Here is a 264462-nt window from a genome sequence, read left to right as displayed (position 1 = left end):
CTTGGACAGGTTGCAGAGCTGGGCCGCGAGGTGGCGGATGGAGTTTAATGCGGAGAAGTGTGAGGTAATCCATTTCGGTAGGAATAACAGATGTGTTGAGTATAGGGCTAACGGGAGGACTTTGAATAGAGTGGAGGAGCAGAGGGATCTAGGTGTATGTGTACATAGATCCCTGAAAGTTGGGAATCAAGTAGATAAGGTTGTTAAGAAGGCATACGGTGTCTTGGCGTTTATTGGTAGGGGGATTGAATTTAGGAGTCGCAGCGTCATGTTGCAACTGTACACAACTCTGGTGCGGCCGCACTTGGAGTACTGTGTGCAGTTCTGGTCCCCACATTACAGGAAGGATGTGGAGGCTTTGGAGAGGGTGCAGAGGAGGTTTACCAGGATGTTGCCTGGTATGCAGGGGAGGTCCTATGAGGAGAGACTGAGGGATTTGGGGTTGTTTTCACTGGAAAGAAGGCGGCTAAGAGGGGATCTTATAGAAACATATAAGATGATTAGAGGTTTAGATAGGGTGGATGGTGATAGCCTGTTTCCTCGGATGGAGAAATCTAGCACGAGGGGGCATGGCTTTAAATTAAGGGGGGGTAGTTATAGGACGGATGTCAGGGGCAGGTTCTTTACCCAGAGGGTGGTGAGGGACTGGAATGCCCTGCCTGCTGCAGTTGTAAATGCGCCTAGTTTGGGGGCGTTTAAGAGATTGGTGGATAGGTTTATGGACGAAAAAGGAGTGGTTTAGATTAGTGGGTCAATGTTTTTTTTTTTAAAAATAAGACTGGTCGGCGCAACATTGTGGGCCGAAGGGCCTGTTCCGCGCTGTAATGTTCTATGTTTTGACCTAGACACCTCAATTTTGTTCAAAAAGCAAGATTAAAAAATGTTGCTGAAGCTTTTGTCTAACACTCATGAATTAGTGCTTTCTCCATGGTAATGCCCAGTCAGAGTTGATTTACCAACCAGTCTGCTCCCTTTCTCCTGTATTGTAGATTGTTTGAAATCTGACACTCCTGTATTTGTCCTGATGGCTGCAAAATAAAGAGCTCTGGCAACTTGTCTGTTTTCAGGAGTATTCAAGTTCTGTTCAACTAAGAACAGAAGGTTCAGTCAAAGAAGACAGGGCTGTGATGAGTGGTGTTCCTCGGGGATCAGCGCTGGGACATTGGCGGTTCGTAATATATATAAATGATTTGGAGGAAAAAGTAACTGGATTGATAACTAAGTCTGCAGACGACTCAAAGGTTGGTGGATCGCAATGAGAACCAGCGGGACACAGCAGGACATAGATCAGTGGGAGACTTGGACAGAGAGGTGGCAGATGGAGTTCAATCTGGACAAATGTGAGATAATGTATTTTGGAAGGTCTAATACAGGTAGGAAATACACAGTAAATAAAGCAGAGGGATGTGGGTGTACCTGTACCCTGGTCACAAGGTGGCAATACAGGTGAAGGTAGTCAAGAAGGCATATGGCACAGTTGCCTTCTTCGGCTGGTGCACTGAGTTTAAAAACTGGAAAGTTATGTTGCAGTTTTACAGAACGTGAGCTATGCTGTACTTAGAATATATAGTGTTCAATTGTGGTTGCCACACGAAAAGAAGGATGTGGAGGCTTGAGAGGGTACAGAAAAGATGTACCAGGATGTTGTTGAGGGTGGAGAAACTTGGTTTGTGAGGGAGGGGGGAGGGAGGAGGGGAGAGGGAATGGAGGGGGGAGAGAGGGGAGAGGGTGGGAGGGGGGATGGAGTGAGGAGGGGAGGGAGAGGGGGAAAAGGAGAGAGGAGAGGGAATGGAGGGGGGAGGGGAGGGAGGGAGAGGGCGGGGGGGCGAGGAGGAGGGAGAGGGGGGAAAAGAGGAGAGGAGAGGGGATGGAGCGAGGAGGGGTGAGGGCGGGGGGGCAGAGGGAGAGGGAATGGAGGGAGGGGGAGGGAGGGAGAGGAAGAAAAGGAGAGAGGAGAGGGGATGGAGCGAGGAGGGTGGGGGGGTGGAGGGGAGAGGGAGGGAGGAAGGAGGGGAGGGAGGGAGGGGGAGGGAGAGAGGAAGGGAGAGGGGAGGAAGGGAGAGGGGAGAGGGGAGGGAGGGAGGGGAGGGAGAGGGGAGGGAGAGAGGAGGGAGGGGAGGGAGAGAGGAGGGAGAGAGGGAGAGAGGAGGGAGGGGAGAGAGGGAGAGAGAGGGGAGAGAGAGAGAGAGGAGGGAGGGGAGAGAGAGAGAGAGGAGGGAGGGGAGGGAGAGGGAGGGGGGCGAGGAGGAGGGAGAGAGGGGGGGAGGGAGAGGGGAGGGAGAGGGAGAGGGGATGGAGCAAGGAGGGGTGAGGGCAGAGGGAGAGGGAATGGAGGGAGAGGGGAGGGAGGGAGGGAGAGGGGAGGGAGAGGGGAGGGAGGAGGGGAGGGAGGGGGGCGAGGAGGGAGAGGGGGAAAAGGAGAGAGGAGAGGGGATGGAGGGGTGAGGGCGGGGGGGCGGAGGAGAGGAGGGAGGAAGGGAGAGGGGAGGGAGGGAGGAAGGGAGAGGGAGGGGGGAAGGGAGAGGGGAGGGAGGGAGAGGGGAGGGAGGGGAGAGAGAGAGAGGGGGAGGGAGAGAGGAGGGAGGGGGGCGAGGGAGAGGGGGAAAAGGAGAGAGGAGAGGGGATGGAGCGAGGAGGGGTGAGGGCGGGGGGGCAGAGGGAGAGGGGGGGAGGGAGAGGGGAGGAAGGGAGAGGGGAGGGAGGGAGGAAGGGAGAGGGGAGGGAGGGAGGAAGGGAGAGGGGAGGGAGGGAGGGAGGAAGGGAGGGAGGGAGAGGGGAGGGAGGGAGGAAGGGGGAGGGAGGGAGGGAGGAAGGGAGAGGGGAGGGAGGGAGGGAGGGAGGGGAGGGGGGGAGGGGAGGGGGGGAGGGGGAGGGGAGGGAGGGAGAGGGGAGGGAGGGAGAGGGCGGGGGGGCAGAGGGAGGGAGAGGGGAGGGAGGGGGAGGAGGGGAGGGAGAGGGGTGAGGGTAGGGGGGCGAGGAGGAGGGAGAGGGGGAAAAGGAGAGAGGAGAGGGGATGGAGCGAGGAGGGGTGAGGGCGGGGGGGGAGAGGGAATGGAGGGAGGCGGGGGGGGGGGGGAGAGAGAGGGAGGGAGGGAGGGGGGAGGGAGAGGGGAGAGGGAGGGAGAGGAGAGGGAGGGAGGGAGAGGGGAGGGAGGGAGAGGGGAAGGGGAGGGGAAGGGGAGGGAGAGGGGAGGGAGGGAGAGGGGAGGGAGGGAGAGGGGAAGGGGAGGGAGAGGGGAGGGAGGGAGAGGGGGGGGAGGGAGGGAGAGGGGAGGGAGGGAGAGGGGAGGGAGGGAGAGGGGAGGGAGGAAGGGAGAGGGGAGAGGGGAGAGGGGAGAGGGGAGGGAGGGAGGGGAGAGGGGAGGGAGGGAGAGGGGAGGGAGGGAGGGAGAGGGCGGGGGGGCAGAGGGGAGGGAGGGTGGGGGGGCGAGGAGGAGGGAGAGGGGGAAAAGGAGAGAGGAGAGGGGATGGAGCGAGGAGGGGTGAGGGCGGGGGGGAGAGGGAATGGAGGGAGGAGGGAGGGAGGGGAGGGGGAGAGGGGAGAGGGAGGGAGGAAGGGAGAGGGGAGGGGGGAGAGGAGAGGGGAGGGGGGGGAGGGAGGGGGAGAGGAGGGGGAGGGGGGAGAGGAGGGAGAGGAGGGAGAGGGAAGGGAGGGACAGGGGAGGGAGAGGGGAGGGAGGGAGAGGGCGGGGGGGCAGAGGGAGGGAGGGGGGGGGGAGGAGGGGAGGGGGGGCGAGGAGGAGGGAGAGGGGGAAAAGGAGAGAGGAGGGGTGAGGGCGGGGGGGCAGAGAGAGAGGGAGAGGAGGGAGGAAGGGAGAGGGGAGGGGAGGGAGGGAGGAGGGAGGGAGAGGGGAGGGGAGGGAGGGAGGGAGGGAGAGGGGAGGGAGGGAGGAAGGGGGAGGGAGGGAGGGAGGAAGGGAGAGGGGAGGGAGGAAGGGGAGGAAGGGAGAGGGGAGGGAGGAAGGGGGGGAAGGGAGAGGGGAAGGGAGAGGGGAGGGAGGGAGGGAGGGAGGAAGGGGGAGGGAGGAAGGGAGGAAGGGAGAGGAGAGGGAGAGGGGAGGGAGAGGGAGAGGGGAGGGAGGGAGGAAGGGAGAGGGGAGAGAGAGGGAGGGGAGAGAGAGAGAGAGAGGAGGGAGGGGAGAGAGAGAGGAGGGAGGGGAGGGAGAGAGGAGGGAGGGGAGGGAGAGAGGAGGGAGGGGAGAGAGAGAGAGAGGAGGGAGGGGAGAGAGAGAGAGAGGGGGGAGGGAGGGAGAAGGGAGGGAGAGGGGGAGGGGGAGAGAGGGAGAGAGAGGGGAGGGAGGGAGAGGGGATGGAGCGAGGAGGGGTGAGGGCGGGGGGGCAGAGGGAGAGGGAATGGAGGGAGAGGGGAGGGAGGGAGAGAGGAGGGAGGGAGGAAGGGAGAGAGGAGAGGAGAGAGGAGAGGAGGGAGGGAGAGGGAGGAGGAGGGAGGAGGGGAGGGAGGGAGAGGGAGGGGGAGGGAGGGCGAGGGGAGGGAGGGACAGGGGAGGGAGAGAGAGGGGAGGGAGAGAGAGAGGGGAGGGAGGGAGAGGGAGGGAGAGGGAGAGGGAAGGGGGGGGAGGGAGAGAGAGGGAGGAGGGGAGGGGGGGCGAGGAGGAGGGAGAGGGGGAAAAGGAGAGAGGAGGGGTGAGGGCGGGGGGGCAGAGGGGAGGGGAGAGGGGAGGAGGGGAGGGAGAGGGGAGGAGGGGAGGGAGGGGAGGGAGGGGAGGGGGGGAGGGGAGGGGGGGAGGGGGAGGGGGAGGGAGGGAGAGGGGAGGGAGGGAGAGGGCGGGGGGGCAGAGGGAGGGAGAGGGGAGGGAGGGGGAGGAGGGGAGGGAGAGGGGTGAGGGTAGGGGGGCGAGGAGGAGGGAGAGGGGGGGGAGAGGGAATGGAGGGAGGCGGGGGGGGGGGGAGAGAGAGGGAGGGAGGGAGGGGGGAGGGAGAGGGGAGAGGGAGGGAGAGGAGAGGGAGGGAGAGGGGAGGGAGGGAGGGAGAGGGGAGGGAGGGAGAGGGGAAGGGGAGGGGAAGGGGAGGGAGAGGGGAGGGAGGGAGAGGGGAGGGAGGGAGAGGGGAAGGGGAGGGAGAGGGGAGGGAGGGAGAGGGGGGGGAGGGAGGGAGAGGGGAGGGAGGGAGAGGGGAGGGAGGGAGAGGGGAGGGAGGGAGAGGGGAGGGAGGAAGGGAGAGGGGAGAGGGGAGAGGGGAGAGGGGAGGGAGGGAGGGGAGAGGGGAGGGAGGGAGAGGGGAGGGAGGGAGAGGGGAGGGAGGGAGGGAGAGGGCGGGGGGGCAGAGGGGAGGGAGGGTGGGGGGGCGAGGAGGAGGGAGAGGGGGAAAAGGAGAGAGGAGAGGGGATGGAGCGAGGAGGGGTGAGGGCGGGGGGGGAGAGGGAATGGAGGGAGGAGGGGGGGGAGAGAGAGGGAGGGAGAGAGGGAGGGGGGAGGGAGAGGGGAGAGGGAGGGAGGAAGGGAGAGGGGAGGGGGGGAGAGGAGGGGGAGGGGGGGAGAGGAGGGGGAGGGGGGGAGAGGGGGGAGAGGAGGGAGAGGGAAGGGAGGGACAGGGGAGGGAGAGGGGAGGGAGGGAGAGGGCGGGGGGGCAGAGGGAGGGAGGGGGGGGGGAGGAGGGGAGGGGGGGCGAGGAGGAGGGAGAGGGGGAAAAGGAGAGAGGAGGGGTGAGGGCGGGGGGGCAGAGAGAGAGGGAGAGGAGGGAGGAAGGGAGAGGGGAGGGGAGGGAGGGAGGAGGGAGGGAGAGGGGAGGGGAGGGAGGGGAGAGGGGAGGGGAGGGAGGGAGAGGGGAGGGGAGGGAGGAGGGAGGGGAGAGCAGAGGGGAGGGGGGGGAGAGAGAGGGAGGGAGAGGGGAGGGAGGGAGAGGGGAGGGAGGGAGAGGGGAGGGAGGGAGAGGGGAGGGAGGGAGAGGGGAGGGAGGGAGAGGGGAGGGAGGGAGAGGGGAGGGAGGGAGAGGGGAGGGAGAGAGAGGGGAGGGAGGGAGAGGGGAGGGAGCGAGAGGGGAGGGAGGGAGAGGGGAGGGAGGGAGAGGGGAGGGAGAGGGAGGGAGAGGGGAGGGAGGGAGGGAGAGGGGAGGGAGAGGGGAAAAGGAGAGAGGAGAGGGGATGGAGCGAGGAGGGGTGAGGGCGGGGGGGCAGAGGGAATGGAGGGAGGAGGGGGGGGAGAGAGAGGGAGGGGAGAGGGGAGGGAGAGAGGGAGAGGGGAGAGGGAGGGAGAGGGGAGAGGGAGGGAGAGGGGAGAGGGAGGGAGAGGGGAGAGAGGGAGAGGGAGGGGAGGGGAGAGGGAGAGGGAGGGAGGAAGGGAGGGAGAGGGGAGGGAGGGAGAGAGAGGGGAGAGGGGAGAGAGAGGGGAGAGGGGAGAGGGGAGGGAGGGAGAGGGGAGGGGGGGAGGGGGGGAGGGAGGGAGAGGGGAGGGAGGGAGAGGGGAGGGAGGGAGGGAGGGAGGGAGGGAGGGAGGGAGGGAGGGAGAGGGGAGGGAGGGAGGGAGGGAGGGGAGGGAGGGAGGGAGGGAGAGAGAGGGGAGGGAGGGAGGGAGGGGAGGGAGGGAGGGAGGGAGAGAGAGGGGAGGGAGGGAGGGAGAGAGAGGGGAGGGAGGGAGGAGAGAGGGGAGGGAGGGAGGAGGGGGGGGAGGGAGGGAGGAGGGGAGGGAGGGAGGGAGGAGGGGAGGGAGGGAGGGAGGGAGGGAGGAGGGGAGGGAGGGAGGGAGGGAGGGAGAGGGGAGGGAGGGAGGGAGGGAGAGGGGAGAGGGGAGAGAGAGGGGAGAGGGGAGAGGGGAGGGAGGGAGAGGGGAGGGAGGGAGGGAGGGGTCGGGGAGGGAGGGAGAGGGAGAGCGAAGGGGGGGGAGGGAGAGAGAGGGGAGGGAGAGGGAGAGGGGAGGGGGGAGGGAGAGAGAGAGAGGGGAGGGAGGGAGAGGGAGAGGGGGGGCGAGGAGGAGGGAGAGGGGGAAAAGGAGAGAGGAGGGGTGAGGGCGGGGGGGCAGAGGGAGAGGGAATGGAGGGAGGAGGGGGGGGAGAGAGAGGGAGAGGAGGGAGGAAGGCAGAGGGGAGGGGAGGAGGGGAGGGAGAGGGGAGGGGGGGAGGGGGAGAGGGGAAGGAGGGAGGGAGAGGGGAGGGAGGGAGGGAGGGAGAGGGGAGGGAGGGAGAGGGCGGGGGGCAGAGGGAGGGAGAGGGGAGGGAGGGGGAGGAGGGTGGGGGGGCGAGGAGGAGGGAGAGGGGGAAAAGGAGAGAGGAGAGGGGATGGAGCGAGGAGGGGTGAGGGCGGGGGGGGAGAGGGAATGGAGGGAGGAGGGGGGGGGAGAGAGAGGGAGGGAGGGGGAGAGGGGAGGGAGGGAGGGAGGGAGAGGGGAGGGAGGGAGGGAGGGAGAGGGGAGGGAGGGAGGGAGGGAGGGAGAGGGGAGGGAGGGAGGGAGGGAGGGAGAGGGGAGGGAGGGAGGGAGGGAGGGAGAGGGGAGGGAGGGAGAGGGGAGGGAGGGAGGGAGGGAGAGGGGAGGGAGGGAGGGAGGGAGGGAGGGAGGGAGAGGGGAGGGGGGGAGGGAGGGAGGGAGGGAGAGGGGAGGGAGGGAGGGGGAGGGAGGGAGGGAGGGAGGGGAGGGAGGGAGGGAGGGAGAGAGAGGGGAGGGAGAGAGAGGAGAGGGAGGGAGGGAGAGAGAGGGGAGGGAGGGAGGGAGAGGGGAGGGAGGGAGGGAGAGGGGAGGGAGGGAGGGAGAGAGAGGGGAGGGAGGGAGGAGGGGAGGGAGGGAGGGAGGAGGGGAGGGAGGGAGGGAGGAGGGGAGGGAGGGAGGGAGGGAGGGAGGAGGGGAGGGAGGGAGGGAGGGAGGAGGGGAGGGAGGGAGGGAGGGAGAGGGGAGGGAGGGAGGGAGAGGGGAGGGAGGGAGGGAGAGGGGAGGGAGGGAGGGAGAGGGGAGGGAGGGAGAGGGGAGGGAGGGAGGGAGAGGGGAGGGAGGGAGGGAGGGAGGGAGAGGGAGGGAGGGAGGGAGAGGGGAGGGAGGGAGGGAGGGAGGGAGGAGAGAGAGGGGAGGGAGGGAGGGAGAGGGGAGGGAGGGAGGGAGGGAGGGAGAGAGAGGGGAGGGAGGGAGAGGGGAGGGAGGGAGAGAGAGGGGAGGGAGGGAGAGGGGAGGGAGGGAGAGGGGAGGGAGGGAGGGAGAGAGAGGGGAGGGAGGGAGGGAGGGAGGGAGAGGGGAGGGAGGGAGGGAGAGGGGAGGGAGGGAGGGAGGGAGGGAGAGGGGAGGGAGGGAGGGAGGGAGGGAGAGAGGGAGAGGGGAGGGAGGGAGGGAGAGGGGAGGGAGGGAGGGAGAGGGGAGGGAGGGAGGGAGAGGGGAGGGAGGGAGGGAGAGGGGAGGGAGGGAGGGAGGGAGAGAGAGGGGAGGGAGGGAGGGAGAGGGGAGGGAGGGAGGGAGGGAGAGGGGAGGGAGGGAGGGAGAGGGGAGGGAGGGAGGGAGGGAGAGAGGGAGGGAGGGGGAGAGGGGAGGGAGGGAGAGGGGAGGGAGGGAGGGGGAGGGAGGGAGGGAGGGAGAGGGAGAGGGGAGGGAGGGAGGGAGAGGGGAGGGAGGGAGAGAGGGGAGGGAGGGAGGGAGGGAGGAGGGAGAGAGGGAGAGGGGAGGGAGGGAGAGAGGGAGAGGGGAGGGAGGGAGGGAGGGAGAGGGGAGGGAGGGAGGGAGGGAGAGGGGAGGGAGGGAGGGAGGGAGAGGGGAGGGAGGGAGGGAGGGAGAGGGGAGGGAGGGAGGGAGGGAGAGGGGAGGGAGGGAGGGAGGGAGAGGGGAGGAGGGAGGAGGGAGAGGGGAGGGAGGGAGGGGGGAGAGGGGAGGGAGGGAGGGAGGGAGGGAGGGAGGGAGAGGGGAGGGAGGGAGGGAGAGGGGAGGGAGGGAGGGAGAGGGGGAGGGAGGGAGGGAGGAGGGAGGGAGGGAGAGGGGGGGGAGGGAGGGAGGGGGAGGGAGGGAGGAGGGAGGGAGGGAGAGGGGAGGGAGGGAGGAGGAGGGAGGGAGGGGAGGGAGAGGGGAGGGAGGGAGGGAAGGGAGGGAGAGGAAGGGAGGGAGGGAGGGAGGGGAGGGAGGGAGAGGGAGGAGGGAGAGGGAGGGAGAGGGGAGGGAGAGGGGGAGGGGGGAGGAGGGAGAGAGGGAGGGAGAGGAGAGGAGAGGGAGGGAGAGAGAGGGAGAGGGAGAGGGGGGAGAGGGGAGGGAGGGAGAGGGGGGAGGGGAGGGGAGGGATAGAGGAGGGGGGAGAGGGGATGAGGAGGGGGGAGAGGGGAGAGAGAGGGAATGGGGGAGGGAGGAAGAAGAGAGGCTTACCAGCTGCCATTGATGTGTGCCTGTGGAATGTGCTGGTTGATATTTGGGTGAGGACTCAAACCTGCAACTTGTAGCTCAGAAGTAGAGGCTCTATCCACTGTTCCTGAACACAAACTCGTGTTTTACCATTTCATTTTGGTTCTGTAAGTGCAAAGAGGAAGATCCCCCTGCTATGAGTTTTCTGCTTTGCTTAAAACTACAATGCAATAAGGTGGCCTCTTAATGGATACATAGAACCATCACACAGCACCATGAAATAGAGACATGAAAGACATTTCCAAACAAATGAGTTAACAAGCCGACTCGACCAGGGTTTCCCAACTGAGTTGCTTTGTGACCTCCCAAGTGCAATCAAGCATTTTCATAACGTCCAAGTGCCTTTTTTGTCATGAATCAGTGTGAACACACAGTCTTTTCTAACTATACCTGTTGATACATATTACGAAGAACCAGAGAGTCACAAATCCATTCAACATCTTACAGATATGCCACTCTGTGGGCCTCAGTTTGGGAATCCTTGCACTGAACAAATTTCATAACCAAGAAAAGACTTCAGAATTAATTATGTTAAGGCTAGATGCCAATAAGAAAACAATAAGGTTCTGAGCACCATGAATACATGGGATATATTAGAAACAGAAATGAAAATGGCTATTTCTGATTCAGAAAAGTGAAAGTTGAAATTGAACTGATTTGATTTATTCTTGTCACATGTGCAGCAGAAAATATTGCGCACTCTGTGACATCTCTATTTTCTCAGAAGACAGGAAATCTGATATGTCAGTCGTGCCTCTCACCAACTTTTACAGAGGCACCATAGAAAGCATTCTTTCTGGTTGTATTACAGTTTGGTATGGCTCCTGCTGTACCCAAGACCGCAACAGACTACAAAAGGTCATGATGAAGCCCAGTCCAACCTCCCATCCACTGACTCTACAATGCCTGGTGCCTCAGAAAAGCAGCCAACATAAATATGGACCCCACGCAGCCCAGACATTCTCTCTTCCACCTTCTTCCATCGGGAAAAAGATACAAAGTCTGAGGTCACGTGTCAACCATCACATGCTATCAGATTTTTGAATGTACCTACCTCGCACTGAGTTATCTTTCTCTACATCCTAGCGTTGATAACACTACAATCTGAACGCTCTCCTTCTATGAATGGTATGCAAGAAACAATACTTTTCACTGCATACTAATACATGTGACAAATCAAAGCAAGTGTTCATAGAGAAGGAAAGGAGAAAGGGCAGAATGTCATATTACATTCATATCTAAAGTGTAATGAAAAATCAACTTCATGTATGGTAGCTCTATTCAAAAGTCAGATGGTAGCAGAAGAGAAGCTGTTCTTGGTACATAGACTTGTAGACTTCTATTCAAACCCTATCAATATCTAACCTGAATAGTGACCTGAGAAGTTCAAAAGGTTGTACAAAATATCCGTCCAAATTCATTGGAAGAGCAGAGGGGCCACGAGGAATAGTGTCAGCATGCTTTGAGAGGCCATGCAATGAAGTTACTTAATTATGCTGGCTGCTGTTCCGAGGCAGCGGGAAGTGTAGACAGAGCTGGTGAATGGGAGGCTGGTATGCAAGATGGATTGGGCTATGGCAGATTGACGAAGTGGGAAACCCAATCAGTAAACCTTTCCTCTCATCTGGTAGGCATTTGACCGAGTGAAAGAATACAGGGTTATAGGTAGTGAAGACCCAGCTAAGCTCAAGAACAAAATAAAGTTCCCAAATTAAGTAATACTACAACATTTATTGATGATTCCATGTTATATGGCAAATGGCTTATTTTAATAATGGAAGCTTAGTGGTAATGTGACTGGACTAAACCCAGACTGATGCTTCAGATCTTTATTAATTATACTTAAAATGAGCTGTTCATCTACCTCTCAAGCACACATTAATCTTTGAAACAGTCCCTCACTGCTTAGATGGAAAAAAAAATCAGCCAGATACAGTGCATTTACTCATCTGGCTTCAGACTTATTTACTATACTACTACTACTACAACTACAACAACAACAACATACTTAAGGCCTCAATTTTAAACTTCTAAATGTAGAATAAAATGGCCAGATGTCAGTCATCACAGAAGATTGGAAATGTATGGGATAGTGCAGTTCCTTGATGCAGCTTCAAGGAATGCTGTGGGCAGCACAGTGGTTAGCACTGCTATCTCACAGTGCCAGACACCCAGGTTCAATTTCCAGCTTGGGTCACTGTCTGTGAGGAGTCTATACATTCTCCGTGTCTGCGTGGGTTTCCTCTGGGTGCTCCTGTTTCCTCCCACTGTCCGAAAGATGCACTGGCCGTGCTAAATTCTCCTTCAGTGTACCCGAGCAGGTGCTGGAGCGTGACCACTAGGGGATTTTCACAGCAACTTCACTGCAGTGTTAATGCAAGCCTACTTGTCACAGTAATAAATAAACTTTAAAAATATTTCTGATTTGCTAAATGGAGTGCCACTCACCAGTTACAGAAGCAAACAATTGCACACGATAAATAGGGTTGCCAGCCCTTCAGAAATGAAAGATTAACCTCCAGGCCACTACCTGTGAGCAGCCCAGGAGGAAAATCACGTAAAAAGAATCATTTTCTGGGCAGGGAGGAGGTTCTTTGACGATAAAGAATGTCTGATTGGATCGAGAAGAATCTGCTCATTTTCAAACTGGCTATGGAAAGTTGTTGGGGATGAGGTGGCTGGAGGCAGGTCAGGGTGGTGAAACGTCCAGCAAAATACCCACCCAAGATTGGATCAGTCTGTCTTGTCCTGAAGCAGAAACATTAATTTGACTACACTGTACATTCCCTACAGCTTCTGGAAGCAGCTGGCAGTAACTGTCCTTAACAGCCTGTCTTTATTTTGTCGCCGGCAATCAGGGATCCAAAGGAGAAGCTAACGAGGATAAAAATAATTAAGATTGCAAAACTCTTCCTGGATGTAGTCTCCTAACTCTGCAGACTGAGCCCATTTGCTGGCATATCCTCAGATTGCTTTGTACTCCTGCCATCAGCATGTTCTCCCTTAGGATAACTTGCCTGGTTGAATTTAATTCAAACAATATTGCATTTAAAAAGGTTGTAAACAAATCCTAAGGTGGGGAACAAGGGATCGGGCAACCAGCTCTGACCTTTTCACTGGGGACAGGGTATGCTGGTAATCATATCTCCTCCTGGACCACAGTGCGCACGTTCACAAAGTGGAAAAGGCAGGAGGAGACAGACTGCACGAGAAATAACTAACACTGCAATGAAGTTACTGTGAAAATTCCCTCGTCAGCGCACTCTGGGTACACTGAGGAAGAATTTACCATGACCAATGCACGTAACCAGCACGTCTTTCAAACTGTGGGAGGAAATCCACAAAACCCACAAACACACAGGGAGAACATGCAGACTCCACACAGACGGTAACCCGAGCCAGGAATTGAATCCGGGGTCCTGATGCTGTGAGCAGCAGTGCTAACCACTGTGCCAGTAAGCAAGTAAGGAAAGTCAAGTCAACAAAGCTGGAAAATAGCCAATTTATTGGAATTCTATGAGGATGTGTCTAGTGCGGTGGATAGAGGGGAACCGATGGATGTGGCATTTGATAAGGTGCCGCACAAAAGTTTGTTACAGAAGGTTAGGGGGCATGGAGTTGGGGGTAGGGTGTTTGCTTGGATAGGGGATTGACTGTCAAATAGGAGGCAGAGAGTGGGTGTCAATGGGTACTATTCAGATTGGCGGTTGGTGACTAGTGGAGTGCCCCAGGGATCGGTGCTGGGGCCTCAGCTATTTACCATTTATATAGATGATCTGGAGGAGGGAGCCAAGTGCAAGGTGTCAAAATTTGCTGATGACACGAAGATAAGTGGAACGGCAAATTGTGCGGAGGGTGTGGAAAGTCTGCAGAGGGATCTAGACAGGCTGAGCGACTGGGCGAGGACCTGGCAGATGGAATACAATGTTGGCAAGTGTGAGGTTATCCACTTTGGTAGGAATAAGGGTAGGAAGGACTACTACTTACAGGGCGAAAAGCTGCAGCGTGCTACGGTGCAGAGGGACCTGGGGGTCCTTGTGCATGAGTCGCAAAAACCCAGCCTGCAGGTGCAGCAGGTGGTCAGGAAGGCGAAGGGGATGCTGGCCTTCATAGCGAGGGGGATTGAATATAAAAGTAGGGAGGTCTTGCTGCAACTGTACAGGGCACCGGTGAGGCCGCAGCTGGAGTACTGTGTGCAGTTTTGGTCGCCGCACTTGTGCGAGGATATTTTGGCCTTGGAGGGAGTGCAGAGGAGGTTCACTAGGCTGATACCGGAGTTGAGGGGGTTGAGCTACAAGGAGAGGCTGAATAGACTGGGTCTGTACTCGTTAGAGTTTAGAAGGATGAGGGGAGATCTCATTGAGACATATAAGATGATGAAAGGGATGGATAGGGTAGAGGTGGAGAGACTCTTCCCGCTCAGAAAGGACAGCAGGACTAGAAGGCACAGCCTCAAGATAAGGGGGGGGGGTGCAGTTTAGAACAGAGTTGAGGAGGAACTTCTTCACTCAAAGGGTGGTGAATCTCTGGAATTCTCTGCCCGTTGAAGTGGTGGAGGCTACCTCGCTAAATATATTTAAGACGCGGGTAGATAAGTTTTTGGTAGGCAAGGGGATTAAGGGTTATGGGGAGAAAGCGGGAAAGTGGAACTGAGCCATTTCAGATCAGCCGTGATCTTATTGAATGGCGGGGCAGGCTCGACGGGCTAGATGGCCTACTCCTGCTCCTATTTCTTATGTTCTCATGTTCTCATTCAGTGATTCAAAGCACATACTTTCAATGCAAAGAGCCTGGTCGATAAGGCAATTAAGTCGAGGTCACAGATAGTAACACAGAGGTATCAACAGATGTTCCTTAAAGGACACAGGACAAACAGTCAAAATGAGGGGAAATTCTTTAAAAGGTACTGGACAGTTGGTCAGTCTGGATGGTGAACTCAGTTGTGCGAACACAGTACAACAATGAAACCTTTGTTCTTGTTTATTGTCAACAGTTTAGTTCAATATTTAATTTGGAAGGTTTAGCATTCACAAGAGCATTGATTAGGAATTATTAAATGTTAAATTTGATTTACCATTTGATTGTCATTGGTCTTTCCTCATTAACTTATTTTGAGAGAGGACTTTTCTGTCCCTAAATAATCTCACGTCGCACAGGAACCCAACTTGTAACATTGTTTAGTGTACCCGTGTCAACACTAACACTTTATCATTTCTTGGCCTTTTTTTTGTTTTTATTCCAATTCGATCCAATTGAGTCCAATCCAGAGTCTCAAAAGTTGAGACATTCCCGATCCAAGCTGACAAGACAGGGCTCTCACCTCCTGTCTTGGGCTTGATCTACATGATCCAAGTTGATTGGAGTAGGCATTGCACCCTCCTCCAAGGCTTGATCTCATTTGCATCTTAGCCAAAAGGCTGAGATGCCGCTTTAAAAAATGACTTCAAATGAAGCTAAAACGTAACCTAACTACTTCAATCAAGTACAGCATGTCATTATGACACTTGATCTTAGCCAAAAGACCAAGACTAAGCTTCAGATCAAGCCCAAGAAGGGGTGCAATGCCTCATCTTGTCAACTTGGATCTTGTTTGGTTCTCTTGTGGGGACCATGAATTGGATTCGATTTAGTTTTTGGAGCAAGCAAGGGAATGGATTAAGGGTTTGCCCGTTCATTCTGCACATTGGCATTGTAACTTTAAGAATGGAGTAAAAATTTTAATAACTTTTCATTTTAAGGATCAGCAAATCCTTTTATGCCACATTGTATGACCTGAAGACACAGACAGTACCATCTCCTAATCCTTCCTGTTGTCTATCACAGAAGATTTGGACAACAGCAAGCAGGAGAGTCTGAACAAACCGCTACGTCTGGATGCGCTGACAAAGGTCGTCAAGTCCCTTGAGACAAGTAAAACTTCTGGGGACGATAGCAATAGGACTAGATAGGCCAGACCTGCTGGGGGTGTACGACAGTGCACTTCTGGAAGGCAGCGTGTCAGAATTCATAAGGAAAGGCATCACCGCCCTCATCTACAAGTGGAAGGGGAAAAGGGAAGAAATTAGAAATTGGTGACCCATTTCACTGTTGAAGGTGGATTATAATATTCTTCAATATGATTTCCCATCGAAGCCACCCCGTGCCACTGGGAAACCCATGGGGGAAAGTGCGCTGCTGGCAGGACTGGAGAATCCCGCTGGTGTGAAAATCCCACCCATGATCTCACATTTCGACAGATTGAATTCCATTAGCTACTTTTCTGCTCTCCTGGCCAGTCAACTGATACTTCCCCGCAGTAACAGCTCTCTTCACTATTAACAACATGACTAATTTCATTTCATTTGCAGAATTATTAACCACACCCTACATTTAAGTCTAATATATATTTCAACCAGTAATGAGCCCTGCAAACCTCCATTGCAAACTCTTCCAGCCACAAAGATAGTTGTTGACAATTATCCTTTACTTCCTGCCATTTAGCCAATGTTGGATCCAACTTTCCCTCAAAACCAGTGAGTTTTTAATTTCCTGATTTTTAAAAAAATTCATTGGATGTGTGTCGCTGGCTGGCCAGCGTTTATTGCCCATATCTCATCGCCATTGAACTGAATGGCTTGCTTGGCCATTTCAGAGGGCAACTGAAAATTGACCACATTACTGTAGCTCTGGAGTCCCAGGTAGGCCAGACCAAATAAGGACAGCAGATTTCCTTCCTGAAGGAACATGAGTGAACCAGGTGAGATTTCCCAACAATGGTTTCATGGTCTTAATTCCAGATATTGTTTATTGAATTCAAATTCTACCATCTGCCGTGTCAGGATTTGAACCTGGGGTACCCAGAACATTAGCTGATTTTTTGGATTAATAGTCTAACGATAAAACCACTAGGACGTCGCCTCCCCTATGATAAGTCTGCCATGTGGGACTCGGTCAAAAGCCTTGCTAAAATACATCAAACACACAACCCTGATTGATCTGCTTGTCACCGTCCCAAAAAATTTAATCAGTTTCATCAGAGAAGATCTTCCTTTAACAAATCCGTGTTGATTGTGCTCAATAAATCTTTGTCTTCTATATGATGACTTATACTGCTCCTCAGAATTTTTCCCATTATTTTCCCACCACCAGTGTTAGACTGATTAGCCCTAAGATTACTTGGCTGATCTCTTGCTCTCTTATTAAAGAACGGTGTAACGTTAGCAGATCTCTGGCACTATGCCTGTACAGTAAGAAGTTGACCTGATGTTGTGAAACTTCTTACTGTGCTTACTCCAGTCCAACACTGGCATCTCCACATCATCACTATGCCTATAGCCAGTGGATTGGGAAATGATGATCAGAGCATGCATTATTTCCTCCCTCGCCTTTCTCACCAGCATGATCAATATTTCCTCTGAGCTTGGTCATTTATCCACTTTAATGATTAGTCATTGGTATTACAGAGCTGTGCATTGCTGAAAAAAAAGAGGCATATGGTCAAATCTTTTCATCCTGCGCTCATCAGGACAGATTTTTCGAATATACCAAATCTCAAAGGGAACAACAAATTTGTACTGCATGAGAAAAAAGAGCTGATTGTTTGGCAAATGGACTCTGATTGGTTGCCATGGAGAATTCTGCAGGGCACAGTTATCCGCTAAGTTTTTTAAATTTAAACCGGCAAATTGACTCAAGTCTCCAAAAACTACAATAAATCTATCTGAATTATGATCATTGGCATGAAAATGCTCTCCCCCTGAAAACCTTTCCATCTACCCAGCATCGTTGCCCGAAATTCAATCCAGAAGTCCCCCTCTCTTGTTGAATTTACAATGTACTGGCCAAAAAAAAAATCTCCTGAATGTACTTTTAAGAATTCTGTATCCTCTACAGATTTTACACTGATTTTATCCCAGTTAATATTAAGGTAGGTGATATCCCTTATTATTGCTGCTCCAGTTTCCTCCCACAGTCAAAAGCCGTGCTGGTTAGATGCAGTGTAGCAATCAGGTGCCAGAGTGAGGCGACTAGGAGATTTTCACTGTAACTTCACTGCAGTGTTAATGTAAGCCTACTTGTGACTAATAAATAAACATTGTCCTGCCAAGATGGCTTAAATCCCCTCCAGAGGTAAGGGCAAACCTTCACTTTGAGTCTGGAGGCTGTAACGTGTCTGATTAAAAGGTGAGGCGCTGTAGCTCTGTGAGCTTACTTTGAACGTCACCGGAACAGTGTAGGAACAGTAAAAAGTCTGACAACACCAGGTTTAAGTCCAACCGATTTATTTGATAGTAAACTCACTAGCTTTCGAGGTAACCCCCTTCGTCAGACTTTTTACTGTGTTTACCCCAGTCCAACGCCGGCATATCCACATCATGACTACAGTGTAGGAAGCCAAGGGCAGAGAGATCAGAATAGGAGCACGGTGCAGAATTAACATTTTAATTATTAATTCTCGACTCCACTCCCACTCTGCTTCCAGCTCGAGGCTTGATTCTTGTCTTGTGCTGACTGAACAGAGGTGGTACTCAGGTAAGCAGAAAAATCCATCAGGATGACAGAGTATGATTGGTAAGTTCTGTTGGAATTATTTGCTTGCAGAGGTTGATAGGAAGGATTCGGGAGGGGAAATTTAGTGGGGAAAAATGTGATTAACGTTGCCACAAAACAAAATGATCTTTAAACATCAAGGTGAAATGGATGTCAGGCGATTAATTTGCATTTCAAACGATTTGATTCTTGCAGGACTGGATCTTCAATCAAAACTCCAGGACAACTTGCTTTGTTTAATTAACTCCACCTGTACTTTGCATGAAGCAGTGAGGAGTTTGGAAATGATCTCGATTTACATTACTTGAAGCTATATCCTTGCACATGTAAATGGATGCTTGAGTGGCAGCGGGGAATTGATATGCTGGATATTTCTGGCATGTACTCCTGTGTGTCACTGCGTTTGACCCAAGTAATTTGTTTTCCAGATTTGTATATTTCAAATCCAGGGGAAGGGCCTAAGCAAACGTTCATCACTGTGTTAGATTTGGTAACACATCCAGCTCACTGTTCCATTATTTCCTGTTCACAGTAATATTTTCACCTGCAAATCTTAACTAGTTTGCATTGTACAATTCGTTTTGCATGGACTCCTTTCTTTTCCACTCAGCGGCCACGCACATGCACTCATTATTATTCAACAGCAGTCTCACAAGACTTCTTACTGTGTTTACTCCAGTTCAACGCCAGCGTTTCCACATCACATCTTCCCTCAATAATGATCAGGAGACTGTTAATGACCTATTCTTCAACTTATTTCTGGTGTTAGTACTGCTTTCTCCATGCGGCATGCTTCCTTTTCCTTGGTGCAGAAATTGATCAACTTGTACCAAAGTTTTCTGGTCCTTTTCCCTGGTGCACGACCCAATGACAGAGGGTGCAGGGCATGTAAAACCTTGTAGACATTGGCAGGACTGAAAGATACCACTGTTGGCCAATGATGGGCCACTGGAGAAAACAGCATTTGGGGGCGGGGGGAAGTGGCTGGAAAATTCTACCCTTGATCTTTGCCACCTCCTTCAGCCATACAATCTTCCCACAGCCTAGTGTTCCTCCAACTCTGGTCTCATGATTATCGCTCACTTTCTCTGCCCCATCATTACGGGTCCGGCCTCAAACCATACAGGCTTGGAGGGAGTTCCAGACCTCGACGACCTCTTTATCTCACCATCACTTGCCCCTCGCTTATCATACTGCTTAAAACCTTCTCACTGACCAAGCATTTGGTCCATAGAGTCCGTACAGTACAGGAGGAGGCCATTCAGCCCACCAATTTGCTGAAAGAGTATCTTACCCAAGTACACACACCACCCTATTCCAGTAACCCCATACACTTATCATGGCTAATCCCTCTAATCTACACATCACCAGTCCTAAAGTCTCCTTTTCTGGTTCAGTTGACAATGCTTCTGAAGCTTTTTGTGGTGTTTTAATAGGTAAAGGTGCTGATTAAATGCTAGAAATCGAGGTAAAACATTGATTAGTGTGTGTCTGGGCTGAGACATCTCTGCTGAATCGTGAGAGTTTGGGTAAATGAAGAATAGTTTAATCAGACATAAGATTATCTTAGGAACAAGAGAGCCTGCCGTGACAGCACGTTTGCTGAGGGAAGACAATCTCACTCTGAAGAAATCTGTTGATATGTGCAAAAGCTCTGATCTGGCTAATCACCAGCTGAAGAGGATTGATGAGGGAATCAGTGAGGCTTTGTACTACGGTTAGCACTACTGCCTCACATCATGTTTGATTCCTGGCTTGGGTCACTGACTGCGTGGAGTCTGTACATTCTGTGTCTGCTCCAGTTTCCTCCCGCAGTCTGAAAGACACGCTAGTTAGGTGCATTGGCCATGTTAAATTCTCCCTCAGTGTACCCAAACAGGCGCAGGAGCGTGGCGACTAGGGAATTTTCACAGTAGCTTCATTACAGTATTAATGTAACTATGCTTGTGACACAAATAAATAAACTTTTAAACTTTATACTGAGAATCAGCCACCCCTTCCAAGTACAAGTCAATGATGTAAAGGAAGGATGGTTTCTGGAAAGGTTAGCAGAAAGAGCAAGAGCAAAATGTAAATACTGTGGAGGACAGCACAAGAAGGAAAAGGAATCATGTTTATCATGTGGAAAGCAATACTCACTGTAAGAAGCTGAACCATTTTGAACGCAACTCTATTGCTGGAAAGAAAACTTACAAATGGCAGAATTTTGTACGCATGGCAATGGGTGTGTCTACCGACTTGAGTGCAGGTAGCAATCCTCCCACTACCATTCTCGATTCCATAGCCCGAATAAAATTAATCAGGTACTTACCCGAATGGGAGTGGAGTCCTTGCCGTCTTCAGCAGATTATTCCCCACGCCCCTCCTCTGATAGCAGCTGGAAAATCAGAGGCCAGCAACTCTCCAGGACCGGCACCATCACTGGGAGCGGTGGCGACTGCCGGGACTGCGGCTGGTTCAAACTGATGGAGACCTGGAGGAAAAGTGGTTGAGGTGGGATTGACAGACAGAGAGGCCCCGAGGGAATGCATGCGGGGAGAGGGGGCCCTTGCCCTTGAGATACCCTTGCTACCTGCTAAGGACTCCCTCCCCTTTCTCCTGCTGCTCGTTGAATGCAGATTGGATCAATTGACTTCTGGTTGAGAAGGTCGTTCTTGACCCTTTCCACCCCAGGCTTCGATGTGCTGATGGTGGCGGTGGGGGCGGGGGCCAGTACTGTGACTGTGCATCAGTAGTGGATACTTGTTCCACTAAATCTACCAATGCAGAGCACCATCTATCTCTCATTGTCCATGAAGAGAAAATGTCAGAAGCTTAGCAGGTCAGAAAGTGCTGGAAAAATTCACCAATTCCAGCAGCATCTTGTGGAGAGAGAAACAGAGCTAATGCTTTGAGTCTGCACGATTCTCCTTCAGAGCTAAAGAGAGGGAAAAATGTGATGTATTTCACACTGGATAAGAGGGGATGGAACAGCTGAAGCAGGGCAGAATGTCAGTGACTGGTGGGAGCTGGGAGTGATTGCAGCAAAGAGAGTGTGATGAATAAGGCACAGGGCATCCTGGACTTCATGTGCTGGGGCATAGATTACAAATTCAGAAAATGCTGGTAAAACTCAGCAGGTCTGGCAGGATCTGTGGAGGGATAAATGGTTGACATTTCATTGGAAATAAAATCCTTCTTCAGAACACTAAAACCTGAAGAGATCTGAGTTCTGGGAAGTAGAAGGCACTGATTTTGAATATTTGGCAAAGGGAGCAATGATAACATGAGGGGAAACTTTCTAACGCAGTGAGTGGTTAGAAACTGGAATGAAATCTGGTGCAGCCAAGTTCAATTGAGACTTTTAAGAAGGAATTGGTAGGGTATCTGAAAAATAAAAATGTGCTGGGTTACGGGGAAAAAGTGGGGGACCGACACTAGAATCACCACTTCAGACAGCCAGCACAGATACAACAGGCTGAATGGCCTCCTGTGCTGTAACCGTTCTATAAAAGGAGCTTGTAAAGTGTCTCTGATCCCAATTGTTTTGAGACCCTTTCGTGTGGATTCAAACCATTTCATTAAAATACTAGAGTGAATCTGCCAGAGGACTGGAGCTAGTATCCAGATGCGCTCCAACATAATCGCTTTTGGTTCACTAATCTGCCACTTTGTAAGAATACTTCTCTGACAAATCTAGTTATTTAGCTTTATTAACACAGTGTGTGGTAGAATTTAAAAATATTTATAGTCTGTTCAAAAATAGACAGTTTTACTAATACGGATTAACCTCGATGGCCTTTGTGCCTGTGGTTCCCTTGAATACATAAAGGATACTGGGTCGATAATTGCTGTATTTGTAACAAGGGCGGCTGTACTGAATGTAACCTTGGTGTTATTTATTCTGCACCTCTATGGAAATTTGCAGACGTGACTTTGGAACATTCTGGAACTTCAAATATGAATATCTGAAAGAAGCCACAGGGTGTGGGCACATTTTGGTTTCCTGTTGATTTAGTAACATCGGCACGTTACAAATGTCAGTCAATGACCATCTCCAACCAGACAAATTTAACCATCTCCCCTTGACATTCAATGGCATTACCATCGGCTGATCTCCCGTTTTTGTCTTTTTATTCCGCAGGTGGAGGTCCACCTCGTTGTCAAACGAGGGGCATGCACACGGTGGGTCGTGCGAGGGCTGCTCTTGGAGGTTCCGGGAGTGGCCTAGTACTTCGTGTCGGTGTGTGTGCTTGATCCTGGACCGGTAGATGGGCGCCGCAACAGCTCGGTGACTAGCACTGCTAGCTGTGCAGATACATGGATTTGGGCCTGTGTCTGTGGGAGTTTGCGCATTCTCCCTGTGGTTGCGTGGGTTTCCTCCGGGCGCTCCGGTTTCCTCCCACACCCCAAAGATGTGCTCTTAGGCTGATTGGTTTACCAAATTGACACTATTCTCCCCTGAATCTGGCTAAGTCAGGGGTTCCATTTGTAGACACGCAGGGTAGAATAGGTGTAGGGTGATGCAGCGGCGCGGGCTCGTTGGGCCGAAGGGCCTGTTTTCCTGTGCTGGGTTGCTGGGTTGTTCTTTGTTCTTTAAACACTCTGGGGGTTAGCACTGACCAGAAACTTAGCAAGGTCAACCAAACTCTGTGACAAGTAACTCACCATATGACCCCCCCCCCCCGCCCAGCACCCCAAAGCTATGAGGCATAAGTCAGGAGCGCGATGGAATGCTCTCCACTTGCCTGGATGAGTGCAGCTCCAACGACACTCAAGAAGCTCAACACCGTCCAAGGCAAAGAAACAGGAGTAGGCCATTCAGCCCCTCAAGCCCGTTCGCCATTCAATGAGATCAGGGCTGAACTGTGGCCTAATTTCATATACCTGCCTTTTGCCCATACCCTTTAGCACCTTTGCTTAACAAAAGTGTATCTATCTCAGATTTGAGATAAGTAACTGAGCAGTGTATTCACATCTAGAGATGTATTGATGGGTAAAATCCTGGCCGTCACACTTCCAAAGAAAGCAAGATTTAATTCAGGCACTGGCTCAATACGTTTCATTAGCCTGCTAATAGTATTAACAGTACCACAGCCACACACAGCAATCTGATGCTGGAGACAAAATGTTCAGAACCTTGGATAGAAGCATCTCATTTTGTGACTTAATTGTCCTGGCATCTCTTGATTAGTGATAACATATCCTGCTAGATTCAACTTCAAAACACCATGGAATGCCGGGAAACAAAAATAAACCAAAGGAGGCCGGCTTGACGGACGCCCCATGCATAACCTTCAACATTCACGTTGAACGTTGGACCCTTAGAGGATGAGAGGTGGGGCTTAGTGGTAGGGGATGGGGAAATGGCTGAGGCCTTGAATAACTTTTTTGTTTCGGTCTTCACGGAGGAGGACGTGAATAATTTGCCGGGTGTTAGAGATGGAACGGTGGTAGGAATGGAGGGCCTGAATGACATTACTGTTACTAGAGAGGCGGTGCTCGACAGACTGGAGGGACTGATTGTGGACAAGTCCCCAAACCGGATGGAATGCATCCGAGGGTTCTGAAAGAAATGGCGGAGGTGATAGTGGATGCCTTGGTGATTATTTTCCAGACGTCGCTGGATTCCGGGGAAGTGCCAGTTGGAAAACGGCTAATGTCACGCCGTTGTTTAAGAAGGGTGGCAGGCAAAAGGCAGGGAATTATAGGCCGGTTAGTTTAACGTCTGTTGTAGGTAAAATGTTAGAATCCATGATCAAGGAGAAAATAGCAAGGCATCTTGAGGAGAATTGTTTGATAGAGCAGACGCAGCACGTTTCGTTAAGGGGAAGTCGTGTCTGACGAATTTATTGGAGTTCTATGAGGATGTGTCTAGGGCGGTGGATAGAGGAGAGCCGGTGGATGTGGTGTTTCTTGATTTTCAGAAGGCGTTTGACAAGGTGCCTCACAAGAGGTTATTACAGAAGGTCAGGGGGCACGGAGTTGGGGGTAGGGTGTTAGCGTGGATAGAGGATTGGCTGTCAAATAGGAGGCAGAGAGTGGGGGTCAATGGGTGCTATTCGGATTGGCGGTCGGTGACTAGTGGACTGCCCCAGGGGTCGGTGCTGGGGCCTCAGCTATTTACCATTTATATCGATGATCTGGAGGAGGGAACCGAGTGTGTGGTGTCGAAATTTGCTGATGACACCAAGATTGGTGGAACGGCAAATTGTGCGGAGGGTGTGGAGAGTCTGCAGAAGGATCTAGATACGCTGGGTGAATGGGCCAGGAACTGGCAAATGGAATTTAATGTTGGCAAATGTGAGGTTGTCCACTTTGGTAGGAATAATGGTAGGAAGGACTATTACTTACGTGGCGAAAAGCATGCGACGGTGCAGAGGGACCTCGGGGTCCTTGTGCATGAGTCGCAAAAACCCAGCCTGCAGGTGCAGCAGGTGGTCAGGAAGGCAAATGGGATGCTGGCCTTCATAGCGAGGGGGATTGAATATAAAAGTAGGGAGGTCTTGCTGCGGCTGTATAGGGCACTGGTGAGGCCGCAGCTGGAGTACTGTGTGCAGTTTTGGGCGCCGCGCTTACGCAAGGATATTTTGGCCTTGGAGGGAGTGCAGAGGAGGTTTAGAACAAAGAACAAAGAACAACACAGCACGGGAAACAGGCCCTTCGGCCCAACGAGCCCGCGCCGCCGTCCCATTGTCTCAGTGACCTATTCATGATTTTAGTCTACGCCTAATGTGCGAGGATCAGGGAGGTCCAATTTAGGGACAGTTTGTTACCCAATCAATCAGCCTAAAAGCACATCTTTGGGATGTGGGAGGAAACCGGAGCACCCGGAGGAAACCCACGCAACCACGGGGAGAACGCGCAAACTCCCACAGACACAGGCCCAAATCCATGTGTCCGCACAGCACAGAGATAGTCTCTGAGCTGTCATGTTGCCCTCGAGATGGTCCAGTTTAAGCACACTAATGACATGAAGCAATAGGCAACTCCCGAAGCAACATCCAAGAGCAGCCCACTACAACCTGCCGCATGCATGCCCCTTGCTGGTCAACAAGGTGGACTTAAATGCCTGTGGAGACAAAGATTCATTATTAAACAGGCAAAGACTGTAACATCCCTGAGGCAAAAACGGAATCCCAAGCCTACAATGTTTAGTAAGGCCTGCTATATCCCCCTATATGTAGACCGCTCATGTGGCTGTCTAAGTGACTCTTAAACAACCCTAGCGTGCCTGCTTCCACCACCTTACTCGGCAGTGCATTCCACACCCCCACTACCCTTTGTGTGAAAAACTGCCCTCTAATATTTGTCTTATACCTAGCCCCCCTCACCCTAAGCCCGTGACCCCTCGTTCTATCCATTTCTAATAGCGGAAAAAGCTTACCACCGTTTACTCTATCTATCCCCTTCATAATCTTATAAACCTCTATTAGATCCCCCCTCAGCCGACGTCTCTCAAGGGAAAACAGCCCAAGTTCGTTCAATCTTTCCTTGTAAGACAGCCCTTCCGTACCAGGCAGCATCCTGGTAAATCTCCTCTGCACTCTCTCCAGGATCTCTACATCCTTCCGGTAGTACGGCGACCAGAACTGGACGCAGTACTCCAAGTGAGGCCTAACCAACGTTCTATACAACTGCAACATCAGACTCCTACTCTTATATTCTATACCCCTTCCTATGAAGGCTAACATACCATACGCTTTCCTCATCACATTCTGCACCTGCACCGACACCTTCAGGGACTTGTGCACTTGCACCCCCAGGTCTCTCTGCGTATCTATACTCCGGATAGTTCTACCTTTTATCGTATAACTCCCCTCCACATTATTCCGGCCAAAGTGCATCACCTTGCATTTCTCCGGATTAAATTCCATTTGCCATCTATCTGCCCAATCTACCAGCCTGTCTATGTCCTGTTGCATTGCCAGGCACTGCTCCTCAGTACCCGCCAATCCAACCATCTTAGTGTCATCAGCAAATTTGCTGATCACACCACCTACCCCCTCTTCCAAGTCATTAATATATACTACAAATAGAAGAGGTCCTAGTACCGAGCCCTGCGGCACACCACTGGTGACAGGCCTCCAATTGGAAAAGGAGCCTTCCACTACTACCCGCTGTCTCCTCCTCCCAAGCCAGTTCTCCACCCATCTACATACCTGGCCTTGTATCCCATGAGCCTTCACCTTTTCTATCAGCCTACCATGAGGGACCTTGTCAAACGCCTTACTGAAATCCATATAGACGACATCAACGGCTTGTCCTTCGTCAACCGTTTTTGTCACCTCTTCAAAAAATTCCACTAGATTCGTAAAGCACGACCTCCCTGTAACGAAGCCATGCTGCTGATACTAGGCTGATACCGGAGTTGAGGGGGTTGAACTGTGAGGAGAGGCTGAATAAACGAGGCTTGTACTCATTAGAGTTTAGAAGAATGAGGGGAGATCTCATTGAGACGTATAGGATGATGAATGGGATGGATTGGATAGAGGTGGAGAGGCTCTTCCCACTCAGAAAGGACAGTAAGACTAGAGGGCACAGCCTCAAGATAAAGTGGGGGAGGTTTAGAACGGAGTTGAGGAGGAACTTCTTCACTCAAAGGGTGGTGAATCTCTGCCCGTTGAAGTGGTGGAGGCTGCCTCGCTAAATATTTTTAAGACGCGGGTTGATAGGTTTTTGATAGGCGAGGGGATTAAGGGTTATGGGGAGAGGGTGGGAATGTAGAACTGAGACACGACAGATCAGCTACGATCTTATTGAATGGAGGGGCAGGCTCGAGGGGCTAGATGGCCTACTCCTGCTCCTATTTCTTATGTTCTTATGTTCACTCCCTCCACCACTGACACGGTGGCAGCAATGTGCACCATCTACAAGATGCACTGCAACAACTCACCAAGGTTCCTTTGGGAGCACCTTCCAAACCTGCAACCTCTACCACCTAGATATAGGACAAGGGTATTAGACACATGGGTAACACCATCACCTGCAACTTCCCCTCTGGGTCACCATCCTGACTTGGAAATATATCATTATTCCTTCACTGTCGCTGGGTCAAACTCACTCCCTAACAGTGAGTGAGCGCCACATGGACTTCAAGGTTCAAGAAGACAGCTCACCACCACCTTCTCAAGACAATTATAAATGGGTAATGATCAGCCTTGTGAGAAGTGCTCCTATCTAATGAACAAATAATGAAAGAAGTGGTCTAGCCTTGATATTCACCTATGTGAATCTTTTGCCAGAAATTCGAGAAGTTCATTAGTTTTAAATGAAACAGTTGAACTCAGCAGCAAAATTAACAGAGAGGGCAATTTCACAGAGATTGTTTCCCATTATGTAATTTCGCAGCTCAATTTGTTATTTAACTAACAAAAGTTTCTGAACGTCAGGACAGTGATTGACTAAAACCTCCTACGACCTTCGTTCCTGGAAACTAAGTGTTTTCAACATAATAATTATTGGTTTTCTCATACACAAGAGGCACCAGACCGAAAATTGCAATGAATGTATCACCGTCGTTATCCGATGAACCAACCCTCGATTCGAGGGTGGCATCTACACAGGATTGTGAATTTCTGACGCAGCGTCTTCATGTGGGATGTCCTGGAAACATCTACGAACGTAGGCACTAGCTGAATATTGGCACCTTCTGGATCTAATGATCAGAGAGGTGACTGTCAACAGCACTGTCAACTCATGCTGACTGTGATACGGATCATTACCGGGTGTGGACCCTGTCCTTGAAGTTTATTCCTTAAAAGTAAAATGCCATCTCTATCAATGTTGGTCACGTGGCCTACCCAGATAAAAAGCAACAGTTTCCTAAAAACCAGGGCATTGAGTTTAAAAATTGGCAAGTCATGTTACAGTTTTATAGAACCTTAATTAGGCTGCACTAGGAAAGTAGTGTTCAATTCTGGTCGCCACATTACCAGAAGGATGTGGTGGCTTTGGAGAGGGTACAGAAAAGATTTACCAGGATGTTGCCTGGTACGGAAGGCATTAGCTATGAGGAGGGGTTGGAGAAACTTAGTTTGTTCTCACTGAAACGATGGAGGTTGAGGGGCGACCTGATAGAAGTCTACAAAATTATGAGAGGCATGGGCAGAGTGGACAGCCAAAAGCTTTTTCCCAGGGCGGAAGAGTCAATTACTAGAAGGCATAGGTTTAAAATGCGAGGGGCAACATTTAAAGGAGATGTAGGAGGCAAGTTTTTTTACACAGAGGGTGGTGGGTGCCTGGAACTCGCTGCTAGGGAAGGTAGTGGAAGCAAATACGAAAGTGACTTTTAAGGGATGTCTTGACAAATATATGAATAGATGGGAATAGAGGGATAAGGTCTCCGGAAGGGTAGGGGTTTTAGTTCAGACAGGCAGCATAGTCGGTGTAGGCTTGGAGGGCTGAAGGCCTGTCCCCGTGCTGCAATTTTCTTTGTTTTTTGTTCAACAATTTGACTGAACAGGCACTGTTCCACATTCCCATACAGTGCAGAAACAAAATGGGATATACTTCAAGACAGCACCGACAATACCGTAGTCTCCTAATAAATGGGAAGAAAGATTGGGCAATGCTAACCAGTAGTCCAAGATGTGCGTGATGTAAAGACTGTGATTGTGTACAAGAGCTGGGAAACTGCGACCATTATGGAGATAGCTCCCTGCTGGGCATTGTGTGGGAAGTATTTGCTTGTCTCCGTGTCTCTCATCCTGGCTAATTGCATCTGCCCTGAATCCCAGTGTGGGGTCAGAACTGAAACATCTACAAGTGAAATCATTCTCTCTCTCGAAGGCCTTCAATCGATCTCTCCGAGGCTCTTGGCCACGTGAACAGTGGCAGTTATTTAAGCCGCGGTAGAAAACTGTCTGTCTGCTGAAGTTGCTCAATGAGGCCTTCTTTTCCCATGTCAACATGATGGTGAAGGTCAGCTACGATGGGACGACACTGAGACTCTTTGACAGGTCAAACAGAGTTGTTTTCTGGCATTCTTTGTCCTTTTTTTTGTTGCTGCCCTTTACCTTCACGTCACCTGCAGAGATTTTCTATTTACTGAACTGACGGAAAGCTGTTCCGTTTTGCTCACCTGAGATTTAAGAGCAAGTCCTCCTTAGAGAGATGCTCTAAGCTGACAATGCCACACTAGCATTCTATACTGAGCAACACCTTCAGCGCAAATAGACTGAAGAGCTTGGTTTGACCATCAGCATCAGAAAGACAAATGTCATGGTCTGGGATGTTGCCGTACTGCCACCTATCAGCATTGACAATGTGATGCAGTATATTATCTCAGCTCCACAATCACCAGCAATCTGTCACTTGATGCTGAATTCAACACATGCACCACAAAAGCTGCAGCAGTTGTGCCCAAACTGAGTAAGAGAGAATGGAACAATTACAACATGATAGAGAACACCACACTGTGAGTCTACCAAGATGCTATCCTCATGGGTGAGTTCCAGACAACATAAGCCATGCAGGGAGAAAAGGCTGAATGATTTCCACTTTCGCTGTCTCAGATGTATCCTCAGTATCTCTTGGCAGAACCTGGTAACCAACACAGAGGTCCACGAGTGTGCTAATTCCTTCAGCATACACCCAGTACTATGCCAATGATATCTGCTGTGGCTCAGCCACATTCAGCAGATGTGTGACAGCCTTAAAGACTTTCTGCATTGTGAACTGGGTAGCGATGTGCCAGTTATCCGTGTCTCCACTACAAGGACAGCTGCATGTGAAATATAAAGACGGTGGACATTGATATTGACAACTGGGAGACTGTCACTGACAACCGTAACCTCTGGAGGCTTACATTTAGGAAAGGTCGTGACCTCTGAAGGCTGGCGCTTTGGAAAGGTTGTGACCTCTGGAGGCTGACACTTTGGAAAGGCCATTGGAAAAGGCGAGGAGAAATGAGTTTAGAAGGATGAGGGGGGAATTTCATTGAAACTTACAGAAGAATGGAAGGCCTCGATAGAGTGGATGCGGGGAAAATGTTTCTATTATTCGGAGAGACTAGGATCTGAGGCCACAGTCTCAGAGTGAAGGGACAATCCTTTAGAACCAAAATGAGGAGGAATTTCTTCAGTCAGAGAATGGTGAATCTATGGAATTCATTGCCACAGAAGGCTGTGGCAGACTGGTCATTGTGTATTTAAGACAGAGATGGATAGAAAGCTCTTGATTGGTAAGGGGATCATAACTTATTAGAAAATGCAGGAGAATGGGCTTGAGAAACTTGTCAGCCGTGACTGAATGGCGGAGCAGACTCGATGGGCCAAATGGCCTAATTCTGCTTCTGTATCTTATGGTCTAAACCCAACTGGCTGAGCTGAGGGCCCCGAGTAAACAGACAGCAGCGAATGATGAACCTTCTCAGCCGTTGACTTCCTCTGTAAAGAGACCTGGCTGCCCTGCCAGAGGACTCCTGAGACACACACCTGACAATGCTTCACACACGGAGTTGACCGTCACAGCACAAACTACCTTTCCACAAAGCGAAAATTGGCCAACTCTACTAAGTTTGCACCGGAATAGGATCTGAGTGAAAATCTCAAGAAGACCCTTATGTTTGGTAGATTAGGGAGTGAAATCTTCCAACAAAATCTTGTCGATGCAATTTCTGCAAAATAACACTGGCTTTTCTTCCTTACCGGACTATCTCCCAGCCAACCAGTCTTTGTTCCTCCAGTAATTTAATGACAAATAAATAAATGCTCAAAGGAAGTGAATAACGGTTTGTTGTTTTTAGCAGCCTTTCTAATTTTTATCTCAGCAGCACCGCGGACATCAAGTTGCTATTTCTGAAGAGTTCAGGATAATTCTGGAGCTTCGACAACGCCAGAAATGACAGGTTACACTCACTTCCTGCTTGTCCCTGGCATCCTGTGTTTCTAAGACAACCACTTGCCTCACTGTACGGGCTTGCTTCAATACCTATTGAATTGAGTTACTATTCCCACCACTAGCAGTCCTTCTCAGTGCTTTAGCGTTGACTGTCACAGCTTGGTACCAGATACAGGGGGTGACAGAACCTTAATAATTGAAACAATGAGTACTGCCTGGAAAATCTACTGAAAACAAAACATTATCTTTGCTGTTTTTTTGCAGGTGACGAACAATGTTTTCCAAGCTATAACCCACGAGCCGCACGGTGACACAGTGGTTGGTCTGCTGTTTTTCACAGCATCAGGGACCCCAGGTTCAATTCCTGGCTTGAGTCACAGTCCGTGTGGAGTCTGCACGTTCTCCCTGTGTCTGTGTGGGTTTCCTCCGGGTGCTCCAGTTTCCTCCCACAGTCCGAAAGACCGGTTAGGTGCGTTGACCGTGCTCAGTTCTCCCTCAGTGTACCCGAACAGGCGCCGGAGTGCGGCAACTCGGGGATTTTCACTGTAACTTCATTGCAGTGTTAATGTAAACCTACCTGTGACTAGTAAAATTTTTGAGAAATGATCTGTAACTTTGGGATCTGTGTTTGAGCCATATTGTGCCAGTAAATATGCAACCACCATTCAGGCCTGTTGCATCAGATAGGCTGACTTGAACCACACGGCTAATTAATGCTTCATAACAATGAAACCCTCAAATAATTCCTGTGCTGGATCTCTGTTTTATTCAGTATGGTGCCTTCTAACACCCTTTTGCTTGTGTCTCTGTCTATTTCCAGCAGTTTTGCCCTGACGTTTACAATGACGATGAGATGGAGTGGAAACTCAACAATAACAGCAACTTGAGTTTATGAAATATTTCTAAAGCCATTGAATGTCCTTTAGGGAAGGAAATCTGCTGTTCTTGCCTGATCTGGCCTACATGTGACTTCAGAGCCACAGCAATGTCACTGACTCTCAACTACTCTCCAAAGGCAACTAGGGATGGGCAATAAATGCTGACCAGCCAGCGACGCCCATGTCCCATGATTGAATTTTTTAAAAATGACCCAAAGTGCTTCACAGGGGCATTATCAGCTACAGAATTTGCCACATAAAGTGAGATTCTGTTCTAACAGAAGACCAAAATCCCCCCCCATCTCCCTCCTCCACGATGCTCCTTAAAGCTTATCTTATCTCTTTGACTAAGCTTTTGATCACTTGTCCTACCCTCTCAAGCTCTGGCAAAGGGTCATCCAGACTCAAAACATTGGCTCTGTTCTCTCTCCACAGATGCGGAGAGATCTGCTGAGATTTTCCAGCATTTTCTGTTTTTGTCTCAGATTCCAGCATTTGCAGTATTTTGCCTCTAATGTCTCCTTATTTCATTGATCAGCGTCATAAGTAGGCTTACATTAACACTGCAATGAAGTTACTGTGAAAATCCTCTAGTCGCCACATTCCGGCATCTGTTCGGGTACACTGAGGGAGAATTTAGCACGGCCAATGCACCTAATCAGCACGTATTTCGGACTGTGGGAGGAAACCCACGCAGACACAGGGAGAATGTGCAACCTCCACACAGACAGCGACCCAAGCCAGGGATCAAATTCAGGTCCCTGGTGCTTTGAGGCAGCAGTGCTAACCACTGTGCCACTGTGGCTCAGTGTTGCATTTTGTTTGAAAGTGTGCCTGTGAAACACCTTAAGACGTGAAAACCCCTGTCTGAATGCAAGTTGTTGTTGAAGCTGCCATAATGGGAGTGTCTCACTGCGTCAATACTATTTCACCAGCAGCAGAGGGCAGCCTCCTTCAGTCATTGCAATACCAACACTGAGTTCCAGCTTTAAAGCTGCAAAGCTTCACCTATTTAACCAGCATAAAGCAGTGTCCTCTGCAGCACAGTATGTCAACAGCATGACAGATAAATGACCAAGAAACTGTCAATTGCTGTTTGGATTAAATCTCTGAAAGGGGATTTTCACCAGTAAGAATGATCCGGTTTTAATTATTCATTTATTATTCAATAATCACACATCTCTATCAGCAAATGTTGCTTCCAGATTGTCACCCCCTCTGCTATTTGCCTGAAATAATCCTGTTAAAGAATTTGAGAGAGACACATCTGCCAATCCACACTATCAGGCAGCGCATTGAAAACATGTTTTCTCATTCATTCTTGAGATGTGGGCGTTGCTGGCTGGCCAGCATTAATTGCACCTCCCTAATTGTCCTTGAGAAGGTGGTGGTGAGCTGCCTTCGTGAAACGTTGCAGTCCCTGATGTGTAGCTATACTGTGAGAGCGGAGAAACTACGACATCTTCTCCGCAGCCTTCAACATGTCATTGAAGAAGACAAACATCTTGCCAAGGCCATTCCCACACCCCCACTTCTTGCCTTCAAACAACCTCACAACTTCAAACAGACCATTGTGCACAGCAAACTACCCAGCCTTCAGGAGAACAGTGACCACAACACCGCACAACCCTGCCGTAGCAACCTCTGCAAGACATGCCAGATCATCGACACTGATGCCATCATCTCACGTGAGAACACCATCCGCCAGGTACACGGTACATACTCTTGCAACTCGGCCAATGTCGTCTACCTGATACGCTGCAGGAAAGGATGTCCTGAGGCATGGTACACTGGGGAGACCGTGTAGACGCTGCGACAACGGATGAATGAACACTGCTCGACAATCACCAGGCAAGAGTGTTCTCTTCCTTTTAGGGGTCACTTGAGTGGTCACGGGCATTCGGCCTCTGATCTTCGGGTAAGCATTCTCCAAGACGGCCTTCACGACATGACAATGCAGAGTCGCTGAGCAGAGACTGATAGCCAAGTTCTGCACACATGAGGATGGCCTCAACTGGATCTTGGGTTCATGTCACACTATCTGTAACCCCCATGACTTGCCTGGGCTTGCAAAATCTCATTAACTGTCCAGTCTGGAGACAATACACATCTCTTTAATCTGTGTTTAATCCTCTCTCCACTCACATTGTCTGTACCTTTAAGACTGGATTACCTGGAAAGACTCTCATTCCGACCGTTATTTTGTAAATTGAGTTTGTGTCTTTATATGCTCTGTTTGCGAATAGAATGCCCACTCACCTGACGAAGGGGCATCGCTCTGAAAGCTCGTGGCTACCAAATAAACCTGTTGGACTTTAACCTGGTGTTGAGAGACTTCTTACTGTGCAGGTACACCCACAGTGCTGTTAGGGAGGGAGTTCCAAGATTTTGACCTAGTGACAGTAAAGGAATGGTGATGTGGTTCCAAGTCAGGATGGTATATAGCTTGGAGGGGAAACTTGCAGGTGGCTGGTGTTCCCATGTATCTGCTGCCCTTGCACTCCCACGTGGTAGAGTTGCTGGTTTAGGATGTATTGTCTCAAGAGGTTGGTTAGTTGCTGCAGAGTGCCTTGTAGCTGGTGCACATTGTTGTCGCTGGTGGAGGAGGTAGATGGTGAGGGTAGTGGATGGACACCAGTCAAGCGGGCTGCTTTGTCCTGGATGGTGTTGGGCTTCTTGTGTTGTTGGAGCTGCACCCATCCAGGCAAGTGGTGAGTATTCCATCACACTCCTGACTAGTGCCTTGTAGATGGTGGACAGACTTTTGGGGAGTCAGGATACTTGCAGTATCCCCAGTCTCTGACCTGCTCTTGTAGTCACTGAGTTTATTCGGCTGAAACTGCTTGCATTCTGTCTTTTGAAAATGAGGAGTTTGCTTTCAAGTAACATCCTCCAATACCAAGATGCTCTACAGCCAAGAAAGTACTTTGGATGATATTATTATAAAGTACAGTGTTAATTTTCACACCCAGATCTATCTCACCACCATCTCTCTCGACTCCTCCACTGTGGCTAAATTATCAGCCTGCTTATCCAACATCCAGTCCTGGATATACAGAAACTTCCTTCAATTGAAGTCTTCAGTCCCCACTCCAAATTCTATCCCCAAGCTGCTAACTCCATCCCTCCCTCTGGCCCTGAGGCGAAACGATACCGCTTACAATCTTGGTGCCATATTAGTTCCTGCAATGAGCTTCCAACTGTGTGTCCGTGCATGCTTTGACTTTCATATCACCCAGCCTCAGGGGTGGCACAGTAGTTAGCACTGCTGCCTCACAGCGCCAGGGACCCGGGTTCAATTCCAGCCTTGGGTGACTGTCTGCGTGCAGTCTGCACATTCTCCCCCTGTCTGCGTGGGTTTCCTTTCACAGTGTGAAAGGCATGCTGGTTAGGTGCATTGGCCATGCTAAATTCTCCCTCAGTGTACCCAAACAGGTGCCTGGAGTGTGGCAACTAGGGGATTTTCACAGTAACTTCATTGCGGCGTTAATGGAAGCTTACTTGTGACACTAATGAATAAATTAAGAAAAACACTGCCTCATCACATCTGCTGCTGAAACTCTCATTCTTCCCCTGGCCATTTTTGAACTTGCCTATTCCAATGCGTTCCCAGCTGCTCTCCCTAATTTTCTACCCTCCGTAACGTTGAGACCAGCCGTAACTCTGCTGTCCGGGTCCTAACTGGCACCAAGTCTTCTTTCCCCGTCACTCCTGCGTTCATTATCCAACATTAGCTCTCAATCAAGCAATGTCTCTGCTTGAAAATTCTCATTGTTTTCAAACACCTTCGTGGCCTCATCTCTCCCAACGTCAGTAACTTCCTCCAGCCCCACAATCTGATTTTTGCATCTGTTTTTATCGTGAAGAAGGCAGGAGGAGATCCACCGAGCCTGCCCTGCCGTTTGACATGATCAGGGTTGATTTTTAACTTCATTCCCGTTTTTCTGCCTGTTCTCCATATTGCTTGATTCCTTGAGAGACCAAACCTCTGTCACTCTCAGCCTTTGACATAATCAATAATGGAGCAAGCCTCTGAGGCAGAGAACACCAAAGATTCACAGTTGAGCAAAGAAATGTCTCCTCTTTATCGCCTTAAAGGATCGATTCGTTTCTGCGTTGCCATGAGCCACGTCATTTACCAAAACAGATCTGACTCCATGGAAATGACTAAGGTCTAAAATGTCCACCCCTGCAATGGAGTAGAGAAGGCCAGAATTGCTGCATGTGGATTTTACGATCCTGTGCCCTTCAAACTCTCACACAGTTGAATGGGTTTTTAAAGTTTAAATTTATTTTATTAGTGTCACAAGTAGGCTTATATTAACACTGCAATGAAGTTGCTGTGAAAATCCCTTAGTTGCCATGCTCCAGCACCTGTTCAAGCAGGGTACACTGACGGAAAATTTAGCATGGCCGTTGCACTTAACCAACACAACTTTCAGACTGTGGGAGGAAACTAGAGGAAATCTGCAGACATGGGGAGAATGTGCAGACTCCGCACAGACAGTGGCCCAAGCCAGGAATTGAACTGGGGTCCCTGGCGCTGTGAGGCAGCAGTGCTAACCACTGTATCACCGTGTCACCCAGGTGCAAGAATACTAGAATTGAGTCTGTCCACTACTTTTAAATCCCACCTGTTCAGACATGGGTAGAGGCATAAAAATACTAATACAGGTATTAGAAAGATTGGCTGCACTTCTAGCTGACAGTCACCGGAACTTGAAGGGATGCACCAAAGAGGATGAAGGGAAGAAATTTGTGGAGGCAGTTGCCATTAGTTCATAATCTTCTTTACATACAAGAATGGTGTCACAGAGTGGAGAATTGCAAATGCTACATGCGAGGCCAAAAAGGTTTAAAGCTAAACCCAGCAACGAGCAGGCTGGTCAGTTTAACCTTGGTGGTGGAAAAGCTTTTAGAAAAGATTATCTTGGACAATATTAATATTGCGTGGGATTCCTCCAGATGCTCCAGTTTCCTCCCACAGTCCGAACAATGTGTTGGTTAGGTGCTAAATTCTCCCTCAGTGCACCCAAACAGACACCAGAGTGTGGAGACTAAGGGATTTTCCATAGTAACTTCATTGAAATGTTAATGTAAACCTACTTGTGACACGAGATTTTTCAGCCTTGTTCATGCTGGAACTGTAAAATCCCGCCCAAGGTTCAATGGACCTTCCCATTGTCCGCTCCTCGCCCGCTCTCATTCTTGTGGCAGACAGGACGGTGAAACGCCAGCCAGGATGTTTTATTGAGTACACCTAATAAACATATGCTGTTGTCGTTGCTGCTGCGATATAAGGAATTTAGGGAGTTTTCTTAGATTTCCATCAAAACCTTTCAGTCCATTTTGGACCTGCTTTTAAAATCACCCCAAAATAATCACTAAAAATACCTAAGGATCTTTATTCTAAAAATTAGACAGAGGAAGTGTGGAGCTCGAAGAATGAGATTGCAGTTCATGAGGAGCAAGCACGGACAGAGGGGGAGCTGAGGGGAGGTGGGCAGTGAAGATGTGACTGGTCACGATGCTCTGATCATATTTTGTGGTGGGGGGGGGAAGGGGGGAGGGTCGCTGGGGTAGGTGTGGACTGGCTTGATGATCAGGTCATTCCTGCCAGTCAATTTCATAAGTCTGTCTGTTTCATTGACTGTCAATGTCCCTGTACTGGGGAGGTTGGCATATTCTTTTTTCTGATTGTGTGTAAAAGATTTTGGTACAGAAATACTACAATGATTTCACAGGTGAGAGTGTGTAAAATGTTGTAAACAAAAGATGGTGCATTTGTCATAACACGGCAGGGTGGCACAGTGGTTATCACTGCTGCCTCACAGCGCCAGGGACCCGGGTTCAATTCCAGCCTTGGGTCACTGTCTGTGTGGAGTCTGCATGTTCTACCCATGTCGGCGTGGGTTTCCTCCAGGTGCTGCAGTTTCCTCCCATGCTCCAAAGATGTGCGGGTTAGGTGGATTGGCTAAGCTAAATTGTCCCTTAGGGCCAGGGAGACTTGTAGGGTAAATATGGGCGTAGGGCTTTGCTGGGATTGATGTCGATGCAGGCTTGATGGGCTGAGTGGACTCCTTCTGTACTGTAAGTTTTCTACGATCACTAACGTAAAGAAAGTTAGTCATTCACAGGATGTGTATTGCTCTGAATATTTAAAATCAAACCTAATTTGTAAAATTCAAAACAAAAGGGTGTAGATGAAATGATGGCAATAAGCAGAGGTGAGTGTCTCAGAGAGAGGGAGGGGGCTAGCGTTAATTATGTCAACAGGCCAAAGAAATATCAGTCAAAGACGCTTAATTATATTAATAGTCTCCAACCAGCAAACTATGTCATTTCCAACAGGAGTGTTTGATCCATTTTTAGCTTTGTCTTAAATGCATTTTAACAAGCGCTGTACCTCAATTTTCCATCAATGTAATTTATGGTCCATCCGCCAAAGTGTCCTGGTTAAGGAAGAGAGAATATTGGTGAGAATTGCCGACAGTATGAATATTTTACAGCAGCTTTTGATTTGATTACTAACATTATCATTTATAATTTACAGTAATGTAGCGGAGAGTGGAGAGTGCAGTGGTTGTATTTTGCAGAGACAGCCAATGCCAGATCAACAGATGGTCTTTAATTATTGTTATTGCAATACTGGCTGGGTCAGTGCTTTCCTCCGAAGAGCAACCAGCACAGATAATACACAGCTCACCAGCCACTGAGCCTAGGAGAGAGGCTTAAATCCTCTGATGAGTATCGCAGTGGAGACTGCACAGGGCTTACTGTTGTAATTAGTTTTTGGTGGGGAGGGTTCATGCGACAGATTGCACAGTCCCCACTCTCTGGCAAGAAGGAAAGCTCAGTGCTCCGACTGGACTGCAGGCCTTAAGGAAACTCACGTTGCTTTTGCAGTAAGAAAGATTCAGCCCCTCTGATGTGGTTCATTAATCAGAGCTCACCGCTGATCAAAAGGGAGAGGAGAGGTTGCATTTCTGTGATTCCTTCCACAACCCTCGCATGTGACACTCTTTCAAAGTGTAATCCCTTCCATAGTGTGTGAAAATGCAGCATCCAATTTCCACACCATAATCTCCCACAAACTGCAATGTGCTGGTGATCAATAAACTGTTTTTTTTGTGATGTTAGTTCAGGGATAAGTATTATCTAGGACGATGAGGACAGATCTGCTATCCTTCTTCAAAACAGCGTCACGTCTCACCTGAAAGATGGCATTCCAACAGTGCAATAGGGGGCACAGCCTCAAGATAAAGGGGGGGCAGTTCAGAACGGAGTTGAGGAGGAACTTCTTCACTCAAAGGGTGGTGAATCTCTGGAATTCTCTGCCCGTTGAAGTGGTGGAGGCTGCCTCGCTAAATATTTTTAAGAAGCGGGTTGATGGGTTTTTGATAAGAGAGGGGATTAAGGGTTATGGGGAGAGGGCGGGAAAGTGGAACTGAGCCACGACAGATCAGCCATGATCTTATTGAATGGCGGGGCAGGCTCGAAGGGCCAGATGGCCTACTCCTGCTCCTATTTCTTATGTTCTTATGTTCTTATGTACTACACTAAAGGGTCAGACAGAACATGGCCAGGATTTTCCACTCCGACCCCATCGCAGGTTTGTCGGTGGACGGTGCAATCAGCGATCCGTGGAAAATGCCATTGCCTTCAGCGGGACCGGAAAATCACACTGACGACCAATGGCAATCAGCCTCTGACTTCAGGAAATCTGTGGCAGGGCAGGGAGGAGGAGGGGGGAATGCTGGAAAATCCTGCTCTATGTGTTCAAGTTTACTGGATTGTATGGGCGCCGCCTCACAGCACCAGGCACCTGGATTCGATTCCTGGCTTGGGTCACTGTCTGTGCCGAATTTGCACAATCTCCCTGTGTCTGCGCGGGTTTCCTCCAGGTGCTCCGGTTTCCTACCATACTGAGTGGGTTAGGTGCATTGGCCATGCTAAATTGCCCCTTAGTGTTGGGGGATTAGCAGGGTAAATATGTGGGGTTATGGAAATAGGGCCTGGGTGGAACTGTGGTTGGTGCAGGCTTGAAGGGCTGAATGGCCTCCTTCTGCACGTAGGAATTCCATGATTCTAATTGTCCCTTAGTGACCCAAGATATGTAGGTTAGGGGGATTAGTGAGGTAAACACATGGGGCTACAGGGATAGGGCTTGGTTGGGAGGTTCTGTCGGAGACTTGGTGCTGCTGGCCTCCTACTGCACTGGGATTCTATGATTAACTGGGACACCCATCCTTCTACTGTTGAAGGTGCATTTGTTAGCAGTCAGCCAAGACCGAACCCTATGTCAATTGTGACTTGTTACTATTCTGCAGCTGATAGTGTGGACTAGAGCAATGCTGATGTCGAGGCTGAGGGGCGCGATCAGATACTATACAATTTAGTGAGTTTAGCAAAAGCTTTTCATTCCTCCTGGAGATTTGACATCCAATTTTAAATGTTGGGCCCTGCCTAATGTCTGCTTCAAAAAGCAATGTACATTCTGTTTCTCAAACATAGTGTTCCTTTTAAAATGTTACTTCCTCTGCAGCTGCCAGAACAAGGTAACATTTCCCAGCACATGGACTAGATTCTGACCATATTGGCTCTGCTTGCAAGAGAATCAGAGATTCTGTTGATTAAATCAATCGGGGTGTAAATTGGGTTCTTGTGGAGAACCAGCATGAGGTTTTGCTGGCTGTTCTTGCCGTGTTATTGTAGAGGTGACATTGGGTTGGCAGGAGGACATTCATGGCAGAGATACAATATAAACGATACCAAAAGGTTTGGAATAAAAAGGGGAAGGAAAACAACAGTAACATTTCTGCAGGATTTTTCAATCTCCAGGGCCTGATAACCTAGGTCCCAGAGTATTTAAGGAAGTGGCCCGAGAAATAGTAGGTCCATTGGTGGTCATTTTCTAAAATTCTTTGGACTCTGAACTAGATTTGGAGGGTAACTAATGTAAGCCTGCTATTCTACAAGGGAAATAGCAAGAAAACTTGGAACTATAGATCAATGAACCTAAAGTTTGTAGTGGGGAAGTTGCTAGAAGCTATTATCGAGGATTTCATAACTCAGCATTTGGCATAATCAGACAAAATCAGCATGGATTTAAGAAAAGGAAATCACGCTTGACAAATCTACTGGAATTCTTTGCGGGTGTAACTAGTAGCGTTTATTTAGATTTCAGAAGGCTTTCAGCAAGGTCCCACATAGCGATCACTATGTAAAGTTAAAGCACATGGGATTGTAGGTAATGTCTTGAGGTGGATAGAAAGCTGGTTAGCAGACAGAAAGCAAAGAACAAAGAAAATTACAGCGCAGGAACAGGCCCTTCAGCCCTCCAAGCCTGCACTGACCATGCTGCCCGACTGAACTAAAACCCCCAACTTTCTGGGGAAAAGAACAAGGAAAATAAAATAGTAGAAATAAATGGGTCATTTTCCAGTTGGCAGGCAGTGACTAGTGAGGTACCACAGGGATCTGGGAGGAGGATGCAGAGATGCTTCAGCATGATTCGGATAGGCTGAGGATGTGAGCGTATGCATGGCAGATGCAGTATAAGGTAGATAAATGTGAGGTTATCCATTTCAGTAACAAAAATAGCAAAGCAGATTATTATTTAATGGGTGTAAATTGAGAGAGATGGATACGCAATGAGACCTTAATGTCCTCGTGCATCAGTCACTGAAAATAAGCATGCAGGTACAGCAGGCAGCAAAGAAGGCAAATGGCATGCTGGCCTTCATAACATGAGGATAGGAATAGGGATGTTTTCCTGCAATTCTACAGGGGCATTGGTGAGGTCACACCTGGAGTATTGTGTGCAGTTTTGGTGTCCTTATCTGAGGAAGCGTGTCCTTGCTATAGAGAGAGTGCAACAAAGGTTTACCAGGCTGATTCCTGGGATGACAGATCTGTCATATGAGAGAGGCTAAGTCGGTTAGGATTATATTCACTGGAGTTTAGAAGAGTGGGAGGGGGTCTCATGAAAGCTTATAAAATTCTAACATGATTAGACAGGGTAGATTTGGAAAGAATATTCTAATGGTGGGGGAGTCCAGAACTAGGGGTCTTAGTTTGAGGGTGAGGAGAAATTTCTTCACCACTGAAAGTAGCTGAGGCCAAAACTTGGTGTGAGTTCAAGAATGAATTAGATATAGTTCGCAGGGCTAAAGGGATCAAGGGATATCGGGGGGAGGTGATATCAGGGTATTAAATTTGATGATCAACCATGATCATAATGAATGATGGAGCAGGGCCGAATGACCTACTCCTGCTTCTAGTTTCTATGTATTTCTGTCACCATTTACAATATTGGCATATCAGGGAGTATTCCCTGTGTGAATAACCTCTGGAATGAAGCACAGCAGAACTCTCTGACAAAGAAGAGCATTTAAGAAATAACTCATACTCAGCACTCTGAGGTGTAATGCCCCTGTTGTACTTATGAAAAGAGCACAGCCAGTTGGTTGACAGCAAACTCACACAGATAATAATGTAACAGTCAGCAGAGAATCTGGTTCTGTGACGCTGGTTGAACATAAGAACATAAGAAATAGGAGCAGGAGTAGGCCAACTAGCCCTTCGAGCCTGCCCCGCCATTCAATAAGATCATGGCTGATCTGTCGTAGCTCAGTTCCACATTCCCGCCCTCTCCCCATAACCCTTAATCCCCTCTCTTATCAAAAACCCATCAACCCGCGTCTTAAAAATATTTAGCGAGGTAGCCTCCACCACTTCAACGGGCAGAGAATTCCAGAGATTCACCACCCTTTGAGTGAAGAAGTTCCTCCTCAACTCCGTTCTAAACCGCTCCCCCTTTATCTTGAGGCTGTGCCCCCTAGTCCTACTATCCTTTCTGAGCAGGAAGAGTCTCTCCACCTCTATCCTATCCATCCCATTCATCATCTTATACGTCTCAATGAGATCTCCCCTCATTGTTCTAAACTCTAACGAGTACAAGCCTAATTTATTCAGCCTCTCCTCATAGCTCAACCCCCTCAACTCCGGCATCAGCCTAGTAAACCTCCTCTGCACTCCCTCCAAGCCCAAAATATCCTTGCGTAAGTACGGCGCCCAAAACTGCACACAGTACTCCAGCTGCGGCCTCACCAATGCCCTATACAGCTGCAGCAAGACCTCCCTACTTTTATATTCAATCCCCCTCGCGATGAAGGCCAGCATCCCATTCGCCTTCCTGACCACCTGCTGCACCTGCAAGCTGGGTTTTTGCGACTCATGCACAAGGACCCCGAGGTCCCTCTGCACCGTCGCCTGCTGCAGTTTTTCTCCACGTAAGTAATAATCCTTCCTACCATTATTCCTACCAAAGTGGACCACCTCGCACTTGCCAACATTAAATTCCATTTGCCATTTCCTGGCCCATTCGCCCGGCCTATCTAGATCCTTCTGTAGACTCTCCCCACCCTCCGCACAATTTGCCTTTCCACCAATTTTGGTGTCATCAGCAAATTTTGACACCCTACACTCAGTTCCCTCCTCCAGATCATCTATATAAATGGTAAATAGCTGAGGCCCCAGCACCGAACCCTGGGGCACTCCACTAGTCACCAATCCGAATAGCACCCATTGACCTCCACTCTCTGCCTCCTATTTGACAACCAGTCCTCTATCCACGCTAACACCCTACCCCCAACTCCATGCCCCCTTACCTTCTGCAATAACCTCTTGTGAGGTACCTTGTCAAACGCCTTCTGAAAATCCAGAAAGACCACATGGATTATTATTGACCAGAACATCAAGATACCAGGCTGTTGCCTGAAATCATGCTTTGGAAAAGGAGTAGATCATGGTTCCGTGAAATCATGACTGAACTAAGACTTTACTCCATGTCCCTTAATCATTTCAATTAAAAATCTATTAACCTATCTGTACTCAATAGAGGTTAGAAGGACGAAGATGGGGTAGGGGAAGCTCATTGAAACTGACAGAATCTGAAAGGCCTGGATAGAGTTGACATGGGGAAGATGTTTCCATTAATGGGAAAGACTAGGATCCGAGGGCACAGCCTCAGAGTAAAGGGACAACCCTCTAGAACCAAGATGAGGAGGAATTTCTTCAGCCAGAGGGTAGTGAATCTGTGGAACTCATTGCCACAGAGGGCTGTGGAGGCCGGGTCATTGGGTGTCTTTAAGACAGAGATAGATGGGTTCTTGATTGGTAAGGAGATCAAAAGTTACAGGGAAAAAGCAGGAAAATGGGATTGAGAGGTTTATCAGTAATGATTGAATGGCGGAGCAGACTCAATGGGCCAAATGGCCCAATTCTGCTTCTATTTCTTATGGTTTTATGGTCTAATCACAGATTTCAAATGAATATTGATCGCACTAATTATGTCTTGTAGGACAATTCCAAGCTTCTACCACCCTTTGCGTGGGAAGTGTTCCCTGGTGTTTCTACTATGGTCCCAGTCTAGATTCCCCAACCTGCAGAAATAATTTCTCTCTACTTGTTCCCTAAAAATCTTTGATCAAATCACCTCCTCAACCCTTCTAAATTCCAAAAAAATACAAACCCAGGGCAGAATTTTCCTTTGTACCTTCCACGCGGTTGACCAGACCAGAAAACCAAGGGGTAGCTTGCCTGCAGCACAGCTGGCTTCTCTCTCCAGATTGTCCAGCATTTAGAGAGAAAATACTGATGGCGTGTCTCATAAGAACATAAGAAATAGGAGCAGGAGTAGGCCATCTAGCCCTTTGAGCCTGCCCCGCCATTCAATAAGATCATGGCTGATCTGTCGTGGCTCAGTTCCACTTTCCCGCCCTCTCCCCATAACCCTTAATCCCCTCGCTTATCAAAAACCCATCAACCCGCGTCTTAAAAATATTTAGCGAGGCAGCCTCCACCACTTCAACGGGCAGAGAATTCCAGAGATTCACCACCCTTTGACTGAAGAAGTTCCTCCTCAACTCCGTTCTAAACCGCTCCCCCTTTATCTTGAGGCTGTGCCCCCTAGTCCTACTGTCCTTTCTGAGCGGGACGAGTCTCTCCACCTCTATCCTATCCATCCCATTCATCATCTTATATGTCTCAATGAGATCTCCCCTCATTCTTCTAAACTCTAAAGAGTACAAGCCTAGTTTATTCAGCGTCTCCTCACAGCTCAACCCCCTCAAGTCTGGCATCAGCCTAGTAAACCTCCTCTGCACTCCCTCCAAGGCCAAAATATCCTTGCGTAAGTGCGGCGACCAAAACTGCACACAGTACTCCAGCTGCGGCCTCACCAGTGCCCTATACAGCTGCAGCAAGACCTCCCTACTTTTATATTCAATCCCCCTCGCTATGAAGGCCAGCATCCCATTCGCCTTCCTGACCACCTGCTGCACCTGCAGGCTGGGTTTTTGCGACTCATGCACAAGGACCCCGAGGTCCCTCTGCGCCGTCGCCTGCTGCAGTTTTTCACCACGTAAGTAATAGTCCTTCCTACCATTATTCCTACCAAAGTGGACCACCTCGCACTTGCCAACATTAAATTCCATTTGCCAGTTCCTGGCCCATTCGCCCGGCCTATCTAGATCCTTCTGCAGACTCTCCACACCCTCCGCGCAATTTGCCATTCCACCAATCTTGGTGTCATCAGCAAATTTTGACACCATACGCTCGGTTCCCTCCTCCAGATCATCTATATAAATGGTAAATAGCTGAGGCCCCAGCACTGACCCCTGGGGCAGTCCACTAGTCACCGACCGCCAATCCGAATAGCACCCATTGACCCCCACTCTCTGCCTCCTATTTGACAGCAAATCCTCTATCCACGCTAACACCCTACCCCCAACTCCACACCAACATGTTGGTGGGCAAGGCCCATTGGCAATTTTGACTCTCCGCAGATAAAGGATGCCCTGATCTCCAGAGAAAAGAGAAACGAAGTATCCCCAATGACATGGAGACCCCTCCCCCAAGCACTCATCATCCCCCCCACCCCAAACCACGTACATAGGGACCCCCACACCAGTGAAGATCTCCAGACCGAACAACAAGAAGACTATGTACCGTGTACCTGGTGGATGGTGTTCTCACCATCCACCAGGTACAGAGTAAATATTCTTGCAACTCGGCCAACGTTGTCTACTTGATAAGCTGCAGGAAAGGATGTCCCGAGGCATGGTACATTGGGGAGACCATGCAGACGCTACGACAATGGATGAATGAACACCGCTCGACAATCACCAGGTGGGAGTGTTCTCTTCCTGTTGGGGGACACTTCAGCAGTCACGGGCATTCAGCCTCTGATCTACAGGTAAGCGTTCTCCAAGGCGGCCTTCCGACACACAACAACGCAGAGTTGCTGAGCAGAGACTGATAGCCAAGTCCCGCACTCATGAGGACAGCCTCAACCAGGATCTTGGATTCATGTCACACGATCTGTAACCTCCAAGACTTGCCTGGGCTTGCAAAATCTCACTAACTGTCCTGGGCTGGAGACAATACACATCTCTTTAACCTGTGCTTAACGCTCTCTCCACTCACATTGTCTGTACCTTTAAGACTTCATTACCTATAAAGACTCGCTTTCCAACCATTATTTTGTAAATTTAGTTTGTGTCTTTATATGCCCTGTTTGTGAACAAAACTCCCACTTACCTGATGAAGGAGCAGCGCTCTGAAAGCTAGTGGCTTTTGTTACCAAATAAACCTGTTGGACTTTAACCTGGTGTTGTGAGACTTCTTACTGCCAGGGTGTCATGGGGCAGTGCCAGGGGACACTACCAGGATACTGCCTGGGAATGTCCCCCTCCCCCTGAGGTTATATTTATCTGTGTGCCCAGGAGGAGGATGGGGAGGAGGGGGAGGTGGGTTCACATTCACCGGGTCGATGTTTTGAAAACTTGTAAACTTTGCCAACATGACATCACACTAGCGAGGGGGTAATTCCCAATATGGGAGGGGGGGGGTGTGACGATACAGCAGGGAAGCCCACTAATTATATTAAGAAGTGTTGAAATGAGGTTCCTGATCTTCCTGGGTGGGAACCTCATTACGCCACTGGTGGGAGCTGAAATTCGAACTCGAGATCTCACTGGCAAGATTCTCTGTCCTGGTCTCTCAGTGGGATTTTACACCCACGCTGCCATTTGCACCCAAATATATCCTTCCAACATTGCGGTGCCCAGAACTGCCCATAGTAACTCCAGGTGTGGTCAAAGCAATCCTTGGGAAATCTGAAGCATTGTATTCTAACAACTGGACTGGCATTTAATCCCACAATCTTCCAACTCAGGGTGCTACCATTGAACCATAGCTGACACCATTCCGATGATGTTTTCTCATTCCCTGCCACCTCCTGAACATATAATGCCTGAGGTTATATTTTAGCACTGCTGCATAGTCAATGTGCAACCTGGTTTATCACTGTCCCAAGGCTAGTCCAGTCACCTGGTGAGAAATCCAAAAACAGGCACCCTCACCCCTAAATCATTTGGACTTATCATATACCGAAGATTCAATATTTCCTGGGGCTGCATGGTAGCACAGTGGTTAGCACTGCTGCCTCACAGCGCCAGGGATCCAAGTTTGATCCCTGGCTTGGGTCACTGTTTGTGTGGAGTCTGCATGTTCTCCCCATGTCTGTGTGGGTTTTCCTCAGGGTGCTCTGGTTTTCTCCCACAGTCTGAAAGACGTGCCGGTTAGGTGCATTGGCCGTGCTAAATTCTCCCCTCGGTGTATCCGAACAGGCGCCAAAGTGTGGCGACTGGGGATTTTCACAGTAACTTCATTGCAGTGTTTATGTAAGCCTACTGGTGGCTAATAAATAAACTTTAGTCATTCAACCAACCCAAGATCTGGCTTCCTGTCTCCTGATTGGTAAACCTTGAGGCGTATCCAATAAAAGTTTAAATTAAGTTTAATTTATTAGTACTTTATAAACCCATTCCTAATCATTCAATGGGGGACTAAAAACCATCTGGATTTCGTACATCAGGTTAGTGAGTTAAGAATATGGCTGTGGCTCCGTGGGTATTACTCTCACCTCAGGTTACAGGCTTAAATCCCAATCCAGAGATTAGAGCGCAATCTAGATTGACACTATAGTGCAGCACGGGGGAAATGTCCTTTCCCCAATTGGTAGCCAGGTTTCCGACATTACAGGCAACAACTACACTTCAAGAGTAGTTCTTTGACTTGATTTTAAAATTCTCATATTTGTTTTCAAATCCACGATAGTCTTGTCTGTCTCTATCTCTCCTCCAGCCCTGCAACCCTTCCAGATCTCTGCCTTCCATCTATCTACCATTGGTGTCCTTGCCTGAGCAGCCTGAGTCCTATGCTATGTAATTCCCTCTTGTCTACTTCTGCTCCGGGACAGCAAGATGGCACAGTGATTAGTACTGCTGCCTCACAGCGTCAGGGACCCGGGTTTCGTTCCTGGATTGGGACACTGTATGTGGAGTTTGCACGTTCCCCCCAACCCCGTGTCTGCGTAGGTTTCCTCCTGGTGCTCCGGTTTCCTCCCACAGTCCAAAGATGTGCAGGTTAGACGAATTTGGCCACGCTAAATTCTCCCTCAGTTTACCCGAACATGCACCAGAGTGTGGCAGCGTGGAGCTTCACAGCAACTTCATTGCAGTGTTAATATAAGCCCACTTGTGACTAATAAATATAAATAATAAACACTCTCTTCTTTAAGACAATCCTTAAAGCCTACCTTTTAATCATTTAAGGTAATATCTCCCTCTCTGGCTTGTTGACAGATTCTGTCTGATAACCACTCCCATGACTCACCGAAGGACATTTTAATAAGTTAAAGGTTCTATATAAATGCAAATTGTTGTTGATGTGATGCACTTAGTCCTAAGGTTGTGTAGGGCACCATGCAAATACAAGATTTGCATTAAACCAAATTGGAAAGTTCTGGTTTATGGGAGTCAGTGTTTTGTACTTCTCTTCAATGTGAAGCTCGAATCTGAGTCTCACCACCTTTGTGTGGAAGTAAAATGATCCATGCTCGGTGTTGACTTTGACTATATGCTTGCACTATTTCTGAGTATACTCTTGGTGGCAAAGAATCTGGTGAGAGGTAATACTGTGCAGCTAATTTACTATTGTCATTTGATCACATTATGTAACAGTATCATAGGGCTGGGGCGCTTGGCCAACGTTATCTACCTGATAAGCTGCAGGAAAGGACGTCCTGAGGCATGGTACATCAGGGAGACGATGCAGACGCTACGGACAATTAATGAACACCGCTCGACAATCACCAGACAGGAATGTTCTTTTCAGGGTACACTTCAACAGTCACAGGCATTCAGCCTCTGATCTTCGAGTAAGCGTTCTCCAAGGCAGCCTTCACGACACATGACAACGCAGAGTCGCTGAGCAAAAACTGATAGCCAAGTTCCACACACATGAGGACGGCCTCAACTGGGATCTTGGGTTCATGTCACACTATCTGTAACCCCCATGACTTGCCTGGTCTTGCAAAATCTCTGTAACTGTCCCAGCTGGAGACAGTACACATCTCTTTAACCTGTGCTTAACCCTCTCTCCACTCACATTGTCTGTCCTTTAAGACTTGATTACCTGTAAAGACTCACATTCCAATCAATATCTTGCAAATTGAGTTTGCGTCTTTATATACTCTGTTTGTGAACAGAACTCACACTCACCTGAAGAAGGAGTAAGACTCAAATAAGCCTGTTGGACTTTAATCTGGTGTTGTGAGACTTCTTACTGTGCTTACCTCAGTCCAATGCAGCATCTCCATATCATGGCCTTTAAAAATAAAAAAAAACTCCATATCATGGCCTTACAGCACCAGGGACCGATTCCCGACTTGGATCACAGTCTATGCGGAGTCTGCATGTTCCCCCTGTATCTGCGTGGGTTTCCTCCGGGTGCTCCGGTTTCCTCCCGCAGTCCGAAAGACGTGTCGGTTAGGCACATTGGCCGTGCTAAATGCTCCCTCAGTGTACCAGAACAGGCGGCGGAATGTGGCGACTACGGGATTTTCAGTTATTTCATGTTAATATAAGCCTAATTGTGACACTAATGAATAAACTTTAAAACTTTTAACTTTAGAATTCCACTTTCAACCCTGAAGCTAAGTGGCACTGGGTGCAAAGGCCCTTGGGATTAAATAGATAAGTGATATCTTTGAAATAGTGGAGAGATAGAAGGTTGATTTTGCCCACAATTGAACCCTTTCAAAGTGAAACATTGCTTATCATGACAGTTTTATGGTTCTAATCTTACTCCATCAGACATTTCACTCTATCAGGAGTTGGCAGTATGTTTTGATGGACAATTTGATTAAATAGAGAAAGTTTGAGCCTTCAGCCAAGATGTTCAGGAAGTTCTGGAGATTAGAGCTTCAGCAAAGCCATGAGCAGCAGGGAGGTAGCAGCTGGTGATGTATCTGAGGAGTGCCTGTAATTTACTCCTGATTCTTCACACTCCTCAGCAAATATTCAGCAAGTTTCACAGCCTGAAACTGCAGTCTCACGACAGTCACTTGTTAATGCCCAGGTCTAGGTCATTCTCAGCACTTGGACCCAGTACAGGGAGACATCTCAGATGTTCCATCCCTCTCAGGCACTCACAAAGAAAGACACTGGCATGCTGCGTGGCTCCAATGATAATTCCAAGGGCTCTTTACATGGTGAAATACCAGCACCAGTTGGCAGCATTGGGAACTATTGACAGGACTGCCCAGGACAGCATGGTGGCCCAAAGGTTAGCACAGCTGCCTCACAGAGAGACCCAGGTTAATTTTTTGGGTCACTGTCTGTGCAGAGCTTGCACGTTCTCCCTGTGTCAGTGTGGGTTTTCTCCAGGTGCTCTGGTTTTGAAGTCTAAAGATTTGCAGGTTAGGTGCATTGACCATGCTGAATTGTACCCTTCGTGTCAGGGGTATTAGCAAGGTAAATACATGGGATTACGGGGATAGGGCCTGGTGGGATTGTTGTTGGTGCAGGCTTGATGGGCCAAATGGCCTCCTTCTGCACTGTAGAGATTCTAATCATTCTATGAGATGGCTCGCCAGGGGACCAGCACTTTCCTCAGGTCCGAAGATCAGCAAAACTTGAGGACTTGAGAAGATTGTGTTGATCTGCCTCCTTAAACTGTTGTCTGTTGCTGTAGGCACATTCACAATGATTTTTGACAGGAATTTCCAGGATTTTGGCCCAGCCATAGTGAAGAACACCGATGTAGTTCCAAATCAACATGGAGTGTGACTTGGAAGGAAACGCAGGAGTGTTTCCTTGTTCTCTTGTTCTTCTAGAGGTAGAGGTCAAGGGTTTAGAAGGTGCTTTTGAAGGAGACTTGGCAAACTGCCATAGTGCACATCATTGATAGTATACACGACTGCCACTACACCCCAACAAGACAGTGTCTAAACATCACCCCTTAACATTCAATGTCTTTACCACTGCTGATTCCCTCACTATCAATATCCCAGCCATTGACCAGAAACTGAACTGGAACAGCCATATAAATACAGCAGCTACAAGAATTGGCCAGAGGCTGGGAATTCTGTAGTGAGTAACTCACCTCCTGACTCCCCAAACCCTGTCCACCATCTGTGACTTGCCTGGATGAGTGCAGCTCCAATAACACTCAGGAACATAACAAGGCCCATACAATTTGCAGAGTGGGTGTTCCTGTCCTCAAGCTGGGTAAGGTGGTCCGACTTGGCGGAGACTATAGCTTATTGTCTTTAGGGTTTCTAAACTTAACAGATATCTCATTCCCAGGATTGAAGACACGTACACTTGGTGGCCAAGTATTTTCTAAATTGGACGTGAACCATTTCCAATTTGATTTGGATGAGCCTTCCCGAGGGTATGTGACAATCAACCCCAGGTCGATTGCTAAGTGGCAGAACACCACCACCACCCCCATTCTCCTCCACCCCGTGGCAGAGGCACTGGGGAAGAAACACTGAGGGGGGAGGGATGTTAAGATGGCCAAGGGTGGGATTGACAATAGATCTCGCTGTGGGCCTTGTAGATTATGAGTTCCCCTATTATGCAAATACAGACTTACCCAATAGGGAAGGAGAAGCAGGGGGTTTAAAACCAGTTGGCTCCACTTAGGCCGGCAATCGTCAAGACTCAGGGCTGATGTTAAACTCTGTAGCTGCTGAGTGGCACTTTGAGCGTATGGAAACATATAAAATAGGTGTAGGAGAAGGCCTTCGAGCCTGCATCACCATTCAGTATGATTAAGGCTGATCATACACTTTCAGCATCCCACTCCCACTTTCTCTCCATACCCTTTGATCCCTCTAGCCACAAGGGCCACATCCAGCTTCCTTTTGAACATTTCTAACAAACTGGCCCCAACAGCTTTCTGTGGTAGAGAATTCCACAGGCTCACATCTCTCTGAGTGAAGAAGTTCATCCTCATCTCAGTTCTGAATGGTTTACCCCTTATTCTTAGACTGTGACTCCTAGTTCTGGACTTCCCCAACACTGGGAACATTCTTCCCGCATCCTGTCCAGTCCCATCAGGATTTTATGTTTCAAAGAACAAAAACAAAGAAAATTACAGCATAAGAACAGGCCCTTTAGCCCTCCAAGCCTGCACCGACTTCTGTCCAAATGGACTAAAACCCGCAACCCGTCTGGGGACCGTATCCCTCTATTCCTATCCTATTCACGTATTCGTCCAGACGCCTCTTAAAACTCACTGTGATTCCACTACTTCCCCAGCAGTGAGTTCCAGGCACCCACTGCCCTCTGTGTAAAAAACTTGCCTCCTACATCTCCTTTAACTTTGCCCCTCCCATCTTAAACCTAAGACCCCTGGTAATTGACTCTTCCAGCCTTGGAAAAAGCTTCTGACTATCCACTCTGTCCATGTAGACTTCTATCAGATCTCCCCTCAATTTCCGTCGTTCCAATGAAAACAAACCAAGCTTCTCCAATCTCTCCTCATAGCTAATGCCCTCCATACCAGGCAGCATCCTGGTAAATCTTTTCTGTACTCTCTCCAAAGCGTCCACATCCTTCTGGTAGTGTGGCGACCAGAATTAAACACTATATCCAAAGTGCAGCCAAACTAAGGTTCTATAAAACTGCAACGTGACTTGCCAATTTTTAAACTCAATGCCCCGGCCGATGAAGGCAAGCGTGCTGTATGCCTTCTTGACTACTTTCTCCACCTGTGTTGCCACTTTCACTGACTCGTGTACCTGTACACCCAGATCTCTCTGCCTATCAATACTCTTAAGTGTTCTGCCATTTACTGTATATTTCCTATCTGCATTAGACCTTCCAAAATGCATCACCTCACGTTTGTCTGGATTAAACTCCATCTGCCACCTCTCCACCCAAGTCTCCAACTGATCTATATCCTGCTGTATCCTATGGTGGTCCTCATCGCTATCCACAAATCCACCAACCTTTCTATGAGATCCCCTCTCATTCTTCTCAATCCCAGTGAGTACAAGCCCAGTTGATCCAGTTTCTCTTCATATGTCAGTCCTCCCATTCCAGAATCAGTCTGGTAAACTTTCTCTGGACTCCCTAATAGCAAAAATGTCCTTCCCCCAGACTATGAGACCAAAACTGCACCCAATACTCAAGGTGTGACTTTACCAAAGCCCTGGATAACTGCAGCAAGACATCTTTGCTGCACTACCCAAATCCTCTTGCTCTGAAGACTAGCATGCCATTAGGTTTACTCACTGCCTGCTGCATCTTTGTGCCAACCTTCTGCAACTGTTCCACCATGATACCTAGGTCACGTTGCACTCCCCCTTTTCCTAAACTGCCACAAGTCAGAATCTTTCTGTTTTTGCCACCGAAGTGGATAACCTCACATTTATCCACATTATAATGCATTTGCCAAGTATTTGTCCACTCAGCCAGCCTGTCCAAGTCACCCTGCAGCCTCTTAGCATCGTCCTCACAGCAGACACTGCCACCCAGCTTAGTGTCGTCTGTAAATTTGGAGATATTGCATTCAATGCCTTCGTCCAAATCATTAATGTAGATTGTGAACAGGTGGGGTCCCAGGACTGAACCCTGCGCTATCCCACTAGTGACTGCCTGCTACTCTGCAAAGGACCCATTTATTCCCACTCTCTGCTTCCTGTCCGCTTTTGCTACCAAATAAACCTGTTGGACTTTAACCTGGTGTTGTAACACTTCTTACTGTGTTTACCCCAGTCCAATGCCGGCATCTCCACATCTTGTCTGCTAACCAGTTCTCTATCCATGCCAATCCATTACTCCCAATACCATGGGCTTTAATTTTGCTCACTAACCTCTTGTGTGGGACCCCGTCAAAAGCCTTTGAAAGTCCAGATAACACAACATCCACTAGTTCACCCCTCTCCACTCTACTGGTCACATCCTCAAAAAACTCCAGAATATTTGTCAAGCACGATTTCCCTTTGTGAATCCATGCTGACTTGGTCCGATCCTGTTACCACTTTCCAAATGCTCAATTACTGCATCCTTAATAATTGACTCCAGCATTTTCTCCACAACTGATGTTAGGCTAACCAGTCCATAATTCCCTGTTTTCTCTCTCCTTCCCTTTTTAAAAAGTGGGATCACATTAGCTACCTTCCAAACCACTGGAACTCTTCCACAGAATGCTGGAAAATGATCACCAATGCTTCCACTACAAAGGAAGGCCACTTCCTTCACATTGTAAGTAAAGGGTGATTGGTGACAGAGGACTAACCTCGATAAAATTATTACAACAGAGCAAGAATAACTATAAATAATAGCATTCAGCTGTGAACAGAGGTTCTTGCAACTGAACTTGTTTTCATTCCAAATTATTTAGCTTGTATTGTGTGTGTAGAAGTAAACCAATAGAAAATTTACAAAGGTCACACTGTACTGACAATTAGAAGTATAATTTTTCCACAGTGTGGTCTTTATCTGGGAATGAAAGTTTCCACTTATGATTATCTTCTTTGTTGTGTTTTTAAAACATTTTCTGCTGAGCCTATTCTCTGGTTTCTTGCTATAGCTATTAATACAAATAAAGGTTTCTAAATATCCAAGTATTATTTGAGCTCGCGTATCAGAACATTTATTTTTGGAATAACTCCAGCAGGTTAGTTAAATATGGCAGGCAAAACTTTCTAATATCTTGTACCACTAATTGACAGTGGAACTTTAGGAAGTTTCTTCTTATTTTGTCTTATTTAACCCATGAAGATCTATATCCCTTAACAAGTTCTCTTGTTCATTTTATTGACCCAGATTTCATTGTCAAACTCATGCTGAGGCCTTATGACACAAATACTCACAAATACTTAAAAGTAAATGGTACAGTAACATCAGGGAAGGGGAAGTTGTCCTCAATGTCAGTAAAACAAAGAATAGTCATCAACTTCAGGAAGTGTAGTGGAGGACATGCCTCTGTCTACATCATGATGTGGAGATGCCGGCATTGGACTGGGGTAAACACAGTAAAAAGTCTGACAACACCAGGTTTAAGTCCAACCGATTTATTTGACAGTAAACTTACTAGCTTTCGAGATTTCCCTCTTCGTCAGGTGAATGGAGAGTTCTGGCCTCAGACAGAGCATATAAAGCACAGACAGTTTACAGATTACTGATTAGAATGCGAATCTTTACATCAAACCTGCTATTCAAGTCCTAAAGTGGCTGACAATGTGAGTGGAAGGAGCACTGATCACAGGTTAAAGAGATGTGTATTGTCTCCAGACAGTACAGTAAGTGAGGTTTTGCAAACCCAGGCAAATCACGGGGATTACAGATAGTGCGACATGAACCCAAGGTCTCTGTTGAGACGGATGTCCCAAAGCATGGTACATCGGGGAGACCATGCAGACGCTACGACAACGGATGAATGAACATCGCTCGACAATCACCAGGCAAGACTGTTCCCTTCCTGTAGGCGAACACTTCAGTGGTCACGGGCATTCAGCCTCTGACCTTCGGGTAAGCGTTCTCCAAGGCGGCCTTCACGACACACGACAGCGCAGAGTCGCTGAGCAGAGACTGATAGCCAAGTTCCGCACACATGAGGACGGTCCCAACAGGGATCTTGGGTCCGTGTCGCACTATCTGTAACCCCCGTGACTTGCCTGGGTTTGCAAAACCTCACTTACTGTACTGTCTGGAGACAATACACATCTCTTTAACCTGTGATCAGTGCTCCTTCCACTCACATCGTCAGCCACTTTAGGACTTGAACAGCAGGTTAGGTGTAAAGATTCGCATTCTAATCAGTAATCTGTAAACCGTCTGTGCTTTATATGCTCTGTCTGAGGCCAGAACTCTCCATTCACCTGACAAAGAGGGAAACCTTGAAAGCTAGTGAGTTTACTATCAAATAAATCGGTTGGACTTAAACTTGGTGTTGTCAGACTTTTTACTCAGTCTACATCAACAGGGATGAAGTGGAAATGGTCAAGAGCTTCAAGTTTCTACGTGCCCAGATCACCAAAACCTGCCCCAGTCCCTCCATGCTGACACTATAGTTAAGAAAGCCTCAATCAACGCCTTTACTTTCTCAGGAGCACCACAGATGCACCATGGAAAGCATTCTTTCTGGTTGTATCACAGCTTGGTATGACTCCTGCTCTGCCCAAGACTGCAAGAAACTACAAAAGGTCGTGAATGTAACCCAATCCATCAAGCAAACCAGCCTCACATCCGTCGACTCTGTCTATACTTCCCGCTGCCTCGGAAAAGCAGCCAGTGTAATCAAGCGCTCCACGCACACCAGACATACTCTCTTCCACCATCTTCTGTCAGGAAAAACTTATGAAAGTCTGAGGTCACATACCAACCAACTCAAGAACAACTTCTTCCCTACTGCTGTCAGACTTTTGAATGTACCTTATATTAAGCTCATCTTTCGCTACACCCTAGCTACGATTGTAACACTACATTCTGCATTCTCTCGCTTCCTTCTCTAAGTATGGTATGTTTTGTCTGTATAGTGCGCAAGAAACAATACCTTTCACTGTATGTTAATACATGTGACAATAATAAACTGAATTCAAATCAAATCACTGTATCACTCGGCATGGGTTTCGTCAAAGTGATAGCTCACTGTCTGGTTCACGATTGAAATGTGTTAAATGAGGTGAAGGTGGTCTAGATATGAGAAAGTTCAGTCTTGTCATGTTATGTCGAAGTACCCTTACAATGATATAACTGATAAATACCAACAATTGAACATTCACAGAATCACAGAATTGTTACAGTGCAGAAAGAGGCCATTTGACCCATCGTGTCTACACTGGCTCTCTGAATGAGCACTTCACTTAGTTCCATAGTCTACCACTTTCTTTGGGACAATAATGAACTATTGCAAGTGTGGATCTCATTTCTTCAGGTATCAATTGTTGTTGGAGAGCTACAAATTTTTATTTTTATTAACATTCCATTTCTGTCTCTTCTTTCTTTCCCTCTCTTAATCAAGTCTCTCATTCCCTCACTTTATTTCTTGTACTACATCTTATTTCACATTGAATTTCCCCATTCTCATTTACACCATCTTCTCAGACCTTGAACTGTTCATTTTGTAATCTTGCTAATCAATCTAACTGGTTAATAAGACTTGCACTCAGGTCTCAGATGCCTGATTTCCCTTGTTGTCCTATTATCAGCTTACACAACTTGAGCCATGCATAAAAATTGAAAAACCTAAACATGCAAAGACAAGCCTAGCGGCTAATAGCAGGCTCTGTTAGACGTCCCAAAACAGCAAAATCTAGGTCATTAAAACCTACCTCTTTGAGTAAGCTTTTGGCCATAGATCTAATATTGCCTTGTAAGAAGTTTCACAACACCAGGTTAAAGCCCAAAAGGTTTACTTGGGAATCACGAGCTTTCAGAACATTGCTCCTCCATCAGATAAGTACTGATGCTGTGAGACGTTTTTATTGTGCCTACCCTAGTCCAATGGCGGCAACTCCACAACCTGGCCAAAAGTACCTTGTGCGAGTTAGTATCACACTCTGTTTTATTGTCCCTTGATTTCAATCTACTCTCTTTGCATTTTCTCACTAGTCATATTATCCCTCTGGTGCTAGTATGGTTCAGGTGAAGGCTGTCCTGTGTGACTAACTCCCCACTGCCCTGGAAAAGATCCTGAGGTCTACGGGACAAAAACTGAAAATCTCAGCAAGTGTGACAGCATCAGTGGAGAGAGAATAGAGCCAATGTTTCGAGTCAGGATGGTCCTTCATCAGAGCTCAATTCTGTTTTGGTTTCAGATTCCAGCATTCACAGTATTTTGCGTTTATCTGATGTCCAAGGAACTCAAGCGTTTCTCTGTGGCGATTAGGATTAGTGATGGCCAAATTTCAAACAGCATCCTCTAAGAGGGACCAAACTACCAAAGTTCACGCTTGCCATTGCTCTCTAATGATTTCTGATAAAATATATGTGTGCGTTTGTACACATTGCCATGAAAATATGCTCAGGCTTGAGTTCATCTCCTCTTAGGTGAAATAAGGAGATAATCATGCCTAGGTTCACAAATGAAAAATAAAGCTCCCCAGCGGCTCTGCTCGCCGGGGCGCAATCCCATCTGTCACTTAATACTACACCTTACTGCTTATTAAAAGCTACAAATTACATGTTACCCAATGATTACCAGACATCACTGGCAAGTCTAGTAATAATAGCATTGGCAACAGTAAACATATTGCAAATCATAACTAAAAAATGGATTGGGCAGCACAGTGGTTAGCACTGCTGCCTCACAGTGCCAGGGGCCCATGTTCAATTCCCCGTTTGAGTCATTGTCTGTGTGGAGTCTGTATGTTCTCCCCGTGGCTGCATGGGTTTCCTCCAGGTGCTCTGGTTTCCTCCCACAATCCAAAGAAGTGCAGGGTAGTTGCTTTGGCCATGCTAAATTTTCCTTCATTGCGCCCGAGCAGGCGCTGGAGTGTGGTGACTAGGGGATTTTCACAGTAACCTCATTGTAGTGCTAATGTAAGCCTACTTGTGACTGATAAATAAACTTTTTAAAAACACCTAACCCCTAACTTTAACCACTGACACTAGTCACATACAAAGACATCTCACATAATTATCCTTTTAATATCCACATCCTTGCAGCTTAAACAAGATTTTTTTTAAAAATGTGTCTACAGTGTAAATAATTGCAAACAATTCTAATCCCCCAACAGTAGCAGAGCAAGTTCTCAAAGGTAACTTTTCCACTCTTGTAAGTTCGTTCAGGGAAAATAAAGACTGACGTATAACAGTTTAAGTTGTCAGTAAAAATGAGTGAAGAATCTTTGCATCTCAGTCCTAAACTTTTCTTTCCCCAAAATATATATTTCATTCATAAAATATCTGAAAGAACATGACAAACATTTCAAAACAGTCATCACAGTAAGTGCAATAATATTCAGGTTTCCTACCTGGATCACATTACACTCTGAGGTGCTTCAATACAATTGTGATATGTGTAATATTCACCGTATACATTCAATGGGAGTCACACAGCTTGAGAAGTTCTATAATCTTAAATGATCATACCCTCATCCTGAGATTGTACCCCCGTTATTCCCAGCCAGCGGCAACCTCTTAGTGTCCAATCTGTCGAAACTTGTGTGCCTCAGGGATCGATGCTGGCTCCACTGTTATTTGTTATTAATATTAATGATTTGGATGAGAATTTAGGAGGCACGATTAGTGAGTTTGCAGATGACGCCAAGATTGGTGGTATAGTGGACAAAGAAGAAGGTTATCTAGGATTGCAACAGGATCTTGATCAATTGGGTCAGTGGGCTGATGAATGGCAGATGGATTTAATTTAGATAAATGCGAGGTGATCTATTTTGGTAGATCAAATCAAGGCAGGGCTCGTTCAGTTAATGGTAGAGTTAATGGGGAGAGTTATAGAACTAAGGGTACAGGTTCATAGCTCTTGAAAGTAGAGTCACAGGTGGACAGGGTGGACAAGAAGGCATTCGGCTTGCTTGGTTTCATTGGTCAGAACATTGAATACGAGAGTTGGGACGTCGTGTTGAAGTTGTACAAGACATTGATAAGGCCACACTTGGAATACTGTGTACAGTTCTGTTCACTCTATTATAGAAAGGATATTACTAAATTGGAAAGAGTGCAGAAGAGATTTACTAGGATGCTACTGGAACTTGATGGTTTGAATTATAAGGAGAGGCTGAATAGATTGGGACTTTTTTCCCAGGAGCGTAGAAGGTTTGGAGTAATCTTATAGAGGTCTATAAAATAATGAAGGGCATGGATAAGGTAGATAGTCAACATCTTTTCCCAAAGGTAGGGGAATCTAAAACTAAAGATGAGAGGGGAGAAATATAAAAGGTCAAGAGGAGCAATTTTTTCACACAGGGGGTGAGAGTGTCTGGAATGAGTTGCCAGAGGTAGTAGTAGAGGTGGGTACAATTTTGTCTTTTAAAAAACATTTAGACAGTTACATGGTAAGATAGAGGAATATGGGCCAAACGCGAGCAACTGGGACTAGCTTAATGCTTAAAAACTGGGCAGCTCAGACAAGTTGGACCGAAGGCCCTGTTTCCATGCAGTAAACTTCTATAACTCTATGACTCCATAACCCCTTCAGAATATTGTGGGTTGCAATGAGATCACCTCTTATTCTTCTAAAGCCCAGAGAACCCAGGTCTAATTTTCACAACCTCTCATTATAAGACAACTATCTCACCCTGGGAACCACCCAAATGCATAAAAGCACTTTCGGAATTAGCATAAACCTGATTCTGAACTATTTTTACAATCCAGTGATTTTACTGTTGGATTGGGAAATGAGTCACTTTGAAGTGCTTAAATCTAATGATATCTCACTCAGGTGTCTGCTGTACTTGGTGCTATAATTATAATATTAGGTGATTGTAAGTTGCTGACTGTTCATCACATGGGTTAGAACATCAGGACTAAAAGCAGAAAATGCTGAAAAATACTCAACAGGTCTGATGGCATCTGTGGAGAGATAAAAATGAGTTAATGCTTCAGACTGGTGAACTTGCATCAGAATGGAAGACGTTAGAGATTAATCGACTTTGAAGCAATTGCAGAGTCAGGGAGTCAAGAATTAAAGCAGAGAAGGCACGGTGGCACAATGGTTAGCACTGCTGCCTCACAATGCCAGGAATCTGGGTTCAATTCCAGCCTTGTGTCACTGTACATTCTCTCCATGTCTGCGTGAGTTTCCTCTGCATGCTCCTGTTTCCTCCCACAATCCAAAGATGTGCAGGTTAGTTGGATTGGCCATGCTAATTTCCCTTTAATGGCCCGAGGTGTGTAAGTTAGATGGATTAACCATGCTAAATGTGTGGGGTTCTGGGAAGAGGGTGGAGGAAAAGGCCTGGATAAGATGCTCTGTCAGATAGTTGGTACAGACTCGATGGGCCAAATGGCACTGTAGGATCCTGAGATAGGATGGAAGGCTGGAGTCATTAAACAACCAGAATCATAGATTCATTTTGTTTACATTAAGGGAGGTGTTTAAGAGAGTAAATACTAATGTGCATGCATTTGGTCTCCCTGATGTAAACGATATTGAGGTACATTGAATTCCACTTTTTTGCTATATTTATTTATACCTCCTCAAGATCCAGCTTTTGTTTCTATATTTGCCTCATTATCATGTTATTTTTCCTTGTGCGCTTTGGTGTTTAAACATGGAACTCTCTGTTTTCCCCTGTGCCCTTAACTTGCAGTCTTAGCCCCCTCCCTCCCTACTATCTGAACAATCATTGAAGTGTAGACTCGTAGAATGATTACAGCGCAAGCAGATACCATCGTTCTGGCTCTCTGGATAAGACAGTCTCACTCATCTGCCTTTTTATCGTAGCTCTGCAAACTGTTTTCTGTCCCGATATTTATCTGACTCCCTTTTGAAACCTTTGATTGAATCTGTCTCCACCACGCTCTTGGGCAGTGCATTTCAGACCCTAACCAATTGCGACAGAAAGAAAAGGGTTTCCTCATCTTGCCATTGTTTCCTTTGCCATTCACTGTAAATCGATTTCCTTTGGTTCTCCCTCCACCAACAGGAACCGGTCCTCTCGATTTACTCTGACCAGATTTTAACTATCAAGTCTTCTCCCAGAAAAGCAGTCTCAGGGTGTGCAAGATCCATCTTCACGCTAAGAGGACCCGAAGTTCATCTGTGGCCGTGAGTTCAGTGAATTGAATCCAACAGCCCAATCGGTTTCACCAGACCACGTAGAATCTATTTCTCAGGTAACTAGTTTACAGGGACAATTAGCTTAAGGATTGTTGCTTTAATGCTAAGTGTTTTAATAAAGCTAAGTTTGAAACACAGTCCTTCTTTGTCTGCCTCACAAATAAAGGCACATGAGTAAGTGTAATAAACTGGTCAAAGTGGCTATATAAAATATTTGACAGATAACATCATATTCCAGCAAGTACAGTACTTTGTGTTAAATGATGGCTTTTTCACAATACCTGACAGGTGTATATCTATTATATATGTCGTTGTTTACTCCTTTCATTTCACGGGAGTGTTACAAAGAGAAACTTTTATTGTGTTAGGCATGCTCTAAGGTAAAAGGGAAGTTGATGCCTCTAGGGGCACTGAAATCACCTCAAACAAAAACATGTAAATATGCCTTCCAGAGCTTGCAATAAACACATCATCACTACGGGCTGTTCTCAGTGGCACACACTGAGACAAACATCAACAGCTGCTAGAGGGTCAACTTGGTCGAAACTTTTTGGTCTGCCTGAAACTTATTGATCTTCCAGTGCAAAGAATTGTCCTCAATTGAGCATTGCAGAATGGCACATTCCAAGCTCCTGGACAACGATCTAAGGGAAGCACTCAAGCTTGGGATAGCTGCTGCCAAGGCACAATGGGGAAAGGTCAATGTGTGAGGCCTTTCAGCCAATGTACACCAAGGGGCTAGTAACTGGAAAAGCCCTGTGCTTAATCTTAACCTTATGTAATTGTATTGAAGCACTGCAGAGTGCAACGTGACCGATGTATACAGAATCCCTACAGAAGGAGGCCATTCAGTCCATCAAGTCTGTACCGACCCCAATCCCACTCAGATCCCATTCCCATGACCCCACACATTTATCCTGCTAATCCCCCTACACTAGGTCAATTTAGCATAGCCAATCAACCTAACCTGCACATCTTTGGAGTGTGGGAGGAAACCGGAGCACCCAAAGGAAACCCACGCAGACACGGGGAGAATGTGCAAACTCCACACAGACAGTGTCCCAAGACTGGAATTGAACTGGGGTGAACTTCACTCCTCTTGAACCCAACAGCCTCCCACAAGAGGCACGGCTGACTGTTAAACCTTTCTGCTTAAGCCCAGGGGCGAATCAGTGGGTCGAGTCTTGAAGGAGTTAGTTGGGCTCAGCTGCATTAAAAACTGGAGACAGATCAGAGCCATTAGGCTCCAGAATGTGGCTGAAAACAAAGAGAGGGCTGAGATTTCAAATCGGAGGTACACTTCGAAAGGAGCTCCCAATATAAAGGGCCCAGTGTTAAGTATAGTCAGCACACCTACAACTGGCAGCTGTTTCCAAATACCTGCTTGATATAGAAGACCAATAATATCTCCTTTAAAAAAAACATAGCTGGCAGCACAGCCAGTTTAAGGAGGATTTCAGCACTGGACCTCGGCAGCTGACTTGCAAACGAACATGAAGCTTTTGTTTTCATCCTTAATCGGTTGCTGCCCAGCAAAATCAGGACAATTTTCAGTTGCAGTTGGCGTCAATCGGAGCTGGTAATCCGGGCCCAGGGATTAATTATCTGGCCACAGCGTGGAAACAGGGATGTCGCAGACTGGCAGGCTTGGCAATTTAAATAAACAGCACCTCCTCCGCTCAAAACAAGGGGGGGGGTCAGCCAGAAATACAAAGTTCATGCAGGTTTCTGGGACAATGTGTGTTAAAAATAAACCCATGTTTGTTCACTCACTGAACATGTTTTTTAAAATGCAATTTCTGCATTTGAGGGTGGAAAGTGTGAGCTTACTGCCAGTTGTTTGGCCACAGGGTGACAATCCGTACGAAGCACTATCTTCTCCCTTCCTAGTGGAATGGGAAGCATTTTAGGGTATAGGGTGAGAGTGACGTCTCCCACAGCCTGGGTTGTAAATAAATGATACGCTCACGGGTTTTATTTTCTCTCCACTCGGTTGGGTTTGAATCCCAGTCTTTCAGCAGGAATCGATTTGCTGGCGCCTGCAGTCCTCAGCCTAACACTACACACTCAGTTAAAGATGACATTAAAATGGGAAAGCAATCCTCGCAAGGTTTTAAAAATATAACAGCAACCTTGACAGGTAATGTGTTGGACTTATCTGGTCGCTCCCCCGTTTATGCTAAAACTGCTGACCTGTTTTAATTGTGTACAAACAAATTAATTTCCCTGACTGCCTTTGCGGCTGCAGTAAACGCTGTCTCATCATCACACCGATCAGAACTCTCATCTTGTTTCATTGGTAACAAGCCTAACAGGGGGAGGGCCACCTGTACAAAGCCTATGTGTACATATAATTTTCACATATAATGGATAGAAAACATTTACATTTATATAGCACCTTTCACCACTTTAGGACATCACGACGTTCTTTACAGCGAATGAACTATTTAAACACTGGTTGCTAAGTGGATACAGGCACACAGGTTCAATGTAGGGTTGATGTTTGTACTGTACCTTTCTAAGCATATTCATATGAATGTGTATCCATGTAAAGAGGCTGCATAGGATGCTGCGATACAAAGATATTTCCATCAGATTACTTTGGTGGACTCATTTGCACTTGTTCCCTCATTTTGGTTTGCAGTAATATCCCATCCTGGGTTTTAAGCATTGTGGCCCTATGTTTACAGGCTTGGTCCAGTGTGCTAACACTAGTGGGACAATGCATTCTCACTGGGCCACTTTTCAGCCTTGTGAGCTGCACTGATCTCTGCTGTGGCAACTAACATACCAGACACACATACATATTCATACTAATGTATAGCTGATAATTTCAGGATAGTTCCTTGGGGACCAAATACATTGATTACACTGTCCTCTGGATGATGATTTTGTGCTTTTGCAAATATGGAAAATATTGCAGTGGTTATTGACTACATATGTCTGTCTGTGTGTGTGTGTGTGAGAGAGAGCATATGTATTGTGTGAGAGTCTGTGTATATGTGTGTGTCTTGTAAGCATGCATGAGAGGGTGTGTGCCTTAGTGAGCATGCATGTGTATGAGAGCATGTGTGAGAGTGTGAGCATGTTTGAGCGCGTGTGTGTGTGAGAGCATTGTGTGTGAGTATTTTGTGACAGTGTGTGTGAGTATTTTGTGACAATGTGTGTGTGTGAGAGCATGTGCATGCGTGAATATGTGTGGCTGTGAAAATGTGTGGGTGTGTGTGTGTATGAATGTGTGTGTGAATGTATGTGTGGGTGTAAAGTGTGTGAATGTATGTATGTGTGTGTATGTGTGTCTGCGTGGGTGTGAATGTATGTGTGTGGGTGTGAATGTGTGTGTGTGGGTGTGCAGGTGTGAATGTGTGTGGGTATGAGTATGTGTGTGTGTGTGTGTGTGCACAGGTGTGAATGTGTGTGGGTGTGAGTATGTGTGTGTGTGTGTCTGTGTATGTGTGTGAATGTGCGTGGCTGTAGGAAAATTAGGACCAGATAATTCAGTCCCTCAAACCTGTTCCAGTATTTAGTTACAAAAGGCCACTCTGCACCTCAAACCCCATCTACCTGACTTTGCTTCATACCCCTCTGTATCCACACCTAACACAAATCTATCAAGCTCAGTCTTGAAAATTGACATCAACCCAGCATCATAGCCTTTCAAGGAGAGAGTCTCAGATACCTAAAAAAGGAAGATGTCTGCCCTGATTTCACTCCGGAGTACTAGAATCAATAAGTGGAGCACAAGAGGAAGCACTGGAGGGACTGGCATCCTTGAAGGTGGATAAATCACCATAAATCAGTTGGATTATATCCCAGGGATAAGCAGGGAGGAAATAGCAAATTATTGAGAATCATTTTCCAATCCTCACTAGAAGTACCAGAGTACTGGAGGTCTGTGAATAAGAACATAAGAACATAAGAAATAGGAGCAGGAGTAGGCCATCTGGCCCTTCGAGCCTGCCCCGCCATTCAATAAGATCATGGCTGATCTGTCGTGGCTCAGTTCCACTTTCCCGCCCTCTCCCCATAACCCTTAATCCCCTCTCTTATCAAAAACCCATCAACCCGCTTCTTAAAAATATTTAGCGAGGCAGCCTCCACCACTTCAACGGGCAGAGAATTCCAGAGATTCACCACCCTTTGAGTGAAGAAGTTCCTCCTCAACTCCGTTCTGAACCTCCCCCCCTTTATCTTGAGGCTGTGCCCCCTAGTCCTACTGTCTTTTTTGAGCGGGAAGAGTCTTTCCACCTCTATCCTATCCATCCCATTCATCATCTTATACGTCTCAATGAGATCTCCCCTCATTCTTCTAAACTCTAACGAGTACAAGCCTAGTTTATTCAGCCTCTCCTCATAGCTCAACCCCCTCAACTCCGGTATCAGCCTAGTAAACCTCCTCTGCACTCCCTCCAAGGCCAAAATATCCTTGCGCAGGTGCGGCGCCCAAAACTGCACACAGTACTCCAGCTGCGGCCTCACCAATGCCCTATACAGCTGCAGCAAGACCTCCCTACTTTTATATTCAATCCCCCTCGATATGAAGGCCAGCATCCCATTCGCCTTCCTGACCACCTGCTGCACCTGCAGGCTGGGTTTTTGCGACTCATGCACAAGGACCCCGAGGTCCCTCTGCACCGTCGCCTGCTGCAGTTTTTCGCCACAATGTTGTATCATTATTTAAAAAGGGGCCAAGGGATAGGCCAGAAAACTGAGGCCGGTCCACCCGACTTTAGTGGTGGGCAAATTGCTGTAAATAATTCTGAGACAAGGTAAACTGTCACTTAGAAAGGCACGGAGTGATCGGGGATAGTCAGCATGCTTTTGTTAGGGGAAAGATCATATCTGCGGAGGTAACAAGGAGGATTGATGAGGGTGATTCAGTGGATGTTGCCTACAGTTTTTTATTGATTCATGGGACACGGGCATCGCACGAGCAGCATTTATTGCCCATCCCTAGTTGCCCTTGAGAAGGTGCTGGTGGGCTGCCTTCTTGAATCACTGTAGTCCATGTTCTGTGGGTTGACCCTCAATGCCGTTATAGAGGGAATTCTGGGACTTTGATCCAGTGACTGTGAAGGAACGGCAATATATTTCCAAATCAGGATGGTAAGTGGCTTGGAGGGGAACTTGCGGGTGGTGGTGTTCCCACGTATCTGCTGCCCTTGTCCTTCTAGGTGAAAGTGGTCGTGAGTTTAGAAAATGCTATCTAAGGATCTTTGGTGAATTGCTGCAGTGCATCTTGTAGACAGTACACACTGCTGCTACTGAGTGTCAGTGGTGGAAGGGTTGAATGTTTATAGATGTGATGCCAATCAAGTGGGCTGCTTTGTCCTGGATGGTGTCAAGCTTCTTGGGTGTTGTTGGAGCTGCACCCATTCAGGCAACTGGGCAGCTTTCCATCACATTCCTGACTTGTACCTTGTAGATGGTGAAATGGCTTTGGGGAGTCAGGAGGTGAGTTACTCATTGCAGTATTCCTAGCCTCTGGCCTTCACAGTAGCTGCTGTGTTTATGTGGTGAGTCCAGTTCAGTTTCTGTTCAATGATAACTCCAAGGATATTGAAAGCGGGGGATTCAATGATAGTAACAACATTGAACATCAAGGGGTGGTGGTTAGAGTGTCTCTTATTGGTGATGGTCATTGCCTGGCATTTGTGTGGTGCGAATGTGACTTGCCACTTATCAGCCCAAGCCTCGATTTGTCCACATCTTGTTGCAGTTGAACATGGACTACTTCAGTATTTGAGGAGTTTCAATTGATGCTGAACGTTGTGGAATCATCGCCAAACATCCCCACTTCTGAACTTATAACAGAGGGAGGGTCATTGATGAACCAGCTGAAGATTGTTGGGTCTAGGACACTACCTTGAGGGACTCCTGCAAAGATGTACTGGACCTGAGATGACTGATCCTCCACAACCACAATTATCTTTCTATGTACCGGGTATGACTCCAACCAGTGGAAAGTTTTCCCCCCAACACCCATTGATTCCAGTTTCACTAGGGCTCCTCGATGCCACACTCTGTTGACGTCAAGGGCTGTCACTCACGCCTGACTTGTGGAATTCAGCTCTTCTGTCTATGTTTGAACGAAGGCTGTAATGAGGTCAGGAGCTGAGTGACGGGCGACACTGAGAAGGTAATGCTTGATAGCACTGTTGATGACCCCTTCCATCACTTTACTGATGATTGAGAGTAGAGTGATTAGGCGATAATTGACTGGGCTGGATTTGTCCAGTTTTTTGTGTACAAGACATACCTGGGCAATTTTCCACATTGTTGGGGAGATGCCAGTGTTGTAACTGTACTGGAAGAGCTTGGCTAAGGGAGCGACAAGTTCTGGAGGACAAGTCTTCAGTACAATTGCCGGAATTTTATCAGGGCGCATTGCCTTTGCAGTATCCAGTGCCTCCGACTGTTCCTTGATATTACATGGAGTGGTTTGAATTGGAGACTGGAATCTGAGCTGCTGAGGACCAGTGGATTGCTGGGAATACTTCAGCCTTATCTTTTGCACTGATACGCTGGGCTCCTCCATCATTGAGGATGTGGGTATTTGTGGAGCCTCCTCCTCCAGAAAGTTGTTTAATTGTCCACTACCATTCTCGACTGGATTTCAGTAAGGCATTTACCAAGGTTCCATATGGAAGACATTGCAGTCTTCTTTAAGCATTTAAACAGGACTGGTCAGAAAACTCAGATTTCATGGGATACAGAGGAAGGTGGCAGGTTGGGCCTAAAATGAGCACAGTGGCAGGAAACAAAGGTTAATGGCCAATGGATGTTTTTGCAAATGGAAAGTGTGGTCTATAGGGCTCAGTGTTGTGACATTGTTGTTTGTTGTATATATTAATGATTTACATTGAATGGTGAAGACATGGTTGGGAAATCTATGAATAATACAAACATTGGCCATGTAGTTCACAGTGAAGAGGGTAGCTGTCAACTCCAGAAAGGTATCAATGGTTTTGGTTGAGTGGGTAGAGAAGTGGCAAATGAAATTCAATTCAGAAAAGTGTGAGGTAATGCATCTGGGGAGGTCAAACAAAGCAAGGGAACACTCAAAATATGGGAAGATATTGAGAGGATTTGAGAAAATGAGAAAGCTTGGAATGCATGTCCACAGGTCATTGTGTAAGACAGGTGAACAAGATGGTCAAGCATATGAAATGTTTTCCTTTATTGGGCAAGTAAGAAGTCTCCCAACACCAGGCTAAAATCTAACAGGTTTATTTGGAATCACAAGCTTTTAGAGTGTTGCTCTTTCATCAGATGAGTGGAGGTACGTTTACAAACACGGCATATATAGACAAAGACACAGTTGCAAGATAATTACAGAGTGGAATGTGAAGAATGGTTGGAATGCGAGTCCTTACAGGTAGTCAAGTCTTTATACAAACAGTGTGAGTGGAGAGAGGAATAATCACAGGTTAAAGAGGTGTGAATTGTCTCAATTTGTTAGATTTTGCAAACACAAGCAGTATGGTGGGGGTTACAAGTAGTGCGACGTGAACCCAAGATCCCGGTTGAGGTTGTCCTCATGCTTGCGGAACTTGGCTATTGATAGTCACACAGTTTAGATCGAATTTTTTATTACAGCCATTTAATTTGAAAATTAAATATGTGGTAAGAAGGAAGAATGCTAATGCCAATGCTTTGTCATGAATTTGTTTAAAGGAGGAGGAACATTCAATGGTGGAAGAAAAGGACTGGAATGGGCTATACTACTGCTATATTCGTATGTCTAGATTTTATAAAATGTATATGTATATCGCCATATTGTAGAGTACTAATAGTGTGAAACTAGAAGGTTTTGAAAAGTAAAGCCATCTTTGCATATTGATGGTTCAGTTCATTTTCTTAATGGGGGAATGTGATGACACTGTACCTATAAGAAATATATTTGAGTCATGTTCTTGGGCAGGACATGTATTTTTGCTGCAACAGCAAAATTGTTTAATATGAACTAATTCTGTTCTATTGTTCTTGGTGTTTCCCTGGATTTTGCAGAGTGGAGATTGATTGGGATGATTGACAGATATGGTCATATGACTGGGTAAAACTAGTCTTAACAGGGAACTCAAGCTTAGTCTACTTTGTGGAAGAAGAATAAATGTCTTTCTTTTTACTTCTCTGAAATCTGGAGTCTGGAAGCTGTCAGAGGCAAGGTTTACTTCTCTGAGATCTTGCTGTTTTGAGGATGTATCCTTCTCTGAAAACTGTTGTCTGAATGTCTGTCCAGAAATGTTAAAAACTGAAAATCTAGCATCATATGAGCATTTTGGTTTCTATGTTAACTGGTTCTAAAGAAGGGATTTATGTCTAAATGAGGGATATTACCAAATTGGGACAATAGAGGTAGCTAGCTGTTGAGAACTATATTTTATCATATTTAAATCTTTTAATTGACAAAAGTTAGGTTAATTCTTTTTGTTATATTCTAACTGTGTTCTTAAATAAAGTTTGTTTTGATAAAAGCTTCCTAGTGGGTCACTTGAACCATGCTTGGTGCAAAACACTTAACGTGCACCAAAATCAAATGTAAAAGTTAACATCTAGGCTAACTTCATAAACTATCTTGAAGTTTCTGACCTGGTCCCTAATACAACATGCCAGGTGCTGGTAAATGGGATTAAAATGAGCAGTTCATTTGTTTTCTTTTTTAACCAGTGTAGACATGATGGACCAAATGGCCTCTTTTGGCACTGTAACTTTTTTATGGTCAACTCCTAATTGGCCTAGCCAATTTTGTTATGTGCTGGAATTTTACCACCCTGCCTGTCACGGGAATTGGAGCGGGCGAGGGGTGGACAATAGGCAGGTCTGTTGATCTCAAGTGGGATTTTACAGTTTCGCAATGAACGCGACTATAAAATCCCACCCATGATATCTACTTGGTCTGGATTCCCCACATCAGACAATATGTTTTCCCTAGATTTACCAAATTTGAATTACTTCTTTCATTTCAAACATCTTAATTTGGTCAACCTTCAACCTTCTCCATTGAAAAGAATACAAGGCTTAATATAAGCAGTTTAATCTTATTTTGGTGAATCTGTATCCACTCGATGTATCCTTCTTGATCCAAAACGGAATGTAAGAACAGGAGTATGAACAAGGCTCTAAGTAACTGAAGCATAGCATTTCTCATTTTATTTATTGCAGTGTTCTTGAGATAAAGGTCAGCACCCACTTTGTTCTTTTTGATTACTTTTGGTACTTTTGCACTCACATTTTGTGATTTTTGTACCCAAAACTTTTTGAATCTTTTTGCTTTCTCCAGAGTTGCTAATTTATCACCGTTACAAAAATGTTCCAAATTGTCCTTCTTGGATCCAAAGTGGATGACCTCACAATTGGTCACATGAACCATTTGCATTACAGTTTTTCCCACTCACTCATTGGGCAAGGATTTAACTCATTTGAAGCCCATCCACTTGCACGATTAGAACTGGATTTTTTTATACGTCTTTGAAATATCTGTCTCTAATCTGCACCAATTACAGTTGCTTCCAACTTAGTGCCACCTGTACGCTCTCTATTCTTTCATCCAAATCATTGACACACAAAGAGTAAAGAGTGAAGACCCTAATACAGATCCTCGAGAAATACTAATTGTCACATGCTGTCAATTATACAAATCTTATGTCCTTGCTTAGTTGGCTGGACAGCTGGTTAGTGATGCAGAGTGATGCCAATAACATGGGTTCAACTCCTGTACCAGCTGAGGTTATTGATGAAGGCCCACCTTCGCAACCTTGCCCTTGCCTGAGGTGTGGTGATCCTGTCGGACTTTAACGTGGTTTTGTGATACTACTTACTGTGCCTACCCCAGTCCAACACTGGCAAATCTACATCATGATCCTCAGGTTATATCACCAGTCAGCTGTTCCCCCTCAAAGGGAAGAGCAGCCTATGGCCATCTGGGATTCAGACGACTTTATCTTTTATATCCTTGCTCTCTTGTCTCATATCTCCCAACTAATTTCCCACTCATAACAAATAGTTATACGCCAATTCCGTAGGCTTTCCCTTTTGTTTATTACTTTTGGTCAACCTTATTGCAGAACCTTGTTTAATGATTTCTGGAAGTCCATGTGAACAACATCTGTAGAAACACTGCAATCCATTTCCACAAAAATTAAACTAGATTGGTCAGACATGACAAAAATCATATTGCCTCTCTTTGACCAGTTCAAACTTCTCCAAGCACACTTTGACACTGTCCCCCATAACAAATTCTAGTCATTTCCCCATGATTGAATTGGACTAACAGGTCTGCAGTCGATTGATTTTCTTTCTCCACCCTTCTTACATAATGAAGAGATATTTTCAGTTTTCTCACATTGAGAAATTGTGTGCGAAGTTCACTGTACTCACATAATATATAATGTATCTGTGTATGTGTGTATTTATGCACGTGCAGATATAATTATGCATTGCTTTTTTCATAGAGTCTATAGATCCCTACAGTGCAGAAGAGGCTATTCGGCCCATCAAGTCTGCACCAATTCTCCAAAAGATCATCATACTCAAACATCCCCCAGCTATCTCTGTCACCCCACACATTTACCACCTAACCCATATATCTTTTGGACACCAAGGGACATTTTCTTATCACATTTGATCCTGAAATGAACTTCTGACCTCACATTCATGCCAGTTAACATTTTTAACTTCAGTAACATGACTCGACCCTGTCCATATTTCAGCTGTTCTGCTGTTAAACCCTCATCCATTATTACCGCAAGACTTGACTATTCCAACTCATCCCTGGCTGATCTTCCACATTCTACCATTTGTGAACTTGAGGTGTCTTAACTCACACAAAGTCCCATTCCCCTGTCACCCTCTGGCTCTGAGTTAAGCACTGTCTTGATTTTCAATTTCCCATCCTTGTTTTCAAATCCCTCTGCAAGCCTCATCCCTCCCTATCTCTGGAATCTCCACCAACACCACAACCCTGCAAGATATTTGCAATCCTCTAATTCCGGTCACTTGGGTATTCCTAATCGTAATCTCTCCGTCATTGGTGGCCGTGCCTTCAGTTGTCCGAGCGCTGGATTACCCTTCTTAAACCACTCCACCTCTCTTTCCTTCTCTAAAACATGTTTTAAAACCAAACTCTTTGGCCAGGCTTTTGGTCACCTGACCTAATATCGCCTCATGTAATTTGACATCATAATTTGTTTTATAATGCTCTTGTGAAGTTCTTTGTGACATTTCATTATGTTAAAGGTGTAATATAACTCTGTGTTGTTGTACGTATGTAACGGGCAGCACGATGGCACAGTGGTTAGTGCTGCTGTCTCACAGCGCCAGGGACCCAGTTTGGATCACTGTCTGTGTGGACTCTGCACGTTCTCCCTGTGTCTGCGTGGGTTTACTCCGGGTGCTCTAGTTTCCTCCCACAGTCCGAAAGACATGCTAGTTAGGTGCATTGGCCATGCTAGATTCTCCCTCAGTGTATTTTAAAAGGCGCTGGAGTGTGGTAACTAGGGGATTTTCACAGTAACTTCATTGTAGTGTTAACGTAAGCCTACTTGTGACACTAATAAATTAAGAAAAGGGTGTATTTGTTTGTAAATTTCTTTTTTTTATTGATTTATAGAGTAACTGGAAAGACAAGAAAAGAATCAATCTTATAAGATTTGAAACTTACTTGCATAATAATATTGAACCCACAACTCTCCTTTTATCATCAGAAAAAGATCACAGCAAGCTATATACAATTCTCATTGTAGAGTCAACACTGGAAAGGAAACTTATATAATCTTGATACAAAGATTTGCTCAGCACTCAGCAAAGAATTAGATGACAAGGTGTTGTTTCTTTTGGTCAATATTGACTCCTATTGTCCTGTGTAACTCCCACATCACAGACCCTTCCACATCACAACACTAACCTGCATCTCAACAATAAAGCATCTTGATCAAAACGCCACACAAAGCCCTCTCTAGAAATATTTAAAAATAATCATTTGAAATGTGAATAGTCTAGTGTAAATGTAATGAGTACCAGGAATGAAGAGAGGATGGTTCATTAGACTTGTTACCCATGGAATAATTTATTTGCCAGCTTTCCTTTTTTAGTGAAGACAGTGAACACTATATCACTCATGCTCTACTAAACATCTTTCATGTTTGTATATTTCCTCAAGCTCATGTTCTTGGTATTTCACAATTTTTTTTATTATTCATTCGTAGGACATGGGCGTCACTGGCTGGCCAGCATTTATTAACTATCCCTAATTCCCCTTGGCTTGGCCATTTCAGAGGACTGTTAAGAGTCAACCACATTGCTGTGTCTCTGGACTCACACATGGGCCAGACCAGGTAAGGATGGCAGATTTCCTTCCCTAAAGGACATTAGTGAACGAGGTGAGTTTTTCCGACAATTGATAATGGTTTCATGGTCATCAGCAGATTCTTAATTCCAGGTGCTTTATAATCAAATTCAAATTCCACCATCTGACATGGTGGGATTTGAACCCAGGAACATTAGCTGACACCACTAGGCCATCGCCTTCGCTTTGCAATTCAAAGTGTTGCATAATGCAATTGGAGTGGAACAACAGCTATTTTGTCTGGCGAAACTCTTTGTGTTTCCTTTATTTGAGGTATATTGCAACTTAATTTTATTAATGATGCCCAGGGCATCGTTAGGCCATTTAATCATTTCTTCAGTTCACACAGGAGTGGGGATGGTGTGATGAGGGCAAATAAATTTATCGAAACAGAGCAGTCACAACCCAAAGCAATAATTCAGTAGCCCAGCAAGATTCAATTTGTGCAACTTTAGTCTTCATTACTGTACATTGCAGCTCAGTAACATTTACAACCATATATTCTTACCTTACTGTACAATGACCAACGCAAAAATCTTGCAATAGCTATGGGAGGAAGAAGAAGAAAGACTGAGTTGTGAGGCTGATAAGGGTAAGACAGAGATGCATTACATGATCGTTCAACCAAATTAGCAGCATGAATGACCAGAGCTCTTGAGAGTTTTTCTTCCCCTCCCCCATTTACAGTAACAGTGTGAGTCTCACATAACAAGAATCTTGACTGTTGTCTTATGGATAGCTTCAGGCACATCTAGCACTCTGGTGCAACTGGCAGCAGTCTCACAAAGCTAGGAGGTTTCTGGATGTGTAATTGCGTGATATTCATGCCTGTGTAAGTAAATGAACATTTATCAGCCCGGTCATAAATGTGTTAGCGCAGGGGCAGGAGTTGCTGGACTGGCACTCCAGTGCAGTAAATGAAGGTGTACCACAGTGGGTGTTATTTTTTGAAGGAGATGTTGAACTTAGGCGTGGCACAGTGGTTAGCACTGCTGCCTCAGGGATCTGGGTTCGATTCCCTTCTTGGGTCACTGTTTGTGTGGACTCTGCACATTCTCCCTGTGTCTGCATGGGTTTCCTCCAATTTCCTCCCGCAGTCTGAAAGACGTGCTGGTTAAATGCATTGGCCGTGCTAAATTCTCCCTCAGTGTACCCAAACAGGTACAAACTAGGGGATTTTCACAGTAACTTCATTGCAGTGTTAATGTAAGCCTACTTGTAACACTGATAAATAAACTTTAAACATCTGCCCTCTCAGATGGACACATATTGCATGGCACACACTGAAGGAGAATTGTCCCAGGTGTCCTGGACAACATTCATCTATCCGCCCACAAGAAGCTCTCTGGCTACTTTTTCACTGCTGGCTGTGGGAGCTTGCTGTGTGAAAATTGACTGTCGTGTTTCCTACACCACCACAGTGACCAACTTCAGGAATATTTTATTGGCTGGAAGGATACCATTCGTTTTCTTTCCAGCTGCGCAGGTTGCTTAGCTGCACAACGCTTCATCTAAAGAAAGAGTTGTCATATTTACCGCATAAACAACGATGGCAGAATTGAACCTGGGGGGGTGGGGGCGGTATAAGCGTGTTTAAATGTATTTGTTCTAATGTGTCCGCAAAGCTAAAAAAAATGACCTTACCTAATTCTGGTATTGAGTTGCTAGCTGGAATAAACAGGAGGTTCTGTTTGTGGCAAAGCAAGGAGGTTTCTGGATGTGTAATTGCGTGATACTCATGCCTGTGTAAGTAAATGAACATTTATCAGCCCGGTCGTAAATGTGTTAGCGCAGGGGCAGGAGTTGCTGAACGCCGTGGGTGAACTAACAAATGTGGATTCAAGTCACCCTTTAAGCACTGCAGGTGTAGAGCTGGGAGCAAGTAGACAATTGTATAAATGATGTGTGTCTCCCAGGTATTGTGTGTGTGTGTGTATATACAGGGAGCACACCCTAATCACCCACACAGGGATAATCCAAATATGAAGACCAAATGGGTCCAATTTTATTAATTGCGGGCGTTGATGCTTTGTCCTGCTACATATTCCGCAGTTTATTTTCCATTCTGTAGACTACCGTGTGCCTTAATGTGGCCCTGAGGGATTTCATTAGACAAAAGTGGACGCTGCCAGAAGGAGGAGGGTAGCTGTGATACCAGGAGCCACAGAGGCTGTCCATCCCACACCCCCCGGCACAGCCTCTAATGAGACACCAGGAAGCTGCTTTATTTATCCCTTTGCAGGCTCAAATATTACACACAGCGGCATTTGGAGAGAGGAGGGCAGGCGAGAGAGAGAGAGAGAGATAGAGAGAGGGGGAGCTCAGCTGTGCAAATCCTCTCCAAAGGATATCAGCTCCTACACAGCACATTCTGAATGGATTGCCAGTTACATTAATAGATTACACTAAGGATTTGCATTTCGGAAAAGGAGAGGGGCAACATCTGTATATATCTGAGCTCAAACTTCCCTTCCCAGCACAAAGGAATCATCTTTGGATGCATCAGTTTGCGCCGGGTGTCGGTTCGCTGTAAAAGTGCCTTGACAGTGAGGTAGGTGAGTTTGTATTATTTTTCCAAAGGCGATGGAGAGGTGATCCAGACCGTTTCAATGCAGCAATTGAATATGGCAGATTCCTTGTATGATACAAATGTAAACAGCGAGTTACACTGTAGCCTGTAGGTTTCAGGCAGATGCATTGATTTCCCACAAACGTTAACCTGTCGACTGCAGCCCTGTTACACCCCTCACCACTACCTGTTCCATATTATGGTAGAGATTATCACCGTCTGACACCCGCCCCAGCCTCCCTGATAACATCCAGTCCAATGGAAAGAGCAGCTTATACACAAAGGTGTGAACCATCCCTTCTCACACTGTGGGGTGGTGGAGGTTTCAATATTTCTCGAAAGTGGGGATCAGGTAGAGGAGAGGTGTCTGGCCTGGAAATCAGGATTCGGTGTTGTTCTGGACACGGATGTTACGGTGAGTCTTTATCAGTCTTTGAGACAAATAAAGGGAGCCACGCATTCCAGCTCACAAACAATAAGAACAGTCAGGGGGGACTGAATAATGCAAGAGGAGGAAATAATCTCTGCATTGTTCAATATCCATGTTTAAAATGGTTCCCGTTTAGATGGAGTGTTAATATTGATCTCAGCGAGGGCAGTCAGATTGACCCATCTTTTACTGGGCAGTGAGACAGATCAGCACTAGACGGAGGCTTCCCAAATATCAGCAGCAAACTCACTGTTCACTGATACACGGAAGTTGAGACAATAAAGTGTCTGAATCAGTTGAAATCGCGCCTTTGTTCAGTAATTTTTCAAAAGCTCATTGCCAAATAGCGAGATCACTGCAGTGTAATCCGGGCTAAACAAGTGGATGGGTTTCTGCAGGCTTTTGGCTGGAACTACGATTGAGGGGGGTGGGGGGAGGTGAGGTGATGGCTAAGGAAAGAGAATGAGGAGGGGGGGGGCGAGACAGAGGGTGTGGAAGAGAGGATTAGAGAAGGGGGAGAGTGTGGGGAGGGGGAGTGGTGATTAGGGAAGGGGAGAGTGTGGGGAGGGGGAGTGGTGATTAGGGGAGGGGGAGTGGTGATTAGGGGAGGGGAGAGTGTGGGGAGGGGGAGTGGTGATTAGGGAAGGGGAGAGTGTGGGGAGGGGGAGTGGTGATTAGGGAAGGGGAGAGTGTGGGGAGGGGGAGTGGTGATTAGGGAAGGGGAGAGTGTGGGGAGGGGTCGAAAGGATTAGGGGGAGACAGTGGGGAAGGAGAAGTCTGGAGACAGTTGTTTCAGCAACAGGACAGAAGCGAAAGTGAGGAGAGTGCTGGCGATTCTGACTGCCTGTCTCTGCTTGTTGTGAGGAGCTGCAGCTGCAGACTCATCTTTACAATGCGGAAATAATATTGGTGCATTCACATGGAAAAGCAAAGGAGCAGGGAGAGAGATATAGACAGAGGGGGAGTAGGAGGAAAAGACGGGTAAGAAGAGAGGAAGGAGAAACAGGGAGGGAGAATTAGAGTGGGAGGAGGGAGAGTTAGAAATGGGAAGGGAGAGCAAGAGAGACAGGGAAGGAGAGTGGTGACAGAGGTATATCAGCTGCTTTGACCCTTTGCTACCTTCTCATCTGCTTTAAGTTTGCCTTTTTGTCCTAAGGTTTTCTCTGTTCAGACAGCCAGATTGCCACATTCTCCACCATTTAAATGACTGGACACTTATTCCCCTTTTACCTCACTTTGTGAGAAAGAAAGCGATGACCAATGTGACCAGAGGCTGTTAAATCTGTCCCATAGCTTATCCAATTCGAACCAGTATTTCCTTCCTTAACAATGCTGGAATTGGCATGAATAATGAATATATGTTCTGAAACTGGGTTTTAAAATCTAACTGCCAGTTAAATATTTAATTTTTGTTCTACTTAAAAGCCTCTCTCTAATCCCGCAACCAATTAAGATGAGACCTGTAGAATATGACTCAGAAACTAACAGGAGTAGGCCATTCGGCCCTTCCAGCTTGCTCTGGTCTTCATTATGATCATGACTGATCATCCAACTCAGTAACCTGTTCTCACATTCCTCCCATATCCTTTGATCCCCTTCACCCCAAGAGCTACATCTAACTCCTTCTTGAAAACATTCAATGTTTTGAATGTTTTGGCCTCAATTGCCTTCTGTGGTAACTAATTCCAAAGGCTCACCACTCTCCGGATGAAGAATTTTCTCCACATTTCAGCCCTGGATAGTTTACCTGGTATCCTCAGACTGTGGCCGCTGGTCTGGACACTTCCACCATCAGATGCATGGCCAGTCCACCTAACCTGCCCATCTTTGGGCTGTGGGAGGAAACTGGAGCAGCTACAGGAAACCTCCCAGACAGACACAGGGAGAACGTGCAAACTCTGCACTGTCACCTGAGGCTGGAATCGAACCCAGGTCCCAGGCAGCAGTGAGGCAACAGATCGTGGCTGATCTGATTGTTGTCCCAAATTCACATTTCTGCCTATCCATCCCTCAGTATCCTTCAACTCCCTCGTTGATCAAGAATCTCAGAATATTAATCGACCCTGCCTCCAGCTGTCTGGGGAAGAGAGTTCCAAAGATTCAAGCTGCTTCCTGATCATTATCCAACCTGCAGGGGAAGAATGAGTCTTTGGAACCAGTCAAGCAGAACATTGTCAGACATCTTGTAAGCTGCCACCTTCATCAGCTGGCTGCTGTGGAGCTTTTTCCAGAGTGCAGGCCCTTTGAAAGCTGACAACTCAACTCCACTGAACCAGTGATCAGTGGGGATTGGGAAGGGGTGGATGGTGATGATGGCAGTGGCAGGCTGGGATGGGTGAGTAAGGGGTGGTAAAACTGTTGGGTTCTGGTTTAAGGTCACAGACCTGAAATATCAATTTTATTTCTGTTAAAGTTGCCAACCCCTGGTTGGATTCCTCCTGACCCCCAACAAGCCCACCTCCAGGTACCCATGACTGATTTACTGACATTACCAGATTGTCCTGCTGCACTGCCTTTATATCAGTTGGGAAACAAACATGCTCCACCCTGCTGGATGGTGCTCGACTGTCAAACAGCCTTCTTATCCTTTCACCAATATTTTTATAACCACTAAACGTACCGAGGAAGTCTCGCACAAATTTTTAAATGCCCGTGATATTTTTCCTGGATCACTCCTATTCATATCCCGGTGATTCATCTTTAATTACTGAAAACTGCCAAGACATCATCAGAGGTTGGCATTCCCAGGGAAAGAGGCAGCTATGCTTCTGAGATAGCAAAGCTGACGAGATAACTGAGCCTCCATACCAACTCAAAGCTTTCATCATCTCTGCTCACATTGGGTTCTGGCCAAGGTGCCTGAAATGCTCACTGACAACAGGCAGCTGGAAGCGGTTCAAGTGGCAGGTTGAGGTTGATCGCTTCACAGTGGGTATGGAACAACTGGTATCATAGTGCTGCTGATTTCACAACAATGTTAAAAAGATAGCAAGAAACCATCGTTGGTGGATTTTCTAAAGGGCCTTTCATTAATACTAATTTCAGCATTTCCATCAAATCCCTTCCCTGTCTCTGTAACAGCTTCCAGCCTGAAAAGCTTTTGAGAACTGTGCACTCCTCGAATCCTGACCTTTTGAGCATTCCTGATTTTAATCACCCCCTCACTGATGGCTGCACTGTAAGGCCTTAAGTTATGAAATTTCCCCCCTCACCTTCCTCCTTTTAGATGTTCCTTAAAACCCACCTCTTTTAACAATCAGTCCTAATATCTCATTCTGTAGCTCAGTAGTAAACTGCCTGTGTTAAATGTGCTCTTGAAATGCAAGTTGCTAATGCTGACAGTGTTAAGAGTGGGTTCGGACACTTTCATTTACCAGGGAGTATCTGACGATTGCAAAACACATTCATTAGCACGTCTAAACAGAATGGAGTCTCTTTTTCAGGTTCAGTCCAAGTGAGAGATACAGCAATTCACCATTCCAGGGGCATAGCTATTTGTGCAGATACGAACAGCTCTCTGCCAACACTCTTGCTATGCTTCTTATAAATTAACATCCGTTTCAAACCAGAAGCTGTACTCATACAGTGGTCTGCTCCCACAAAGATCGTACCCTTTCAGGTTTGGCTAAATCAGTAGTGTTTCCTACACTTTATTTCACTCCAAGCCTCTCTAGTGGCATCAAACTGGGCTCAGTTTCTGAATTAACAAATTAGAGTTATCTACAAATATTAAAGAAATACGATGCACAGCACAGACAGCACAATCTTGTGTGCACTGACAGCAATAAAAGGTTCAGTCTTACGAAACTATAGGCAGCTCCTGTCAGCAGTGAATGTAATTCGACTATTTGCTGCGTTAATCTCTTGCAGTTCCATTTTACTCAGGGACACCCATGTTTTCCACTCCTTCGTACTTCAATCCCTTTCCATCTTCTCTCACTTCAGGGGTTTATGTGTCCTATGTGTCCTTAGGGGTGCCTGAATTGCTGGGTGAATTTCAGGTAGGAATGAAATAATGCACATCGTTGTTTCAGACTTGATTCTGCGATTGCTCCTCTGATCAATCCATTTCCAGATTTAATAACCCACAGTCAGATGTCAGTCAATCTTTTCCATGAGGTCTTCCTGGTCCAGTTAAGTGTTTGGACGGTACGGTGGCACAGTGGTTAACACTGTTTCCTGACAGCACGTGGGATCCAGGTTCAATTCTTGGGTCATAGAATCATAGAGGTTTACAGCATGGAAAAGGCCCTTCGGCCTAACTTGTCCATGTTGCCCTTTATTTTTCTTAAAATCCCTAAACTAATCCCAATTGCCCACATTTGGCCCATATCTCTCCAAACCCATTGTACCCATGTAATTACGTAAACACTTTTTAAAAGAGAAAATTGTACCCGCCTTGACTACTACCTCTGGCAGTTTGTTCCAGACACTCACACCCTCTGTGAGAAAAAATTGCCCCTTTGGACATTTTTGTCTCTCTGCCCTCTCACCTCAAACCTATGCCCTCTATTTTAGCCTCCCCTACCTTTGGGAAAAGATATTGACTATCTAGGCTGATTTTCACCCTTCATTATTTTATAGACCTCTAAGATCACCCCTCAGCCTCCTACACACCAGTCTATACAGCCTCTCCTTATAACTAAATCCATCAAGTCCTGGCAGCATCCTAGTAAATCTTTTCTGCACTCTTTCTAGTTTAATAATATCCTTCCTATAATAGGGTGACAAGAATTGCACACAGTATTCCAAGTGTGGCCTTACCAATGTCTTATACAACTTCAACAAGACGTTCCAACTCCTGTATTCAATGTTCTGACTGATGAAACCAAGCATGCCGGATGCCTTCTTCACCACTCCGTCCACCTGTGGCTCCACTTTCAAGGAACTATGAACATGTATCCCTGGATCTCTTTGTTCTTTAACTCTAGGGTCACTGACTGTGTGGAGTTTGCACATTCTCCCCGTGTCTGTGTGGATTTCCTCTGGGAGTTCTGGTTTTCTCCCAGCGTCCAAAGATGTGTGGGCCACGCTAAGTAGTGTCAGGTGGATTAGCAGGATAAATATGAGGGCTTACGAGAATAGGGCCTGGATGGGATTGTGGTCAGTGCAGACTTGATGGATCAAATGGCCTCCTTCTGCATTGTAGGGATTCTATTCTATGGTTGGTGGGTGAAGTCAAGGACTGTTGTCTGGAATCAGCTACACTGGAGTTAGGAGGTCATTCTAGGATTACCCCAGCTTTGACTGCACATTTATAGAATGCTACAAAATACTTATATATACATACACACACACACACACACAAAACTAGATTTGTCTCAAATTGTCTACGCACAGTGAAAATACAAACGAATTTGTCACATGAATAACAACAGGAAGTTTGCATCTGCAAGGAGAAAAGGCAAGTGAATCTTTAGTGCAGAGGATTTGTATGGACAGTGTTGGCTTTGACAGAGCTGCAGAGCTCTGACTGTTGTTCATACGTGAGGTAGAGGCGCCGGCGTTGGACTGGGGTAAACACAGTAAGAAGTCTCACAACACCAGGTTAGAATCCAACCAGTTTATTTGATAGTAATCTTGCAAGCTTTCGGAAACGGTTTTCCTTCTTCAGGTGTGTGGAACGTTCTGATCAGAGAAGGGCTTCTCTGATCAGAACCTTCCACACACCTGACGAAGGAACACCGTTTCCGAAAGCTTGTAAGATTATTATCAAATAAACTGGTTGGATTCTAACCTGGTGTTGTGAGACTTCTTACTGTTCATACGTGAGGCCAGAAAGTGAGAACTGACAATGTAGTGATGTCGTTTGATGTGATGGTGGAGAGTAAACTCCATTCCTCAGCTTACATCCACCTCATCAGTCGAAGAATTATTTAGGACCTTTAACATAATAAAATGTTCCAAGGTGCTTCACAGGAATGTTATTAAATATGTAAGGAGATATTAGATCAGGTGACCAAAAAGCTTGGTCAAGAGGTAGGTTTTAAAGACCGATGAAAGTCAGGTGAGACACAGAGAGGTGTAGGGAGTAAACTCCAGAGCTTAGGGTCTAGGTAACCAAAGGTGGAGTAATTAAAATTGGGAATTCTTAAGAAGGCAAAATTTGATTAGCACAAATATACTCAGCTGGCGTAGCTCAAGAATATCGAGATAGGAAAAAATAGAAATGTTTATATACTACGTTTCATTACGTCAAGTCATAACAGATAATTAGGATCTTTTGAAGTGCCGTCACTATTATAATGTAGAAAAAGCGACAACAATCGGTGCACAGCAAGATCCCACAAACAACAGGTCATCCATTTTGTTGATGTTGATTGATGGACAAGCATTGGCTAGGACATCGAAGAGAATTTGCCTGCAGTTCTTCAACTGATACCATGCAGTCTACTGCACCCAGCTGAGCAGGCAGGTTGGGCTTCAATTTGAAAGATAGCTTCAGTTATATTGGTACAGACTAGAGATTGACCTTCGGGCCCCCCTGGTTTACACGACTCGAATCACAACTGATCTCCTAGATGGTTGCTTCATGCAATCTTCATTTGAAGAAATGTATTATTCAGACTTGAGCCTGTAACTAAAACCTCTGAGTGAAGTACTGTACTAATGTATTGTGTTAGCTAACATTTCATTTTGGTGTTTAATCTCCTTCCTTCTTTATTTTTGACCTTTTTCAGATTTCTTTCTCTTTTATCCTAAAAGAAAACAATTAAAATCAATCTGCGGCCATGGAGGATTGGGACATTCCGCAATTCAAGAAGGAAGTGGATAGTCTGAAGTACCAGCTGTCATACAAGAGGGAGATGTCTTCCAGAACAATCCCTGAGTAAGCTTTAAATTCTGTTCTAATGTCATTAAGGCAACAGATGAGAGTGAGAATGATACACTCTCTCATTACATCTAATGGTGTGATCCTGTCAAAAGGCAGCTCAACTACAGCCGTTAGGTTTTCATAGGTTACTAGATGTGCAAATGTAAAGATATTTAAAATTACAAAGAGGTTTGATAGGTTAAATATATAGATGATATTTATGCTTGTTGGGACGACTGTACATACGAGATAGTCATGACTAAATTGAGTCAACAATTCAGGAGAAATGTCTGCCCAGAGAGTGGTTAGGATGTGAACCTTCCCACAAGTAGTAGTTGAGGCAAATCGTACAGATACATTAAAAGCAAAGTACAGGAGATAAAAATGAACAAATGGCTATGTTGATACGATTGAATGAAACAAGGTGGGAGGAGGTTTGTGTGGAGCATAAACTTGTTGGACCCAATGGCCTGTTTCAGTGCAACTCTTTTTACTCTTTTGGACAAAGCCAAAAATCCTCATTAACTTTTATCATTACTCCTTCAATTTCCACATCCAGAACATTTATGTATGCAGTGATTGAGAGGAACTCAAATCTTCAACATGCACCACTAATATCGTCATGTCAATTCAAGAATGATCTGATCTACACTTGACTTTCTATTTTTCTTGCTGTCCATTGTCTATATCACCATCTCACCTTTAATAAATGTCCTTCATCTTCACAAGTTCCATCTTTGGCATTTTGAAAAAGATTGCAAATCACCAAATGACATCAAATTCACCCCTCTTCCCCTGCTGACTGTATACTTGGTCATTTTCACAAAGCAATTAAGTAAATCAGTTCGCATTACTCATATCTCCAAGCATTGATGGATCTTATCTGTGTTGCTTGAATCTAGCGGTTTTGCACTATTGAAGTAAGGGTAGCTGGTGTATATGGAGCCAAGGTGGGTAAATGGAGTTAGGATAGAGATAAGGCATGATCTTATTGAAAGGCAGAACAGTGTGTTGGGTCTTTATGACTCACTGCTGTTTATGTTTCTGACATTATTGTTAGCGTTTCTACTGTTTCATCAGTAATCTCCCTCTGTGTTCTGGGTTTTGTGATCAATCAATTTTAAACTCCATTAGCCTTTTGAATAATTAAAACATTTTAAAATCTATCGATTAGTCATACTTCGACAGCTCCTCTGGCCTTCCTGTTTTCCTATACTTTGTAAATATAGAGGCAAAAACACTTCAATATGATTGCCATTTTTTAGTTCGTAACCAGGTATTTACCTTGTTGAGAAAGAACCTACAGTTATATAGTGCCAGAGCACCCCAAAGACTTTGCAGCCAACTAATTTGACCAAAGATTTTTTTCATCCTTGAATGTCTCCATCCATCTTGTAGCCAGAACTTGAAGACAAATTTAACTTATAGCAAAGAGAGAGAACCCACCTTGAAAGGAGTCTATAGTACATCTACTGCTTGCCTCCCAAAAATGGCAGGGCAAAATATACCACCTTGATAATTTTAGTATAAAGACCGTGGTACAATGTGCATTACGAAATGAAGATTGTGGCTTGTTTTTGACTTGCTGACTCTGATAGGTGATGTTGTCTAACACGGAATCGACAAATGGCTAGACAAGTCCTGGTATGGGGCTTGAACTCACAACCTTCTGGTTTAGAATTTGAAGTATAATCACTTACCTAACCAATAGGTTACACGTTGGCTGCACCTAGCACCACATGACAAGGTTGCAACGATCCACCAATGCGCTGGTTAGCACTGTGCTAAGAGACAGGGTAATGGCCAATGCTGTGTGGTAAGTTCCAATCTTGAACCATTCTGGACATTTTCTAATAAGGAAGGAGGGATAATTGGAAGGTTCCTCCTTTTGTGTTTGCTGATCAAAGAAAAAAAGTTGATCACAATTCAGCAACAAGGATTTATAGAATTTTACAGCACCGAAAGAAGTCCTTCAGCCCATCTTGTTTGCAGTGGTCACCAAACACCTACCTATTCTAATCCCATTTTCAGCATTTGGTCAGTAGCCTTTTATTGCATTTTCAAATGCGCCATCTAAAATGCTTCTTAAATGTTATGGGGGTTCCTGCCTCTAACACCCTTTCAGGTAGTGAGTTCCAGATTCCTATCACCCTCTGGGTGAAAACATTTTTCCTCAAATCCCTCTAAATCTCCTGTCCCTTACTCTAAATCAGTGCCCCCGGGTTATTAACCTCGCTGCTAAGAGGAAAAGTTTCTTCCTATCTACGTCCCTCATAATTTTGTACCTCAATCAGGTCCCCACTTATCCTTCTCTGCTCTAAGGAAAGCAATCCCAGCCGAACCAGACTCTCTTCATAGCTGAAACGCTCGAGCCCATGAAACAGCACACCGAATCCCCTCTCGTAGAATCATAAAATCCCTACAATACAGAAGAACACATTCAACCCATCAAGCCTGTGCTGACTGTCTGACAGAGCAACTTACTAAGGCCCTCTCCCCCACCTTATTCCTTAAACCCACACATTTACCATTGAACCGGCACATCTTTAGTCACGAAGGGGCAATTTAGCAGAGCCAATCAGCACATTTTTGGACTGTGGGAGGAAACTGGAGAATGTGCAAACTCCACATGGTCACCCAAGGCCAGAATCGAAGCTGGATCCCTGGAGCTGTGAGGCAACAGTGCTAACCAGTGTGCCGGCCTGCACCCTTTCCAGTGCAACAGGCTGATTGTCACAGTCTCAACTCTGGAGCATTGGTGCAATGTTCAGCCATTAATCTGATGTTTAATGTTAAAGCCACATCATCAAAACTCTTTGCGGCTTGGTGCTTTAATGAGGCCAATCAGATTAACCATTGGGTTAGGGTATGTAGGCAGCATACTGTGAGCAAATCTCCAGCACCAACCTTTTCTGCTGCTTTGAAGCAAGATGTTCACCTCCTGGTCATATACCATTCCAACTTGGACACATGCCCCTTCCCCGATCCTTGTTGCTGGTTAAAAATTCTGGAAGCCCCTCCCAAATAGCACTGTGGGTGTGCCTACATCACATGGACCTCAGCAGCTCAAGAAGGCAGCTCACCCCCACCACTACATGGGCAATTGGAGATGGGCAATAAACACTGGCATAGCCAGTGAAGCCCACGTCCCAAAAATGAGTAAAATGGCGTCCAGCATGTTGGATAAATGCATAATTTTGATATAAATACGGATGTTTTTGGCAGGGCGGGGGGGGGGGGGGGGGGTGTTGGGGGTGGAGTGGGAAGGGTTGAATGGAATGGAATCACTGATTTTTGAAACCACTGTTTAACATTTTAAGGCTCAACACATTTAGAAATCAAATTGCATCTAAAAATAATTCTGAAGCATTCTATATTGAGATGCATAACAAGATGTTAAATAACCATAATATTAATTATGGATTCATATTCACCTGCCTTTTTGATATAAAACATTCATTCAGATAGTCGGGTTTTTTGATTCCATGGCTGGACACTTATAGATCCAATTAAATAAATACATTTTTCATAATACACTACCAAGTGAAATTACTTCAGGCTATCATTCCACATTATTAGCAATGTTCATGTATTCAATTCCCAGAATAGGGTCATATAGCTGCCATAGATGTGATATGGGTAGCTCATTCTTAGTTGCATAAAATTAGTGGTAACATTGGTTCGGGGGAAAGGATAGCAGTCAGTGACCACTGAGTAAAAAGTCAAGACAGAAAAAAGATCATATTGGGAGCTCTGTACCTTAGGTAGTCTGTTGTTCAGTCATCTCGGTCCCAGAACATTGTTGCAGGAGTTCTTCAGGGTAGTGTTCTAACCATCTTCATCAATAACCTTCCCTTCACCATAAGGGGTGGGGGTGTTTGCTGATGATTGCATAATGTTCAGTACCATTCATGACTCCTCAGACACCAAAGCCTATATTAAATTGATCTTTCTCTATACCCTAGTTATAAGTGTTACATTACGTTCTGCACCTTCTCCTTTCCTTCTCCCTTATGTACTCTATGAATGGGATGCTTTGTCTGTATAGCGCGAGAAACAATACTTTTCACTGTATCCCAATACGTGTGACAATTATAAATCAAATCAAGAGCTGGATGACATTCAGCTGAGATAGTAAAGTGGCAACTAGCATTTGTGCCACACAAGTTCCAGGTATTGACCATCTCAAACAAGAGACAATATAACCATCTCCCCTTTACATTTTTTTTTAAGAATTCATTCTTGGGTGCGGGTGTTGCTAGGTAAGCCAGTGTTTATTGTCCATCCCTAATTGCCCTTGAGAATGCAATTAAGGATGGGCAATAAAAGCTGACCTGCAGGGGTTTTGGTCTCTGAAATGTTCCTTCACTCTTTCCTGAGGTACTGCCTGACAGAGGTTCTAAGCTGCGGATGTGAATAACACTCCAGACTATAACGCAAATGGCCATTCTTCCAGACAATTGTTAACCTTGGAATTTAACCAGGAGAGACATTATATTCATGCCTGGTCATATCCTCCTCTTAACATCCATAAATATGAATGTGTAGAAGGGATGGGGAAGGGGGGGGCGTGGGTGTGAAGGTGGGGTGTTAGGTGAGACTCTCTGGGTTGAAAACCTTGCTTTATTTTTTCACACCCCAGTCTGGGGATAATGGGGTAAATTGTTAGAGGTCATTGACTGGTGGGGGATGTGGTGAGACAGGGGGAAGTCTCGTGATGGGAGGAATTTGGAGGTCGGTTGGGATCAAAGACTGGTGGGGTGGGGGAGGGGGGAATATTTACAGAGGCTGCTCAGACAGGCATTTGTATCCAGGAGATAGATATGAGGACACTCCCCATTACAATCCAAGCCCTTGCTGAGTAAAATGCATGGTTAAATTGATTGACAGTGAGACTCACAGCAGACTTCTTAGGATTTAAACCACTCCCTACCCATCTGACCCAAACCCACTTGATTTTGTTGGTTAGAATCCCCCCTCCACACATAGGCCACAATTCTACCACCCACCCACCAAGGATTCGTAGCAGGTGAGAGGCGGACATTGGAAATGTCTGTTGACCTCAGGCAGGATTTTTCCATCTTGGGTTGAGCGAGGCCATAAAATCCCACCCAGTTTCTTTATTTCCAACCTTGCAGAGTTGAGCTAACTCAACATGGGAGAGGGTTTGAACTTAGAACCTTCTTCTTTATGTGTAATTCATTCGTACATTAGGATAGCAGAATAGAGCATTTAGAGCCACTCAAAGTGATATCATCCTACAATCACCCTACAAAGTTCTGAGAGGTTTACCTACTTGCACTTAGTTTAAAAAAAAACTTGTTTCATTCATCAGTGTGTGGGATCGTCAGACAATACTTGGAGGGAATAGTGGATGCTGAAAAAAGACTGACATTTATATAACGTCCGAACATCTCAAAACACTTCACAACTAACAAAGTATCTATTAATACAGAAGATACATTAACAAAACAAATCCAGAACATAGAACATTACAGCACAGATTGGTTCCACTGGTCGGCGCAACATCGAGGGCCGAAGGGCCTGTACTGCGCTGTAATATTCTATGTTCTAAAACAAATCCCAGCAGTGCAAACTAATAAAGAAATAGCTTACTGCAGTTATAATCTTGGGAGGGAATGTTTATTGCTTTTCTCCATCTTGATAAATAAGATGGCATGCTATGGCATGGTACTTGAACAATGGTTACTGATAGGCTAGTTTTATCGTTCCTTGGTATCAGTGGCAACCGGCAATCAAACAGTGTCATTCAGATGCCTGGCCTGCTGTATGACAACCGGACCTGTTTATTCAAGGACTCATCAATCAAACACAATCTATTATCACCGGTTAAGCACATTATAGATGAAAACCATTGCTTTTATTTAAAGTTCCTATAGCTGAGAATGTGATGATGGATTGTTTTATCACCAGCTATCCACAATGCCCATAAAAGTAGCAACTCCAGTCAAAAGAATTCAACAAAATGCATTAGTATGAGGCAGAACGCAAAGTTCCAGTAAATCACATAGGTCTTGATAGTCAGTTTTTACAGACCTTATTTGTCTTTCAGTTCTGAAAATCACCGAGAAAATAGTTTACATGAGTGCAGACGTATATTGCGTGGTCGTTAATGTGCAGGAGCAGGCCATTCAGCCCAACTGGTCTATGTTTGTATTCATCCTCCAAATGAGCCTCCTTACAACCAAAAAAAACAAGCTCTATGACTTATTATCAGCATTTTGGAGAACCACACAGCTTGACCCTTAGAAATAATAAGATAGTGAGAAACCAGAAGAATAAGCTTTCCAATAAGATATACCAATTTAGTTGCTATGTTCTACCACTGACTGGATAGCTAGATGTTGAATTTGTGTGTTTCCTGATTGCTGTAACTTAGAGATACACTGACAAACTCTATTAATCCGTCAAGCATTCTCTCCATTCACCGTGTTCTTCCTGCCACTTGCCTGTGCACTGCCTCCAGCCCAAAGCCCATCAGTTGTATCGTCTGTGGTTTGTTAGTCCTAGGTGCCTTCAGCGGAAGCAACTAAATGGTGCTCTAAATCACACTTCTATCCACTGCTCTCTTTACTTCACCTGATGGATGCTCCTGCCATAAAGATCTGCAGTTCACATTGCTCAGAGAGGGATTTCAGCTCCATGTTCTTGTGGAGATTCTGAAAAATACAGGTCTTCACTGTCGTTGAAACAGTGAAGATCAGCTGGTTATATTGTCAAGTACCTCAGACACATCATCTTTGCTCAGCTGCTTTTTATCTAACGTAAGTGTGCATTAATAAAAGAAAAAGTCTTGCATTTGCATAACATCTTTCATGACTCGAGGGCATCCCAAGGTGCTGTACAGTCAATTAAGCACTTATGAAGTGCTATCACTTTTGTAGTATTAAATATGCAACAGCCATTTTGGGCACCACAAGCAGCAATGCAATAATCACCAAATAATCTGCTCTTTAATGTTTTGGGATAACTTTTGGCCAGATCATTAGGAGGAACTGTTCAGCTCTCCTTCAAAATAATACATCTTTCACAATCTTATGTTGTGAATTCTTATGTTATCTTGTCCAAGACATTATTGGCCTCATTTAATCTCACATGAATGACGGCACCACTGACAGTACAGCATTCCCCCAGTGCTGCACAAGACCTTTGTGCTCAAGTCTCAGGAGTGGGACTTAAACCCATGACCTTCCAAGTCAAAGGTAAGTGTGCTACTGAGCCATGGTTCAAGATGATTTTTTTTTCTAAGACAGGACATCTTCTCACTACAGGGTCACTGCAACTAGTGCCAGGTCAGCACTGGCACAGACTCTAGCTGGAAGAAGATCATCAAGTCTATAGTATTTTCACTTTGCAATTTTATTTTTGAACAAGTCCTTCTTAAATAATTTCTTTTATTCTTTCACGAGATGTGGGCATCGCTGGCAAGGTTCAGCCATACCCAATTGCCCTCGAGGTGGTGGTGAGCAGGCTTCTTGAACTGCTGCAGCCCATTAATGAAATGATCAGTTTGTTCTGATTATCTGTCGTGGCAAATGTGCGTCAGCTCGCTCTGTCTGCCGTAGGCACCACGTGCTGTTTGGTACCAGGAACAGGCAAGTGAGAGTACAGCTGCAATTTACATAGCCCACTCCATATAACTATTTGCTGTTACATGGTATGAGGACAGACAATACTGATTAAATGTTCGTGCCATCTTCTGTTTGGAAGTTTATTAATTCAGTGCTTATCACTGCAATATTCAGTATTTTATGACCATTCATGGAAAGCAAAAACATTTGGCTCTTTTAATGCTGATCACAGCTACGCTGATTGGGAGGGGGGGCGGGGGGAAGGTTGACCTTAAGCATCCTGGTTACGTTAAGACTACCAGAGGTCTCACATCCTCAAGAACTACCAGGCATGGGTGTCAGATGAGGGACGGCTGTAATGTTCTCACTGGCAAGGTTTACAGGTGACGGTTGTCAATCATTTGGCACAGTATTCATCCAAGTGGACTCCAGTGAAGAGTCAAGACCTTCAAGGAGGTCAGGGTAGGGGAGAGGGGACAATGAGTGAGGAAAAATAGTGATGTTGGGTAAGAAAGGTATTACTATAAATAAGGGACCATATAGCAAAATATTTGGGAATAAAACTGATGTAACCAATCTGTTTAACTGTGGTGTTTACGGGAGATAGTCAGTTTACAACACACTCACAGCAAAAGTGATCAGCTATTGGACTACGTGCAATACACAGCACAGGATTACACTAACACTGCGTTGTATTATTGATGAGATGGATGTTTTTGCGGTGCAGACTAATCTCTCCTGGATAAGTGAGGTGCAAGATTTCTCCTGTTTCTCAGAATATCCTACGTGTATTAGGCACAAACTTATCGTTGTATTGCAAGAAGCAGAGGGAAAAATCTTCCTGCTTTAGCAGTAACGTTCAAGATGTCTTTTCAATTAAAATCAATACAAACTGAAGCTATGGGCAGCTTCCTGTCACTGACTGTTTGAAACCACATGCAAGAATGCTGGCTCTCCCTGTGTAGACAAACCTCTCATAATCTATACACATATTTAAGATTCTGCTTATAAATTAAAGCTATGTGTTGGGTCACAACATTCAGAAGTAAGCTGGTGACTGATATCAGCTAGACTGAGTTGTACACGCCTATGTCAAATGCATCATGATCTCAGAGCTGCTGCTGCTGCCGTTTGTCCAGTTTGGAACATTTTGCTTCCTGTAAACTTGGGTTCCATGGTTAGTGATGGCCCCAGGATCTTTTCCACACCAGTTCAAATGAGTTTCTAGTCTATTCAACTAGAGTCATAGGAATTCTACAGTGCAAAAGGAGGTCATTAGGCCCATTGAGCCTGCACTGATGAAAATCCCAACCAGGCCCTAATCTCTTAACACCGCGTGTTTATCCTGCTGGGTTAGGAAATCTTTAAAGGTCAGCAGAAAGCCATAAAAAAAGTCATAAAGAAAAGAAATATGGATTATGAGAGTAAATTAGCTCAGCATATAAAAACAGATAGCAAAAGTTTCTACAAATATATAAAATGAAAAAGAGTGGCTAAAGTAAACCTTGGTCCCTCAGAAGATGAGAAGGAGGGGGGAAGAGATGTAATAACTGGAAATAAGAAAATGGCTTAATATTGCACAGGTATTTTGCGTCCATCTTCACAGTGGAAGACACAAATGACGTGCTAAAAATTGATGACAGAAAGGGAATGGCAGGTGAGGACCTAGAAACTATTATCATGAAAGAGGTAGTGTTGGGCAAATTAATAGGGCTAAAGGTAGACAAGTCTCCTGGTCCTGATGGAATGCATTGCGGGGTACTAGAGATAGTGGGAGAAATAGCAAATGCACCAGTGGGAATTTATCAAAATTTGCTGGACTCTGGGGTGGTTCCCACAGATTGGAAATCAGCAAATGAGACACCACTGTTTAAAAAAGGAGGTAGGCAAAAGGCGGCTAACTATAGGCTGGTTAGCTTTAACTTCTGTGGTACGGAAAATGTTTGAATCAATCATCAAGGAAGAAATGTCAAGACATCTGGATATAAATTGTTCCATTGCTAAGATGCAGCATGAGCTCATGAAGGGAAAGTCATATTTGACTAATTTGGTGGAATTCTTTGAGATCATTACATGTGCAGTGGACAATGGGGAACTTGTGGATGTGGTGTATCTGAATTTCCAGAAGGCATTTGACAAGGTGCTGCACGAAAGACTGCTACATAAGGGTTAACTAACAGAAAGCAGAGTGGGAGTAAATGGGTGTTGTTCTGGTTGGCAATCAGTGACTAGTGGTGTGCCTCAGGGATCTGTGTTGGGACCGCAGTTGTTTACGATTGACAGAGATGATTTGGAGTTGGGGACCAAGTGTAGTTTGTCAAAATTCACAGATGACACCAAGATGGGTGGCAGAGCAAAGTGTGCAGAGGACACTGAAAGACTGCAAAGGGATATGAAAGTCTGAGTGGGCGAGGGTTTGGCAGATGGAATACAATGTTGGTAAATGTGAGGTCGTTCATTTTGGTAGGAATAACAGCAAAATGGACTATTATCTAAATGGTAAAAAATTGCAGCATGCTGCTGTGCAGAGGGACCCGAGTGTCCTTGTACAGGAATCTCAAGGAGTTGGTTTGCAGGTAATTAAGAAGGCAACTAGAATTTTGTCCTTCATTGGTGGAGGGATGGAGTTTAAAAACAGTGAGGTTACGTTGTAGCTGTATAAGGTGCTGGTGAGGTCACACCTGAGTACTGTGTACAGTTTTGGTCTCCTTACTTGAGAAAGGATAAACTAGCACTCGAGGGGGTGCAAAGGAGATTCACTAGGTTGATTCTAGAATTGAGAGGGTTAGCTTATGAGGACAGACTAATTAGACTGGGGCTATACTCATTGGAATTCAGAAGAATGAGGGGAGATCTTACAGAAACACATAAGATGAAGGGAATAGAAAAGATAGAAGTAGGAAAATTGTTTCCACCAGCAGGTGAAAGTAGAACTAGGGGGCAGAGCCTCAAAATAAGGGGAAGCAGATTTAGCACTGAATTGAGGAGGAACTTCTTCACACAAAGGATTGTGAATCTGTGGAATTCCCTGCCCAGTGGATCAGTTGGGGCTACCTCATTGAATGTTTTTAAGGCAAGGTTAGATACATTTTTGAACAGTAAAGAAACTAAGGCTTATGGTGATCTTATTGAATGGCGGAGCAGACTCAAGGAGCCAGATGGCCTACTCCCACTCCTAGTTCTTAATCCCCTGGCACCAAGGAACAATTTAGCATGGCCAATCAACCTAACCTGCACATCTTGGGACTGTGGAGGAAACCAGGGCACCCGAAGGAAACCCACACAGACACTGGGAGAATGTGCAAACTCCACACATACAGTCACCCAAGGCAGGAATTGAACCCAGGTCCCCGGAGCTGTGAGGCTGCAGTGCTAAATATTGTGCCACCGTGCCATCCATAATATCACACCAGTAGAAAGATACAATTCCAGATGAACATAGGAATGGGCTTAATTGGGATTTGGTCAAATAGCCAATTGACACTCACTGTTTGAGTTCATATCTTAAGAATGCACATTAACTATAAGGGAAGTATCATAGTTCCACCCAAGTTCTTCCTCACCAGTCACGTGCACAACATGTGTACTGTAATAAAAATAAAAAATGCTGGTTAAACTCAGCAGGTCTGGATTAGAAATCAGGAGTGCAAATCTTGTCTCTGTTTCCTCCTCCTTTGGCCAGGTGCTCTGGGATCAAGTGCACCTTCCCAATCATGATCCTAGCCAAGAAAAGACTCATTGTAGATTGAGGACAGAAGACAAGACTGTCTTTTCTGTGTCTCAGATCCACATTGAGCAATACATTTAGAGAGTGAATCATCAAACTTTGTTCTGGAGTTGGTGCTTTGGATGCGCTATTGCTGATGGGTGTCCAGTCACCTTATTCTATAGATAAAAATACCCTTCAACACTGTAGCTTCATACTTGGAATAAACTAAATGAGACATAATGGGTCTGAGGAGTGCAATATAAGTTTCCATCTTTAGAAGTGGTGGCATAAGCTGTCAAGTATTTGTGTGAAGGGATAGAAAGAAAGTCAAAAATTTTTTGTGCCTCGCTCAAGAGACACATCCAGAGACTTGAGACAGGCCAGTCAGCTGCTTTCTTGTGCAATGAATGTGTTTTGTCACAGGGACACCAGGTGACAGATCTTTGAAGAAAACAAAAGTGTAAAGATGTTAACAAAAAGATGAAAACAAAAGTGTAAAGAGAGATGTCAGTCTTACTCTAACAGTAAAGTTGAAATAAATTGCATTTGTCAATTTTTGTTTCTATAAGTACCCAACTAATACATCTCTCCTTTCTCTTCCTTCTCGGTCTGAAGCTTTGTGAAGTGGATAGAAGAGGGCGTGCCAAACGATCCATTCTTAAACCCAGAGCTAATGAAAAGCAACCCCTGGGTAGAGAAAGGCAAATGTGCTATACTTTGACATTTTCAAACTGCTCTGTACAAAACAATTTATTTGTAAAGAAAGAGACTCGCGAGGAGAATTTTGTTGGCACAGTCTTTTGAATTCTTAAACATATGCATTACATTTTTTGTACATTTTATGGTAATTCTAGGCAAAATCATTGTATGAGTGATCAACCAACTTCTTTGTACAACTAGAAAGGAGCAGTGTAAGAGGAAGATAACAAATAAAGCAATAATTAATAATGGCAAGACTTTATTCATTCTTTGACAAATCTGGAATCCCATGTTGTCTGAAACAAAACCCATTTTAAACAACCTTCCAATCAGGGATTGGATTCAAACCAGTAGTTCAAACTTACCAACAGACTTCAGTTTTTACCAACCCATGGTTGGCATTTGGCTCTTGGCAAATTAGTCTGGTTTATGCAAATTGCACATTATTATAAATACTGGGGGGGGAGGAATTCAGACAGAATAGGGCATCCCATTTTTGTGCAAATACCTACGAGACCCCAAACCCACTTATAGTCCAACTCAGCCAGCCACACTGATATTAGCTAGTTTCTTGAGCAGTCACATTTAGGGCATGTGAGCTGCAACGTTGTCCCACAAAACTTACCGCCACTTAACATTTCAACAGTCTCATCACTTTGTGGCCCAACGCTTTGACTGGAGCTCATCTCCCACGAGAAATCATTTGCACAATTTCCGATCTGCGGAAGTTTGGGGAAAGGCGAGTTTTTTTTGGAGGCTCAAGATCAACATCAACATCCCCATTCTGCGTTCCGTACGAGAACGTGAGAGCTCCTTCCTGCTCTTCAAACAGCTGCTCCTCCTCTCAATAACCAACGAAAATCTCACAGCAGGTCTTTTATGTAAACATTGCGTCTAACAGCATTTGAAACCCCTTCGTTGAACCGGAACCAAACATCACTGCTTCCAACCGCTTTTCCAATAAGTTTCTCAGCTGTTTCCTTCACGGGTTCAGCACCCCCAATCACTGATAGCGAGAGACACAGAGAGATTAATCAATATATTGATAAGAAGTAGGATTACGTAAGCGCCCATGTACAGAGCTGATTGTGTTTGAGGTTTGATACCAGAGTACGGATAAAATAAATGAGAAAACATTTTTTAAATAAAATCGCAGTTTTCCCCTCACCACACTTACCCTCCCTGGCCAAAAGGAACAGACAGTATGTCTCTTTTTCTAGGCTGTCATTTCATAGTTGGCTATGAGCAGCCTATAAAAGAAAGATGCACATTTACATACATCTTTCAGTACTTTAAGATGCTCTAAAGTTCTGTTCACTACTATAAATGTAGGTAATATTGAAATGTAGGCGATATTGTGAGTATAAACTGGGATTCACCAGTTTTCTTAATCAAGGTTAACATTTACTTGGACGCCCCAACCTCCGCTACATGGGTACTCCCTGAGCTCAGCTTCAACTCCTCACCACACAGCAGTTCACTGTTGCTGCAACATACTGCAGATGTTGCAAAGTAACTGGACATCTGGCAACATACACCTCGAAATACAAGCTGACAGAGAGGTACAGGAAAGGCGACAGGAGCATTGGGTTAACGCACTGCCTCTCGACTGGAAGGATCTGGGCGTAACCAGTAAAGACAAATGGGCTGAAAGCCTTATTCTACCAAGCTCTTCAAAGATGATTGTAAAATGAGAGTCTGAGCACTCGTCTTATTGGGCACATATTACAAAATCACTCAAAATGGCATAACTCAAAAGCTAGAAATTGTGGCATCATCAAGCTTGCTCTAACTTTAAAATGGTGAGGGAATGTGGGTTAGAAAAACTGAGACATAATATAAGCACTCCTCAGCCTACTCAAATCGCCTGGACAAGCATCGGAGGAGATTAACTACATTTTAAAATATTCATTCATCCAGCATGTGGATTTTGCTGGCTTGATCAGAGTTTGTTGCCATCTCTAATTGCCCTTACTAGTCCATTTCAGGCGGCATTTAAGGTTCAACTACATTGCTGTGGCTTTGGAGTCACATGTAGGCCAGACCAGATAAGGATAGCAGATTTCCTTCCCAATAGAACTTCTTTGCTGTTGTAAAAACAACTCAGTCATAACCCATTTCTATTGAGCCCATGACACAAACTACTTCAATTCAGTCCGATGTGGAAATGTGATAAAGGTGTACTTTTTGAACATTGAGAAACTTAATTGAAAGGCCTTACAATGATAATAAGGAGAAGAATCAGTAAGTAGAGGCTGGATGATACCAAGCTCTGGTTTTAAATGTCAGTAGATTGTCTGGGGGAGGTGAGGGGAGTTGCCATTTACAGCTCCTGGAAATCAGCATATTGAGTCTTCAGTGAGGAGGAGAGAGTCAAAGACACCATATTTGGAGCTCAGAGGAACATTCTGCATAGCAGAGGTCTCCCTCTCGAGGCTTCCATGTATACTAACAAGGCAAACAACTTCAGTCATTTGAGGGGGGTGGGGAAAATATCAACAACAATTTTTCTTCAAAGAGTTACTACTCAGTCTGAAACTGAAGGGGGAACAAAACTCACTTAGGACTGCCATATAAGAAGCTACATAAGACTGCTGCTTTGAGTAATCAAAACAAATTATATCCCTGGGTGAGAATGTATGAATAATGTGCCAGGATGCTTATTTGGAAAAACCACTGAGACAACTTGATGCTCAACAGCAGTTCAGAAAATGTACCAAATAATGGCAATGCAACGATTATCAATAGCTATAAAACTAACCTGGTTCCCTAATATGCTTTAGGGAAGGAAATCTGCTGTCTTTACCTGGTCTGGCCTACATGTAATTCCAGAGCCATAGCAATGTAGCTGAACCTTAAATGTCCTCTGAAATGGCCTAGAAAGGGCAATTAGAGATGGCAACAAATGCTGGCGGAGACAGCAACATCCACACCCCACGAATGAATATTTAAAAATGTAGTTAATCTCCTCCGACAGCTCTGTTGGACCCAGATATAATGTTGCCTTATGAGGAGCAGGTCTCTCACACCATGTTGCGCTACAGTGACAAGGCTGGGTCTGTTTCTGTGCATAGAAACAATATGCAATGATACAGGGAAAAGGCGACGGGGGGGCTGACACTAAGTCATGATGCTCACTTGGAGAGTCAGTGCAGACACGATGGACCAAATGGCCTGGCTGCAGGGTTGCAACAATTCAGTGATTCTGTAACCCTGCCTTGTGAAGCTAACCCACTGACAGAACAATCCACCTCAGAGATTATTACAGAGAGAAAAAAAAATGTAACCATGGCAACAGTGAAGGAAATGTGCCGCTCTGAACACCAGTCACTGAATTATTTCTTAGACCTGACCAAAATGGCTTCCACTGATCAAAACTAATGAGCAACACAGTGCTGGAGACAGAAGGATGATTCCTGACTGAGGGATGATCAGTCAGGCTGCACCCATTTCAATTGCACAGAGATGAGGACATTTATTTTCAAACAAAAAACAGATTTAATAGCTGCTCAAACTGATGAGAGATTCAGAAGGGAATGCTCCTCCTTGTACGTGGGTTGGTAACAGGAAGCCAGAGATTTTAAGATAATTGGCAAAAGAAGCAGAAAGGGGATGAGACTTTTTTTTGAATGCAGCAGCTTGTTGTGATCTGGAATGCACAGTCTGAAAAGGATTCAATTGCTATTTTCAAAACCAAATTGGAAAATAAATTGCAGGGCTATGGAGAAAAGGTGGAGGAGTGGGACAGCTTTCAAAGAGTCAGGACAACCAGAATGTGTTGAATAGCCTCCCTTGCTGGTGTACGATTCTACGAACTGTTTGCCCTTCATTGCAGGGTTTAACCCTGTGAATTGTGCATAATGGAGCAGTGGCCAGATAATGTTGAGCATAGAGTGGGCAGATGTCGTACTCTGTGACTAAATGTCTGGCCCTGGGAACCAGGCTCCTGATTCCAATTTCTTTACATATTGAGTTCACCATAAAGGAGGGAAAAAGTAGCAAGAATGGGGGGTTGTGGAGGTGGGGGGGAGGCAACACAGATTGGCTGCATTCCTGGAAGCTTTAATCACAGGATTTCCTGACTCCAACAGTCCCCTTCAGTCAAACAGCTTGCCCACTCACCCCCATCAAACGCATTGCCCTTTTAACCAAAAGCCTTCAAAGGAAACTAACAACACATGAATTCTTTGCAATGCCCCTATGATAATTCTCCTGAGTTGCTGGCAGCAGCGTACAGGAGATTAATTATTAATTCCTCAAGACTCCAGAACAATCCTGGAAGGTTGGCAAGCCTACCGCATCACATGCCACCAAATGGCAGGAGAGAGACATGTGGCGGCTCTCTGGGTTGCTGCATGCAAGAGAGAGACGATAAGTATCTGATTACAATACCTGTTGAGGTTGAAACAAAGTTATTTTTGTCCACTTTTCGTCCAAAGAAGTCAAGTTCTGCCTAAAAATTAAAAGGAGCAAGTGCTTAGATATATATATATACAAACACCAAACAAAAGCTCAAATAAAGTCTCAGGTCTGGTACCGGTAAACAGTTAAAAATGTACAGCACAAACAAATTTGGCTGCGAACATTTCTGTTCATTGTATGAAAATATTTGCCTACAGTTATGTCTTTGGCTTAAACTATACATTTTATGACTTCCTGATTAGACCTCAGATTGAGCTCATTACCCAGATGCTGTATTCCTTTCTGCTTTATGGAGGGTGACAATGTGAGCTGGGCAATGCCAACACAACAGAAACACAATCTCTTTAATCTGTCTTTGTAGTAAGAGAAAATCATCAGTGAATCAAGTTATATGGAGAGAGAGTAGAAAAGTGGAGTTGAAACCAAAGATCAGCCGTAATAGTGGCCCACACTGGACAGGCCACGCGGTCCACTCCTGCTTATGTTCTTATCCAAAAGGCTGCACTTCTGACAGTGCACTTGTGATTTTGTGCCAGTGTCTCTGAGGCGAGACTTGACCACACAACTTTCTAACTCAGAGGCGAGAGTGCAACCACTGAGCCACAGCCAAACCAATCGGGAGAAGGATCCTAGACTCCTCCACTTGGTGACTAAACCATTTACTCCTAAAGCTCTTTGAAATGGTGAGCAATTCACTCAGCTGGATAAACAAGTGTTAGCAAAACAAAGGGTGTCCTCTCCTCAGGGCAACTCGGGAAGGACAACAAATGCAGCTCTGCCATTCCTGCGAATGAATAAAAGACCTCAAAACATTGAGAAACCTTGCTGTGTTCACTGTGTGTAAAGTGGGCACTTAGCAAATGGTTTATTCTAAAACTGCAGCAATTATTAAAACAATGAAGGAGAGCAAACATAATTCATTTTTATATACTAGGGAAAATTTCTTTCCTAACATATACATAAAATGAAGCAGTGGATACAAAACATTAAGGATTGGCTTTCAAAATGTAGCAATTGCTATAACGGGGGAACAAGATTAGTAGCGATGAGCTTCAATAGGCCATTTGACCTTTCCTCATCCTTGGTTTTGTGGATATATTTAAGTAACCCTCAGTGGCACAATCTCCTGGGGTGAACTTGCATCAAGGGTCCTTTGCACCAACATGTTGATATCCTGTGTCGGCAAGTTGCAGCTCGTTCCAATCAGTAATTTTCTTTCATGCAGCATGACAGTTGATTTATGAACATCCCAGAGTGATGTTTCAGGATTATGCTTGAATCAAAACAAGGACACGGTGGCCGTGGCGGAACAAGAGTCAGCAGAGACACTGCACCATGAGGCACATCGTCTGACCCAAATAATCAGACATCAATGTGTGTGTGTGTGTGTGTGTGTGTGTGTGTGTGTGTGGGTGGTGGTGGTGTGGTGGAGTGTGCCCCATCGAGTCTGCACTGACCACAATCCACCCCAGGCCCTACCCCCTTATCCCTATAACCTACACACCCCAGGACTTTAAGGGGCAATTTTTCTCAGCATGGCCAATCAACCTAACCCACACATCTTTGGACTGTGGGAGGAAACCAGAGCACCCTGAGGAAACCCATGCAGACATGAGGAGAATGTGCAAACTCCACACAGACAGTGACCCAAGCCTGGAATCAAACCCAGGGCTCTGGAGTTGTGAAGCAGCAGTGCTAACCACTGTGCTACCCTGATGAAATGCTGGTACTCAATACAAATTAAACCAGTAGTTTAAAGCCCCAATGAATGTGATGCACCTGCACTCTGACCATCTTTAACATCCAGGCACCTCCATTTAGTTTGTCGACAGGATGTTTCATTAGAAATTACAGTTCCTTGGATTCTCTGAATTTTAATGGGACAGGACTATTTCTACAAAAAGGTGACCCTTTGCTGGGCTGTTGTAAAAATCCCACTGATTCATTAATGCTCTATAGGGGAGGAAACCTGCCATCTTCACTCAGCCCAGTTAATATGTGACTCCGGTCTCACAGCAACGTGATTGTCTCCCACTCGGTTTCTAACTAACTAGCAAAAACTGCAAAGAGGAACTGTAGGCATTCCAGAAGAACCCTTCTCAGGGCAATCAGAGATGGGCAATACGTTCGGGTCTGGTCAGTGACAGTCACAGCCTGAGAATGGACTTTTAAACACTTTGCTTTCTGTGCCAGGTTAAATCCATTCCTATCTTATTCCAGCACACTAAGTCATGCAGTTTAAAAAAATGACCACTCTGTCGATGACTGACCCAAATGTCACTGATTTAAATGGAACACTTGCAGATGTTTACTGGGGCTGCACCCAGCATATTCACAAGGATAAATGAATAGGGCATAAAACACAGCTGCTGTGCTTTTGTAATTATGAGATTATTAAAGTAATGAATGCCCCAATCTGCCAACAAAGCCTATGCTGTAATAACTGAATCATACACTGCTGTTCGATACTTGAACTGCGAATACAACAGCACTTTTAATAATATGGTAAGCAATTTGTATCAAAACATTGCCCAGCTGTATTTCCACATGAGCTGAGGGCAAGTGCCTCAGAGAAAAGGGGAGAGAGGGAAACATGCACACATTGGTCAGACTGACACTGCAGTTCAGGGCACAGTGGTTAGCACTGCTGTCAGGGACCTGCGTTCGATTCCCGGCTTGGGTCACTGTCTGTGTGGAGCCTGCACATTCTTCCCATGTCGGCATGGGTTTCCTCTGGGTGTTCTAGTTTCCTCCCACAGTCTGAAAGACATGCTGGTTGGACGCATTGACCCAAACAGGCACCAGAGTGTGGTGACTAGGGGAATTTCACATTAACTTCATTGCAGTGTTAATGTAGGCCTTACTTGTGACTAATAAATAAACTCACTTCTTTCAGTATTGCAGGAGTGCTGCATTGTCAGCGGTGCTATGTTTCTGATGAGTTGGTAAATTGGAGTTTAATAGATATTAAAGGTCACACAGGCATATTCAAAGAAAAAGTGGGGCTTATCCCTCTTGCTCTCAAAGTCCTGGTCAATATTGCTCCCTCAAACCACTTACAAAAAAAAAATCTACTCGTTATTCACTATTGCTGATGTCTATGGGATTCTTCTATGCAAAGTGTCTACTGTATTGCAGCAAAACACCAACACACAGGCCACAATATGAAGGTAATTGTTTGGGACACTCCACTGCAGCCTGATGTCAGGAGGATTCAAATTTCCAACTGACACACAGATAAGAGGATGAAATTAGAATCAGAGGCGTCACAGCTATACTTGCTGCAAGCAGATCAAGGCTTGGACTCCTCATGGCCTACAACAAGTTGTGTTTCCCTAGAAACGATCTTGAATCAAGACATAAGCATGTGTTAAGAGTGTGGGTGGATCGGGGGAAGGGAAGGGAAGGGAAGGACAACATATCAGTGCCAAATCCAGATGGAACAAAAAGGAAGGAGGCATGATCCATGCCAATACACGTGCACATTGGGTTGACACACAAATACTCACACGTCCGTTTCATTCTTCTACAGTGACTGTGCCAATGTCCATGTGCTCGGCACACGCAAAAGGGGTAACAGCGTGGAATGGAGTGACAAATGATAAATCCGATCCTCTCTCTTTTGAGGGAGCAATTGGAATAAAATTATTAACCCATACTAATATGTGACCAATCTCGATATTGTTGGTGTTTCCATGTCAGTGATATTCAGTGAGACACTAAGTGGGAAAAATAACTTCCTGTGATTTAACCTCAAAGGTGGCCATGGGAGGAACTCAGATGTTTAGCCTGCAGCTGTTGCCACTGATCAGGCCCCAGCCATCCCCATCAGCTGCTTCCTGCACACTCTCCAGAGTATCCCTCTGTCACCTCGCACTGTTTGGTCAGAGAGTAGCAGTTGTTCATTACATGGCTATGCTATTTCCAACCACTTGGGGGTGTGCGCGTATGCACAGAGCAATCCCCTCCCTCCCTCCCCCCCCGCCCCCCCACACACACACACAGAGCAACCTCCTCACCACCACCCCCCAAAACATGCAAGCATCCCCCCAAATGCACATCTACACATTTGCCCCCCCCCCCCCCACACACATGCACACACCCTCCCCCCCCATGTTCCTACCCCACTCCCGCCGCACAGACCCACCCACGTGCACACAAACACCCCTCTCCCCACACACACACACACAACCCCTCTGTAGAAACACAGACACGCCGCGTGCAAACACACACACAACCCCCGCAGAGACACATAGACCCAAACCCCTGCACACCCGCACCAGCGCACATGCACGCAACCCCCCTCCACACCACACACACATGCACACACAAACTCAAGCGTGTGCACACAGCACCCCCCCCCCCACAACCCCGCAACACACCCGCTCCTCCCCCATACACCCACACAACACAGCCCCCATACATACACACCTAACTGCACACAACCCCCTCCCCGCACCCCCCCCAACACACACAACCCCCTGCCCGCACCCCCACAACGCCCGTGCACCCACTCTCACACCACATAGTAAGCACGTTGTCATCGTGATTTTGAGCTCTGAAAGACACCCCATTGGATCAGATTCAGTTTCACGAAGCCACCCCCATGCAACATAAAAAGCTGTTCTGATGAGAAGCTTAGAGACTTGAAACATTAACTCCTTTTCTCTCCCCACAGAAATTCCCTTGCTGAGTATATTTAGCATTTTCAATCCTTATTTCAGATTTACAATTGCACCTTAAGGAGTCAAGAAATCACCAGGGATAGATTTTCCCCTGGTGTCAATTTGTATGGCCAAGTAAACCAGGTTCGTTTGCTTTTTTTTAAAACAGAAGCGACACACAGAGACAATAGTCTGGCAGGGCAAGCTGCATTGGGTGCTGTGCTGAGACTGCACCAGTGGATAATAAACTGCTTGTGCTGGCATGACTGTTTCCAATTATCACTTGATGCTGTACTTCTTTGATTTGATTTATTATTGTCACATGTACTAACACAGTGAAAAGCATTGTTTTTTTGCACACTATACAAACAAAACATACCATTCATACAGAAGGAAACGAGAGAGTACAGAATGTACTATGACAATCATAACTAGGCTGTCGAGAAAGATCAACTTAATGCAAGGTAATCTCCTGATGGCCTTGAGAGCAGGCTCCCATGAGTGCTGGCACCTCACCCAAGTGGGCCTCAGTCATGTGCAAGCCTGAGCTGTAAATACTGGCAATGTACCCAACTGTGAATATCACACGTGAGCTTGATGGCACACAGTGCCCGAGCAAATGGGATTCCATTACAAATGTCTGGTCACCTACTGTCCAGATTGGGATCAGCAAATTCAGGCCCTGGGCGGTGTGCAGATTCCAGACACAGAGAATTTCACCTGGGTTAATCAGGGTGAAATTCATCCCAAAGTTTATTTATTAGTATCACAAGTTGGCTTACATTAACACTGCAATAAAGTTACTGTGAAAATCCCCTAGTCACCAGATTCCGACATCTGTTCGGGTACACTGAGGGAGAATTTAGCGTAGCCAATGCACCGAACTAGCACATCTTTTGGACTGTGGGAGGAAACCGGAGCATCTCGGGGAGAATGTGCAGATTCCACACAGTGACCCAAGCTGGGAATCAAAGCCAGGTCCCTGACACTGTGAGGCGGCAGTGATAATCACTGTGCCACCGTGCCGCCCACTTCCTTGGGTTAGTTCACAGGTGCTGGGTAGTAGTGGCATCATTTGGGAAAAATTCAAAAGAACACTCCAAAGATGTGCAGGTTAGGTTGATCGGCAAACTAAATTGCCCCTTAGCCTTGGGATGTGTAGTTAGAGGGATTAGCAGTAAATGTATGGGTTTATGGAGCTCGGATTTGGGTGGGATTATTTTTGATGCAGACTTGATGAGCGAGATAGCCCTCTTCTGCACCGTAGGGATTCTATGTTTAATTGCTTTGCTCAGGGGCAAAGCAATTAAACATCACTCAAAGTTGATCAGGGAAGGTGCTCCCAACAGCTCCTCCAGTGACATTGTGCTGTGGCTAGGAAAGAGAAAATGGAAGGGTGACCTATTAAGAGTTATTCAGGATTACAAAAGAGTTTGATGGGATAGCTTTGGAGAAACTCATTCATCTTGTGGGCAAATCCAAAAATAAAAGGTTACTCAGGAGAAGCCTTTGTACCTACAAAACAGAAATAGGAACTCCCTCTCACGTGGAGTAGTTTGGGAGAGTAGTATAGGTATGTCAAAGAACAAAGAACAAAAACAGCCCGGGAAACAGGCCCTTCCGCCCAACGAGCCCGCGCCGCCATTTTAACATTACCAGTCCCCCCTCCACCCATGACTGTTATCGATGATTATGGCATTCCACATTGAGGGAAACTAATTTAGGGACAATTTATTGCCTCCAATCAGCCTAATAGCACATCTTTGGGGTGTGGGAGGAAACCGGAGCACCCAGAGAAAACCCACGCAAGCACGGGGAGAATGCGCAAACTCCCACAGACACTGGCCCAAATCCACGTGTCTGCACAGCAAACAGTGATAGTCACTGAGCTGTCGTGTTGCCCAACATCTGGTTCAGTTTAAGCGCATGCTAACGACATGAAGCACTAGGCTACTCTCGAACATCCAAGAGCAGCCCTAGTACGACCCATCCGCCACTGAGTGCCATCAGGATAGTGATCAAAAACTTGGTTTCAAAGAGGGAGGTTTCAAAGTGCTTTAGAAAGATGGAGAGGTTCAGGGAGACTAGTCCAGAGCAATAGAGCTTGTCAGCTGAAGGTGTGGCCACTAGTGGTGGAGCAATTTAAATTGGGAACACACAAGCCAGAATTGGAGCACTTGAGGCATTGTAGTTAATGATTTAATATGAGAGATTGATGGTGCTCTCCATTCTGAATTATTATTGAAAAAGTCCTTACCTTTTCTTTCACAGTCACAGACTTGAGAACATTCGCCAGCCTTTGTTCATGGTTTTTCACACATGGTTTTGAACTTTGCTTGCTTTCGTTTGGTTTATTTTTGACTTCAACAGCTTCCTGAAAACAGAAAACGACAAAGAACGCGGGATTAAATAACATTTTCCATCAAGGGCGATCCCATTTTTGTATCATTCAAAATTGAACAGGAGTAAGGGATGTGAATGAAGGCATCAAGTGCATGACTGGGGGCTGAAAGTCTTACACCAAGCATCCTAATATAGGAAAAAACATCACAATCCACTATACAGGCATTAGGAAAACTGGACACTGAGCCAAAAGAGATCACAAGTGGTGACCATGAGAATTTAGCATGGCTAATGCACCCTAACCAGCACATTTTTGAGCTGTGGGAGGAAACTGGAGCATCTGGAGGAAACCCACGCAGACATGAGGAGAACATGTAGATTCCACACAGACAGTGACCCAAGCCAGGAATCAAATCCACGTCCCTGGCGCTGTAAGGCAGCAGTGCTAATCACTGTGTCACGCTACAGGTTCAGTTTCTTCAACAGCAGGTTTCAAGATGGCTCTGGGACCGACTAAGGGGGTGTAAAGGTTCTCAGACCTGTGTCACTGGTGGTCAGGTGGAGGAGATTCAGTGGGAGTTGCTGTGTGAGGCCACATGTACAGCTCCATGAAAATTGCTTCAGATCCGTACTTGAGTGCTAAGCCTGCAAATGTCTATTTTAGCAGGCTGGTAATCAGCAGATAGGCCCAAAATCATGAGCTAAAATGAGGCTGCTGAACAAGTGTTTCTCATTAGCGCAGCATCAACTTAATGCCTGTTTTTATTCTTTCACCAAAATAACCCCTTCGTTTCTGAACATGGGTCCAAATTGAAGAGGTAGGAACGTCAGCCAAAGACGATAGCCCAGGGAGGGGGAAGGCATCAGCAGAGGAAGCTGAGAAGTAGTTTTGCAGTTGGAAGTTAGAAGTAAAAGCTTTGATCTTCCCCATGATTAACTGGAATTGTTTAAGAACACTATATACCCTGAGGTATATGTGTATACTTTATCATGATGACAACTGTTGGCTAATTAGAGGGACTTGTTTTTCCCACATCACAAAAACAAGGATCCTTCAGGGATTTACATTTCACCTTCGCTCATCTAACTCAAGTCCACACCTTATGGCGTCAGGTACTAATCTCTAAAGACTTCATTAATCAGGCACAGCACACACTGGGAGGCAACTGCCATAAGTCACGGAAGAACTGTGTGCTGATGAGAAGGTTGGCCTTCACCCCAACAAATAACTGAGAGCTCTAACACATTAGCACACTAGTGCAAACTGAGTATTTTTTTCAAATGTAATAAAGACAAAGCCGCTATCAGAATTCAAAGCACCATTTTACTTTGTCCTTCAACTAATTTTTCTCCCTTTTGCTGGACCTGGCCTGTGCCAATTCTCAGATTCACCAAACTCCTACTTCACCACCTGTTTTGATTGCTTCTACCCTCTAAAAGCCCACACAAACACTTTGATCAGGTGGGCAGGAGCGAAGGAAAGGTGATCTCAGGAGCATAGTCTCAGGATAAGTGGTCAATCAGTTAAGACAGGCATGTGGAGAAATTTCTTCATTCAGATAGGTGCAACTCTGTAATTCTCTAATCCAGAAGGTTGTGGATGCTTTGATGTTGAGTATAGATAGACTTTTGTTCTTTCAGGGAATTAAGGGATATGGGGAGTGAGTAGGAACTGAGGTAAAGATCAGCTGTGATGGTATTGAATAGTGATGAAGGCTCGAGGGTCTGTACATTCCCCAAGAATCCAGTTATAAAGACAGCATTTTGGCTAATATATCATAGTATCTATACTGCTTTTTATGTTAGAAATAATTGACAATACACTGTCTTTTTTAATCTATTTAGGGCAACATTAGAGGCTCAGTGTGACGTGCTAATTCATCTCTTTCATGTTTAATGTTAACACAGGATGTTTTAGCAATTGCTTCACAAGTAATGCACCTGTATATTCAGTCTACTCTTGTTGTCCACTGGATTGTGACCGGGCCTGTGGTTTTGAAATTTCCAGTAAGCTACGTTTACAATAATGAATCCAAATGACCACAGTGTACTATGAAAATTCATAGCACTGTACAAGTCATTAAAAAGAGTATGAGCTAGCAACAATTGATAAACCAACAGATTAATCTATTGCAAGAACATAGCTAAATGACAAGTTCAAACCCCTGGCTATCTAGGCTACTTGAAACTGGCGAATTAGTAACTCGGAGAGTTGGGCTGGTTTGAGACTCCTAAATGTCAAAATTGAAATCAATTCACTGCAACTCCAAAAATACGACATGGGCAAAAAAAATTAATTAAAACAGAATGAAGGGGAAAATTAATTCTCCATATTTGATTCTGAAAACACCCTCGTCAGCTTTATTTGACATGTTTAAAAAGGTTTTATGGTTATTGTTACAAATCTGTGTCTCGTATTCTTTCAGTTGAATATTAATGATGTAAAACGTACGCATCCTAAGACCATAAGACTTCGGCCACTAGGGCCATCGAATCTGCTCCACCATTCAATCATGGCTGATATTTTTCTCATCCCCATTCTCCTGCCTTTCCTCAACAACCCCTGATTCCCTTATTGATCAAAAATCTATCTCTGTCTTAAAGACACTCAACGACCTGACCTCCACAGCTTTCTGTGGAAAAGAGTTCCACAGATTCGCCGCTCTCTGACTGAAGAAATTCCTCATCTGTGTTTTAAAGGATCGTCCCTTTAGCCTGAGGTTGTGCCCCGGTTCTAGCTTTTCCTACTAGTGGAAACATCCTCGCCACGTCCACTCTACCCAGGCCTCACAGCATCCTTTAAGTTTTAATAAGATCCCCCCTCATCCTTCTAAACTCCCAACAAGTACAGACCCAGAGTTCTCAATTGTTCACCTGATTCATTCCAGGGATCATTCTTGTGAACCTCCTCTGGACCCTTTCCAAGGCCAGCACATCCTTCCTTAGGTATGGGGCTCAAAATTGCTCAATACTCCAAATGTGGTCTGACCAGAGCCTTATACAGCCTCAGAAGTACATCCCTGCTCTTGTATTCTAGCCCTCTCATCATGAATGCTAACATTGCATTTGCCTTTCTAACTGCTGACTGAACCTACACATTAACCTTAAGAGAATCTTGAACAATGACTCCCAAGTCCTTTGTGTTTCTAATTTCTGAAGCACTTTCCAATTTGGAAAAGTCAATTCCTCCTTCCAAAGTGCATAACCTAAGTAAATCTGATCTAAAACATGTCCCCTGTAAGTCACAAATTCTTATGATTCCCCATTCCACATGCTGACAGCATCACTCTTCAGTGCTTTACCTTCTTTTCCATGTTGCGAGCATTTAGCAAGGCTTCCACGCGCCTCATCTTTTCCAGCTCAATCTCACGGGCGATCAGTTGCTTGGCCTGGTAGGTCATTGGCTTCCGAGCAGGAAGATCTGGAAACCGACAAACATCTTCCATGTTTCTGTAGTCGGGGAATGCAAAGCAAGACAGAGCCCAAGTTAACATCACGGTTAGTCCAGGAAATGAAAATCCCATTGGGCAGCAAGGTAGTCCATGTTATTCAGCACATCATTGTATACTCTGTGCACCACGTCATTATGGGACAATTATTTGGGTCCTCCTGATTTACTCTGAGCATCCTGGATTTCCTTCACTCGACTGCTGGGGTCCATACCTTTGGCTTATAAAACCTAAAGCTTCTCCATCCTCTCATTTGTATAAGAAACTCCTTGAAACCTACCGCTTTCCCCCTAACTTGGTCATCTCTCCTAATTCTCTATCTCCTTATGTGGCTCAATGTCAATATTTGCTCAATTGCATTCATGGGAAGAGCCATTGAACGTTTGACAAAGTTAAAGATGATATATTAAATGAAAGTTGCTGCTCTGTTGAATGAAAGTGAGCTTAACAACAGGTGGATTGCACACAATGACAAAAAAAAGTGACCTTTCTTTGATACAACGAACATTAAATATCAGCCAATTACTACCTTGAAATAACCTGCAGCTGGCAGTTAATCACTGGGATAAAAATTAGGAAATCCCACAACACCAGTTTAAAGTCCAAACAGGTTTATTTGTAGCAAAAGCTGCAAGCTTTTGGGACAGGCTGTTCAGGCTTTTGCTACAAATAAACCTGTTTGGACTTTAAACTGGTGTTGTGGGATTTCTTTCTGTTTTACCCCAGTCCAACGCCGGCATCTTCACATCATAAAAATTAGGCCGTGAGCTTCCTGAGGCTTAGTCACAAGACCTTAAGCACAATGGACATCTCATCAGAACATCACAAACTCAGTGTCTGCAATCTTCTGACTCTTGACGTCTGAGGATGGAAAATCACAAAAGAAACCCTCAAGATTTCTTGATCGGGGTAATCGGTGTACACAGCGCCAATGGTTGGGGTAGTCAGGGAATGGATAGATGGAGATTAGGGAAGGTTCCAGTGTTTTTCAAAGTTTATTTATTACTGTCACAAGTAGGCTTATATTAACACCGCAATGAAGTTAATGTGAAACTCCCCGAGTCGCGACACTCCAGCACCTGTTCAGGTATACTGAGGGAGAATTTAGCATGGCCAGTGCACCTAATGCACCTATTTTGTACTGTGGGAGGAAACTGGAGCACCCAGAGGAAACCCATGTAAACATGAGGAGATGTGCAAACTCAACAAGGACAGTGACCCAAGTTGGGAATCGAACCTGGGTGTCTGGCACCATGTATTTCCTAAATGCGGCTTTGCACTGCTTACCAAAAAAAATTGCTTTATCCTCTAATCACGTGACAGTTAGATGCATTGGCCATGCTAAATTCCCCCTCAGTGTACCCAAACAGGCATCGGAGTGTGGCGACTAGGGGATCTTCACAGTAACTTCTTTGCAGTGTTAATGGTAAGCCTACTTGTGACTCTAACAAAATAAATGCATGACCGTGTCATGGTGAAGGTGGGGTCCGACTGGCTACTGAGTTTAAGGTTATCGGCCCTGCGTACTTAAACACTGACACACCGTTACAGAGGCTTCTGGTGTCTCTGGTCCAGGTTACTCACACACTGGTCAGCTGCACCTGCCAGTCCTTCTTGAACCTGTTAGAAAACAATTTAATTTAACCCTTCAAGGGCAGCAGAGATAATCTTGACTTTATTCAAAGGAAGTTTTCCTGATATTCGGTAACAAAGCAAGTTTTATAAAGTTCGGTCCTAGGTCAAGGAAACAACAGTATTTGCCACAACCTCAGTATGTTCCAAATCACTTTACAGCCAACTGAGTCATTCTGAAATGTGATCACTGTGGTCGTGTAAGAAACATGGAACATTTGTGCACAGCAAGCTCCCACAAACAACAATGCAATGATGACCAGATAACCTGCTCCAGTATTATTTGTTGAAAGTATAAATATTAGTCTAGACACCAAGCCTCATTCCCCCTTCCTTCAAAATAGTGCCATAGGATCTTTTACATTCATTGTAAAAGTGTAACCTCTGTTTAATATCTCATCCAAGATGGGACTAAGCTTGCAATTTAAAGACAGTTCACGGTAACAAGTGGCATTGGTCACAGGAAACAGCCAAATGGTAATGATATGGTCTGCTTAGTCAACCTTTTTTTTTGCCCCGCTGTCTATTCACAGCCTACATGACTCTGGGCTCCAGAAGCACTTCCTCTCAGTTTGTGAAGACAGCAGTACCATTAAATTATCTGGTCATTATCACATTGCTGTTTCTGGGAGTTTGTGGTGGACATAATGGCTGAGCTGTTTCCTATATCAAAGCAGTAAAGGGAATTGCAGTCAAAAGTGCTCTGAGATGTCCTATGGTTGTGGGAGACACTGTTCAATTGCAAGGTTCTCTTACTTTTAGTGAAAGCCATCTGAAAGCTAAAAAGGACTGAATTTTAATAGTGGTCCCTATCAATATGGTATAGCATCATCTTCAAAACAAGCAATGTGATCTCCCTCACCTAAAGAGGAAAAGGCAAAAATATTGGGATATCGTATCAGCATACATGTCAGATTACACATCTATATACATGTGTATAACGCAAGAGAATCACCAGGCCTGCCTCCCTTAATTGTGGCCTATAACATTTAGAAATCTCAGTTTCACTTTTCCCTCCCACGCACGCAAATTGTGAGACCAAGGAACACAAAAGAGCAGCGAGTATGGTCTGACAGAGATATTTCCTATGATTCAAGGGCGCAATCAGAGAGAAGCTATTCTCCTTGGCTCAGACTTCCAAATAAAACCAAAAGTCAGTCTATGCACAGGATAATAAAAATAACGAACTCCCCCACTCCAAAGATGGCACTGAAACTGGGCGTCAATTGAAAATTGCAAAGCTGAGATTGACAGACTTTTTTTTTAGGCATGGTTATTAAAAATTATGGAGCCAAATAAATGGATTTGGGTCACAAATCAACCAAGACCTATGATCTGAGCAGTGGAACAGGTTAGATAGGCTGTATGTACTACTCTTTTCCCCCATGTTCCTACTGTCCAACTGTGATCTCAGCAGAGATCATAGATCCCCAATTCCTAAAAGCTCATCATTAAAGCTCAAAACCGTTCACACAAACTTCTCGCTGTCTGACGCAGCACCCACATATAGATTTCTTGTTAATGTAAAATGCATTAAAAAATGCAAAGATATCACCAGTAGGCTTTTTGTAAGACATCCAAAGATACCATTATAGAAAGAGCTGATTGTATTCGTCTCATCATTACCTTGTGTGCAGAGTGCAGTTAACCACTACTTAATTTCACAAACAACTTTGCACAGTTACACGCTCTTACTGGGTGGTAAATCTTATTAAAAAAAGGATCCAAGTTAAAAATTATTTATTAGTCACAAGTAGGTTTACATTAACACTGCAACGAAGTTACTGTGAAAATCCCCTAGTTGCAGCACTCCGGTGCCTGTTTGGGTACACTAAGGGAGAACTTAGCATGGCCAATTCATGTAACCTGCACAACTTTTGGACTTGGGAAGAAAACGAAGCACCCGGAGGAAACCCATGCAGACACGGGGGGAATGTGCAAACTCCACACAGACAATGACCCAAGCCGGGAATTGAACCTGGATCCCTGGTGCTGTGAGGCAGCAGTGCTAACGACTGTGCTACCATAGTGCTTTTTACAATAGAAAAACAGTTTCCATTGGAATGTGAGCCAGAGTATTCAGAGTTAAGGCGACATGGAAATGAACCAGAGGAGAGGTTAGGAGACTTTCTTTCAAACTTGGCATGTTACTATGATCTGAAAAGTTGTGCCTGAAAGGGTGGTGTGGAAGATTGACTAACAACCGTCAAAGAATAAATGGATAAACACACAGCGGGGCTTATGGGAAAAGATAGGGGAGTAGAATTACCTGGCAACTCTTTCAAGCAGCCAGCTCAAGCACATGGAACCTCATGTTTGCATGATTGCATTGAGCGAGGTGTTGCAGAACAGTTGATAGTACCATAAAGTCACCATCCTCTGTGTGCTGATCTACAGTGCCTTCGGAATGTACTGAATTTGAACGTAGTTTACAAATCCCTGTCAAGTTCTTGTCACACACTGTGCATGTTGCAGAATCATCACGCTATGCATGTTGCAGAATCATCACGTTCCGATTTCTCATGCATTCCTCCCCACCCCAGCCTGCCAGTTATTCCAATGGGTGCGTTTCAAACCATCTCTATTGCATCCTCCAGAATCCTGTCCTAAAGCTCTTCCTGTTGCTATTGCTCTTTCCAACTTTGGAAATCTTGTTTTATTGAAAGAGTACTTGAACAATTTTCCTAACTCTTGCCAACACTCAGTCCATTCTCTCCTACATGAAGGCCTCTGGGATAGTTTGTTACATTGAAGGCACTTGATGACCACAAGATCAGAAGATTGCCTGGCTAGCTGGAAGAAGAGAATAGGCATAAATGGGTCTTTTTCAGGTTGACAAGGTGTAATGAATGGAACAGTGCTAGGACCTCAACTTCTTACAATTTATATAAATGACTTGATGAAGGAATTGAAGGGATGGCTGTTAAATTTGCTGATAACACAAAGATAGGTAGGAAAATAAGTTGTGAAGAGGACATAGGAGGCTATAAGAGACAGATAGCTTGAGTGGGCAAAGATGGGAAAATGTGAAATTATCCATTTTAGCAGGAAGAAGCATATTATACAAATGATGAGAGTTTTGAGATGTAGAGCGATTTGGATGTCCTTGTGCAGGAATGACAAAAGGCTAGTAGTATACAGGCACAACAAATAATTAGGAAAGCTAATAGAATGTCATCATTTATCATGACGGGAATTTAATACAAAAGTAGTTGGTAATGCTTCAGTAATGAGACCACATCTGGATTACTGTGTATAGTATTGGTCACTTCATTTAAGGAAGGATTTAATGGTATTGGAAGCAGTTCAGAGAAAGTTTACCAATACCTGGAAGGGTGGGCTGTGTTATGAAGAAATGTTGGACTGGCAAGGCCTGTATTCACTGGAGTTCAGAAGAGCAGTAAAAAGTCTGACAACACCAGGTTTTAGTCCAACCTATTTATTTGATAATATTCTCACTAGCTTTCGAGGGGACAGCCTCTTCGTCAGGTGACGAAGAGGCTGTCCCCTCGAAAGCTAGTGAGAATATTATCAAATAAATAGGTTGGACTAAAACCTGGTGTTGTCAGACTTTTTACTGTGTTTACGCCAGTCCAACGCCGGCATACCCACATCATGACTACGTTCAGAAGAGCAACAGGTAACTTGATTGAAACATACAAGATCCAGAGGGGTCTTGGCAGGATGGACTTGGAGAGAACGTTACCTCGTGTTGGAGAATCTATAATTAGGGGTCACTGTTTAAAAATAAAGGATCACCCATTTAGTACAGAGATGAGGCAAAATTGTTTCTCTGAGAGGGTTATGAATCTTTGGGACTTTCTGAAAAAGTGATGGAAGCAGAGTCTTTGAATATTTTCAAGGTAGAGATGGAGAGAAACAAGGGGGGTGAAGTGAAATGCAGATATGAGGTTACTGTTAGATCATCCATGATCTTATTAAATGGCTGAACAGGCTTGAGGGGCTGACTGGCCTACTCCTGCTCCTTGTTTGTAAGTTAAGACTTTGAAACACATTAGAACTCTCAGAACACCAGGTTAAAATCCAACAGGGTTATTTGGTAGCAAAAGCTACCAGCTTTCGGAGTGCTAACCCTTCGATAGGTGAGTGGGAATTCTATTCACAAACTCAATTTACAAAATGATTGTAATGTGTGTCTTTACAGGTAATCAGTACCATTATGTCAACATGCCTCACATGTTGACACGCATTCCAATCATTCTTTTGCAAATAGAGTTTGTATCTTTATATGCCCTGTCTGTAAATAGAACTCCCACTCACCTGATGAAGGGGCAGCACTCCGAAAGCTAGTGGCTTTTGCTACCAAATAAACCTGTTGGACTTTAACCTGGTGTTGTGAGACTTCTTACTGTGTTTACCTCAGTCTAACACCGGCATCTCCACATCAAGATTTTGAAAACCATGGAGGGGTTATTCTTCTGAAGAATTTAAAAATAGCATGCCTCTGGGAATAAAGTTATACCTGGATAACAATTGCAATGATGATAAATGGCTAAGAGTTGTCTCACAAACAAGTTCGTAACGGCATTTGTTTGGAATTCACAGGGAAACTCGAGAGATGGGAAATCTGATTATAGTGAGGGAAATGGCTTGGTGGAAAAACCAGTACTCCTCAGAACAGTGAGAGGGAGAGTATAGGGAAGATAATTTTGATTCAAAAGGACTGACATGTTATCTTTGTCATAAAAAGAGGATGCATGAAGGCTGAATATGGGCAATTTTAAAGCAAAAGTGCAACATTTATAATACAGCATAATGTTCTTCCAGGGACGTAGATAAGCTGCACAGCTGGGCTGAGAGGTGGCAAATGGAGTTTAATGCGGAAAAGTGTGAGGTCATTCACTTTGGAAGGAGTAACACGAATACAGAGTACTAGGCTAACAGTAAGATGCTTGCTAGTGTGGATGAGCAAAGAGATCTCGGTGTCCATGTGCATAGATCCCTGCAACTTGGCACGCAGGTTGATAGGGTTGTTAAGGTGTACAGTGTGTTAGCTTTTATTGGTAGAGGGATTGAGTTTTGGAGCCATGAGGTCATGTTGCAGCTGTACAAAACTTTGGTGCGGCCACACTTGGGAGTATTGCGTACAGTTCTGGTCGCCGCATTATAGGCAGGATGTGAAAGCATTGGAAAGGGTGCAGAGGAAATTTACCAGGATGGTGCTTGGTATGGTGGGAAGGTCTTATGAGGAAAGGCTGAGGGACTTGAGGCTGTTTTCATTAGAAAGAAGAAGGTTAAGAGGTGACTTAATAGAGGCATACAAGATGATCAGATAGGATGGACAGTGAGTGCCTTTTTTCCTCGGATGGTGATGGCTAGCACAAGGGGACATAGCTTTAAATTGAGGGGCGATAGATGTAGGACAGATGCCAGAGGTAGGTTCTTTACTCAGAGTAGTAAGGGCGTGGAATGCTCTGCCTGCAACAGTAGCGGACTCGCCAACGTTAAGGGCATTTAAATGGTCATTGGATAAACATATGGATGATATTGGAATAGTGTAGGATAGATGGGCTTTAGATTGGTTTCACAGGTCGGCGCAACATTGAGGGCCAAAGGGCCTGTACTGCGCTGTAATGTTCTGTGGAATATTGTCCTAGCAAATAAAGCTTATGACAAGGTAGTAGATTCTCCTGTGTTTACTCCTAAAGTGGATCTGACTGCAGAAAATTATGAAAGTTTTCTGTTTAAATCTCAAGTGTCTGCACTTTTGTCCAGGGAGGCAGAGAAGTCAATTGTTATTCTTAGAGACAAAGGTTCAACACAGTTACTGGCGTTAGTAGGTGACATAAATTTTTATCCTCAGGAAGTTTGCTAAATAAAAGCATATTGACATGGGGTACTGATGGAAATTGTTTACTCGTTGCTTTATATAAAAGAGTAAATTTAAAATGTGACTTAATTACTGGTTCTGTAAATAATCTTAACTTACCTATTGAGTGTGTGGACCTTATTAGAAAATGACTTTGGCAGGGGATAAATCTCCACTGGTTTAGGAAAAGCAGGCTGAGGCTGTTGAGACTAAAACCGTAGAGAAAAAAAACTGAGTGGCTTAAAGAATCATTGCCTTTCTGTAAACCTGCTGCTACATCTGTTCCAACAGATGTGTTAACCTGGTGTTGAGACTTCTTACTCAACAGATGTGTCCTGTATCCAGAGAGTCAGAAACTGAGGCTGATAATATAAGGGACGTTGGTACCTCAGGCTCAGAAGGAAAAGTTAATGGCAGTTGAAGACATGGTTAAGTTATCTAAATTAAAAATGCAGGAAAAGCATGAATAAGGTGCAGCGAAGAGCATAGCAATAGCTCATGAGGAAACAAAAGAAAGAAATGTATTGATGGCACTATAGTGCTGAGAGGAAGAATACATGTTCTTGAATACACATGAAAACTTTACCTCTATGTTTAATCATGATTGCCAGAACAGAGCTAAACAAAGCTTGAACTTAATAGGAGAAAGAAAAGCAAAATTAGATCAAGAAAATGTTGTGAACGGAAGAACGAAAAAAACCAAGCTTACTTTGACAACTATCAAAATAACCTTAAAGAGGATTTTACTTCACAGAAAATGAACTATTTGCACAAAAAGTAGGAGGGGTAAACCTGCATGTCATATAAAAGAAAACCAAAAGGTTAGATCATGGAAAGGATCTTAAAGATAAAATGATTCTGATTTTAAACAGGATAAGGTGAATTCAAATTGTCCTTAACAAACTCAGTGTTTGGTTGTTTGATACTTTTTCAAAGACTGGGACATCAACAAATATGCATAGAAGAAAATGGAGATCAGGAGTTAAATGGAAGAGAGTGGTTCAGAATCTATTTTAAAACGTGAAAATCCCAATGACAATTTAGCGTCTGGCTTAAAGGTGAACAAAAAAAATTAAGAGGATTAAGTAATATAACAGGGGATTTCTCTTTGGATTCCAATTCAGTCAAGAGTGCCCAGAAGCTAAATGGTTTGCTGGCAATCAGCTTTGCTTGACAAAGTTAACCAGATCAAACAAATTATTATAAAACCTTTGGACCCATCACAAAAACAATCCCAGGGTCATGATTCTGCACAACGCAAGAAAGCAACATGAAGAATACAAAACGAAGATATAATCCTTGAACCACGGACATGGAAAAGATGTCAATGTTATGCAAAATGAAAAATAAATTTTCCAGAGATTGATAGAAAGTGAATCACCCATTAGTAAAATAAACTATTGTTTGCAAGACCTTTGGGGCTGTAAAAATTCATGAAAGCTGGACTTAAACCCTAATTTGGTTGGTTTTGGTGTAGGTTGAGCTTTATAGATGCTTAATGGTGAAATGTGATGAAAAGGGAAAGAGAGTTACCTGTGCTGTGTTATAAGTTAATTGATAGTATGCCGACAATATTGTAATTTGATAGTCATGGAAAAATCATTGCTGTAGTTTTTTTAATTTTTAGGGGTGAATCATGAATGCTGACCTTTGCAAGACAATTATATTTTAAAACGTACCTTTAAGTCAAAAGAAGACAGAATTCTGGGAGGGAACGTGTAATTAACATTCCTGATAATCTCTTCAATTCAGACAAAAACCCATGTGACACGGTTGCTAAGGGGAGAGAAATTCAAATAGAAACCCATTGAAGTGGGTTTTAACACCTTTCACAGTATCTCTCAGGACAAGGACGCAGGAACAAAGAGGGTACTGCTGTGGAAAAAGAGGACAATGGCTAAGCTGGAGTTCTGCTTCTGTTCAAAAGGAAGGAAAAAGGATGGAGGAAAGCCTTGAAGATTTAAGAAATGGGGAGTCTTGCAGGTAATAATCATATCTGGGAAAACACAACAGATTGGAACGATTCTTGAAGTACGCAGAGTTTTGACATAGCATGGTGGGGAGTAGTGAACCTCTGGAGTGCTGGGTTATCTCTGGGGACTGTTCTGTAAATGCTACACATCTGTCAGAAGTGTGGTGTGCAGTAAAAGGGAGTTTTAAGGAATAATGTGAGAATACTTTTGATGTACAAGTTGTCCATTCATTAATGTTTGATCCAAGTTCATTATAATTGCTTCATTACAGAAGAAGTTTCAAAGTGTTACTTCACGTCGCACAATTTCTTCACACCGCATTTTTTTCTACAGATCACACACTGTAACATCTTAGATCAAAATTGCAGCCCCATTATGGACTGATGAGAGGCAGGATGCACTTCCAGACTTTTGTTAGGCCCTCTTTCTGTTCACTCAGGGCTTTTTGCAAGAGCCCACTGCCCTTGGATAACCTTCCCCTCCTTAAGACCAATGTATTTGGCATATGTAATTTTGTCCTGCAATTCAATGGCTTCAAGTACTTCTCTTCAAAACCCATTTCAAAATATTCATTTCTCCCCCCCCTTTCTCATATACACAGCAAATCTTCAACACAACAACTTATAATTACATTGTACCATTAACACAGTAGAATGCCAAGACACTTCAGAGGAGCATTATAAAACAAAGTATGAATCAACAAACTGAATCAATTGAGATACGTATTCAGATAATGAAACATTTATTCCAACAGGTATATTTTGAGGAGCATAATGAGGAAAAAGGTGGGATAGAAAAGATTTAGGGAGGGAATTTCAGAGTTTAGGATACAGTCATCTTATGGCTTGGCCACCAATGGTAAAATGATTGAAATTAGTGATGGTCAAGGGGCTGGAATTAGAGGAGAACAGGTACCTTTGGAGAGCTGTGGGGCAAGAGGCGATTACTGAGATAAGGAGGGGAAAGTCACAGGCAGATAACAAAATATCAATCAAAAACGAGGATCAGTGTAATACTCTATACAGGAAGCCTAACGGCAGCAGATGACATTTTCACAAAGGTTAGTGCACAAAATTGACATCTGGTGGATTAAAAAGTAATTCACAGAGAAATGTTATCATTTGAAAGCATTGGCTAGAAAACAATCCCTCAGAGAAGACATGAAGGATTGACCGACGGTTTGGGGATGGGAAAGGAAATTCTCACCTTAACACAACCAAGTATAGCAGTTGTTAATCGCTGTTAAAAGTTGCTCAGATTCAGTCCACATCAGGCCATCAACAGAGCAGGTTAGCCTATTGGTTTGGGATGGATTCAAATCATGTCAATGGTGAAACAGCAGAGTCTAACACATTGCATCACTCAATCGCTCATGTACTTTCCTGGTCAGATATGAGGGACTTGAAACAAAATAGTAATTTAGTGCAGCTATACCAAAATCTCCCAATTTTGAGAGGTTAGCAGCACTGTTGCATGAGACATCCAGTGACTTGCGATAATTTGCAACCCACTCTGCTACCAATTACTGGATGATTTACCACACATTAACAACAGCGACAGCAATTAAACACCAATATTTTCCATTTAAACTTTGGCTCATTAACATTCTATATTTTTTTCTAAAAAGTACTTAAATTAATTTAGTTTCACTGCAAACTGGGTTTGTGAAGTTTCCCAACATTAAATGTTGAAGCCTGAGACAAAAGCCATCTCCAAAGTTAGTTGTAAAGTATTAAAAGGCTGTTCCTGTCGAAAAAGACTGACAGAATAGACTCTTCGATGGATTTTCAGTGTTAATACGTACATGAACAATAACTCAGAGCTCTGCAATGATAGCTTATTCCTGACACGTCTATGCTTTTAAGTGTATTGTATATTGGATATTGCATCCTTTCAAACGGACCGAAAACACACGACGAGTCCACGTAGTTTGGGTTATTTGTTTGGTCAGGGGCCAAACAGGTTCCGAAAGGTCCATTATGCAAAGGGTAAAACTTCTAATTACAATCATGGAAAGTGAAACAACACTAACATAACTTAATGTGAATAGCGATTAGCTTCAGATGCTTTTCCTGCTCATAAACCTAGTGGAGCTGGAGAATTCACATGTGAAGAGGCAGTCTTTGAAAATGAATAGAACACAGAATTTCAAAGGGAGCTGGGGTGGGGTTAGAAACTCAGAACCAAAGATAAAATGGCTTCCCTCTGCAAAAAATATTTTTAAGATCCCAGAAATCTTTCTGTAAAAGAACTCTAGTACAAGTTGCTACGTGGTTAAGTTACAAAACTATCAAATTATTTCATACACAAGATAATCATCATCTGCATTTTTATTGTATTTTCAAAACAATAATTTATCCAAGTTCTCAAAATGAAGATAACCAAAGTAGTACAAATTAACTAACTCCAAATTTATCAACTTAGCATTTCTAATAGGGTATTATTGTATCAGTCCTTGAGACCCTGCATACAATGTACATTATTTATAAATTTCCCCAATTTCCTCCCTTGTCCCCTGCAGTTGCTGACAGCTTGATAGTGAGCCATTCTTCAAATCTGAGCCTTGACCATACTGACCTTGCCTCATTCTGTCCCAGTTCTAACTTGTGCATACTTAGAACATTTGCAGGAAGGATCAATGGATCACGATCAGCAGGGTGTGGCTGATTCTCCTGCAACAGAACTTTGAGTCAGGTTTAGATCAACTAAGGTTTCTTCACTCTGAGTAATAACAAAGAGTAGATAACTCTTCATATATTTGCCCACTAAACTGTTAGAAACAACTTGCATTTATACAGTGCATAAAATATTTTCAGGGCTTCCAAAAGTGCTTCACTGCCAAAGAAGTGATACTGTTAAGTAGCTAACTTTGGCCAAGATACTAGGGCAGCTCACTGATCTCCTCTGAATAGGGCCTTTAGCATAGACCTCAACAAGCAGGAGTCTTAGCTGAAGAAGGGAACTTGCAACAGCACTGCACTGGAGTCACAGCCTAAACTACTTGTCCTCCAAGTCCAACAGTTTACCAAAACCCATGATCTTCTGACAAAGACGACAGCATCAACGATTGTGCCAACTGACAACTGAATGGATTAATGTAGGCATCACATAATCCCTGATCAGTAAATTTACAGAATGTCAAAACAATAAAACATGATCTCCTTATGGAAGGATAACTACACGGTCTAAGTTTAGTCTTAAGTTGATTCATATCACTTTACATCAGGCTCAAAAGCAAACATCGTAAGATAGTGGTTAAACTTTGAGGACATGTCTGGAGAGGAGCAGGGTCGACAAATAATTCATAAAGGTTTCCTCAGAGAGGCAGTTCCAGTCGTTGGGTGGTGTACACATTTTAGCTCCTTCACCCAGCTTTACGCAGCTCAGGAACATGCCTTGGGACAATTAGGATAGTTCCCTGAAAAAAGTCACCGGCTTCAAAACATGAAAAAATAGATAGCTATTTAACACACGGTAGCTCCTGTAAACCTAAAAACCCTCCAATCGTTGCAAAAGTGTTTAAAATCACAATCACGTCTGTCTATATGCTTGATTCCTCCCTTTCTTTCCCCTCAAGTTCAACTCTCTACAGAGTAAGGGAACAGGAATCATCTTTTAATTTTCATCTCGGGCCCAACAAATCCACTGTCTAGTAACAGAGCAGCACGTGTTGGCGTTTCCAATTAACAACAAGTATTTTTCATCTGAAAACATTTGCAGTTTCACTTCTTTTCAAGGAAGGTGAAGGCAGTGCATTGAAAAGGTCAGAGTCAAAGCCAATGGAATATCTCATGCTATGAAACACCAGTCAGCACCTGAGTGAAGAAAACACTGCACAATTGAAGTAACTTTTCATTGCCCCTCCCATACCCGGCCTCTCATGGATTTTCAAGTTTCTAATTCGAGTTGGGACGTCCCATATGTTCATACTTGAAGTCCTGCGTGAGGTTTCTTGCTGCATTCTCAATCATTGACCGATGCACCATTGCCGGCAGGTAGATGAAAGCGTAGGTGAGCCAGAGCAGAAACAGAGCCACAATTAGAGGCAACCCCCAGTTGGTTATCAGTATTGTCTGCCCACACCTTGCCTGAACTGTGGGCTGGTTAATCCGAATTGAAGATTCGCTTCCAATCTGTGATGCAGTGGAATACATGTCCCCTCTTGCTCGGGTCTCTTGCTCTGTGCGATACACTAGTGAACTGCAGTCCAAAGCAGGATCAAGAAGACTCGATGGTGATCCTCCCGTGGAGCAGATTAAATGAAAGTGCTTATTCTGTATTCCAGATGCCAATGCTGCCCGTCATCTCTTCAGCTGGCTGTGTGTTGAGCAAGAATAGCCTCCCACGTGTCAGGGTTTAGACAGATGTGAGAGGGATTTTCTCTTCTATTCTTGGAGAATTGAAGATTTGTGTATGTAAGGGAAACAAAAACAGGAATAAATTGCTCTGTGCGACACCATTAAGCCACAAGCAGAAGGAGGGATTTTCAGATATAAGCAGATGAATTTGGCCTTTGAAATAATTTGACCTCCAGAACTGCACAGCACAGAAATTTACATGCTGCATATCAATGTAAAAATGTAATTACAGAAATTGCAAAAGTACAATTAGGATAAAGCCAAAACCAATAACAGTATGCTAGAACAATGATATTCAATAGGCCGTAGTCTACTTGTTCCTTGTATCACTTGGTTTCGACTTTGCTGCACCCTCTTCATTACCTGCGTCAATCATGAACCTGTGGCCAGCACTCTTGCCTCTGAATCAGATTGAGCACAAAATCCATGCCAACACTCCATAACAGCAGAAGAAATGCCACACTGCCAAAGGTGCCATCCTTCGGACAAGATGCGAAACCGAGGTCACCTTTGTCCTTTCGGACAGATGGATATAAAAGATCCCCGGTATTATTTTGAACAAAATCAGAGTAGTTCTGGCCAATATTTATCCATTAACCAGGAACACTGAAAACAATTATCCTGTCATTTCCATAATGCGGTTTGTGGGAATTTACCATGTGCAAATCAACAGCTGCATTTCCTACTTTATAACAGTGATTAAACTTCAAAATTATTTCATTGGCTGTGAAACACTTTTGCATGTCTGGGAAAGTACTATACAAAGCAAAGCTCCCCTTTACACTGTACTGTCAGGCACACCACTGGGATTTTCATTCGGTCAGCAGTACCTTTGACCTGGGAGGAAGACAATCATCTTCATTAAGCTTATGATAACAACCAACTCAAGTAAACTTTTGTTTGCATGGCGGGAAGTGCAAGGTCTCCCCCTCTAAGGGCAACTGCACTCATTACCTATGTCCAGAGAACTCAAGTGCAGATTGGCAAGGACAAAGATGTCAGGACACCCAAATATATATCTTGTGTTCGACCAACTAAAACCATATAGCTTCCCAGCAGAAGACAGTGGTTAGCTCTGCCTGCCTTCTCCAGCTGAGATAATGCCACGTGTTCAGTGTTAGCTGTGGCTCAGTGGGTAGGATTCGCATAAACAGTGAAGCATAAAACATAGGTCACACTCTGGTGCAGTCTTGAGGGAACTCCACTTTCCAATGAGACATTATAACCACGCCTCGTCAGTCCTCTCAGGTGGATGTTAAAGGTCCAATGACACTATTTGAATAAGAACAAATGGGGCACCCAAAACAGGTAATCTGGTATTTATTTTACTGTTTGTGGGTGCTGACCGCACAATCGGATTCCCAAATTTTCTCTTTTGTTTCGTTCTCAGTGTACCAGACTGAGAGGAATGAATCCTGGGTTGAATCCTCCAATTCTCATTGGTTGGCTGCTCAACCGTCAGCAGTATCAGACTATGGCAATGTGTCTTGATGAAGCATCAGGGTGGAGTTCTTCACGCTGACCCCCATACCTCTCTTCCCCTGCAAATCACATATCACCCTCATTGCAAATTACTTACCTGTGACGTGCATCACTTTGCAATCCTGGGACTCCTGTACCTGTCCTTCCAGTAACCGCCACAACCTTCCTAGTGGTACTGCTGAGCACAAAAGCCCCAGCCTCTGATTAGCCAGCACCTCTCAGTAGGAGAGACTTCTGCCAACTCCCACATCTTGATTCCAAGGGAAGGCCCACTGATAGCTTGCCACTGCCTTATTAACTTGCGGTTCAGAAGGTCATCCTGAAAAGTGGTAGTGCGGGTCTCTCACTGGCTCTTCAACCAGCAGGCAACAACCCTGACATCTCAACAAGATTCCACCTTAGCTAACTGACAAGTACAGGTCTGAGCCCACCATGGGTAGGTAAAATAATTGATTGAATAGGACAATTAACCACAAGATGTGTGTGTGCATTGTCACCTTTTCCTCATCAGGCAGGAATGCAAGGAACTTGTGTGTATTACTTAATTAGAAATCCAGCTATTAAAGTTCATTTATTAGTGCCACAAGTAAGCTTACATTAACACTACAATGAAGTTACTGTGAAAATTCCCTGGTCGCCACACTCCAGCGCCTGTTTAGGTACACTGAGGGAGAATTTAGCACGGCCAGTGCACCTAATCAGCACGTCTTTCAGACTGTAGGAGGAAACCCACACAGACACAGGGAGAACATGCAGACTCCGCACAGACAGTGATACAAGGTGGGAATCAAACAGAGGTTCCTGGCACTGTGCTAAACACTGTGCCATCACGCCACCCCAATTAAGGGCTCTTGGTCTGTCTCCTGTGTGATAAAATACTGAAAATGTACATTTCAAAGTAATATATGAACATAATTACATTTGACAATACTTGGACTGAGGAGTGACAGCTGTTCATTATACATGCCTAAAGGCAGTTCTGACTAATAATAATACGATACATGGCTTTTCATTTTGATGAAGAGCATAGTTACACAATGGCAGGGGTGGATTAATCACTCAAAGAGGATCAGACTTCAAATATGATATGATTAGTACATGTTAAGCTACTGCCAAGAATCGATATCAAATAGCATTTGTAAGCACCCATCAATGTCACCCAGAAGACATGCAAATGGACACCATTACAAGTAAATATTTCATTTCAATAAATTAAACAGTCTCAATTATTTGTCTGGCTCAATATTTAAAATTGAAGGGGTACAACTTGGGTTCTCGCCTGCTTAATATTGGAATATTAATAGGGAATGGGGTTCAGTGGCAAACATAATGCAGCTACTTGAAGATTGGCTATGACTTTACGGGAACAGCCCATTTAATTGGAATGCACATTACTTGTCCCAGGGTGAGGACACTTTTAAGCATGTTTAAAGTAATAAATGTCACAACCGGTTTCTTTCCTTTCCTGATATTGTTGACTATATTTCAGAAAAAAAATCTAAGATGGAGCCAGTAACGTGAAACAAAACCTATTGCTCAACGTTATGGGACTTTGCGTACTAACTGATTACTGCAGTTCCTATTTTAACACTTCAAAAGTACTTCATTGACAGTCAAATGCTTTTGGGGCTTCATGAGGTTCTATATAAATGCAAGATCATTCTTTAATAAGTGATGGAAGACAAGCAATCCATCTATAACAAGTCACAATGATTATTCAATAGATTGTCGTATGATGGTTGGATTGTCTGAGCAATGATCACTGAGACATTGGTATGCCTAAACAATAACTGGCTTATTAGGTATAACTGGACTACTTAGATATACATGACTAGCTTTTACTTTTGCTGAAATTCGCAACATGCGCCTTGACTCTTGGTCATGTGTTGCCCTGACATCATCATAGGAGGTGCTATTTACACACTCCCGCCTATTAACCCTTACAACCCTAACACTAATCATCCCACAGGTCTTTGTGCATATATTTACATACTACCCAATCCAGATCTCAACACCTCCCATCCTTCATAGGTTCAATCTGTCAGGGGGTCTTCACAAGTCTCCCTGATTGTGTTCTTATCAGACCTCGAAGATCAGTAGTCTCACTTTGAACTTTTTTCTTGACTTGACTGGTCTCCATGAAGAGTTGCAGTATCTGGTTCTTCAACATTTGGTTATTTCAAATATGTGACAGATCGGCCTGTACAACTTTTGAGGAATAGAAACAAGATTCCTCTAGTTTCTTCATATAGTATCTTCTGATGAATGCACTACCTAAGATCTCTGTGGATGAAATCTCTCAGGACTATTGCTCCTTTGCTGCCTCAGTCTGACTTCTGGATCTGGACTTAATCCTTTTCTTTTTCTCTTTGCTGTCGTTCTTTTCTCGCTCACTTGTCTCTCTCTTTGATTGGATTTTGGAGGCTTATTCCTATGTTCTCTATCCTTGTCACTTGAATTTGCTCTCGTACTTTTGGATGGTGTTTCTCTTCTTTCCACAAGTCTGGAGCGTTGACTCCTTGCAGTCACTCATTCCTGAGCTCTTGGATAATTGTGGACTTCTATCCCTGGGAGTAAGTTTTTGGATAGGAGGGAAGCTGTGAGAAATCCACATAATCAATATTTTGCTTTCCCTCAAAATCCAGCAGGCCTGGTTTATCAATAAGGTCACTTTCTTCCCAGGTTAAAAAAAGTGGACATTGTGTAGATTAGTTTGGTGTCTAGTTTTGAACTTGTTTGACTGCTAGCATCCTTAACAGTTACGTTTGATGGTTGAATAGGTGCAGACATATTTTCTCCACTTTTGGATGAATGTGGTATTTGAATAGAGTATTCTGTCATCAGATTTTCATTTTCCACTTTCAAGTTACACTACTGTCTGATTCTCATGTTTTAGCTCATCTGATTGGCTTATTGGGTGTTTGGTGTCAGTGAGTCCCCTCATGTCCTCCTGGACATCCTTTTGCAAAATAGCTTATTCTCTGTGAAGTCTGTCAGAAAAAACCAAAAGAATTTCTTCCACTTCCCGAATTTAGTTAATTGTACAAATCTCCCCACCGTACTACATGACACCAACTCACTTGACTAGACCTGGGCCTCAATTTGGGCTTCGCTTGGTCTGTGTGATTTGGTGATTCACTGGACAGTTCAATCATTAAAAAATTGATGAAAAAAATCCCTAGAATTCACAAGTTTTAAGTCTCTACTATTACTGTGAAATGGAACCAAACTCCACCAGAGACTAGCTGTGCAGAGATTTCTTTAAAATGCTCACCCCCTTCACAACTTCACCCAACAGATCAATGACCCAGGGTGCTTCAAGGAGGGGTCTTCACATAGAATGTACAGCACAGAATCAGGCCATTTGGTCCAACAGTTTCATGCTCTGCATGAGTCTCCTCCAGTAAGCAGAACCTTCTACTCTCTTCTCTCACTTCCCCTTAAATGCATCAATGCTACTACATGCATCTCAACTGCTCCTTATGATAGTACGTTTCCACATTCCCCTGAATTCTTTATTCGATTTATTACTGGCTATCCCAAATTAGCAACTCCTAGTTTTGACTTTTCCCCACAAACTGAAACATTATCTCTACACCTGCCCCATCAAACCACTCCACACATTTAAAAGGGCTTTATCACCCTGTCAGCCTCCACCTTTCTACAAAAAAGCATTCGGCCTTTTCAGTTTCTTTCTCGGTCAGAGTATCATTCTTTGAAATTTTTCTTTTGTGTCTCCTCTTGCGCCTCAATAGTCTTTCCAAAATGCAATTAGATCACGAATGAGCCAGGGACACATCCAGAGGTAAGTACTTCTCAATCAGTTATTAACTCCTTTAAGGGTTGGATAAATCTGAAATAAGGATATACTCTCTCATGGTTTTAATTAAACTGGTTTGATAAGGCTATGAAACCATTACACCTAAAGGGAGTTTCATCTTCTGTTTAATTAGCAGAAAAGCAATAGTGAAGAAATTGGAAAAGTGAGCATGCTTGTGACATGCAATCTGAATCTAATGATAAAGGCTTTTGCGTTGTGGATATGACATGAACTTTCGCTCTGAACAAAAATAGCTGTTTTCGAACACAAAACTGCCAAAATAAATGTTGATGTGGAGATGCCGGCATTGGACTGAGGTGGGCCCAGTAAGAAGTCTCAACACCAGGTTAACGTCCAAAGGTTTATCTGGAATCATGATCTTCAGGAGCGCTGTGCCTTCATCAGGTGAGTTGTCAGATGAAGGAGCAGCGCTCCGAAAGCTCATAATTCCAAAGTAAATGTTTGGGGGGGGACGGTGGTCTGGTGGTGGTGGTAGTGGTATACCAGGTGGGATCTGGATGTCCTTATGCACCAGTCACTGAAGGTAAGAAGGTAAGCATGCAGGTGCAGCAGGTGGTTTTAAAAAAAGGCAAATGGAATGTTGGCTTTCATTCTAAGAGGTTGAATATAGGAGTAGGATGTGTTGTTGCAATTATACAGGGCCTTGGTATACTCAGAGCATCATATGCAATTTTGGTCTCCTTTTCTGAGGAAGGATGTTCTTGCTTTTGAGGGAGTGCAGTGAAAGTTTGATTCTGGGGATGGCGGAACCGACGTATGAGGAGAGACTGACTAGATTAAGACTGGTTTCAGACGAATGAGGAGGGATCTCATAGAGACTTATAAAATTCTAATAGGATAAGACTGGGTAGATGCAGGGAGGATGTTCCCGATGGTGGGCAAGTCCAGATACAGGGGTCACAGTCTGAGGATTCGGAGTTGACCATTTAGGACAGAGAAGAGGAGACATTTCTTCACCCAAAGAGCGGCAAGTCTGTGGAATTCATTACCACAGGAGATACTTGATGCCAAAGAATTGAATGTATTCAACAGGCAGCTGGATATAGCACTTGGGGTGAATAGGATCAAAGGATATGGGGAGAAAATAGGATAAAGCTATTGAGTTGGGCTATCGGCCATGATTGTAATGAATGGTGAAGCAAGCTCAAAACGGCCAAATGACCTCCTCTTGCTTTTATCTTCTGTGTTTAACCCTCTGAAATATGCATTCCTTATCTCTTGCATATCCACAATTTGAATTACTCCATCACTGGCGGCCATGCCCTCAGCTGCCAAGGCTCGAGCTCTGCAGGTCCTTCTCTAGTTCTCTACCTCTCTCATCTTTATCTCTCTTTTCTCTATTAAGATGCTCCTTTAAACTTACCTCATTGACCAGGTGTTTGGCCACCTACCTGTCCTAACATCTCACATGATTCAGTGGTAAATTTAACACTCCTCTCAAGTATTTTGCGATGTAATGCATCAGCTAGATATTGTGCTCCCAATCACTATCCAACCTGTCCTGGGTGATACAAGGAAATAATGGCTGAAGATAGCTTTGGGCACGACCGTTAGTTACTCTGTGACTGTCAACATGCTAATGGCAAGGCAAGAAATGCAAACTCCAATAAAGGGGATCAACAATTCCAAGCGCGGAGAGATAGTAGGCAGGAAAATGAACGCAGACGCCAACTTACACATGAATGTCAAAGTGTTAGTGTAGAGATGACATTAAACATCCACTTCCTGCACTACCAATGCACAATGGTAGCTGTGTGGGCTATCTACAAGGTGCACTGTAGTGGTTCAAGAAAGCAGCTTACCATTACCTATTCAAGGAAAATTAAGGTGTGGCAACAAATGCAGGCCTTGCCAGTGACCCTCACATCCCATGAAAAGAATGGAAACAGATCAAGGCCACTAACAGCTGAGGGGTCTGGTCTAGGCCATAAAGTGAAGGAAATAGATTAGATTTGGATTCTCTTCTGGGAAACTGAACAGTGACTTGAACTGAAAAAGTGAAATGTTCTTCCTGGAAAAGAAGGTTCAAGTCAAATCTGCATAGCTCATCTCATCTGACAGTGACTCCTGCCCGAATGTATGCACATGTTGTGAGAAAGAAAGGAGGAGCAATATTGGGTGAAGATGAAATCGAGTCTCAGTTCGTTTCTCTCCATCTGCTGACTACCATTCATAACGAAAGGCCATTTGGTTGATAGGACTGGAGGCTGCCTTGCCACCCAGGGCTTTACACCTTTACACAAGGGTCACAATCTTCAGGAATGAAACTGACGTGCAGGAGAATTCAACCAAGAATATTTACAGAAAAGTATTGCAGACTTCACGCTATCCCTACACTGTGTAATCACTAGCTGTCAGAACTGCTCTCGATTTTTACTGAAAAGTGTCAGCACTTCTGATGCATTAGAGAACAGCTAAGATGGGCTTCCACACAGCAGCACAGCTGATAGTTAGATGGCAATGATAAACTGCACGTGCTTTCTTTGTGATATTGCTACCCAGTATTATATCCCTGGTAAGGTCTTATCCTGGATCAGTCAAGCTGTCCCGTACAATGAAAAGTTTATACTGCATGACAGCAATGCATCAGTGGCCTGAGGAACCAGCACAATGCAGTCTTTGCAAACTCCCTCAGAGCCTGTGCTACCACTTTGTCCCCACACAAAACAAACATTATTTAATTTTCTGTCATTCTTACTGAGTTCCAAACCCAATGCAACTGTGTGTATGCTTTATCTACCCTGCTCCTACCATGACCCCTCTATTCGGTGGCCCAGGCTCCCTGCTGGGGGAAAGCTCCCGGACCACTGTGATAACTTACTCAGGCACAAACCCAAACGGCTGGACAACAGCATCATAAGCCAAGCTCCATCCTGTTCTCACCCAAGTGCATTTGCAGCAATGTGGAGAAACAATGTGGATTGTTGCAGGAGCTCCACAGGGTAGTGTCCTCAGTCCAACCATCTTCAGCTGTTCTATCAATGACCTTCACTCTAGCACAGACAGAAGTGGGGATATTTGCTGCTCATGGCACAACGTTCACTTTCATTTGTAAACCCTTAGATACTGAAGCAATCCATGTCCTTGTGCTTGGACAACTTTCAGGCATGATCTTAGAAGTGGCACGTTACACTTGTGCCACAAAAAGCCATGTCCAACAAGAGTAAATCTACTTATCTACCCTTGACATTCAGTGGCATCACTGAATATTGCACTATTCAACATAGTGGTCACCATTGATCAGAAACTAAACTTGATCAGACATATAAATTGTGGGATTAAAAGACTAGAATTATATGGCCAGTAATTCATCTCCTGTCTCCCTCAATATATAAGGCACATGTCAGACTTTGATAGAATACCCTTCAGCAAAGGGCTCCAGCAAACCTTGTGAAATCTGACACCATCCACGACAAAGCAGGTCACTTGATAGGCACTTTAATTATCACCTTAAACATCCACTCCCTCCAGCACCAATGCAGAATGGCAGCAGTGTTTAACATCAGCAAGATGCACTGAAGCCTCCTTCAACAGCACCTTCCAAACCCATCACCTCCATCACCCAGAAAGACAAACACAAGAGATACATGGGAACAACACCACTTGCAAAATTCCCTCTAGGCCATGCACCACCCTGAATTGGAACTATATCACCATTCCTTCACTGAATCAAATGCCTGGAACACTGTGCTTATATCTGCATGAGGTGTACTGCAGCACTTCAAGGTGGTGGCTCTCCACCATCTTTTCAAAGGCAATTAGGAATGGACAACAAATGCTTGCCTTGCCAACGATGCCCGAATCCCACGAAAGAATTAGAAAAAAACCTGTACCGCTCACATTAGAAGCATTTGAACACCTGTTTTCTCAGGAAACACCTTGAATTTAAACATATGTTTTGCCAGGGTACACAAGAATACTTTAACTAGGCACCAACTATTTAGAAAAATCCTTTTTAAACTTACCTGTCATTTGAAGCTTCTTAACATAATTAGGTAGCTCAGAATAGCCATTCTCCTTTGGTTGTTTGACTGTTGTGCTCTATGTAACATTTTACATTCAGGATCATCTCGTTGGGGCTTTTATCCTATAACTATATAATACTAAGAACTTTAAGGAGAAAGTAGAGACAGTGCTTACGGGTCCAGCAAGTAGACATACTGCCCCTCTGGCGTCCGCTCCTGGTGATATGTGAGGTTGTAAGATAACATGGCTCCGATCAGGTCAGCTAGCTGCTGCTTCTCTCTCGTGCTGTACAGCTGAGTGTTCACCTGTAACAAGGGTTTTGCATTCATATCATTACCAGGCACCCAGCTATTTAGAAAAGTCCCTTTAAAACTTGCCTGTCGTTTGAAGCTTCTTAACATAACTAGGTAGCCCCAAATAGCCACTCTCCTGTGGTCGTTTGAGTGCTGTGTTCTATATAACATTTTACATTCAGGATCATCTCAAATTGCACTCTCCAAACTACTCTCAGTCTCTGCATGGTTAGATTTACACCAGCCCCAATGTTACTCGTACCTCATATCTTACTCTATCGATTCATCCATTCGCAGCATCTCCCCCAAACTGTAACAACCAGTAAAGCACCCAGTATTTTAGAACATAGAACCCTACAGTGCAGAAACAGGCCCGTTGGCCCATTGACCACATTGGCACCGACCACAATCCTAATCTGCTATTGGCGCTCCTATTTGCTAGCAATAGTTCAGGGATCCTCAACAAATCATTCTACTTGTCCAAATATTTTAACTGTGCAAACACCTACAGTTTTTTTCTTAATTAAGTGTTGAAGATGTTACTTTTACAATGCTGTTTGCCACAGGAAGCAAATATTCTGCTCAGAAACCAGTGACAACCTGCCGCCCTGGAGCCACCACGTCGTGGCCCATCTGGTTTGAGTGCAGCCCCATGAGACCTTTTGTTGACTGTTGCCTTCATGCAGGGTTGGCATGGGTAGCACAATGGTTAGCACTGCCTCTTCACAGCGCCAGGGACCTGGGTTCGATTTCTGGCTTGAGTCACTGTCTGTGTGGAGTTTGCACGTTCTCCCCTTGTCTGCGTGGGTTTCCTCTGGGTTCTCCAGCTTCCTCCCACAGTCTGAAAGATGGGCTGGTTAGGTGCATTGACCCGAATAGATGCCGGACTAGGGGAATTTCACAGTAACTTCATTGCAGTGTTAATGCAAGTCCTACTTGTAACTAATAAACTTTACCTCACATTACACGGATTTCTGTCCACGTATTTTTCCTACCAGCATGACTAACGTGATACGCATATAAAGCGAGGACAAGTGTAGTACTTGCTGATTGTTCACAACATTGAATGCGAGAGCCTTGCACATCCTGCGTCCACAGCGTAAATAATACTTTTGTTTTCACCATTTGAAGTTGATGATAGTTCTATTAATATATAAATGATTAGGCATTTTCTATACTTATGAAATACACAGTGTATATTAAATTTATTTAATCTTATGGGGTCATTCATTGTGAACGAGCCTGATTTCAATCTTGTGGCCCACTGAGATGAAGGAGGGCCACTCATGCAGCCCACTCACCAGCCTAGATTGCCCATCACTGTCATAAGCAGTTTGATTTTATGGCAGGACATTGTAACCTTTTTCAGTCACTATCTTCCATATTCACAACCACTTCATCTTATTAGACTACATTATGGGCAAATTTATCTACTTGCTCCATTTCCGTATTAATTTTGAAAGTATAAATGTTGGCTTTCACTTCAAAAGGAACAGAGTATAAAAATAGGGGAGTCTTGCTAAAACTATACAAGGCACTTGTTAAACCACACCTAGAATACCATGAACAGTTTTGGTCCATTAAGAAAGAAAAGAAATACTGGCATTGGAGACAGTCCAGAGAAGTTGCACTAGGTTGATCCCAGGTATGAATGGATTTTCTTACGAGGAGAGGTTGCCTGAGTTGGGTCTGTACTCATTGGAGTTCAGAAGAATGAGAGGGGACCTTACTGAGATATATAACATTCTCAGATGGCTTGACAGGGTAGATGTTGAGAGATTGTTTCCTTTTGTGGGAGAGTCCAGGACTAGAGGGCATAATCTGAGAGTAATGAGTCGCTCATTTAATTCAAGTGTTGAGGAGGAATTTCTTCTTTCAGTGGGCAATGAATCTGTGGATTCTTTTTTACTGCAGAGGGCTGTAGAGACTGTGTCAAGTATGTTCAAAGCTGAGCTAGACAGATTTTTAATGAATAAGGGAATCAAGGGTTTTGGGGATGAGGTGGGAAAGTGGAGTTGAGGATTATCCTATCAGCTCAGTCATGATAATTCATGTTCTGACTATTACTCTGGTCTTTATTCACACCCTTTTTGTATCACGTGGATAATTTTCCCTCTATTTGGTTTTCCACATGAAGGTTTTGGTCTTTGCTTTTTACAGTTCTTGCTGGGAACTGGTTTCTTTCTCCAACAAGTGTGTTTGATGTGTCCCTTTTTTGCTACAATTTCTGCATTTTATGCTCCAGTAATTTGCTGCTGCATGCTCAGTTTTTGCACATCAGTGGCAATTTTGTACCAGTGTCGATGTTTGGGTCTCAGCTGTCAAAAACTTTGTGACACATTGTGTTCACAAAAGCCCCAACCATAGTAAAAATGACAGGAGTTTCTGGTGTCATGGGATCGGATGATGAGAATACTCAGCCAAGGAAGCACAGCAGTTAAGTTTGAGCATGAATGCATTTGTGTCAAACTTAACTGCTGAGCTTCCTTGGCTGCCAATTCCATGGAGAATGCTACTTCGAAAGTCTTCTTTAGGTTTAGGTTGCTTTCTGTTAACAGCCTTTTCTGGATAGCTTCATTTCTTAACACACACTAGTGTCTCTCTAATGGTATCATTCAAAACATCTCCAAACTTGCAGTATTCAGCAACTACAAACTGTGATTGATTCACCCTCGTTGTTACATTTATGGAACCTGAGCCTCTCAACGATGACCAAACATTTAGGCGAGAGGTGGCCCTGCAATATCTCCACAATCTCATCATAGTTTGAGGCTGGATTTTCTAGCTGCACCAGACTTTGAAGGGGAAAACATTCAACCGGCATTGCACACAGGAAAGTTGGGACTACAATATCTGCTGCAATTTTATTTGCTTGAACAAAGTAATCAAATCTTTCAGTGTATCAGCTCTGATGCTCAGTATTTTCATCATACGATCCCACAACATCAGAAACTCCCATCATTTTTACTCTGGGAAGGGTTTGTGTGAGCACCACGTGTCACAAAGTTTTTGGCACTACCTTGCTTCTTCATCTTTCAAACAAGTTAACCTTGAGTTCAGTCTGTTTCCTTCTGAGTTCCCTCAGCTCTAAGTTATTGTTGCAGGGTATTTCTTCACTCACAATGCTCCCTGTACTGTCCAAATCTTCTGGGTAGAGCACGTGGCGAACTTCTTTTCAATGTTCTTTTCTCCAAAATCTTTGTTTAAATTTTGGGTCATTCAATGGCTGCTACCAATATTTGGCACCTCTCTGTCGCCAGCTTTGGTGTAGCAACGTTTTTTAAAGATCCTTTTTGGTGATCTGCAGCACAGATTGACAACTTTGTTTTTAAAAATTTCTCCAGGAGTCTGCCAGCATGCTTACAACCTCTTTGTTGCCAGTTTTCTTTGTAGTGTTTTAAGAGATAGGCTTGCAAAGCCCAAAAGGTAGAAAGAAACAAGAGCTTAATTGGAAAGGTATTTACTGTACGGGCCGTTAGGATAGATTGTCCATTTGCTTGAGAAGCCAATGAAATCATTGGGCTACCATGTGTTACTGTCTTAAAGTGCCCTTGTTCCAACTAGGAACAACATGAATACACAAGTTTCGTGCGTTAAATGTTGTTTATTTTGGACAGAAACTACTTTGGTTACTCACAAAGAATCCATGATCATATACAGTGGTCTTATTCAGAAAAATCAGAGATGCTTCAATTTATTCCAAACGTGATTTCAACTGTCAATTATGTTCTGTCAGCAGTGCCAATCCTTCGGATGAAATGCTAAACTCAGGCTTCACTGCTCTTTCAGCACAATGCAATTTCAGATTCCAGAGCATTACTTCAAAGAAGAGCTGGTGGAATTCTTCCTAATGCCTCAGTCAGCATTTATACCTCATACAGCATCACGAAGAACAGGCTAATCATTGCCTGTTGTGGGAGCCGAGTGTGCAAATTAGCTGCCACGTTTCCTACAAGAGTAGAGGCTGCACTTCGATTGGGTCTTAGAGCTGTGGGATGTCCTGAAGTTGTGAAAGGCACCATATAAGTTCAAGTTCTTATTTTCCTAACTATATTTTTTATAAGCTCATGTTGATTCTGAGCGTAGACGAAATCAAATTAAATTGCTTAGTTTTGTGGAGTGCCACTTGCAAAATTATAGGGCACTTCACCCCACGCAGTTGCAATTTGTGGAGAGGAGTTTGGTACACACTCGACTTTGAGAAACTCAACAACGACCATGACAAAAAATATTTTGAGAAGGTCTGATTAAAAATGATATATGATTCTCATGTTGAAGAAAGGAATCCTGGATTTTCTCCAGAGAGTGCAGACATAAATATATCAAAACAAGACATCCCCCTCCTCAATTAGAGTGGAGATACTGAAGACACTTGGTGTTAGTCATTTATCACATTCACCGTTATTTCAATTGGAATAAACAATTTAAGATACTGGTCACTGGATATGAACAAATTAGCTTTAAAAACAGGCAGAGGAAGAGGCGGGGGAGAGTAGAGAAGCGAGGAAGAAGGAAAACATACAAATAAGACAAGTGAAACAGGCTGGCACAGAGAAACAGGTGAACAACACCAAACGTAAGAGTTAAAAAATGGAAGAGTAAGAGACCCACATATTAAGATATTTTAAAGGGGAAAGCATACACTGAATAAAGTTTTTCTATTTGTTCTTGGAACCTCAATTAAATATAGGTCAAGATAAATCAATTTTGGAAACTACACGGGTTAGGAATTCAGTGCTGTCTGAATGTTACTTGAGGCCAGCTCCATCCATTTTAGTTTGACTTAAATGGGTTTGTTTCTTGAATTCAATGCTGCAGTTTCTCGCCACCTCTGTAACTCAATTTTGGAGTGCTCTGGAATACTCCCAGACAACCTAGTGCATACTTTCTGGGCAATTTGAGAGAGCCTATGTTCCCCTCCCCCAGAACATCACAACCAACCACCTGCAACCCTCCTGCCCATCCCCCAACCTGCCATTTGGCTGAGTTTGAGGTCTTCTTGTCACAAATAGGTTGTCCATACTGGGGAGAAGCTGGCTATGAGCTCCAGTAACAAGGGGAACAAGAGATGAGTCAATGACATCCTGGCTGGAATTCTGCCAAAAACATCCTGAGTGTCAAATCTGCATGAAAATTGAAGTAATTCACGTTGGTTTTTCCAGTGTGGGTTCAGAGAAGAATTTCTCACACACTGTGCACTACAGAGGTCACTGTTGTGTATATCATTAAAAACCAGTGGGCAGGGCCTATCCCCGCTGGAGAGGTCGGCAGCATAGCGCTGATTGAGCCACATCGCATGTGCCGACCTGTCAGTGTTGAGATAAGTGCATGCACAGTAGCCTCGCACTACCAACTTCCAGGAACCCCACTCCCTTGGCACTGCCCCATGCCCAGTGGGCAGTGTCAAGGTGCCCCCTAGGCATTGGCATTTTTCATCTTGGGCAGTGACAGGCTGGCACTGCCAAGTTACCAGTGCCGAGGGGCAACCCCCAGCCACCTGACCCTCTGGGGGCTCCTGATTGCCTCCCCTTCACTTTAGCAGGACAAAGCCCTTAGTGGGGAGGTAATGTAATCTGGAGTGGGGGAGATGGAGTGGGGCAGATGGGGGGAGGAGTGCAGGTTTGGAGAAAGCTGCCTGCACCTCACCATAGGTCAGTATCAGGAAATTGGGGGCGAGGAAGGATTAAAGGGTGGGGCTGAAAATCATTGATTGCTGTAATCTCATTTCCTGCAGTTGCCAAAAACGTTCACCAGCTGAAAAGAGTTAAGGAGAAGGGACAGGGAACTTGCACATATGTCAACAGTAGAGGTTATAGCACCACTGATCAGCTAACAGAATATGTTATGATCACGTGAATGTCTTGAGATTGAAGATATGGAAAAGTCAACTTTGCTTGTGTGTGTGTGTGTGTGTGTGTGTGTGTGTGTGTGTGTGTGTGTGTGTGGGGGGGGGGGGTGGTGTGTGTGTGTGTGTGTGTGTGCAAAAAGTGGGGATAAAATGAGAGCAGTTACATTCAGAACTTCAAGAATCAGAAAACTTTACAATTACGGTCATCTCATCTCCAAAGGGTTAACGCAATGTCTATCTGTTGTATTTACTGCCTGGTAAGTAACTACACTGAAACCTGTAAATTACAGACAACTTAGGGACTAGCATCCACACCAGGCAAGATACTGCGCTATCTCAGGCAAAGCACGTGTGCAGCCAGCAAATAGGGCCCATTATGCTGGGTTTATTCTGATAAATCCCGTGGTAATGAGCATATATTTACTTCCACAGTAGAGAAAACATCAGTAATGTGCACTGTACACTGCAGGCAGTTACCTCTGGGAATTTGAGATTTACTAATGACATGGTGCAGAGAACCATTAACACAAATTCAATGACGGCAGTAGGCATGAATTCTCACTGGAATCTTTATTGATTGGGTACAACGCCCTACTCGCCTGACAGCCAGGATTTAGAGTGTCATCAAGTTATTCAGGACAGAAGGGGCCCTTCAGCCCATCGAGTCTGCACCAACAAAACTGTAGTAAATCTGCACTAATCCCATTTTCCAGCACTTGGCCCCTGGCCTGGAATGTTATGCCATTTCAAGTATTCATTCATATACTTTCAAATCCCCCCTAAACTACCTGCCTCTCACTATTTACCCTTCAACTAAGGGGTACAGTTGCTTCCTATCCATATCTCTCACACAGACACTGACTCGTGCGCACAGTCTTCTCTGCTCGAAGGAAAACAATCCAAGCCTATCCAGCCTCTCTTCGCAGTTGAAGTACTCCAGTGCAAGCAACATCCCGGTGAATCTCCTCTGCACGCTCAAATATAATCACATCCTTCCTATAGTGAGGTGATCAGAACTGCACACAGTTGTGGCCAAATCAAAGTTTTTACAACACGACCTTCTTGCTCTTGTAATCTATGCCATGACTGATATAGGCAAGTGTGCCACATGCCTTCTTACCTATCTTATTAACTTGCCATGCCATCTTCAGGGAGCTGTGGTCAAGAACCCCTGGATCCCTCTGCTCCTCTGAGCTTTCTTGTGTCCTGCTGCTCTGTCCTACTTGTCTTGTTACTCCTTCCAAAGTGCACCACCTTACACTTTTCAGGATTAAATTCCATCTGCCACTTACCTGCCCATCTGACCAACCCGACTATATGTTCCTGTAACCCAAGCCCTCACTATTAACTACTCTGCCAATCTTTGTGTCATCTGCAGATTATCACACCTCCTTGCCCTCTGAAATGATCACAAATAATAAGGGACTGATCCCTGTGGTATGCAACTGGACACTGGCCTCCAGTGACACAAACTGCCTTCCACCACCACCCTCTGTTGCCTACCACTAAGCCAGTTTTGGATCCAACTTGCCAAGTTACACTCGATCCCATATACCTTTACCACGTTTGTTAGTCTGCCATATGGGACTTTGTCAAAAGCTTTGCTGAAATCGATTTAAACTACATCGACAGCATTACTCTTATCTACACAACTGGTCACCTCCTTGAAAAGTTCAATAAAGTTCAATAGGTGTGACCTCCCTCTGACAAAGCCATGCTGACTATCCCTAATCAAACCTTGCCTCTCCAAGTGGAGATTAATTCTCTCCTTCAGAATTTCCTCCAATAGTTTCCCTACCACTGACGTGAGACTCACTGGTCGACATTCCATGGCTTATCTCTACCATCCTTCTTGAAAAATGGAACCACATTAACTGTCGTCCAATCCTCTAGCACACCCCTTGTGGCCAGAGATAAATTAAAAATTGGATCAGGCCCCCTGCAATTTCCCTTTTTGCCTTCTGTAGCAACCTGGGATACAACTCATCTGGACCTGGGGATTTGTCCATTTTTAAGTCCACCAAAACCTCCAATAGGTCCTCACTCCTTATGTCAAACTATTCAAGTGCCTCATAGACCCTCTCCTTGAATTCTGCACCCACACCCTCCTTCTCATGACTGAACACAGATGTGACGCATTTGTTTAACACCCTACCAATGTTCTTCAGCTTCATGCACATAGTGCCCCCTTGGTCCTGAGTCATCCTCTTCCCCATGATATATTTATAGAATATCTTGGGACTCTCGCCAATGTTTTCATGTCCTTTTGCTTTTCTAACCACTTTCTTCAGTTCTACCCTGCACTTTCTATACTCCATTAAGGCACCTGTTGATTTGCTCCCTTTGTACCTACTAAAATCTGTCTTCCTTCTCGAGTCCTGAATATTCCTAGACATCCAGGGTTCTGTGGGCTTGTTGCTCCTACATTTCACCTTAAGGGAACCTGTCAGGTCTATACACTCCCCATTTCCTTCCTGAATGCCTCCTATTGCTCTGGTGTAGATTTTCCCACAAGGAGCTGTTCCCAGTCTGTTTTGGCCAGAGCCTATTTTATTGTAATAAAATCTGCCTTTCCTAATCCAAAACCACTTTTTGCGGACCACCTTTTTCCTTTTCCATGACAACCTTAAATCGTACTGTACTGTGGCCGCTATCACTAAAATGCTCCCCCACATCCATCTTGAATACATGTCCAGTTTGTTCCCCAGAATTAGATCCAGCTGTGCACCGTCCCTTGTTGAATCTTCAACATCTTGACATAAAAAGCTCTTCTAAATAAATTTCAAGAAATCTGCCCCTTCCGAACCACTAACACTATGACTATCCCAATTGGGGAAGTTGAAATCCTGTAATATTATTACCCTATTATCATTATTTTCACACATCTCAGTGAATTATCTACGTATCTGCTCCTCTATTGCCCATGACTGTTTGGCAACCTATAGTACACTCCCAGCAATGTGATGCTCCCTTTTTATTCCCAAGCTCTACCTCAACTGAAGACCCTTCGAAGATATGGATCCTCCTTACTGCAGTAACTGACTCCTTAATAACACTCTTTTAGACCCTCTCCTGAAGATCCTATACTCGAGCATGTTGAGTTAGCAGTTCTGCCCCTCTCTCAGCCCTGTGAGTATGTTGAAGGTGCTGGGCAAAAGAAAGTTCTTTATTTCTTCTTGCCCTCACTGAAAATTTACAAGAAAACACATGCACAGTGGCCCTTCCGGAATTAAGAGCAGCTCATTTTTGTATTCCTTAATCCATGCTTACTACCACAATTTCTGCGACAAGGGTTCTTATCATCTTAGTTCTGCCCTATTGCTTGCCACAGGAAAATAAGGATGTTGTCAGATCCCTTCTGCAATGAGGGTGGAAATTGAGGAGATTAACCTTGGTTTTTGGGCCAGAACCTAAATGAGTCAAGAGTGCAGTGAGACTTTACTGAACAAATGTATTATTGAAACACCCAACCCATGATAATGGCCCAGCAGATAAATGGCCTACATTGTGCAGGTCACCCCAGTTAATGCCAAACGTCTCATGCTTCTTGTGTTGCTGCCTGTGTAGGTTTGGAATGGGTAGTCCTATAAACAGCAAAAGTCCACCCTTTTATCAATGTCTTACTACAAACGAATATTAGTTACTAAGACTCCCAACAATTCTTAGTCAACAGCCAAGCAACTATCAGAGATGAAATCATGTTTCTGTGGGTGGTTTTCAGTTCAGTTCTGGATTTTACACCAAATTCCAGCCCGGAAACAAGAACATTTTACCCATCTCCACACAAAACTTTGCTCACCAGATTCATCCAGCCTTATTAACACGTGATTCTGTTTCTTCTGTCCTGATGTAACTAAATAAAGGCAAAATACTGTGGAGGCTGGAATATGAAACAAAAACAGAAAATGCTAAAAAATCTCAATAGGTCTGACAGCATCTATGGAGAGAGACCAGAGCCAAGGGGTCATCCTGACTTGGCTCTATTCTCTCTCCACAGATGCTGTCGGGCCCGCTGAGATTTTCAAACATTTTCTGCTTTGGTTCATGTTCTTAAGTTTGCTGTCCCCTAAATACACCTACTGTATTAACCTCTACCAATCCATGTGCTAGCAAGTTCCACATTCTAACCGCTTTCTTCGATAAATATATTTCTCTTGAATTCCTTACCGGATTTATTGGTGACTTTATGACGACTAACCTCCACAAAATGGAAACATCTCAATATCAAGCCTATAAAAAACCCTCATAATTTTAAAGACTCTACTAGGTCACCCTCAAATCTTCAAAGTTGCAGTGACCGAATTCAGTCTACGTGATAAAGTGGTGCTCACTGACATCCAAAAGATGAGCCATCATATCGGTGTATACATAAACACGCAATATATAAACGTGTGGTTGTCGAAGGCTTGGCCAGCATTTGTTACCTATCCCTAAATGCCTTTGAGAGGAGCAAGAAATGCTGGTCTAGCCAATAACATGCAAATCCTGTGATGGAATTAAAAAATAAAAAAACTGTCCAAAATCATGAGTGAAATGGCTGATGTGATCTTGTCACTGGCTGCTCCAGATCTATTATTTTTTAAAACTTAAAAGCCAAATACCACATTACAACCAAGATTAGTGTCAATAGGAAAGGCTTAACAATGTTAGAAAATAGACAATTAACAGTTAGTGGAATACTATTGGTTTGTCAGAGACCACCACCAAATTTCAAACGGAAACTCTTCCAGCAAGTGGGCAAATGGTTAAGGAGTGTTGCTAATTCAGTAAGTACATGGAGCATGAAGATTAGAGAGCGCTCGACACCTCAGACCGTCTGAACAATAGAACCTACAACTCAGGAGATCAAGTGACCTGTTTTGCCTGTGATGTTTCTTTGAAAGAGCTATCCAATGTGTCTCATCCCACTGCTGCTCCTTCCCCAGAGGTCTGCAAATTATACAAACTAGGAACAGGGAGTAGGTCACTCAGCCTCTTGAGCCTGCTCCGCCATTCAATAAGATCATGGTCAATTGGATTGTAACCTCAACCCCACATATTCCAGCCTACCCTGAATAACCTTTCACCCTCTTGTTAGCCCTGCTTTAAAAGCACTCAAAGACTTTGCTTCCTCTACCTTTTGAAGAAGTGTTCCAGAGACTTCCAACCCTCAAAGAAGAAATTCTCCACATCTTGGTTTTAAATGAGTGATCCCTTATTTTTGAACAGTGACCCATAGTTCCAGATTCTCCAAGAGGAAACATCCTCTCCAAATCCATCCTGTCACTACTCCTCAGGATAGAATCAGAGGTTTACAACATGGAAACAGGCCCTTCGGCCCAACTTGTCCATGCCGCCTGTTTTTTGAAAACCTCTAAGTTAATTCCAATTGCCCGCATTTGGCCCACATCTCTCTATACCCATCGTACCCATGTAACTATCTAAATGCATTTAAATAATAAACTTTTCCCTTATTCCTCCTTTTCAAGTGTCTATACAAAAGTTAAGGTCCTGCCACACCCAAGGGATGCATGAAAACCTGAATCAGGCCTGGTGACTCACCGGTCGCAGTTTTGGAGAGAGGATATCAAGCAGAAGGCAGAGGATCTCTGATATAAGCGCTTGCAGAGTTATTCGGCTGCGGATCACTGGGCTGATTTCACTCACCATGGATATCACCAAGTTGCGCACGTGGGCAATCTTAGTCTGTGCCTGTTCGAGCGGAAATAAAATGGATTAAAAAATAAAACTTTCCCACAGAAAACGATGAACAGAGATTACTGCCATTTTTCAAATGGTCTGTGGCTGAAGCAAGAGGCACTTAACAGAGAAAGGAACTGTGCAGAACTTATTACAAAAGTTAGACTAGCCATCCAATCCATTAAGCAAAGCTTTATTTTGGAGAACCAGACCAAAACACTCAATATTTTCGAGATATATTTTACAGCAGAGAAGTGCACTCTTTAAAACATATATCACTCACCAATAAAGGAGAGCGGGTAAGTTTTCATCTCACTTGCAGTTCTCATTAGTTTGTGATGCATGCTCTCATACCATGAATGTCCTCCATTGAAATAACATTTGTTCAGGGTAAGTTATTCCCTCTTTGCCAAGAAATGTTTGAACAAGGAAGTCTATAGAACAGGTTCCAACGCTTAGCTCAAAGAATCCATGGGGCAAGTCCCAGCGAGGCTGTCGGTGAGGTAACAATGGCTTCCTCGTTAACCCAACTGACCTCTGGCCCATTTGTTTGCTCTCTCCCGGGAAATATTTCTGCACAGTGAAGAGAAACTCCCTCTAGCAGCCGCGAGGCTCTACTCTGTTATATTGCTCGGTGGCTAATAATGAGTTTGATTTGGAACTTTTGACCTCTGGCAGCTTGGAAGGACAAAGTGAACTATTTCTTTTAAAGAGAAGGGAACATTCAAGAAAAAAACATTTCCAAAGAAGAACCAGTTTTTCAGTGTATAAATTTAAATTTTTGGATTTTGTAAGTGTTTTTCTGCTCTCTCTCTTTTCTCCATTGGTCCTGCCTTATATTTGACTTAACAGAAAACAGTGGGAGCAATTGTAACAGGAGACTAATTCAACTTTGGTGATTGCTGGGAGGCTGATGAAAACTGTACATTTCTGTTTTATTTTCCCATTTTCTTGAACGATAATGCTTCCTCCTGGGTTATACCCCCACAGAGGCAATTGCCTTCTGGAATCAACCTTCACATGTGGGTTTGGGCAGCTAGTTTTGGCAGTCTGCATGGTACCTTAACAAATGCAGTCATACTTACCCTCACTCGACACCTGCGACTCTGCATTGCAACATGGGTCACTGGGCAGTGATTAAGAACAGGAATGCAGAATGATTCCTAACCCCTCCCGAGCTCACTGAGAAGAGCTACAGTAGCCCTGGACTGCAACAGCTCCCTCATCATCAACCAAGAACTGGATATGCTACTCTCCCAAAGTGAACAGCTTTACTTGAGAATATACTCACCCTGGTTGGATATCTGAAAAGATTAACTTGGCTTTAGCAGTAAAACAAATCTAAAAATGCAGACTTTCAGATAAAACACCGACTACTAAGCACCCCATTGAACCGCCTGATTGCCAATCTGATTTTATAGCATGGGTTTATGAAGTCTCAGTACAAGTTGAATTTGCTACTTCAGAGGGTTGTGTGGATGCTCTATTATTGAATATTTAAGGCTAAAATGGATAATGGTTGGTCTCTCAGGGAATCAAGGGAAATAGTTGGTAGACAGGAAAGAGGAGTTGAAGCATAAGTTCGGATGTGGTCACACTGAATGGAGTAGCCTTGTTGGGTCATGTGGTCGACTCCATTTCTTTTCTCTCTGTACAAAAGGGTTTCTTACCTCATAGTGGCTATTTGGATAGGAAATCCTTGGAACGTTGGACGCTGCAAAGAGCATGTGAAAGGTGACCGGAAGAAAGGGCAGATACCGCATCAGCTGGAAGTTCTGCACGCTTATCACTCTCTCATTCAGGATGTCCGTGAACTCCAACCACTCCAGCGCCAGGCAGACTCCGCTGAAAGTGGGATCCTTGAATTTCATAAGCAAGAAATTGTCGAACAAGCCCTGCAGTATGGGTCAAAGATGGATTAGAAAAAACTTCTGACCAATTCTGACAAGCAATAAGTTACCAGCCAAGGTTTCATTCTCCTAATTATTCCCCTCAACACCTCTTATGAGCTGAAATAGTCAGCTTCTCGAGAATGAAGGGAGTTTGATGCACCAAGGCCCTTCATGGCTGTGGCCATACATGCATGCATAAAATACACACACATACGCACTTCTGGAGTCAGAGGTTACACTGATGCAACTGTCTCCATGGATAATTTGCACTCAGTTTAAAAAAAAAACTATAAATCTATGAAGTTATTCACCTGGGTGATTTTCTCATGATCTCCTGTTGAGGTGGCGAGGTGAAGAATATGATTAAATCTCTGTGCTGCTGCACTGAGTGGGGTCTTTGTAATGGCATTCAGAGAGTCCTGGTCATCAGTGACCTGTAATTCGTCTGGCAAGCTGCAGTCCTGGCCAATCCGCTTTCTAAAAATGGAAAATTAAGGTACATTCATCTCTAATCTATTGATCCAACTGCAGTAGCAGGTTTAGTGGCAACAATCAGTCACAACATCACAAATGATGCTCTGTAGCAGATGCTTCTTTGTTACCTTTGAACCTTTGGGAGTTGAAAGATCTCTTGCCAGACGGAGAACAGGCTTTTGTTCTGGTCCTTGAGGCCTACCTTTGTGGTCAGAACCATCCTCATACTCAGTTCCTTCTTCCCTCTTCCATGGAGGAACTAAAAATGCAAATCAGCAATTCAAACATTGACAGCATGCAACAGAGAGGGGTTTCAATAAAGCAGAGAACATCAATAAATATCGAGGGCACTAAGATTTACTGTCCAGGTGTTAAGAAGAACTTGTATTTCTGTAGTGCCTTCACCTCTGGGCATTCCAGTCAATTCAGTTTTTAGGCAATCTTCCAACATTGGAAATGGAACAGCAAAATTATGCACAGCACTAACAATGGCGCAATTGAGGAGGCCAAGAAACTTTGCCAATGTTCGTCACTGATCCAACATACCAAAAGAAAATCTACATTGCACCATTATCTCACGGCTGGATGTAGTTGTTGCTTGCTGAAATTGTCTACTGTGTTCAACTGTGTGAAATGCTTTGCAATGTTTCAGCGTGACAAAGCACTGTACAAATGCATGAGATCAGTGGAAGGAATTGCAACAACTAAGCAGCCTTTCTTAGTCACAGCAGAGTGGTGTGAGCAGGTTTGTGCACCCCATTACAGTACGGGCAGCAAATCAGAATACAGTATAGATTCACCAGCACATTGTGGCACAGTATTTAGCACTGCTGCCTCTCAGTGCCAGGGACCTGCATTCAATTCTAGCCGTGGTTACTAGCTGTATGGAGTTTGCACGTTCTTCACATGTTTGCGTGTGTTTCCTCCGGGTGCTTTGGTTTTCTCTCTCAGTCCAAAGAAGTGCAGATTAGGTGGATTGGCCAGGTTAAAATTGGCAAAAGTAGGGGAATCTAAAACTAGAGGGCACGTTGTTCGTCCATCGTCATCGACGAGGACCTCGACACCATTAGCCATTTTGAGGCTGCCTGCAGTGTGTCCGAAGATGACTGATCAGCCCCTTCCTCGTTCTATGGAGGTGAGCAGTGTGTTCCTGAAGAGGACTGCTCAGTTGCCCAAGTAGATGCTGAGTTTCACTGCTGTTTTGGTCAGCGGAAAACAACCGTTAGACCTGAGCCGCCTGTGTGCAGGTCTGTGACTACAGCTCCCAGTGTATCCACACCTGCTGCTTTGTCGATCGCCCATTGCCACAGGACTTCAAGGGTTGAGCAGGACTCTGATGATGATGATAGTGTCAAGACTAGCACTTGATTTGGATTAAAGTGAGGGAGAGTTACGCAGCATCAGCCTCACTCTCTCTTCCCAATTCCCTTGTCTTGCCACTGGAGAGCGCATACGTTGAAGGTGAGTGGGGAGAGATACAAAAGTGTCCAGAGGGGCAATTTTTACACAGGGGTGGTGAGTGTCTGGAACGAGCTGTCAGAGGTAGTAGTCGAGGCGGATACAGTTTTGTCCTTTGAAAAGCATTTAGACAGATACATGGGTAAGAGGGGTATAGAGGGATATGGGCCAAATGCAGGCAATTGGGATTAGTTTAGAGGCTTACAAAAAAGGCTGGCATGGACAAGTTGGACCGAAGGGCCTGTTTCCATGCTGGAAACCTCTGTGACTCTACGATTCTAAATGCACAGGGTTACAGACGTAGGGCGGAGGGGAGGGCCTGAATGCGATGCTCCTTTGGAGAACTGGTGCAGATCCGAAGGGCCAAATGGCCTCTTAGAGTACTGTTGGGATTATGTTGCAAATATCAGGGATGGAAAACCATGCTATGAGGAGAGACTTCAGATAGGGGAACTATGTACAATGAAGTAGAGAACATGAGATGATTTAACATTGATGAGGCAGTCAACAATTTAATATTGTTACGAAGTGTAAGAAGAAAGGTTAGGAGAAATTTCTTTAGGCAGAGGTTTGCTGGAACAGAGAACGATAAAAGATGACAATGGGACATTGGGATTAACTCTGGACTGCACAGCAAAGGGAAGCACTGATACACCAGGCCCACACTCCTCTTTCTGTGCAACGGGGTGCAATGATTGGAGTTAAACCAAAAACGGAAGTTAACTTAAGCAAACACAATTTCACAGTGTACTGCTTTATCAATACAGTGACCAAAAATAATTTCAGCTTTCGGTGGGACCAACAAGATCAGGAATTTTAAAGCCACACTGCTTTTGTTTTGTATACAGCCGATCAGAGCACCAGCTTAAGCTCCTTCCCAGACGGGAAGGAAAGAACTGCTCCATACCCAATTGTTTCTGAGAGCAAAATATTGATGGTATTTAAAAAGCACAAAATTGAGGAAACCTCCCTTCACAGACTGCCTCAGGTACTCATTAACCTACATTGCCCTCAAACTTGGCAACACCTCAATTTTAAACAATCGTTCCAATTTCAAATCTCTCACTGCCCTCTCAGGTCCAGGCCTACAAGCTTCACATATCTGTGCTCCACCAATTCTTATCTCTTGCACACTTGCTGATTTTCATTGCTGCCACATTATTGGGCATGTCTGGGCTGGCCAGCAAACTCCTACATGAAAAGCTTTTTTTGAAATAAAAAAATCTACAATTATTGGGAGCTGCAAGACGAAAATTCAGCACTTTTAAACAAAATACTTGGCAAATTACGAAGTGTCTCTGGCAGAATGCAACATATTGCATATATAAAACATATTGAATTTAGGCATCAGTATCAAGAGAAACAAAAATTAAAATAAAACCAGTGCTGAATTCTAATTTTTTGATTTGTTAAAATTTTGCCAGTTAAATCAGCTTTAAAACAAACTAACTTAAGATGCATAGAGTTAAGACTTTTTTTAGCTATTAGTCATTCAGAATAATTCACCACCTCAGTTATATTCACTTTTTAAAATTTTGCTTTCCATCTTTTTTCTCCCACCACTGGCTCCCCTCCCCCGCCCCATTAAGGCCATCTGTTACATGTCTAATGTTGTCCTTTGACACCCTGCTTACCTCTGTTCTACCATTTACGCGTTTTGATCTTGTAATGTGCCGCTATCAGCACCCTTCTTCACCATGATCTTCACCATTTACCTGCCTTGTCTTTTTGTCCGTGACATTTTTGTCAATCTCTCCTTAGCCTCTACCTAGCGCTGGTTCTCTATCCAGCCCCCACAGACTCCCACCACATCCCCCTCCCTCACCACAACAGTATAAACCTCATCGTATTCTCTACTGTCTTCAGTTTCGGCAAGGAGTCGTCTAGACTCGAATCATTCACTCTGTGCTCTCCCCACAGATGCTGTCAGGCCTTTCGATATTTCACAGCATTTTCTGTTTTTGTTGTTATAAACAGTAATGACTGCAACTGTAAAACCTGGTCCTTGAATCAAAAGCATTATCTATAACCATATTATAGCGATACCAGTCAAACAGGTTTGTTTAACGCACAACGCATTTTTTTGTTAAAACAATGACTTGAAACCGTAAGGTGCAGAACAACCTTTTATCTCCATAATAAAAACATGCTTTTTTACTTTCTTTACTTAGTTTGTTAAGGATTTTTTCACATTGTGATCCAACTGAAAAACATGGTGAGTTGCAATTCATGTGTTAAAGAGCTGCATAGGGCCCCAGATCCTCGGGTTAAAGACCCCTGGTTTAGATCTGAAGGTTTGGAATCCTCTCCTCTCCGAACATTCTCCCCTCCCTTAAGATGCTCTGTAAAAATCTACCTCTTTGGCCAAGTTTCTGGTCACCTGTCCTAATTAAGTGGTTAAATGTTAAGTTCTTGTCTGAGGACACGCCTGCTTAGTACCTTGGAACAGTTTACCACATTAACCATGCTACATAAACATTGTTTCCACTAACATCACAACAGCTACAGCCTGAAGAGAAATCAAGCTGAAATGATTTGGGGTGGGTCAGCGAGGGGCTCGAAATTCACAGTCAGACAGCCAGACTTGGCTGAAAGGTATTGGAAATTTCTCTCCTTTCCTAGTCTGACTCTCAATTTATAGATTGTTCATTTATGGAATCACAATCTTTCCGCAAAGTGCCTGGCATCGGTCTCTCAATATTCAATAGTAGGATTTATGCTCAGCACTTATCACCTGCCCTTTTAATTATTAATTTGATGTGCAAAGATCAATGGAAAGTGCTTCCTCTCTCTGCTTAAGAGCTTCCAGCACTGCAAAGGTCCTGAAGGCGAACAACCAAATGGTGAAAAGTCCCACAGTCTTTACTAATTGTGCAAATGGCATTATTCGGGAACGAGGAAAAACATCCAATAGTGCAGAGATCTAGTTCCAGTAATTGTTCAAAAGCAGGGGTTTAAGAAAAGAACAGGATTATTTTCAGAAACTCTAAATGGTATAAATCGGAAGAACAGCACATGCTGGTATTCTTGTGAAATCAAACTGAACAAAATTACTTCCTTTGCTGATCCTATCTGATAACCAAATCATTCAGCTGACAACTCAGACTGTATAGAACCGTGCATAGAAAGAATTGGCAAAACCTAAATGAAAAAGGGTCTTTTTTTTATCTTCCACCTTCCTCCAATAACTCGTGGGATCGCTGAAACAGACAATGATTAATTTTTAACAATGGGTGCTGCAGACGGAAAGAAACACGGTAATACAGGCCCAGCCTGTGCAAATTACAGCAGGGGATCTTATTCTAGGGCTCTGCAACTCCAGGGATAAAATCTTCTGAAATTCCCATTCTACCTGCAGGATCAACAAAAAAGAAAGTGAGACTGATCACTACCGATGTCAGTGGTGCCCCATTTACGGCTAAGAATGATAACTTGAAGTAGGCCATATATTTCCTTTTTTAACCTATTTCAAAAGGAGGAGTTTAATTCAGTGCACTAATGTGGGCTGGACTGATGTATTGTTGTTGCTGCTACAATGAGAGACCCCAAATCATTTACGAGATGCACTGCAGCAACTCACCATGGCTCCTTCAACAGCACCTTTGAAACTTGCAACCTCTACCACGTAGGAGGACAATTGCAACAGTTACATGGGAACACCACCAAGCAAGTTCCCCTCCAAGTTACACACTATTCTGATTACAACTATATCAACGTCCCTTCATCGTCACTGGGTCAACATCCTGGAACACCCTCCCTAACAGGACTGTGGGTACACCTTCACCACATGGACTACAGCTGTTCAAGGTGGCACCACCTTCTCAAGGGCAATTAGGGATGGATAATAAATGCTGGCCTAGCCAGTGACACTCACATCCTGTGAGATCCCTTCCCCCCTCCGGAAGCAAGTTCCTCACCCAACAGGGAATGCTATCTCTAACCAGCATTCTCAAATCGGGTAAGCAGAGTAATGGGGTTGCTATCTGCTCTGTGGGGTAATGGCCAAGAAATAATTGGAATGATCAGGGTGTCAATGAAAATTAGTTTTCATTAGTGTACAATATGCATCTAAGCATCAGATTCACTTAATATTAAAAATTCCTGTGGCTCCCCATATCACTGCCACTACCAGCAGGTCTTCACATTTCCTGGTCTTGGAAGCATTAGACATACATGGTGTGGGAAGACACAGGAATTCTTAATATTAAGAAGTGAGCCTGAAGTTTAGGTGCACATTGTATCTGGTGACCCATCTAATCTTTTTGGTTTGAGGAATTTTACTACGTGCCAGTATTTAACAGGACAGAAGGTATTCTTAAAAAAAAAGCTACATCGTGTTCCAGCATACCCATAGAATTGTTAAAAGATGGGAAGAGGGCCATAGAAACAAAAAGGTTATAAATCCTGTCTCGTGCGACAGATGGCCTCCATGGGCCTTTCAAAATGTCCTCCAAAACATAAGACAGTGATGATCAGTGAAGTAGTCAATTCAGTTTGCTCCTCTGACATCTGATACTCTTAAAAACATGCATCAGGAACATATGCACATGCATGTGCACACATTTCCATGCTCTTGTACACAGATACGTACACTCATTACATGAAGAAACAAGAGTCTGGCTGGCTTCTTATGCTCCCAAATTATGGATAAGGAGCCCAATTTTTTCTGCTTGCCAATGTTAACAAAAACACTGGAGCATAAAATTGAGAAAATATGTTTGCAATAAAACTGTTTTATTTCCCCACTGGCATTGGTGAACAGAGGCAAATGTATTCTATTAGGGAAAATAAGTGTTCCACCTATTCTCAGAAACCAATCCAAGAAAGTAAAAGCTACCAACATATTAATTAGTAACAGTGGCAACATTTAACGGGAATACATTGCCTCAACCACACAACCAAGCAACAATTGATCGAGGCAAAAGGCTTTCTGGCAGTATGATCCGAACACGCAATAAGGAGTCAGTCGCTCACTTACCTGTAAGGTGTTCATACACGAGCGGATGTCATTCTCTGCTTTCTCACACAGACTCAGAAGAATTCCCATGTCTGCCTTCATGCCTGTTCTATTGGTGATCTGAGTGAGTTTGGAGGATGGGAGGAGGAGGGTGGGGTAGTGGTGGTGGGTGTTGAAGGACAGAAATGCAGTTATCCTTCAATGAAGGTAAGCCTTCACCAACACATTCAAAATCTCAGCTGCACACAGAGACAAAATGGGCTATTATTATCTAACCCCATTTCTATTGGAGCTAAACAAAATAAAGATCAGGAGAATGGGGGGGGGAAAAAAAAGGTCTACATCTACCCAAGGTAGACTGGGAAGGTGTTAATTCAAATAAAATAACATTTAAGTGCCTGAATTCAAGACCAAAGCTCCAACAGATTATACCAGTGAACATCATACATTACCGTAGTGTGTGGGCTGGAGAGCGCACATGGGCGAGCATGCATGCATGCACGTGCGTTCAAAGGACAGCATGTGTATGTGCATGTGTGAGCATGATACAATGTGTACAGGAAAGACAAGAAAAGGAGGAGCGTCGGCAGTATTATTGAGGACATTCCAGCGTTGGAGAAAGGGGATATCAAGAGAGGTCAAGGATGCAATCTATTTGTCTAGAGCCAAGAAACAAAAAAAAGTGCAATTACATTATTTGGTTTAGTCGACAGACCACCAACTAATGGGAAAGATATAGAGGAACAACTGGACAATGAAACTACAAAGCAATGCCAAGATTGTAGAGTAGCTTGAATGGGGACTTTAATTATCCAAATATAGACTGGGATAGTATGAGTGTAAAGTGCAGAAAGGGGCAAGAGTTCCTAGCGTGGGATCAAAAGAAGTTTCTGCAGCAGTATGTTTTTAGCCCAATGACGCACTGTTCAACGTGATTCCTGGAAATGACGTGAGCCAAATGGATCAAGTGTCAGTAGAGAACATTTAGGAGACAGTGATCATTGTATAATAAGATTTAGGCAGACTATAGGAAAACATAAAGAATAATCCAGAGTAAGAATAATTAATTGCGGGAAGGCTAACTTCATTGGGATAAGAATGGATCTGGGCTGAATTAATCAAAGTCAAAGTTTGGCAGGAAGAACAGTAGCTAGATCAACGGGCTACCTTCAAAGAAGAGATGATTCGGGGCAGAGACAAGGTATATTCACTAAAAGGGAAAAGTGGCGCAAACAAATCCAGAGCTCCTTGGATGACAAAAAATATAGAAACTAAGAAGGAAAAATTGTTCTTATGACAAGTGTCAGGTAGAAAATATGAGAGCCAGGAGGGGAGGTCAAAAAGTAAATAAAAGGATGAAAGGAGACTGGCAGCCAGCATTAAAGAGAGTCTCAAAATCTTCTATTGGCATATGTATAGTGAAAAGGGTGATAAAGGAGTGGGGCTGATTAAGGACCAAAAAGGGGATTTATGCATGCAGGCACAGAACTATGCTGAGGTATTAAATGAATATTTGCATCTGTCTTTGCTAAAGAAAAAGATGCAACCCAGGCCATGGTGAAAGGCTGAAATTCAGACACAAGAAGGGTTTAAAGCTGCTAAGGTATTGGGTGGACTGTCTGTATTTCAAGGCACTAGAACTGGACGAGGTCATCCAAGGAAACAGAGTGAAGTGAAAGGCACTGGCCATAATTTTCCAGTCTTACTTAGATGCAGAGATAGTGTCAGAGGACAAGAGAATTGCCCCATTACACCCTTGTTCAAAATAAAGTGTAAAGGTTAGCCCAGCTAATCTGCAGGCCAGTCAGTTTGACTTTGGTGGTGGGAAACTTCCAGAAACTAAATTAATAATCACACGGACAAAGGCAGGCCAATTGTAGAAAGCAGGTGTGGATTTCATAACAGAAAATAGCGTTCAGCTAACCTGGGGAGGTAACAGAATGTTGATGAGGGTAATACTGTTGGTGGTGTGCATGGACTTCCAATAGGCATTTGATACAGTGCCACACAGACGTGAGAAAAATTAGGGCTTATAGGGTAAAAGGGCATAGCAACATGGGTTCAAAATTGGTGGTGAGAGAGGAAACAGCGAGGAACGGTTAATGGATGTTCTTTGGGCTGGAGGAAAGTTTGTAGTGGGAGTTCTCAGTGGTCTTTGTTGGGACCCTTGCTCTTCCTGACGTATATTAATGACACAGACCTTGGTGTACAGTGCATAACTTATAAGTTTGGAATCAGATGTAGGCCAGATCAGGTAAGGATGGCAGATTTCTTTCCCTGAACCAGATGGTTTTTTAACGATCATGATTTCATGGTCATCTTTAGACTTTTAATTCCAAATTTTTACTGAATTCTAATTTCGCCACCTGCTGTGGTAGGATTTGAACCTAGCCCTCCAGAGCATTACCCTGGGTCTCTGGATTACAAGTCCAGTAACAATATTATGTCACTGCTATTCCTCATGAGACGTTCCACAGCTGAGGAATTTCAGTTACAACAATAGGTTGGAGAAGTTGGGACGGTTGACCTTTGAGAAAAGTAGGCTGAAAGTAGATTTGATAGAGATACTCAACACCATGAGGGGTCTGGACAGTTTAAACAGGGATACACTCTCCCAGTTTGTGAAAGGATCAAGAATGAGGGGACAGAAATTACAAGCAACTGGTAAAAGGAGCAAAAGCGATAGTCAACAAAATTCTTTGCAGTGAGTGGTTAGGGTTAGGCGTGCACTGCCTGAATTTGGTAGAAACAGCTTCAATCAAAACATTCAAAATGGGAATTAGACCTTTATTTGAAAAGGGAGAATGTGCAGTGTGATGGGGAAAAGGCAAGAAAATGGCAGTAAGGGAATTGCTCATGTGGAGAGGTAGAGCAGACATGATGGGCCAAATAGCCTCCCCCTAAGCTGCAACAATTATATGATTCTATAAATAATAGAAATATCAAAACTACATGAAATTCCCTCCCCATTCCAAATAAACAAACATTTAAATAAATCGTTACAACTAGTAAGGCAAAACACTGTGGATGATGAAATCAAACGAAAACAGAAAATGCTGGAAATTCTCAGTAGGTCTGACAGTATCTGTGGAGACAGAATAGAGTCAATGCTTCTGAAGAAGGGTCATCCAGGCTCGGAACATTGGTTCTGTTCTCTCTCCACAGAGGCTGTCAGACCTGCCGATATTTTCCAGCGTTTCTATTTTTGTTTGTTATAACAGGTGTTTACTCAAAATATTTTTCCCTCATAAACAAGTGTCTGGCCAGTTTCCTAATGGCACTGTGGTTTGACCTTAGTGCTTTATACCAACCTCGTGCAGCCTTTGAACGAGTCTGGAGGGCAAGGTTGGAGGGAAGGCTAATGTGAAAGCTTGTTGCCTCAGTTGTCTCAGAGACGGCACATACCTGTGACCAAAGTGTGTTAGTTAGTACTTCGGACATTCAAAATTATACACAAGCTGTAACATCATTACACAGTACAACTACATTGCTTATTAATCTTACAAAACATTTTAATTTACAATGTCTTCAAAAGAAATGCTTTTGAAGTACATTGACTTTTATAGTGTAGGAAACATAGCAGTCAATCTGCACAATGCTAACTCCCAAAAACAGCAATGCAAAAATGATCCAATAATCTCTTTTCATGTTGTTGGTTGAGGAATAAATATTGGTCATGGCATGGGGAACCTCCCCTGCTCTTCTTAAAAGTAGTGCCAGAGGCTCTTTCACAGGATGGTAGAGAAAGCTTTGGTTTAATGTATCATTCCAGACACAGCACCTTTGATAATGAAGTACCGCATTGAATTACTAACTCAGATTAGGTTTAAATAGTCACTTGAACATGCTCATTGTTGAAAAAAAGACATTTTTTGTTGAAGCTTTTCATCTTGCACTATTCAAGATAATTCATGAGAATACCACAGCAAAGGAAAACAACAAATTTATATTGGGGTTGATCTTGAGCCCACTTTTTCCAACCAGAGGAATGGTGAGGTGGGAAAGGTTATTTTTTTGCTCTGATCAGGCTGTCACGACAGCATGAAACACATCCACCCGTTTTTTTAACAAAGTGTCGCAAATTCTGAAGAGAAACCCCAGCTGTTCCTCTACAGAGAAACATGCCAGTTTTCAGTCAGACCCTGACACTTCTTGATAAGATTCTGCCCATTGCAAAAAAAGGAGTGTGCTGCCTAGGTGGCAAGTGGATGCTGATTGGTAAAGGCAGTGTCATGGAGAAGGCACTAGTTGATAGTGACTGATAATTAATTGCCAAGCACTGTTCAAAACTTAAACTAGGCAGGTTGACTGATTGCTAAGGGCAATGCATTTACCAATGAACCAACAAATACTGCCACTAATTTTGTTTAGTTGAAACAGGTGTTGTGTATATACAGGCTGTGTGTGTGTGTAAAGAATAGGACTATGTATTAAATATATGTAGCTTCCAGTGCACGTAAATGTGTCATACTGTGAGCCTGACTGACAATTTTGAATTGGCTGTCAGTGTCATTCTTAGCACATAAGATTATTTAGCAAAAGTTGTCCAATCAAGTAATTCTATCCAATGTTGGATGCTGTGTTTGGAGTTTTGCAAACAAGGGCTGGTTGGATACAGCTGCGAAAAGTGAAAAGGACATGCTATATAATATGATCCACCAATCTTTAGCATAAACAGAAGAACATGTACAAATATTACATCGGTTTCAGCTGATCAAATGAAGTGACAACCATTTGCTGGTTCATTCCTCGGGGCAATGCGTTGACCAGAGTCAAGCTGGTTTAAATTTCAACAATGCCTAGGAGTTGACAGTCAACTGGCACATTCTCCATGGCAACGCCTCTACCAATTAAGGGTCACCCAGCCAACCAATCTGCACTCTCTTGTCATACAATATAAATTGTTATTTTTTTCTTCCACTGATATTCTTACAAATGGTCCTGACAAATGCAAGATAAAACATTTAGTCAAAAAAAGTTCCTTTTTTCAGAAATAGATTAGATTTGTGCATAATTGCTGGAGTGGGATTTGAACTTCAAACCTTCCAACTCGGAGATGAGTGCTACCCACTGAGCTACACTACCCCTGATGTATTGACTCGTGTCGTGCAGCCCAGAGGACCAGCTGCTTTCCCTTACTACCCCCATTGGCCATTCATTGTGTGTGACCGGTGACAATCAACAAACTATTTGGGCGTAAAAAGCATCTCAATCTCAATGTTTCCCTCACCCAACACAACCAACTGTGCAGGTGAGGCCATGAGTGCAAGAACATTGGCCAACTTTGCTTCCTTTTAACGCAGAAGTCTTGAACTGAATGTACCAAACGTACTGCTATTCTCAGTTGAGATTAGCCAACGGCACAGGTGGGCCTAGCGTCACACCAAGTACTTCACTAACTCCCTCAACCAATAGCGTGACTTTGGAAATACACTAGGAATATTTGTAGGAAACACGAAGTCCTGAACTGAAGATAGCTGCTTGTGTTCATGGATACACAACAATGCAGGCACATCACACTGATTGTAGCTATGACACACACACACACACTCACCACCCTACTGTTGCAAACACAATTTCATTTTGATACGTTACGTTCCCTTTGATGCAACAGGTGCCACAGAAATGTTTTTTTATATTCATTCAAGGGATGTGGGTGGCACCAGCAAGGTCATACCTAATCAGCCACTTCAGAGAGGAGTTAAGTGATATTCGTGAGCCAGAGGAGTTTTTACTACAGAAAAAAAAGCAACTGACTGCGGATGCCGGAATTTGAAACTAAAAGAGAAAATGCTCAGGAATTCCATTATTAACATAAATACTAACTGGTCATTACAGATGCAAATGATGGGTCTCTGTAAAATTCCTCCTTCCTTTTTCTTCTTCTTCTTTCCAGTGCCTGCTGTGACTTCACTCTCCTTCACATCTTTACGATTGACAAGATTAATGAGTGTGTTTATTGCTGCCTGTCAATGAGGAAGAGAGAAACAAAAAGGTGATCGGACTCAAGCCCAACTCCAGACATTCCAGTCAAGGTATCTTGAGAAATAACAGGAGGCCTATTTTGTTTGACCCTTAGCCGAATACTGAGTGACGACAGCAGCAAGTTCAGCTGTGATAAACTAATTCTAATGTCCTGACAGTCAAACCACGAAATGTACTGGGGCAGGTGGAGATGTTCAAAATCATAAAGAATTTGATTGAGTAGTGAGGCTGTTTCCAGTGAATAACAGCTCGGTAACCAGAGAAAATAGATGGAAAGTAACTGGCAAAAGCACCGGGGGCGACGTGAAGAAAAATTAAGCTGAGAGTTCGAACGATCAGGAATGCAATGCCCGAGGGCAGTTGAAACAGATTCAATGACAGCTTCCAAAGTGAGATTTGTCAAAAATTTTAAGTGGAAAACGTGCTGGGTTATGGAACTAATTGGACAGCTCTTCCAAAGCAGCATGTTGGGTCAAATGTCCATCTTTCCTGCTTATATTATCCTACAATTCTATGAAAAGTGGTGATTTGAGGGAGGTCGAAGAGTTCTGGCATTTTGAAGTTACCACAAGTTAAAGCTTCAGGGGAATTGCCGGGGCTGAGGTTAGGGTCTTGTGATATGGAAGTTAAAAAAATCAACAAGAGTCTGCCCAATACGAAATAGAGTTATCAGCAACAGTAAACTATTATTTGCTCCTAATTTTTAAACGTAAAGAGTTTAATTCCCACCCCACAACTATCTTGCTGCTCTTATTCCCCATCTCTCCTGAAGAACTGACACCTTGCTGGGATGAAGTCCCACAGATCTGAGGTGCTTCCCGACGCCTCCTGCAGTGAACATTAGAGGTGTGATGGCATACATTAACACACCACTTGACTGCAAGGAGAAGGAGAGAAAAATCACAACCAGTGAAACAAAGTCCTCATCCTGCAGTCACATATCAGCAATTCCAGCATCGGTTACTTTACACCAACGAGGGGAAAAAAGCCTGACTTATCTCATCTCCATGGAAGCCAACGGAACTCCGATCCGACAGAATACATTGAGTATTTCTCTTTCCCCTTGGAGACAGTCTCCATTTCCAACAATTTGAAACTCTAATTTCTCCCCCAGTTTCTTTACTTTTTCTTGTTATATATCTTTACATTAGTACAGAGGTAGATTTCAACAGGCATCTTAAATGCGTGAACTGGGCAAGTGGAGATTTCAGGAGGGATTGTCACAGTTTAGGGCCGTAGCAGTCAAGACATGGCCACAACTGTGGGAACGAAGAAAAATAAGAAGTCTCACAACACTGGGTTAAAGTCCAATGGGTTGATTTGGCAGCACAAGCTTTGGGAGCACTGCCCCTTCATCTGGTGAGTGGGACTTGTGTTCACACACAGGGCATATATAGACACAAACTCAATTTACAAGATAATGGTTGGAATGCTAGTCTTTACAGGTAAACAAGTCTTAAAGGTACAGACAATGTGACTGGAGAGGGCCAAGCGCAAGTTAAAGAGGTGTGTATTGTCTCCAGCCAGGACAGTTAGTGAGATTTTGCAAGCCCAGGCAAGTCATGAACCCAAGGTCCTTGTGTGCAGAACGTCCCATTGTATCAGGCAATGGGACCCTGTGTGAGAACCTCTCCGGCTACATCGAGAGCAACCTGAAATCCATTGTACAAAGAACGCCCAGCTTCTGTCGCAACATTACAGACTTCCTACAGAAACTCAGCACACATGGAACATGGAGCAGAAGCACTCCTCGTCACAATGGATGCCTCAGCAGTCCACACCAGCATCCCCCATGATGACGGCATTGCTGCAACTGCCTCAGTACTCAACGCCGACAACTGCCAATCTCCAGATACAATTTTGCAACTCATTCGTTTCATCTGGACCACAACGTCTTCACCTTCAACAACCAGTTCTTCATCCAGACACAGAACAGCCATGAGGACCAAATTTGCACCTCAAATATGCCAACATCTTTAAGCACAGGTTTGAACAAGACCTCTTCACGGGACCTTAAGAACATAAGAAATAGGAGCAGGAGTAGGCCATCTAGCCCTTCGAGTCTGCCCCACCATTCAATAAGATCACGGCTGATCTGAAGTGGATCAGTTCCACTTTTCTGCTTTCTCCCCATAACCCTTAATTCCCCTGTCTGTCAAAAACCTATCTACCCGTGACTTAAATATATTTAGCGAGGTAGCCTCCACCACTTCAACGGGCAGAAAATTCCAGAGATTCACCACCCTTTGAGTGAAGAAGTTCCTCCTCAACTCCGATCTAAACTGCTCCCCCCTTATCTTGAGGCTGTGCCCTCTAGTCCTGCTATCCTTTCTAAGCGGGAAGAATCTCTCTACCTCTACCCTATCCATCCCCTTCATTATCTTATACGTCTCTATAAGATCCCCCCCTCATCCTTCTAAACTCCAGCGAGTACAGACCTAGTCTATTCAGCCTCTCCTCATAGCTCAACCCCCTCATCTCTGGTATCAGCCTAGTGAACCTCCTCTGCGCTTCCTCTAAGGCCAAAATATCTTTGCGCAAGTGCGGCGACCAAAACTGCACACAGTACTCCAGCTGCGGCCTCACCAGTGCCCTGTACAGTTGCAGCAAGACCTCCCTGCTTTTATATTCAATCCCCCTCGCTATAAAGGCCAGCATCCCATTCGCCTTCTTGATCACCTGCTGCACCTGCAGACTGGGTTTTTGCGACTCGTGCACAAGGACCCCCAGGTCCCTCTGCACCGTAGCATGCTGCAGCTTTTCGCCCTTTAAATAGTAATCCCTCCTACTATTATTTCTGCCAAAGTGGATAACCTCACACTTGCCAACATTATACTTCATGTGCCAGGTCCTCGCCCACTCGCTCGGCCTTTCCAGATCCCTCTGCAGACTTTCCACACCCTCCGCGCAATTTGCTTTTCCACTTGTCTTCGTGTCATCAGCAAATTTTGTCACCCTGCACTCAGCCCCCTCCTCCAGATCATTGATATAAATGGTAAATAGCTGAGGCCCCAGCACCGATCCTTGCGGCACTCCACTAGTCACCAACCGCCAATCAGAATAGCACCCATTGATACCAACTCTCTGCCTATTAGACAACCAATCCTCTAATCACGCTAACACCTTACCCCCAACTCCATGCGCCCTAACCTTCTATAGCAACCTTTTGTGAGGCACCTTATCAAAAGGCCTTTTGAAAATCTAGAAATACCACACCCACTGGTTCCCCTCTGTCTACTGCACTAGTCACATCCTCATAGAAATCCAATAAATTCGTCAAACACGACTTCCCCTTAACGAATCCGTGCTGCGTCTGCTCTATCAAACCATTCAACTAATGCTATGCACTAAATACATGGATGACATTTTCTTCCTTTGGACTCATGGCAAACAATCATTGAAACAACTACATGATGACATCAACGAGTTCCATCTCACCATCAGACTCACGACGGACTACTCTCCAGAATCAGTTGCATTCTTGGACACAAGCATCTCCATCAAGGATGGTCACCTCAGCACTTCACAGTACCGCAAGCTCACAGATAACCTCGCAATGCTCCACTTCTCCAGCTTCCACCCTAAACATGCTAAAGAAGCCATCCCCTATGAACAAGTCCTCCATATGCACAGGACCTGCTCAGATGAGGAGGATCACAACAGATACCTACAGACGTTCTTATAAGAACAGGATATGGCTCTCGATTCATCAATCGACAGTTTTGACGCGCCACAGTGAAACACTGCACCAACCTCCTCAGAAGACAAACGCAGGACACAGTGGACAGAGTACCCTTCGTCGTCCATTACTTCCCCAGAGCGGAGAAGCTACAACAACTTCTGCAGAGCCTTCAACATGTCATTGATGAAGATGAACATCTCGCCAAGGTCATCCCCACACCCTCACTTCTTGCCTTCAAACAACTGCACAACCTCAAACAGACTACTGTCCGCAGCAAACGTACCCAGCCTTCAGGAGTACACTAACCAAGACACCATACAACCCTGCCACAGCAACCTCTGCAAGACATGCCAGATCGACAGAGATGGCATTATCTCACGCGAGAACACCATCCATCAAGTACATGGTACATACTCTTACAACTTGGCCACCGTTGTCTCCCTGATACCTGCAGGAAAGGATGTCCCAAGGCATGGTATACTGGGGAGACGATGCAGATGCTACGACAACGGATGAACGAACACCGCTCGACAATCACCAGGCAGAAAATGTTCCCTTCCAGTCGGGGAACACTTCTGCAGTCACAGGCATTCAGCCTCTGATCTTCGGATAAGCATTCTCCAAGGCAGCCTTCACAACGCTCGACAATGCAGAGTCGCTGAGCAGAGACCGATAGCCAAGTTCCATATACGAGGATGGCCTCAACCGGGATCTTGGGTTCATGTCACACTATCTGTAACCCCCATGACTTGCCTGGGCTTGCAAAATCTCACTGTGTGTCCTGGCTGGAGACAATACACATCTCTTTAATCTGTGCTTGGCCCTCTCTCCACTCACATTGTCTATATATTTAAGAACTAATTACCTGTAAAGACTAGCATTCCAACCATTGTCTTGTAAATTGAGTTTGTAACTATATATGCCCTGTTTGTGAACACAATTTCCACTCATCAGATGAAGGGGCAGTGCTCTGAAAGCTTGTGCTGCCAAATCAACCTGTTGGACTTCAACCTGGTGTTGTGAGACTTCTTGCTGTGCTTACTCCAATACAACACCGGCATCTCAACATCATGGAACAAAGAAAAATCAGAGAAGATCAAGAGACCAGAAATGGGACAGCATAAAGATCCCAGAGACTTGTAGGGCTGGACGGGGTAACAAAGCTAGGGAACCTTGCTGCCCATTTGAACAAAAGGACAGGAATTTTAAAATCCATCAGAACCAGCAGCAAAAGCTTGAGGCAAACTGTAAACGGAAGTTTCTTAGATTTGTTTTTTCACAAGTTGCATAAATATTTTGCTCTGCACAAAACAATCAGATATGGAGCAACATTTCTCTTACTTTAATATCGACTTGAAGACCTTACATTTTATCTTGAAGCTAGTATGTCAACATCGATTTGGTTTGTCTTTAGTCAGCCCACCTAGAATGTTAAAGCTAATGCTCTTATTCACTTTATACAAGGCGAAAGTAACATGTGTTTTGGTTCCTGATCTACAGTTTGTAGGGTGATGGGTGAATTGGACTTGGTGCAACTTAGGATATGTATTTAGATGACTTCCAAGTGGATGGAATTTCCATGTTCTTTTTTGTGTGTGCTAAAGTTTTCTGCTGTCCCAGAGCTGATTTCTCAGACTTTGTTTTCGGCTGACGCTGTGAACGCTTTACGACTTCCCTCTAAGTGGACTAGCTGCTGTTTTTACTCTTTTCATTCCGATTCCAAAAACATGCTATTTTACCTCTCAGTTTTAATTGCAGGATTAATGTAACTTTTCTCTTTTCACATCATTACTGCTTCAGATTTTCAGCATTTGCAGTTTCCCTTCAAATAATTAATTGCCCCAAAAGGTCTTTTTCCACTCCCCTCCTGCAGCAAAACTGCCAACACCTCATAGCACTCTCACCAGATTGTAGAGGTGACTTTAATACCTGTGCTGAAACGAAGAATAAAAATACTGCAAAGCTCGACTATTTTGGGAAACTATGCCTGCAGACGAGGGATGTCAAATTGGGAGCTTGCATTCATCCATGATGTTGAGCACAAGCGCTAGAATTGTCCTGGTAAAAATCTAGTCCATGCTCGACAAGATAAATGGTTTAAGAAAGATAAATGCGTGATGTGCTGATCTTCTTCCCAGGGATTGTTTTAATTGAGGGTCTGACTCCACGTTTATATTTATATCATCTCTCTGAGGTGTTCGTTGCAGATGTTAAAAACTGTTCCAGCTACATTTAATCATCTGATTTTATACAGAAAACAGACTCACAGTGGGGGCACCATCAATTTCATCAATGATCAGGCAATTCGGTTTCTCATTGCTTCCAAGCACAGATTTCATCTGGGTGGCACTTTCAATCTTGGTCTTAAAGATCTCCGGGCTGCGGTCATCACTAAATAGGGGATAAACAGCATGACTTGACACTAGGCCACGCACTGGTACATGTTTGATACTCCACTCACCATTTTCCAACCCTTCCCCCAACACCCACTTCCCACCACAATGACCTTCTCCTTCTCTCCTGAAGGTGTGGACTCCGGTTTCATCAGGACTAATTACCCTCCATACCCTGCACACATCAGGAGGACATCTCTTTCTCTTCCACAAATAGTGCCATGGGATCTTTTACATCCACCTTAGAAAAGAGAAGGTATTCGGTTCAACGTCTCATTGGCAATTCTAGCACTGCAGTGCTTCCTGAGTACTGTCTGGCGTGGCAACTTGTGATGGGCTCACATCTCTGAAGTAGGCCCAGCATCCATGACTTTCTGACTCAAAGGCAAGAGTGCCACCCAGTGTGTTACAGCAGGCACCAGAAACAAAATTAATTACTTGCCATGGGTTTGATGGGCTGAATAGCCTGCTTCTGCGTCATTCTGATTGTGTAACTCTAATTTACTTTGCTACTCTTCTTGCATAAGGCTCCATAAGGAACATTATCAGGGAGAGAATGGATTACACATAAGTATCGAGGGTTTCAAACCAATGAGTACACAGGTGACTCATATGCAGAACTCAATTCTCACAACTACAATTACAGTAATCATCCTCTTGAACTGCATTCAGAGGTCACCAGAAAAGGGGCTAGAAATTAATCCGATCTCAATTTAGCAAACGGGAATCATGTAAAAAAAAATGACAGTATAAAGAGAGCCATTTATCCCTTCACCTCCCAACAGAAAAAAAACCTGTAACACAACAATTATAAGCCTAATTCACTATCAACTTGTTCCATTTTGTAATACTGCAAATCTAATTTGGTGAGAAATTACTGAAATAACTATTTACTAATCAAATTTCTGCTCATTGGGTTCAGAGTTTTCATAAGATGTGTGTAAAATCTCACGCTCTCACCTTGCATTCATCTCCACAACATTGTATCCTGCATGCTTTGCAATGACATGAGCCAGGGTTGTTTTCCCCAGACCGGGAGGGCCACTCAACAACGCCACCTAGAGATAAGGGCAAGATAGAACCAACAAATTTACCTTCACATAGCACAGAAATGACCATATCTGCTGCAGTGTGTGTTTGAGGGATTAAAATAAAATGAAGGCCAGGAGTTTTCTGTTCCTCTTCAAATCACATCATGGGATATTTTACATCCGCGTGAGGGGGCTGACATTGGTTTAACATCTAATCTAAAAGACAGGGAGCTGCAACAGTGCAGTCCCGTAGTTCTGCTGTGGATGAGCCAATCTAGATGACTGCAGTGGGGGGTCTCCACTCCACAACCTTGTGAATACTCACTGAAGCCATGGCTACCACCTAAAGTTAAACAGTAGCAGTCAGTCATTTTTTTCAGGCAGTACACCCTCAAATGTGAGCAGGTATTTGCTCAAGGCACTGCCTTAAAATTTTTTGAGCACTGATTATTTAGCGTAGCTTTAACAAAGGGAGGCATTTGCTGTCGATATAACAAGCTCCAAATTAGCTTACAGTGAAGATCACTTCAGGGACTGCAGCTCACACTCATCAGCAACACTCATTTTCAGTAACATAACGGAAAAAGGAATGCTTGCATCAACAATGACATTGAACTCCAAATGAGCTAATTAGATAAATTGCTGGAAATAAAATGACCATGCTCCAGTTTTTATTTTGGTGCAATAGATTGCAGAAACCAGAAGAGACTGTAAGAAAAATTGCCTCAGCGATTTAAAGAAAAACTCAATAATAAATCAAGCCCCAACTATTTAAAAGATCCTGATATAATGTTTAGGCAAAGGTGTAAACTGCTGAAAATTGTGCCAGATGATGAGTTTGAGAATAAGCAGGGATAGAAATCAGAGGGCAAGGGCTCACACAAAGAGTTAGTAACATTCTCCCTCAGCGTACTCGAACAAGTGCTGGAGTGTGGCAACCAGGGATTTTCACAATAAGCCTATTTGTGACACTAATAAACTTTAAAAACAGTGGCCTTTAATTTCTGCATCCTCAGTTCCAATTCAGGCTACATTTACCGATTCAAGAACTTGCTGCTCCCATAGCCAAGCTGTTCAGTACAGTTACAACACTGGCATCTACCCGACAATATGGAAAATTACCCAGGCATGTCCTGTACACAAAAAAAGCAGGACAAATCCAACCCTTCTATAGGGAGGTCAATACGGCAGTGGGCCTCATCGTTCTAACCCTCGTTTCAGGAGGATATAGAACTGATGTTTCACAACATCATCAAGTTCCACTTGCTGACATTGTGACTGGACAAATCTATCCATTACCTCTTGTCCCCACCTGTGATTGGAATAGCAGAGCTGCATGACATGACACAAAACCGCTGCCCCCAGGAAGCTGTGGAGGCTGAGCCCATCAAAATTTGAGGTGGAGATTGGTAGGTTTTTAATCAGTAGGGGAATCAAGAATTACAGAGATAAGGCAGGAAAATGGACTTACTGCGTTAGATCAGCCTTTAAATGGCAGAGCAGGCTTGAAGAGCTGAATGGATCACTCCTGTTCCTATTTCTTATGATCTTAATCACTCAGCAGAGGGGATGGAGATGTACTGATAATTGAGCAGATGTTAGAGATGGAAAGGTGGTAGGACTGGAGGGTCTTGATGACATTACTGTTACTAGAGAGGTGGTGCTCGACAGACTGGAGGGGCTGATTGTGGACAAGTCCCCAGGACCGGATGGAATGCATCCAAGGGTCCTGAAAGAAATGGCAGAGGTGATAGTGGATGCCTTGGTGGTTATTTTCCAGACGTCGCTGGATTCCGGGGAAGTGCCAGAAGATTGGAAAACGGCTAATGTTACGCCGTTGTTTAAGAAGGGTTCCAGGCAAAAGGCGGGGAATTATAGGCCTGTTAGTTTAACGTCTGTTGTAGGTAAAATGTTAGAATCCGTCATCAAGGAGGAAATATCGAGGCATCTTGAGGGGAACTGCTTGATAGAGCAGACGCAGCACGGTTTCCTGAAAGGGAAGTCGTGTCTGGCAAATTTACTGGAGTTCTATGAGGATGTGTCTAGGGCGGTGGATAGAGGAGAGCCGGTGGATGTGGTCTTTCTGGATTTTCAGAAGGCGTTTGACAAGGTACCTCACAAGAGGTTATTACAGAAGGTCAGGGGGCATGGAGTTGGGGGTAGGGTGTTAGCGTGGATAGAGGACTGGTTGTCAAATAGGAGGCAGAGAGTGGGGGTCAATGGGTGCTATTCGGATTGGCGGATGGTGACTAGTGGAGTGCCCCAGGGGTCGGTGCTGGGGCCTCAGCTATTTACCATTTATATAGATGATCTGGAGGAGGGAACCGAGTGTAGGGTGTCAAAATTTGCTGATGACACCAAAATTGGTGGAAAGGCAAATTGTGCGGAGGGTGGGGAGAGTCTACAGAAGGATCTAGATAGGCTGGGCGAATGGGCCAGGAAATGGCAAATGGAAATTAATGTTGGCAAGTGCGAGGTGGTCCACTTTGGTAGGAACAATGGTAGGAAGGATTATTACTTACGTGGAGAAAAACTGCAGCAGGCGACGGTGCAGAGGGACCTCGGGGTCCTTGTGCATGAGTCGCAAAAACCCAGCCTGCAGGTGCAGCAGGTGGTCAGGAAGGCGAATGGGATGCTGGCCTTCATCGCGAGGGGGGTTGAATATAAAAGTAGGGAGGTCTTGCTGTGGCTGTATAGGGCATCGGTGAGGCCGCAGCTGGAGTACTGTGTGCAGTTTTGGGCGCCGTACTTACGCAAGGATATTTTAGCCTTGGAGGGAGTGCAGAGGAGGTTTACTAGGCTGATGCTGGAGTTGAGGGGGTTGAGCTATGAGGAGAGGCTGAATAGATTAGGCTTGTACTCGTTAGAGTTTAGAAGAATGAGGGGAGATCTCATTGAGACGTATAAGATGATGAATGGGATGGATAGGATAGAGGTGGAGAGACTCTTCCCGCTCAGAAAGGATAGTAGGACTAGGGGGCATAGCCTCAAGATAAAGGGGGTGCGGTTTAGAACGGAGTTGAGGAGGAACTTCTTCACTCAAAGGGTGGTGAATCTCTGGAATTCTCTGCCCGTTGAAGTGGTGGAGGCTGCCTCGCTAAATATTTTTAAGACGCGGGTTGATGGGTTTTTGATGAGAGAGGGGAATAAGGGTTATGGGGAGAGGGCGGGAATGTGGAACTGAGCCACGACAGATCAGCCGTGATCTTATTGAATGGCGGGGCAGGCTCGAAGGGCTAGTTGGCCTACTCCTGCTCCTATTTCTTATGTTCTCAAGATCTGCATTTATATAGCATCTTTCACATCAAAATGTCCTAAGAGGCTTTATAGATACTGAACTACTTGTGAAACAGTCATTGTTGTAATGTTGATATTTCCCTTTAATACATTTAAGATTATAGGCCAATTCAGTAGAATGCAAAAGTCTCTATCACCATTCTAGTGACAAAATAATTAAACAGCTACTTTGTGGCATTTCATGGTCATCATTAGTGTATTCGATGAAAGGACTTGCTTTAGCCCTCAGTTACCTTGTACTTTGGCCTGTTATGCGCATCGAGTTCTGCATCCAGGATCTCTTCGGTAATCTGGGTCTTGCTCTTCCATTTGTTCTGTTGCTGCTGGGACTGTTGGAAGGATGCGTGCTTTTCTACCGCCTGCTTGATTTTCTTCACAGGTTTCTCTCGGCCAAAGACTACAGTGTCCCATAGTTTCAACCACTTCAGGAGGCAGCGATTAGTGTACTGAAACAACAACAGTTCTTAGAACCAGCAGGAATGTACAGTCAAGAACATTAGAATTGTTTTATCATTTGATGGAATATATATGATAGATATAACTGAGGTAACAGTTTGCAAATCAAAGCAATGTTCTCTTTGTGATGATTCAATGACAACTCGTTTACATCAAAGCTGGACACCAAAACTAGCATTTAAAAATGAACTTCAATACAAAAAAAAAACCATCAGGACACATTTGAAATAAACACTCGGATCGAAAAACAAAACGATTACAGTAAATGCAAAGTATCGCTGATGCTGGAATCTGAAACAAAAACAGAAAATGTTGGAAAATCTCAGCAGGTCTCACAGCATCCATGGAGAGAGAATAGAGTCAATGTTGAATCCAGATGACTCTTTGTCAGAGCCCTGTTCAGAATGTTGCCAATAATCTTGAAAAAACAGATGTGAATGTGTCACAAGGTTGGCAAGAACCAAGACTAGCAAAACCATGCCAACACCTGGGATCTTTTTTTGTTATTCATCTGTGGGACATGAACGTTGCTGGCCGGCCAGGAATTATTGTCCATCTCTAGAAGGTGGTGGTGAGCCGCCTTCTTGAATCGCTGCAATCCATGTGCTGTGGGTTGACCCACAATGCCATCAGGGAGGGAATTCCAGGATTATGACCCAGCAATTGTGACGGAACGCTGATAAATTTCCAAGTCAGGATGGTGAGTGGCTTGAAGGGAAACTTGCAGCTGGTGATGTTCCCATCTATCTGCTGCCTTGTCCTTCTAGATGGAAGTGGTCACGGGGTCTTTGGTGAATAGCTGCAGGGTATCTTGTAGGCAGTACACACTGCTGCCATTGAATGTCAATAGATGTTTGAGGATGTGGTACCAATCAAGCAGCTGCTTTGGATGGTGTCAAGTTTCTTGAGTGTTGTTGGAGCCACACCCACCCAGTCAAGTGAGGAATATTCCAACACGCTCCTGGCTTGTGACTTGTAAATGGTGGATAGACATTGGGAGTCAGGAGGTGAGTTACTCAGTGCAGTATTCCTAGCCTACAACCTGCTCTTATAGAATATACATATACACATATATATACAGAATAGAAACCTACAGTGCAGTCCATCAAGTCTGCACCGACAACAATCCCACCCACGCCCTATCCCCGTATCCCTAAATATTTACCTGCTAATCCTAAAACCTACGCATCCCAGGATACTAAGAGGCAATTTCAGCTTGGTCAATCAATCTAACCTGAACATCGTTGAACCGTGGGAGGAAACTGGAGCACCCGGAGGAAGCTCACGCAGGCACGGGGAGAATGTGCAAACTCCACACAGACAGTGACCCAAGCCTGGAATCAAACCCAGGTCCCTGGAGCTGTGGAGCAGCAGTGCTAACCATTGTGCTACCGTGCCACTGTTGTGTTTATATGGTGAGTCCTGTTGAGTTTCTGGTCAATAGTAACCAGAAGGATGTTGACAGTAGGTGATTCAGTAATGATAACACCATTGAAAGTCAAGCAGCAGTGGTTAGATAGTGTCTCTTGTTGGCGATGGTCATTGCCTGGCATTTGTTAAGGGAATGTTACTTGCCACTTGTCAACCCAAACCTGGATATTATCCAGGTCTTGCTGCATTTGAACATCGGTGAATATCCCCACTTCTGACCTTGTGACGAAGGGAAGGTCATTGGATGAAACAGCTGAAGATTCTTGGGCCTAGGACACTACCCTGAGGGACTCCTGCAGAAATGTCCTGGGGCTGAGATAACTGGCCCTCTACAACCACAATCATCTTCCTCTGTACACGGTCTGACTCCAACCAATGAAGAATTTGCCCCGATACCCATTGATTCCAGTTTCAGTAGGGTCCTTGATGCCACACTCCGTCGAATGTGGCCTTAATGTCAAGGGCTGTCACTCTCACCTCACCTCTGGAATTCAGCTCTTCTGTCCATGTTTGAACCAAGGTTGTAATGAAGTCAAGAGCTGAGTGATCCTGGCAAAACCCAAACTGGGCATCACTGAGCAGGTTATTGTAGAGCAGGTGCTACTCAATGGCACTGTTAATGACAGCTTCCATCACTTTACTGATGATTGAGAGTAGACTGATTGGGCAGTAATTGTCCAGGTTGGATTTGTCCTGCTTTTTTTTTGTGTACAGGATATAACTGGGCAATTTTCCATATTGAGTAGATGCTAGTGTTGTATCTGTGTTGGAACAGCTTGAGTTGGGGAGCAAGTTTTGGAGAAGTTTTCAGTACTATTGCTGGAATGTTAGCAGGGCCCATTGCCTTTGCAGTATCCAGTACTTCAATCATTTCTTGAAATCTCATGGAGTGATTTGAATTGGCTAGAGACTGGTATATTAGATGCTGGGCACCACTGGAGGGAGGCCGAGATGGATCATCCACTCGGAACTTCTGGCTGAAGATTGCTGCAAATGCTTCAGCCTTATCTTTTGCTGATGCGCTGGGTCCCTCCATCATTGAGGATGAGGATATTTGTGGAGCCTCTTCCTCCAATGAGTTGTTTAATTGTCCACCGCCATTCACGACTGGATGTGGCAGGACTGCAGAGCTTAGATCTGATCGTTGGTTGTGGGATCGCTTAGCTCTGTCTATCACGATCACGGCTTTTGCCATTTGGCATGCAAGTCGTCCTGTTTGGTAGCTTCACCAAGTTGACGGCTCGTTTTTAGGTATGCTTGGTGCACCTCTTGGAATGCCCTCCTGCACTCTCCATTGAACCAGGATTGATGCCCTGGCCTGATGGTAATGACTAAATCAGGGATATGCCGGGCCATGAGGTTGCAGATTGTGCTGGGATACAATTCTGCTGCTGTTGATGGCCCAGAGCACATCAAGGATGCCCAGTCTCAAGTTGCTAGATACATTCAAAGTCTGTCCCTTTTAGCACGATGACAGTGCCTCACACAGGATGTTGTTCTCAATATAAAGGCGGGGCTTTGTCTCCACAAGGATTATGCAGTGGTTACCGTCATGGACAAATGTAGTTGCAGTCAGTAGATTGTTGTGGATGAGGTCAAATATGTTTTTCGCTCCTGTTGGTTCCTTCACCACCTGCTGCAGACCCAGTCTAGCAATTATATCTTTTAGGACCCAACCAGCTCAATCAATAGGACTGCTGTCGTAGTGATCGTTATCAGGATTGGCTAAAAATGAGAGTGAATTCCTAACTATTCCTGTTTATTTCCCTTTTGAAGTAGTGCCTCTAGTTAACCTTTTGATAGCATTTCCACTCAGATGAATATTGGGGGAATGTGATGAAATTTTAGGACATTTCTCATCTCTTTGTGCGGTGCCCCAAATGTCACGAACGCTGCTGATGAACATTACAAGTACAAGCTGGCATTTGAATTTCGACAGATTTTAAGAAATTATATTTATAAGATCGGAGATAAAGAAAGTTGTTTGAAAGGTGAAGCATAATGATTCCCAACTACTGGCCACAAAGCAGGCAGATGCTTGATGTTTCCAGCACTGGAGCAATGTGCATCACAACGCTTTTTTAAAAATGGTGTGCATTTAACAGAAATTATATGAAAGAAAGTTTGACTATACAATTTACATTACGGTTCCAAAGAATATTCTATCAGCATAGAGAGCTTTTCGAAAAATGGGATTATTTCTATGTTTGTAAGTTCATAGGAGGACACCAAGTGAAGAATGTGACATTGCAGGGTAAATGTCAAAATGGAGTTATGAACTTGTCATTGAAAAAAAAAACCTTTTTGGGGATTCTCATTAAAATTGTTGAAGAATTAAATAAAGTTCTACACTGTTTGTTTTAATGAATTTGAATTTTGCTCTTCACTTCACATTATTGTATTATAAAAGTGTTCATGTGGTAAAAGACATGATGCAAAATGTAGATTGCTGCTGAAAGAGGCTTGCACTACGTTCAACTACATTTGTGCGGTCAGCTATTACTCTCAACTCAGAGATAGCAATTTGTGGATTCAAGACCCACCCCAGAGACATGAGTACATAACCCAGGTTGAAATTTTAGTTCAGTGTAGAGGGAGTGCTACACTGTCAGAGGCACCATCCTTCAGGTGAGATGTTAAACTGAGGACCTGACTGGCCTTTCAGGTTGTCGTGAAAGATCCCATGGCACTATTCTGAAGAACAGGGGAGGTTCTGCTCAGTATCCTAGAATCAAAGCATGATACTGCACAGGAGGTTATTCAGCCCAATGTGCCCAAGAAATATCTTTCCAATTAGTTCCATTCATATGGCCAATATTTATTTCTGAAGTAACATTGCTAAATCAGATGATTTTGTTGTTTGTGGGATTTTGCTGCACAGAAGTCGGTTGCTGACCTTCTACAAAATAGCAACTATATTTAAAAGGTACATTTTACATAACTGGATGTAAAAGAGTTATCAGTTACCCTGTCGAGTTCCCTGCTTTTCTTCAAAATAATCAACCAAAATTAACCAAACTCATCTTCAACTTTCCTTCCCAGGACCCGAACATCCAAGTGAACTTCCTCAACCAAATGCTGACTGACATTATTGGCTTGAATGTATCCTCTAGCACTGTCTCCATATCCTTCAAAGCAAACCCATCACAACCTCTGCTCAAGAACATCAACCCTCCTCCTCTAATGTTCTTCAACTGCCATCTAACCTCCACCCTTCCTTTACAAAGTCCGAGGAAACATCAAGGCTGTAGAAATATACCCCCACATCATTATCAGACGCCCCCCAGTTGGACTTCCAGTCTGCTTTCAAAAACAAGACCACATTGCTTAACGACACGAATGAAACGCTGTAGCTATGAACCCATCTCTTATTGTTTGCTTGGTTATCTTCAATTCTGTGTGCTATTCTCAAACATTAGTCTTCTGCACCTCACCTCCATGGTCCTATCTTATCCCTGGTCCCATCAAACCAAAGACTTCCCCAACGTACCTCCAACACAAGATACAGATTTGCCAAAAATATTTCAATTTTAACATTGGAAAAACAAGTCACGTACCGATGCCCTTCTGCATCCAAATGCTTCTACCCTTAATTCCAACAAATTGCTCAGCCCAGCTTAAGTCAAAAACAGCAGGGCATTATCTTTCACCCAGCTCCCCCCTCCCCCCCTTAAATATCTGCTTTATTAAAAATATTCCTTTTATTCCAATTGCCTGCCAATGCCCCCTTCTCCTCCTCCACTAAATCCTAGCTAAGGCCTCAATGACGTGGAAGCTTAACAAATCTATTATTATTCAAGCTGATCTCCCTGCCTCCACTGCTCCATGATCTTCAACCCATCAAAAACACTGCAGCCTTTGCACTCACAAACTTACCTGGATCCCCATTCTCCAGAGAACAGACTTCTAAAATTCTGATTAAAAAAAAGGTCACAGGCCTGAAATATGAACTCTCCACTGATGCTGTCTTACCCGAGTACTTCCAGCATCACCTCATCTTCACTTCAAATTTCCAACATTTGCAGTATTCCATTTCAAAATTCTTCTTTTTTTTAAATCCCCCTCCCCACCAACTTATTACTTAGTCAGGAAGGAACACAGCATATTTATGACCCATGAACTGAAAGTTTGATGACTATTTCACCTTACAGTACAGCAAGCAGACCAAGTGAGACGTTTTGACTTTATTACTTACATCATCACTAAGCAGTTCGGTATACTGCCTGGGAGTGAATCTATCCACCCAGAGTGTGCTGGAACTAAATTCATCAACTGAGTCATCATCCACTTCATCTGCTGCTTCTTCCTGTCTCTCAACCACTCCAAACTCCTCATCAACCTGGCTTTAAGAATAAAGCAAAGCAAACAAAGTAAACAAGACTGCTTGTCCCCAACATCCAACCTTGGCTGAACAGAAAGTTCCTCCAATTAAATCAAAGGAAGACTGAAGGACTAGTTTCTGGTCCCAATTCAAACTCTGTCCCCCCCCCCCACTACCAACACCATCACTTTCCTCAGTTCTCAACCTCGATGACATTTGACCTGGAGATGAGCTTCAGGCCTCATATTCATTTCAACCCCAAGACTTCCCTTTCCACCTCTGTAACGTAGTTCAATTTTGCCATTCTCAGTTCAGCTCCTGTTGAAATCCTCATCCAATCTTGATTACTTCTAAAAGCAATGATTCCAACATATTGCTTCCTGGTCTTTCACATTCTACCCTTCATTAACTTCAGGCATCCCAAATTCTCCTGCACGTGACTTAATCTCAAAGTCCCATTCCTCTATACTCACGTTCACTGACCTGTATTGTCTACTAGTCAAGCAATGCCTTGGTTTTAACATTCTCTGTTTTGACTGTGAATAATAGGTTAGTTTTCAAATCCCTCCATGGCCTAGCTCTTCACGATCTCTAATCTCCAATCCCACAACCCTCCAAAATATATTAATATCTTCCGCATTCCTATTTAACACTGCTCCACCACTGGTGACCATGCTTTTAGTTGCCCAGGCCCTAAGCTCTAGAATTCTTTCCCCATACTTCTCCAAATCACTTTTCTCTTTTAAGATACTTCTTAAAACCTACATCTTTGACTGAGCTTTTGGTCAACTGATCTTATACCTCATGTGGTTGGGTGTCATACTTTATTTCATAATGGTCCAGAAAAACCCTTTGGGATATTTCATTTCATTAATGATATTTATACAAGTAGAAGTTATTGTAAGAGAGAAAGAAAATGATCTTGAAACAAGCAACCTTAACTCAGTTCTATAGCTTTTCTATTCCAGAAAGCTAGTTGGTGAGGAATACAACTGGAGCTAATCTTCACATACTTACATATATTTTACAGAATTACACATCACAAGCATATATCACCAAGCCAAACGATCATAGTTTTAGTCTGTCTATAGGGGGGTTCACCAGTTGAACAACTGAAAAATTAACATCTGTATTGAGTAATTCCATCTTGATTCCTCATGTTTCACACAACGCAGGGTTGAATTTCACTGTTGAGTCAACCTGCTTGCTCTCCCTGTAGAAAGTCTTATTCTTTGATTTTCACAGCTGTATCTCAAAGCTAAGTGAATCTAAAGACTCTCAGGGTATGTCAAACACCTCAATCAGGCAATTCCAATGACCTAGAATTTACCAATTTCAATGGCCTATCCTAACATACAAATGGAAGGGAAAAAAAGTGAGTAGATTTTTTTTATTGGAAGGTGAAGGGGGTGGGGGGGGGTCATTTTCTTTTGCAGCAAGATGGCAACTAAGAATCACTTCCATCTTGGTTGCTTGGGCAAGACAAAGGAAATAATTTGGTAAGCCAGTCAACAGAGGAGAATGTTAAATTGAACTGGGAATAAGGGTATAGGGGCTCAGACTGGTAAAAGAGAAGTTTTATTTTAACGTTCATCACACAAAATAATATTTACACAGAGTGGGCTTGAAGGTTAAGTAGTGGAGTCAAAACTCTGGAATGGTGTCGGAACAGTTGCCATATGATGTGGGGGCGGTAAACTATGGGTTGTGTTTAGAATGGAGGAGTTAAATAGACTGAAATAGCTTTCACAACCTTGTAATCTTTGTTAAATAAACACAGAAAATTCAGCATGAAATCAGCAGGTCTGGCAACATCTGTGGAGCCATGCGGACTTGAAACGTTAATTCTGTTTCTCTCTCCACAGATGCTGCCAGACGGGCTGATTTTATCATACATTTTCCTTTCTTATTTCAGATATGCAATTTCCACATTATTTTGTTTTTATTGTTGTAATCTTTCTTGCTGTGTTAAGAGTGAAAGAAATAGAAACAGGATTAGGCCAATTGACCCCTTGGGCCTGCTCCACCATTCAATAGGATCATGGCGGATCCAACATTTCACTTTCCTGCCCTTTCCCTATAACCCTTGATTCCCCTAACTGATCAAAAATCTATCTACCTCAGCCATAAATATACACAAGGACTTTGTTCTCACAGCGCACTGGGGGAAAGAGTTCCAAAAAGTCAGGACCCTCAGAAGAAATTCCTCCTCATCTCAAGTCTTCAATTGTCAACTCTTATTCCAAGACTATTATCTTACTAAACTCTCCAATGAGGGGGAACATCCTCTCAGCACTTGCCCTGTCAAACCCCTTAAAAATCCTCTACGGTTCATTCCAAAAAGGTTGAACAGTTGTTAGCACAGTTTCCCAGGCTGTCAATCTAAAACCAATCTGTTTTAGTTCTGCTCTCCTGAAGGATTTGCCTCCCTTACTGGAATACAGTTTCAGGGCCCTGGTTGTGCTCTTGTACAAGACCAAAGAATCGATTAATACAGATGATCCACAACCAAACCTTTTCGTTTCTGATACCAACTGATATATTGTGAATTATCAACAATTTCTGTCTTGCTTGCAGATTTACGGAATTCTCCGTTTTCTTCTCAATCTTGGAGCTTCAATACTGTTCTCTCAGTAAAACAAAACCACCCCCCCGCCCTTGAAATTGGTCTAGTTTCCTTAAAATGGCCCAAGATTACAGGCCCCAGACTTACCTATTTAATATTTCACTCAACTTCTGAGATTCTTCCATCACTTGTCTACGATACTAGATAAACACATAGAACGGTAAAGAAATAAGTTTAGATACAAGGAAGACGACACATAACCAGAAACACCTCAAGTGAAGCTCATCACCAAACGCAGTTCAATACAAGGAGGAGGGCAAGGGTGGCAGTGTGTGTGTGTGTGTGGTGGTGGTATGCAAGAAATAGGGAGTGTGGAGCAGGAGGCCGAATGTGTAAAGGTGAAAGCAAAATATACGGCAAGGGTGACAGAGGAAGTTAGAGAGAAAAGCGAAAGGCACACAAGAGAGCAGAGGGGGAAGTTGAAGATAGATTGGGATACAGGAGAAGAGGGAATAAATAGGGAAGGAATGTTTGGAACAGAGAGGTGGCAGAGAGACTCGTCGTAAATGCTGAATACCAGTCTGGATGCATCACTCAATGGCTGGGACACAAATAAAGATTTTCATTATAATGGTTTATAACAGGCCCTTTTTCAATAATCAACAATGTGAAAAAGGCACCCAGTGCCTTTGGTGAAGAAACACATGGTGACAAGTTCAAAACTAACTGTTCCACTGAAAGGTTCTACAATAGTGTCACCTGCAGGCAGAATGTGTGCACATGAAAATTTCCAAATGTTTACATTAGAGACTGACATAGGAGCTTTCAATACATTAATATTGTTGATATAAAGTACATAGTCGATAACACACTTTAAATTTCCACTTCACTGTTTAAGCCTATCTTAAAAATTGATAGCTCGACTGATCTCCCCACTGAAGAAGTTGCTGTGACTTAGGTTCTACTAAATAATAATCTAGAAATAATCACAGAAATATCTCTTGAAGAGGATGTGTTTCTGGAAAGATGCAGCAATGGTCAGGTAACAGCTTGCATTGATGTCCTGGCTTTAGCGTAGAAAACATCCCAAAACACAAATCCGAAATGGACATCAAGCCAAAGGAAAAGGTATTCAGAGCTCTGAACAAAATCCTAGTCAAATACAGGGTCGGTTGTATTATAAAGGAAGGTTGACAAAGAAGAGGACTTGGAGGGATTTAGGAGAGGGAATTCCAGAACTTAGGGCTCACACAGTTGAAGGCAAAATGTCAGGCAAGGGGAGGAGCAGACGTACCAGAAGCCTGGGATGGAGCTGCACAGGATTTTGCAGGGGCTGAGCTGGAGAGGGTTAGGGAGATAATAAAGGGCAAGATTTAGAGGACAAGGAAGAGAGATTTTGATTTTGATAGGTTGGACATCAATGATGGCCCACAAGATTAGTAGTACTGGGCGAGTAGGATTGAGGCAGGCTGGATAGGAGCAGCAGGATTTTGAAGGAGAAGTTTATGGAAGGTTGAGGTTGACCACAAGAGCTTTGGATCAGCCAAGTCTGGAGTTGACAAAAGCAGATGTTACATAGGTGGTAATTACAGAGGTGGTCATTGTGTTAGAAGGGATGTAGGACAGATAGCTGAGCTCAGAGCGTGTATGTGTTAAACCTCCTCGTTCTGGAGTTTGTGTCGTAACATACAGAGGAAAGCTCCCTGTGTCATCTGCATCACAGTAGTGGAAAAGAGCAGATGTACTCAGTACTAAATGGAGGGTACTTCTCACAGATGAAGTAATTTCCATTATAGGCTTCCAAACTGTTCTACCATAACATTAGCTGGCAGTTAACCACCACATGCTACAGAATAGCAGCCTTACAATTAAGTAAAGACATGACAAAACTAAGGAGGGATGTGATCTGCATCAGAATGACATTCAGTTGCTCAGCTCAGACAGTGAGTAGAGAACGTGCTCAGACATCACTCAAACTGCAATTTCACTCAGACATGCAGTGAGTGCAGGGGCTAAAGGATTAACTGCAGAATGTCACACTGCAACCCCTGTGCATCAGGAGTAATCTAAATGCTTCTAAATGTGTACCAATGCTTCAGCATTCCCCACGCATTAGTGGTGGCAAATCTCATAACTTCAGATTTTTAACATTAACGAAGTATTAATCCATCTGTTACCTCTTCCGCAACTTGTTCCTTCAGATAGGAGAAAGGTACTCCCAGCAAATGCAGCTGCCTTTGTTCATTCCAACGCATTGAATCGAACTAAGAAAATAAAACATTGCCTTGTGAGTGTGGCTTTACTTTAAGTCAGACACAAAAGTTCATTGACTTTATAGAATTTTATAGCACAGAAACTGGTCATCTGGCCCAGCTGGGAGATGCTAGTGTTTTATACTTGCGAGCCTCTATTCTCTCAATATTCAAATCCTTGTTTATCAATGAACAAAGAAAATTACAGCACAGGAACAGGCCCTTTGGCCCTCCAAGTCCGCACCAACCATGCTGCCTGCTGCCCAACTTATCAGAAACCCCTTACCCTTCTGGGGACCGTAGCCCTCTATTCCCATCCTATTCATGTATTTGTCAAGACTCCCCTTAAAAGTCACTACCGTTTCTGCTTCCACTACCAGTATCACTTTGGATTTCCACCCAATCGAGGTTGGATTCCAGTTGGGGGTGGGGGGATGCTGGCTGGTGACAGCAAGTGGTGTGAAAGTTACTCAGCCATTCATAAAAAACATCAGCGACTGTTGACCCTGGGGGAGGGGACAGGACACCTTAATGAAGGAAATGCCTTTTCTGATTATATGAATACCACAGATCCCTAGATAGACAGTCAGAATACATCGAGAATGTTATGCCATTTATCAGAAAAGATAAAAATGCTCTTAAATAAAGTATCTGGATTCATAAAGTGTTGCTAAAGGGCAATTCAATGCATGGTGGCATAGTGGTTAGCACTGCTGCCTTCACAGCACCAGGGGCCCAGGTTCGATTCCAGCTGGACTGCGCGGAGCCTGCAAGTTCTCCCTGTGCCTGGGGTGGTTCCTCCATGTGCTCCATTTCCTCCCATCGGCTATACTGAATTCTCCCTTAGTGTACCCGAACAGGTAGCCGAGTGTGTCGACGAAGGGATTTTCACAGTATCTTAATTGCGGCACTAATAAATAAACTTTAAAACGTCACCTTCAGCCCTGGCCCCTCATCTTCATCCTGCAGGACCAGATAAACACGCGTTCCATCAGATGACGTTACATTGATGTAATCTTCCAAAACTGGGGGCCTTTTCAAAACTCGCTTCTGCACCTTCTGAGAGGGAATGTCATCTATAGGGGCCAAGCCACTTATGTCAGGCATGTCCTGGTTTGATATCTTTGGGTTTCTAAAAAGTAAGTGATTGCAAAGAGTTGCACAATTTACACTGCAGTAGTTAAATTTATATACAGATCAGTCATGTTAAAAGTCATTAACAACAATAATTCATACAATATAATGCCTTTGATGTAATGAAACACCCCAGTGTGCTTCACATGAGCTTTGTAAAATAAAATACGAAGGCGAGTCTCACAATGAAACACGAAACCAGATGACAAATACTTGTCAAACAGGTAGGGTATTAAGCAGAGTCTTAAAGGGTGAGGTAAAGAGATGTAAGGAGAACATTCCAGACCTTGGGATGAGGCAACTGAAGGCACAGCCATCAGCAGTGGAGCAATTCAAATTGGGGATGCAATGAGTTCAGAATTAGAGGAGACTAGAGAAATGGGGGTGTGGGGGGTGTGAGACGCTGGAGGGATTTGAAAATAAGGATGAGAATTTTAAAATCAAGACATTGCTTGACTGGGAGCCAGTGTAGATCAGTGAGCACAGAGGGTGATAGGAGAATGGGACTTGTCGCAAATTAAGACACGGCCAGTATTGGACGACCTCAAATTTACAAAGGGTAGAACATGGGAAAATAGACAGGAGTGTGTTGCAACTGTTGAGTGTCAAAATAACAAAGGCACGAATGAGGGTTTGAACAGCAATTGAACTGAGATAGGGCAAGGTTGGGTGATGTTACAAAAGTGGAAATAGGCGGTCTTAATGAATTTTAGATTAAAAACTTATCTTGGAATCAAATGTGACACCAAGGATTACAAACAGATTAGCTTAATCTCAGACTGTTACTAGGGAGAGAGATGGTGGAGAGGAGGTCTAAGCAGGAACCAAAAACAACAGCTTCAGTCTTCCCAATATTTAGTTGAAGAAACTTCCTGTTCTTCTGGGACAGAATGTTGGAAAAGCAGTCAGATAATTTAGCAACAGTGGAGGAATCGAATTAGATAGTGATGGTTGTCAGCATACGTGAAAACATGCATTTTGTAATCCAATCTCTTATTCCAGCAACAGCAGCCCCCTCAATGAGAGATTCCACAAAGTTAAACATGTCAATGCACCACTCTACTCCACTCAATCAGATGAAACAGATTATTCATACATCAAAGTGAAGAATCTCAGTATGACCCTTCAAAAAGCTCTGAACACACGGAGCTGAATTTCTGCAACGCTTGTAACAAATGCGATCATCGTGACCATTTTCCAATAGTATCACAAAGGAGGAATAAACTGCACACATCTGAGTTAAACCCGGTTGCTGAGGTGAAGGCAATTTGTTTATAGCGAAGGAGTCAGGATTACTGACAGCGCCCATCTCAGATGGAGGCAGAAAAATTTGCACGCAAAGCACGAGGCAAATCAAACAATTTAAAACCCTCAACTGCTGTGCTGTGATTTGAATTTTCGTCTCTGAAACCATTCCTCAAGAGTAACAAATGCTGGCCTTACCAGCGGACTGCCACATCTTGGGAACGAATTAAAAAAGTAGACCCATCTACCATATCTCTATAGTGCAGAATACTAAACTAGACAAGTTCAAAGTGAGTGCTGTAATTTTCTCAGTAAGGCTATTGTCCTATGCTGGAAATTATTCATTAAAAGTATAGGGAACAGAGATATGATAAGGCTGAATACAGAGGAATATAGACTGACAAGGGAGCATATTATTGAGGAGCCATTATAAATGTTTTTGAGACTGTCATTCATTGGGGAAGCGAAGACCTAGTGGTATTATCGCTAGACTATTAATCGAGAAACAACTAATATTCTGGGGACCTAGGTTTGAATCCCACCGCGGCGGACGGTGGAATTTAAATTTAATGAAATACATCTGGAATTAAGAATCTACTCATGACCATGAAACCATTGTCGACTGTCGGAAAACCCATCTGGTTCACTCATGTGCTTTAGGGAAGGAAATCTGCCATTCTTACCTGGCTGGCCTGCATGTGACTCTAGGTTCATAGCAATGTGGTTGACTCTCAACTGCCCTCTGAAATGGCCTAGCAAGCCACTCAGTTCAAGGGTAACTAGGTTTGGGCGTTAAATGCTGGCCTACCAGCAACACCTGTGTCACACGAATGAATAAAACAAAGAGAGGAGAATACAGCTAGTTGATGTGATAAAATGGTCAAATGGTCTGGTCGAACATCAGAAGCTGGTGCAATCTAACAGCAAAGACAGGAAAACATGGAAAATAGCAGTTTCAATTTCAAGGAGGGGAGGGGTGGGCATGAAGGGAGACAATAAATTGTTCATTCATGACTTACCTGGAGTGTCGGCTCTGAGAGAAGTCTTCAGGTGACGAGGGTGGCGTGATGTCATCGTCTAGCAGGAGAGGCTCACTGGATGGGAGCTGTGACATAAAGTCCAGTTTCTTCATGGCACCGAGCTTGGGCCTCTTGTGCCTGGGAGTTGCTGCAAGCAAAGAAGTTACCGAGGAGTACAATTCAACTTATCAATCATTCATAGACATTGATGCATGAGACTGGGGCACTAAATGTGCATGCAGAGGTCTCAAACTTTTTGCAGTTTTAATCAGAAATGGTTGTTAGTTGTATTGTACAATTGTGACTGGCTTTCAGCATATTTCACTGACTAAAGCATTTTGAGGCATTCTGCGGTCACAAATTGCAAGTTTTTCCTTCTCTCTACTCTATTCATTTAAAGTTAATCAAGTTCCAGCACTTTATTTTAACCTATAAATACATAGGTGTGAAGAAGCAGAAGTAGCTATGTGTATTAAAGCTTTCTTAAATCTAAAATCAAATTACTAATGAACAGGAGGTTCATTATTGTGCTACACAGACAAAGGTGTGCAAGACCATGGCACTGGGTTTATTTAAGAGATAGCAAAATGCTGAATTGAGCAGATGGCTGGATTGATACACGGGAAGGATGGGATCGTGAACAGTGGGCTGAATAGCCTTCTTCATCTGTGACATCAATGTGACACTTCTCATCTTCCCTCTAATATTGGAGTTACTCTTCTTAAGGAAGTCATTCATGTTGAGTGAACTGGAGGGAGGACATCCAACCAAGTGTGGCCATTATAGCAGTCCTCCCAAAACACTCTTAAGTCAATTAACAAAGGCCAGTTATTGAACCTGGCACTATTCTCGTCCATGCGGCTGGGTCCACACCAAGAGCTGTAATTACCCATGCAGCAGGAACATTCTGCAATGCCAGCCTTGCACCATAATTGCCATTAACTTCAAATTTTCAGACTGATAGCCTACGCATTTTCCCATCTCACTGCTCACAACATGACCTGACTCCAGCTTTTGTTAATTCTGGGCTTACTGTTCCCGAGCAGTCACAAATAAAAACACCGAAATTGGCAAATCTGACAACAGTAGGATCCTGAATTGACATCTGTATTTGAATAAAACTGCAATAATCCTGTCATCAATCCCACTCAAAATTAAAAATCAATGCTACGAATGTGGCATAACGTTAACTTTAGTGCAGCTTTAAGGTTGTGTTGTTTGGAAACGTGCAATATTTGAGACGGCATTTACAGTACGGTGCCACATCATGTATTGTCATGAACTAGGTGCTTAAGTTTCTTTTATACTAAAGCATCAAAGAAACATTTTCTCCAACCACATTAACAATTTCCTTTTTAGGGAGGCAACGGTGCAGTGGTATTGTCATTTTCGAGTAAGCCAGAGACCCAGGGTTCAAATCCCGCCACACAGGATGGTGAAATTTGAATTCCATAAAAATCTGGGAGTAAAAAAGTCTAATGGTGACCATGAACCATTGTTGATTTGGTAAAAACCCATCTGGTTCACTAATGTCCTTTAGGGAAGAAAATCTGTCATCATTACCTGCTCTGGCCTACATACTGGCACATCCAGTGTCATCCACGTCTCATGAATGAATAAACAAAACATCTGCGTAGCACTTTTAAAGTAATAAAAACATCCCAAGGCAGAATTTAAGACTGCGCCACATAAGCATAAAAAAATTTGGCCGATTTTAAGGAGCATCTTTAGGGAAGAGCGAAAGAGAGAGAGAGGCAGGTAGAGTGATTAAGTGAATAATTAGAGCCAAGACAGCTGGAACCATAGGTTGCAGTGGTGGAGTGAGCTGCTAATTAAACAGTGGCATTGAGAGGCTTTACACTGCACAATATGTGAATCATCGATGTTGGAAAGAACACATTCTCACATTTATTGTCGAGAAATTTCATTACCCTCCAACCCCCAATTTAAATCATGAAAAAGAAAGACATTGGTGGTAAGAAAGTGTCATCTTGGAGCACAGCATGGAGCACCAAGAGGTCTGGCAAAGACCAGCGTACTGACTGGATTTTCAATGACAGAAAGTCCAACTGGACTCATCGATCTCTTTCCACAGATTGAATGGATTGCACTTCCAAAGCACAAAGTTCTGTGGTGGGAACACAGAATTTGCTAAGTTCACCTTGTCATTTCAGCATTTACGGAATAATTCTGACCAGTCTTGCACTCAAGAATGTATTAAACATTGTTGATGAGCAGAAATGAAAGCAAAAAGCAGCGAGTGCATTGTGAGCATGATAGCGTTCCCAGCTTGAGGCAGCAAACCTACGTACCCAATCCTTGCTCTTGATCCTGGTGCAGTTCATGGTCAAGAAATTCCTCTTCTACAGGTGAATGCAGGGCATCAATATTTCTTTTCCTAGCAAAAGAGCTCCCCAAGACATCCTCCTGTTTTATGTGTTCCTGAGTTTGGGCCTTGGCACTCGGGACGCTCCCAGGGAGGTTGTCCCCTGCTGCAAGGGCTTCTTCAAAAGTCTGCTTGCCATGTCGAAATTTGGACTGCTTAAATGTACTGGTGAACTTCTCATCTGTTGGAGAGAGAGAGAGAGAGAGAAATTCAGTGGTCTTTAAGAATGGCAAATGGGTGACACTAATCAAAGGCATCAAAATATTGCTGGTCAGAGGTTGGGGGAGGAGGGTTGCAGTGAAGACATCACGGGAGATTCTAAAATTTGGAGAGCTCCAATCACGCAGCAAATTAATGCTGAAGGATCACAGAAGTCTTGTTGAGGAGAAGTGAGAGGCTGTTTAAATGCTTTTGCATTGGAGGGATAGGAGAGTTCCTGCGTCAAAAATCTTGCTGCCGGGAGGCCACACAGAATTAAATCATGGAAGTCACGGTAAGAGGAGGTCAGAGGTGAGGATAAATGCTAACTACCACCAGCATGGAAACATGTGCAAGGTCATTAGGTGAAGCGCAGAGAGGAGGTCGGGTACATTCTCCTTACGACAGGATTTGAAAAAAATTAGAAAACATGCTCAGTCTAGTGCCGTCACATTGCCCACCCTTAGGCAAGTAGCACATGTACTTTGCCAAGGTTAACATTTATAATACAATCCCCTGTGCTTTTGTGAATCAAGTTATCTCAAAAATTAGCTAATGTTGCAAGTGGTGGAGTACATACCATCTCTCAAGTCCTTTTTCCACAAACAAAAGAACAAGTTTTTTGAGGTGATACAGTTTTGGAGAACAAACACGACAAGGGAATACAAAATGATCAGTTGGACATTAGGAAATAGAGGACCAGAGGGATCTTGTGACTACAAATCCCTCAAGTCAGCAGGACAGATAGACAAGGTGATTAAGAAGGCAGATGAAATGCTTGCCTCTTTTGCCGAGGCATAGAATATGACAGCAAGGTTATGATGAAACTGTATCAAATGCTTGTTAGGTCACATCTGGAGTACTGTGAGCAGTTCTGGTTGCCATACGATAGGAAGGATGTGATTGCATTAGAGAACACGCAGAGGAGATTCACCATGACGTTGCTTGGGATAGAACATTTCCGAAACGAAGAGAGGCTGGTTTACCCTGGGGTTGTTTTCCTTAGAGCAAAGAAGCTGAACAGAGACCTGATCGAGGTGTATTAAACTAAGTGACCATAGTCCCTTTGATGGGGAGAACTGACTGGTCATGATTTAACTTGAGTTCACCACATCTCAGACAAGGAGCAAAGTTGAGAAGACAGGGCTTTCATATCTTTATAAACAGAACAGCAAGGGCAATTCTTTTGATCATTTATTCCTGCTACAAAACTCAGAATGCAAAGATTTTCCTCAGTGCGCTACCTTTTAAAATGAGAAAAAGTCTAACCTACTGGCTCAAATGTCTGAAAGACGGAGAGGCTACTTTGGAATTCACAAGCTTTTCCCTCTCCCTTACACACTGATCTGTGATTAATTAGCAGCTACTTGGCTGCATGCCTGGGATTTGAATAATTTTGTAAAAACTCACCGGTTTGCTTGAGTTTTAACCAAGGTCACCCAATGTGGGTCAGGTGTGTTGATCACCTGCCAGCCCTTCACACCAACTCCCATTAATCAGGTTTCGGTTTAGCCTAGTGCTGGCAGCTTAGTATACAGAGGGATCAAGGTGTGCAGATCCACCATTTCCTGAAGGTGGCAACTCAGGTGGGCAAGGTGGTCAAGAGGGCATATGGCATGCTGGCCTTCAGCGATTGGGATGTCGAGTATAAGAACTGAACAATCATGTTGCAACTTAAGATTTTGGTTAGGCCGCATTCGGAGTATTGTGTACAATTCTGGCTGCTACATTAACGGAAGGATGTTGAAGTGCTGGGAAGGGTGCAGAAGAGATTTACCAGGATGTTGCCTGGTTTAGAGGATAAGGACTATGAAGAAAGGTTGAATGCACTTGGATTGTTTTAATTGGAGCATCGGAGGATGAGGGGGGAATCTAATAGAAGTTTTCAAGATTATGACTGGCTCAGATGGAATGGATAATCAATCTTTTTTCCCAGGGTCGATTACTCAGGACAGAGATTGAAAGTTTAAAAGAGATGTAAGGGGCAAGTTTTTTGCACAGAGGATGATGAAAGCCTGGAACGGGCTGTCGGACGAGGTGGTGGAAGCAGACTCTACAACAATGTTCAAGAGGCATCTGGATAGATGCAAGAATAGGCAGGAAATAGAGGGATACGGACACACAGAGGCAAGAGAACATTAGATTAGCGAGGCACCTGTGTCGGCACAGACTTGGTGGGCCGAAAGACCTCTTCCTGTGCTGCACTGTTCTTTGTTCTTTATACAACCAGAGGGTCAGTCAGAACCAACCCCCATCCTAACTCCACTAACATCCCACACATTTCCAGCAGCAGTTGCAGCATTGAAATTTAGGAACTGATACCCTCAACTGTTTCTCTCTGCCAACCCTAACACGGCCAGGTCAAGCATCTCCATGGTTGAAATAAGGTCACCACAAACAAGAGACTGAACTTGTATTTCTTCTGATCAGTATGGTTCAGTTTAAACTGAACTTTTCTTGACAAACTGCTGCTGGAAACATTGGGGGAGTGGGGGTGGGAGTGGATTTAGCTGTGCCAGCCTGGCCCCTTAGCACCCCCTAGGGGAAAAGTGCCAATGCCAAGGGGGCATCTTGGCATTGCCCACCAGGCATCAGGCAGTGCCAAAAGGGTAGAGCCAGAAGGGGCAGAGGGGGAGAGTCCCACAGCCACTGTGCAGTGATAGAGGGAAGGAGGCCAGTGGTCCATGTGGCCAGCGAGTGGGGTGTAGGGGGATCAGTGGGGCAGCGATACAGGGTCACACGGCTGGCCAGCGATTGAGACCGGCAGTGCAGGCTACTGCGCACGCACCACTCTCGGTGCTGGCAGATCGGCACATGTGCACTGGCCTGCTCAGTGCAATGCTGCTGGGCTTGCTGGCAGGAATAGACCAACCCACGATTTTTTCTGATTCTTGTGAACGTGAAAGATTCATTTGGAGACTCCTGCTAAAAATACCAGTAGGATTTACTTCAGTATTTATGCAACTTCGACTCTTAGAATTTTTTTGGGAGAATCCCATCCAAGATGCCTTCAACCAGTGATTTCCTACTTCAGATAAAACCTTCCAAGTGCAAGGACTTGCGACAATAAAACTTGTACAAAGTTTCCCACATAACACTTCTGGGAATTCTGCAGTGAATAACTCGCCTCCTGATCCTCCCAAAGACTGTCCACCGTACTCCCCAAAGCCTGACAAGTTGCAAGTCTGGAGTGTAATGAAATACTTTTCACTTGCTTGGATGGATGCTGCTCCAACAACACACAAGATGCTCAACACCATCCAAGACAAAGCACTTGATTGCCATCCCATCCACAAACAACCATTCCCCCCATCACCAGTGCACAATAGCAGCAACATGTACCACTTAGAAGATACACTGCAGGAACGCGCCAAGGCTTCTTAAATAGCACTTTCCAAACCCACTGCCCTCAAGAAAAACACCCTGACTCGGAAATATTTTGCCATTCCTTCAAATCTCACACAACAACCCTGTTACTTTTACAACTTGCCAAAATCTGCGAACATATCTGTTCCTCTATCTCCCGCTGGTAGTTGGATGGCCTATAGTAAACTCCCAAATTGTGACTACACCTTTCCTATCCCTGAGCTCAACCCATATTGCCTCCGAGGTGTCCTCCCAGAGTACAGCTGTGAAAGTCTCCTTAACCACAGTGCAACTCCCCTAACTCTTTTACGTACTGTACTGCTTACTCCAGTTTGCATTGGATTTTGCTAGAACATTGCAAAAGGCCAAGAATGGACATGTGGACAGAAGAGCAGGGTGGTGTGTTGAAGCAGAAGTAACAGGAAATTGCAAACTGGAGGGACAGCACCCCATCTTCCTATTGGGCACTTTACAGCCTTCTGGACTGAACATCAGTTCACCAATTTCAGAGCATGAACTCTCTCCTCCACCTTCACCCCATTTTCCATGTATTTTATTTCATTTTGTTTCATCTCATTCATCCATTTTATTATCCTTCTTTCTCACTTGCATTTCTCCACTTCTCCATTCCAGCTCTTCTTTTTGCCCCTCCTTGCCTTTCAGGGCAACTGCCATAATCCCTAGGCAGTCCTTTAGCAAAACATATCTCTGTTCTGCCATTCTCACATTCTAATCACTTAATGGGCATGTTTAGCACCTTTCTCAGCATTCTGTATCATCATTTACATTCCTTTGTTCCATTCCAGCCCCCCCCAACCCTCAATATAAATCTCTGTTAATTCTCTTTGCTTTTAGCTCTGACAAAGGGTCAGCTAGACTCTATTTTCTGTCCAGATCTGACAGAACTGCTGAAATTTTCCTGCATTTTGTGTTTTTGTTTGGGGTTACAGGAATAATGCCTGGTTGAGATGTTGTCAGTGCAGGCGCTACAGGGATTCTATGATTTCCTACTTGGCTGGATGAGTGCTCCAAAAACACCGAAACTTAAAATATACCAAAAAACAGTCCATTTGACTGGCACTGCACCTATTAGGAACATTACCACTGCTGTCTTGGTTGGGACTGAAAACACTGCCCTGAGGAGCTCCTGCAGCACTATTGTTGGACATGCTCACTGTCACCTTCGCGCCATCTTCAACATTCACTCCCTCCACCACCGATGCTCAGTAGCAGCAGTATGTACCATCTACAAGATGCGCTCAGAGAATCAGAGTTCCTACAATGCAGGTGGTGATCATCTGGCCCATTGAGTCTGTACCAACAACAATCCCATCTAGACTACCCGTAACCCCATGTGTTTACCCTGCTAATTCTCCCGACACTATGGGGCAATTTAGCATGGCCAATCCACCTAACCTGCGCATCTTTGGACTGTGGGAGGAAACCAGAGCACCCAGAGGAAACCCACATAGACACAGGGAAAATGCGCAAACTCCACACAGACAGTGACCCGAGGCTGGAATTGATCCTGGGTTCCTGGCACTGTGAGGCATGACATGGAGATGCCGGTGTTGGACAGGGGCTGTGAGACAGCAGTACTAACCACTGCACTGCAAGAACTCACCAGTTTTCCTCAGGCAGCACCTTGCAAATCCACAACCACTTCGATCTGGAAGGACAAGGGCAGCAGATACATGGGAACACCACCACCTGCAAGTTCCCCTCCAAGCTACTGACCATCCTGGCTTCGGAACACATCACCGTTCCTTCGGTCAAGATCCTAGAACTCCCTCCCTAACAGGTACTTACACCTCAGACACTCCAGCAGTTCAACAATGAAGCTCACCATCACCTTCCGAAGGGCAATAAAAGCGGGTCTAGCCAGTGATCCCCACAAGGAATGACAGAAAGAGCAGGACTCGCGAGGGGGACACAGGATGTTCAATGGGCCGCTCCGGGGTTACTTTACCGTCAGCTGGTTCGGGTACTTGAGTCAAAGCGTCCAATTCATCCGCGAACAGAGCCTCGAACTGATCCTCCTCCCAGTCCATCATCGTCAAACCTCCCGCCAAAACCTCACCCCGGAAACACTTCCGGCTGGGTCAGTTCTGACGTCAGCGTCAGCAGGAAGCCCGCCCTCCGGAAATTGAAATCCTGCTTCCGATTGGTCCATCCGTGTGCCAATCACAGGCAGGGAGGCGGAAATCTCTTCCTATTGGTCCATTCAGCTGGTTCGGCAGCATCGAGAAGCGAGGGAACCGAGAAGCTGCATTTGTCTAGCGCCCTTAGCTGGTGGAGTGGAGCCTGTAAAGTAAGGAGTCTCACAACACCAGGTTAACGTCCAGCAGGTTTATTTGGTAGCAAAAGCCACTAGCTTTCGGAGCACTGCCCCTTCGTCAGGTCAGTGGGAGTTCTGTTCACAAACAGAGCATATAAAGATACAAACTCAATTTACAAAATAATGATTGGAATGCGAGTCTTTACAGGTAATCAATTCTTAAAGGTACAGACCAGGTGAGTGGTTTAAACACAGGTTAAAGAGATATGTATTGTCTCCAGCCAAGACAGTTAGTGAGATTTTGCAAGCCCAGGCAAGTTTTGGGGTTACACATAGTGCGACACGAACCCAAGATCCAATTGAGGCCATCCTCATGTGCGCGGAACTTGGCTATCAGTCTCTGTTCAGCAACTCTGCGTTGTTGTGTGTCATGAAGGCCGCCTTAGAGAACGCTTATCTGAAGATCAGAGGCTGAATGCCCGTGACCGCTGAAGTGTTCTCCAACAGGAAGAGAACACTCCTGCCTGGTGATTGTCGAGTGGTGTTCATTCATCTGTTGTCGTAGCGTCTGCGTGGTCTCCCCAATGTACCCAAAAGACTCACTTTTATGTGTAATTCTCTACTTTTGAATGACGTCATGATGTTTAGCTCATTTTTCACGTTCCCATTCATAGCAGCCGTAAAAATTGGAGCTGGTAGACTAGCCAGAGGTTGTCAGATATAAACTGACAGCAGGTCAGAGAGAAAGACCTCTGCACTGATGCCCGACAGCTTGGTCTTGAAGTGGGTTTTAAGGAGTGTTTTAAAGGAGAGGACAGGAATTACAGAGATTTGGAGCCAAGCAGCTCATGGTATGGGCACCAATGGTGGGCAGATAGAGGAAGTCACAGATACACAAGAGCCCGGGCATGGAGCAGCTAGGAGATCCTGGAGGGTTGTAGGGAATGTAAAGCCGAGGAGTGATTTGAAATAAGATGCAAATGTTAAAATCAAGGAGTTTCTAGAGAGTTATGAGGCGAGATTGGAGAGGTTGGGGCTGTTCTCCTTGGAGAGACATCGTGGAGATCTGATAGAGATGTTCAAAATCATGACGGAGCTGGACACAGTACATAGGGAGGAGCTGTTTCCATTGGTAAAAGGATCAAGAAGAAGAGGGCACAAATTTAAAGTGATTTGCAAAAGCAACAAGTATGATGTGAGAAGAAATGTTTTCATACAGCAAGTGGTTGGGGGTGTGGACGGAGAAAGAATGGCGACAACAATGATTTAACAAAATAATAGCAATAGTGACTTTAAAATGGCTATTCTGGCTGAGTGCTAAGCATGCTGGGAATTTTGGTCAACTTATAGATTTAAACCTATAAAGATGCAGGTAGAGGCTCTGGTCTGGGAGCTGTGATCTGAAGTTTCCTATGTTGGTCAGATCAGGGAAGTTGTTTCCATTAACTGAGACAGCATGTTGATGTTCAGTTAGAGTTAAAGTTCAGCAAAGAGTTACAACTGTTTATATTGAATTGTTACTAGAAGTGTTAAAGAAAGAAATAATTGAATTACTGCCCTTGTTTGTCTCTTTAAACTGGATGGTTGGAAAGTGTTTAAATTAAAGCTGTATAACAGGGTCTGGAATGCACTGCCTGGAATTGTGATGAAGAAAGGTTCAATCGAGGATTTCAAGAGGACGTTAGATGAATACTTGAATAGAAACAGTGTGCAGAGTACGGGTAAAAGGCAGGAGACTGACAGTAAGTCATGATAACATGCTCATTTGGAGAGCTGGCTTAGACACACTGGGCTAAATTGCTTCCTTCCGCACTGTAACAATTTTCTGATTCTGGACTGGCAATCAGTGTAGGACAGCAAGTGGTAGGTTGAACTGGAGTTACTGTGATTTAGAATGTGGTCAGCAGAGTTTTGGGTGAGCTCAAGTTTTGGGGAGGGTAATGGATTCTGATTAGGGAAGTATTGAAGTAATTGAGTCTAAAGGTAACAAAGACATTGCTGAAGACATCAGGAGCAGTTGAGATGAGGCAGGAGCAGAGTTAAGTGACAATACAAAGTTGGAAATGTTTATTCTCAGTAATGGAGAGGACAAGAGGTTTATTAAATTGTCTCATGATTTGGGTTGCTCTGAGGATGTTCAGTACTGACTTGATGGGCCAATTGGCCTTCTAAAGTGTAGGGATTCAGTGGTTCTAAAATTACACAGGATATGCTGGGCTTTCTCTTCCCCCAACATCACAACTAACAGCATTAGTTTCAAACTAAAGGTAACAATAAAAACGGAAAATGTTGGTAATTCTCAGCAGATCAAGCAGAATCTTTGGAGGGAGATAGAGATTTAATGTTTTTGTTGATGATCTTTCATTACCATTTCTGTCTCCACAGAGGCTGCCTTACCTGCTGTGCATTTCCAACGTTTTCCTGTTTCTTCATTTCAGATTTCCAACATCAGCAACATTTTGCTTTATGAAAAAGGTAACGGTCCCTTGCGATAAAGTAGTAGACGATGTTGTAATCTTCAATTCTCTGTCTTGCCGTAGGACTGATGCTGCATGGCTTGGTGATATGGAGAGTGCCAGCATAGACAATTTATGTGTTCTATACCAGAGCTCAGATTTCTTGGTGGTGAACAAACACTGGGATATTCGCATTGATAGTAAGATGTGGTATGAAAAACTGACCGTTCAGTCACAGCTAATGCGCCAGTTTCCTGAGCTTGCTGACCCAGATACTTACTATGGCTTCAGGTGAGTACTTTATGTCCACTTTATACCATGACACCTAGGTCCTCATGCTCTGAATTTGTTCCATTGCGGGAGCTTAGAGAATTCATGGGAAAGGATATTCTTTAATAGTAATGGCATTTCAAGTTGCCAGATCTTTCGTGAAACAGATAGGTAGAACTCACAATTCATTTATTGTGCCTTGATGGTGGTGTGTTCTTTTATCCATGTACAGGAAGGTGTCCCATACACTGTTTGTTCAACATGTAGATTTAAAGTAGGTTTGACAAATTTCAGATGCCATCTTGCCTTGAATTTCATCCAAGGTCGAGTTAATTAAGGTGAGGAAGGAATATTTACTGATTCCCATCATTTTGTTCTTTGTTTCTGGACAGGTTTTGCCATCAGCTGGACTTTTCCACCAGTGGGGCACTGTGTATTGCTTTTAGTAAGACGGCAGCTGCCAAAGCCTATCGATGTTTCAGAGATCGTCTGGTAACCAAGGTTTACCTGGCCCTGGTATGTATTTCTTTGTTTTATTCAAATGATTGCATGCATCTTCACTTTGTGCAACACTCATCACAGCACCAGTCAGACTCCACAATGTTCTGAAGTTAGGATGTAAATTCCTTTTAGGCTCGTGGCATTATACAATCATATTGATTCATTTAAATATCCACATCCAATATACAATTGAATATATTCAGTAATAACTTTAGAATGTTGAGCAAGCCATGTAAGCAGGAGTATTGTCCAAGAAAATTTCTGCCCCATTTGACTGTAAAGTACAGTCTGGTGATTTTGTACTTTTCTTTTAAAATGACTATGAGATGGCTGTACCCTTGTGACTATCCAGTCACCACATCATCACATTTCTAAGTTAACGGTACAGGAATGAGTCGTGTCACTCTTTGATCTTCATTCCCAGCAAGAATTTCTTCTCTTGTTCATAATCTAGTAACTCCAGCTGGAAGTCGCAAGTGATGAACATTGCCCGACTTTGCACTCCCTGCAGACAACCTGCCGCACACAACCCGCATACCTCCCCTTTTATGATGGAATAGTTCAGTCTTAGAATCATAGAACCCTACAGTGTAGAAAGAGGCCCTTCGGCCTATCGAGTCTGTACCGACCCACAATCCCACTGAGGCCCCACCCCCTTATTCCTACATATTTTACCCACTAATCCCTCCAACCTAAGCATCTCAGGACACCAAACGGCAATCTTAGCATGGCCAATCAACCTAACCCGCACATCTTTGGACTATGGGAGGAAACTGGAGCACCCGAAGGAAACCCACGCAGACATGAAGAAAATGTGCAGACTCCACACAGACAGTGACCTGAGCCGGGAATCAAACCCAGGTCCCTGGAGCTGTGAAGCAGCAGTGCTAACCACTGTGCTACCATGCCGCCTGTCTTGTGCATGAAGTGTCCAGATGTGGTTGAGTTACTGATAGTCTGCTGATGCCTGTGCCACCATACCCATGAGGAACTCTGAATGAAATGGCAAATGATAATGGGTTGACCATGTTGCAGATAGAATGACAGCCATTTAGAGTGAAATTGGTGAGCTACTCAATCCCTGCCACTAGATGGCTTTGTTGGATTAGAGTTACAGTTATCAGCAGCAAGGACTTGAGGTGAAATCTACAGAAGCAATCTTATGTCCTGTTTATTGTCTGATTTACACCTGATATATTAAATATCTGCCAAGGTTAACTCTAATGCTGCCATGTTTGTCACAGGTCAGAGGCCATGTCTCTGTGAATAGGATGATGATAGATCGTGCAATCGGTAAAAATACAACAGAAGGAATGACACACATGATGTGTACTGAAGAAACTCGGGGTAAAGTATACAGTTAAATCTGCTCCAGAACAAATTAGCTGCTGATAACCCTAAACATGATAAATAGGCAGGTGCAAAGGCATGGTGAAAAGAAAGACTTTCTCATAACTGATAAAACATTTGCTTTATAATGTACTTATCCCCAATGATGGGGATATCTGGAACCAGGGGTCATACTTTAAGGATACTATGGGGTTAAACCTTTAAGTCTAAGATGAGAATGGTAAGCTTGTGGAACTAGTTACCGCAGAAAGCAGTTGAGGCCAAAACATTGCATGTTTTCAAGAAGAAGTTAGATATGGCACTGGGCTGAAGGAGATCAAAAGATATGGGGAAATGCAGGATCAGGCTAATGAGTTGGATGATCAGCCATGATCGTAATGATTGACAGAGCCTCCTCCTGCCCCTGTATTCTATGTTTTTCCTTTCGAGTTTTTATAAGTCATGCACCTGGGCTGCTTTTTAGCTTCTGTTTATGCTGCCCTGCAGTTTTGACTGGACAATGCATTAGAGCAACTGAGGATGCCCAGCCACTCAATCTTACCTCTCGCACTCGCCACAATGGGAGTGATGGATGTCAATCCATGTGTTTCTGTTGGAAGTAATTGGCACATCGCGCAGTGCCGCCACTGTAATTCAACTTTTAATGGCTGACCACCTTTCCGAAACAAAGTCCAAACACTATAATGAAGGAAGCCTCCCAAGACTGTAGGAGAAGCAAAAGTAGAAGTGGAATGGTAATTAAACAACCCTATTCTTGGGTGTTAAAACGTGGGAAGATAAAAGAATGAGAAGAATATGGTGGACTGCACTGAATCTCAATTTTGGCATGAGAAAAAAGGTGTAGGACCGTATTGAATGAAAAGAGGAACATATCGGAATATCAATAAAATGAAAGGCCAGTAAGTTTGTGATAAGAACAAAAGAAATAAGTGCAGGGCCAAGTTTTCTGGCTGTTCTGGCTTAGTCTGCCTTTCAATAAAATTATGGTTGATCTTCTACCTCAGCTCCACCTTCCTGCACTTTCCCCATATAGTTGAAAATAGGTCACCCGACAAAGTGAAGGCAACTTCTATGGTTAAAGTGATGGAGACAGAGAAGTTGAAGCTTGGTGAGAGAGGGTCTGCTTATCAGATTGTATATAATCTATAATTAGATTCCCAAAATCAGCACAGTAAGCTTTCCAAAGGTGAATAATTGTGGGAATTTTTGCCTGGTTTGGAATTGTGCAATTAACTGTTGTCTTTGGATAAGGATTCTTACATCATAGGATTAAATGAGAAAGGTATCTGATATGAATTTATCTTCACACGTAAGCAGTATATAAATGCCTTACTTCCATGTGATTCTGTAAAGGTTGTCAAAATTCCAAACCATCTCAGACAGAGATGATTGTCCTGGCAAGAGGTTTTTACAGCGGAGATCCAGTTACTAAAGTACTCCTGCAGCCATTAACAGGTTAGTAATGCGCTCTGAAATACTCTGTTTATTAAATGACAGATCATGTTAAAATAAGCTTGACACAGTCTAGGTGTTGCATCTGTCATAGAGTCATAAAGGTTTACAGCATAGAAACAAGGTCTTTGGCCTGACTTGTCCATGCCGCCCCATTTTTTAACCCCTAAGCTAGTCCCAATTGCCTGCGTTTGGCCCATATCCCTCCATACCCATCTTATCCATGTAACTGTCTAAATGCTTTTTAAAAGACAAAACTGTACCCGCCTCTATTATTACCTCTGGCAGCTTGTTCCAGACATTCACCACCCTCTGTGTGAAAAAATTGTCCCTCTGGACCCTTTTGTATCTCTCCTCTCTCATCTTAAACCCATGCTCTCTAGTTTCAGACTACCCTACCTTTGGGAAAAGATATTGACCATCTGGTTGACCTATGCCCCTCATTATTTTGTAGATCTCTATAAGGTCACTCTAAGCCTCTTACACTAGAGAAAAATGTCCCAGTCTATCCAGCCTCTCTTTATAATTCAAACCATCAAGTACCGGTAGCATCCTAGTAAATCTTTTTTTGCACTCTTTCTAATTTAATAATATCCTTTCTATAATAGGGTGACCAGAACTATACACAGTATTCCAAGTGTGGCCTTATCGATGTCTAGTACAGCTTCAACAACCTTCTGATTAGGTGCAGTGTATCCCTCAGGACTCAACGTTGAGTTCAAGTTAGATTAGGACCTTTATCCGCCATCTTTACATTTTTTAATTCATCCCACATTTTTTTTTTGTCCCAATGCAAAAACCTCTCCATTACTCCATTGGCCTTCTGTCACTTGTTCTTAAGTTTTGCTATGTCTTTGTGGGAATCCCTCCAGCTCCCATTAATCACTGACCTGCACTGTTCTGGTTGTTCCATCCCTCTTATACAGTATATAATCACATTTCTCCCTCTGAAGAAGAGTCACATGGACTCAAAATATTTGGGGTGATTTTGAGCCTGCATTAGCTGTCAGCGAGAACGGTGACCCAGATGCCAAATCTGGCAAGAGTCAGTGAGATTAATTCAAAACAGGTTTTGCAGCTCAAAACTGGGCATCCACGAGGAACTATGGGCTATCATTCATAAAGTGTCACCTCATGGACCAGAATAACCTTCACTATTGCCATTATGTCAGTTCACTAACTTTGGTTCAATGAGGATTGTCAGAAACCTAGTCAGAGCAGCCTCAGTCATATCTGAAAATGAGTTGCCAACCTGGTGAAATACAACATGCATGCATGCTAAACAGCAGAGGCAGGATGCTTCAGGCAGAGATAAGCAATCTCACAATCAGTGGATCAGATTAAAGCTCTGCTGTCCTGCTACATCCAGTCTTGAGTGCTAACAGGTGACAATGTTCCATGAATATCCTCCAGGATGGTGGAGCCTGATTTGCTCCACATGCTTCTAAGAAGCAGCTGTATACAGCAAAGGGTCTTAGCTCCTGCACCTTCCAGACTATAGTGCTCAAGACGTGTACTCCAGAATTAGCTGTGCACTTAGCTAATACAGCTATAATGGTTTTATCTACCCAACAATGTGGAAAATAGGCCAGATATATAAGTTATGCAAAAAGCATTGAAAATCTAATGTCTAATTACTATCTCATCAGTCTACTCTCAATTACCAACAAGGTGATGGAAGATGTCATTGACTGTGCTATCAAGCAATGCTTGGTCACCCACATCTGCTTAGAATATTCATAGAATCATGGAATCATAGAAACCCTACATTGCAGAAAGAGGCCATCTGGCCCATCGAGCCTGAACCGACCACAATCCCACCCAGACCCTACCCATGTATCCTTACGTATTTACTCACTAATCCCCCTAACCTACGCATCTCAGGACACCAAGGGGCAATTTTAGCATGGCCAATCAACCTAACCCGCACATCTTTAGACTAGATTTGCCCAATCTACATGCAGATTAAAGTCACCCACAATTACAGATGTTCCTTTATTACTTGTATCTCTAATTTCGTGTTTAATGCCATTCACAATGGTTTGGGGGTCTACATATAATCCCCATTAATGTATTTTGCCTCTTTCTCAGCTCTACCCACACAAATTCCACATCACCAGAGCCAATATGCTTCCTCATTATTGCTTTAATAACCGCAGTGTAACTCTGACAATCGACAATAGTTCCATGGTCATCAATAGATTCCTAATTCAGTTTGGATTTTGCCAAAATCACTTTCTCCATACCTTGTGTCACCCTTGGACCAATCATGGGGAAAAGGGCTAAATTCCAGAAGTTAGATGAGAACGACTGTCCTTGAAATCAGGGCAGTATTTGGATAAGTCTGGCACCAAGTAGAAATAGTAAAATTGTAAGTCAGCGGGGATCAGGGAGACAAATCCTCTGTCAGATGGAATAACATCCAGCATGAAGGTTGTGTTTGTTCGAGACCAATCATCTGGGAGTATATCAGGGCAGTCCTCTGGGCTCACCCAGCTTCAGCTGCTTTGTCAATTCCCTCTGTCATTAGCTCAGAAATGGGGATGTTCACTCATGGCTGCGGTGTTCAGCTCAATTGATCACACCTCAGCCCAGATGCAGCAAGCCTCAAACAACAGAAGCTTGGTCGATAGTTGGCAGGTAACATTTGCAGCACACAAATGCCAAGAAATGACACTTCCATCAAAGAAGAGTCTAACCACTTCCCATCACTTCTATAGTTAAATTATTACCATATTGTCAGGAACTTGACTGGATCAGCCATATAAATACCGTGGCCACAAGACCAGGTCAGAGGCTGGATGTTCCTGCAGTGACATATCCGCTGACTCCTAAAAGCATTTCCATCCACTACAAGGAGCAAGACAGCAGAAAGATGGAATACTGTGCACTTGGATGAGTGCAGTTCCAACAATATTCAAGAAACTTAACATAATTTAGGACAAACCAGCTTGCTTGACTGATATGCTACCTTAAACGTTCGCTCCTTCCATCATTGGTACAGTGTGGCTACAATGTGCAGTATCTATAAGATGTGCTGCAGCAACTTGCCAAGCATCCTTAGACAGCACCTTCTAAACTTGCAACCTGTATCACGTAGAAAGACAAGGACAACAACTGCAAGTATTCCTGCTAAATTACACAACATCCTGACTTAGAACTGTAATGTCTGCCATTTCTTACTTGTTGATGCATCGAAAATCTAGAACTCCCTCCAAAACAGTAATGTGTGTGTGGACTGCAGTGTTTCAAGGAATCATCTCACCACCACCTTTCCAAGTGAATAAGCACTATATAATGGTTGTCAGTGATATTCGTGAGTGTATAAATGAAGAAATGTTTAAAATTATCTCGCAAATTTTCATGCAATGACATTGTGCTCAGAAAACATGCCAGATAAAATATGTAGAGAAAAAATAGGCTAGTGATACCAACCTCTTCAGTAATTGTCTGGATTCTTGTAATGAAAGAGGTGGAATTGATTCTTTAAAATTGCTGCAGAGACGCCTCACCTGAACGTATCTTGTTGTCTTTCGTTAGGCCGGACACACCAGCTGAGGGTTCATTGCAGCGCGGTTGGTCATCCCATAGTGGGCGACTTCACCTACAGCTTGAAGACTGACAGCAGTCCTTATCGTATGATGCTCCATGCCCATCACTTGCGGATCCCCATGGATGGGGAGCTTATAGAGGTGACCACGACTGACCCTTTCACACACTTGGTGGACAACAATTTGGAACTGGGCTTGTGTGTTAATAATTTGCATGACATAATCAAGGAACTGAAAGGCAAGCGTGTGATAGAGCAATATGATATCAGCAATATTCTTGCAGTTCAAGCAGAGAAAGTACAGGCGAAGAAAACAAGTGAAGAGACAGAGGAAGCAAGAGAGAAGTGCTTGCAGTGGTTAAATGAATGGGCAATGAGTTAATATTAATGGTTACTAAGAACCGTAATGACTGGAACCTGCATATTCACATTTTCTAAGATGGGTTGTTGGGTAGAGGGGTGGCCCATGGTCAACTAGGTATCTAGTGGTAAAGAGGTTCATTATAAGACTGTTTTACATGGCTGGCACAGACCAACTTCACCCTTATATATTTAATCCATATTCAATTGTTTATTGGATAAACAGCCATTGTAATACCCTCACTTTTGACTATTGAATGTTTTTACTTGTTGGTTAGTGGCCTTGGAAGCCATCCCTTCTCACGAATGCTTTCCAGCACCAACTGAGCCTCAGTAGTCTGATGACTTCACGTATAGAGATACACTCAGTGTAACAGGTTTTAATTTAACAACATTTGCTTTTTAAAATTCTTAAAATGAAGTATCTATTTCTGACCAAACATCAACAAATACAATAGGAGCCCCTTTAAGTATTATATGCACTTTACAGGTACACCCTGCTGGGAACCAATTTCACTCAAGTATTCCCGATCCGTTGCTTTAGCAGAAAAGTTAACTCCTGGTCATCCAGTAAGGTGGAACAGCTGCTACTGACAGATGACCATCAGTTTTGTTTTGCATTGTGGTGGAACAGTTGAATTTGATGCAAATTTAAATGTTGGATTTAAATAAAATAAAATTCAAATAAGAATCATTTGTAAAAGATGGGTTGCATGATTAAAAAGAATCGGCTTTATATAAAAATGCCTAAAATTGTACAGCACAGAAACAGGCCAGTCAGCCCTACTTGTCCATATTGGTCATTATGCTCCATAAGATTTTCCTTCTACTCTTCAACATCTCACCCTATCAGCACACCCTGTTTCTTTCTTTCTGATGTAGCTATCTAGCTTATTATATTTATTCTATTGACCTCAGCTATTCCGCGTGGTAGTACATTCTAAGAAATTTTGGGTAAAGTGGTTTCTCCTGAATTTCGTAGTACATTTATTACTGACTCTTACATTGGCTTCTAGTTTTGGATCGCATACCAGTAGAAACATCTTCACTCCTCAAATATATTTCATTTAAATGACTTCTATTAATATTCATCATGACAGCACCATCCATAGATACCTGGTTGAGAAACAAAATTCCCTTTTTTTATTTGTTTAATTTTGATATTAAACAAAAGTTACATTAAAAAAAATCACTGAAATAACCTTCATCGTTTATTCAAAGACTGTGGCTTGGTTTTCCTGGGTAGCTTCAGTTGGGAAATATTGCAATTCGGCAGACCTGCTTCGATTGAAAGTGCTTCTTTAACCTGGTGTTCACTCTGGGAAGATGGGAATGTGATTGTGTTGAGCCCATTGACCCGGAAATAGATCCTAGGTGGCCAAGGAGACAGATGAGTTCTGAGATTGGCTGTTCAGATGGCTTGCCTTGATTGTATCAGAAACTCTTAGGTTCTCTAACCCTTGCCTCTTATTCCCCCCCCATCCCATAATTCCATCCCCATCCATCCCCCATGGCCCCTCAATGCCAGTTCATGCCTTATGCCCCTTCATAACTCCCATGACACCTCCATTCCAACTCATATCTTTCACCACCCCATGGCCCTTTCCATGTCAACTCATGCCTTCTCCTCTCGACCAATCCCCCATATCTTTCATACTCCCAAGCCACCTCCATAGCCATTCACTCAGTGTCCATCAGGGATCATGTAGAAATGAAAAATAAACTTCTAACAATCAAATGCATTTCCCACTCGTGTAAACTTGACAGCAAAAAATGTCCCATTCATGGAACTTAGTCATAGTATTTAAATATTATTAAGTGGTTAATCAGTTATAAAAACAAACTAAATTGCATTCAAACCTGACATCAAAGACAGCTAATCATTTAACAGCCTCTTTAAATTGTCCATCAAACTGTGAACTTAGAACTCGCTGTTGTGATAATTGTAGCTTGTGAATCTCACAAAGTATTGTCATTGATGCAGTAGTCTTTGCAAAATGTCACTGAAGACCTCTATTGAAACTGCATGAATAGATGATGATTTTTTTCTAATCTATACCAGATGGCATGTTAATCAATGCAGTCTAGCAGACAGTGTTTTCTTAGATCTTATTAAGATTAGAACTAGGAACATGAGTAGCAAGGCTGCTGTACCATTCAATATGATCATGTCACATCTCAGCCTCATCTCCACCTTCCTGCCCACTCTTCCTATCTCTTCATCCCACTACTAATTAAAAACCTATCGCTTTCATTCTTAAATTTTAGTGTTCTTGTGTCCACTGCACTTGGGTAGAGAATTCTACAGATTCACAACTCTTTGAGTGAAGTAATTCCTCCTCATTTCTGTAAGTCCTCCACATTTCCGTTGACAGCTTCAGCCTTTCAGTCAATGACACTTGAACAGATAGTATCTGCCCTTGACAGATATTTATATTTAATCCATCAGTTTGTGACGCTGACTCTGCAGGTTGCAACAGTGAAAAAAGGATTTGTTTGAACTCAGCACGAGCTGCAAATTGCACTGCTATTTTCAGGCTTTCCCATTACACTCCATCCCTGCATCACTGCCAGAAGTATTGAATCTGCGTAGAGTCCTGATTCTATAAAATTCAGCCATATATGTTTGTTTAAACATTAAGGGCGGCATAGGTATTTTCAGAAAGTTTGTATGGTGGAGTGAACAACCCGATTCTAATATAGCTATCCATTGTTAGCTTTCAAATACGTATTGAGTTTCTGTGCTGTTTGATGTTGCTCATAATGGGACTTCAGTTATTAGTTTGTTTGTATGTCAGTTTAATTATGAAACAATTACATGTGTTTTGTTGAAAATTATCTGAAGTTAATAGTCAATGGAAACCTTAAGGGGATGATAGCATTGTGTACTAGTAATCCAGAGAACCGAGCTAATGCTCTGCGGCCAAATTCTAGCATGGTAGCTGGGGGACTTTAAATTTAATTAATTAATACATAAGGAATAAAGTGGTCTCATTAATAATCGTGAAACTATTGTAAAAACAAATCTGGTTAATTCATGCCCTTTGGAGAAGGGAATCAGCTATCCTTAACAGGTATGACCTACACATGACTCCAGACCTACTGCAAATTGTTGACTCTAGAGGTGTCTTTGTAGTGTTTATTCTGTAGCAGTTTGATACAACTGTGCGTATGCCTACATCACAAGAGTTGCAGCAGTTCCAGAAGGTGGCTCACCATCACTTTGTCAAGGGTGATTACGAATAGACAAGAAACATTTGCTGTGCCAAGCAACATAAATAATAAGAAAACAAACATACTAGTCACATGCAGCAGAACACAATTGGCACGTCACATGTAGAAAGGTATGAAAATTACTCATTTACAAGCTGGAAATGCTGGAATGACTCAGCAAATTGGGTTGAACTGTTAAAGAACAGAAAAATGCGTATTTCAGGCTTTTCACACAAATGCCATCGGAATTAAAAGGATTTGTTACATGACATGGAAAACTGCATCTGTACAATGGAGGGTGTGCCTGTCAAATGGGTGAAATTGAAGAGGGTGGAAAAGACTGCACCTGTGAGCATGCAATATTCACAAAGGTGCCAGAAGTACAAAGAAGATACCTCAGTAACTAAAAAAAGATTTTGTAAAAATAAAATTGGCACCAATTTGGGAACTTAATTTTAAAGGCAGTATGATAGTGAGCTCTGATGTAAATGCATTAAAAGTGATTATTGGAAAGTACCAATGTGAGCAGCCAGTTTTTTTTAATGTTTCTGGGTCCCTATGCGAGTGTGTGCAGAAATTGCTAACCAAAATTTGACACTGAGCTTTACTTAAGGAGATATTGAGGCAAATGACCAAGATCTTTTGCAAAGAGATAGGTTTTAAGGAATGTAAAAGGATAAAAGAAAGGCAGAGCTGTTTAGCGAAGGAGTTTCAAAGCTAGAGCCTTGGAAGTTGAATGCATAGTGTCAGTAATGGAGCGCTTAAAATTGGGGTGCTGAATTATAGCATTGTTATGGTGCAGAAAGGGGCTATTTGGCTCATCATGTCTGCACCGGTTACCCAAACGTGATGGCTTAGTGAATAAACTAGGCTTGTACTCGTTAGAGTTTAGAAGAATGAGGGGAGATCTCATTGAGACGTATAAGATGATGAATGGGATGGATAGGATAGAGGTGGAGAGACTCTTCCTGCTCAGAAAGGACAGTAAGACTAGAGGGCACAGCCTCAAGATAAAGGGGGGGCGGTTTAGAACGGAGTTGAGGAACTTCTTCACTCAAAGGGTGGTGAATCTCTGGAATTCTCTGCCCGTTGAAGTGGTGGAGGCTGCCTCGCTAAATATTTTTAAGAAGCGGGTTGACGGGTTCTTGATGAGAGAGGGGATTAAGGGTTATGGGGAGAGGGCGGGAAAGTGGAACTGAGCCACAACAGATCAGCCATGATCTTATTGAATGGCGGGGCAGGCTCGAAGGGCTAGATGGCTTACTCCTGCTCCTATTTCTTATGTTCTTATGTTCTTATAAAGGGGGGGCGGTTTAGAATGGAGTTGAGGAGGAACTTCTTCACTCAAAGGGTGGTGAATCTCTGGAATTCTCTGCCTGTTGAAGTGGTGGAGGCTACCTCGCTAAATATTTTTAAGACGCGGGTTGATGGGTTTTTGATAAGAGAGGGGATTAAAGGTTATGGGGAGAGGGCGGGAATGTGGAACTGAGCCACGACAGATCAGCCATGATCTTATTGAATGGCAGGGCAGGCTCGAAGGGCTAGATGGCCTACTCCTGCTCCTATTTCTTATGTTCTTATATTCCCCTGTCTTTTCCGTGTAACCATGCACATTGTTCTTATTCAAGTAATTATCTAATGCCCTCTTGAGTGCCTCGATTGAACCAGCCTCCATCACACTTCCAGACAGTGCATTCCTAACCCTGAACCACTAGCTGTGTGAAAGAATATTTTTCTTACATCATATTTGCTTCTTTTACAAATCACCATAAATCTGTGCTCTTTTGTTCTTACAAGACATCTCCAAGTCACACACTATCTGGACTTGGAAACATATCACTGTTCATTTATTGATACTCGGTTAAATCTTGGAACTTCCCACATTACAACATTGTAGATGTAGCTCCAACCATATGGTTAGTGGTGCCCCAAAAGCAGTTCACCACCACCTTCTGGATAATCCTAGACGGCCAATAAATGCTGGCCTTGCCAGTGATGTCCTATCGTATCATAATGTATAAAATGTACCAGTTTCCTGCAAGTCATGGACCAGGGGAGTTAATAAGTTCTCTTGTGTTAACTTTGAAGAATAATTTTTGTCTTGGTGTTTGCAGACTTTGGCCGGAATTTTATCATCCCACCCGCCAAGGGAATCAGAGCAGGTGAGGGTGGACATGGGAAGGTCCATTGACCCTGGGCAGAATCTTATGGTTTTGGGACCAGCGAGGCCGTAAAATCCCACCCTTTATCTCTTAGTGAGCTGCAGTATCAGTTCCACTGTGCGCGGAAGCAATTACATTGCACTTGAAATGTTGAATCCAAGTTGAGTTGGCCTGTTCCACTGAACATCAGAAATCCCATTAGAAGAAAAGTGAGTTCTTTTGTGGCTTTTCATGTTAATTTTTCTCTGCCACTAAATATAAACTAAAGCTGTATCTGTTTTGATTTGTATTTGAGAGGTTGGTGTCCCTGAGTTGACTGCACTGCCAAAGTGATGCCATTGCCATAGAGTCATTTTTAATGAAAAGACATGAAAAATAAATGAGATTTAGCAATGTTGATGCTGGGGGCCAGATCATGGACATCACTATCTCAGAGTGTGAACTGAAGAAGCATCAGTTTAGTCAGTCATTTGGTTCTTTGACTGTAGGATGATGCTGACACAGAATTCATTGGGTGAAACATTCTTGAGACATTGTGGCATGTTTTAACAACAATTTGCATTTAACTTCATTAAATATCCAAAGGTGTTTCACAGAGTGTTACCTGGCAAAATTTGATATCAAACCATTAGGCTTTAGGATAGATGACCAAATGTTTGTCAGGAAGACAGGTTTTAGGGAGCAATCTGAAGAAGGGCAGAGAAGTACAGGCATTTAAGCAGGGAATCGAATTGCTTGGGGCCTAGATAGCTGAAGGCACAGCTATCAATGGAAGAATAAAGGTAGTGAAAGGGGTGAGAAGTGAGTGTTGGAGTAATGCTCGGATCTTGCAGGATTGTGATCGGATGGGGCAAGCCGTGGTGGCAATTGATCAGGAGGATGAGAACTTAAAATTTGAGGCCTTGCTGGACCAGGCATGAATGTACATCAGTGAGTTCATAAGTTGTTTTTTATTTAATTTTTAGAAAAGATTTGAACAGAATGCATGCCTTAACCAGTGTGAGCACGATTAACAAGTAAATAATATGGAGTGAAATCTGATCATGGATCAGTATTCAATTTATTTTGTTCTGATTAGGTCAATCAGAACTGCGCAGAAAGAGGCCATTCGGCCCACCGACTATAATCTTACCCAGGCCCTATTCCCATACTTGTCCTGCTAATCCCCCGACACTAAGGAGCAAATTAGCATAGCCAATCAACCTAACCCACAAATCTTTGGACTGGGAGGAAACCAGAGCACCCGGAGGAAACCCACGCAGATGTATAAGAGCAATATAGCCCTGAGAACCAGAATGTGGTTGAGTAAGAAGTTTAATTGTCTCATAGGAATGATCAGGTGACTGAATCATCCTGAAATTACATCCGCCCATAGCTGCTGCAATCCTCACACCTGCATGTTATAGCTTGCACGCACTGCTAGTTATTCAACCGTGACAGCCACATCAATGCCTCATACAATTCCTTCTTGCACAACAAGGTGGAACAAAACCATGTGCAACAGTAATTAAGCTGTTAAGACATGATGCTCATTATTATGAGTGGCCATGGCTGAGGCCTTGTCCAGAAACGAGGCTGAAACCATAGTAACCAATGGTGCACTCATACCTGATCCTCCTCATCTCCCATTGCCACTCCCATCCTGATCCCAGAAAAAACTAATGATGGAGGACTGCCATTGCCCCAACACTTGAAGCCACCAGTCAGATACTATTATTGCATGTACTTTATAGGGTAGTTTAGATGCAGGATTTGCACTTGGTGAAATATTGAAAAGGAGTAGCCTGCAGCCAAAGTTTTGCAAGTGTCTGCACACCAGAGGATAAGGTCACACATGGATCCTGATTCAGATGAGGACATCAGTTGGTAGTGCACAGATAAAAGCCGATCAGCATGCACACAGAAATGCTTTGTGCATTGCTTGTGTTATGACAGATCTCTAAGGGAGATCCTCCAATTTATTATGATTCCAGATGAGATACCCTTAAATTTCAATGCACTTGGTTGGGTGAGGAGTGATGAACTGGCTCCCTTTCTTTATTTAAATCCTTTAGTTTGTCACAAGGTTAATTTAAAAAAGATCCTTTCCCTTTCGGATATCTTCCACCAAAAAGAAAGTTGGATACCTTTTCCCAGTCCAAATGTATTTATGCTTTAAAAGGAGCCAATATAACCACGCTTTTTTAAGGTGAAGAGTGAATGAGTTTATTAGTTGCTAAAACATGAGAGAGAAAAAGCACAACACAAACACACAGATTAGAAATGTGAAGTGAGTCCAAAAATAAAAGATAAGCAAATCCGTCTTTGGTTTGTGAGGAGTAGAAAGTGAAAAATTGTGTCCATTAAGTTGGATGATTCCAGTAGTGTTGACTTCCAACGATTGAGCAGTTGGCTTGGAAATTCTTGGTTCTGCAGGTTATTTGCAAGGAGCTATCTTGTTTTCCTCTTCAATAGTGGCTTTGCTGAGTTGGGGCTTACTTCCAACAAACAGAGACCTTTTTACCTGTAAGTTTAGGGATGCCTAGTGGATGGTCTTCAATTGTGATTTTCACAACAAACACTAGCACGATAAAACTTAAACACCAGACTAGCACATGGAGACTAGGATTGCAGTTGGCTTTTAACCCCTTTACTTGTGTATTCCTGGAAGGAAATAAAATGAACATGTATTCCACCCAAAACTGCTTTTTTCAACTCACATTATGTCCACAGTCTGGGCCATAGCTCACAGGAGATGGTTTTTGCTAAAATGATAATTAGCATCCTTTATCTCTACAATCACAGGAGATTACAGTTCAGTTTTTGTCTTGCATTTCTTCCTTTGAAATGTCTCTGTGGTTTCTTGACAACATTCCATAAGAACATAAGAAATAGGAGCAGGAGTAGGCCATCTAGCCCTTCGAGCCTGCCCCGCCATTCAATAAGATCATGGCTGATCTATCGTGGCTCAGTTCCACTTTCCCGCCCTCTCCCCATAACCCTTAATCCCCTCTCTTATCAAAAACCCATCAACCCGCGTCTTAAAAATATTTAACGAGGCAGCCTCCACCACTTCAACGGGCAGAGAATTCCAGAGATTCACCACCCTTTGAGTGAAGAAGTTCCTCCTCAACTCCGTTCTAAACCGCCTCCCCTTTATCTTGAGGCTGTGCCCCCTAGTCCTACTGTCTTTTTTGAGCGGGAAGAGTCTCTCCACCTCTATCCTATCCATCCCATTCATCATCTTATACGTCTCAATGAGATCTCCCCTCATTCTTCTAAACTCTAACGAGTACAAGCCTAGTTTATTCAGCCTCTCCTCATAGCTCAGCCCCCTCAACTCCGGTATCAGCCTAGTAAACCTCCTCTGCACTCCCTCCAAGGCCAAAATATCTTTGCGCAGGTGTGGCGCCCAAAACTGCACACAGTACTCCAGCTGCGGCCTCACCAATGCCCTATACAGCCGCAGCAAGACCTCCCTACTTTTATATTCAATCCCCCTCGCTATGAAGGCCAGCATCCCATTCGCCTTCCTGACCACCTGCTGCACCTGCAAGCTGGGTTTTTGCGACTCATGCACAAGGACCCCGAGGTCCCTCTGTACCGTCGCCTGCTGCAGTTTTTCGCCACGTAAGTAATAGTCCTTCCTACCATTATTCCTACCAAAGTGGACCACCTCACACTTGCCAACATTAAATTCCATTTGCCATTTCCTGGCCCATTCGCCCAGCCTATCTAGATCCTTCTGCAGACTCTCCACACCCTCTGCACAATTTGCCGTTCCCCCAATCTTGGTGTCATCAGCAAATTTCGACACCCTACACTCGGTTCCCTCCTCCAGATCATCTGTATAAATGGTAAAAAGCTGAGGCCCCAGCACCGACCCCTGGGGCACTCCACTAGTCACCATCCGCCAATCCGAATAGCACCCGTTGACCCCCACTCTCTGCCTCCTATTTGACAACCAATCCTTTATCCACGCTAACACCCTACCCCCAACTCCATGTCCCCCGACCTTCTGCAATAACCTCTTATGAGGTACTTTGTCAAACGCCTTCTGAAAATCCAGAAAGACCACATCCACCGGCTCTCCTCTATCCACCGCCCTAGACACATCCTCACAGAACTCCAGTAAATTTGTCAGACACGACTTCCCTTTAATGAAACCGTGCTGCGTCTGCTCTATCAAGCAATTCCCTTCAAGATGCCTCGCAATTTCCTCCTTAATGACGGATTCTAACATTTTACCTACCACAGACGTTAAACTAACCGGCCTATAATTCCCCGCCTTTTGCCTGGCACCCTTCTTAAACAACGGCGTAACATTAGCCGTTTTCCAATCTTCCCGGAATCCAGCGACGTCTGGAAAATAACCACCAAGGCATCCACTATCACCTCCGCCATTTCTTTCAGAACCCTCGGATGCATTCGTTCCAGTCCTGGGGACTTGTCCACAATCAGCCCCTCCAGTCTGTCGAGCACCGCCTCTCTAGTAACAGTAATGTCATTAAGACCCTCCAGTCCTACCACCTTTCCATCGCTAACACCCGGCAAATTATTCACGTCCTCCTCCGTGAAGACAGAAACAAAAAAGTTGTTCAATACCTTAGCCATATCCCCATCCCCTACCACTAGGTCCCCTTTCTCATCCTCTAAAGGACCAACGTTCACCCTAGCCAGCCTCTTCCTTTTTATATATTTATAAAAACTCTTGCTATCCTTTTTTATATTAAGCGCTAGCCCAGCTTCATAGTTTCTCCTACCCTTCTTTATCAACTTCTTTGTCAATCTTTGTTGACATTTAAACCTCAAATTGAACCTCAATCATTCCATGATTGCTCTTTCTCAGGACTAAGTATAATTCATACAGGAACTTTGCAGAAATTATATTCTTACAATTTACATTCTCTGCCATTGTTGGCTTGAATGTCCTTTTCAAAAAAAAAAGTCTTACTTAAAAGTTCAATATGTCTAAAAGTAATTCAGGACTATTATCCATTGTTATGACACCAGGCCTTCCAGAAAGCCTACGGCCACTGTCAAGGAATATGAAGGAATCTAGCACCAACTAGCACAGGGCTTGGAGCCCACCTTTCCCATTATTATCACCAACTCCATGAGAACAATTGTAGACCTAATGCAGCATCAGATAGCCAATGTTTCAACGGCATTGCAGTGAAGCAGCAACCAACCAAAGTTTGTGTTTATAGTGGAAGTTCAGACTGAAGGCATGCAAACTCAAAATCCTGGAACTCCCAAACAGTATTGTGGGTCTACCTACACTACAGGACTGCAGTGGTTCAAGAAAGCAGCTCACCACCTTCTCAAGGGCAATTAATAGGGAATTAATGCTGACTTAGCCAGCGAAGCCCACCTTGAATGAATAAAAGAAACTCAGGATAAACAGGTTACCAGCAGCCATTGTATTTACTTCCCTCATATTACGTATATACAAATTAGGGCTGGGTACACCTTGTGCCATATTGCTCAATTTTGTTCTGTAATTTTTCTCCAGAGATGCCTTTTCATGCCATTTTACTTAGTATTCGATTTAATCTGCCCATTTATCTTATGTTGTGCTTTCAGATGGTATTCTCTAATTGTGACATTTAAAGTCACTCAGATATTGGGCAATAGATTACATCTCTTACTGTGAATAAAAGAACATTAGACTAATGACCTTTTTGTGAATCAAGAAACAAAACTGTACAAAATTGGGAAGTAAGTTTATTTTAGCTGCAGAGTGCAATTTGGAATATTCGCTTAAATTTGTGATCTGTTACAAAGCTTCAGTTCATATTAGGTTAGAAATTTATCAGAATCAGTTCCATGTTTACATAACACCAGAAATATTCATCTGGTTTATCTGGTGAGGGGCAGTCCATATTTATGAGTCATAAATGCCACCGCCACTCCAAAACTAAAAAAAAAAGTTGACAAGCATGTGACGGATACAGCAGACGGAATTTTCCATGCTGGAGACTATTCTGTTGCCCCGTACCATAGCCAGGAATTGTTCTGCAGTTAATTTCACTGCCCTTGTCTCAATCAGCTGTGGGTGAATGGGAAATTCAGAGAGATTATTCCAAATGAATGCTTGGTGCAAACATAGGACGGGATTTTCCGGCTGCGCTCGCCCCAAGGCCAGAAATTCCTGCCCGAGGTCAACGGACCTTTGTATGGTCCGCCCCCACCATTTACAATTCCCATGGCAGGTAAATTCCATCCATGGTGTTTCAGAATTACCAATTGTTTAGAATAAAATTATAAAATCAAAAGATCTGCAGAGAGTTATCATTTGGGCTGTGGATCATAACTGGAATATTAACTGAAAATAAGTAAAAATAAATGTTAATACAACAAAAATTATTGTTAAAGTAAGTTAAGGCAGGTAAGAGCTCAGTGATAGAAATCTTGAAGTATATTGGAGTGGCTAACAGAGATTGGAGAATATATGAAAAAGAAAATATTACAGAGGCTTTTATTGGTATATAAAATTAAAGAGATGCTGGGATAACTCAGAAATGCAGGTGGGGGTTCAAATGATTTCTTGCACAATTATCAGTTCAACCAAATATTAACTCAGCTTCCAAAAAAGGTCAGTTGAAATAATCTTTAAATTAATCTCTAAAAATTGTACAAACCTCCTTTTGTTTTTTTTAATGTGAGTGTGGTGTCATTGGTTAGGCCAACATTTGTTGTTCATTCTTGAGCCACCTTCTTGAACTGCTGTAGTCCATCTGATGCAGATACACCTTTAGTGCTGTTGGGAAGGGAGATCCAGGATTTTGATCCAGTGACAATGAAGGATGGTTATATCGCCCCAAGTCAGTTTGGTGTGTTGCATTGAGGGGAGCTTGCAAGTGGTGGTGTTTTCATGTATCTGCTGCCCTTGTCCGTCTAAATGTAGAAGTTACAGGTCTGGAAGGTGCTGTAAAAAACACCTTCTTGAATTACTGCAGTGCATATGAACATACAAATTAGCAGCAGGAATAGAGAACTTGGCCCCTCAAGCCTACTCTGCATTCAATAACATTATGGCTGATCTGACTGTAACCTCAATTCCACATTCTCATCCATACTCCATAATCTTTCACCCCCTTGCTTATCAAGAATCTAGCTACCTGTGCCTTAAAAATATTCAAAGACTCTGCTTTCATTGCCTTTTGAGGAAAGAGTTCAAAGAACTCATGACTCTCTAACAAAAAATAATTCTTTTTAAATGACCCCTACTTCTAAATTCTCTTTTCCACATCTACCCTGTCAAGAATCCTCAGGATCTTATGGAATTTTCCTGTCCCGCCTGCTATGGGAATTGTAGCAGGCAGGAAATGGACCATGCAAATGTCCATTGACCATGGGCGGGATTTTCCAGCTTTGGGGTGAGCACGGCCAGAAAATCCTCCCCTATATGTTTCAGTTGAGTTCCTTCTTACTCTTCTAAACTCCAAAAGATACAAGCCTAGCCTGTCCAACATTTCCTCAGAAGATGACCCACCCATTGCAGGTATTAGTCCAGTAAATTATCTCTGAACTGTTTCCAATAAGGAGACCAATACTGTACACAGTACTCCAAATATGGTCTCACCAATTTCCTGTATAATTGAACCACAACCTCCCTATTTTTGTATTCAATTCCCCTTGCAATAAATGATAACGTTCAGTTTGCCTTCCTTGCTGTACCTGCCTGATAACCTTCTACAATTCATGCACTAAGACACCTAGTCCCCTCTGCATCTTAGAGCCCTACAATCTCTCACCATGTTTCTTTTTTCTTTTTCCCTCCAAAATAGACAATTTCACATTTTCCCACATGATACTCTATTTGCCAGGTCTTTGTCCACTCACTTAGCTTATTTATATTCCTTTGTAGCCTCCATATGTCCTCTTCACAACTTACTTTCCTACCTATTTTTGTGCCGTCAACAAAATTATCAACCATTGCTTCAGCCCCTTCATCCTAGTCATTTATACACATTATAAAATGTTGAGGCCGCAGCCTCAACCATACCACTCATTATATTTTGCTAACCAGAAAATGACACATTTATGTCAACTCTCTGTCTCCTGTTAGCTATCCAATATTCTATCCATTCCAATATGTTATTCCTACACTATGGGTTTTTATTTTTTATAATAATCTTTCATGTGGTACCTTATCAAATGCCTTCTGGAAATTTTAGTATAATACATCCATTGGATCCCCTTTAGCCACAGCACATTACTTCTTCAAAGAACTCCAATAAATTGGTTAAATATGATTCCCTTTCACAAATCATGATGACTCTGCCTGATTATCTTGAATGTTTCTAAGTGCCCTATTTATTGTGTCTTATTGTAGCTTTAAGATTCCTCTAAGACAGATTTTGGTCTGTAGTTTCTTGTTTTCTGTTTCCATCCCTTTTGAATAAAAGAGCAGTTGGCTTGGAAATTCTTGGTTCTGCAGGTTATTTGAAAGAAGTTGTTTTGTTTCCCTTTTCGACAGTGGCTTTGCTGAGTTGGGACTTACTTCCAGCAATCAGAGAGAGACTTTTTTTACCTTTAAGTTCAGGAATGCCTAGTGTATGGTCTTTAGCTGTGACTTTCATTCACTCTTTTCCCCAAATGTGAGGAATTTTGGAAAATTAAACCAACACAAACTATCTCATAGTTCCACATAAACTCCATACAGAGCTCCATATAAACGGCTCCCCAGCACTTGTTCCAGATTGACTGCAGGGTAAAGCAGCCAGAACATCGTCACTTTGCTTTTCAGAGGGAGTGCTCACCAGACTGCTGGGTGGAGTGCTATACCCTTCTCCGTTTATCAGCTTTTCAATTTATCAGCTTCTCAATTTATCAGCTCCTTGTCAGAAATTGGCAAGGAGTTGATGGTGCCGGAAATCTAGCTGTCAGAGATGTGCGAATGCTGTGGGAGCCTGTGAAAAGGCTTCCACTTGAGTACCTCCAATGGGAGAATTACCCCCTAAATCCCTCCACCGCCAATGCACAGTAGCGACAGCGTGTACCATCTACAAGATGCACTGCAGGAAATCACCAAGGCTGCTTAGGCAGCGCCTTCCAAACCCATAACTGCTACCATGTAGAAAGGCAGCAGCTACCTGGGAACACCACCAGCTGGAAGTTCCCCTCCAAGCCACACAACATGCTGACTCATATATAAGAACATAAGAAATAGGAGCAGGAGTAGGCCATCTAGCCCCTCGAGCCTGCCCCGCCATTCAATAAGATCATGGCTGATCTATCGCTGCTCAGTTCCACTTTCCCGCTTTCTCCCCATAACCCTTAATCCCCTCTCTTATCAAAAACCCATCAACCCGCGTCTTAAAAATATTTAGCGAGGCAGCCTCCACCACTTCAACGGGCAGAGAATTCCAGAGATTCACCACCCTTTGAGTGAAGAAGTTCCTCCTCAACTCCGTTCTAAACCGCCCCCTTTTTATCTTGAGGCTGTGCCCCCTAGTCCTACTGTCTTTTTTGAGCGGGAAGAGTCTCTCCACCTCTATCCTATCCATCCCATTCATCATCTTATATTGCTGTTCCCTCTCTGTCATTACGTCAAAATTGTAGGACACCCTCCCTAACAAAGGGTGTATCTATACCTCAGGATCAGCCTTGGTTCAAGAAGGCAGTTCACCACCACCTTCTCAAGGGCAACTTGGAACGGACAATAAATGCTGGCCTAGCCAGCGGCGGCCACATCCTGTAAATTAATGTAAAATAAAAGGATATGAGTAACATCCCATAAATGGCTGTGCCTCATGAAGTGGAAGGGAGTGAGGAACTCAAGAAAATTTCAGTCACCAGGGAAGTGGTACTGAACAAGTTGTCGGAGCTTTGGGTCCTAGTGGATTTCATCCTTGGGTTTTAAAACGTGTGGCTAATGAGATGGTTAATCCGTTGTTTTAATTTTCCAAAATTCCCTCAATTCAGGAAAATTCCCATTAGATTGAAAAATAACGAATATAATTTATTTGTTCAAAATAGGAGGGAGACAGAAAACAGGAAACTACAGGTCAATTAGCTTAATATTTATCTTTGGAGAAGTGTTAAAAGCTACTATTAAATACATTATAGCAGAGCACTTTGAAAAATTCAACGCAATCAGGCAAAATCAAAATGGTATGGTGGAACAGAAATCACGTTTAACCAATTTACTGGAGTTCGTTGAAGAAGTTGCACGTGCTAAGAATAAAAGGGAGCTGGTGAATGTACTGTATGAAGATTTGCAGAAGACATTTGATAAGGTACTACTTCAAACTTTATTATGGAAACTAAAAGCCCATGGTGTAGTGGATAACATATTAGTAACATGGATAAAAGATTGGCTAGCTGACAGGAAACAGAGAGTAGGCAAAAATGGGTAAAAGTCTGGTTACCAAGATGTAAGGAGTGGTGTGCCCCAGGAATCACTGCTGGGGCGTCAACATTTTGACTAGAAATCAACAGCAGGGGACCTTTACAAGGCTCTGAGGTGCTTTTTTTGGTGGTATTACAACTTCCATATGATTACCAAGTCTGGGACAGTATTCTTTGGGCCTGCCAACGTCTGTCCCCTCCTGTCCCCGCCAGGAGTGGTTCCCAGTAGCAGGGTTTACAACTGCTCCTCACTAATGGGGAACAGGCGTACTCACCCTGCTGGTGGGAACAGAGGTCATTGTGGCCCCCTGGGAGGTTGGGGCAAGGGGAGGGGTGCCTATTGGGTAGTGTCAGCTTGGCACTCTGGCACTTCCCTTGGGGCAAACTGGCACTGCCCACTGAGCACTGGGCAGTGCCAAGGGACAGGGACAGACGGGAAGGGCATATTGGGGGCCAGGGCCTATTGGGGGGGAATGATCGCAGTGTGGGAGACGTGCTGCCACTCTGCAAGTGAGATTGGTGAGAGAGGGAGGGAGGAGGCAACTGGAGCTAGCCATGGCGGGGCTGGAGATGGAGAGGGGGTATTGGGCCCTGGATCCTGGGGGTTGTTGGGAATGCCTGCGATCGGAAGGCTGGAGATGGCGGGGCTCGAGTGCACATACGCCGATCTCCACACTCTCAGATCGGTGCACGCGCAGTGGCCCGCTCAGCACTATGTTGCTGGCCTCTCGGGTGGGAATATGCCCCACCCTCCACTTCCAGAGGGAATCATGCTGAGGCAATCTGCATTGCTGAGAGTGTCGGACATTCGTTCTGGTAAGTATGCCCAAAAAATGTAGGGCACTTAGTTTTGTTTTGGAAGAATCCTGACCTTTATAATCGAATTGGATGAAAGGGTTGAAGATATGGTTATCAAATTTGTCAATAATACAAAAATAGGTTGGAAAATAAGTTGTGAATAGGTCATAATGAAGCAACAGAAGTTAAGTGAGCGTTCCAAGTTCTGACAAATGGAGCACAATGCAGTTAATTATTAAATTGTCCATTTTGGCTGTAAGAATAAAAAAGTACCTTACCTAAATGGTGAGAGATTGCAGAGCTCTGAGATGCCAAAGTCCCTGGATGTCTCGGTGCACGGTTTGCAAAAGGTCAGTATGCAGGTACAGCAAGTCAACTGATAGCCCCTTGCTTATCAAGAAGCTATCTACCTCTGCCTTGAAAATATTCAAAGACTCTGCTGCCACTACTTTTTGAGGAAGAGAGTTCTCTTGAACACAGCCCCAAAAATGCATAACTCTCTGAATCGAGATATTTCTAATCATCTCATTCTGAAATGGCTGTTCCCTTATCCTGTGTCTATGGCCCCTAGTTCTAGATTGTACAGAACCAGATCGTAAAGGTGGGAAATACATGATACGCATGTTAACATTTTAGCCAAAATTACTGATGAGTGTTTTAGGTTATTTTTTAATGAACATATTCACAATTGTTGCACTGCAAAGTCAGGAAGTAACTCAGTGCTGGTATTTGGATACTTTCCTTGCCCTCTGTTGTTCTTTCACGTTAACCAGTTTACCCAAGGGAAGCATTTAGGTAACAGGATGCTTGGAAGAACATTAGCATTCTGTATGTTCTCGTGTGTAGTTTCTGTTTGTTTGTGATGCAAGGTTAGCAGATAGGAATGTGACTATTTTTGAGCAGACAGGTGTTTAATGACAATAGTTCACCTGTGAATATGCTGCAGCAAGGCTCTTTAAAATGGATTTGTGCTGATGGTACACTTTGACAAACAGGATTGATTGGCAAGCTTTGGGTATAACCTGAAAATTAATAAAAACAAGAAAGAAATCACATTTCAGCTGTTTGGTAGAAGGTGTACAAGAAAGTAAAAAATATATTGAAAATGTCTGATGCTGGGAGGCTTCTCCCTCTGGTTGGAGAATCTAGAACTAGGGGCCATAATCACAGGATAAGGGAACAGACATTTCAGAATGAGATGATTAGAAATATTTTCATTGAGAGTTGTGCATTTTTGGGGCTGTACTCAATCCATGAATATATTAAAGACTGAGATCAATAAATTTTTGAGGCAGGATTTTGGGTCAGGTCCCTGACTGTAATAATCTCGCCTAGGCCAGTCTGCCATCCACCACCATTCTTTATTTACAGAGTGAATAAAGCACTGCTTCTGCAGCTACAGTACACAGGTCAAGCCCAGGAGTCCTTTGACAGCTGGCCTGAGTAGGGACAGCTGCTTTTAAACTCCCACTGCTCCTTTTCTATTGAATGAGCCTCTGCTTGCCTTGTAGGGGAGATCATACTTACAAGGCCCACAGGGAGATCTACTGACAATGGCCTGTGGCCATCATAACACTGACATTGGGGTCATAGGCCCTGCACTGTAGTGGGAATATTCACCCAGTGATTTTCCCTGAATTAGTCTATTAGTGATCAGAGGCTGAGCTTGTCATTTAAGTAAGGTTGACAGACAGGCTCTGAAAGTTGGAGGGACAACAAGACGCCCTCCATCTTTGAATAAACAGCTGGCTGTCATTACAGGTAAGAGAGAGCATCTTAAGGTGGAGGCATTCCCCCTCTCCAACTTGGTACATAGACAATAAATTTAGAAGCTAGGTATCATTGTTGTGGGGGGACCCCTTCTGCCCTAACTGAGGCGAAGCAGATTGCTAGACTTCAAAGCCTGCCTGGACTGCTGACCCTCCAATCTACCACTAGAAGGTCACCTTCAAGTAACAGCCTAGATTTTGATGCCTTGGTGGGCCCAGAAGAAAACTAATCTTAAAATCTGACAATGAACTGTCTTTTAATTCCCATTAATTGGTTAACCAACACACCCATTGGGTGTTAAAAATCCTGCTTTAAACTCTAAGGAAATCAAGAGATAATTAGATTAAAGAAGCTGATGTTGAAGATCAGCCATGATTTTAGAATGTGGCAGAACAGGCGCAAGGAGCTGTATGACATCTTCCTGCTCCCAGTTTATGTTCCTCAGAAGAAATACTAGAACAGGAATTCTTCATTTCAAGACTGTGGGGTCTAAAGTTACTTGAGGCAATGATGGGAAATGAGGTGGGATGGGTCACAAGCAGTACAAGAACATTTAACATGGCATTTGGAGCAATGATTCCGAAACTGCTCAGGTTCGCAGCAACACTAAAGTCGCTGTGCCTCTTTAAATTAAAGGCGCCATGCATTTAAATAATCACCACATACTCTAAAAAATACTAGAAGCAATATTTTTTGGGAGAAGTAGTTCCACGGTCCAGTGAATTATTTATTTTCCACAGCTGTGCAATCCTACAGCTGGTTTGCCTGAATGTAGCCAAAAGATCTTGGGCTGCATCAGGGCAAACCAATTGAGGGGACAGGACCTTGGTATTATTCAGGTATTTGCATATGCAAGAAGACTAAAGCCTATTTCAGTTGTGGATATTGAAAAATCTTGCTTTGGACATCATGAAGTAGGTTTCCAGTCTGGAGTATGTTAATAGCAAATTTTTATTCACAGCTACGTACACATACCTAATGATACAGGTGTAGAACTTACCATGTCTTAACCCAACTGTGTCCATCTCCAGGCTAATCCTGGCTCTGGGTAATGAGCCTTCCTACATCAGCATGTACGTGATACTGTACTAGTCCCATATTAACTCATTATGTACTAGACCTTTTACAACAGGTATAAGGCACCACTTGTTCATCTGATAGGATGGAGGTGGTGTGTTACTGAACAGAAATTTGTGCATGTTTCCTGCCAGTGGATGAATCAGCACCACTCGACAATCACCAGGCAAGCATGTTCTCTTTCTGTTGGAGAATACTTCAGCGGTCACGGGCATTCGGCCTCTGATCTTCAGGTAAGTGTTCTCTCAGGCGGCCTTCACGACATATGACAACGCAGAATCGCTGAGCAGAGACTGATAGCTAAGTTCCGCACACGAGGATGGCCTCAACCAGGATGTTGGGCTCATGTCACACTATCTATAACCCCCACGACTTGACTGGGCTTGCAAAATCTCACCAACTGTCCTGGCTGAAGACAATACACATCTCTTTAATCTGTGCCTAACCCTCTCTCCACTCACATTGTCTGTACCTTGAAGACGTGATTACCTGTAACGACTCACATTCTAACCATTATTTTGTAAATTGAATTTGTGTCTTTATATGCCCTGTTTGTGAATTAAAATCCCACTCACCTGATGAAGAAGCAGCACTCTGAAAGCTAGTGGCTTTTGCAACCAAATAAATCAGTTGGATTTTAACCTGGTGTTGTGAGACTTCTTACTGTGTTTACCCCAGTCCAACGCTGGCATCTCCACACCTTTAGAACCCCAGCCGGGGAAACATCATTGCGGCATCTATCTTGTCGAGCCCTGTAAAAATTTTGTATATTCGAAAGACATCTTATTCATTTCAACTCCAGAGAATAAAGGCCCAGTCTATTTAATCCTTCCTCATAGGAACATCTCTCCACCTCAGGAATTAGTTTGGTGAATATTTGTTGCACTCCCTCTATAGTCAGCATTACTTTCCTTAGGGAAGGAGATCAAAACTACACACAATACTTTAGGTGCAGTATCACCAAGGCTCTATATAATTGCAGTGAGACATCTTATACTCCTATACTCAAATCCTTTGTAATAAAGATCAACATGCCATCTGCCTTAATTGCTTTGCTGCACCTGCATGTTTGCATTCAATGACATGAAATCTGTTATCTTATTCAGTCTGGCCTGCATGTGACCCCCAGATCTATAGCAATGCTCCTCCCTCTGTGATTGGATCCTAGATTTCCTAACCCACCAACCGCAATCAGTAAGGATAGGCAATAACACCTCCTCCAAGATCATTCTCAACACAGGTGCCCCATAATGCTGTATCCTCAGCCCCTTACTATACTCCTTACACACCAATGAGTGAGTGGCCAAATTCCCCTCCAATTCGATTTTCAAGTTTGCTGATGACACCACTGTAGGGATCAGATTAAACAATGATGAGACTGAGTACAGGAAAGAGATGGAGTGTAGAAGAAATTAGATTCATATAAGCAATTAGGTTGCATAGAAAAGTAAGTCTGTTTTAAACGGACTTACTATAGTAGGGGCTAAAGCTGCAGCAGTAGCTAAAGGGTTAATGATTCACTATATACTCACCATTATACCGAAAATCAAGAAACTAGCTGAAGCAGGCAGGGTTAGAAAAACAGGGCCTAGCAGACACTCAAGGTCTAAAGGCCAGATAACGGGCCATCTGCCTTCAGGAGGATAGAAAAATAAACCACCATTCTTCTCCCCTATCTAGTTACGGTAAATCACAAGGGACAGGGACTGTAGGATGATTTAGACCAAGGACACTATAGATAAGTCCTAGGACCATAGTTTTAATTCATGGGACAATGATTAAAGGGGTAATAGAGATAGTAAGGATAATAGGGAGTATTGTAACCTGCTTGCAGAGTTGTTTATTTCACTGTATAAAAATAGCGCGGGTTTGTTCAAAAAATCAGAGTTCTCTCGGTGTTGACTGAGGTGTACTCTCCGTGATATCACGACAATAAACTCTCCTGACGCCTGACTCTGAACGTCTCTGCCTGAGTTATTCTGAGCTAGGAATTTCCTCGACATGGAGAATCTGGTGAACTGGTGCAATGACAATAATTCTCCCTCAATGTCAACGAAACAAAGGAGATAGTTATTGACTTCAGGAAGCATAGTGGAGGACATGCCCCTATCTATATCAATGGGGATGCAATAGAAATGGTTGAGGGTTTCAAGTTTTTAGGTGTCCAGATCACCAGCAACCTTTCCTGGTCCCTCCATGTTGATGCTATAGTTAAGAAAGCCCACTAATGCCTCTGCTTCCTCAGGAGACTAAGGAAATTTGGCTTGTCCGCTATGACTCTCACCAACTTTTACAGATGTACCATAGAATGCATTCTTTCTGGTTGTATCACAGCTTGTTATGGCTCCTGCTTTGTCCAAGACAACAATAAACTACAAAGTGTCGTGAACAAAGCCCACTCCATCACACAAACAAGCCTTCCCCCCATTGACACTGTCCATACTTCCTGCTGCCTCAGAAAAGCAGCCAACATAATCAAGGACCTCACGTACCCTGGACATATTCTCTTCCACCTTCTTCCATCAGGAAAAAGATACAAAAGCCTGACGACAAGTACCAACCAACTCAAAAACAAGCTTCTTCCCTGCTGCTATCACACTTTTGAATGGACCTACCTTGTTGATCTTTCTCTACACGCTAGCTATGACAGTAATCCAACATTTTTGCACTCTCTTCTCTATGCTTTGTCTATATAGCACATAAGAAACAATGCTTATCACTGTATACCGATACATGTGACAATAACAAATCAAATCAAATCAAATGTGGTTGACTCTTAAATGCCATCTGAAGTGGCTGAGCAAGCTGCTAAAATGTCTAAAAGGAATGAAACTGGATGGACTATCTGGCATTGACCTAGACACTGGAATCAACCATGGGAAACTCAGCCCTGTCTACCCTACAAAATCATCCTGACTAACATTCGGGGAAATGTGCCAAAATTGGAAGAGTTCTTCACAGATTAATCAAGCAACAGCCTAACATAGTCATATTCATAGAATGATACCTTACAGATAATGTCCCAGACACCAGGCCTGTGTATATCCTACCCCACCATCAGGACAGATCCAGCAGAGGTGGCAGTACAGTGGTATACAGTCAGCAGGGAGTTGTCCTAGAAGTCCTCAACATTGACCCTGGACACCATGAAGTCTCATGGGATCAGGTCAAACACGGACGAGAATACTTCCTGCTGATTAACACATATCGCCCTCCCTCAGCGTGTGAATCAGTACTCCATTTTGAACATCACATGGAGGACGAACTGAGGGTGGCAAGGATGCAGAATGTATTCTGGGTGGGGAATTTCAGTGTTCACTAGCAAAAGTGGCTTGATAGCCTACAACAAAAGACATAGCTACTAGACTAGGTCTGTGTCAGGTGGCAACGATAAAACAAAAGGGAAAACATATTTGACCTCATTCTCAACAACAAGCCTGCTACAGATGCATCTGTCCATGGAAGTTTTTGTAGGAATGACCACTGCACCGTCCTGCACAGACAAGGTCCTGTCTTCATATTGAGGATACCTCCATCATGTTGAGTAGCACTACTATTATTCTAAATAAGATTGATTTTGAATACATCTAGCAACTCAAACTATGCAACAGTGAGGTGCTGCAGGCCATCAGTAGCAACAGACAGTCCTCAATCACAATCAGTAGCTTAATGATCAAGCAAATGCCCCACTCTAACATTATCTTAAGCCAGAGGATCAACGCTGGTTTAAAGGAGAGTGTAGGAGGGCATGCCACGAGCAGCACCAGACACACCTAAAAATGAGGTTTCAATCAACTGAAGCTACAACTTAGGACTTACTTGCATGCCAAACAGCATTAGCAGATAGATAGAGCAAAGTGATCCCATAACCAATGGTTCAGATCAAAGCTCAGTGCAAAAGGCAAAGTTGAATCACAGGCAACAATCTTCAACCAGATGTGCTAAGTGGATGATTAACCTTGGCCTCCTCTAGACACTCCAGCATAACATGTCAGTCTTCAGCCAATTCGATTTACTCCATGTAATATCAAAATGTGGCTGAAGGTATGGGACACTGCAAAGGCTACAGGGGATGACAATATTCCTGCAATAATACTAATACCTTTGCTCCAGACTTGCTACACCTTGAGCCAAACTGCTCCAATACAGCTACAAACCTGACAACTACTTGGCATTGTGGAAAACTAACTAGCTATGTCCCATACAAAAAAAGCAGGACAAATCCAACCGAGCCATTCTGAATCTATCTCACTCTTCTGGTTTACCACTAACCTTTGCCAGCTTATATGTTTCCACTTTCAACTTAATACTCTCCTGAACTTCCTTGGTTATCCATGGTAGGTTCTACTTCCCCTTAGAGTCTTTCCTCCATACTTAGGATCATCCTAATAAATCTGCTCTGCACTGTCTCCAATGATAAGGGGCGGCATGGTGGCGCAGTGGTTAGCACTGCTGCCTCACAGCACCAGGGTCCCGGGTTCAATTTTGGCCTTGGGTCACTGCCGGTGTGGAATTTGCACATTCTCCCCATGTCTGCGTAGGTTTCCCTCAAGTGCTTCAGTTCTATCCTACAGTCCAAAGATGTGCAGGTAGATTTTCCATGCTAAATTGACCCTTGTGTCAGGAGGATTAGCAGGGTAAATATGTGGGGTTATGGGAGTAGGGCCTGGGTCTAACTGTGGTTGGTACAGACTTGATAGGCTGAATGGCCTCCTTCTGCACTGTAGGGATTCTATTTTATTCCATAATATATGTTTCCTTAAATTAAGGGACCAAAACTGTACACAATATCCTAAACAAAAACCATAACTGCTGAAAAAATTCAGCAGGTCTGACATCATCTGTGGAGAGAGAGCAGAGCCAACATTTCAAGACTGGATGACTATTTGACAGAATTCTGAATGTGGCTTCACTAGTACCTCTTACTTTTATACTCTACTTTTAAACTCCAGCTCTCTTGAAATAAAAGCCAGCATTCCATTTGCCTTTCCTATTCCTTCTGCACCTCTACTCTAGCTTTCTGAGTTTTATGAACAAGGATCCCCAAATCCCTTTGTGCTATAGTTTTGGATGACCTCAAGTTTACATATACTATTTTTGTCCGATAACTTTGCTATAATTTCCAAAAATTGTCACAAAATTTGATGAGGCCTGTATACTGGGATTGAAATTAATATAGATTAATGCATGGAGGTCTAAAGATAACAAATATCATGTGATTCAAACAAACAAAGAACTTGCATGTTGTATAAATCCCTGGTATAAACCACAAAGTGTGGTAGATGCAGGGATAGTGAGTAAATTTAAGGAGGAGTTAGATTTTTAATTGGTAATGGATTGAAGGGTTATGGGAAGAAGGCAGAAAAATGAGAATGAGGAGCATATCAACCATGATTGAATGGCAGAGGAGACTTGAAGGGCCAAATGGCCTAATCCAGTTCCTATATCTTATGAACTTATGAAAAGAAGAAACACAGAGGGGGAAATAAAAGGCACATTCAAAGAGGAGGCTTTTGTACGTGATGAGGAAAATAATGAGGCAAAGGGTTATGTTTGGTCAGAATTTCACAGGACAGGGTATAATGGCTGAGAAATGAGCCTCCAATAAAGGGGGCTTGGGAAGAGCAGTAATCTACAAAGCATAACTTACATGGAGATGTTTCCTTGCTGTAAATGGAAATGCTGAAAGAGTTTAATCAGAACTAAATTAATCCCTGTATAACATAAATGTGACAGCTAATAATGTTGGAATATCTCCAAAATGCTTAGTTATTGAGTAATTACCATCTCCACAAAAATGAAGGTAGGTCAAGAGTTGAGCAATTCAGTATTCATTACATGATATCAATGCCTGAATACTTGTTTTCTGAATAAAACAGTGCTAAGACTTTGCATATCGGAATAGGCAAACACTAGCTCACCAATCAGGAAATGCAACTATTATTCTTATCAAGTTCTGTCCATCTATTGTTTGCTGGGATGTGGCCACTATTGCAGTGAAACTGCTTGCAGTCAGAGATGAGAGTTGGGTGTTGCGAGGACTAATGAAAGGTGAACCACTCGAAAGAATGTGACAGGTACTCCTTAAAGAGGTATTACCCCTGTTAGAGGTACGTCATACATCCAATGTCACTTGCTGACACCCCCAACAAAGTATGATCTTGAAAGCACTCATTCTCCTGTTGTGCAGCAAGGCACCAGATTCAGATGCAATACCGTGAAGTAAACAAGGCAGGAGGTACAATACTCACTGACAAGCTCAACAAACTATTCCAGATGATGTAGAGCAGCAAGTCAATCTTCAGGGATTCAAAGATAGGAACATAGGAGTAGGAATAGACCAGTCAGCCCATTGAGTCTGCTCTGCAATTCAATACAATCATGGCTGATCACCCTCTTCAATGCCTTTTCCCAACACTATCCCCTTCATGTCACTCCAGAAATCTGCCAATTTCTACCTTAAACATACTCAACTGCTACAGCTCTCTGGAGCAGGGAATTCCAAAAGTTCACCATCCTCTGAGTAAATAAAATTCTCCTCAAGTCAGTTTAAAGTTGCTCCCTCTTATTTTAAAAATGTGTCCCCTAGTTCAAGACTCCCCAATCAGGGGAGACATCTTACCTCCATCTACCCTGTCTACCCCTGTTAAGTACTTTGCAGGTTTCAATGAGATCCACCTCTCATTCTTTCAAACTCCAAAGAACACAATTCCCGTTTCGCCAATCCAGTTTTACCTTTCTGCGAACAATCTGGTGAACCTTTGTTGTACTCCCTCATGACAATAAAATCCTTCCTAAGCTAAAGGGACCAAAATTGCAAATCTAACCAAGATCCTATACAATTGTTGAAGTCTTCACGAGTCCTGTACTCAAATTCTCTTGCGATCAAAGCCAACATATCATTAGCCTTCCCTGTAGCTTGTTCCAAGGTGGCCTTCAAGACATACAACAATGCAGAATCACGAAGCAGAAACTGATAGCCAAGTTCCCCATGCGTGAGCACGGCCTCAACCGAGATCTTAGGTTCATGTCACACTACATGAAACCCTCACCATTTGGCCTGGGCTTGCAAAATCCTACTAACTGTCCTGGCTTGAAATAATTCACACTTCTTTAAGATATGATTATCCCTCTCTCCACTCACATTGTCTGTACCTGTAAAGACTTGCATTCCAACCATTATCTTGCCAAAGGGTCTTTCCGTCTATATATACCCTGTTTGTGAAGCCACCTCTCCACTCAACTTATGAAGGAGCAGTGCTCTGAAAGCTTATGATACCAAATAAACCTGCTGGACTTTAACCTTTGTCCACCTCAGTCCAACGCCAGCATCTCTGCATCATGGCTGCACCTGAAGTTAGCCTTCACTAACTCTAGGAGGCAGGCTTCCCTAGCAGACCACCATCCCCTTGCCCGCCCCAATCGCTGGCCTCCTTCTAGCCCAGACTGATCCCCATGCAAAGTGGCAGCGGGACCACCACCCCCACCGATCAACCCATAGGCCCCTCCCACAATAGGCCCCCCCTTGGCACTGCCCGATGCTCAATGGGCATTGCCAAAGTGCCCCCTGGATATTTGCCCCTTGGGCAGTGCCAGGTGCACAGGCTGGGTGCCCATGTCCAGCAGCATCTCCTGCTGCCCGATACCTGGGGGGCCCAGATTGTCCCTCCTTTACTCTGGTTGGGTCTCCTACTAGTTCCCTGAACGTGGGGAGCTATTCTAAATCCCGCCAGAGTGAAATACTCCTGGCGGGGTGGGAGATACAATTGGGCCTGGCAAGTTCCAGGCTGGGCCCAATAATCACATTTAAAAAATATTTAAAATACTATAAATACTATAAAAATACTATAAAAATATTTAAAATATTAAAAATATTTTAAAAAGATTTAAATCACTTACCTCTCTTCCCACTGGTTTCCAGTGGCGTCCCGACTGCAACTGTCCTCTGGCTCTGAGACACGCATGCATTGGGAATGCACGCATGAATCCCACAAAATGGCCAGCATGCGCATCTCCCAACCCGACCTGCCAGAAAATTTGTGGGTCATGATGGGAAAATCGCTCCCCCGATATCTCTAAATGTCAGCAGTTGAGGATAGAAGATGTGGGGAGTATGGATAGTTGTCCCGTGTCCAGACCAGCAACCAATACTTCACGAATTGCACAATGGCCACCCAGTAATTTCTAAGATGAAAATGCTTGCAAGGAGCTATGTCTGTGGGCTGGCATAGACACTGATATCAAAAACCTCGTCAAGCAGTGCAAAACTTGCAAGGAAAATCAGAAGATCCCACCTGCAATCTCGTTGCACCGTTGGGAATATCTGGGGATAACCGGGATGTCAGTACGTGCAGACTTTGCAAGGCCATTAATGGGCTCCATGATTTAAATACTCATCAACGCCCATTCAAAGTGGATTGACATGCACTAGATGGCCTGTATTACCTCTTACAATACCACCGAGAAACTGTATCAATATTTCATACACATGATGTACCCAAGGTTCTCATGACGGACAATAGGACCCCATTTTCTAATGGCGAGTTTCAGATCTTCATGACTACGAATGAAGTAAGGCACATTTGCACGGTATCCTACCACCCATTCTCAAATATCCTGGCTTGTTGGGTGATCCAGACGTTCAAAAGTGGCACGAGGAAACAAACTACAGGTTCCCGAGAAACAAAGCTCGCACCTTTTTAACTACAGGACTGCGCCGCAAATGGCGATGGGAATGGCCCCAGCGGAGCTATTGATGAGCCAATGCCTTTGGGCTAGGCTAAGTCTCTGTGGTGAACTCTGACTAGATGTCCACTACCTCTGTCTCCATGACATTAGCCTGACATTCCTGAATTTGCTGACAATGTCGAGTTAAAACAAGAAGCCCAGGGAAGGGGCAATGATGATCAGAGACCAGGTAGAGACTTCAAACTAAGAAATTCAATCCACATGAGGAACTTTGGTGATGGCTCTCCATAGATTCTGGGAGTTATTCCCAAGAACCAGTGTCTTATAAAGTTAAAAACCAGGGAGAACATCTTAAACAAGCACATGGATTACCTCTGTCACAAGGAACCTTCCGCAGAGGCAACTGTCTCCCTATGGACGTGCCACCGTCAACATCCTTCATGTTGGCCTGTGAATGTGAAACTCCGCTGTCCAAAAATTTAAGAACCAATCATCTGGACAAGGCAGAGTCTGGCTTGGACACAGAGCCAGAGGTGGCAAACACCCTGTCAGAGACCGCCACAGAGGACGAGTCCCCTCTAGTGGCTCTTCATGGAAGAGGCATTAACCTATCTGTTACACATCCTCCGACCAGACCCGAAAAATAGTGGAGATGAGACCACTGGCAAAGGGATAGAGAAGGACCCATCGTCATGAAAGGACGGGAAACCCTTCGACTTGGGTGGTGGGGGGTGGTGTGTGTGGTAATCCCTACAAGGCCCACGGAGAATCATTGATTGAGCTCGCTGTGGGGCTTGTTGAATGTGAGTTTCACTGGTGACAGGGAGTGGCATCCCATCTGCATTGGCTGTGATGTTTGAAAGCAGTCTTGATAGAGATATTCAAGATCCTGAGGGGTATGGAAAAGATAAACAGTGACAAACTGTTCATACTCATGAGTTCCAACAATAAAAACTAGAAGGCACAGATTCAAAATAATGGGAGAAGGAATAGAAGTGATGTGAAGAAAAGATCTTTCACCCAGAGATTGAATTTACAACAAACCTACTGAGAGGGTGCTGGAAGGAAGTTCAAAAGAGGTATTTCAAAGGGGAACTGGATTGCTATCTGAAAAAGAATGTGCAAGATTTTGGGGATAAAACAGAGGAATGAGACTAGGCAGCGTGGACACAGAAAGGACGGCTATAACAATAATTCAACAATAATAATGGCAATAATGGTTTTAAAATGGCTATTCTGGCTAAGAGCTAAGCATGCTGGGAATTTTGGTCAACATATAGATTAAAATCAGCTGCAGGTTGTAATGAGGCTTTGGTCTGGGAATTGTGATCTGAAGTTTCCTATGTTGGCTCAGATAAGGGAAGTTGTGTACATTAACCAAGATATTGTGGCTTTGACTTATATGACTGCTATGTATGGGACATGTCAAATGAACTAAGTGTAATGGCATCATTCAAAAGTAACTTAATTGCATTTTCGAACCATGTTATCAGTTTCTGGTTACATAGTTGGCTGGTTGACAGAGAATCTTCTGGAAGCGAGTGGAGAATTGTGGATTAAAAAGACACATGAGTCCTTTGTTTGTAAGCAATAACTTGAAGAGGTCAACCATTGCATGAAGACCTGTGCCCTGAAGGATGCTTCAGAGAAGGAGAAGATAGATTCTATATCAAGGATATTTATTGGCCAAGGTTTTCCTAAATTTGGTATTATCTATTTTCATTTAGCTAAAGTTGATGTTCAGTTAATGTGCATTGTCAGAGTTAAAGTTCAGTTGAAAGTTGATGTTCAGTTAGAGTTAAAGTTCAGTAAAGAGCTAATGAGTTGCAACTGTTTATGTTTGAGTTGGTACTAGAAATGTTAAATAACAAATTAATTGAATTACTGTCCTTGTTTGTCTCAGTGGACAGGGATGCTTGGAAGGTGTTTAAATTAAAGCTGTATAGCAGCAGAATGCTTCTTCAGAAGACCAATGAAGATTTGACAGGCCTAATGGCCTCTTTCTGCACTGTAAAGATTCTATGATGTCCGCTTCTCAAGGGATGGAACCATAATTGTGATGCTGTTAGTTCCACCATCACTTTTACTGTGTATTCAAGCTCAATGTTTCAGTTGATGACCCTTCACTGAAACTGGGAAATGGAAAGCATATTTCAGATATAACCCTGTTTCTCTCTGCAAACTGCTGTTGAGTATTTCCATCAATTTAACTTTAAGTTTCAGATTCACAGTATCCGCAATATTCTACTTTTGTTACATAGAATAGCTCTGATTATTCCATTAACATAACTGTTGGATTTTTGCTGGCGTACAGGGATAGATTTTCCTTGTAGTTTCTCTCAATCTTTCATTGTAGTTTCAACATAAACCATGGAAAAATGACATGAATGATCATTTTTGCATTTCCATGGAGGTTCTGCTTCCACCCAACTGACAATTGCGTGATCAAGTAACCAACTGGGAAATTCCATCCAAGGTGCTTTATAGTTTAACAAATGCTAGGCCAGCACAAAAAGCTTTTGATTTTCCTGTGTCTGCCCACAGAATAATAATACATGAATAAAAGGTACTTGTTGCTTCATTTTATACTTTGATTGCACATTTTCCAGGTGGTGTACTGACAAAATGCCAAATCCCACAATCACTGAACGTTTTGTATTCACCTAACACAGGATGTTAAATTCATAGGTTTAAAGAGACACATAAATCCCAATGTTAGATGACATCTTCAAAAAGATATAATTGTACATCCAGAGGCACCCAGCTGAACAGTTATACTCCTTTGAATATCCTTTGAACAAACTTGAGTTAGAATTAGCTCAGAACATTATTTTCCCACATTCAAAACCTGGGGAACGAGTGTTCACATCTCATTTCCAAACACACAGATTAAATGGGAGGATAGAGAAAACAAACTGTAGAAATTAATATTAATTCACATGTTTGTCAGAGTCCAAAGTCAAAGTGCAATGAGGAATTTTTTCATGTAGATTTTAGGAGTTCAGCTGGCTTATTCACTTTGCAGTTGGTGCTGACCGCAAGATGAAGCATGTATGCAGCAACTGAGTCGGTTCTCTCGGTGATGTTACAACATCTTCCTGCAGAGGTTTCAAGGTACAGGCTGTTGTTCTGCCTGGAGGGGTCTGCTTCTTGGAGGCTCACCAGTTGGATGTTAAAACAGCATGTTAGTTCTCAGTTCCCAAAGGCATATAGGGATTTCAAAATTGTCATTGAAGACATGTGACCTTCCTTCTCCGCATTATCTTAACAAGGATGTTTATCCCAATGTTTGGAATTGGCTTTAATTTCAGGGCTGATAATGTCCCAGTTGTTTGTGGTTGAAAAAAACTACCACCAGGAATTTAGGCATTGTGAGACGAAGTGAAAACAAATCTAGTTCACCTTTCACTGTTCTGGTCATGACAATAAATAAACAGCAATAATAGAGGAGTTGTTCACTAATCATAACAATCAATCTCAATACTTAGTCTACAACAGACACAAGGCCCAGTAGATCCTAGTTGCTGCAAAGCTTTGATAAACATACTTCCAAGAAGACATTTTCTGAGCCAAGTGTTCTACACTTACAATTAATACGAAAACAAAACACTGCTGATGCTAGAATTTGAAAGGTAAATGGAAAATGCTGGAAATACATATGATGTTTGACAACATCTGTGGAGAAATAAGCAGAGATGATGTTTTGAGTCAATGACCATTTATTAGAACTGAAAAATGTTAGAGGGGTGACGGTTTTTAAACAAGAAAAGGAAAAGGAAGTAGAGAAGAAAAGAGCAAAAAGGAAGATCTCTGGTGGAAGGCAGGAGAGATTAAATGACAAAAGGAATGATAGAGAAAAGTTAAAGGGAATGATAAATGAACAAATTAAAAAACAAAATGGGTGTAGAAGAGTCATAAATGGCAACAGCAGAATAATTCACAGCATCTGACGTCAGAAAAAATGGGAATGTGGTTATGATTTGAACTCATTGAGCTCAATATTAAGTTCAGAAGGTTATAAATGTCTAATCCTTGACCTCAGGGAGTTCAGAGTGAAAGTGGGCTGGAGAATTAAAATGGTTTATTACCAGATGCTCCTGATAATGCTTGCAGACTGATCCAAGACATTCAACAAAGTGATCAGCTGAAGTGTGTTTGTTCTCTCCATTGTAGAGGAAACCAAATTATGAACAACTGCACTTTACATATCAAACTGAAAAGAAACTCTAAGTTGGTGTTCTACCTGGACAAGTTAACTTGCATCTGCAGAGAACTGGCATGGTCTTGCCGAATTGCCTGTTTTGATATAACTATTCTATAATTATGTGGTGGGCTATAAGAATTGAAAGATCTGCTGGAATATGAACAAGCTTCAGAAAATGAAATGTTATCGAGTCGGGAAGAATTTGAACAGGCAAGAATGGAAAAGTTGGGGTCAAATGTGTACTTAAAATGAGAAAAAATGAAGCACAATGGGTTGAACACAGACATGTTTGCCTGTGTGCAAACCTGCTAGCCAGATTTGACATAATCATTAGTACAGTAATTAAGACACCATTTAAGATCATTATTACATAGAAATGACAGGCTATTCAAATGAGTTTAACTTTCCTTCACATTTAATGCTTCCAGCACCAGGCTCAGGATATATGCCAGTAAAACATGTTGATTGCTACCTTGGGTGTCAGGGCTGCCCAATTACCCATAACCAGAGGATTCACTTAATTATTCCAACTGGAGCAAATAACAAATTAAAGCTGTCATCTGTACCAAAGCACCCAATGCACTTTTACACTATAGAATTCTTCAACCACGCGTACACCCATTGCGCATCTGACCAATAGGTCTCATAATAAATTGACAATCATCATAAAATAAGTGAAAAAGCAATTAACACCTGACATGATAGCATGAGAAAGACATTGTTAATTAATGTGATTTATGTGATGTATGTGGTCTCACAGAGAAAGGAAATTTAACAACAAAACATTTCATCAAATGCGATGAATTAAAAATTCTTTTAACTTACACTTCTTCCTGTTTCTGCACATTGTTTCCTTTATGATTTCAGCAGAGAAAGAAACAGACTGCTCAGATCCCTGGCCTAAATGCTAAGACGCTGATGGCCTATGCCCTCTGGATTTTGCAGCTCCTGAGGACTGTTTTACCTACACATTCACAAGGGCAGGTTCAGACATTGCAAAATGAAACAACATGTTAGGTACTGGCTAACATGGTAGGCAGATTAAGTGCAGCGATGAAACAGTATTGACTGGAATTCCCCACTCCCATGCCCCTTTCTCCTCTCATCCCTTGCCTTCTCTTTAAACAGAGAGAAGGAGGAAGAGCTGGCACAGGGCTTTGCCAGGAAAATGGGCTCTCCATTGGTGCAAAGAAGTGTCAGCTGAGTACACATGGCCCTATGGATGATAGGTATGGCAGATGTACTAAAATCTCAAGGATTTCTGCTTCCACAGTTACTGTGTAGCCATATGCAGGTGGCGATTCTGGCAGCAAATATGATGCTTTTATTCAATATCAGCTGTTCTCACCACCACATTGGACCAGTCGGTGGCACCTCAGTGACAATCAGTGGTTACTGACTTCCCTCTGCAACTCTCCAACATGTGGACAGTGCTTCGAGAATGCTTACATTATGGAGTATCAGTGCCCTGAAATAACAGTTACACTGTCTGAATCACTTGGGGGGAGTCCTCCACTGATCAATGTGTGTGTCCTGTGATCCATGGTAGTTTGCTGTGTCATACACAAAAAGGCAAAAGAAAGACTTTCATGTTCATCAGGCTTTTCCTGTACAATAGCAAAATAATGCTGGAAATCTTGACTAAAGCCGTAAATACTCAGGAGGTTGGGCAGCAACTGTGGAGAGGAAAATAGAGTTAATGGACGAAATCTTCTGAAGGCCTCAGGGGTCTTGGTCACTGGATGGAGATCTGGTGAGACTCTCCGGTTGCCTCTTTTCGAGACAGCACACTGCACCTTGTTGGTGGCTATATCAGGATTACACACTCTCAAATCCTTGAATTGAGGAGGCTGCCAGGCACAGGTGGTGATGGCAGGAGGTCACAGAGGTGGGGGAAGAGAGAGAGGGTTGGCAGTATGAGCAGGGAGGTGGCTCTCACTGGGCTCCCATCTTCCCAATGATGGGTTCCTCTATGAGACGCTGATTACACTTGAACGAGGGACTACCCCCAGCCCCAGTTGGAAGCCTGCATGCAAATACTCTGGGTTTACTTGTCATGTTCCCTGGTGGCAAGCCCCTCCCTCACCCACCACAGGTGGTCGGATAAGGATTTTATTTACCCACTGAAGGGTTGCAGTCAGTGGTTTGTTGGGCAGATCATCTTTCCAGCCTCCCTGCATGGACTTAATAGGGATGGAAAGGGGAAGGTTATGGCCCCCCTTCGACATCCTTCTGCCTGATTAAATGTCCCCCATTGTCAAACTTGACATGGGGGAGAACAGAAGATTCTATCCAATGATTTAGATCTGTGTTCTTTCATGAGAAAACTCCTGTACGCTGTGCTATCAAAGTTCTTTTCTGACGACTCAGCAGCTTGTACTTCATATCAAGTTGTGGGATTAGAATGAAGTGGGATTTGAAAAAGTGCATAAAACAGGAACATACTGTTATCCTGGATGGTTTCAAAGGCATCTGTTGAAATAGCTGCAATGATGGTCACGCCAAAATTATGGAGTAACACACTTCCATTGAGAGGGTATAGGCAGCCAAGCCTGTCCACCATTCATTCTTTGTTGTTCCCTTCTGTTAGGCGCCACCCTATAAGTGAAGGCAGCAGTGAGGCTGATTCAATGAGTTAGGGTGATGGGAACTCATAGCTGAATAGCTGGCAATATGTGGATGTTATGAGATTTGGGTGTCGGCTCCATTGAAATGCTAAGTATGTGAGAGTGAGGTGGAACATATGAATGGCAGGCATGAAACCTGATTATTTGAGAACGTTGAAGCGTAAATGATGTGGTTGGTTGAGTTACACAATGTACGAGGTTGATGGTGTGATAGATAGGTGAGGGCATTTGAAGATATATTCGCAGACAATGGCTACTCTTGTGAGATCATTGAACTTTTTGTGGCACTGTAGCCAGATCTTCAGGACCAGAGTCCTTGCACTTATCTATGTGCCTATCTTCCCCCATTCCATTCTGAGTGTTTGTCTGGAAGGCACCTTGACTTGTTGCAGAGAGGTAAGCTCTTTAGTCTTTTCCACCTCCTGAAATAAGGCCTCCACAATGTTGCATTTGGGAACCTGGGAGCACCACCTGCTCCAGATCTCAGCTTTGTTCCTGCTCACAAAATTTCCCTCATCCACTTCCACAGCGCCTTCTGCAGCAAGAATGTAATTCCCCTTTAAGAGACAGAGGCTTGCTTTAAGAAATTACACTTTCTTTAACTCATGCTTACCTCATGTAGGCCAGAGCTTCCACTAAGCATGTAGCCAAACAGCAGCACTTTCAATATAACTCAGTCATGGAGATTAGCAAGCAGCATAAAATTAACAATATTCAAACAAAAAGTGGAAATTTGCCTGTGCCTGACTAAGAGGCTAAACTGGTTTGAACTGACATTGGCCATGAGGGCCTCCCCAACCACTTCACATTCTTTTGGACATAAGGTAATCATGCATCCCAATCTCTCTCCTTGCTAATCAACCTTATTCAATTTTTAATTCCAATTTTAAAACATTTAGTGTAGTACTGAGATCTAACTTCTTTCGTATCTCATCAATGGATTAAATCAAACTAACTAAACATGATCTGGCTTTAACAAATCCATGCCAGCTTTCGTCAATTAACTCACACATTTCCAAATGAAAGTTTGTTTCTTCCTGATAATAGTTTTCAGTAACTTCCCCTTCATTGATATTGGGCTGTATTTTTCTGGTTTGTCTGTGTCTCCCTTCTTGAGGGTATAAGATTAGCATCCAGCACTGCTCCTGTATCCACTGGGGATTAAAGATAATGTCTAATGCCTCTTCCATTTCTACTTTCCTTTCCTTCAGCAACCTCAGATGGTTTCCATCTTGACCTTTTACAAAATATTGTCTATCGCACCCTCTTGAAATTATGCTCACGCTATAATAATAGTGGAAAAACATATGATCATCTGCCTACATAGAAGTAATACTTGTTCCCTAACATGAATATTACAGTTTAAAGAGCTGGATATTGTGGATTACTATTGGCTTTTGGAGGCAGATTTAAAGTGGTAAATGGAGCAAAACGAATATTCAAAACTGCAACTGTGCTGTGTCAAAAGAATCCTTCCAAAAATTCTCGAGTCCCTTTAATGGCAGGAGACCATTCTGTGGCATGATGATCAGATCAGGGAGACCTCTGTCCCAATTAATTACAGAAACTATGGCAGTAAGAGTTATAGGGAGATATTCAAGGGGCAGAGAACACATGGAGGAGGTCATTTTGTGTGCTGCTGCTGAAAGGTTGCTATTATTTTGATTTCTTTAACACTTTGGATGTTCAGTCATGGCTCAGCTCTTACTTTCTCAACTGGAGTGCCTCTATTCTTAAGTTATAAAGAAGGGGATGAGCAATGGAAGAAGGACAATGGAAGAAGCTTTTAGAGTGAGGCTTCACGGAAGAGCGTTTCTTTATTACAGGCACATATCCATTAAACACAGTCTACTAACTAAAAAGGACTTTGAGTTTCCAAAGCATCTCTACCAATTCTTTTCTAATTTGTTTCCAATTCTTTCTGGAGATTGTTTTACTTGCTATCTGAATTCTGTAACCTACATGCAGGAGAATGCTTTGTCTGTGGCGATCAGTGATAGGGTGTCCATGCCATTGGTGAGGCCTTCAGGTGTGTCCTGATGGCCTGACTTTGATCTTGGGGATGGTATGTGATCAGAATGATCATCCTTCCCGCTCAAACACTTGGTGCCCCTGGAGGGTGCCCCAGCAGAAACAGCAACCCTCTTTAGTTTCAGCCTCCTGTTTGCAATGTCCTGCCCCAAGACAGGGAGCCTGTGGATGGGGGCCACAGCCTCCTCCTCTGTGTTAAAGCCCATGTTGTGATGTAGGTGCCTGTAAAAATCTGGTGGAGCCCAGTGGGAATCTATTTTATAGACAGAGATATTGAAGAAATGGCTGGATTTTGCAGGGAGATGGTGGTGTTGTAGGTAATGGCACTGGACTAGTAATCCAGGCATCCAGGCTATTGCTCTGAGAACACAGATTCCTTCCACCAAGACTGGTGGAAGTTACATTTAATTAATAAAATCTAGAACTAGAAACTATTTTCAGTAATGTTGACCATGAAACTATTGTCGGCCGTCATTAAAAAAATCCCATCTGGTTTATAATATCCTTTAGGGAAGGAAATCTGCCTCCCTTTCATGGCCTGGCCTACATGTGATTCCACGTCCACATTAATGTAGTTAATTCTTAACTGTATGATGCCCAGGGTAGGGAAATGGGAACTCACACTTGTAGACTGGAACATGAAGCTTCTTGCACTTACTGCCTCAACTACCACTTCCCATGCCTCAGCGAGACAGCCTCCTTCCAACTTGCAGAAGAGGGTGCTCTCCTCTCCTCTAGCATCCTCTCCATTTCTAAGGGAGTCTGAGTGTCACCCTTTTTCCAGCCATATTGCCAGCTGAAGTGAGAGTGCTGTTGACGGAGGCGCTGAAATACTGTTCCCAAGTGTCCATTTATCACATCCTTTATTATATATTCTAGCCTTTTACGCAGTGGTCAGTCAGACCTAAAAAACAGAAATGGTATAAAATAAACAGCACTCACCCCAATGTCTGCTGTCCGTAGGGACTTTCCTTTAATCGGAGCCATCAGTTAATAGTGTCAGATTGTTGTGGGACAAATGTCACTCAGAGTCTGGAGTTAGTTAAAGATAGGGAATCTTTGTTACACGCATGCAGGGGAATGCTTCAATGAACTGAAGTGTTGCAAAGAACAGTTACATAGATTTATCCACAATATTGTTTCAGCTGACCAGGCATATTTAATCTGCAAGTTAATGAGAAAGTACAGGATGTAAGGAAAACAAAATACAACTCAAAAATTGCTTGGGCTTATTGGCTACGGTGACTCCATTTCTAGCAAAACACATAGGAAAACAACAGTGGATGTATTGTCCAAGTGTACAATAGCATTAATACAGTGAAAGAGACAGCTTTCGCGAATATAGTTTATTTTATAACTCATATTAATTATATTAACTCTTTTTTTGTAATTCTAATCAAAAAAGCCAATTCAAATTAAGTCCAACCATGGTCCCCACATGAAGGACAAATCAGATCCAAGCTGACAAGACACTGCATCCCATCTTGGGCTCGATCAAACAAGATCCAAGCTGACAGGGTGAGGTATTGCACCCCCTCCCGGGCTTGATCTGACAAGCCTCAGTTTAACCTCATTGGCTACCCTGATCCTCACGATCGCAGATGTCAGCACACCCCCAGTGCAGTGGACTAGCCTTGTCCCCTACCTTTATTATGCAGGATCTCCATCAGGTGAGGCTGAACCACTCGGGGTTGCAATGCATTTACCCACTCGCGCGAGCACCCCAGGTTACTGCTCTGGAGAGGACATAGACATCCCGTTACTGCACACATCAGCATCAAGCATCAGCACTGAGATCCACCTTATAGAGTCATAGAAGTTTATAGCATGGAAACAGGCCCTTCAGCCCAACTTGTCCATGCCACCTTTTTTTTTAAACCCCTAAGCTAATCCCAATTGGTCACATTTGGCCCATATCCCTCCATACTATCGTACCCATGTAACTATCTAAATGCTTTTTAGAAGACAAAATTATATCCACCTCTACTACTACCTCTGGCAGCTTGTTCCAGACACTCACCACCCTCTGTGTGAAAAAATTGCCTCTCTGGACACTTTTGTATCTCTCCCCTCTCACCTTAAACTATGCCCTCTAGTTTTAGACTCACCTACCTTTGGGAAAAGATATTGATTACCTACCTTGTCTATGCCCCTAATTATTTTATAGACCTCTATAAGGTCACCCCTCATACTCCAGAGAAAAAAGTCTCAGTCTGTTCAGCCTCTCCTTGTAACTCAATCCATCAAGTTCCGGTAGTATCCTAGTAAATCTTCTCTGCACTCTTTCTAGATTAATAATATCCTTTCTATAATAGGGTGACCAGAATTGCACACAGTCTTCCAAATGTGGCCTTACCAATGTCTTGTTTAACTTCAACAAGATGTCCCAAGTCCTGTACTCAATGTTCTGACCGATGAAACCAAGCATACCGAATGCCTTCTTCACCACTCTGTCCACCTAGACTTCACTTCCAATGAGTTATGAACATGTACCCCTAGAAAACTTTGTTCTGTAACTCTCTCCAATGTCCTACCATTAACTGAGTAAGTCCTGCCCTGGTTCAATCTACCAAAATGCATCACCTTGCATTTGTCTAAATTAAACTCCATCTGCCATTCGTTAGCCCACAGGCCCAATTGATCAAGATCCCACTGCAATTGGAGATAACATTCTACACTGTCCACTATGCCACCAATTTTGGTGTCATCTGCAAACTTACTAACCATGCCCTCTATATTCTCATCTAAATCATTAATATAAATGACAAATAACAGTAGGCCCAGCACTGATCCCTGAGGTGCACCGCTGGTCACAGGCCTCCAGTTTGAAAAACAACTCTCTACAACCACCCTCTGGCTTCTGTCAAGAAGCCAATTTTGTATCCATTTAGATACCTCACCCCGGATCCCGTGAGATTTAACTTTATGCAACAAACTACCATGTGGTACCTTGTCAAAGGCCTTGCTAATATCCATGTAGACAACATCAACTGCATTGCCCTCACCTACCTTCTTGTTACCCTTCAAAAAACTCAATTAAATCTGTGAGACATGACTTTCCACTCACAAAGCTATGCTGATTGTCCCTAATCAGTTCTTGCATCTCTAAATGCCTATTGATCCTATCTCTCAAAATAACTTCCAACAATTTACCCACACAAATGTGAGGCTCACTGCCTGTAGTTCCCAGGCTTTTCCCTGCAGCCCTTTTTAAACAAAGGCACCACATTTGCCACTCTCCAATCTTCAGGCACCTCACCCGTGACTATCGATGATTCAAATATCTCGGCTAGGGTATCCGCAATTTCCTCCCCAGCCTCCCACAACGTCCTGGGATACCCTTCATCAGGTTCCAGGGATTTTATCTACCTTGATGTGCTTTAAGACTTCCAGCACTTCCTTCTCTGTAATATGTACACTTCTCAAGACATCACTATTTATTTTGCCAAGTTTCCTAACATCCATGCTTTTCTCAACAGTAAATACTGATGAGAAATATTCATTTAGGATCTCACCCATCTCTTGTGGATCAGCACATAGATGACCTTGTTGAACCTTAAGAGACCCTACTCTCTCCCCTGTTACTATTTTGCCCTTTATGTATTTGTAGAAACTCTTTGGATTCTCCTTTGCCTTATCTGCCCAAACAATTTTGTGTCCCCTTTTTGCCCTCCTGGTTTCTCTCTTAACTCTATTCCGACACTCCCTATACTCCTCAAGTGATTCACTTGATCCCAGCTGCCTATGCATGTCATATGCCTCTTTCTTCTTCTTGACCAGGGCCTCAATACCCCGAGTCATCCAGGGTTCCTGACTTCTGCCAGTCTTGCCCTTCACTCTAAGAGGAATGTGTTTACCCTGAACCCTGGATAACACACTTTTGAAAGCATGCCACTTACCAGACGTCCCTTTGCCTTCCTACAGACTCCCCCAATTAACTTTTGAAAGTTCCTGCCTGATATCATCAAAATTGGCCTTGCCCCAATTTAGAATTTTAACTTTTGGGACAGACCTATTGTTCTCCATAGCTATCTTAAAACTAATAGAATTATGGTCACTGGTCCCAAAGTGATCCCTCACTAACACTTCTGTCACCTGCTCTTCCTTATTTCCCAAGAGGAGGTCAAGTTTTGCCCCCTCTCTAGTCGGGCTATCCACATACTGAATGAGAAATTCCTCCTGAGTAAATTCAACAAATTTCTCTCCATCCAACTCTCTAACACTATGGCTGTCCCAGTCAATGTTGGCCAAATTAAAATCTCCTACTATTATCACCCTATTGTTCTTGGAGTTATGTGTAATCTCCTTACATATTTGCTCCTCAATTTCCTGCTGACTGTTTGGCTGCCTATAGTACAACCCTATCAAAGTGATTTCCCCCTCAGTTCTACCCCTATAGACTCAGTGGCCGAATCCTTGGATATATCTCCTCTCATTATGGCCGTAATGCTTTCCCCAATCAAAAGGGCAACTCCCCTCCTCTCTTACCTCCTGTTCTATCTTTCCTATAGTATCTATACCCTGGAACATTAAGCTGCCAGTCCTGTCCCTCCCTTAGCCATGTTTCAGTAATTGCTATAATATCCCAGTTCCACGTACCCATCAATGCCCTTCATCTGCCTTGCCCGTCAGGCTTCTTGCATTGAAATAAATGCAGTTTAATCTGGACTTCCCTTGCTCTCTGTCTTGCTTTTACCTGATCTGTCTGGTACTAGGATTATTGACACTGCCTTTACTAATTAATGTGCTCTCTTTAACTTCTGCGCTGTCCTCAAACTTCTCTTCTGTCTCCCAACTGCTTTGGATCCCACCCCCCCTGCCAAACTAGTTTAAATCCTCCCAAGTGGCTCTAGCAAATCTCTCCACCTGGATGTTAGGCCCCCTCCAGTTCAAATGTAACCCACCCCTCTTGAACAGATCAGCCCTTCCCCAGAAAAGATCCCAATGATCCAAAAGTCTAAATCCCTGCTCCTGCACCAGCTCTCAAGCCAGACATTCATCTCTAACCTCCTATTCCTATTCTCACTAGCATGTGGCACCGGCAGTAGTCCTGAAATTACTACCTTCGAGATCCTGCACGTTAGCCTTCTGCCTAACTCTTTATATTCACATTTCAGGACCTCATCCCTTTTCCTACCTATATCATTGGTACCAATATGTACAATGACCTCTGGCTGCTCACCCTCCCCCCTAAGAATGTCCTGCAATTGCTCAGAGACATTCTTGACCCTGGCACCAGGGAGGCAATACATCATCCTGGAGTCTCAATTGCGGCCACAGAAACGCCTGTCTGTGCCTCTAACCAGCGAGTCCCCTTTCACTACTACTCGCTTGTTCTTTGCTCAACCCTGTCCCACAACAGAACCAGCTACGGTATCACAGGCCTGGCTGCTGCTGGTATTTCCCCCTGACAGGCTATCCCCCTCAACAGCATCCAAAATGGTATACCTGTTTGAAAGGGGAATAGACACAGGAGTCTCCTGCCCTACCTGCCTACCTTGGTGGAACAAGTTTGTGGATAGGCTTCTGGGGCACTCTCTGATGAGCGCCACGCTGCTGTATTTGCACATCTGGTGGAGGCTAGAACATTGAACGGAGCGGCCAGTTGGAGGGCTGTTGGCTTCCCAAGAACTGTGCAAGGCAGATGTTGGGCCTCGGGAAATGTTCATCCCAGTAATGGTGAATATGCAAAAGCAGAGCCAGGCTTTAAAGGAGGGGGTGTCAGCAACCTGCCAGTAGGCACAACTGGAGGAGTCCAGGAGCCTCATCTCACAGGAGATGTGCTGGCATTGAGTGGTACATAGGACAATACTGCAAGGGTGGTACCTGCAGTGTGAAGCATGCACTAAGATGTCCATACAATGATGAATGATTTCCAAGACTTGGCCCATTCAGTGATTTCCATGGCTGTTATCCTGGACACCAAGGCTCAGATACACAGCGACATGTTGCTGACATTAAACAAAATTGCTGATGCACATCAGAGCCTGGCTCAGTCACACAGGGCCACGCTGACGGTATCCACAGCATTGTCCAATCACTAAGAGTCATAGCTGAAGACATAGGAACCATGGTGTAGACAATGGCGAGTCTCCATGATTGGCAATGCTTTTGGAGCTCACTCCAGCTGCCCCTCCATCCCGAAGATGATCCTGCGCCAACAAGCACCCCAAGTGAGGAGGAAATGCTGAAGCCCAGCCTGGGCCTGCAACCATGGAGATGCAGGTCATTAACAGTCCTTTGAATTCCCCCTTCCTGATACTGGCATTTCTCCTGGGCAGAACAGGGTGGCACATTTTCACCTGTGACACCTGAAAGTCAGCCAGGTCCCTTCAAGTCCAGGCCCTCCAGAGGACACTTGCCAAAGGCATCAAAGGCTAGAGGGCGTGGTCATTAACAGTCAGCCTCAGCCTCCGATTTGCAATCTGGGAGGGAATGAAAGAAGATGATCAAGGACACCAAGTAGGCATGGGTGAAATTTCACAGTTGGAAGTAAGGGACACCACTTGTACACTGTAACTAATAAAAACATGTCACTTCCATATCGACTGGCCTTTCAACGTTACGTCTGTCCCTTAAGGGGAAGGAAATTGAGGAGGGTAGCTATGTCAACTGCTTGGACCTCTGATCACCCCACAGGGCCTCTGCATTATTCCAAATTGGTGTATTTAAGAACAAAGTGTTACACACCAGCCTTTGACAGCATTACCAGTTCAAGGCCCCATTGATCTGACCCATGAGCCTCCCCACCCTTGGCTCCTTACTTTTATGTAGAATCGAGTGAATCCCTCCCTCCAACAATGATGAGTTGGGAATTAAGTAGCCTGCTTCCTCCAAGAGTAAGATGGCAGGGTCGCAGGCACTGGCCCTGCTCCCTCAGACCCAACTTCACTGGATGTCATCCTCTTAGTTGTAGGGCCTGGTCGCTTCTATTTTGTCCCTCCCAGGGACCCTGATGCTCTACAACTGTGGGCAAAATGACCCATTCTCCCATGTTCCAACATGTGCTCCTCTCACATAGCCACCAGTCTCCTTGTGGCCCTTTTTACTACACTGACAACTCACCTCAGGCTTTGATTGATTTCCTGGGGCATCTACCATCTTGTATACTGTTGCTCTCATGCCTAAGCGTCAGGCTTCCGTGGAAGCCCATTCCATGGACACTATGATCTCGAAAGCCTTCTCCATTAACAACCTTCGCCCAATTTCTTCCTGTAGTTACCCACATACAAGACAGTCCTGCAGCACTTCCTGAAGAAAGATCACAATATTCTGCCAAGTTTTTGAGAGTCTTGACAACTTTAACAATGTTTTTGCCCTCCAATTGGTCGCAGTTGTAAAACCTGTACCATTCTGCAATTTGCAATGGTTGTGGCACCAAGTGTCCTTTCAATAACTTGCACAACTCCGTGAATGGTTTATTAGCTGGTTTCTCTGGCTGCAGTAAGTTCCCCAGGACTCTGAATATTTTATCAGCTGGTTTCTCTGGCTGCAGTAAGTTTCCCAGGACTCCGAAATATTTTACTGGCCACTGTGCTCAAAAATACCAGAACCAAGATGTCACCTTCAATCTTGTTCACTGTAACAAAGATACTGAATCTCTCCGTGTAAGTCAACCATGCCTCGACCTCCTCATGGAACTCTCTGAACTTTGCCCCATTTCACCTCGGCAGTGGCAAGGTTTCCCACCTTAGTGCAACTAGGCCTGAAGCCTATTCCTTGTGCACTGATTTCTGGCTCCTGATCACGGTCCCTCGATAACCGCAGGACTCTTCCCTCGCCCCGCCATCCCCAGCGATCAGCAGCAGCTGTAGCAAGCGGTTCTGTCACTGCAACTGAGGCTGAGTGTCCGTCCCTTCCCCCACTGTCTGTCTGATGTTTACTTTGGCAGCCTGGGGTCGCCTGAATGCCCCCCCGAAGCAGTGTACTTGATGTGGTCCTTCAATGGTCTGTGGTGGAGAAAAAGGAAAATCCTTGCTCCTTCCTCACAGTCATGGAATCAAGGCACCAATTCTTGTCAGCAGTGTTAAGTCTGAGACTACCAGGGAGGTAGCTCCAAAGAAGTCACATGGAAAGGCAAGCCACAGGAACAATAGGGTTTATTGATGAATGGCATTTCTTGCACTCCAACTCTTGAGTGGCTGTAGCGGCGGTTTCCCAGGCAAGTCACCCTGCACCCCAAGTCATCTCATCATCTCAGTCTCTTAAAAGGACTATGCTGCACATACATAACACTCCAAGTGGCTGCAGAGGAACTTGAATGCTCTTGTGCTAACAGTGAGGTGGGCAGTGATAAACCAAGAGAGGATCAAGTATAGCATCATCCATCACACAAAGATGATGTGAATCATGTCTCCTATAAGTGAAGTACCCTGACATGCACCAATGAAATCTTCTTTCTCTCCACATCAGAGAAGCAACTCAGGTAGTTCACCAGCGAGGTCCAGGAGAGCTCTGACACCAGCCAAGATGATTTCTCAGATGTGGACTCTGAAGAGCCGTCACAGCTTTCACCCACTTTCTCCATCGGTGCAATGACACACATCTCAGTGGGGCCTAGTTTTTAAGAGGCCTTGGGTCACAAGCTGTTGAGTACCTCACTCTCTCTGATCCACAGCACAGTGGAGACAGGAAAATCCCATGGTGCTGGCACTCAGGGGATTGCTGGAGGTCAAGAACCTGCTGAGACCCAGCCAGCTGATGTGCTTCTGGACTGGGTATTGCATCAATTACTGGAACTGCAAAGGCAAAGTCGGAAACAACAGGAAGTGATGTCAGCTACTCTTCTCAGATTGAAAGGCAGAATGTAGGAGTCCTCTCACCTTCTGTCTGACTTTGTCCTGCACTGTTGCACGACATGCACTCCATGGTGCAGATGACTAGGGATAAACGAGTGCCTATGCCGGATAATGGTGAGGTTTTTCAAACTACTCCAGCTGCCCCTCTATCCCACTGTCTGCACCCCTTGGCACCACTGTCTGAACCCTTGGCCTGACTGTCTGAACCCTTGGCCTGACTGTCTGAACCCTTGGTCCGACTGTCTGCACCCTTCTGACCTGGTGCCTCCACTCCTTGGCCTCAGTGCCTCCACTACTTGGCTTCAGTGCCTGCGCTGCTCAGCCCTGGTGCCTGCACTGCTGTGGAGATGCCGGCGTTGGACTGGGGTAACACAGTAAGAAGTCTGACAACACCAGGTTTAAGTCCAACCGATTTATTTGATAGTAACCTCACAAGCTTTCGAGGTTAACCTTGAATTATCAGCAACCTATATTTATTGTTACCAAAGGGTTGTAATTTTGTACAGTCTTAAAATGATAATGCTGTCAAACAGGAAATGTCCCAGTTGCTATCTCAGCGCCATCTGCAGAGAATGGATGTCAAGATGATATTCAAAGTATTTAATCTGGCTATTCACATTCCGAGCATAGATGGCCATCACTAGGATGATTGGTAAAATTGTAAGCAAACTGCAAATTGACTGGGGATGTAAATAGAACCAAGAACTTGATGCCCAAAGATGTCTAGTTGGATTCCTGGACCACCTTGCAACTGAAGGTCAACGTAAGTCAGATGTAATTTGACCAAGAGCTAACAGGTCAACTTTAATTGATATGTTTTGCTAGAGGTGAAGTCACTATAGACAAGAAGCCCGAGCTGTCTGTTGTTTTCATTACGTCCTGTACTTTCCCACTAAACATGCTTGGCCAGCTGCAGCTGTGTTGTGTATAAATGTATGTTGTTATAACTGCTCTTTAAATTGCTTCAGTTCACTGAAGCATTCCCCTGCATACTTGTAATAACGATTTCCTAACTTTGACCAACTCTGAATTTTGAGTGGCATTTGTCCCACAGTAAGTTTAAGGAGAAGGCTTTCTTTTGGATATGAATCTATGGTAAGCATTGATAAGCTGCCATTACCCAACAAATATCTGTCATTTGTTATGATCTTTCATATATACATTTCCTGCTTAATTCCTCGTGGCAGGAATTACATCTGCTAAGCAGCTACAACAAGAGTCTTATATTCTTTTTGATCATGGGATTCATCATCAGGGTTAAACATTGTAAAACTTGCTCATTTTTTATTAATTTGGCTTCTTCACAAGATTAGGTTAAAGGGAGTGGCACATGAGGACAACTTTATAATGTATTACATTGAGGACTATCCCTGGCCCATAGCACCAAACACTCACATGCTGGAGGATGTTGTCACTGATTTACAAGTGAGAGAGCAAGTGGAAGTGCCAAGAGAACAGGAAATGGTATGACCAGGCTGTGAGCCCACACTGTTTGAGAACTCTTGAGGAGCTGTAAAACAGTGAGGGAATAGCTACAGAATAATGTTCTCTCATGAGTGATGTGACTGACTCATGAAACCGCAGATAGATTAAAAGGACTCAGTTTCTGCTAGATTGAAACATGATTTGGAAAAAGCAGACATGGTTGCCTTTATCCGAATGGAGATGTCTTGTAGATTGTTCTCATGCAGATTTCATGCATCTGGGGTGCCCAGGACTGGGGTGTGACTTGAATGAGTCCTCATCTTTTCATCTCAGTTCACATCGAAGACAAGAGGCCTCTCTATGACCAAGCCTTTGCTGTAATCTCCCCTTCAGTTAGCAAGACATCCATTTTCTTCATCCTGTGGCACCTTGTAATCATGGAGACCAGAATCTCAAAAGTCAAAACTGGGACTCCCTCAGGTAATGCTCTCTCACAACACAAACAGATTTCCTTTTATAACTCCTCAGTCACAACACTTTCTTTGTTTTAATTTATTGTTTTACCACTGGAAACAAGTGAAGTGGTCATAAGCAGCACAATTTTCTGCTTTTCAAAGTTGAGCACAATGGATGTAAACTACTCAGCCAAGCACCCCTGCTTTTTGGCTATCCAGTTTCTGTCTGCCTCATCCAGGAAGCTCAAGAAACCTAATGCTGTGCTGCAAGGCAAAGCATCCACTGCAGAGCAAATCAATAGATCTAAGATGCATGTTACAAACCTAAATACAGCTATTTGATTCAAACTCATTCTCCATCTAGGAAAGCTGAAAACTGAGTACACTTGAAACATTTTGAGGAAATAATTGGGACACCAGGATACTTAATGAAAATCTGGGACTTCTAGTCACCCTAGATCTGTGATGTTCCTGTACATTATGCTTCCATAAATGCAGTGTTGCACTGTTTATTATCATTAATAAAATTGTTTTCTCAGGAACCTCAGCTCCTAAGAGATTTGGATAGTAAACATTTTATTAAAGATGAACTAAAAGGGTAATTATTAACACCCTGAGTACAAGTACATGTTATATTTCTCAGTTCTGCCCTACCTGAGGTCAATCTCTTTCTTTTGTCACCACCCACTCATTTTCCATACTTGCATGGTTTCTCAGCTGCCTCTCACTGAACCTGATTGTCTCGTTTGTACCTCACTGTTTCACCTGTGAGTCTATAATCACGTGAGGAAATGTTTTCAATGTGAAACTGGAATGTGTATTATAAAATAGATTTTAAAATCAACATTTTCTTTTTCTTTTAGTTGAAGATAATTATTAATTCTGAATAATTTAATATTGAATTCTATATTCATTCTGGATCACCCAGATTGAATTCATTTAATGTTGCACCTGGCACTAGATGCTTATGTTGAAACAAAACTAATCTTGCAAACAAAATTAAAAGTCAGTGATATCAGGAGTGCAATTTGTTCAAAGTTTTATGGCCTTTGTTTCTCCCGTTAAGTATTCGTTAAACTAAACAGAATCTTTCCTTTTGCTCAAATCAACTGATAAGCTGCCCATCTTGAAAAGCCTATCGAAAATCATAGATGAGTTGCCAATGCCAGTGGATGGAAAATCGTTGATGAACTGTGGATTTCTACAAAGTGACTCACAAATATTCTCCCTCCCTTTCAGTTATAATCATACAGAAATCAGTATTCCATCACCAGTCACCCATTTATTTACCGCGATAGTTGAGCACCGTTCAATGGCTACAAAGCACAGACAAGTCCCAAGTCTATCGATGCTGACCAAAGTGGAACCGGTTGGTTTCAAAACCCCACTGTTCCCTTCCTATTGAACGAGCTTCCACTCACCTAAAAATGGAGCTCATACTTAGAGGTCCTTGGGGAGATCTATTGATAATCTCCTGTGACATCATAACATTCCTTCCCCTCACGTCTGTTTTTTCTCTGTCATGGGTGGGGGAAGGGGGTGAGGGTCTTCTCTGCCACTTAGCGATTGGCCTGGGATTGGCTGGGGACAGGCTTGGATCAGGAAGTGTGAAACAGATGGGAAACCATTACTTCCAGAAAGAGCACTGCAAAGCCATCAACTCTGGCACTTCTTGAGGCCTCATTTTAGTGCTGGCGTTGGTCTCTTTCGCTTTCATGTCGGATTCCATACCTTCACCATCCAGAGGGGTCAGAGTTTTGTGGCTCGATGCTGACAGTGGCCATTGCCATGGCTGGTACTGGGTTCTCTGCTCCAGAAATGGTCCAGGTGTTTTCTGACTTTTCTAGACTGCCTGATGAAATGACTGGGGGTTCCACTGCTGGGACATTTTACTGATACCATCTTTCGCAGTTGAGGGATGGATATGGCATGAGACCCTCCCCTCAATCAGAGGACACAGCTATTCGACATTCTCTATAGATCCTGAGCTCCTTTCTCTGCATTCTTCAATGATTGAGCTATCCCCTTGGCGTTCTTTAGATCCAAATTGGGTTCTGTCAATTTTTTTTTGACTGTAACCTTCTTAATTCCATGGACCAGCCTATCTTGCAACATGTTGTGGGTGGCACTTTGGCACAGTGGTTAGCACTACTGCCTCATAGGGCCAAGGACCTGGGTCCAATTCTGGCCTTGGGTGACTATCTGTGTGCAGTTTGCAATGTTCTCCCCGTGTCTGCATAGGTTTCCTCTCACAGTCCAAAGATGTGGACTGGCCATGCTAAATTGCCTATAAGTGTCCCAAGATCTTGGTTAGGTGGATTAGCCATGGGAAACGTGTGGGATTACAAGGATAGGGTGAGGGAGAGGGCCTGGGTAAGAAACTATGTCAAAGAGTTGGTGCCGACTCAAAGGTATGAATGGCCTCCTTCTGCACTCTAGGGATTCTATATCGTTCAGGGAAAGCCAGAATTCACAACGCTCTGCCAATTTTGGCAGCCTGGTCAGAAATTTGATGATAGATGTCCCATGGGTTCACCCTGTCGTGTATTGTTGGAGTATTATTTGAAGTTTTTGGGTCGTAATACCTTTTAACCAAGTCCATCAATTCATTAAAGGTTTTGGAGTCAACCCATCCTGGTAGGTCATGCTTTTGATTGCATTGAGGGCCAGGACTCCGCATGCTGCCAAGAGGATCATTTTCTGCTTCTCGCCTCTCTCAATACAGTTGACCCAAAAAAAAGTAATGCATATGCTCTATGTATTGGCCTAGTCTTCTTTGCTTGCTTGTAGCCTTCAAGTTTTGCAAAGAGAGGCATTTTTCTTCTCGGAGGATTACTTGCCTCAATAGTAAAAGGGAGAAAAAATTAACTTTTACTCCTCACTGCCAATGTAATAATCTTTTTGAGGCCAGTTTTCCATTACCAGTCACCCATTCATTTACCACGATAGATGAGCGTCGTTCAACGGCTATAGAGTGCAGTCAAGTCCCAAGTCTATCGGTTGCTGGCCTGAGTGGAGCCGGCTGGTGTTAAACACCCACTCCTCCCCCAGCAGCTCTTTCCCTATTGAGCAAGCCTCCACTCGCCTAAAAGGGGAACTCAAACTCAACGAGGTCCACAGGAAGATCTACTGATGATTCCCCGTAATCATAAGAACACTTTCCTTTCTGAAGTCCTAGAATATATTACTGCTATTCAACAGTCTGGTAACCTCCTCCACTGTCCCTTTCAGTCTACATCAATTCATTCCATACTGATTTGGATAAAATTTGCAACTACCGTTTTATATACTTGCAGCTGAAACACATTATCCATCCTTTTCCTTCTCAACTCTCCTGTGGCCTTAAAGTTAACCATTCCATGTCCCTCCATTGTCTCTCCTCCATTGTCTCATGGATCCATTCTTAACTGTCCTAGAACAGCTGCTACTCAGAGCTTTATAACAGAGACAGAGTATAGTTGATGCATTGTGCCTTGGCAACATTGTGCCTTCTCAAAGAGCTATACAGTTACCCACATTCTGTCGCCCTTTCTCCATAGCTTCTTTTCTGACATTTATGCATTCTCCTTTTAATAGTTCTTTGAATTCTACTTTCATCACTAATTCAGGTATTCCATCCCATGTCCTAACAACCTCCTACATTATTATATTTCTCCTTGCTATTGGGAGATCTTGCATAGACTTGATGTGCTGTCTGGCCTCCTTTTGTGCCATTAATGACTGTGACCCTCACCCCTGTATTTATGGAAGTAGAATTTCACAAGGATTCTCTCTATTATCCTCTGTAACATTGTTGGATGACTTGGAGAAAGAGCAACAATCCTACCCCATGCTTTTATCTTACTGGCTTGTTAGCTACGATGGAGTATGTTGTTTATGTTGGGGCATAGCCCCTTTAAGGGAATGGGTCATGTGACTTGGGGTGTTGGATGAGCTGGTTCTGAACTGCCCTGAGTGGATAGTCAATGTTTGGAGTGTGGAATAAAGATCGGTGTTCCCTGATACCTGATTGTGGAGTAATTCTTCAGGAGACACCTCAGTACTAAGAGGTATAACAGACTACACAGTCCATACTTAACCTATAGAGAGACAAACACATGAAAAGTGCGAAGAAAATATGTATTGGTCCATTAATTTTCCTTCTTTTGAAATCTTTCTTCTCCTTAAAGTCTACTATTTCTGTGAAAGATGTCCCAGTACTCTGAACTTGTCTTGATATCTAAAGGATTCAAGCTTGAATGAATCTCTTCTGAAGCCTTTTTTGTGATGGTGCCAAAAGTAGATACATAGTAATTTAAATAAACCAAGCCAATGTCTTCTACATGATAAAGATTGTTCTTTTAGGTTTATATTTGTCCTCATGCCCAATTTCCACTGGCCATGAGCCTTCAGTGATTCATTGGATCCTCAGATCTTTCTTCCATTTAGCAGTAACCCTGCATGACAGCTACAACAGGTTACAAGATGAAGGCATGTAAAATCGCTGGCTCCAACACCGTCTGATGAGCTCAGTGCATTCTACGTCCATTTTGAGCAAGAGGTCATCGAGAGCATGCCCTCCACCCTTGAAGCCCTGGATGAACCTGTATCTGAGGTCACCATTGCAGATGTCAAAGCAGCTTTCTTGAAGGTGAGAAGCAACTGGTCCAGATGGGGTACCCGGACATACACTCAGATCCTGTGCAGATCAGCTGGCGTAGGTATTCACAGAGTCTACAACCTCTCTTTACAACAATCTGAGGTCCCTATCGGCTTCAAGAAGATGACCAAATCCAAGCACCGTGCCTTACTATCGGCCGGTGGCTCTGACATCCATCATTATGAAGTGCTTTGAGAGGCTAGTCATGGCACGAATCAATTTCAGCCTCCCGACTACCTGGATCCACTACAGTTTGCCGACCACCGCAACAGGTCCACAGCAGACGCCACTTTCTTGGCCCTGCACTCAACTTTGGAACACCTAGATAACATGGACACCAATGTCAGACTTCTATTTGTTGACTGTAGCTCAGCCTTCAATACTACTATTGTCACGAAACCCATCTCCAAACTCCACGGCCTGACCTTGGCACCTCCCTCTACGTCTGGATCCTGAACTTCCTAATTCACAGACCACAATCAGTAAGGATAGGCAACAGCACTTCCTCCATGATCATTCTCAACACCAGTGCCCCACAAGGCTGTGCTCTCAGCCCCCTACTATACTCCTTATATACCCGACTGTGCGGCCAAATTCCCCTCCAAATTGATTTTCAAGTTTGTCGACGACACCTCCGTAGTGGGTTGGATCTCAATGACGAGACAGCGTACAGGAATGAGACAGAGGATCTGGTGAACTGGTAAGGCAACGATAATCTCTCCCTGAATGTCAACAAAATGAAGGAGATTGACATCAACTTCAGGAAGTGTAAAGGAGAAAATGCCCCTGTTTAAATCAACGGGGACGAAGTAAAAAGGGCTGAGAGCTTCAAGTTTTTAGGCGTCCAGATCACCAATAACCTGTTCTGGTCCACCCATGCTGACACTATAGTTAAGAAAGCCCACTAATGCCTTTACTTTCTCAGAAGATTAAGGAAATTTGGTGTGTCAACTATGACTCTCACCAACCTTTACAGATGCACCATAGAAAGCATGCTTTCTGGTTATATCACAGCTTGGTATGGCTCTTGCTCTGCCCAAGACCACAAGGAACTAGAAAAGGTCATGAATGTAGCCCAATCCATCATGCAAACCAGTCTCCCATCCACTCTGTCAAAACTTCCCACTGCCTCGGCAAAGCAGTCGGCACAATTAAGGACACCAAGCACCCCAGGCATTCTCTCTTCTATCTTCTTCCGTCAGGAAAAAGATACAAAAGTCTGAAGTCACATACCAACTGACTCAAGAACAGCTTCTTCCCTGTTGTCATCAGACTTTTGAATGGACCTACCTCAATTAAGTTGATCTTTCTCTGCACCTTAGCTATGACTGTAACACTATATTCTGCACTCTCTCGCTTCCTTCTCTATGAACGGTATGTTTTGTCTGTATAGCGCGCAAGAAACAATACTTTTCACTATGTGTTAATACATATGACAATAATAAATCAAATCAAGACCGAGACAAATCTGAAATCAACCCAGCCCATTGCATGTATCTTTAATGGTAGGCCTGACCATCCGAATTTTTATCCTGGACCTACCCTGGGGTGTTTGATCCTAGCTGCAGACTGCCCTCCTGATGTTACTGGGACATGGAGCCCTCAAAGCTGTGCATTGAGATTGCCAGATGGTCAGCCATCCAAAGCTTGCTCTCGGAGAATATACACTCCATTGTAACTTAATTAACCAGAATCAGAGAAGTCAGTTGATTTGGTCTTCCCTCACAGTGTATGGAAGAGATAGTGATAATTCACCACAAATATCAGGTTTTTTTCCAATGTAAGTTTGTCTTTGCCAGAGCTATACTTTCTCAATTAACTTTGACTTCTCTTTTCAAGTTTTGCACAATAGCCTTTTGACTGCTACTCTTGATTTCCCAATTCTAATTGGATATTCTCAAATTTTCTTTTCAGAAGCATAGCTTTATCCTTTACCTTTACTCCCCATGTGTGATGAATAAGCAGAGATTTGCTAACCTTCTTAATTCAAACTCGGCTTGCATTTCAATGTGACATTTTTTTAGCTGTTTTACGATGGATACCTTCATACAAGAACTTTAACAAAGTCCTTTATGATTGTCCTTTAGAAAATTTTCTTCACTCAAAAGTTTATGGTTTTTGTAATTCTAATATCTCCTTTTTAAAAAAATACATTCTTGTAATGTAGGCCAACATTTATTGCCCATTCCTAATTGGCCTTGAGAAGGCAGTGGTGAGCTGCTTTCTTGAATCACTGCAGTTACGGGAAGGTTATAGATTTCCAAGTCAGGCTGGTCGGTGGCTTGAAAGGGAATTTTCAGGTAATGGTGTTCCCAAATGCACGCTACTGATATCATTCTAGATGGTAGCAGTTGTTTGGAAGGTGCTGTCAAAGAAGTGCTGGTGAGTTCCTGCATTGTATTATCCAATGTACTGCTACATTTATTAATGTTTATCACTAAAAGTATTCAATCATTATAAATAGGACACCTTCCACTGAGATTTAGATCATTTTAACATGAGAAAGGAGCTACACTTTCCAGGCCTCCTGAATTTCACCAGAAGGATTCTGAAGCAAGCTAGTGGTTGTGACACTGCTTGGTTGACCCTGCAGTTGAGGAATTTCCATCAAATTTGTTCCTTTGTGAGGGTGAGTTGGATCCACTTATACTTTGATGTTATTACTTCTTGTACTTTTCTTACTCAGCTCTAATTTCAACCTCACAATTGTTTACTTATGGTCCATTTAAATTTAATTAACAATATTATTCTCATTCTTTATTTGCACATGTCCTGATGTAACCTAGCATAAAAGCAGAAGTATTGTCTGTAATGAAAATCTGAAATTATAAACAGAAAATGCTGGAATTATAAACAGAAAACCCAAGTATATCAGGCAGAGTTAGAACTCCATGAAGGCTCAGTGTTTTCCAGGATCTCCTGTTTTTATATCTTATTAGGCTGAATGTTTTAATCTCAAATGTAATAGCATTTGGCAGTCCTTAGCAGTTCTGATCTGCAGGTCAGATTTATACTTATGTTACATAAGAAACAGGAGCAGCTGTAAGCCATTCAACCATGTCAAGCCCTTCAGATTCCTAAGTATGTCAATAACATCACCTCTCATTCTTTTAAACTTCAATGAGGTCTAACTCACTCAAACTTTTTTCAGAAGATACTTCATTCTGGGAATCAGTCTGGTGAATCTTCTCTCAGTTTCTTCCATGCAAGTCTATCCTTCCTTACGTAAGGTGACCAAAGCTCCACACAGTACTTTAGGTGTGGTCTCATCAATGTCCTGTACAACTGTAGCAAGATGTTCGTACATTTATCCTCCATCTCCCTTGCAATCAGGGCTAACATTCAATTTGCTTTCCAAATTACTTGCATGCTAAATTTTTTTTTGCAATTCATGTACAAGGTTGCCCAAATCCATCTGTATCAAATATTCTGTAGTTCTTCTCAATTTAAATAATATTGTGCTTTTCTGTTCTTCCTATCAAAACTGAATAATCTGACATATAACCACCCTATATGCTACCTGCCAATATTTTTTCTCACTCAGATAACCCATCTATATTATTTTGTAAACTTAGTGTCCTCCTCCAACTTGCCTTTCCTTCTATATTTGTATCATCACCAATTTAACAATACATTTGGCCCCTTCATGTAACCCATTGACACAGATTGCAAATAGTTGAGGCCTAACACCTGTGGTATACTTGGCTAATATGAAAATGATCCATGTATCCCAAACATTGTCAGTCAGTTACCTTTTATGCGGCACTTCATCAAATGAAATTAAAATACACTACAGCCACAGGTTCCCCTTTATCAACTTTGCTTGTTACAGCCTCACTAAAGGACACATTGTCAAACATCATTCCTCATTTTCTCCTATGGACTTCAGTATTTGACAAAAGAATATGAGCACGCACAATATATCTGCTTTATACAAAATTCCATATAGTCTTCTCAATTCTGTTTAGCCATTAGTAACTACAAATGTATTTATTTAATTAAAAGAGAGTTGACTGTGATGTTCCCTTCTAGTTGAACAGAACATGGACATTTATAGCAATGTTCATCCAGAAAATCTGATGCTGTCCTCGCTTTAATGGGATATTGTTCCATATCCCATTAAAGCGAGGACAGACTCTGGATGATGGCTGCAGTAAACTGGTGAAAACAAAGAAAAGGAAACATGAAGCAAGCCATTCATTTAAGATAAATATAATATCGGACCTAGGATGTGCTCTCTTTCATCACCTATTCACTTCAATTAGAGAAGTGCACAATTTGAAAAAAGAAAATAAATAAAGACTTTAATGGCAAATTTTTTTGGCTGGCATTTTGATTTAATAATGTCGCCACAGTCCAACATGGGTGAATGGGTAGTCTTGATCAGTCAGTCAATGATGGAACTTTTTAAACATTATTTAAGGTATATGAAGCTGTACTGTGTTTTGGAAAGATTTGGTCGAGTGGCACAAATTCGAATTCCATTTCTTTTGTTTCACTCCCATGCAACTTTCTGTTTGACATTACATAGCCCCACCCAATTGGAAATGAAACTGCTCATTGTCCCTGTCTGATCACTATCTGCATAACTCTCTCAGGCAGAAGGAAGGTGAGTCGTTTGTGATATTTAACCTGCTTTCTCCTATTCTTATAATGCTTTATTTTAAAACAAAGTATAAAGTTGAAAATAAATAGTTCTACAGAAAACAGGGAATAAACCTGGAAGTACGGATTCGCAACATGTTTCTGACTTGAAGTGTAAAATGATGTGCAAAGTGAAAAAAAAAGGCTTGGAAATTCTATGTTTTACGAATTATTTTTGTGCCAGGGAATTCTTTTGTTGTTTGCAAAATCCTTTAAAGTGTTTATAAAATATGAGTTCATGATTTGTTTACAAACAGTGGATTAAATAACATAAATAAAAGGATGAATCTTACAGCTGGCGTTATGACTGAAGTTTACATATTGAACTTATTGAAAGATATAGCTGAAATTATAGATAGAATGCACAATGATATAAGACTGAGATTTATAGTTAAAATGTATTGCAAGTTTTGGCTCAGATTTAGTTAGAATATACTAAAAGATAAGTTGAGATTTATAAATGGAATATACTAAATAATAAGACTGAAATTGACAGCTCAAATGCATTAAAAGATAAGGCAACCTTTCTGCAACCCTTAACTTCAATATAAAGAGATTTTCCCCAACGATAATCTTAAAGCAACTTGCAATCCCATCTAACCTCCTCTTTAAACTGCCTGCAATACTCCCAACCCTAATGCTAAAGCAACCCATAAACATTTGCAATACTAAGGTTCCCTCCACTCGAATCTTCAAATGACTTCTGTTTCTGCACAACTCAATGTTAAAATAACCTGCATTTCCCTTTAATCTAACCGAAAACCAGATTGAGTTCCTTCAAACTCAAAGCTATGCCAATTCTCTTTAAACTCACCTCAAAGCAGCCTGCAAGCCCCTTTCAATTCTAACTTTTAAATTGTTTACAATTCCCTAAAATCCTACTTGGGAACTAAGCTATATTTTCCATTAGCCCTGGTTTTGAACAAAGCTGCCGTAATTGCTCATTCAAAAGTGAGCCCTAATGGAAGGCTGCAGGTTTCACTGACACTAACCATAAATCTAACCCCAGCTAGTGTGAAGGACGGCCTGAAATTGGAGCCTGGAAAGGAAAAAAAAAATTCAAGAATGAAATTGAGCCTTTTATAGGCACAATCCTGTCAAATAATTTTGTGTAGGGTGGGAGCAGGGGCACTGCTTTCAACATCAAGTTCTTTCAGAATTATCTTGTGTTAAATACTTTGAACTGCTACTTTTACTTACGTAAGTGCTGCTTACAATTTTGCAATTGTGAGAGTGGTTTGAATTTACCTTAATTCTTTGGAAGTGTTTCAAGTGTGCCTGAGTTTTCGAGCTTTTGCAGTAGAGTACTGTCAAGTGTTCTGGCCAGTATTTATTCCTCAACTGATATTGAGATGCAGCAGAGGGAAATTATAGGTAAATATTTAATTTAACTTGCCGATAATTTGACTAAGTTGGTTAAAAATATTAACTTTAATTAAATAAATAAAGTAAGGTTCAATAAGGATGGTTGTATAGACATGTGACACTCCGTAGACAACTTGGAAAACTACATTTGCAGTAAATGCCTGCAGCTTGAGCAACTTAAGCTTAGAGTTGTTGAGCTGGAGTCCAAGATGCAGACACTGTGGGGAAATGGTGGTGAATTATCTGGACATGTTGATCCAGGAGGCAATCAAGCTCCTTCAGTTAGGTGGTGGTCAGAGTCGAGTTAGTGGTCAAAGAAAGATTAGTATGTCTCTACATTAGGCAGGTAAGAAAACTCCAGGCATTAGTACTAGAGGAGTCTACTCTTTACTCTTATCCAACAGATAGAAAGGTTCCTGCTGCCTGTGTGGATGGGGACAATGACAGTACAGTGGATGAACAAACTATCCAATGAACCATAGTGCAGGAGGCTTTAAAGTAGGATAGTTAAAAAGAATGTGATAGTTACAGGAAACAATATATTCAGAAGGCTTCATACTGTTCTCAGTATGCAACAACTGGGAGGTTTGCAGGTTAATTGTCTGTTCAGTGCTAGATTTAAGGACATCTCCCCTTGCAGCAGGCAAAAAGTTTGAAGTGGGACGGAATAGATACATGTTGGCTCGAAAGTCATAGGTAGAACAAAGAAATTAGGTTCTGCTGAATGAGTTTGAAACAAAATGCACAGCCCCATAAGTATTAATCTTTGATTGTTACCTGACCCAAGCACAAATTGGCATGGGACCAAACAGATTAGAAAGTTAAATGCATGGCTGAAAGAATTCTTGGGAAGGCAAGGGTTTTGATTCATAAGAAGATGGCACCAGCATTGCACAAAGAGGAAGCTTTTCCATTGGATAGATATCATTTAAACTGGTCTGGGACCAGTGTCCTGGCAAATCAAATAATGAAGATATTGAGTGGACTTGAACATAATGTGAATAGGAGGCTTCAGGAAATTCAAAAACAGTAAAGAGATGCCAAGGATGAAGAGCTGGATATGGGTAAAAACTGGCAGAATGGATCAGGAAGGGATGGAAGTTAAAGTTTATTTATTAGTCACAAGTAGACTTACATCAACACTGCAATGAAGTTACTGTGAAAATCCCCTAGTTGATGCACTCCGGCACCTGTTCGGGTATACCGAGGGAGAATTTAGCATGGCCAATGCACCTAACTAGCACGTCTTTTCAGTGTGGGAGGAAACCCATGCTGACACAGGGAGAACACGTAGATTTCGCACAGTGACCCAAGCCAGGAATCAAACCTGGGTCCTGGCGCTATGAGGCAACAGTGCTAATTACTGTGGCACTGTGTCGCCCTTAGATTAGGTAGTAGGTAAAGAATTTAACAAACCTAATGGGTCATTACTAAAGAGTAACAGCTAGAAAAAATAGAAAAATGTCATAGCAAATGCAATTTTTCTGAATCTATGAAACATTCATTACAAAATAGATGAATTAGGAGCACAGACAGAAATAAAGGGATTTGACCTGATCTGAAAGCCATTATGGGAGATGTGCGATGGAATTTAAATGAGCTTGCTGCAGTAGGCAACATGGTGGAAGGAGCTGAGAAAATTGGACAGGAGTCCTTGCAAAGGATTGCCTGCAGTGCGAAAACAGTCCCAAACTAAGTTGGGGAAGGAAGGTGGTGGTATGCCATTTAAATTCATTAATGAGCTGCCCGACACTGGAATTCAGTGATTGTTTAGGGACTAAATGCATGGACTATCAATGTCTCCAGAAAGCTGTGCAGCAAACCTTCTAGGGTTTTCTTGCAGCCTCCTCGTTGATAGACATTTAGTATCCTATAAAGGCATATGACATCAGGAAAGGGGGAGGGGTCACTGAATCTTACTAACCAGCCTTTGTTTTCAGTCTCCCTGGTCTTACCTTTGGTGCTTTCTCTTCACAACTGCAATCCTGCATACTTACCTTTATCCAGCGATCATTGGGCTGGGCATTCAAGTATTATCAGCAGCTATCACTGTCCATTGTGGCATTGCTGGCTATGGAGGGTGTACAGCTTCTAATTGACTGGTAGCTCTTGAGGGGGCAGGATTTCTGCCTCTGGGGTTCTTCATCCCATGGCCATTTAAGGGGCTGAGTACATTTACATCACATCAGGCCTCTGCCAGGAAAGTGATGGGGATTCTCACTGATTCTATAACTGATGTCATGCATGAGATTATAACACAATATTAGGGTCTAAGGAATTTGGGTTAATATGTCATCATGAATTGGGAATTGGTTGCCAGACAGAATGTGTCTTTTTTGGGTTGATAGGGTTGGGTTGGTAACAATGAGGTACTGAAAGGATAAGTGCTTGAGCCTCAGTAATTTACAATCTATATCAATGACTTAGATGAAGGAGCAAAATGTAATGTGTCCAGGTTAATTGATAATAGAGTTAGGTGGCAAGGTAAGTTGTGAGGAGAACACAAGAAGACTGGAGTGAATGTAACAAATGGAATATGGTATGAAGAAAGGTGAAATTATCCACTTTGGTATGCGAGATAAAAAAGCAGCACATTTTTTAAATGATTAGAGTCTGGTGAATGTTGGTATTCAGAAGAATTGAGTATCTTTGTACATGAATCACAGAAAGTTATGTGCAGGTACACCAAGCAATTAGGAAGACAAATGGCATGGAAACTTTATATTCAGCAGTTTAGAAGATAAAGGTAAAGAAATTTTACTGCAATTATATATGGCCTTCATAGAGGCCCACTTGGAATACTGTGTTTAATTTTGGTCTCCTTGCTTAAAGGAAGGATATATTTGCCTTGGACAGAGTGCTATAAAGGTCTGTT

The 264462-nt window shown here is 43.9% G+C and overlaps 3 protein-coding genes across 10 annotated transcripts; 2 read left to right on the top strand and 1 right to left on the bottom strand.

The window, feature by feature from the left end:
* Positions 1-21342: 21342 nt before the first annotated feature.
* Positions 21343-207044, top strand: rpusd1 (RNA pseudouridine synthase domain containing 1). 3 transcript variants are annotated; one of them, XM_080206348.1, is made up of 6 exons: positions 21343-21348; positions 195955-196161; positions 196533-196656; positions 197886-197988; positions 199345-199446; positions 202984-207044. In XM_080206348.1, the coding sequence occupies exons 2-6, from the start codon at positions 195980-195982 to the stop codon at positions 203373-203375; spliced, it is 903 nt and encodes a 300-aa protein (XP_080062474.1). In that variant the 5' UTR covers positions 21343-21348; positions 195955-195979; the 3' UTR covers positions 203376-207044. The 3 variants fall into 3 exon arrangements, with proteins under 3 accessions (XP_080062474.1, XP_080062473.1, XP_080062471.1); XM_080206347.1 differs by lacking the exon at positions 21343-21348 and adding an exon at positions 193370-193447; XM_080206345.1 differs by lacking the exon at positions 21343-21348 and adding an exon at positions 193384-193536.
* On the top strand, positions 75688-96062 carry LOC145354831 (guanine nucleotide-binding protein G(I)/G(S)/G(O) subunit gamma-13-like). Of its 5 annotated transcripts, none has more exons than XM_080206343.1 (3): positions 75688-75746; positions 83680-83828; positions 95730-96062. In XM_080206343.1, the coding sequence occupies exons 2-3, from the start codon at positions 83731-83733 to the stop codon at positions 95833-95835; spliced, it is 204 nt and encodes a 67-aa protein (XP_080062469.1). In that variant the 5' UTR covers positions 75688-75746; positions 83680-83730; the 3' UTR covers positions 95836-96062. The 5 variants fall into 5 exon arrangements, with proteins under 5 accessions (XP_080062469.1, XP_080062470.1, XP_080062468.1 ...); XM_080206344.1 differs by lacking the exon at positions 75688-75746 and adding an exon at positions 76180-76551 and having other exon boundaries at positions 83705-83828; XM_080206342.1 differs by lacking the exon at positions 75688-75746 and adding an exon at positions 76183-76555.
* chtf18 (CTF18, chromosome transmission fidelity factor 18 homolog (S. cerevisiae)) lies at positions 96168-193213 on the bottom strand. Of its 2 annotated transcripts, XM_080206338.1 has the most exons (22): positions 193106-193213; positions 187499-187753; positions 185187-185334; positions 182725-182920; positions 181714-181800; positions 179684-179736; positions 176845-176992; positions 170996-171208; positions 167395-167492; positions 166309-166432; positions 160201-160340; positions 157686-157779; positions 154396-154494; positions 148088-148218; positions 147797-147962; positions 147264-147488; positions 145456-145605; positions 133948-134078; positions 110545-110692; positions 107157-107273; positions 100206-100266; positions 96168-96819 (listed from the first exon to the last, which is right to left on the bottom strand). In XM_080206338.1, exons 1-22 carry the CDS (start codon positions 193188-193190, stop codon positions 96677-96679), a joined length of 3012 nt encoding a protein of 1003 aa, XP_080062464.1. In that variant the 5' UTR covers positions 193191-193213; the 3' UTR covers positions 96168-96676. The 2 variants fall into 2 exon arrangements, with proteins under 2 accessions (XP_080062464.1, XP_080062465.1); XM_080206339.1 differs by lacking the exons at positions 96168-96819; positions 100206-100266; positions 107157-107273; positions 110545-110692 and adding an exon at positions 122455-122798.
* Positions 207045-264462: the final 57418 nt, after the last annotated feature.

The sequence above is a fragment of the Carcharhinus amblyrhynchos genome, chromosome 18, assembly GCF_965287045.1.
Source record: "Carcharhinus amblyrhynchos chromosome 18, sCarAmb.v2.hapA, whole genome shotgun sequence".
In the NCBI taxonomy this organism is placed as follows: domain Eukaryota; kingdom Metazoa; phylum Chordata; class Chondrichthyes; order Carcharhiniformes; family Carcharhinidae; genus Carcharhinus; species Carcharhinus amblyrhynchos.
This window is presented reverse-complemented; position numbering and strand designations above follow the sequence as displayed.

Excerpts from the sequence above, each read along its gene's own strand:
- rpusd1 (XM_080206348.1), top strand. The coding sequence starts at position 195,980 with ATGGAGAGTGCCAGCATAGACAATTTATGTGTTCTATACCAGAGCTCA. Across the intron at positions 196,162-196,532 it reads GATACTTACTATGGCTTCAG|GTTTTGCCATCAGCTGGACT; the intron begins GTGAGTACTTTA and ends GTTTCTGGACAG. Across the intron at positions 199,447-202,983 it reads ACTCCTGCAGCCATTAACAG|GCCGGACACACCAGCTGAGG; the intron begins GTTAGTAATGCG and ends GTCTTTCGTTAG.
- chtf18 (XM_080206338.1), bottom strand. The coding sequence starts at position 193,190 with ATGATGGACTGGGAGGAGGATCAGTTCGAGGCTCTGTTCGCGGATGAA. Across the intron at positions 147,963-148,087 it reads CAACTCCCAAAGGTTCAAAG|AAAGCGGATTGGCCAGGACT; the intron begins GTAACAAAGAAG and ends TTCCATTTTTAG. Across the intron at positions 147,489-147,796 it reads ATCATGAGAAAATCACCCAG|GGCTTGTTCGACAATTTCTT; the intron begins GTGAATAACTTC and ends CCCATACTGCAG.
- LOC145354831 (XM_080206343.1), top strand. The coding sequence starts at position 83,731 with ATGGAGGATTGGGACATTCCGCAATTCAAGAAGGAAGTGGATAGTCTG. Across the intron at positions 83,829-95,729 it reads TCTTCCAGAACAATCCCTGA|CTTTGTGAAGTGGATAGAAG; the intron begins GTAAGCTTTAAA and ends CTCGGTCTGAAG.